This window comes from Leguminivora glycinivorella, chromosome 3, assembly GCF_023078275.1.
Source record: "Leguminivora glycinivorella isolate SPB_JAAS2020 chromosome 3, LegGlyc_1.1, whole genome shotgun sequence".
NCBI classification, from domain to species: Eukaryota; Metazoa; Arthropoda; class Insecta; order Lepidoptera; family Tortricidae; genus Leguminivora; species Leguminivora glycinivorella.
Window position 1 is genome coordinate 3,106,386 of NC_062973.1, and position 288,358 is coordinate 3,394,743.

Here is a 288,358-nt window from a genome sequence, read left to right on the forward strand (position 1 = left end):
TTATGTATTTAGATTTTACACCTATATTTACCCACAGAGATTTACCTTATAAATATATACCTATGTAAAGAAAACAATAATTAACTTACAAATTACAAAAAGGTAGGAACTTCGAAACAGGTAGAATAGGCAGTAGGCTTATAATATTCTCATCTCAACTCGATAAGCAATTACAAAGTTATACAAACCTTCAAAACTCTACATATTTTGAGAACCTGTATTATATCTAAAAATAAACTTTTCTTTGACCTTTCCTTAAGGACTTCCAAATTTCCTGACCTAAATATTGGCAGAATAACTAAATCGGACTTCCATTTATCAGGTATAAGATTAAAGCCTCCGCCACATATAAAGCGTTTTGATGGCGTAGCGTCAGCGGAGCGCAATGATAGCGGTGCGCAATCCGCAATGCAATCCGCGCGCATTCCGCTCGCAATCCGCGCTCGTTAGTTCCCGCCGGCGTCCGCTGGGTGCAACGCCAGCGTTCGTCTGGCGCACCGCTATTGTTGCGCTCCGCTAACGCTCCGCTACCGCTCCGCCTACGCTATCAAAACGCGCATGTGTGGCCGAGCTTTAAGGTAGGTGGGTAGTTTATTGTCTTCGGTTACCGCGATAGTTACTCATGAAATAAAACTATGGAAACGTATTATATCGCGTATAATGAATTCACAATTCATCCCGACATTTCGAACACTTTACAGCATTCGTGGTCAACGGGTGCGCTAACTTTTCTTTAAAAAAAAACAGGTTATTTAAAGTGTCCTTTAAAATTTTCCAATAAGAATGTCTTCTATTAAGACATCTCGAATCAGAAAAATCCTACATTTATGCAGATCAAGAATCCATACTTATAATTATTGCTTAAATGGGAGAGTGGGCGTGTCTGATTATTAGTCCGTCTTTCACGGCAAAATGGCGCAACAAATTGATGTGATTTATTAGTGGAGATAGTTGAAGGGATGGAGGGTGACATAGGGTACTTTTTGTCTATTTCTAACCTCCCACTTCCCCAAAATGGGGGGGGGGTGAAAGTTTGTATGGAACATTCCGCAATTTTCGTATTTAACGCGAGCGAAGCCGCGGAGAAAAACTAGTATTTAATATAGATAGTAATTATTATTATTAATAATTACGGATTCTTTTATTCCTAAGTATTTTGCATTTCTGCTGTCAAATAACGTCTAAAAAAGTCACCATAAGTTCTTACAAGATGTCCCATTCAGACCCAACATTCCGAATCTAATTCAATGCAAGTTTAAGGCCAACTCAATAAAAACCTTGTAAACCGACTAACACGCTAATAAAATCCGTTTCAATCATACATAATCACGTCTTTTTATGGCCATACAAAGATCTTACAAGCCATCTCGAATGAGGACAATGTGTACCGTTCGTACTTACTCACCCTTCGGTTGGCAAATTGTAACAGCGCTTTTTATCTGGTTTTGGTGGTTGAGAGAAGAACCGTGTATCTGAAATTTATGGGTCAACTAACCTAACCACAAAATTAAAATTTTGACAAAACCCCCGACCGCGACATAGCAGACCGATCTTCATGAAACATGACGGATTAAAGATTACATACAATTTACAGAGGCCTCAAACCTTCAAGTAGCTCACCATCAGGCCACATGTCTTTTCGTTTGCCTCATATCTCATGAAGAAAAAGTTTTTTCCTAACAATTTTTTTTCTGGTTGCGTAATGATATCAAGTGGTTTTAGTCTTTATGTTACCGTATTGACTTCTTATTAGTTTTTACCACGTAAAATACGGGCATCCTTATTGGTATTTAAAATAGATCTTATTAGAATTTGTAGTAGCCATAAAATTACTTACACGTAAATTTAACGTCATATTTTTTAAGGAATCAAAATAAATCTATTTAATTCCTCAAAAATGTCATGTACCCCTTTCCAATCATCGCGTAACATGTTTATTCCACGCTCTAATCCAATTTGACCATAAAAACGATTATTATTATACTATGCGACCGGACGGCAAACACTTGCTTCCCGGCCGAGCCGGCAATCTGCACAAGCCCCTCGTTTTAGGATGTTCATTGATAAATCGTAGTTCCGTAGTCAACTAGGAACCCTTATAGTTTCGCCATGTTTGTCTGTCCGTCCGTCCGTCCGTCCGTCCGCGGATAATCTCAGTAACCGTTAGCACTAGAAAGCTGAAATTTGGTACCAATATGTATATTAATCACGCCAACAAAGTGCAAAAATAAAAAATGAAAAAAAAAATGTTTTATTAGGGTACCCCCCTACATGTAAAGTGGGGCTGATATTTTTTTTCATTCCAACCCCAACGTGTGATATATTGTTAGATAGGTATTTAAAAATGAATATGGGTTTACTAAGATCGTTTTTTGATAATATTAATATTTTTGGAAATAATCGCTTCTAAAGGAAAAAAAGTGCGTCCCCCCCCTCTAACTTTTGAACCATATGTTTAAAAAATATGAAAAAAATCACAAAAGTTTAACTAATAAGGACTTTATAGGAAAATTGTTTTGAACTTGATAGGTTCAGTAGTTTTTGAGAAAAATACGAAAACTACGGAACCCTACACTGAGCGTGGCCCGACACGCTTTGGCCGGTTTTTTTTTATGGCAACGATAAATTGACGAATGAATAGATATTAACATATCTAAATGAGGTTTTGTGAAAAAGGCATATCTACAATAAGTTTAAAAATACCGCCTTCCGTGGGACTTAGTTAGTATGATTACCTTAAATATTTATTAAAGTAAGTACATTGGTTATAATCTACGAAAACCCATAGAAGAGGTAACGGATCCGAAAACCCCGTATGTGTTTTTCCATGAGACCGGATTTTGATACATTTTTCTAAGACTTTTAAAATGTATGTTTAGAAGCAAGATTTTTACATAGATATCTACGGGATATTATTAAGCGCACAGCAAAAAAATAATCGCCTATCAATTTATCGTCATCAATAATATACTTCTGTACATCAAATTAATTACTTCACTGCAAATAAACTAAATGATTAACAAAACTAGTAATGCAGATTATTCCAAAATACACATCAGCACGACATTACTTTTTTCCTGTAATGCAAGACAATTAAATTCCTTTAGGAACAAAAATACAACAATCTTATCAAAAATACTAATTGCGCAGCAATTTACCCGTCTTCATAGCAAATTATTCAATTCGAAGAGCATACATCCTTTTTTCTTATTTTTTAAGTATTCACGTTCAGCTAATTTAATAATTATTATAGCTACAATATCATTCATTGCATTGTTTCTAAGGAACAGAACTGTCACCGTCACGAAAACAAACTTTTGCTAGAAAATTGGGTTAGGTTAGGTTAGAACTGCGACCCTCACGGAAACAAACTTTTGTGAGAAAAGTGGGTTAGGTTAGGTTAGAACTGTGCCCCCCCCCCCCCTCCTGAGGGTGCCCACCTTGCCGTGGTGGGGGGGCTTAGTAACCGTGGACTGGTCACCCACGGCGAAGCTAAGAGGTACCCAGGGCTGGCTTGTTGCTGGACGAGCTGGCCCGAGGAGGATGCTCCAAATGGGCTTGTAAAGCCCACTTGAGACGCATTTGGGAGGACTGCCGTGGGAGGGAAGATCCGGCAGTATGGGATGCCGCTCTGTGCCCTCCCACGGTAGCCGAGGTGGGATCGCAGGAGGAGAGGCGTGATGGTATAGCGGTGCGCCACTCTCCCTACCCCCTGCGACCTTGGCGGGGCCGCTCCGCTGTAGCGGCATTGGTGGGGCCGCAAGGGAAGAGGAGTGCCGGTATTACGGTGCGCCGTTCTCCCTATCCTTTGCGGCCGACTAGGTTAGCGGTGGAACCAAAGACCATGTCCACCGCCGGGCGCCGGAACTCTTCTGGCGCCCATGGAACCTGCGGGTGATGGATCGGGAGTCCCATCACCCACCTAAACGAGGTTCCGAGCTGGAAGGCCCTCCCGTGTTCCGAGGGCCTTCAGCGGAGTAAGCTGCCTAAGCAGTCTTCGAGAAGGGCCCGCAAGGGCAACGCTGACGGGGTATCGGAGGCCTGCAACCGAGTGCCCGAAACCCCGTCCAAAGAGCGAGCGGCGGAACGCCCCAGGGGTTTAGTCCGTGCGAGTCGGACATACCCACTGGCTTCTCCCGGGCCAGTGGGATCCATAACGGATTCCCCTGGGTCAAAAAAAAAAAAGGTTAGAACTGTGCCCAAGGAGGCGGCCATCGTTGAGTCTTGGGGGCAAAGTAATGGTTCAGTGGACGTTAGGGTTGAGCATGAGGTGGAACAACTCGGAGCTGCGCTGATTCGCATCTGCGACGCAGCGATGCCTAGAGCAAAACTTCTTTCGACGAAACGACGGGTGTACTGGTGGATACCAGAACTCATTGCTAGAATTCACTGCCAGAATCAATTGTGAAACGCTTGCGTGGCTGCGCGCCGTCAATACAGAAGAAGTAGAAGAAGGCGCATCCGAGTTCAAGAAGAGGAAGATGCTTTTTACGAATTGTACAGGGCCGCTCGTAAAACGCTGCATAATGCTATCGCGCAGGCCAAAGAGGCCAGGGAAGCGCTCAACAGGGATCCATGGGGCAGATCATATCGGAGCGTAAGGCAAAAGCTCCGGCCCTGCCCCCCCACTGACCAGCAGTCTCGAGCCGGATCTTTTGGAACGAGTTGTCAGTGCTCTTTTCCTAGAAAGGGGCGGCTTTGTGCCACCAGCTATGGCATCTGGTTGTGCCATACCACCAGACGTGGTTAGAGAGGTACCGCCAGTCACGGAGGTCGAACTGAGTGTTGCTGTCTTGAAACTCCGCTCCAAAAAGACAGCACCCGAGCCAGACGGCATACCTGGGCGAGCCCTGGTAGTCGCGCTCAGCCAGATGGAGGAAAGAGTCAGAAACCTTTTCACTGCGTGCCTAACCCAGGGGCGTTTTCCCGATAGGTGGAAAACAGGCAAGTTGGTGCTCCTTCGGAAGAACGGGCGCCCACCTGATCAGCCGTCAGCATATCGCCCCATAGTGCTGCTTGACGAGACGAGCAAGGTCTTCGAAAGTATAGTCGCCGCCCGTCTCGTTAAGAGCATGCAGCCGGGTCTGAGCGATTGCCAATATGGCTTCCGTCCGCAGCGTTCGACACTAGACGCAATTGCCCACGTAAGGGACTTCGCAGAAGAGGAGATCTCCCAGGGTGGGACTGTGATGCCTGTGTCACTAGACATTTCGAATGCATTCAATACCTTACCCTGGGAGACAATAAAGGCGGCACTCAAATATCACAATGTGCCCAATCATCTACAAAACACGGTGGCGGAATACTTTGCCGGGCGCGTTGTGGTATTCCCAACTAAAGATGGCTGGGGAAGACGGAAAATGGCGTGCGGTGTTCCACAGGGCTCGGTGTTGGGGCCGCTCCTGTGGAACATTGGATACGATTGGGTCTTACGCGGGGCCACTCTGCGGGGGGTCAGCATCTCCTGCTATGCTGATGACACTCTCGTGTCGGCCCGTGGCAGAACCTACAGGGAGGCCGCCTATGTAGCCACAGCTGGGGTAGCACACGTAGTGCATATGATTCGGGCGCTAGGTCTGGAAGTCGCACTGCACAAATCCGAGGTTCCGGTCTTCCACGGGCCTCGAAATAAACCTCCGGAGGGAGCCCAAATTACAGTGGGGGGAACTTCCATAGCCATCGGGTCGACGATGAAGTACCTGGGACTCGTTCTCGACGGTAGGTTCGAGGAACACTTCAAGCGTCTGGCCCCAAAATTGCTGGCTGCTGCCGGCGCGCTTGGGCGTATTCTCCCAAATCTGGACGGGCCAGGAGGAGCATGTAGACGACTCTATATGAGCGTGGTACGTTCAATGGCCCTCTACGGGGCGCCAATATGGGCGGACACCCTGAGATCTAAAAGTGAGGCCCTTCTGCGTCGTCCTCAACGAGCTATAGTTCTCAGGGTGGCTCGAGCGTACCGCGACAATTCGTACGCGGCAGCTAGCCTACTAGCCGGAAGCCCGCCGTGGGACCTTGAAGCCAAGGTTCAAACCGCGGTCTATTGGCGGATGACGGCAGCAAGGAGGGAAGAGAACTGGCCTGCCCCTCAAGAAATCCAAAAGTGGAGAGAAGAAGCACGAGAAGTGCTCTTCGAGCGTTTGGAGATCCCGGGAGCTAGCCGGGAACCAGAAAGAAGCGGCCGCTGTTCGGCCCGTTCTAAAAGAATGGGTGGAACGTAAGTACGGCGCACCTTCTTTCCATCTCACACAGCTCCTGACGGGGCACGGCTGCTTCGGCTGGTACCTGTGTGAGAGGGTGGGAAGGGAGCCTACTACAGCGTGTCACCATTGTGATCGAAGAGCAGTGGACACGGCCCAACACACGCGCGAAGAGTGCCCTGCTTGGGATGAGCCTCGCGCTGCCCTGTTCACGGTTATAGGGGGTGATCTCTCACTGCCGGCGCTAATACGCCATATGCTTAGCAGTGAAGAGGAGTGGGAGGCAGTGACCACCTTTAGCGTCGTTGTCATGACGCAAAAGGAGGCCGCCGAAAAAGTGCGCGAGCTCAGCGCCGCAGAAGGCCAGGCAGGCGGCGAAGAGTCTTCGCAGAGAGACTGATGCCGCCCTAACCGAAACTTGCGGGTGATGGACCGGGAGCTACATCACCCGCCTGAAGAGTTTCTGTGCTGGAAGGCCCTCAAGCGTTTTAAGGGTACCTTCAGCGGAGTAGGCTGCATGACCAGCCACAAGAGCCGGGCCCGCAAGGGCAACGCTGGCGGGGCAACGGTGGTCTACAACCGTGTTCCCGAAACCCCGCCCAAGGCGAGCGTCGGAACACCCCAAGGGAGTCCATGGGAGTCGGACATACCCACTTGTCTTTCCCGGGCCAGTGGGATCCAGGTTAGAACTGCGACTCTCAGAGAAACAAACTTTTGTGAGATAAGTGGGTTAGATTAGGTTAGAACTTTGACCCTCACGGAAACAAACTTTTGTGAGAAAAGTGGGTTAGGTTAGGTTAGAAGTAGTCAATAAGTTTTAAGAGAAAAAAACCGCCGCCTTTGGGGTTCTGGTGAAAGCTACTTGCGAATGTTGGATTATGTAGAAATGTGTAGGTATTTTTTTAAACTGCTTTTAATGCTTTAATTATTTGATGGCAACAAAAATCAATATACGTATACCGGGGTTTGAGGAGTTTCCTCAATTCCTCATGAATCCGATTATAAGAAATAGAAGCTTGACAAAATTTGACTTGAAAAGTCAATATGCAAAATAAATGTTACTGTTCTGAAATCCATGCTGTTTTTATAAAAATACCAAAGTCACTATAAGTGTGCCATTCAGATTTGAGGAGTTCGGTTCTGACCATCATCTGCAGTTCCACTGCACCAAATGTCACTTTTCTGGACGTAAGTGCATGCTGTTCTTATAAAAATACCAAAGTCACTATAAGCGTGGCGTTCAGATTTGAGGAGTTCCGTTCTGACCATCATCAGGAGTTCCACTGCACCAAATGTCACTGTTCTGGACGTAAGTGCATGCTGTTCTTATAAAAATACCAAAGTCACTATAAGCGTGCCGTTCAGATTTGAGGAGTTCCGTTCTGACCATCATCAGCAGTTCCACTGCACCAAATGTCACTGTTCCGTACGTAAATGCATGCTGTTCTTTTAAAAACACAAAAATCGCCATATGTATGCCTTGAAAGGCAGAAGAAGATCTGAAGATTTGAGGAGTTCCCTCGATTTCTCCAGGATCCCATCATCAGAACTGGGTTCTGAGAAAAATGGGACCAATCTGTATGTATATACAACCAATCAAAAAAAAATTCAAAATCGGTCCAGTAACGACGGAGATATCGAGGAACAAACATTAAGAAAAAATACAAACTAATAGAGAACCACCTTCTTTTAAGATATTTTAGGCGGCGGTTAAAAAAGCCGTTCTTTTCTGAATGCGCTTTAAATTTTTTTTTTTTTTTTTGCTGGTCACTTTATGTTGTAATTAATAAAAAAAATGATTGCAATTAGAATAAAATGCTGTGTCATTTAGATTAAACTGCTGTATATTATGTAAAAATAGAAGCTACATTTAAAAAAAAAGCGTTGCTAGGTATACTGTGCGTTAGTAATTATTAGCGATGCAATCATGAAAAAGCTTTACTAAAAGTTAAAATAGATGCACGCCACGAATATATATTGAAGTGTATTTAGTAATATTTTGAGTTGCAAATTTTGCTGTTCAATTAGTATTTTTGATATGAATTTGGACTATATTTGCGTAAAAAAAGTAATTTTTTTGATTTTCGTTTAAATACCACCCAATCTATATGAAAAACATTAATGTGAAATGAGAGCCAAATCAATAAAACACAGAAGAAATAGAGATCTAAGGAAGTGAGACGGAAAAAACCAAAGAAGGACACAACTGGAGATTCAAAAAATATAGCCCAGCTTTTAAAAATTCTGATGACGAAGTAGTTCATTGCTCAAATGATGCAACTTGACCTACACTGTTTAACATTCTTTGGCTCGAAAAATTGTGATTTTTTTATAATGGCGATCACTATCCTATTTTCCAAGAATTACATTTAAACACCTATTCTGTTCAGGATGAGCCAAGCAGTGTTAGTCAGGGAGCAAAGTTGTATTTGACCGGTAATAAAAGTTAAGAATTTGACCGCTGTTTCGGCAGTTCTCTCTTTTGAACTTGGCCTGACACGCTGCCCTTAGATACAAGTAAGTCTTGAGAACAATAGTTCTAACAAGGTGGACAAACCACCAAGAACAGCATCCCCATAGCAACGTAACACTGGCCTTGAGACCCTGACCTATTGTGCCAGCCCTAACAAAGTTTGCGTCAATGAACGCATTCTGCGAGCCCTGAGGCTGGGATTAGGGCTGTCGCGTTTTTTTGGGATTACTGAGTCGGTATTATTTGGGAATGCTAAGCGAGGTGTAGTACAGTAACAGTGAGACGAAGATCTGAAAACATCCTACAGTATTATCATTAAAAAAAGGAAGTGATAATTATAATTATTTATCTAGCAAATTTTCTCTTAACTTTCATTCCACTACTTGGAATGAAAATCATACGTCTATGCTTACTTAATTTTTATAAAGAAACTAGCTTTTGCCCGCGGCTTCGCTCGCGTTTAATTCGAAAATTCCCCTCCACATTTTTAGGGAAGTGGGGGTCAGAAAGAGACAAAAAGTAGCCTATGTCACTCTCCATTCCTTCAACTATCTCTACTTAAAAAATCACGTCAATTCGTCGCTCCGTTTTGCCGTGAAAGACGGACAAACAAACAGACACACACACTTTCCCATTTATAATATTAATTAAGTATTAAGTATGGATGATCTAAGTATTAGAGAGAATTTAAATACATAAAGGAGAACTAGCTCTTTTTGAACTAGCTCTAAAGCAACGGATTAAATTTACATGTTCATAGATTTGTCCTTATAAGAGTAAGTGATTCCCGGCCTGGACCTAAATAATATGGTATGGATAAATTACCAAAGACATTGCCACGCACTTTGATTAGAAATATCATAGTTAAATAAGTTAATACCAAAACAATATTTATGTCAATATAAGTCTGTGACATTTATCTCAAACAAGGATCAAAAATTATCAATGGCATTTGTCAAATGTGCACGAAATGTTATTTATGTTGTATTTATGTCATTCCAGTAACCTTTTGTTAAAACAAAGATGCACTGTCAAGATAAAACTATCGTTAATTCAGTAGGTACCTACTTTGCGTGATATCAGTAATTGTGTTTAATAAAATATCTACAGATTGAATCTTGTATTAAATTAATATTGTTGCTGTTTGATTGTAATCTGTAGTCATTTCATCATAATATATTTATTAAAAGCCTTTTTAAATAATTGGTAATTTGTACTATTTATTGACAACGTGAAAGGTAAGGTTAGAAGAGAAAGGTAAGATGTTTGTGGGACAATTTTTTATTTTTATTTTTATTTAAATTGTATTATCCAATTGGTACAAAATGTTTAAGATACATTTTTAAATATATTTTCACTGACAACAGAATTAAATTTTTGAAAAAAACCCCCGACCGCGACATAGTAGACCGATTTTCATGAAACGTGGCTAAGAACACTCCCGATTAACTCAGCTTTCAGACAAATAAAACTAAATCTAAATCGGTTCATCCGTTCGGGAGCTACGATGCCACAGACAGACACACACACAGACAGACAGACAAACAGACAGACAGACAGACACACACACAGACAGACACGTCAAACTTATAACACCCCGTCGTTTTTGCGTCGGGGGTTAAAAACTAAAAAACAATTACACGTGACCGTGACGTGTTTATATCGTTTGGCAACAGACCAAAAATAAAAGCTTCATTTTTTAATGCAGATCAACAAGGTTTTATTATTTTATTTTATTTTTGTCAGATATTTTTCCCGAAATCAGATTATACTTAAAACCGAAATAAATTACACATATGAAAGAAAAAGTGACCAAGTCCTCTGGTGCCTGAGGCTGGAATCGAACCAGCGTACTTTCCAATCGCGGGAAATGTCTCTCAATCCGCTCGGCCACCCAGGTCACAGCTGTCGAGGTCGAAATTATCTCTCATATGAGTAATCTATACAAGGACTCGTAGCGCCCTCTGTCCACCCCTAGGGCAGAACGGTATGGTTCTTGCCCCCCGCATAACGGATAGCGGATTAAGAGGCATTTCCCGCGATTGGAAAGTACGCTGGTTCGATTCCAGCCTCAGGCACCAGAGGACTTGGTCACTTTTTCTTTCATATGTGTAATTTATTTCGGTTTTAATTTATATACATAGTAGTGTGACTACTTTAAGACAGCACAAGTTGAAATATTTTCAATAGATTATAATTTAACGTGTTCATTAGAACAGATTATACTTGATTCTGCTCTATAAAACTTGCTTTTTGTTCAAATATACAAAGTAAATACACATGTTATTCCTAAACAAATATGTGTGCTATCCGAACAATGATTTATAGTCCAAATATTGGCTCCGCTTTACCCTCAGTTTAAACATTTTAGAAAAAGTGCGATAGATTTTTTTTGTGGATTAAATTTCAATCCTAACAATAGATTTTAAATTTATCAAAGTAACTCTATATCGGAAACGATTAATCTAAACCACTTTTCAATTCGACTCAATGCTTAATCTAAAATTGAAAGTTTATTTTCAGTAAGTACATAAGTAATATAAAATTGGCGTTTTTTTTCTGCAATTATGCGCAGTGGTACATTTCTTGTCAGGCCGAAATCTGTAACCGTGTCTGAAAAATGTCATACGATACACTTGCGAAAAGGGAATTCTCCACATTTGTATCGTAATGTACAGTCAACTGCAAAAATACGTATCGAAATAATCGTCTCGTAAATATGGTACTACGCTCTTATTACACCGGACTAAGATGCTATAGGACATATTTTTGAGTAAGATGTGTACACCCATATTTTTACACTTGACTGTACCTACTATTTTTGAAAATATTTGGAATTAAATATTCCTTATTTGTGAACTAGAAACAGAGTCATCTATTATTTCCGCGGATGGCCCATATTTTTCTCTTCAAGTACAAAGACCCTCGTTTCTTCAAGATTTAGGAGCAAATTCACTATTCTCTTTTGTTACAATAACGTTCATAACATCTCATGCTATTTTCAACTGTATTCTACCGCACTACGGTGCTTTAAAAGTTTTGAACGTATTTAGCAAGACTTAAATTTAAAATTATTGGGCGTTTGTGTGAATATTACGCCAGCAATGTTTTCTCCAACAAAGTACTTTTCATAAACTTTTGACGAGATGACAGTTACTTTATTCATCTTTTGACGCTGACGGCTCAAATATACCTTGTTTATAGATAACAAGACTATCGAAGTCTATTATTTGATCTTTATTTATTGCAATATGAGGGGAGAGGTATCATAAAGTCTAAGGCATGCCAATTTGAATATCTGGACATCGTCCACGCATTAAGGATCTTAATGGTAGGCAATTTTTCACGTCCATTTGATTCTCTTAACTTTGCTGTTTCGCCCCAAATTTTTCCCCAAATATGATATTGTATTTTGTCCGTCAAAAAATCGACGTACTCCATCAAAGTGAGATCGGCACAGAAATATCCGTGAGAAAAATTGCACGTTGCTTTCTTCATTGCATTCAGTGCATTTTCGGTATTGCAACTTGAGTGACGGCCCATCATCGTCAATGGCGTGACAATGACGTCTAGCAAAGGGTTCAGAGGTCAACAATAACTTCTGACAACAATGTTGTACAATGACGGAGCGTTTTGCTTATCTGCGACAACCATTGTCGTATCGTTTGATCGTTGAGCAAGTTCTACATTCGTATTGTCATAATCAGATTGCGTTCGCCCGATAAGATTATGATTGTCGAATACTTTTTAATATTTAACTAATAGATTATAAATCTTCGCTCGTGCAGAAATTCACCTTGTAGATAATCTCGTTAATGTCATTTACATTTCTTTGCATAGTTCCATTGTTAGTTTCTTTACTGGTTGAAGGTCAAATGTGATTCTTAACGTAACATGTTTTCTTAATTTAGTAGCTGTATACTCGTTCTCGTTAACAATATAACAATAGTTTTGTAAAGAATTACCGTTTTCAAGTTCAACGTAAGCCGTTGCATTTCACAAATTTTGGATGGGAACAGAAAATATCAAAACTCTTTTTTGTTTGTAAACCGGTTCTGCAACGCGGAAGCTAGTCTCACGAACTCCAGTTTCTTGTAAAACGTCTCTTTTCCCTTAACATCTGTCAGTTTTGTTATTCCTGGCGGATCGGCCCTTTGTTGCGTCCGTTGCAATTTGTGCTGCATCTTTTATGTCTCTGACCGGTCGGAATTAACATGTTGCTTTTAGTTTAGGATCAAATTCTGTATTCGCTTTTGTGGAAACTTCTAACGTTCTAATTTTATTAGATGCTCCGCTGGTTATAGGGATATTATTTTATCGTTAGCTTTCGAGAGACTTGTATTCTCTGTACAAAATCAATGCTTTTGGCACAGTTAGATATGCTTTTGATATTGTATTCTTTGTAGGGCCGGGAAAATTATTTCTGTGAATAAGTCAGCGTAATGATAACATTCAGGTGTTCGCATATTTAGGTGCTCACTCACATTTAATAATACGTTTCCGTCCCCCACGCTAGATATATCATAACATGACACTTTCTCCTTTTCCTAACCAATTCATCGAATTAGGGTAACGACCCATAACCAAATCTTAGATGCGCAAAATTATACTAACCATAGACTATATTTTACGGGGAATAATTGAAACTGTGGCGATACGGGTCATAAATTCGTTGAACGCCTTTCATAGGGCGGGCAAAGGTGCTGAGATAAAAAAAAAAGAATTGTGAAAGTGCATACGCGCGCAGCGTGAAGATATTGTCCTTATTAGAGAATTTGATTTATATTGCTTATTGTTTTCAATGAAGCTTTGTTATTTAGCTACTAACATCGTAGATGTGTGAAAAAGTTCAGCATTGAAATAAAGTAAGAAAAATTATATATGTAGGTGCAGCACAGACTGGTATTTGACCCAAAAAGTTGGCCAAAATTATTTTAAAGTTCCAATGGCCTCCTAACCATTTGTTATTAAGATTTAAGGGTCAAGAAGGTAAAATAAACCGGCCAAGTGCGTGTCGGGCCACGCTCAGTGTAGGGTTCCGTAGTTTTCCGTATTTTTTTTTAAAACTACTGAACCTATCAAGTTCAAAATAATTTTCCTAGAAAGTTTTTATTAAGTTCTACTTTTGTGATTTTTTTCATATTTTTTACACATATGGTTCAAAAGTTAGAGGGGGGGACACTTTTTTTTTCCTTTATGAGCGATTATTTCCGAAAATATTAATATTACCAAACAACGATTTTAGTAAACCCTTATTCATTTTTAAATACCTATCCAACAATATATCACACGTTGTGGTTGGAATGAAAAAAAAAATTTGTCCCCACTTTACATGTAGGGGGGGGTACCCTAACAAAACATTTTTTTCCACTTTTTATTTAACCATTTTGCCGGCGTGGTTGATATATATATTGGTACCAAATTTCAGCTTTCTAGTGCTACCGGTTACTGACATTATCCGCGGACGGACGGACGGACAGACAGACATGGCGAAACTATAACGGTTCCTGGTTGACAAATTGAAAGTTGAAAAACATTAAATATTATATTTCTACTTTTATTAGTTATTTTCATCAAAGCTTACATTAGCTTTCTTCCAGGACATTTCTGTTTTATGTCTCTTGCTCCTGTCGCTCAACTCTAAGAAAGTCTTTTCAGGACGACCAGAACTGACTCCTGCTTTTGGTAGAGATATGCATCCTTTGAGCTACTCGATGCTGCTATCTAGGAATCTGGCACTTGTATTAAGAGCAGCTGTCCATTTTTGTTTAAACTAATGCTTGATGCGAGACAGTTTCAGCTTTATGTCAGCAATATTGTGGTCATTTTCCGTATATAGATTCAGTAATACTTGCTCCAAAAATTGCAACTTTTTGTTAAAAGTTGAGCTGTCTGAGCGTTCAATAATAGCAAATAAATCATTCCTATATAATACCCGGATTCCAGAAGAACCTAAAACACAAAAACGTAAAAATAAGTAAAATCTCATGTACCAAGTAACGAATGTGCTTACGGAAAAAAATCACCAAAAATAGGCGGGTGCATTGGGGTGGCTATTCTGTACTTTATATTATAAAGGAAAGTCTATTCTTCAACATGTCATTCAAATGTTAGCTGGATAATGCTTGGTAACTTATTAAAAATTCCAATGTTCTTGAAAAACTTATCTTTTTATTTAAAATTTCCCGGTACTCACTTCTCAAGGGTATTAATGAAGAAAATCAATTAATATTTAAGTAAAATTTAGTGTTAAATAAAGTACATACCTGGTTCTTTGCAATCCATATTAGAAACCAACACAAAACGGGCCAATCAAGGAATAACAAATTTTTGAAAACAATGAAATTCGAGTGCATCGAACAATCACGCAGACGCTTTCGGCGAACGGTAATTTTCGACTAAGCCTACACGGGTGATAGATGACTTTAGCACGTGGTATTTTTTTTTTACTAGGTGGAGGGGTTATTCTAGTTTTAAGAAACAATGGTTAAGAAGGGGTACGGCGTAAATAAAAAAAATGGATTTTGGCCAGCTTTTGAGGCTCAATACCTGTCTGTGTGCAGGTACGTAAATAGAGTAATTACAATTACGTAATTAAAAATAACGGATAAAATTTATGACACCATCAATTACGAGTGAGCTATTTCCTTCAGAATATTATGTTGAAATCTTTTTCCATGGATGAACCGTTATAATTCGTCAAAGTAAATATACTGTTACAATATATGTCAAGATGTGTCATGTTAAATACGAAACGGAGAAAACAATGAAATTCATATTATTATTTTTCATATCTAGTATGATATTGTTTTCAGGCAATTTCAGCGAAACGTCTAGTGCTATTTAAATTTATTCAAGCGAGGAGCTCGACCTTTACGACGCTATTAGTTTGACGTCCAACTGTAGAATAATTACTTTGATGGAAGGTGTTTTCTGTTTTTTCTAATAATACTTCGTCGTTTTCTTCTAAATTAACATCATCGACCTATTCTGTATTGTATTGAGAATTTTGTGTTTCATTTGCACGTTTTCTTTCATTATGATTTCAATTCACTTCTGTCTTATCAAATTCATGTATGCGCACTCGATTACGAAATTGTTTTTCGAGGTCCGCCCTTCGGATATCGGGTGCCACCCTTGCCAATACCGACCAATAGCGAACCGTCTTAAATTCGCGTCTTCATCTTCCTAACCCCTCGTATCTTGCACTTTATATTACTCACATAAAAAATAAACATGGGGTTGTATTACACCGCCAACTTAAGTTATTCTGGTTCCCAAAATTCCCTCGTCAATATCAAAAAGCGAATTTAGTTTTTTTCCACAAGCCAAAATTGATATGGACAACTGCATTTATAACTTTGGACGAAACTATAACGTTTCCAAATCGATTTTTTTGCACTGTTATATATTTATATCGGATTCGTGGTTTTTGAAAGTGATATTTCAATTCGCATTAAAGTGATGTGAATGTAGTTTTGCAAGTTTTTGTTTAGTTTTTATAACGCTTTTGTTGGATTTTTATTGCGTTTCCACAACTGTCCTGTTTTTGTCGTATTTATAAATACTTTAATATAACTATGAATGCGTTCGATATTTCTTGAACGAAGCCGGAGAAAATTGACTGTAGTCCGTCTTTCAGTTCAATCAACAGAATATATATTGACAAAGTATTCCCAGCGTTATATTGAAACTTCAAGTATTTAATTATCGTTGACAAAACGTTATATTTCGTTAGCCAAGTCATAAATAAAGAGTGTAATAAACTTTTCTTCGTTATAATTTTGTTCCCATTAAATTAAACACATGCAACCATGTGACGCCCAAGCACCCTTCATTTGTTTTACATATTAAAGATGATACTATTATTCGTACAATCCGACAAAAAACTATTAGGAGAAGCATCAAGGAATTATAGTTCATAAGAACAAGGAAGTCTTCCTTGCATGTCTTTACTATAATAAGTTGTTGGGACACTTGTTTTGTCTATTTCCAAGCTACCTTCGCCCCTTCAAGTGTCATCTTACAAAAGACTTGTCACTTTCAATTAAAAGTAAAAAATCTTACTTTAAAATTTGATATCCTGTGACGTTGTTTACCTTCGCTTTTATGTTAATTTCTGTAGCAGAAAAAACTGTAGTAACTATTATAGCTTTAAAGACAAGATGTGTATGGATTATAGTTTCTAAATAGATTTTAATTGGACCCCTGAGGTTGGAGATTTTACACGTTTTTTAGGGTTCCGTAGCCAAAATGGCAAAAACGGAACCCTTATAGTTTCGTCATGTCCGTCTGTCCGTCTGTCCGTCTGTCCGTCTGTCCGTCTGTCACAGCCGATTTACTCGGAAACTATAAGTACTACAGTGATGAAATTTGATGGGAATATGTGTTGTATGAACCGCTACAAAATTATGACACTAAATAGTAAAAAAAATTGGGGGTGGGGCCCCCATACATGTAACTGAGGGATGAAAATTTTTTTTTCGATGTACATACCCGTGTGGGGTATCAATGGAAAGGTCTTTTAAAATGATATAAAGTTTTCTAAAAAACATTTTTCTTAAAGTGAACGGTTTTTGAGATATCAGCTCTCAAAGTCGTAAAAAGTATGTCCCCCCCCCTCTATTTTTATAACTACGGGGTATAAAATTCTAAAAAAAATAGAGGTGATGCATGCTAATTAACTCTTTCAACGATTTTTGGTTTGATCAAAGTATCTCTTATAGTTTTTGAGATAGGTTGATTTAACTGTAATTTTGGTTAAATATTTGCTGCTACGGAACCCTTTGTGCGCGAGCCCGACTCGCACTTGGCCGGTTTTTTTGCTGGTTAAGTTTGACGTCCCGTCGTGTGACGGTTTGACGGATGGGTGCCATTTTGAAGATTAGTGGTTCCGGCAATTTGTGGTCTTGAGGGAACTTGGGCAATTTGGTTAATTTAGGCGGTTAACTGGGTAACTTGTTGATGAGTGTTATTATCAAGTTGAGTTAGTTTATAGACAGCTGAGGCAGGATTAATATATTGAGTTATTCAAGGTTTTATGACTATCATTATACTTTGACACACCTACATGTGATTTTTGAACAAATACTACTTGATTATGTGGTTTCTTTTATTTTATGGATACAGCAACGTGATCTTAATGATAGATATTGATTTATTGCTATTAGCTATATCCACATTATAAAAGATGCGTTATTTCTTTCATAGTAAATAATCATAAGTTACTCAAACAAACAAACAAACAAACAAACATGCTTACGTTAATCAAAAACGGTTACCAACCTAAACTTCTCAATATAAAAAGTAAGTTACACACTGTAATAAACTTAATATTCTACCATTTATAATACAAGCTATTGCAAAAAAGTTCTCTAGTACTCCGTGCACTTTAGCTAAGTAGTCATCTATCAAATAGTTCATCAAAAATGCAGGCTGCAGCTGCAAACTGCTGTCGTTAATCATACAAGTCTAGACTGGGATCAATAGTCTAGGTAGTCTAGATACACATTTGAAATTAGGTAGAGTTAACATAGCAGGTGTACCGAAATGTTGACAGATAGGTGGATGCTTTCGGATGTAAGAAGCGCCTAGCATCCGTTGGTTTGGCTCCTTCGGTGGACGACATTCGACAAACTGCGGGGCACCTCTGGACGAGACTAGCCCAGGACCGGGATAAGTGGCGTACACGAAGGGAGGCCTATGCTCAACAGTGGGCGATTAACGGCTGAGCTGGTGATGATGAGAGCTAACTGAAGTTGTAAGGGGAATCACAAATGAATAATTGGGATACGGTTGAAAATTAAAACAAAGTTTTAGAAGATACATAGTCTATATGGTTCAACCAATTTAATGTTATTATCATCCGTTTTTTGCCTTGCATAAAATGCAGTATAAAAAACGAAAAGCTGCAATATTTATACGAATTCAAAAACGTTACATATTTAGTTGTTGCCAAATAAGATCAAAGCGTACCTAACGGTATTTCAATTCATGAGTAAGATGATTTTACAAAAATACAAATAAACATATTAAAGTACAAAAAGAGGATGACTCAGAGAAATACAAAAATCAATAAATCGACACATTTTCATAAAAGGTAATATCACGATCCATTACGGCAAATATCCAGAAATGTCAAAAAAGAATTCAAGAGCGTACAAAATTAATGACAAGCGACATCTATTGTGGAAATGGACGACATTAGATCGATTTGACACCATTAGGATCAACGCTCCATTTGCTGAGTCGGCATTAAGATTAATGATGGAATGTCGGGAATTAGGGTAGTTTGTGATTTCGGGATCATAGACATAGGAAAAGAGAGGGTTTAGGAAAAAATTGAAGAAACTTTATTTACCGACTGTCATTTTTTTCCTACTGTTTCTATCAGATGGTCTAAAGCAAACATGGAATGGAAAGATACACATAGGTAAGGAATTTTAGATTTATAAACCGGTCGTTTTGAAGAGTTGAAGACTCATCTTCTTTTCATGACCAAATTTAACTCTTCATTTATGTTATGTTACTTATGTTTGTAGTTTGAGCAAAACAGTTTGAGGTTCGGATCTTTCACGGAAGCTTTTATTAAAGTAGATAGTTATATAAGTATGATGCTAACTGGAAACTGCACTTTTTTCCAATAATAATTTAACCATAATTGTAACTAATTTCGCATTTTTTAAAGGTGTCCACCTTAATACAATTCCAGTGTTTTACAACTTGTTTAATATATTTTTGTACTTTTACGAGTATTTTGGTCAAAAATCGTGATATCACAATTGTGCTGCATTAGAACAGAACCAAATCGTTCTAAAAATGCAAAAGATGACGAATTTCAAAATCCATATCATTCACACTGACTTTGGTTAACTGTTAGAGAATGCCTTAAAGCATTAAGTCCGCCTGTAAGACTTTTCTTATAGAAAAATAAACAAATTTATTTAAACTTTATTGCACAGTAAAAAAATACAGTAACAAAAGGCGGACTTAATGCTACATGGCATTCTCTACCAGTCAACCTTTAGGCCAAACAGAGGAGACCAAAAAAAGGTGCGGGATATGTAAAGAACACTAAAGACTTGATTTTATTGGACTACGTATCTACCTACTATATGCTTAGATGCCGTTGTTCACTGGTTTTCGGTGATTAATTGTCATCTTCTGAATAGCACTTGAGATGCCTTCACGTATCCACTTATGACCATTCCAAAACCGTTACGGGTGTAGGTAGATCTCTTGACATTAACTTCCTTAATAGTATGCCATTATATGAGTAAAGTGACTGTGATACATTCAATGTTAGAGCAAAAGTATGCAAACGGTCTCTGCTTGACACACGTAAATCTAATGTAACAGTAATTTTAGTACAAAACTAGCCACAGTAGATTAAAAGACAGTCAAAGAAAGGAGAAAGAAATGAAGGAATAAAGGAAGAGGAAAGTCAGTTATTAAAAGTCGAAAAGAGATGACTGTCCCTCAAAATTGAAGAATCGACCGTCTTATTTTATCCAATAACAAATATATGTAGATATGTACTAGCTTTTGCCCGCGGCGGCTTCGCTCGCATTAGAAAGAGACAAAAAGTAGCCTATGTCACTCTCCATCCCTCCAACTATCTCCACTTAAAGAATCACGTCAATTCGTCGCTCCATTTTGCCGTGAAAGACGGACAAACAAACACACACTTTCCCATTTATAATATTAGTAAGGATTAGTATGGATTTAATAAGAGGTTGGGGTATCCCATCATCTAGCTCCCATCATCCAACTAACGCATAGAATTATCCAGTGCCTGGGTATGACTGACTAGGTACGATTTACTGTGTTTCATGTCAGGCAATGTTATTACATAGTATTATATGAAACGAGCAACTCCACTCCATATTCCCTATGAGTCTCGTGATCATGTCACGGCCACGCACGTGTCAGATCACCTTACAGCACATGTCTAGCGCATCACGCATCATATCCAGCCTTCGCGTCTGAATCATCATGTGTGGGTGTGACGTTTATATTCACACTAGCATTTTCCTGTGGCTTCGCCCTCGTACTTATCTTTTCACCCTCTTAGGACGTGAATTTTGAAAAATCCTTTCTTAGTGCTCCTCTACACCTTATAAGGAACCTAGGTGCCAAATTTGGAACCTCTAGAACCAGCGGTTTCGGCTGTGCGTTGATATGTCAGTCTGTCGTGTGTAGGTATACCACAAATTTCATATATACCATAGATCTTAGAGATTTATTAAACTACCAAGTTGCCACTGAGAATATAGTTACATAAAATTGTGTATGTGCTTGTGCTACATACTTTAAACGTTTTCTTTAAACGTTTTTTTTTTTTGCTCATTTTATTATTGCCTAGTTAAAAACATGATAAGTATTCTCTCATACAAAATTTGAATTTATTTTTCTCTCCTTCATTGTTTTTTTTTCTGCTTTTCGATTTCATGTAAATTACGAAAATTTCCTATTAATTATGTAGAAGTACGTATTTCAGCATCAATACTGTTCGTGTTAAATACATAGGTATGTATCGCATAGTTCTGTTGTTAATGAGGTTCAGAAAAGGGGACGGACGGAAAATCAGCGTTGCGCCGTCAATTTGTAATAAAATAGCTGCGCAGCATAACATGCTGAGCCCGTTCCTTTTGACATGCATGCTAATTGTCTATTTTATTTTTTAATATTTTTGTGTAAATGTTTCAATTTTTATTTGTGTGTCAATAAATGTTTTCTTATTCTTATTCTTATAGATCAAGCAAACGTATCTAGTTACTATAGCGTATCCAACAGACTCAGTCAAATCCACTACACTGAGTTGTCCATCTTTATTCACATCTTGCAACGTTCGGGCGTCAACTTTTATAAGTTGAAGTCATCAAAAATATAGAAAATGCCTCGATACGTGGATATTTAATTGCAACAACAAAAAAATCATCACACAATTAAGGACCATAGACATATTTCCAATCACAGGGAAGTAACAAGTTCAGTACAAAATCTGACACGCTCGGCGCCTATGCAAATAGATGAACTTGTTTCTTCTATGTATCTAATATAGTTCTGTGGTGTATACGGACTGATTGCAAGAAGACTTATGGAATCAGCTAACAGTTAGGAAGGTAAGGTTCTATGATAAGCGGATTATTTAGCCCTAAGCCCACGTCGAACAAGGTAAAAATTATCGATGAATGTGACGTACCTACGAGTGAGTGAGAAAGACTATTTATCATTGCAATGATGTCGCTAAGAATTAATGGTTACCGCCTCGGCTGAGTGAGACTACTTTTCTTTTACTTTCCTATGCCTACTTCATAATGAAGTTGATCTTCGTACCAATGAAGGTATAGGACCTCTTGATTCTGATCCAGATTACAATCCTACTGTTAATTATTTTCCCCAAGCACTTATACGCATTCCACGCACATCCCTGCATTCCGACCATTATGCGTGGGGTAGACAATCAATGTGAATTAAGGGCAGAATGCGTTCTGCTTGCATCCCCTGCATTATTACTGCTTCAGTTGTGACCCCACTGTTTGTAGTCTAGTGTCAGTAAATTCAATTTTCATTGTCATTTGAATGGCTTTAGGATTAACTTTTGTTTTAGAGCTAGCCTAGACAAATCGAATCACAGGGAATTAAATTACAACAAATGCCGTCTGATTTTATCGTCTTAGTTTTTCACGTGTGTTGACTTAAACATGTAGGTACGTATCTACATGAAATGGAGGCCTTCGCGGTGCATTTCTAGTCTGAAAGCTTCTTGAAATCTGCAGAAATATTAGGTATTATACGTATGTACCTACCTAATGTACATTATTAAAAAGCGAAATTTTAGTACCTAATAGCTTTCTCAGAGCTTTCGCCTGAACTTCCTTTATGCGAGCAGATTTTATTTCTGTTCTTGCGCCACACTTGTTCAACTATCATTGTTCCAGATTATGTTCAATTGAGGACATTCCTGATTTCCTACAGACTCGTAAATAAATTAAAGGACATTGGGCGACACAAGGAAAGGATAATGTGCATGAGTCCTTATCAAGGATCAGAGCACGCGACCATCGCGTGTGTGCCTTGCATGTTCGGTTGTTCACGCCATTATTATTTTATGAATTGGTTTGTACGGATAATTATACAGGTGTAGGTGCTTTAATTGACTGACATATAAGAAGGTTATCGGGTTCTTCTTTTTTTACTTTTTATACGACATATTCGTGTATTTTTTGTATAATAACTGAGGGTTTTTTTTTTACAACGGAAGGAAACTTATTTTTTATAATAATTATCATGCAGAAACATCGACGAATCATTCTAAATATTCAACCAACCAATCAACCAACTAAGCCACGGAGGCCTCCGGATGGTGTTTTTAACCCCCGACGCAAAAACGACGGGGTGTTATAAGTTTGACGTGTCTGTCTGTCTGTCTGTCTGTCTGTTTGTCTGTCTATCTGTGTGTGTGTCTGTCTGTGGCATCGTAGCTCCCGGACGGATGAACCGATTTAGTTTTTTTTGTCTGAAAGCTGAGCTAGTCGGGAGTGTTCTTAACCATGTTTCATAAAAATCGGAACTATGTCGCGGTCGGGGGTTTTTTCAAAATTTTAATTTTGTGGTTAGGTTAGGTTATTCGCGTGTTAAGAACATCGAGAAGTGTCATTTGAATTGTAAAATTTGTGGTAAAATTTAAAATTGACATGACTCATCTTGGAAAGGTCTCATATAGTACATTGATACATTATTAAAATAACGGTATAGAATAAGAACCTTTCTTATATTTTCTATTGTAACACAGAACCCTAAAAATCACTTCCAAAATAAATTCTCCTGCCTTTAATGCGTGGGGTTTCCCCGTATGTCACGAAACGACATGTCATCCGAAGTTATTACATTTCAACATGGCGGCATTGTTAGGACTATTACCGTAAATGCAATCTACAAGACCCTCTTCGACTCTACCCTCAAAAGTCACTTTGTTTGTAATTTCCTTCCTTCTGTAATTTGGAAATAAACTAAAACTATATTTGGGCGTTTTCCAAAATAAATATCGAATTTCACCAGATCTGGACGTGTTAGGGATCATTCTTCTCAGAATCACGAGCTGATTCGATCCCGACGATAAAAAAAATGTGTCCCAAATTTTCCATACAAAATTCGAGTTTCCAATACGTCACGCACGTAGTAAGTTCATACTAAAATCGTGACGTAAAAGGAAAAAAAATAGGACACATTTTTTTATCATCGGGATCGAATCAGCTCCTGATTCTGAGAAGAATGAACCCAGACACGTCCAGATCTGGTGAAATTCGATATTCGGGATTTATTTTGGAAAATGCCCATTTCCGAGCTCATATAACCCGGCAACCTTAATTCAAATCAAGGTAGGGTGAACCTGAACAGGCATCTTCTGGGCAAGCTCACTTCATCGTTAGGCCACGTCTTTGCCTTTGGCTAGTCTGGGGCCAAGAGTAGGCCCATTTATAATAACAAAAAATAAAATGTAAAAACAAAAGGCTCCCAGCGCCGCCCACGGCTCTTACAATTAGGTAGCTATCACCTCACCTTTGCAATTCCCTTAATTACTTTAATTCTAGGTAAAAAGGTAAACAATGGGTAAATAAATATTATCTACTGACGTAGGCGAGGCCGTGGGTAAAAGGACTATTTAATCACTATAAAATACCTAATCGTACCTACAAAACACCAAGTGTAAAATTAATCTCTGTATCTACTCTCTCTAATTTCAATATTTAATCATTTTAAATTTAAATTATTTTGTCACATTTCTATTTTACTAAATACATATAATTCTTATCGCACTGTGTAAGTGTGTACTTATGCATCAAGTAAAAATAAAAAGTTAAAATGACAGCCAAGTTTAATACTACTTTAGCCCTACCGCGTGCTGTGAACTGTCAGTCTCGTTGTTTAGTAAGTAGTACTTTATGTTTTTTTTTTCTATTTGACCATTGACATATGTAACAAATACGCAACACTTCAATTGACCAAATGTCATACCTACACAATTACACACAAAATTGTCATTTGTTTCATACTGATGCGTCGGACAGTAATGTAATTTTATCATTATGTAAGGGTGGAAATCGTGACATTATCGAAACTAAGGGGAGAAGGCAATATGTTAATGAACATGCCCCTTACACCCCTTAATTACTTCGAAACTCGATACATCCCCTAATATGGTTTCGGAAAGTTACGAAGTTCGAGAGCTTCCATTTTGGATGATTTTATGAGAGCTTTAAGCTCATTAGTGCTAAGTTTCCAACTTTAGGGCTTTGGGATAATTACTAAATTACTTTAGAAATGAGAGTTGTTTCATGTTTTGAATAAAATATCGAGTTTTGAATTTCATATTTCGTTGTAAAAGTTTCGTGACTTGTAAGTCTGAGTTGCTTTCAATATCATCTCAATCTCTGTCTGAATTGAGCGATAGCTAAGCGAATAATGTAAAAATCTTATTTAGTAATCTCCCTTATGCTTATGAATATACATACATAAACGCACGTCGGAATCGACAAAAATGTTACTAACGCCAATCTGTTCGCATAATCCCAGAAAATGAAATAAACTACGTACTCCAACAAAGGTTCCTACTTAAACTAGTTACTCTTTCAGGATTTGAGCGCACTCACAAACATAGTGTGTGAAAAACAAAATGTCAATAAAACTTCCCTGTTTTCCGAAAATAAACCAAAAAAATGTTTACTACGATGTCGATATTGTCCACAATCCATCAGAAAATGCTAATGTTTTTTACTAAAACTAACCGACGGCACGGTAGTGCTGTCAGCCAAGTGGCCCCACTTAACTTTTAATTTACCTAATATTATACTGATAAGAGAAATTTCATCCATCACTTAATATTCCATCACTAATCAACTTCATACCTTATTTCCTTGCACTAAAGTTTAAAAAAACTGATAATGTTGTAAATAGGCTAGCGATAGTTTAAAACTAACCAATTTAAGAATATCTTTCTTTCTATACAGTCGTAAAGTATTCCAAGGTCAAATTAAAATTAGATCGGATACAGGGTAAAAATGGCGGTTGTCGTAATTTGTCAGCGTAATTTAAAACAGTACCTTTGGTGGGCCAAGGCGAGCGTGACAGTTTTCTCACGTCAATGCACAGGGAACCACGGAATATTATAGGCGTTATTAATTTCGTGTTGTGTAAGTCAGAAGAGCAAGCGGTTCGTGGGTAACAAGAGTAGAGGTATTTGTGTTTTAAAATGTAAATTTTTAGGCAGACAGTTTAATTAAGTGAAATATATTTTGTTTTCAGAATGTGTTAACTTTAATTCATAACACAATTTTATAGAAGGTAATGCTAATGATGATTATGATTAGATTCGGTTATCCCGCATCAGGGGTTCACGGTCCGAGGCGGTCCGGCCTCCACCAGATAAAGGTTTTAGAAAAAAAATCGTAAGAACAGCGTTAAATGAAGTCAAGAATAATACTTATGCTTACTTAAAATATGTAAGTGTTTTATTAACACTTAAGGGAATGTATGTAAAGTCCCCGGTTGAAAGTTTATATGAAATTCTTATTTTATGTTGTGTTAAGTATAAGCATGAAATGGTAAGTAATACTGCAATATTTTCAGAACAAACCATAAAAACGAATGATCTCCTACTAGAAAACCATCTCGAAAGTAAAATAGTAGTACACACCTAACCCGCTCAATTCCTTAACTTGGAACACATTTCTTTCACCAGATGTTACAAAACTGTTTACGTTAAATAATTCACCCTTCCGTTGTAACCCGAAATTTATTTTTAATTGATTGTTATTATTTTGTGATTACCATAAATCGATCGATGTGTTTTTGAAACAATACTGTGCTTATAATATTATTACTGACTTAGGTCACTACCATTATCACGTTTCATTAAATGAAAAAATCAGAAACCCGTAGGGTCCCAAAATCATAAAAGACAATTTGTACAGCAGATTGAAATGTCATATTTAATTCAATTTTGAAATTCGCCCTTCACAATTATGACAATGGATTTCAACTAGGTGGTCACAGAATTCCAAGACCTATTATAGAATAGAATAGAATAGAATAACATTTATTCGTGAACACAGGCAGGACAAAATACACATAATAACAATAAGACAGAAAATAATGAAGTGCCACGAAATGGCCTCATTTCAGCGTGTTGCTGGAGACTTTCAGCGCTGATCTTCCGATGAGACCATCAAGTGAGGTATATTATTATTGAGTTATTGGGCAAAGCTATTTTCTTACCATTATAGGAGCCGTATGCCTTGTCATAAATGAACTTAACGAGTGCAAATAAGGGTATATAGACATTCAACCAAATCTTGGCACTAAAAACGGCGCCAAATTCAAAATTTCTATGGGAATAAAACCTTCGGTCCTATATTTTCAATCAATTTTTAAGAGTTATGACTCGTCGATGATTCCGCCAACGTCGAGGTTTAGGAAGACACATGCTTTATAAGACATTTCACCGATGAGGTCTACATTTTTCAAATTTGCCGCTTTTATAGTACCGAGATTTGGTTGACCATCTATACTGAAGCGTTATTCACTTCACCAACTAGGGCTTATGACATAAACTTGCATAACAAAGTTAGCAGATTGCCCGTCATGTCACGAGGCGTGATTGTCGTGACATAACTCGCATAACACTGTGATGTATATCGAAAGTGCTCACATGTGAGACCCTTGTTACACTGGTGAAAGGAACGTGTGACTTTTGTGATTACTTAGGATGCGCGTGCGAAATTAAGTGGGTTTTATTTTACACCTTTTCTAAAGCTCTTTACTTTGTCTAACATAGTATTACAAAGTACTCATTTGAAACATTCGCTGCGCCTCTTTGTAACTTTATGTACATTTATGTAGGTACCTTTGTTCTGTACAGACACCAGTTGCTAATTTTCTCGAAACTTGGCCCTTATTTTGTGACGCGTAGCTTTTGATGGTGTACCAGCGTACTACGAAGTAAGACATAGCATTTAGCTAATACCTTATAATATTAATATATTAGAAGCAACTTTCATAGGTTTATTGTTAAGTTATATTGTAATTCATTTATAAATTTAATTTTAATGTAATTTTGATGATTTGAAAGAGGTTGTAAAGTCCTACTTATATAAACGGCTTTTTACTTTTTACGTTACTCTGCACCTAAGTTTAAAGACAATAGGTGAAACGTTATCTTATCATTGTATTTGTTACAAGAACTCCTTTAAAACCAAACGCATCTAGCGTTTGGTTTGAACTACTAAACAACATTTTCCATGGCTTAAACAATCTTTATAATAATGTTTTCATTTCCTGCAACCGAAGCGAACGAAACGTCGCTTGACGTTTTTACTTGACGTTTCTTTTAAAATTTAGAAAGTGGCCAGCCTATGAGAAAATAGTCTTAAGAACACCACGCTACTTGTAACAGTTGTAACACATAGGGTGTAATATTGTCATTGGTACCTGACGCACCGAATTCAATCACACGTCATAAACAAGTCACACCCGTGAGAACGCAATAGCACACTCTAATTCGATTAATCGATAATCGATATTACGCCCGAGCGATTCCGACCGAGCCAATAAATATCGAACATAATCGATGGAATCAGCAGACCGCAACTAATACTTTGATACCCTTACGTTACGCCCTAAGATATGGAGTGAGGAAGTTTGACAACTTGAAACTGTTAAGTTGGTAATTGTGAATCTTATGGTAAAGAGATATGATGTATTAACAGTCAGTGAAATATGTTACTTGGTACTGAGTGACTTACGGTAGGGTATCACGGTTGATTCCTATTGCTCATATCATATAATGGACGAGTCACATACTCAGAACCAGAAAATAAGACTAGTATACAAGCCAGTTTATGCTAATATTTCCAACGTCTTTTTTGCACGGGCTTAAATCGATACATTATGTCAAAGTTTGTATTCTTAGAACTTTAGTCCTCTAGAGATTATCGAACACTGTTGAGAAAAGTCATCACTCACATTTACAAATGACACAAGTTTTATTTGTTTATATGAAGACGATTTTATTTCACTATAGATTGCTAAAATACTGCATCTTAACATTGTCTAGATTCCTGCCTCACGTCTAAAATCTTAAAAGACTTGGCGCTTCACTTCACATCCCGAATTTCATCAAAATCATAGTTACGGTACTTCAAAGAGTCATTGATGAATACAGAGGTCTCAATATATTGGTTGGCATCCATTTTGACTCATTTGTCATAAGATACATAGTATGAAAGAGGAACTCATAAATTGTATTAGTTTTGGCTCGTAAAGTACTCGGGCCTTGCCTGTATAGGGTAAGGAGAAATGCCCGCTCATGCGTTCGTACTAGTAGTGACAATTTATATGAATCTGGTCAATGGTTATTGGTACTTTTGTTCGCAATTGAAGAGATCTGTTGAATTTGGGACCGCCGCAAAGAATAATATAGATTACGGTTCGATGATTTTCTTATGTTACATTACAGCGTTGGTAGTTGTTGGGATATGAAGTATTACACATTACACCGATAGTAGTAAGACTAATAATTGTAGATCAATTTTCTTTCTTTAGAATTGTAAGCTTTTGCCCGTGGCTTCGCTATCGTTAAATTCGAAAATTGCAGAAAATTCAACATTCAAAATTCCACCCCCATTTTAGGGAAGTGGGAGTTGGAAAAAGACAATAAGTAGCCTATCATCATCATCATATCAGCCCTTTATCGCCCACTGCTAAGCATAGGCCTCTCTTCTTGTAGTATAGTCTTCTTTTATACTTTGTGTCCAAGATTTGTGGGAAATAATGTGTATGTCGTACTTTTGTCCTCCTGCTGCAAATGTCAAGGATGACATTTTCACTTATATACCCGTTAAGCAAGCAGAACTTGCGGTAACATTGCTCAATGCTACATCTGGGAGCTTGAAACTTACAATTGCAAGCTTGCAACGTTTGAGCAACGTTGGAGCCATATTGATGTTAAACGAATTCGGCCGCGCTGTAGATAAACCCTGTAAGTTTCCCAGATCGGATTTTTACAACTTTCTATAACTTTGAATAGCAATGTTGCTGATACATTGAAATATCAACTTACTAGAAAGTTACGACGAAAACTTTTAAGAAGTTCATTTTTGTACATTGCAACAATAGCACATTTGCAACTTGTACGTAACTTACACGCTATTCATTACGGCAATGTTACATTTACAATATACCAATAAGTTTGAAGTTTTATATTGTATTAACTTTTCATAGATACCTTTTAATAAGTTACAAATGTAACATTGCTTTAAATAACTCTTGTGAAGTTCCTTGCAAGTTTCATTTCTGTACATTGCAACAATAGCACATTATGCAACTTGTACGTAACTTACACGCTATTCATTACGGCAATGTTACATTTACAATACACCAATAAGTTTAAAGTTTTATATTGTATTAACTTTTCACAGATACCTTTTAATAAGTTACTAATGTAACATTGCTTTAATAACTCTTGTGAAGTTCCTTGCAAGTTACACTTGTAATGTACCTAAAAGTAGCTCTCATAATGTTTCATTTGAAACTTCTGCTATGGTTATATTTGGTATGTTGTGTCAACGAATCACTGGCAGTTTATTCGTTTAGTGAAATAATAATATTGCTGCAATTTACTAGATGCACGTTTTGTGCAAGTCACTCGTGAACCGTTCACACAATATTTCATAGGGATATTTCAGGGAACGTGATTTTTGTGGTTGGTAGGACGTCGCAAATATAACTGCACGCAAGGTGCTCTGCAATCTTCGTGAGCCTGAGCGAGCCTCGTGCGGCTGCCAGCTGCCGGTTCAAAGAGATCTCGCTTGATTCGATCGCGATTCGATTGAAACAAGCTAGATTCTCTCCAAAATCCGACAGCCAAAGGCTCGCGCGCGAGTATGCTCGACAGGTTCGGATCCGTGCGCAGCTTACAGATACTTCCCAGCATAATTTTAATGATTATGTATGATCAAAATAACTAGAAACGAAAAAGTCAAACTTAAAAACTACCTCACACAAAAATCATTGATTGTAAAACAAAAACATGGATATACAGACAACATAATTATTTTATTTGAAGTTTTTTCTTCAGACCGCAAAAACAGCACCATACTAATGAAAAATGATATGTATACTTATGTAGTGTTAGACATTTGAATTGAACATATGTTATCATAATACACACAAACACTATTTTAAAACACTGCGTGAATACTACGACGGTTAAGAGCCCGCAGGACCCGAGCTCCTTCTCATATTTGAGGAGAATACACCCGTCGCGCTGTAGAGGCGTCACTAAGGCCGTTCGCACACGCACCTACTCCTCGCCTCAGGTGACATACCTGCAAAAAATTAAATTCATTAAATCTATAATTCTGATTGTACACGTGAAACATGAGTTTGCCGCTGATGAGATGAAGGATTTATGATATTTTGTATGATTTAACTTTATTGATTATTATTACACACTATCGTTTATTACACACTATTTATGTCACACTTTCGTTTTCTATCGACCCCTTATTTGCCAAGAGTGGCACTGAAACTTGAGTAGTTTCATGTGCTCTGCCTACCCCTTCATGGGATACAGGCGTGATTGTATGTATGTATGTATGTATGATTATTATTATTATTTGCCTGAGCGCTTTTGGAGCTCGCATCCTGCACAGTCTCCAATACGTCTGACGATTTCTTAGAAACTGATAAGTCTTCAAGAGGATACTTTGCAATTGTGGTTTTGTACATGGAATTTTCCTGTACTTAAAATATTTTATACCATACAAAATTACAAATGAAGCATTAGATAATTATAAGAAACACATTCGCAAAAGTAATTTTTAAATCAAATTTCTATTGAATATGTCTGATAGCGTGCATTAGGGTAATTTCGAAAGTCACAGAAAAATCACCATTATTTCCATCATCATATCAATATTCCCCTTTCGAAATTACCCGAGCATTTCTGTGCTTCGAAATTACCCCAATGCACCATGCTAAAAGAGTTGACCGTGACGTCACTAAACACAAATTCCTACTATTTCCATAATTAGCAAACTTAAAAGAAGCTGATTTGTGTGCTACTCTGCGGAGGCGGCACCATAATGTTAATGAAATGCAACTAAATGTACGTATTATGTTTATGACTGTACCTCAGCAGTTCTCGAAAAGTTTATACAAAAATTAAGGGAAAAGTTAAATTTGTTTTTATTAATTCCTATTTTGTTACCAAGATTTTGTTGATAAATTGAGATTTTATTAAGTTTTATTTCGTCATTAGGGTTCTCTAGTATCTATATTTTCTTAATTATAAAAATTATCCTGTATATATCTTACGAAAGTCGAATTATATTACAAAATGTTGGTAACAAAATAGGATCAATTAAAATTTGCTGACGTGGCATTGTACAAAGTTGACGGGAATTGCTGACCTATACTGCCCCGCTAAGCCGAGTGGCGCTATCTCAAAACCAAATGATTTTGGAAATGGAACTGTCAGTTATAGATCCATACTAATATTATAAATGGGAAAGTGTGTGTGTCTGTTTGTTTGTCCGTCTTTCACGGCAAAACGGAGCAACGAATTCGAACGAATTGACGTGAACGAGTTGACGATTTGACGTGGTGATTGATTTTTTAAGTGGATATAGTTGAAGGGATGGAGAGTGACATAGGCTACTTTCTGTCTCTTTCTAACGCGAGCGAAGCAGCGGGCAAAAGCTAGTACTTTATAAGTTATCTGTGGATTTCCGTTTGAGATAGCGCTTTTCGGCTTTAGGAGGCCAGTATAGGGGGCAACGAAATAATGGGCTTTGAGCGTGGAAGGGACATATCTCCGTCTCACTTACCTGTACACCTCCTGACATAATAGCTCATAAGCAGGGAGCGTACTTTTCATGCCGATGACATTAATCTGACATCACGCTCCAAATTGGGTGATCCCAAATAGTTTATTGTAAATTATTAATCATTACTCGTCAATTATTTTAATCATATACAAATTACTTCAAATACAGTAGTCCATTTACATGTGGCATAAATAATACCTACTTGAAATGTGAAACGTGAATAAAATTATTTGATTTGTTTTTATAAATAAATTTAATTAAATAGTATTGTTAACAACACATTACAATAAATACGTAGAAAAGAGAATTTCTCTCTAACGTAAAGCACACCATCCTTCTTGCATTCATTACCATGCAAATAAATTCATAACTTAAAATGATATTGATGACTAATGATTAATAATTAACAATGATACAATTTGTGATCACCCTATATGGAGCGTGACGTCAAATTGATGTAATCGGCACGAAAAGTACGCTCCCTGCTCATAAGGTTCAGGTGGAATGCGGAACTACTGAAAGTACATAAAATTACTGTTGTAATGATTTTTTCAATACGTACATAATAAAAGGCATTTGTACGTCAATTTCCATAAGAAAAAAGTAGATAATGTAGATTCTATCTATGAGTACCGATACAATCAAAGCCCATTATTTCGTTTCCCCCTATAGGTGCAGTCATAAACATCATACGTACATATTGTACGTTATACGTAATTACGTACATCATTTTACCATAGTTAGTTGAAGTTCATTATGAAGGCATCGCCGCCGCGCCGCAGAATAGCACACGCTGAATTTACTAAAAGGAAAGTAGACTTCCCACTTAATGCTAGTTAGTTACACTGTCCAGTTTTTGGACAACTATATATATTATAAGAGTGACCCACATGTCAGTGCGCTCCCTAAGCGTATTCAAGGCTCTCAAATTTGTTGAAACATGGTCTACAATAAATTTAATCGACTTACGAGATTTGTTATTAAGAGTAAAGTCTAAAAAAACCGGCCAACAGCGTGTCGGGCCACGCTTTCCGGCCGTAGTTTGCCGTATTTTTCTCCAAAACTACTGAACCTATCAAGTTCAAAACAAATTTTCCTAGAAAGTCTTTATAAAGTTCTACTTTAGTATTTTTTTTTATATTAGGGTTCCGTAGTCGTAGTTTCGCCATGTCTGTCTGTCCGTCCGTCCGCGGATAATCTCAGTAACCGTTAGCACTAGAAAGCTGAAATTTAGTACCAATATGTATATCAATCACGCCGACAAAGTGCAAGAATAAAAAATGGAAAAAAATGTTTTTTTTAGGGTAACCCCCTACATGTAAAGTGGGGGCTGATATTTTTTTTTTCAAACCAACCCCAACGTGTGATATATTGTTGGATAGGTATTTAAAAATTAGTAAGGGTTTACTAAGATCGTTTTTTGATAATATTGATATTTTCGGAAATAATCGCTCCTGAAGGAAAAAAAGTGCGTCCCCCCCTCTAACTTTTGAACCATATGGTTAAAAAATATGAAATTTTGAACTTGATAGGTTCAGTAGTTTTTGAGAAAAATACGGAAAACTACGGAACCCTACACTGAGCGTGGCCCGACACGCTCTTGGCCGGTTTTTAGGGTTCCGTAGTCAACTAGGAACCATTATAGTTTCGCCATGTCTGTCTGTCCGTCCGTCCGTCTGTCCGCGGATAATCTCAGTAACCGTAAGCACTAGAAAGCTGAAATTTGGTACCAATATGTATATCAATCACGCCAACAAAGTGCAAAAATAAAAAATGGAAAAAAATGCTTTATTAGGGCACCCCCCCCCCCCCCCTACATGTAAAGTGGGGGCTGATATTTTTTTTCATTCCAACCCCAACGTGTGATATATTGTTGGATAGGTATTTAAAAATGAATAAGGGTTTACTAAAATCGTTTTTTGATAATATTAATATTTTCGGAAATAATCGCTCCTAAAGGAAAAAAAAGTGCATCCCCCCCCCCTCTAACTTTTGAACCATATGTTTAAAAAATATGAAAAAAATCACAAAAGTAGAAATTTATAAAGTCTTTCTAGGAAAATTGTTTTGAACTTGATAGGTTCAGAAGTTTTTGAGAAAAATACGAAAAACTACGGAACCCTACACTGAGCGTGGCCCGACACGCTCTTGGCCGGTTTTTTTTTAAACATATTATGGTTCAAAAGTTAGAGGGGGGGGACACACTTTTTTTCCTGTAGGAGCGATTGTTTCCGAAAATATTAATATTATCAAAAAACGATTTTAGTAAGCCCATATTGATTTTTAAATACTTATCCAACAATATATCACACGTTGGGGTTGGAATGAAAAAAAAAATCAGTCCCCACTTGTGTCGCTCAACTTCAAACGTGGGTAAATCCATTTTGCTATAAGGTTAATTATCTTTCAGATCATATTACATTTTATATAAAATAAACCTTTTAGCAGAATGGATTTACCCACTTTTGAAGTTAACACTTTCGCAACCAGGCTAAATTTCGAACAATACCCCAGAAACCGACAGTACCCGATAGTCGGGCAACGACGTGCAACTCAATGCCGGACGCCGCGAACCCGATAGTCAGGCAAGCGGCGGAAGCTCAGGGCTGTGCCAAGTAACTTTCGTATACGTGCATAAAATGAAAGAGTGCGTAGCACAATGTCGAAAATCAAATGTTCTAAGTACGAAATTCCGAAAGACATGACATCGAAAATCAAAATTGCTAATGTACGAAATTCCTAAATTCAACAGTGAAGTTAACTCCTCTTCGCGTAATTGTGGCTGAGAGTTGTGCTCATCAACTACTGCATCCTCGCCGAATATATTTATTAAGTCTCGCTCAATGTCATCAGGACCACGAGCATTCGCCATCGTCGTAGTAGAAACAACCAAATTAATTATCAATTCCAATCAGAGGCAAAACCACAAAGTCCAGTAAGAAAGCAGAAGTCACAGTTGTCCAGAAACAAGCCGATAGTCGTCAAAATAAAAATTAACACAACACAAAAACGTCCAAAGCACATCACAAACCATTACGGAATGGCTCAGATTGCAAATTTTACACCGTGACCGGTGTGAAAAACCCGAGTCGCTAACTTCAAATAGATATTTATTTATTTATTTATTTAATATTTTATTCAAAGCTACTTGTTTTGCTTCCACGCAGTTGCTATTTTATGACTTTTATTTTATGTCTTTTTCTGAGAACTGCCGCTTAGAAATTAGAATGTTGTTAGGTTCTTAGTTGAATTTTTTGGTTTATTTTTCTCCGAATTTTGTTTCACTAAAATAATCCTATGAGTACCTACTTTATCACTCTTAAATATTCGTAAACACAAATTAGGTTGTACGATTTACGAAAATTCTAACTCCTATTGATACATACCCGTGTATGCGATTTAACGTAACCAACTAATAAGAATTATTATTTTGTAATCGCATTAGGTAAAGTAAATAGAAATACAAAGTGAATTAATAAATATAATAATCAACTGTACCAACTTTTCGACCACATAAGTACATTATAATCAGAAGACAGTCAGTGGCAGCCCTGAGGTAGCGAAGATGCAAAGCTTGCCCGACTATCGGGTACGTTGGCGTCGCGTGAAGGTTTATAGCTCTTGCTCGACTATCGGGTATGCCGGCATCTGAGTAAAGTTTACGAGTACCCGATTGTCGGGTACGCGGTGTCCAATGTGTTAAGCGACACACTTTACATGTACCCTAACAAAACACTTTTTTCCACTTTTTATTTTACCACTTTGTCGGCGTAATTGATATACATATTGGTACCAAATTTCAGCTTTCTAGTGCTAACGGTTACTGAGATTATCCGCGGTCGGACGGACGGACAGACAGACATGGCGAAACTATAAGGGTTCCTAGTTGACTACAGCACCCTAAAAATGATGTGAGGTTGAGATGATTATTTATCAATACATCCTTATTATAGGCTACTTTCCTTCTAGTCAAATCAGCTTCTTTTTAAACTCTCAAAACGAATTTGAATGATTTGCTGATATGGAAATTAAATGAAAACGTGTCGACTAACATCAAGGTCAACTCATATGATCATTATAAATTTCAATGAGACTTCTTAAATAGAAATTGGGTTTAAAAATATGGCAGATTATTTTTAAAGGCAATTTTTATTTAAGTTTTGCTTTGTCAATCTCCTTGCTCTCGTTATCACTACTGTCATTGTCCGACATTTTGTATTTACTGAATAAAAATACAGAAATAAATAAATGAAGAGAAGGGTAAAATGTGCAAGCTAACCAAATTCCATCGGGCCAAACAAGGTGAGTGAGTGCACTGTCGCGATGACACATGGATCTGCAGTTGGAGAATGGCCTGGCACGAAGTAGCGGGGCTCTGGGCCACAACCATCTGAAATGTCCGGTACGTGGGCTATATAAAACAAGTGCAAATAACAGGGAGGGAGGTGCAGAAACAGTTAATGAGAAAACCCAGGAATATTTATGAACACACACAAATAATTTGCAATTAAATGCACCCAAATATCAAATGCTACGCAAACGCTACACATCTCTTAGGTTAATTAAGCTGAGCTCGGACTATCAAAGGGTCATTTTGGATTATTTACGTGACGTTTTTATACTTGGTACACAATAAAATACAAATATAAATGTTGTAGATAAGATACAAATATTGTACTCTCGACGGCTTTTTATTGTCAAGTTGTAATATCAAGCAATCACAACTGACTACATACCTAAGGGTCACTTGCACCACCGAAAATGGAGGGTTAACCCGAGGCTAACCCACCATTTCATATGGAATTTGACAGTCGAAAAGGGAATCAAAATAGACGTATAAATGCACAACTACCTTTCTAAGCTTGAGAAAGATCCGCCGCGTCATTTGCACCCGACGACTGCGTGATGACTTGATGACGTGGCACTGGGATAGACTTCATTGGCCATTGCTCGCAGGCCGGGTCCTGTTATTGATCGCCGACTTGTCCAGGATGGCGGCAGATGATGGGGCATGGGGCAACAAAAAGAACCCTGAACCTGAACACAGTGAAAAATTATATTGAATAGAATAGAATGTTTAAAATAAATCGCGTAATGCGCCATGTCGGTAGTCCGGTGGCGAGCCTTTTTTCTGTAATATGATATCTTGGGGATTCACGCCGATTCAGTGCGCGCCCCGAGACACGCAACGCTTAAGTGGGAACGCCAGAAACCAACCTAGTCCCACAATAAACTCAATAAGCTATCGAATAGTTAACTGCCACATAGGCTGTAAATGGGTAATTAAATAGCAAATCTCACCATTTTTCCGATCCGGTCAGCTAGCTTCAGCTAGCGGATTTATTTCCAAGTTCACACAGCAGCACAGCACGCACGACACGATAGAAGATGGCGGCATTGGCGTCCGCCGTTTTTTTTAATTTATTTCCAGACCATGGATACAAGTCCTTCAGTCGCTCCCGGCGCGTCGCGGTCCGGGGTTGCCAACTCTAAAACCGTTCTCAGAAACAGAGGGAAAATTATATTTATAATATTCAGAGCCCGTAACTTTCATAATAATATTATTTAGTTGCGTCACCGTCAGTGGCGAAAATGCATATCGTGATTTCGCTAGGACGGGTATATACATATAAGTTGTATTTAATAAGAAACCCCCTTAGTAATTAGTCTCTGGCATATAATTTATAAGTGTAGGTATTCAAAGAAGAAAATATTAATTTACGTGAAATGATCAATGAAGGATTTAGAAATTACTGACAAATATTATTTTGTATGTTTTAATGTTTATCTTTTAATATTTATTGTGATTTATTTTCAACACGGAGTAAAAGTGTAAAAGCATCTCAAATAAAATAATTATAATGTATTAAATGATAATGCAAGTTTGAATATACTATACTTATGACGTTTTTCAGTACAAAATCGTGCTTCGAAGTTTCGACCCAGCATAATATAATTCGCTTCTCGTTTTTCTTGAAACGAGTTTTAACTTTTTTTTCTAAAAACATAATTCTTGAAACGAGTTTTAACTTTTTTTCTAAAAACATAATTCTTGAAAGATTTTACTTTTCACTTTTTGACATTTATCAATGAGGATAGTGAAACCTCAGTGAAACTAATCTCCATAGTGGCATCAACTCCCTTAAAAAGATCTTTTTTACTGAGTAAGGCTTCCCACAGACAGTCTTAAAAATTCATAATCTTAAAAAAAATTTGTATGCAATTGACACTGACAGATCTGTCAGTGTCTTGTCAGTGTCAGTTTGAACTGTCAGATTGCATACAAGTTTTTTTTAAGATTATGAATTTTTAAGACTGTCTGTGGGAAGCCTAACAATTAGATTTTTTTTCAATTGATAGTAACTCTGAAGCTAAGCGATGTCCAAAAAAGTATAAGTAGGTACATGACAATATAGTCTCTAAAAGTGGTCAGGAATACACTGTTAAAATCTTTTGACGACGTTAAAAATATTTAGGGTCTGTTTAACAATGTCTAACTAAAGTATAGCTAATCAATAAATAAATTAACTGCGAGATAAAACATCCCACAGTTTGCGTTTTGGTCCAAGAGCTGGCAGGATTTTTGAGCAGGTCCTTGAGGCAACCTGGAAAGGTGCTCAGATGCTTCTCCAATCATAACCCACATCAGGTCTGCAAGTCTGGCAGCTGGGGAGTGGGGCTTTATCGAGCTATGAATTAAAGATTTAATTTTTTGGGCCCAAAAAAGGTGTTTGAGGCAACCTGGAATTATTAAAAAGTGAAAGTAGAGTTCCTCAGAAGTCGTATAGTGTTCATGCCAGATAATTTGGCCGGGTTCTTCACCGCGCCAGAACCGTGCAAAGTGGTAAAAAAATCCAAAAAAGGTTCTTGAGGCAATCTGTCATTTTTACCAGTAAAACATGAGGGTCTAAATAGCCATGAAAAAATAATGCCATGACATGAGGTGGGTGGGTGGGTGCCATGACGTACCCTGCCATTCGATCTTGAAAGTCAATTTTTTAGTTTTTCGTAAATAACTCGTAAACGGTGGCCCATAGCAAAAAAATATGTTAAACAGAAAATATCTATATAAAATTTCCTACAAGAAAGGTTATGTACGTTTTTTCGATAGGATCAATATATAAATGGACTAGTTTTTTAAAGGTGCGCGGGGCCCGAGGGCATTTGATTTTTCCAAAAAAAATTTTTCTCATTCCTATTTTTGGACCCCGTTCTTACCACGTGAAAAATTTTAGCGCGCTCGGACCGAAGATAAAAAAATAACAATTCAAAGTCGGCCATTTTGAAATTTTTTAAATGCTATTCGATGGACCTCAGATAACTAACTACATACAACATTAGTTTAAGTACTTTTAACCTTTTTCCTACCGTTACGGAGCTATGGGGATTAAAAAAAACCTCCATACAAATTTCAATCAGTCTTCAAAGGCCACCATTTTGAATTTTTCAAAATTTTGTTTTTGTATACTAATCTTTGGGCGACTGTACACGCATCTGCCAAGTTTCAGTGCGCTCGGACCATTTTGAAATTTTTCAAAAAAAAAAAGTCGGCCATTTTGATTTTTTAAAAATGCTATTTAGTGGACCTGAGGTGACTGTATAACATTTGTTTTAGCACTTTTCACTTCTTTGTACCGTTACGGACCTGTGGTAATTAAAAGACAAACCTCCATACAAATTTCAATTAGCCCTCAAAGGCCGCCATTTTGAATTTTTCAAGATTTTCTTTTTGAATATAAATTTTGAGGCAACCTTCCACCCGTGTGCCAAATCTCAGCGCACTAGGACCATTTTGAAATTATTAAAAAAAAAAGGTCGGCCATTTTGATTTTTTTTTAATGCAACTTTTTTCTACTCCGAGACCTGTATGACATTTGGTCGAGCACCCCCGGCTATCTCTTACGGTTTAAAAGTTGCCATACAAAATAAAAGTGGCCAATTTTCTCACACTCGTAGCATTTTTAATTTTTTTTTAATTTCATTCGAATCAAGGCCGCTAAGAGATTCAACGACCAAAATTTGAGCACTCTACGTAAAGTCGGCCATTTTGAAAAAAAAAAAAAAAAAGGCGGCGTCAAAAATTTCCCAGGGTCCTCACTGCCAAGAATAATGTTATACAGAATTAATCTACATAAACTTTTTTAATATTATGTAGATTAATTCTGTGTAACATTATTTTTGGCTGTGAGCCACCGTTTTTGAGTTATCAACAAAAAACGGCCCATGTAATCTATTTAAATATACTTTCCAACTAAAAAAATTATCCTAGCGTAAAAACCTATATAACATTTCTTATAGGAAATTTTATGTAGATATTATCTGTTTAACATATTTTTTTGCTGTGGGCCACCGTTTACGAGGTATTGACGAAAAACGGAGCATGTAATCGATTAAAAAAAACTTTCTTACTAAATTATCCATTTATATATTGATCCTATCCAAAAAACGTACACAACCTTTCTTGTAGGAAATTTTATGTAGATAGTTTTTGTTCAACATATTTTTTTGTTGTGGGCCACCGTTTACGAGTTATTTACGAAAAACTAAAAAAAATGACTTTCAAGATCGAATGGAAGGGTACGGCTACGGACCCCACCTCATGTCATGGCATTATTTTTTCATGGCTATTTAGACCCTATCTTTTACTGGTAAAAATGACAGATTGCAACCGAACCCTAATAAAACTTATTATATTATATTATTATTTTTTTTTCCACTTTTTATTTTTGCATCTCAGCAAAAGCAAATTTCAGCGGTTTCCAGTCCAGGACGGACGGGCGGATGGACAGACAGACAGACAAATATGGCGAAACTATAAGGATTCCTAGTTGACTACGAAATACTAAAATAAGCGCCAAATTTGAAACATGGGCGAAGGTTTATTGTGCCATAGAAAATTTGAATTAGGCGCCTTTTTTAAACGACAGTATTTGCTTGGCCATAATTTTCTTTAAATAATTTTATTAATGTAAATGTTGCAAATAATTGTGAAAATAAAGTTATCGAATAATAATACTAAAGCCTGACCAGAAATATATGACTATTATTGTCAAGAGGGCGCTGTTTATTCTGATGTATGGGGTGACATTGCAGTTTAGTATGAAGAATAGTTCTCATATTATATTTCTCTCTTTATTAGGCTCTCAGGCTTTATCAATCTATGAATTTCGAGCCAATTCGTCACTACTTTTAAAAAATTTCGTATCTCACGCTGTTCCTCAAAGTTAAAACGCAGTAAGTCTATATGCATTCCATACATACTTACTACAATTTTCTTTTCATTGATAGACGAAGATATGAGTTTTTTTTTAAAGTAGTGACGAATTATTTATCTCCTGATTTTTAGGACACGTGTCTTCTGATTTTATTCAAATTGGACCTGGCAACACTGAAATAATGTCAGAATCTTTTCTTTGACATTATTTACAATTTATATTATTGTACATAATTGGTTTTTTCACTATTCTTAAGCTAAAAAAAACACCTGTTTGTCCTCCAAAGAATACCTTATGTACGTATGAAACATATTCTTTCTTCTAGTATGAATTGTACGCATATTGCCAAACTTCAGGTTTAATTAATATAATATTGTTAATCAAACTACCTCTTCTATTTTGCAGTGGATTCACAGAATGATTGAGGATTTGAGGGAAGCATGTTAAGACTGTGACAATATGGTCTTAAGGCAGCCGGCCTCATTGAGAACAAGAAAATATTCTGCTTCATGTAGCGGTTGTTATTTGTTAATATGACATGTCTCGGCAGTGTAGTGACCCTGTGCTTAATTAAGGCTTCAGGCTCAAATCATGGTGAGGGCATTTTTTTATATGATAAACACTGACATTTGTTTCTCAATAAATGTATTATTATACACGGTCAGAGTATAAAATCAAAACTCAAGAATTGGCTAATCGAGCAGGCCTTCTATGACCATAAGGAATTCTATAACCAGGTAGTGGAACCTTCTGCACTTTGCAGGTGTTAATTATATATTGTTAATTTTGATTTATGTTTCCTATTAGATATAGGGAATAACTATGTAATGTAAATGACCTGTAATTTTATTATTAATAAATTGATTATGATTATGATTATTATGTATAGCAAAAGGACTTAGAAAAATTTGTGAACAATTTTTTTTTTGTTTTTATGCAGTACTATTCTAAAACATTACTTTGTTATAGGTAAACCAAAATGTAAGCGGCCGGTTGAAAAAGTAGCAGAGTCGAAAATGGAAATTAATGAGCTGCAGAAGTAAATTTTAGAAGAATAATTCTCTTCTTTGTTGTATCCTTGTGGCTGAGGGACATGACGAATGAGGCCATTCTTTACCAGTGCTCTTCACGCCACTCAATCCTGGGCCCGGTGCATGCTAGCCTGCAGTGGTCTTTGTCAGAGATGTTATTGTGTCTGCCCAATGTGTGCCCATGCTGCCACTTCTTCACTTCCTTGCCGTGTCCTGTGATTATGGGAATAATATGCAAATAAAAACCAACAATGGGCCATCGAAGAACAGGAGAGGGCATGTGGGCCTTAGAGAAAGAGTTGTTAATGTGAAGACTAAATAAATTCAACAAATAAAATCTCAACTATAATACTGTCTTTGGTACACCCGCTACCATCGCGTCAAATAGTGAAAGTGCAGTTCAGTGTAAGCAAAGACAGTGTACAAGATATACCACTCACCTATGGCATTAGTGTTACTAGACCACATTAATACATAAAGACTATTTTTCTAAACTTGTCCAAAAATTTTATTAAAAAGGTGTCGGAACGCCTTACAGGTGTCTCGAGGGACCAAAATAGCGGGTTCCTTCTTTGCTCAGAGGTTGAGTCTGGCGGTGCAAAGGGGAAACGCCGCAAGCATTCTTGGGTCTATGCCGGAGGCAGGGGATCTGAGGGGGTTTTTTATATTTAGTTATAACCTGCTTGTGTTAGTTTTAGTCTTTAGGGTTTTAAGATTTAATTATAAGATTAAATATATTGTTCGTAGTTGTTGTTGAATAAGCAGTGTTTGTGTGTCTGACTAACGAAAATATAAATTCAGATTCTAAACGTCTAAACTTGTGTATAGCTCTGTGTTGTCTTAATAAATCCTATTGGAAACGCTGTTGTTGTTCTGATTAGCCAGGCCTAAACGGTACCCTTCACCATCTTATAAGAGTACCAACTATTGGGAACCTGAACCTAAATGACAGTAAGGGTCACTTGCACCACCGAAAATCCGAGGTTAACCCACCATTTTATATGGAATTTGACAGTCCACTAACCTTGAGTTAAGCGGGTGGTACAAGTGGCCCTTAAGGGAACGCTATCACACAATGAAGCTAGGAATATATTGCGCGGACGTCTGCGATTGCACGTGCATGACCGACAATCGATAGTTTGCACAATTCAGTGTATAATCATTATCCAGATCGCGTCCGCGGTCGAGACCCATAATATGTTCCTAGCTTTACCAGTTCCACAATATAATATATCGTCACTACTTTGAAAAAATCTCGTATCTCACCCTGCTTCTCAAAGTTAAAACACAGTAAGTCTATATGCATTCCATACATACTTAATACAATTTTCTTTTCATTGACAGACGAAGATACAAGTTTTTTTTTAAAGTAGTGACGATACAATATTATGTGGTATGTACGTGGCTTGGCCCGAACCCACTGATGCACACGCCGCTACGTATCAGGGAGGCAAGTATGGTCGCCCGATAAATGATAAGATAAAACATCAACATCGTTCATCGCTCGACCATACTAATGCCTGCCAGGGTGCACACGTAAGGCACCGGCCACATCAGAGCGTCGCGTGTCTCGGGGCGCGCAACGGACGTCGGCGCCACGCCACCTGAGTGTAATTCAAAAAGCGTCTCCTCAGTACATTTTGTATAGGAAGGACGTAAGGCGCGCCGCCAAGCGGCGCGGCGCGCGCCACGCCGCCGCCACGCAACCGGGGGCGCGTCTTAGTGACCGGCCACACCAGAGCGTCGCGTGTCTCGGGGCGCGCAACGGGCGTCCGCGCCACGCCGCTTCAGTGTAATTCAAAAAACGCCTCCTCAGTACATTTTGTATAGGAAAGACGTAAGACGCGCCCCAGGTGGCGTGGCGGCGGCGGGGCGCGCGCCGCGCCGCTTGGCGGCGCGCCTTACGTCCTTCCTATACAAAATGTACTGAGGAGACGCTTTTTGAATTACACTCAGGTGGCGTGGCGCGGACGCCCTTTGCGCGCCCCGAGACACGCGACGCATAAGTGGGAACGCTGCCTTACGTCCTTCCTATACAAAATGTACTGAGGAGACGTTTTTTGAATTACACTGAGGCGGCGTGGCGCGGACGCCCGTTGCGCGCCCCGAGACACGCGACGCTCTGGTGTCGCCGGTCACTAAGGCCGTTTTCACATTATCCGATCCGAATATCGGATGTCGGAAGGATTTTAATGGAAAGTAAACTGCATGCTGGGGATGAATCTATTGAGTGGTTCGTGATGGAGTCGTTGGATATCCAACATAGGTCTTTCAAAAGGTGTAGGGGTTTGAAATGAAATTCGTCCTTGATGTAACTTACCCTAAGACCGTTTTCACATTATCCGATCCGATATCGGATGTCGGAAGGATTTCAATAGAAAAAATCCAAGATGGCGCCGGTAATGTATGGGATATCGGTCCGACATCCGATATCGGATCGGATATTGTGAAAACGCACTAATACCTACCCACCGAGCAGTAAAAAAACAATCTGAAAAATCTAATAGGTATAGCTCAAAACATCTATTGTGTTTATAATTTGCCCTGATGTTATGCTATTTTGATACGGGTAATATTTATAGATTCTAAAATAGATTCATTAAAGGAAATATCAATTTGTGATAACGCAGCAAAATTATAAAAAATATATTTAAAACGGTCAATGACTGCAATATTGATGTTAAATGTTTAATAAACGTTATTATTTAAAATTGGTGCAACATTGAGAAATTAATTCTTAAAAAAAACAATTGCCGTGACATTGTATTTATAATTACCTGTAATGTTACAAAATAAATATACCGGTTATATCAAAAGGTTTTATTGAAGTAAATCTTAATTTGTGATATTGCAGCAACTACATAAAACCAATATTTCAAGTGGTCAATTGCAGTAATATTGATTTTGAACATTTGGGAAACTTTATGCTACGTATCAGGGAGGCAAGTATGGTCGCCCGATAAATGATAAGATAAAACATCAACATCGTTCATCGCTCGACCATACTAATGCCTGCCAGGGTGCACACGTAAGGCCGTTTTCACATTATCCGATCCGAATATCGGATGTCGGAAGGATTTTAATGGAAAGTAATAAACTGCATGCTGCTGGGGATGAATCTATTGAGTGGTTCGTGATGGAGTCGTTGGATATCCAACATAGGTCTTTCAAAAGGTGTAGGGGTTTGAAATGAAATTCGTCCTTGATGTAACTTACCCTAAGACCGTTTTCACATTATCCGATCCGATATCGGATGTCGGAAGGATTTCAATAGAAAAAATCCAAGATGGCGCCGGTAATGTATGGGATATCGGTCCGACATCCGATATCGAATCGGATATTGTGAAAACGCACTAATACCTACCCACCGAGCAGTAAAAAAACAATCTGAAAAATCTAATAGGTATAGCTCAAAACATCTATTGTGTTTATAATTTGCCCTGATGTTATGCTATTTTGATACGGGTAATATTTATAGATTCTAAAATAGATTCATTAAAGGAAATATCAATTTGTGATAACGCAGCAAAATTATAAAAAATATATTTAAAACGGTCAATGACTGCAATATTGATGTTAAATGTTTAATAAACGTTATTATTTAAAATTGGTGCAACATTGAGAAATTAATTCTTAAAAAAAACAATTGCCGTGACATTGTATTTATAATTACCTGTAATGTTACAAAATAAATATACCGGTTATATCAAAAGGTTTTATTGAAGTAAATCTTAATTTGTGATATTGCAGCAACTGCATAAAACCAATATTTCAAGTGGTCAGTTGCAGTAATATTGATTTTGAACATTTGGGAAACTTTAAGTTTAGACATTGAAGTAACATTGAAAACTTGATGTTTAAAAGTTAATGTTGCTGTAACGTTGCATATGTAATATAGCTAATACCTTGTTGCAGCAATGTAATAAATGAACATTTAAATAACTTGTAATCAAAACATCCTTGCAATATTATAATATTAGTTTTCATTTGTCATGTTACAATAATATAGCACTACTAATTTTCTGAAAGTTTCAAATTACCAATAAGTTGAATGTTGTTGTCATATTTCTCCGACCTTACATTCTAAACTTACAAATGTGAGGTATGTAAACTTACTGCAAGTTATTGTAAGTTTCATGCTCAGTGGGTAGATACATTCTATTAATAAGAAACCTTATGTTTTCAAGACAATTATGTTCTATTAATTTTTAATTACTTTAAAAATCCATTTCCGGTTTGCTCACTGTCAACCTAACACGCTGCTCCTCGCTTCGCTCGTCGTCGCACCTAAACTGACCCTGTCACACACGAGTTTTCTGTTACAATGCTAATAAAATTATTACATTACATTTATGCCTTGTAATATTTATTGTCAAACGTGGTTTTGCATGGTGTAATATGTAGAAACATTTTTTGACAAGAAAATAGTTGACAAAATAATTTTGTCCAGTAATATTAATTTGACAAAAATAAAGTTCAGCAAACTTTTCGTGTCCAACTGAAGCCTTGGGAATAAAACTGAAATTGTCATTTGACAATTTTAAGTTAAATTTGGCTAAAAAATCTTCGGTAAATTAAATTAATCCCGTAAAAATGAAAATGCAAATGCCTAAATATTTTCGCAATTTGCGATGTGAAATTTTGACCAAACACGTTTTTGGGATATAAGTTTTGCCATTAAAAACATTTGCGAAATAAAGTTTTGTCTAAATAAAATTTGACTAAGTAAAATTGTGCCAAATGATAATTTGACCAAACAAAATCATTGCGAAACATGCCTTTGCCAAACAATACTTTGGGAAATAAAACTATTGCGATATGATTATTGGGAAATGAAATTTGACGAAACGTTTTTTGGCGAAACGGCAGGACACCAATATAGTAAGTATGGATAATAATGCGTAAAGTTAATGAGTAACGTACCTATTCTAAAATGTCAAAAAGTCATAATACAAGGTCAAGTGCAATGTCACAATTCTGTATTCAGTGTTTTTCTTGTCAGTCTTAATTGTCTCACAAATATCTCGACCGCACTCACATCCCAGACATCCCGGCCTAGTCCACATTTGAAATCTGAATGACAAAAATAGCCGCTAAGTAGAAACCCGTGTAGCGACCGTCGTCTGAAATTCATGGTTAATTAGCCTACTCTAATGAAAGGTAAAACCAGGTCAAGTATAAAGTATAAGTACTTATGAATAAGTAAAATGTTTACAATATTAAATCATTTCTTCACAAACCCGCTAAGTTTGATTAGCTAAAAAGTTAATTTATGATTAAAGAAAGGGGTCAAAGTCAGGGGAAAATCAGTATAAATAAATAAATAAACAAATATTGGGGGACACCTTACACAGATCATCCTAGCCCCAAACTAAGCAAAGCTTGTACTATGGGTGCTAGTCGACGATATACATACTTATATAGATAAATATATACTTATATACATAGAAAATATCCATGACTCAGGAACAAAATATCTGTGCTCATCACACAAATAAATGCCCTTACCGGGATTCGAACCCAGGACCGCGGCTTAGCAGGCAGGGTCCAACTACCTACGCCAGACCGGTCGTCGGTATGTATCATCAATTCATCATCATCTTCTTGCCCTTATCCCTGTCACTTGAGGTCGGCACAGCATGTCTTCCTCTTCCTTACATCTCCATCACCCGTCATCTCATCATTAACTTTTTTCGTTTCATCATTTGTCTCACACAGTCCATCCTCTTCCTCGGTTTTCCTCTCCCGTTACTTCCTTCCACATTCATTCGTAAAATCTGCATGTATATTTTGTGCTTACAGCTTATCGTGCTTTTGTAGTGTCAGTTTTAAGTTATGGGATAATATTTTGGGGTAAACTTACAGCCTGAGATATTGAACATTGATTATAAAAAAAATATTATGTGAGTACATATTACTAATTCCCTTTACAATAAGGTTTTGTTTAGATCTTTGTGATCACCTCGGATATAGTTGAATTAGTTAAATTACTGAATATTTATATTTCCCAATGAATTCATGATAGTGAACTACCATAGACTGATAAAAAATGTTTTAAGTCATGAAGTTCACCATTTATTTGCTAATACTGTGTAAACTGGAAAGAAATAAAATATAATAAAACTATGGAAACGGATTAAATCGCGTATAATGAATTTACAATTCATCCTGACTTCGTTTCCATAGTTTTATTTCATGAGTAACTATCGCGGTAACCGAAGACAATATTAAATAGAATGTAATCTAAAATCGTCGTACTAAGTGTCGTCATCGTGTGAATGACTCGATGATCGGGTCGACGCAAATATCAATGAATCGTATTTATGAATGTAGATATTTTCAGAATCAAACTCAGCCAGGCGTTCGGTTTTTGATTTTTCGTCGAATACTAAATGTGATGAAGATTCAGATTTTTCATGGAACACTAAATTTAATGTAGTGATATTGTCTTCGGTTACCGCGATAGTTACTCATGAAATAAAACTAAAGAAAAGAGTAAAGAGTTCGAAACGTCGGGATGTATTTTAAATTCATTATACGCGATTTAATCCGTTTCCATAGTTTTATTTAATGTAGTGTTTATGAAATGAGGAAAATAATGATAATCCTATTGGTTTTCAGGAATCGAATGACTAAAAAGAATCTAAACATAGCTATTTATTGAACGAAATTTACGAACGTGTTTCGCAAACTATTGATATTTAGATATTTCATTAATTTAAACTGATTTTAATTAATTATATGCCTTTAAGTTTCATTCATTTTTGACATAAAAACTGACAATATTTCAAAATACATATTCATATGTAATGTGTATTGTGTACAGTGAGCTGCGGAATTGCATGGAGAAATTATAAATTGAGTCAATTCTTCATGCACTTTTGCTGCTCTCTTTTGATTTTTTTGCTATATCAAAATTATACAGGATACATTTCGGAGAGTGCGCTGAGGAACTGTACAACCTTGTTCCTCCGCCCCCATTTCACCTTAGGACCACCAGACAATCGGCAATGCGGCATCGCTTCACGGTTAGTATTCCAAAAATACGCACTAAGCGTTTCGCTTCAACATTTATTTTGCGAACCGCCAAGGAGTGGAATGCCCTGCCTGAGTCTGTGTTCCCACATGAGTACAATCCAGGTCTCTTTAAAGCAAGAGTAAATAGGTATCTCATAGGTAAGCGTGATCCACCGTAGACCGCATCATCACTTACCATCAGGTGTGATCGTGGTCAAACGTCTGCCTATTCATACAAAAAAAAAAGACCAAATAAATCCTAATAGTACATTTCGTTATAAGTGCGAGAAGTATGTCATTACTTCACGAGTCCCGAGACATTTTTCCACGAGCGGCACGCGAGTGGCAAATCTCGGGACGAGTGAAGAATGACATTCTCGCACGTGTGACGAACGACGTTTTTTAATACAGTTGCGAAAAAACACTACTACTTACTTACAACGAAATAAAACAATCCGAACTATCAATTTTCCCATGGACATTGACGGATTATTTGACAATTCAAAGGCGTATTTTTGAAGCTTTTAAACTTGCGTGCATATTTTCGAGTTTGCTATTCATCTAACATAATTTATTTCATTGGGTGCCATAAAAACATAAACATTTACGATTTGGGACGATTGTTTAATGTACAACTACATTTTAATTTAATCGATCCATTTATGCCCCGACGTATTGCAAATAACGTAAAATAATTATGACAAATCGCGTAACATATTGAGGTTTTTTGAACGTGCATTAAGTTAAAACATGGTAGACGCCTCTACTTTGACAGTAGAAGACGCGTTTCGTTCCAATCATGTTCTGTTTACATGACTCATTATGACCGATTTTTCAAAGTATAAACCATTTTATAAATTATGTTTAGTATGAATAAAAGTAAACAATTACATATAAAATATTAACGTTTTAAATATTAATCACTTAATAGTATGTTTATAGTTTTATTCTGTCTTAGTAAACTAGACTAATATGAAAACAGCTCGGTAAGTAGTCGTAAAATGGAACGTATATACTTTTTACGCACTAGTTCGTAAAATACAACTTCTCGCACGCTAAACAGCCAAAAAACGGGCACTTTTTGAGCAACTGTATTAAAAAATATGTTTTCATATCCTTTTCATTCATTAAACACTAAAGTGTGTGATCAATGGTGTTAATATTACAAATATTTCATTTCTACGCCTTCAGCCTTCTTTTCAACGGTAACCAAACACTATTTACGTCACAGCCGTAAATAACATTTAATATTTTGTTAGCGAATTTGTAAAAATGGGTCGCAACCTTACTTCAAGGTGATGTCCAATGTTTACGTGCCAAAAGAGCTTATGTGACTTAACTGTATTGGGCGCTTACACCCTTTCTCGGAATAAATGGTTTTTAATCTTATATCATCATAAGGCGTAAGTGACGAAACCTATAATGGCGTTTGCGTCTTTTTGGAATATTTGGAAGAAATGGGAGCATCGTAAACTAGGCATCAATGGCCTTTGCCTGTTTAATTGATGTGCAAAAATAGTTTATTTTCTTGCAAGTAACATAGTTATGTGAATGTGTAGAGTTGATATATTGCAAAGGAGTATTTGTAAACGTATCGTTAATTTTTGAAGATCTCGCTTAGACTTCTGCTGGTCTGATGAAATATTAATAACTAATTAAAATGATATATGATGATGGGCACTTTTGCGTCGGGAACGATGCGGGGTGGGTTGTTTGACTAATTTAGGTAGTTTGTTAAGGTTTTTTATTGTTAAGGTTTTTTTTTATTAGTATTATGTTTTAAACCTACAAAAAAAAAAAAAAAAAAAAAAAAAAAAATTGGTTATTAAAATGATAGCGTCAGAAGGTGATATAGTAGGTATTTTCTCCATTATATTAATACTGTACAGGGACTGGCAAGTTAGATATTATACGGGCGTCAAAAGGATAACAAACTTGATTCATTAAAATCATTAAAGCTCTCCGCCTCCGGTGTCGGTCTTGAAACAGCCTCGAGTTTTTCTTTTAACTAAAAACTAAAACTAAAACATGGTGTTTTTTTTACGCACTAGTGCGAGAACTGGTTCATTATTTGTCAGGTCGAAACTTCTGAGGGCCATCTGTACTGAAAAATGTCGTACGATACACGTGCGAAAAGGAAATTCCTAACTCGTGTCGATTTAAAACGCTCCCTTCGATCGTGTTTTAATTTATCGCCACTCGTTTCGAACTTCCTTTTTTACGCACTTGTATCGTAATGTACTATAATATAGTACTGATATTATCAGTACAGATGGTACTTTTTTAGGATTCCGTAGTCAACTAGGAACCCTTATAGTTTCGCCATGTCTGTCTGTCCGTCCGTCCGTCCGTCCGTCCGTCCGTCCGTCCGTCCGTCCGTCCGTCCGTCCGTCCGTCCGTCCGTCCGTCCGTCCGTCCGTCCGCGGATAATCTCAGTAACCGTTAGCACTAGAAAGCTGAAATTTGGTACCAATATGTATATCAATCACGCCGACAAAGTGCAAAAATAAAAAATGGAAAAAAATGTTTTATTAGGGTACCCCCCCCACATGTAAAGTGGGGGCTGATATTTTTTTCATTCCAACCCCAACGTGTGATATATTGTTGGATAGGTATTTAAAAATGAATAAGGGTTTACTAAGATCGTTTTTTGATAATATTAATATTTTCGGAAATAATCGCTCCTAAAGGAAAAAAAAGTGCGTCCCCCCCTCTAACTTTTGAACCATATGTTTAAAAAATATGAAAAAAATCATAAAAGTAGAACTTTAGAAAGACTTTCTAGGAAAATTGTTTTGAACTTGATAGGTTCAGTAGTTTTTGAGAAAAATACGGAAAACTACGGAACCCTACATTGAGCGTGGCCCGACACGCTCTTGGCCGGTTTTTTACGTACTAGTGCGAGAAGTGGTTCATTTCTTGTCAGGTCGAAACTTCGGAAGGCCATCTGTATTGAAAAACGTCGTACGATACACGTGCGAAAAGGAAATTCGTAACTCATGTCGATTTAAAATAGTCCCTTAGGTCATGTTTTAACTTATCGCCACTCGTTTCGAACTAAATCTTTTCCGCTGTATACCTATCCTAATCCTAACCTAGGAAAATCTAAATGAAGGGGAACCGCTATCAACCCATGATTGAATGGGGGAAAGCCGGCTATTATACCTTCCATCAGGAAAGGAAAGTTATGTGTTTATGCAGTTATGTTTCACCCGACCATTGTGGTGACATGTCGATTAAAATGTCTTATGTGACGATTGCTATTACAATGTAGCTTCTCAGGTTTTTTTGAGTTTCTCGTAATGTGTAAGAAGATTAGAAATTACTGTTGTAATCATGATTAACATGAGTATTCTGAGTTTCACAAAGATGACCTTGACAAAGATTTATTCAAATTAGAATTTTGACATGCTGTCAATAGAGCCAAAAATGCATGATGCATATTTACATCACTAATATGCATTTAAGGGTTAATAAATATCTCTTGATAACAATCTAGGGCAGACATGGTACCAATTTGTTAACACATAGTTATTTATATTCCCTGTGGTGAACCAAAACACTGATATTTTTGGCATTTTAACAAAGTTGACACTACTCTTCTCACACCAACAGCGTCAACAATAAAGAAAAGATAAGGTATAAAATAGAAATAATATTAAATAGACCATTGAATATTATTTTCAAATTAAAAGCTTGCCAAGCAAATGGTCCAGACTCGAATTTTACTACCATAAACGTCATCCCAAATCGTAAAATTCACTCATTGACACTCATAAAGTCCTTTGTTGCAAGGACTTTATATTTGATATTCATTTAGCCAAAACAGCAAAATTATATTTCAACCTTGCTCTTTTAGCTCGAAGATCCAATATTGAAGCTTCTGTTACAAACTTTTGGACAACTGAAATCACGTCAGTTTTATAGACCGTTAAACAGTTCTTTTGTCCTATTTTACGATGTCGTTATGTTTGCGTTGATGTTAACATTTCTTTTTCGTGTTGCAGGTAATGTGGTTTCTTCATTGACGTTCGATGAAACTTCGTTGTTGGTGAGTTCTATCGAGGATTTATGCAGGGAACCTTTGGGAATGTAAATTATGGTACAGATTTGTTAATCATAATCATAATCATTTATTCATTTGCAAGTATGTAGTACACAAAACAAGTTCTTACAGTATACATTATGTCCCAAAGTACATTCTGCTTATCAAAGCATGCAAAGGAGGTGTGCTTAATCTAACTTAATCTAAGTTAGTTTTGTAATAGCGTTCGTAGATACATAGATGTACTTATCCAATTAATTTTCCATAAATATTGACGCCTATTTAACTTTGAATTTAGAATTCTATCTTTAAGTTTACAATTTAAAAAAAAATCATTTCTTCGTAACTAGCATTTTACAGAGTAATATACTACTCAACTCAAACATTAAGATCATACGAAATAAGTTTATCTTTCGTCATTCCTTACGAATCCGTAAATAACCGAATGACTGAACCGTTTTACGTAAAATATCAAAAGCAAAACATAGGATTTGCAAATACACCTACTTCATAATCTTTACATAGGCCAAACACCACTCCAAGGTAAACTAATGCAATTTGAAAGACTGCTACCTACACGGGGTGCCACAAGGTTCTACGCTAAGTCCTAAATTGTTCCTACCAAACAAATATGACCTTCCCTCTCTTTCTGTTCCATAGTCTGAGAAGCCAGACAGAAATAATAGATTTAGACTTTGCATACAAGTGTGGGAGGTAACAAGGTTCAATCCTAACAGGTTTTGCTTTATGGTAATTAAATTATCCTAAATAAGATATTGTGGACAATAAATCACTTTGTATGTTTAATTTGTTAACTTTTGAAATTTAGAGACTCAAATGATTTGCAACCTTGTACAGGTTGACGTCAACTATTTGACATTTATACATTGTTATACTTAGGAGATGGTGTCCTATATAGATAGATTACTATACTAACAACTGGCAATGTTTGTCTACCTAATAAGAGTTATAATTGTAGATTTCAATGGGAAAAGGGCAAGGGAATGATGATGATGAATTGTAGATTTCACCAGAATACTTAGCTATACGCCACCCTAAGGCGTTTAAGAATTGAAGGAAGGCATGGATAAATGTGGGCCTCCGTGGCGCAGTTGGGAGCGTGATGGCTCGGGCAAAGCCAGAGGTCGCAGGTTCGAGTCCTGTCGGTGTGAATTTTTCCACTTTTCCTTTAATTTAAAGATATGTAATATCGGTCGCAGACGTTCCTGCATAATAAAAAACAAATTCAAATTACTTATGTAAGATTTAACCTTCCAGAAGTAGAAACTAGTGTTACAATTAAAATTTAATTCAAACTTTAATAATATCGCTTTGATTATTTATTAATATGTCATTTGCTATTTTAAAAACTTAATATATATCTGTCAGGGTCAGGATAAATGTTTTTATTTATTTATATAAATAAAAATGCAAGCTCCGTTGTGTTTACATAATTTTGATACTTTGCTTGTATCAATATTTATGCCGACTAATCAGTACACCACAAGTGAGTCTGAATATGAGAAATTAACATGTTCCTCAGCCTGTCATCCAGGCTTGTCGAGCAAGATGCAAGGATGCAACCGGTCTTCCACTTTAAAATAACCTATTATCATCTTCAATACTTACGAAATAAGGACTATCAATGATCAGCGTTCTTAAACCAGTCCTCGACTTGGTAATACTGACCTATTAAACCTTTAATGGAACGATATAAGAGTTATCAATGGTCAGTGATGTTGGGACGTGGGCGGACCGCATTCTCGACGATGGACTTGTAAGACGAAGATTTTTATGGGATCGCGTTTACTGACGTTTACGTCTTTCTTGGTTTTAGAGTTTGCTTCGTAATGGTAGCTTAACTATTATAAGGATGGTTCAGAATTATCGCATGAGCTTGAAGCTTCAAGTGGAGAGACTGTCACAGTGTTGTTAAAAAAACACTACTCTTGATCTAATGATATTTCATGTCATGGCTTGACTTCACATACTTACTGAATTACTTATCACAGTGCCAAACTAAAAAAAAATATGATAACACTTATTTTTTTATTGGATTTGAAACTTGAGGTTTGGAATGTTTGTAAGTTTCACGGTAAAAACCACTGTTTATAAAATTTGGTAGGAACGAAGATTACATTAAAATTAAAGAAAACAAAAACTTAAAAAAAAAACTGTCAGCCGGTTAAGGAGTTAAAAGATGAAAAATAGTTTCATTTAGAAACTAGACGGATAAATTAAGAAAGATAATTTTCACGAAAATGAGTCTAGAGATCATCTATTATTAATCAAGACATCAAATTCAAACAAATCACAACAAACCTGACCACGTGCTTAAAGAAAACAAAAGATTAGAGTACACGGTACCGAACTAAACATTAACACAATACCAGTATTAGATGAACCATGAAGAATCATCTAATACCAAGTTAAGACTACTAAGAATATAGTTGGGAGAGAAGTGGGGGATCTAGTTAAAGTGGTTGGTGATAATAAAATGGAAACCACATCGTGCTATGATGCCAGATAAGAATTTGCACGACTTGGGATTTCGTTGTTAAATGTAGCGGGTAAAGCGATTTAACCGCTTCAAATACATACATATAATCAAGCCTGTTTCCCAGAGAGGTAGGCAGAGATCACATTTCTATTCGCTACGATCCTGGCAAACCACTTTCGCTTCAAATATAGTCTGAAATTAGGACTTAATTGATTTTACCGGTGGTAATACTGATTTTCTAAAAGGGTCTAACTATATTGGCACGTCATGCAGTTATTTCGTAGTGTCACTTTATTTTTACTAGCGATTGAATAAGCTGTTGGTCCCTTATGGTCAAGTTTACAATAAACTGTCCTCAGTTTGGCGGAATTGTTTCATGTAAAATAGTTGTAAGTTTCTTGTTATAAATAAATTAATTAAAAAAAAAAAAAAAAAAAACTATGGAAACTTTATGTCATTCAAAGAAGGATCATCTCAGCACTTTGCTGGTGACTTCCGATTCTTTTCATTCCGCAGTTCAAAACAAACGGGTCCATATTGGCTCATATAAAATTATTTGTTATAAAATTATTGTTTATACCGGTTTGTTTGTGCTCCGAATGATCATTTCTCATAATTTCACTTATCATAATTTTGTTTCATTATTATCAATAGTACTACTATCACTGTTCATAATAATAATTTGGCCGAAAATTTTTAATCATAACTTCTACACAAATATTTAATAACATTCATAATTTTGTGTTTAAGGAAATCATTCATCATAAAGTTATTTAAAAAGTTTTGGGGAAGTTCTATGAAAAACTTGTGCCATTTATAGAAGCGCGCTTGGAGCTTTTACAGTGACATATATACAATTTACATTAAAAAGTCGTTTCTGGTTTGCTCACGGACAACCTAACACGCTCCTCCTCGCTACGCTCGTCGTCGCACCTAACTGGACTCTGTCACATGTGATTTCTGTTCTGTTAACAATAATATAACGATAAATTATGTTACTCGCAATCGTTATGATCAATAAGTATATAAACATTAACATTAGTATAAAATGTATTTATGATGAATGACATTACAAACATAAGTCATTCGAAGTTACGATAGTTATTAACATAAAATTGTTATAAATAATGATCATTATAATGTAAAATTGTATGAGAAACATTTTCGGACTACCAATAATCTATGTACCAATTTTATATGAACTTTGGCGCACCCAAAACAAACATATATCTGCAGGTTTTGAAACAAAGGTAGCAAGAAAGAAATGCAGATATTTGCCACTCACTCTTACTCATAGTTACGTCTCAAAACTTATAGCAATAACTTGCAGGTGTAAATCCAGCTCGACAATTTAAATATACGTGTGAAAATAGGTAACTTCTCCACATATAAAGCGCTGCAGCAGCTATCTTATATCCGAGAAGCATGGAATATGAAACCGGGAATACGATCTCTGGGTTAATGATACGGCTATCTGCGGGGAAATTATAATTTCAACGACACGCCGCTCTTTGGGGTTCCAATGGGGAAACCCTTTCTAATGGCCCTTTTGATATATTTGTGGCTTAATATGTATGCAACCGATCTGATCCGATCAAAAAAAATACCTACGATCGATGATCTCTGGGTTTATGATGGAGTTATCTGGGGAAAAATTATTATTTCAAAAAAGTTTAAAAGTGTACAAAAAATAGGGGCAAATAAAAACGGAAAACGTGACTCGTAACACAAATTGACTAAGTCGAACGGAGCTGTTGTATACTTTTTTTTATTGAAAAAAATAGATTCATTGTGTTTTCTGTTTTTAGACTAACACATACACATACTTATCTGAATTGAGGAATTGATGATGGATAAAAAAGCTCATATATTTTTTTATATTAAATCAAAGATAATGAACTTTTTACGCTCTTAAGACGTTAATTTATACATTCCATACTATAATCCATACTTCCATACTTCCATACTAATATTATAAATGGGAAAGTGTGTGTGTATGTTTGTTTGTCCGTCTTTCACGGCAAAACGGAGCGACGAATTGACGTGATTATTTAAGGGGAGTTAGTTGAAGGGATAGAGAGTGACATAGGCTACTTTTTGTCTCTTTCTAACGCGAGCGAAGCCGCGGGAAAAAGCTAGTTATATTATAAATATGAAATTGTTTGTATCTGTCCGTCTTATTTGTCCGTCCGTCTTTCACGACAAACTGGACAAACCGGACCGAAAAATTGACGTGATTTTTATGTGGAGATAGTTCAAGGGACGGAGAGTGACATAGGGTACTTTTTGTCTCTTTCTAACTCCCCACTTCCCTAAAATGGGGGGTGGAATTTTACAAATTAACGCGAGCGAGATCGCGGGCACAGGCTAGCGTTCATATTAAGGACAATACATATGATTAATAGGTAAACTCGCCTCATTCGGTGACACGCCTAATTTTTTTTTTATACTACGTCGGTGGCAAACAAGCGTACGGCCCGCCTGATGGAAAGCGGTCACCGTAACCCATGGACGCCTGCAACTCAAAGAAACTTGTACATTCCCTTTTGCTGTGTTAAATACACAGTAAAAAGGAGTGTACAAGTTCCAAGGAGGGTTCGGGTTGCCGACGACTCAAAGGACAATAGACGGAATATGTCAGTTCCGTAAGTCCTCTCGTCATCAGCACACCGCACCCTCGTTGAGCTCTGGCAGCCTTACTCACCGGCAGGAACACAACACTATGAGTAGGGTCTAGTGCTATTTGGCTGCGGTCTTCTGTAAGGCGGAGGTACTACCCCAGTTGGGCAATTCGGTGAAACAACCAAAAATCTTCTTTCGGAATAGTGCTTCAAAGCTTGTATCACCGAATTAGGCGTGTCACCGAATGAGGAGAGTTTACCCTACCATACCATTCTGCACTACATGACTCGTGGTCACGTCTTCCTCTTAGTTTGCTTTCCTGTAGATTATTCAGGATGTTACTTTGTGCCCTTGGGTGCTGCATAATGAAACACGTAGCTGCTCGTATGTGAAGTTTCGTGATGAACTTCATTTATTTTGTAAATCTTATTTAGAAACTAAAGAAGATAATGTTGTTACCACGATTTTATTAGGTCTGTATGTAATTAGGTATGTAATGAAATCTAAGGTAACTTAAATAAATAATAAACAAATAAATATTATAGGACATTCTTACACAGATTGACAGCTCTTCTTGGCTTGTGTTGTCATGTTGTGGGTACTCAGACAACGATATAATAATATATAATATATAAATACTTATATACATAGGAAACATCCATGACTCAGGAATAAATATCTGTGCTCATCTTACAAATAAATGCCCTTACCGGGATTCGAACCCGGGACCGCGGCGTAGCAGGTAGGGTCAATACCGACTGCGCCAGACCGGTTGTCGAAAAACTTATTTAAACATCTTTCAAGGATCGTAGCGTAATGAAAATTGGCAGCCGTATGTAGTTCTGATGACAATACAATAATATGGTACTGTCAAACTGATCTGATGATGGAGCCGAAAGAATGAAGTTAAACTTCATGATGGAACTGTTTTTGGATATCTTAGAAAAGTCTTGTACCTAATGCTTTGACCCCGATTAGGTTTTTAGTTTGATTGCTACTATTGCTAGTAAAGCGTATTTTTTTAACCATATTTTTTTTAATAATATCAGTAGTATCAACACCAAATAGTACTAATCTATCCTCAGGAACACTGCCCGTGTGTTTTTCCTGTAGGTACCCATATTATACAGGATGCTTCATGCCTTTGGGTTATAAATAATGAAACACGTATGTTGCGTTGTGTTGAGCTTCATCTATTTTGCAAGTCTTATTTAGCATTGTTCCACAATTTTGTACTTATTATGAAATTGTTTATAAAGCTGATTTAGAGTTACATTTTTAAGTAGACCGTACCTAACCTAAGCCCATGTTTTTCATTTTTGTTGCAAATTTATTTTAAATTTATAAATATTATGAAGTTTTTTTTATGAAGGTTTTCAAGAATCTCTATAAACACAAAGACTAGTAAAATAAAGATATTTTGATTCTTCGTTAGCTTATTTGTTTTTTTTGTTTTCTACTATCAAGTCTATTAGTGGCAGCAAACAAAGTAGAACTTTATAATACGTTTGTTTTTATTTCATTCAGGACAGTTTAAAAAAGAAAATCGTAGAATACTTTACGGACGCTAATTTAGACGAATGGGCAGTTAGAATATTTATATTTGAATTTATAGTAAAAATAGTTCAGTAGCCAGTGACGCAAAAAGGTCGTATTTTATGTCGTAACGATGCTGAAGCATTTTTTTGGTTTCGTATATTATAACGATTCCTTTTTTTGTTTTATAATGTCGCTTGTGAAGGTCTACTTGGAAAAAAACGTCCTATAGTATCAAATGTGTTTATTTTTAAATAATCCAATACTAATATTATAAACGGGAAAGTGTGTGTGTCTGTTTGTTTGTCCGTCTTTCACGGCAAAACGTAGCGACGAATTGACGTGATTTTTTAAGTGGAGATAGTTGAAGGGATGGAGAGTGACATAAGCTACTTTTTGTCTCTTTCTAACGCGAGCGAAGCCGCGGGCAAAAGCTAGTTTATTATAAATGTTCTCCGTTCTTTTAGAGTTCTTTAATATTGTATCATTCTAGGAAACTCGGTGATAAATGATAAATCTAGGTAGATAATCTAAGTTTATCAATATGGACCAGATTGATAAATTCAATCGTGCTTAATCTAGATCTAAATTGAGAATTACATGGCTCTCAGGCAGTTTTATACTTTTTTAGGGTTCCGTAGTCAACTAGGAACCCTTATAGTTTCGCCATGTCTGTCTGTCTGTCCGTCCGTCCGTCCGTCCGTCCGTCCGTCCGTCCGTCCGTCCGTCCGCGGATAATCTCAGTAACCGTTAGCACTATAAAGCTGAAATTTGGTACTAATATGTATACCAATCACGCTAACAAAGTGCAAAAATAAAAACCGGCCAAGAGCGTGTCGGGCCACGCTCAGTGTAGGGTTCCGTAGTTTTTCGGATTTTTCTCAAAAACTACTGAACCTATCAAGTTCAAAACAATTTTCCTAGAAAGTCTTTATAAAGTTCTACTTTTGTGATTTTTTCATATTTTTTAAACATATGGTTCAAAAGTTAGAGGGGGGGGGACGCACTTTTTTTTCCTTTAGGAGCGATTATTTCCGAAAATATTAATATTATCAAAAAACGATTTTAGTAAACCCTTATTAATTTTTAAATACCTATCCAACAATATATCACACATTGGGGTTGGAATGAAAAAAAATATCAGCCCCCACTTTACATGTAGGGGGGGTACCCTAATAAAACATTTTTTTCCATTTTTTATTTTTGCACTTTGTTGGCGTGATTGATATACATATTGGTACCAAATTTCAGATTTCTAGTGCTTACGGTTACTGAGATTATCCGCGGACGGACGGACGGACGGACGGACGGACGGACGGACAGACAGACATGGCGAAACTATAAGGGTTCCTAGTTGACTACGGAACCCTAAAAATGGAAAAAAATGTTTTATTAGGGTACCCCCCTACATGTAAAGTGGGGGCTGATATTTTTTTTCATTCCAACCCCAACGTGTGATATATTGTTGGATAGGTATTTAAAAATGAATAAGGGTTTACTAAGATCATTTTTTGATAATATTTATATTTTCGGAAATAATCGCTCCTAAAGGAAAAAAAAGTGCGTCCCCCCCCCTCTAACTTTTGAACCATATGTTTAAAAAATATGAAAAAAATCACAAAAGTAGAACTTTATAAAGACTTTCTAGGAAAATTATTTTGAACTTGATAGGTTTAGTAGTTTTTGAGAAAAATACGGAAAACTACGGAACCCTACACTGAGCGTGGCCCGACACGCTCTTGGCCGGTTTTTTTAAGTGGTAAAATGAGTTTTTCGAGAAAATAATTTGCGCACTTGTTAACTTTTTTGGCATAGCGGTTAGTATCTAACGGTTATTTTTGGTCACGTCGCGAAAACCGTTTCCTTTCTTGCGTCTGTCGGGTAAGCTAGTTTATTACATTTTTCTTTTATATTACATTTCATATGGTGCTGGCAATAGAGAAATTTGGGTACCAAGTGGTTTCAAAGATATTTTTATGGCATCTAGTCTAAATAAAATACAAATTTTGAAATGTAGATCTCGACGTAATTACGAATTATAGTTTTCATTTATAAAATAAATCATGGTTTAAATAATAACAGCATAGAAATGTGACTTAAAAGACAAACCTATACAACTTTACCTATCTAAATTGAAGACTCTTCTCTCATATTTAGCTCTCTCTCGTCACTTCATAACAAAGTTTTAGTTTAGTAATATTCTAATTTCTAAATTATTACAGTATATTTTTATTAACACTAAATGAAATATACTATACATATCTTATAAAAAACTGCAATGGTAAGTCTTCAGTAGAAGACGTTCCATTTTGTATTTGCAAATCCCGCAATGCGTACAACACAACACTCATAAAGATAGCTCTTATCACATTTCATTCACACGTCCATAATTAAAACCATAAAGGTAAACTGATAAGACAGATTGCAAGGGCACACACACCCCACCGCTCCGCACTCAGTGCGTTTCAAACCTCCGTGCCGCGCGGACGCTCGCGTTTTCCGCTACGACACATACGTATACTCAATATGGCAACAGGATAGTGCTGTGTGGAATAGTGATTGTGACAACTTTTTGATGTTTGGTCGGTCAATACGCAATAGTTGACTGACTAGAAAGCATGAATTGTGACAAATTTTAATTGGATTGCGGTTTGTGACAATCTTTATCAAAACGCTAAGAGATGTGGTCGTGATTTGGACGAAGTTTTTAGCGCGTTCCAAATTCGAACGCTTTTGAAAATATCGTTCGATTTTTGAATAAAAATGCTGGCCGTTAAGAATTTCTTTATGCCCGAGAAGCGGGTGGACTCGCCTCGTTTCTCGAGGATGCCCGAGGCTTTGATGAGGTCCATTAGGAGGAGGTCGTTAAGGGTGAAGAGGACCAAGTCGCTGGTGCTTGTCAGCGAGAAGAGGAAATCCGGTGAGTGGTAGCGTATGCCATTTGTTTTTTTACAATTTTTTTAATGTAATTTTCGATATTTTTGCATATTTAAGTGTTACGCAAGTTTTTAAATCGTATTTCTATTTTAATTTGTATTCTTTTGATATTGTTATATCGGTAAAACTGTGTGTAAAACTTTTAATACTCTACAATCTTAATGTTAGGTATTTTTAAAGATATTGCCATATGCCTTAACTTATTAGTGAAACAGTAAATAAAAAAATATAATTGCGATTAAAATACATACAAAACTACTAATATTTACATAAAATATTGAGGCTTACGAAATAATATTGCAATATTGTGATGATAACAGAATGATTAAGTAAGACCGAATCAACTTCTCTTTAATATCGAAGTAGATGACATTTTAAACAAAACTGCAGCCGGCGATAATAGTTACTTTTTTGTGAAAAACAAAAAAGTTTTCAATAAAAACGGAACGCAGGTACCTTTAATTCATTATCGTTTTCCGCTTGATATCTCACTTTTACTTCCTGTCCTTTTTAATCATTACAAAAGATTAAAAAGTCAAAGCGATATCCGCGGTATATCGAACTCGTAACAACAGTATCCGCCGTTGAATATTAATTTATGTATTTATACGATTATGTCCAGGAAGTAGTGGACGGAATATTAAAGTGACCTACCGCCGGTTCCCGTGTAAACCGACGCTTTACTTAGGTCCTAGTTTAGATGGCTTCCGAGACCTAGGTCGTAACTTGAGTAACAGTAATTAAGACGAACGTAAGGAAACGCCTTTCCATACAAACGCGGATCCCATTTCCCTCTTTGGATATTTATATCTAGATATAGAAACAACGTCTGGCACAAAAATTGTTTGGCACAATTATGTTTATGATAGCTTTGCCCCTTCGTATGATTATTGTAATAGTACGAAAGTTATAACCTAAATACAAATTATAAGATTTTCCTGTACCAAATTATATTTCCACATTATGACTATGCAAATATATGCTTCAAGTCACGCAAGTTAAGTTTGGCAAGAGGCTGCACAGGATCGGGACATGTGGCGAACTCATTTCGGAGGCCAACATTTGGAGAGCCAAAATAGTTAGTTATGACTATGATGCAGAGAGGAAAATGGAGCCTACGTTTTTATGAGGAAGCGGTCGTTCACTGTCCTCTTAAATAAGCAGGCGTTTGAAGCAACTGCTACATTTGTAGTTTACGGAGCATTTAGCTCTTGCTTTGCTTTCCTGTTGAGTTTTCTGGAAATGCTTCTAAAGTTTACAGTTTTACACGGAAACGTTGGTACGCGGAGTAGCTAAAGGAATCTGAATCCATATCACTGAGAAACGTTTTTTTTTATTGATAATATTTGGAATTAAATTACTACTGTTAAGTTTGACTAATAAAATCGATTAGTTACGTCTATCAATTAACCAGAAATGATGTCAGGGGAAAAATACAAAATTAGGTAATTTAAAGTAAAACTAATAATAACTATTTACTTTTCATTACCTTTTAAAATGGATAAAGAAAACACAGATAATCAATTGTCGCCTGCGCTATTTCCGGACCGATACGACCTTTAAATCTTCAAGAAAAGGGCGTACACCCATCTTAAAGGCCGGCAACGCATCTCCAACACATCTGGTGTTTCGGGTGTCCATGGGCGGCGGTGATCGCTTACCATCAGGCGACCTGTCTGCTCGTTTGCCTCCTATCCCATAAAAAAATTGTAGGTTACTGATTTGAATATGAGAACCTGTTGCAAAAACTTCATTATTTTTTTACAAATCAAACTGTACAAGCATTATTATCTAACTACGAATGCGAACCAATCAGATCAGAGTCTATTTAATTCATCAATATGCTTGAGCCGATCTCATTTATTGCAAATCGTGGCATATTGTACTTGCATGACATCAGCCGCCTTCTTGGAGTCATTGGACAATCTTGAATGTACGTAATGATCGTGATTATAACCTATTGTTCGACCTGATGACGCATTATGGTCAAAAGTTTAGGACAACTCTTGGACTATTTACGAATGTGTTATAAATTTATTTATTTATTTACAATAATGCGTAAAAACTGGCTAGCACCTAAAAATTGAATTGCCAATTAACCATTAAATATACACTAGCGTTTTTTTAGCTAAAATTGACTATTATTTTTGTATCCATTGTATAAAATATTAGGTTTTTTGTTGTTATAAATTTTACTAAACACCGCGCAGAATTTTATATTTTACTCTGCTTAGATTTTTAGTAAAATTTCAAACTAAAGGTGTACTTAATATCGTTTAACCTGTAGAATTCTTTTAATCAAAACATTCATAATGAACAAAAAAAATATATAATTTTAAACTTCTAAGTTTGTAGTAAAGCCTGACAAGATTTTATTTGACCCTGAAAGAGTGTCACTATAAACCGCTTTCATATGGCAATAATGTGCGGACGTCATATATAATGGGGACAGCGTGTACTGGTTTCGCGTTAATATTGGTAGAAAAATAAAACATGGTTTTAGAGAATCAAAGTTTAATAAGCACGGTTTAAATACTCGCTACTAGTTTCCGCACAGCCTAAAATCCATAAATCTTGTGCTTTTATCGAAGTCGTCGATGTTTATTTTCTTTTTGCGTGGGACTTTGTTTTGTACTGGGTGGCTAGCCGAATGGCACAATCGCTCACGAAACGCTCACGAAACGAAGCGCTAGTAGATATCTATCTCTATCGCGCTTGCGTATTGGCGCGACAGAGCCAGCGGCGTATCGCTTTCGTTTGGCGTCGGAGAAATGCCATTCGGCTACGGGGCCAGGTGTCAATGATGTAACGGCCTCCTTATTTCTATAAATATTTTTCACGGCAGAGAGAAGACACCTTAAATAAGAACAAAAAATATATTAAGCTAAATCGAAACCAAATATTAATCAGTACTGGAGAACCGCACTATAAACTGTCAGTACCGGACATGTCATCAACCGATTTCGGAACATTGTTATCGAAATACAGTGAAATTCTTCATCCTTTTTTATTGTAAGTAATTTATCACGTTAAAGTATAACTATTTTCACTTTTCAATATATTATTTTAGGCATATTTGCGATGAAACCGTTAAAAAATTTAAAATATTCACTTCTCCTTTACATCACTGACATACGATGACTTTCGACGACGGGTGTCAAATGGTAATTCTTGCCAGTAAAAGAAATTAGTTCAGCTGGAAATCCGCAACGTGGCGAGGGTCAAATAAAAACTTGTCAGGCTATAACTGAATTATTTTCAATAATTTGCCTTATGCTAAAATAAAAACAGCGTACCAAGTGGGTTTCCAAAATAAAATTAACTGTAAATATTATTCAAAACATGCCGAACATGACTTCTGCTGGACTATGCAAATTTTCTTTTTTTTTTGTTATGTATCTACGACTAAGAGGAGAATCAAGGTGCTTATATTTTTAGTCGGAATGAGAACTGCGCACTATTTATTTAAGAATAGGTGTGTCTTCGTGACAAACATGAATGAATATTTATAATAGCTATAATAATGGTGTGTTATAGCTATAATAATAAACAATTACACATTTTTTAGATCATTCATTCATAAATATTCATTTCTCATCATGTTTATATTTATTTTAATAGAAATGACTCGCGTAACATAAATCGAAAATAGTTTGTAAATTATGTACTTTAAAAATTAAGTCAAAAAATTGTCGGTCTCCTAGCCTATTCGGTAGTTATTGTGCCGAAGCATTAGGTTCTGAGTTCAAATCCTAGATACACAAATATTTGTTTCTGAGGTATGGGTGTTGGGTGTTTCTGATGTTTTCTAAGTTACATAATCCACACTAATATTATAAATGGGAAAGTGTGTGTGTCTGTTTGTTTGTCAGTCTTTCACGGCAAAACGGAGCGACGAATTGACGTGATTTTTTAAGGGAAGATAGTTCAGGGGATGGAGAGTGACATAGACTACTTTTTGTCTCTTTCTAACGCGAGCGAATAATATCGGTGTGTAGTACCTATAACTCTATCGTGTTGAGAATGGGATTAGCGATGACACGATGACAGGTTTGCCATATACATACGTCAAAGTTTGTATGAAGTGACAGCTGACAGCTATCCAAGTCCCATTAAACTAATCGCGGTTCAGATAACGGCAACAACACAAGCTTTCTTGAGCTTACTGTAAAATGGAAGTACAGATGTAGTGCGAAAAGGGTTTCCTTCGTATTTTTCCGGAAATGTTCGTATTTGTCATGCTTATTCAGTCAATGTCAGTACATCTTGTACTGAGACTGACTGAAATAGCATGACACGTTCTTACGTTTCCGTTACAATACGAATTCCGTCAATACGTGTAAAATTGTTCTACATTAGGTACTGTATGGTAATTGTTTATGCTTATAAGAAACATAATTGTTCACTCACACTACTTACAAACTGACATACATAATTCAATGTCCCATAATTTAATCCATTCTAGGTTAAATAGATTTCTTACTCGACGATCAATGACACTTTCGCAAACTTATAAAAGCATGTGGCTGAATCTGGAACTCGCTCAAACTCATACTTTTTAACACCTCTTGTATGATGGTAGCGACGTAACCATCGGTAAAAACAACTTTGTTGCATTACCGTCACAAACTTATCTATCGGAGTTGATGAAATCTGGAACTATCGCATTTTCATAATAATTTAGCTACAATAGTTAGAGAGTAGCGACGTGGTTAGCCGCAAAGATAACATTGTAGTCGCGTCAACTGTGTTCAAAGAGAAAATCGGTGATTTTGTCATCTTATTACCTTTAGAAAACTCTATGCATTATTCATTGCACGAAAATCTAAGTGTAATATCGCGTAACTCTGGTTTTTGCTTCCTTGAGCACGGATAGTTTTTACCAGCAATTTAAGTTAGGAAAAACGAGGCATCTAGCGAAAATGTATTTTATTCCTCGGTAGGAGAAGCGTTTGATACAAGCAAGTCATATCGATGTCGTCTCGAGAAAAACAGAAGTAACAGCTAAAGTCGTTACGAGACTTGATGACTTGACACTTTAATACGATTTAGGAAGTCTGGTTGCGAGAAACAAGTATGGAACAATTAGAACTATGATGAGACTCAGCTCTGCATGAAATTATTGAATTTCTTCGTACAGTACTGGACAAAATTCTTCATACACCGACATATAAAATAAACTTTCTATCATAATTTCTTTACCCTTAAACTTAACATCACAGTTGTATTGGAAAACTTTTAACTAATTTCATGGCGTACAACATACAGACATATCAATGATCGTACAATTATTTTTTTACATGAGTATAAATATAAATATCAGTACTTTTGGCTCTGGACGAATTTGATCATACAGTAATTAAAATACGAATGAAATGCAATGTAGTAGTGTGTATGGCTGTCATCTGCTTTAGATATCGCTGATTGTCTCGGAGGAACATTTTATGTTAGAAACTGAAAGTATTTATCTAACCCAAGCTTTTTCCTGTGTGTCTACTGAAGTAGGCAAAGTGGGTATAATTCAGAATGACATTTGATATTTTCTTTATTTTTCCAAAAACTTCCTTAAATTTTGGCTTGGATTGATTACATGAGACTATGTTAGCCATTCAAGCTATTCATTCCTATTAATCATAACAAACGCATGAGATATACATACTGGTATTATCTTTCAGCCATCGCCCGTCTGAATATATATGAAAAGATGACTGAAAGAAAATACTAGTATGTCTATTTCATGCGTTCGTTGTGATTCATAGGATTAAGTAGCTTCAATGGCTGACATAGTCTCATGTTATCAATCCTAGCCAAAATTTAAGGAAGTTTTTGGAAAACAAAGAAAATATCAAATGTTATTCTGAATTATACCCACTTTGCCTACTTTAGTAGGCACACAGGAAAAAGCTTGGGTTAGATAAATACCTTCAGTTTGTACCTGAAAATGTTCCTCCGAGACAAGCAGCCATATCTAAAGCAGATGAAAGCCATACACACTAATACATTGCATTTCATTCGTATTTTAATTACTGTATGATCAAATTTGTCCAGAGCCAAAAGTACTAATATTTATATTTATACCCATGTAAAACAATAATTGTACAATCATTGATATATTGTTGTCTGTATGTTGTACGCCATGAAATTAGCCAAAAGTTTTCAACACAACTGTGATGTTAAGTTTAAGGGTAGAGAAATTATGATAGAAAGTTTATTTTTTTATGTCGGTGTATGAAGAATTTTGTCCAGTACTGTATGACAACGAAAACATTGCAAGAATAACTGAACGAACAAAAGAAAATGTTTTGAACTGGGGGCTACCATGAAGTGCTAAAGCCGTTCAGTTTAGGTTGAGAGAGAGGGACGGAGCTATGGAACTGCTATAGCTTCGTCCCTTTCTCTCAACCTAAACTGAACGGCTTTAGCACTTCATGGTAACCCCCCTGCTCTTTTTAATCGGTTTAAGGAAAATGGTTCAGTTTTTATAACCTTCGTTTCTGATGATTGGTAATTATGGGAAAAAATGGCCTTTACGCCAATGTCGATTGACTATGACAACTTAGTTGATGTAATAATGGGGTATTTCTGATTAGTATCAATAGGCATCATTACCCTTGAAGCATCACGCTATATGCCCATATAAGGTATAGCCATTTTCACGTTGTTCGGTGTAATATCAGCTGCTGAAAGAGAGGGCATTTTTTTACATTAATTCATTATTTTTAACACTAGAAATAGTAGTAGTATGCAGTATCTATATAGATGATATATGATATTACTTTGATTTAAACTTTCACGATTATTACACATCATTATTTTTAAAATCGGGACTTAATCGCGTATAACTACATATTAAACTGACCTCCAACGTTTCAAGGACGGCGTTGTCCACCAACCAAGTGCGGGTAGTTCGAAAAACTCGCGCGGCTGTCAGAAGGTGTTGATGTCATTTCAAGCCAGTCTTCTCCGAGACCACGGGGACAACGCCGTCCTTGAAACGTTGGAGGTCAGTTTAATATGTAGTTATACGCGATTAAGTCCCGATTTTAAAAATAATGATGATATTACTTTATTATCAGAAATTATGCTTTAGTGGTCTAAGTTCTTGAGGCCTAGACTAAGATTTATGTACTCAACTACTCATATTGCATTCATAAATAATTTAGTATCCAGTAGGCCTAGCGCATGCTTGCGCGAGAGTATGTCGCCGTATAGATGACGTCTTCTTCTAACTGTATTAATGACATAAGGACGGGTAGTCTATCTCGCGGTGACATATTCTCGCGACAATCATGTGCTAACCCAGCTGAGCATTTGCATTGCAAGACAAAAATAACGGATGATAATTAGTTGTCAAAGCGGACCCCAGGCTCCCATGAGCCGTGGCGAATGTGGATAACAAAAGGAGAAAAAAAAATCTATTTCGGTTTTGTAAACATTGGCTGTATTTTCTTTACTACGTACATTCAACCAATTGGAACCCTATAGGCCACTCTACAACCATGTCAAAATGACAAGCAGTAAGAGATTCCTTACTATCTGATTTATAACGTCACTATGACATAGTTCTACAGTGGCCTGTTCCAATTGGTTGACTGTACGTATTTCTTTTGCATTAAGTACATATTTTCTCGTCTGCAACATTCCTAAACGTACATTATTAATAGTCGTATACAATATTATTATTGTATACGACTAATTTATCTCTAAACCCAAAAATTATTATTATTGTATAAAGTATTATTGTATAACCTAAAAAATATTGTATCATCATCCTCCTTGCGTTATCCCGGCATTTGCCACGGCTCATGAGAGCCTGGGGTCCGCTTTAACAACTAACCCCAAGATGTGGCATAGGCACTAGTTTTTACGAAAGCGACTGCCATCTGACCTTCCAACCCGAAGGGTAGACTAGACCTTATTGGAATTAGTCCAGTTTCCTTACGATGCGATGTTTTCCTTCACCGAAAAGCAACTGGCAAATATCAAATGAAAAACTCATTGGTGCGAGCCGGGGTTCGAACCCGCGACATCCTAAAAATTCTTGTATATGACTAATAATTTATCTATAAATCTAGTATCAAACCCAAACTTCAACAAATTAGCCTCAACCGAAAGGTGTACGAGTCTCTAACGTAAATTAACAGGCTTAATCAATTAAGTGGAGGTGATAACGTAATTGGGCGCGATCGGAGGGCAGACGGGGAATGACCTGACGCGGCTTTAGATTAAAATGTTGGTTAACATCGTTAGGTAATATGGCACTTACGGCGATTAAGTATTGGGGTGTTTCCGAATGCACAAACGCTCACGATAATATCTCTTTCGTAGCTATCTATCTCTATCGCTCTTGCGTATTGGCGCGACAGAGCCAGCGGCCTTTCAATCGGCGTCTGTCGTCGTAAAAATGCCGTTCGGCTAGCAGGCCAGGGTGCGTAGCCGAATGGCTCACGAAACGAAACGCTCGTAGACATCTGTCTCTATCGCTTTTGCTTATTACCGCAACAGAGCCAGACTACCTTTAGCGGCGTTTCGTTTTCGTTTCGCGTCGCAGAAATGACATTCGGCTACGGCAACAGGTCGCCCACCAAAATCGAGCTAATACTCGCTTTTGGTAGTTTTGGTGGGACTCAGAATCAGACTTTTTTTCGTTTGAGGGAAAATATAACAAATTATGAGTTCATTTCAATGTCTTATCCCTTTACCACAGAATATATAATAGTACAAGTACAGAAGGCCCACTGCTTTGATGTTTCCGAAATGCCGCCTTTTTAAATACCTACAACATTCTTACAAAGAAACGAGCCGCACGTGCGCGGCGTCCGGTGATAGGGTTACCAATGGATCCAAACGAATTAATACTCACATTAAATGTTATATTATTATATTCAAGTCTTGAGTTCTTTCTAGGTATATACGCTGTATTTATATATTTTTGTTCAAGGTTCCAACATCACAAGCCTTATTGAACTTTTCCGTGGGACTTAATCAGTAGTAGATCTGTATAAAAATGTCTTTTGGTATTTATTTTATTCAATATGTCTATTTAACTAAGTATTATTAGCCATTCCACCCGCGGACATCGCTTAAAAAACCTCGCGACGTAAAGTAACAATAGAAAGTGCGAACGTGCATTCCGTGAGAATGTGCGCCACCCCTGAGTAGGCCGCGAACTCGCGGCCGCCAGGATATACTTGTAGCGTGGCGATAGGATCGCGGAGTGAGCCGCCCCTGCTTTTACTCTAATAATGCGCAACTGTCTTCAATAATTATTGAAATGAACCTTACGAATTCTTACCCAAATACTCTACAATTCAAAATTCTAAGGTAAAACAGCAAAAATGTATGGAACATCAAAAGTTCTATCATTCAATGTGAGAGATATCTGGTAAGTACCTCTACCTAGGTACAGTGAACTACAAAAGTGCATGGCGAATTTACCAATGAAATCATAATTTCTCCATGCAATTTTGCACCTCAATGTACTTACCTAATATTACTAGCGACTAGCGACCTCTGTGTCCTTTCTTGTCTTTGTGACAAACGTAGGAGACAGTTCCCCCGTGTCAAATTGTCAATATCATGTCAGAACTTCCAGTTATTGTATTTAGGGGACGTGGGGGACATTTAGATCGGTCTGCAGATCCAATTCAACTATTGTCTATTAAGTTTATCAGGGCACAGAATGGTGCTGTATGGATCTTAGATACATTTTATCATTGAATAAGTAGGTTATAGCTTTATATTAATATATTTTATAGGCGAGAGGCTGGCAACCTGTCATTGCAATGTCACAATTTTCGTTTTCTTGCAACCCCTTATGTGCCAAAAGTAGCACTGAAACTTGAGTAGTTTCATGTGCTCTGACTACCCCTTTATGGGATACAGGCGTAATTGTACTTATACTCTGTCATCCAAGTTTGTCAGTAAATAAGAACAAAGAAAACTATATGCATCCTTTTCTTTAGGGTGCTAGAGAAAAGGATACCTATAGTTTTCTTAGTTTTTATTTACTGACAGACTTGTTTGACAGAATATAGTTAAGACATTACAGCCTGGCAAAAAATAGTCTAAAATAATAGTGGCGCCACCGTCTATGTAAATCGACGTATGTGGCAACTATTTTGACAGATTTGACACTTTTCAATGAGAATAGTCAAGTGTTGCTATGATAAAAAACCGGCCAAGAGCGTGTCGGGCCACGCTCAGTGTAGGGTTCCGTAGTTTTCCGTATTTTTCTCAAAAACTACTTAACCTATTAAGTTCAAAACAATTTTCCTAGAAAGTCTTTATAAAGTTCTACTTTTGTGATTTTTTTCATATTTTTTAAACATATGGTTCAAAAGTTAGAGGGGGGGGGACGCACTTTTTTTTCCTTTAGGAGCGATTATTTCCGAAAATATTAATATTATCAAAAAACTATCTTAGTAAACCCTTATTCATTTTTAAATACCTATCTAACAATATATCACACGTTGGGGTTGGAATGAAAAAAATATCAGCCCCCACTTTACATGTAGGGGGGTACCCTAATAAAACATTTTTTTCCATTTTTTATTTTTGCACTTTGTTGGCGTGATTGATATACATATTGGTACCAAATTTCAGCTTTCTAGTGCTTACGGTTACTGAGATTATCCGCGGACGGACGGACGGACGGACGGACGGACGGACGGACAGACAGACAGACATGGCGAAACTATAAGGGTTCCTAGTTGACTACGGAACCCTAAAAATAGTTTAATTTCTACTCTGTTTTGCCATGCTGTACAGCTTTTTTGGTGGCTACTTGAAAGCCTTGGATAGAAGACGTCTAATAAAATCGCCGTCAATAGAAATTGTCAACAATGTAAACAAACCGTTCTACAAAATATCAATATTCTAGCACAATTTTACCATTTTGAAGGTTGAGGATCATAATGTGATATGAATTGATTAAACAACACATTATATTTAGCCAGTATCTGATGAGTTAGAATGGAAATTAAAAACATTTTGACTACAAGGTTTGTTTATACGGTTCACAAATTCTATTGACGGCGACTTTTTGTAAACTTTGCGTTGATTTGAACCGAATACAGTAAAGTTCTTTTATTTAGTAACCGTCATACATATTTTGGTAAAATTACGTGTCGCCATTTTGTTATTGCAAGTAATATACACAATTACCTCAGTGATTCTGTTAGAATTTGTATACGAATATTACGAATCGAGAATGAAGTACAACGAATATTTACAGAAAAATAAGCTATTGTTACATCCAAGTTACCATAATGTTATTACTTCATAATGACGCAATGAATACATGAAACACACCTAAACTAATATCGGCTATTAGAATACCTATAAAATGCTTATTCATATGTACGTGATATTAACACATTTGTAAAATGTAATTTCTATTTTATTTCATAACCTATTACGGATATATTTATACTAGTATTTCATTGCATTACCAGCAAAACAAATACTTATTATGAAAAAAGTACCTAAATAATATGTAGTTAACGAATGAAAATTCCGATAAATGATAAAGCAAAATATTCAGTTATATAATTTTTATCGCAAATTCACGTAACTGTAATTTATGACTTTAAAAATGTATAATTTACGATATTTTAGCACTGGCTGAATGATAAACATTGGTGTAAGTTTTTATTCCATATTTATTTAATGATTACAACTGATAAGCCATTGGATTTAAACATAATGTTACACTAAACACAATAAGTTAGAATTACTTATTTTTATTATTTAGATTAAAGATTTATTCTATGATTAATCCCTCACAAGTATTGATTATTGTTGAATTAAATGTAACCCTTCCATTTTCGGTGGTTGCTTTAGAAAAAAATACTTCTTTAGATTCGACAATACTGTTTTACCCTTTTGAAATGCCAAATAAAAATAGAAAAGAGCAGGAATTGCCCATGTTTCGCTGTATCGTAAAAAAGATAAAACTGGCAAGCTTCCTTAGCAACCAATAAAAATAACCGCCTACAACGACCCTAACCTCTAAACAATTTGCCCCGCACCTGCGCACGCGTTCCCATCGCGTGGCAGTAGACGAGTTGAACACAGAACGAAACCAGTGTAACTTCTGAACCTTGACAGTTGACATCCATAAGTGGTATGCTTCTCCACTATAAGAGCGATAAAGCAAAAGAAGGTCGGCTTCTTAGACATAAGTATCATAACGCCGCGTCCACAGTATAATAAAGAGTACTATCGTACAGTATGGCCACTCCCGCTCCCCGCTGAAAGTGCCGCCCACCCCCCTCGGTTACCTCACAGTTACCGCCTGTCAAAAACACGAACAGTCGACATGTCATATCTCACTCATACAAGCATGGTACGCTTAGAATGTGTGCTAGGAACGCGCCTCTTTCATAATATTTGATCGCCAGTGTCCGAGATGTGCCGCGGCTTGTGTGGACGACGGGCACGCGACGGCGATGCGATGCGGCGCGACGAAATCAAACCTTCGATCTCAATGGAAGTGTCTTAAATGGGCGACGTCGATAAAGTATCAATGATAGGCGATGCGATGCGCCGTGACCGCCGTCCACGCAAGCCACAACGTAAGACACCACCTTGGTTCGATTGTCTTTCTTTATAAGTATTTCTCCGATTCGGGCGTCAGCGTCATCGAGAATGACACGATCCTTAGGATACTCTTCTAAACGTTCAATATTTTATATATGAAAATCGAATAGGATTACGTTTTGCGTCTTCGATATTTTTTGCACTATAATTACAACAGGCACTGGGAGGACAATGTGGTAACAGATCTGCGTCAGCTTCAAGTCAGTGACTGGCAAGACTGGCTGCGCAGGATCGGGACAGGTGTCGATCATTCCGGAGGCCAAGATTCACTTTGGATCAGTGATTTCACTGAGCCAAAATAGTTAGAATTTTACAACGCTTTTTAATCGCGGATTCTCTACTTGGCTTCTTGCTTACGTTATCCCATCATTTTACAACGCTTCACTGCTATTCTAACTTCTAACTTCATTTAATCCAAGATTTTACTTACCTATATTACTTACTGGTTCACTGATCGTTTAGAATCGCCAACGCTTCATAACCACCATAATAACACAGGCGCGTGCCAAACTAAATGTCACATGTAACGTTACAACCCCCCACTGTAACCTGACCCATCCCCCCAAAGTTCCTCAAAACGTTCCTTCATACCCAACAGTCCATCTTATACTGGTCTCTCTAATAGCTAATTATCTTTTTTAAGTCAAAGGACATTCGTTATGCTAATTTAGTAATTAGAGTTGCGGAAAAAGGAGATTAGGATCTAAATAGTTATAATTAGAGTGATTGAAAAGTACGTAAGTTACTATAGTATTATAGTATTTTTTTAACGAACTTGTGACAGAATATCATCTGAAAATGTATGAGGCTTTTTAAATTAAATGTAGGTTCAATTGGGACCGATGATCTTACAGGAATATTATTTGTATTCATTTTTTTTGTCATGATTATTAGTAGCTACATAAAAGTATTCCAGTACAATGAAACCGTGCCAGCCCGAGTATTTAATCAGGGTAGAGAGAGATATCATTTTGGCGTCCCTGTTTAAAAAACTTTTTCACTAAAAAAATCTTTAGGAAAATCTTTTTTTTTTACATTTTGCTTTTTGGCGCCCCTCCTAGTATTTGGCTGCTCTATTCGCTCTACCCTAGATCCGGCCCTGCATGAATCTCTGCTAGAACATTAAAAATAGTACATTACGATACAAGTGCGTAAAAAAGGACCGAAGGGAGTGTTTTAAATCGACACGAGTTACGAATTTCTTTTTCGCACGTGTATCGTGCGACGTTTTTCAGTACAGATGAGCCTCCGAAGTTTCGACCTGGCATATAATGAACCACTTCTAGCACTAGTGCGTAAAAAAAACACCATCTCTACTGAAAAATATATTTAGTGTAATCCTGAATGCTAACTAAAATTAACATTGTTTGCATCAAGTATGGAAAATCAGAAGGAAATTAAAATATGTAATCTAATGTGGTGTTTCCTCAACCGGAATAAATTATTAGGTCATTGGCATGAGGAGTACCTATCTATTTAAATATGATATATATTATATTTTTTTTTAAGTTTAATTTTAGATTTAATAGTTTAGTTTTATTGTAAGATAATTTTATGTCCCTAATGTTTTATTATAAACAGCTATCTGTTTTAGAAAATTAATAATAAAATAAATAATAAATATTTAAATATGATTAATTCTATTGATAACGAGTACAACTACTTTGTCACGTTTATTTCCAGTTTTTGCTAGGTATGTTATATTATATTTCTAGATAATCACTTATGAGCAAGAAGAAAATAACGAAATATTATTACGTAGGTAGGTATCATCATGTATAAAATACAGGGTGTAAACCTAATACGGGCGAACCTCTTAACGGTGGTGAGTATATGACATAAAAAATTGAATTAGATAACTTTTACTTAAAATTGAAATATTTTTTTTATCCATACAAATTAATTCGGCCCGCAACGTAATGCAAATACACTCGCGTTAAACGCTCGTTGACAGTTGTCATTGATTGTCATCGCAACCACGTTTACAGTACATTGCTGCTGGGAAATTCTTCAAAAATTAATTATGGGCTGAAAATTAAGAGTAACTCAAAAACACCTCTTAATTAATGATAACAATATTGAATTATATGCCTGGTTTAAAATACTACCTGACCTGTGTGCGTAGCCGTATACACAAGCGCTCACGATAATATCTTTTTCGTAGCTATGTATCTCTATCGCTCTGGCATATTGGCGCGACAGAGGCACAGAGTCAGACTACCTTTCGCGGCGTTTCGTTTTCGTTTCGCGTCGCAGAAATGCCATTTGGCTACGCACCCTGATTATACTAAAGATACATACAAGGATCTACCACTTTAAACTCCACTGAAGAACTAGAGATTTTTTTTTAAATATGCTTTGCCTTTTTCGAAGCCAGCTCTCCGTCTATCTTCAAAAGCTTTTAAGACTACAACATTGTATAAAAACTACAAGGAATCCTATTTTTCCTTATAATAGATGAGGAAATGGTATATAACATTACTCTATCTACTTATGTGGAACATTTTCCATTTGCTTACTGTAATGGTATGAGTTACACTTGTCATGTCCGGATTCCGCGGTGTAAGATGTCATGAAGCCATGCAGAAACAAGATTTGCATAGCTTTTCTTCGTGTGTATTACCATCCATCATCATTATAAGTTCACCACCCCTTTTCTTCCCGTGGGTATCGTAAAAGTCGACTGTAGGATATGGATTAAATTGTGGCGTAGCGTAGGCGAGAGGTTGGCATAGATGGCCCTCTGAAGTTTCGACCCGACAAGAAATAAACCACTTTGTGGGCAAAAAGCAACATCTGTACTAAAAAAACTAATTAAAATGGTACCAAAACTTATAAATTGAAAAAATTTTTTTTTTTTTTAGTATGAATAGGTAGACGTTTGACCACGATCACACCTGATGGTAAGTGATGATGCGGTCTACGGTGGAGCACGCTTACCTATGAGATACCTATTCACTCTTGCTTTAAAGAGACCTGGATTGTACTCATGCGGAAACACAGACTCAGGCAGAGCATTCCACTCCTTGGCGGTTCGCAAAATAAATGTTGAAGCGAAACGCTAAGTGTGTATTTTTGGAATATTAACCGTGAAATGCCTAATAAATGAGTAGACTAGGTAAAATTCGTACAATACGTCATTATTTGAGCTATTTTACTGTTATCATCATCCTCCTTGCGTCATCCCGGCATTTGCCACGGCTCCTGGGAGCCTGGGGTCCGCTTTGACAACTAATCCCAAGATTTGGCGTAGGCACTAGTTTTTACGAAAGCGACTGCCATCAGACCTTCCAAACCGAAGGGTAACTAGACCTTATTGGAATTAGTCTGGTTTCCTCACGATGTTTTCCTTCACCGAAAAGCGACTGGCAAAACATCAAATGACATTTCGCACATAAATTCCGAAAAACTCATTGGTGCGAGCCGGGGTTCCAACCCGCGACCTCCGGAACGAATGTCACACGTACTTACCGCTAGGCTACCAGAGCACATATTTTACTGTTATATGGTTTACTAAAATTACTAAATAGATTTTCTACAAATCACCTTACTTTGCAATTCAAACATTAGAACGGTTCATAAAATGCACGACGAATGCGAATTTAAAACCAGCCAAAATGTAAAATAGGTGAATTCGTTTAAATTTGCCATTTATGCTTCGAATATAAAGTGCCATTGTTTTTAAAATTCACACGCATATGTAATGGTATTTATAGGAATGATTCCATCCAGATGTTTTGCAAAAAGGTCACATTAGAATGAAACTTGAGTCTGCCATATGTTATACAATGAACTTACATTATAATAACAAAAGTCGTCATATTAAGTCTGTGCAAATATTTTCAATTTATCCTCGTAGAAAATGGTTCTCCTAGAACTTAATGTACCTATTTAATGTAATTTAACTATTTTTTAAATCTAGATTAAAACAAGAAAATAAATTCAAGGCATTTTTGCAACGCTGCCCTCTGAGGTTATTGATTTCAAATTCATTTAGCATTTTTTAGAGATATTGTGGTCCAAAGAGGTAATATTTTGTTAAAGAATAATCATTTTTTTACAACTTTATTGCACATGATCAGGGGCGGCTCACTCCGCGATTCTATCGCCGCGTTACAAGTACATCCTGGCGGCCGCGAGTTCGCGGCCTACTCAGGGGTTGCGCGCGTTCTCACGGAATGCACGTTCGCACTTTCTATTGTTACTTTTCGTCGGGAGGTTTTTTTAAGCGATGCCCGCTTGTGGAATGGCTAATAATACTTAGTTAAATAGACATATTGAATAAAATAAATACCATAAGACATTCTTACTTAGATCTACTACTGATTAAGTCCCACAGAAAAGTTCAATAAGGCTTGTGATGTTGGAACTTGAACAAAAATATATAAATACAGTATATATACCTAGAAAGTACCCAAGACTTGAATAAATAGTATAACATTTTATGTGAGTATTAATTCGTTTGGATCCATTGGTAATGGTAACCCTATCACTGGACGCCGCGCACGTGCGGCTCGTTTCTTTGTAAGAATTTTGTAGGTATTTAAAAAGGCGGCATTTCGTGAACATCAAAGCAGTGGGCCTTCTGTACTTGTACTATTATATATTCTGTGACATAATACAAAAATGTACATATCTCGGACTTAATGTTACTAACTAGGCGACTAAACAGACTATTTCTTAAAATTCTAAAAAAAAAACACTACTGACATTGTTTTCATTGAGACATTTTTTGCTGTAAAGAAAACATAATTTACTGAATAAACCTCAGTAAATAAACAAAATATTTATCTCAAATGGCTCCTAAGCGACGGGTAACAATTTAGAGAAATTCTGTATTGAAATCATGGAAATTCTGTACTAAAATTAATAGGTACCGTTAATGAAACAGATTACATTAGCTCACATTTCAAATACAAATACTTCTACCTTGACCGCTGGCATACCGCCCAGAATTTAGCCCGTGCAGCTGAAAACCGCTGCCAAAACGTTATTACCTTAGTCATATTGTCGATTTTCCAATAAAGCCCTATCTAGAACTAGCTATTTGGTCTCCCTCCAAGAACCTGGATTAGAATCTCAAATCTCGACATTGAAAGTTTAGATTTTATGTTAAATATACATGTGTCCCACTTCAAGCTGAAGTGGGATTGGGCGGGACACGTCTGTCGGATGCATCCGGAGAGATGGGCCAAGGTAGCGACCGAATGGGTGCCACAAATTACCAGAGGCCGAGGTAGACCAAAGATGAGATGGCGGAAAAACCTGGACTCATTTTGTGGCGGCTGGCGAGAGCATGCACAGAGCCGTGACGAGTGGCGGAAAACAGGGGAGGCCTTTTCCCAGCAGTGGAACACACTATAGGCTATTAAAAAAAAAATACATGTGTATAGGAATGTGACCTATTTGGCAAAGGCTAGCAAAATTCTGAGTTACTATTTGGTGCATTTCAGAGATGCTATATGCAATAGAAACATTCATTTCATAGAAAAACGGAGCACTATTTCGAACAATGGAACGTGAAATATTAGTTGCATGAATTGTTTTCTTTTCTGGCATATTTGAGGTTTTTAACCTGTCGTTGCAGATTTTGACAATTTCAATGGCCTTATTACGCATTATTTTACAACAGTGAACTTAGTCTTTATAGACCGTCAACCAAACCTTGTCACTAGAAAAAGGCGGTAAATTTGAAAAATCGCGGGCTAGCAACACTAGTTTTGAAAATCGGTGGAAATTCGCGTGTCATTTGTATCTTATCTGTGGAAATCTCCACCCTACCAAAAAGAGAAATAACTAGCACATATCTGTCCCTTTTTAATACATTATCTAATTCGTAAGGAAGGAACGAGCCCCTTGAAAAAAAAATATCTGTGGCTGTTCGACGTACATTGCTGGTTTTTGTTCGTTTCATAGGGATACCATACTTTAGTTTGATGTACATTGCTACTGCCAAAATTTGGTTGACAGGCTATAGTAAATTTGAATATTTTTTTAAGAAGATTTTCTATTGGTAGGTATTGTTTTGTTACCAAACTTTGTTAACTCAAATTTTGTGCTACCTCGTCTATTTCACGCAAAATATGCACATTGGTTGTCGACTTGCGGAAAATGCCCAATAAAACCAACTAAACTAATTCAAATTCTTTTTTTTTTTTACATTTACAATCTAAGTCAGGCATCTTCAAGGCGAGCTCACTCCATCGTAGGCCACGTCTTTGCCTTTGGCTAGTCTGTGGCCAAGAGTAAGCCCATTTATAATAATAATAATAATCTCAGGAATTACTTCCTTAACAACGAGTGCGGGATGCATCGTGATGTGGTGGCAGTGGACGGAAACCTCACGCCGCTCTCCTTGGCGAAAGAGAACTGGCGCAAACCTGTGGTACTAAATACTGCGGACCGCAAGGCGGTATGGGAAAGCAAGCAGCTACACGGGCGGTTCTACAAGGCCCTCACGGGACCCGATGTAGATCTGCTCGCATCGGTGAACTGGTTACGATTCGGGGACCTCTTCGGAGAAACCGAGGGTTTTGCCTGTGCAATTGCGGACGAAGTTATGATGACGAACAACTACCGGAAATATATCCTGAAGGACGGTACGGTCGACATTTGTCGGGCATGCCGCCGTCCCGGAGAGTCACTCAGGCATATTATTTCCGGTTGTTCTCATCTTGCTAACGGCGAGTACTTGCACAGACATAATCTCGTAGCCAGGATTATTCACCAGCAACTTGCTCTTCAATACGGCCTTGTGGACCGCGAAGTACCGTACTACAAGTACTTACCTGCGCCAGTTCTCGAAAATGGTCGTGCCACGCTCTATTGGGATCGATCTATTATCACTGACAGGACTATTGTAGCCAATAAGCCTGACATTGTGATAATAGATCGACTGCAACGCCGGGCAGTGCTCGTTGACATCACCATCCCCCATGATGAGAATCTCGTGAAAGCCGAGAAGGACAAATCCAGTAAGTACCTAGACTTGACTCACGAGATAACCGCCATGTGGGATGTTGAATCAACGATCATTGTTCCGATAGTCGTTTCAGCGAACGGTCTCATAGCGAAGAGTCTCGACCAACATCTTAAGAGACTCTCGCTAGGTGGCTGGATCAAGGGCCAGATGCAGAAGGCGGTGATCTTGGACACAGCGCGGATAGTTCGACGGTTCCTCTCTCTGCAGCCCTAACCACCGGCAGCTTGGGCCCTGCCCCGCTGCTGGCGGCACCCTAGGTTAGGTTTTTTATAGTGTGTTTATATGTGTTTTATATTGTTTTGTAAGTGGTTTTGTATTTTACTTTTATATTCATATTATAAACAGCCTAGCCTAAGACTTGAAAGAAATAAAGGGAATAATAATAAAAAGTAGTTTGTGAAATTAGGCTCCTTTGATCGATTTGAATTTTGTCTGCGTTTTCTTTGTCACTGTTTCTTCATCGTCTACATCTATTTGTATTCTCATAAACATTTCATTCATCATCATCATCAATATTGTTTTGGTGCTGCCACAATTCCAACCATCAGAAATATTCTCTATAGGCCCCAGAGACCTATAAATGATTCCATTCCATTTTATATCCATTTTCTTTTCACAAATCAAACATACCGCTATCTTGACATGTTATGATTTGTGACCAACTAGAGACTACACCCAAAACACAGTTTTATTTGATCATACGTGAATTCTTTATCAGTTTTCATTTTGGCGTGAAATACTGCAATATTTGCGAGTTCCCAGCGATGGGACTCATTCGCTCTATTATTCATTGCCCCAAAGTAATGTGATTACTGACTCTGACAAAAGTAGCTCTTAACACCACGAAACAAAGTACAAACTTCGTATACATTTCAGGTGTTTTATTTCGTAATTTCGTTTGGCATTACTCCCAAACACGAATGGAGATGGGCACTCAATTTTATTATTTAAAAATGGTAATAAATCTACTTTTGAAACACAAAATTTTGTTGCTTATTCCTTGTGGTGTAAGATTGTATATTGCAGAAATTCTTCTGTAGCTTATTACTTTTCATTGCTGAAAGTTTCTTCAATGGCTGTTTTTCTTCGCTTTGTTTATTTCATTTGTTATTTTATGCCGTCCTAGTGTTTTGTTTTTGCATTATTAACCAACTTTGTTTTCATTCAAGCAGATTTTCTTATAGCTTCTGTATAAAGAAGGGTTTATTTTCTTATGCAGATTTAGTGTCAAGTTCTTTGCTTTGTAAGTTTTAATTTCAGAGTTCTAGTTGTATTCTTTTGTAGCGTAATTTGTGAAAAACGTTAAACTTAAACTATACCTTAGCAAGTACTAATAGTAATATATTGTTTGCTTTGATATTTAGAATAAGATGAAAAAGGTACATATTATTGTTGACCATTTAAAAGTGCGTATTGTAAGCCTATTTGAATAAACAATATTTTGATTGATTGATTGATTGAGTACCTATAATACCATGCGGAAAAGAGGAAGCTGGAAACGAGTGACGATCAATTAACACGGCCGTGTGTTTTAAACCGACACGAGTTACGTTTCTCTTCGCACAAGTATTATACGACGTTTTCCGTATAATATGGAAATTTGAAGTTTCGACACGGGCACATAAAGTACCACTTCTCGCACTAGTGAGAAAAAGTAGCACCATACCTACTGAAAATACTTTTCCTTTTCTCACGATTACCATAGTTACAGAAATCAAACCCATGACCTCATTTACACCGTTAATTGTACAGTAAACCTTCATAAGGATCTCAAGGCCCATCAGATCAAACAGATTTGCAGTCTAACCATCAATACAACTACGAATCTTGTTCCCCAGATATAGGTCCCATAACGTTCCACGCGTTTGAAGTAGCCATAGTCAAGTTACCGATTGTCGAAGTTATTGTAAGGGAATACAGTCCATTAATATTATAATCAATTTGAATTGGTATTCATTGATCGAGACCTGATTTGGTAAGTAGTACGATCTGTATATGGTACAATACGTGTATTAGAGCGTGTCTATTGTAGAATTTTTATAAGCCATTTGCAGTTTCGAAATCGTTGGGCACGATTAAGGATATTCAGGAAGTCCATAGATAAATAATGAAGCTATTATTTTACTAAATAACGGAATATACGTACAAAGTATAGGTACTACAAGGTTTTGTCAGGCCGACAGAAAATTCTCTTGAATTCTACAATTTTTTTAGAAGCATGAAAAAAGAGATCGTCCCATTAATGCAAATACCGACTAAGTGACTTTTTGACGAAATCGAGTTTTTAGCACCTATAGAATAAGGTTTTCAAGGGCTACAATATGTTAAAACCCATGTATTGATACGACGCTGCATTCAAAAGATAGCTTCCGCATAAAGTTACTTAATGGTCAATTTGTTGCATTATAAACTGCCAGAATGTAATATGAATATTTAATATAAACTTTTATGCTTTATCCGCCAAGTAGAACCTTTTAATGGTGTATAGTGTTTTTTTGCATTTAAACATTTTGTTAAAGTAGCCATCTTATGTTCTACAAAAAAGTTTAATGTGTACATATTTGATTTTTGCAAATAAAACTATCAACAAAATTCTTTATTTTAAGCCAGGCTAAATACACCAAATGTCTTTAAGATGTTTTTCCAGAAGATGTTTGTTTACAAACATCAGCAATTTCATTCTACCAAAAAGTTGTATAGGGACTATAATTGGTTTTGCATGTGGTGTGACGAAGGAAAGGATAACGGTCTATTACTGCAAATACCGACTATGTGTAAATAGGCGATTTTGAGATAATGCGGTTTGAAAGTTTGAAGGCACGTTTTATATGAAAACATGAAGAAATTTACGTTATGTGTATGGCATTTTAAACCCTATATTTTTTTGTTTACTACTTTGTCGTATATGTCGGATTTATAAGTAGATATTATAGGGGAAACCGAGCCGTCATCGTCCGGCTCGCTCAGGTCCTCCATAACAAAGTCCGGTTGGTTTTACGATTCACTATTTATTAATACGCCTAACAATAATACGCAATAATTAATCAAAACACAATCAGAAGTATCAGAACACAATAAAACACATAATCAAAACAATAATAAAGTGATTCAGGTGTGATACAGCTCACCAAAGGACTCGTTGACAGACCGGCGGCTCGAGCGAAAGTGCTCAATCCCCAGTTCAAAACAAGCACCTACCGGTTTGCCAACGGTCACCTGATCCACAGAATGATTACATAATATCGCCGACAGATGGCGCAGTCAACCAGCTATCAAGCTAAGTCGCTTGTCAACGTAAACAATCTATAATAATTTCACAGTTTGACGCTAGATGGCGCTCACAAAGGTTACAGTAAATAATAACAGATGGCGCTTTTATTAATAGCGCCGACATATATATATATTCAGAATGTATTTAGTTGACGATCAAATACGATTTAATGAAACAGTCGAATACCTACTTAGTTGGTTTTTCCTGTAGAAATAAATGTTTGCATATTTCTCTTCTTTATACATAATTACCCGCGGCTTCGCCCGCGTAATAAAAGTATTCATTAAGATTTTCATTTGGATCCTTAGGTTTCTCTGGTATATTTATCTGCGATTATTTCGATTGCACATAATACTTTTGCTTGCAATGATTGTAGAAATATTATATTGGAGTCGTGTTCAATGCGCGCAGCGACGTAGACGCGTTGACGAGTAATTAAAATAAATTGCGATTTAGCGCGGCTTGTAGCCGCGCTAACGATTTGACGCGATGGATCACTCCAAGTCGAGTCAACCCATCGTGAATGAATTCCTCGCCTTTCTACAACTGAAGAACAAGCTGTTGCTGGAAGGAAAGATGGATGCGGCTGCTGCTATGCAGATAAGTTCTCGTGCGTCGAGTTTTACCATCGAGGACATCTGCCAAGCGAAGCAAGTGCTGTGCCAGTCCCTGGGGATCGTCGGCACATATGTACCTCACCGGAGAGGTGATGAAACCGGGGAGAAGACCCTTCAAGACATTAAGAAGATCCTGAAGGAGTATGAAGACCGGATTCCGGAGTTTGTAGCGACGGATACCATCCTGCCGTCATGTGAATCATGTGATCCGGATCGTGTTGATATTCGCTGCTTGGTTAAGGAAATCGTGGCCCTTAAATCAAGTCTAGCGGAAGTTAAAGTTAAGTTTGAAGCCAGCCTAATCACAATAGCCGAATTACGCAATGAAGTCTCTACTTTGCGTAATGCTCCAATTCGGTCGGCGGTTTCAAATATTATTAATAATGATATTCGGACTGACACTAGTGCTAAGTCGGTCAGTATGCGCGATGCTGACACGCTGAAAAGTTCAGCACGTGCCGCCGCTCCGCGCGCGCCCCCCCTGCGCGCGCGGCTGCCCCCTGTGACCTCGAAACCACGTCAGCGTGATTATGCTGGCGTTGCAGCCGGTCAGCTCGTCGCAGCCAGCCGGGTCAATGCACCTAATAAGGGGTGTGAAGAACCACTGGAAGAAATTTCCTCCCGCGCTAAAGTAGATAAGGAGGGATTCACACTGGTGGAACGGAAGAAGAAGACGCGCAGGGCACCTCGTAAAACTCTGTGTGGCACCGCAGAGCCGGTTAATTCTGGTCTACGAGTTGCAACTCCGAGTAAGGCGCTCTACGTGTCCCGTCTTCATTACTCCGCCGTGGCTGACGAGGTGGTGGAGTACGTTCGCCGGAAGACTGGCTACACGCTGAGGGTGCACCAGCTACAGTCGCGTCACTATGTGCACTTCAGCTCGTTCGTAGTGCGCGTGCCGCGGCCGCTGCAGGACACCATCGCGAGCGCAGACTTCTGGCCGAAAGGTGTAGTTTTTCGGCGGTTCCGGGGCAACCTGCCGAATCCTACACCGGGGCTAACGACGCAACGGAGCCACGCTGTTCCGTCATCGCCCAAATCAATTGTTTAGTCATAATACTTTTTTCTTTGTAATGTTTTTTTTTTTACTGTTCTTATTTACTGTTTTTTTTTTAATTTAATTTCATGACGCATTGGATTATCTGTAATGTCATTGAAATATGTTTTCAAATAAATAAATAAATAAATAAATAAATAAATAAATTACACATCGACCACAGCGTAGGTAATTCTATATACGCTGGGGAAACCTTTATAAACATCCCACATAGCCCGTATTTCGACACTATATGATCGGTGGGTAAAAAGTACTTTTTTCTATTATCCCTTACAATTTTTTACATTTTGCTTATACTTATCGCAAACGTAATCTTCAAGCAAGCAAACAACGATCGTCTTAGAGCACTTTGATTGTAAGAGACCGCCGACCGATTATCCGTATCCCTCTAACGATACCCATATTATCCGTATCCGTATCCGTATCCGTATCCGTTTCCGTATCCGTATCCGTATCCCTATCTCTATCCCTATCGCTAACGCTATGGCTATCGCTATCCCTATCGCTATCCCTATCGCTATCCCTATCCCTTATCAAGATAACACTAAGTTCTCGCGCTTTGTACACATATTTAAAGTCACATACAGGTCGAAAGCGATTAATTAACATTATTTTTACCTTTTTTCCCAACGTTTCGGCCAGGTTGCACTGGCCGTGGTTGCGGAAGACTGACGTCCCAGCAAAATGTCACCGGAGATGTAAACAACACAAAACTACCCGATATTAATTTATATAAATGTTCGGGGTAGACAAATAAATATAATCTACCCGCATGTAATTATTTACGACATCACATTAGAAACCTCAAAAATAACAGTACTTCTCCACTATTTAATGGATGTTATTATACATATAAACCTTCCTCTTGAATCACTCTATCTATTTAAAAAAAACCGCATCAAAATCCGTTGCGTAGTTTCAAAGATTTAAGCATACAAAGGGACATAGGGACAGAGAAAGCGACTTTGTTTTATACTATGTAGTGATATCGCTATCCCTATCCCTTATCAAGATAACACTAAGTTCTCGCGCTTTGTACACATATTTAAAGTCACATACAGGTCGAATGCGATTAATTAACATTATTTTTACCTTTTTTCCCAACGTTTCGGCCAGGTTGCACTGGCCGTGGTCGCGGAAGACTGACGTCCCAGTAAAATGTCACCGGAGATGTAAACAACACAAAACTACCCGATATTAATTTATATAAATGTTCGGGGTAGACAAATAAATATAATCTACCCGCATGTAATTATTTACGACATCACATTAGAAACCTCAAAAATAACAGTACTTCTCCACTATTTTATGGATGTTATTATACATATAAACCTTCCTCTTGAATCACTCTATCTATTAAAAAAAACCGCATCAAAATCCGTTGCGTAGTTTCAAAGATTTAAGCATACAAAGGGACATAGGGACATAGGGACAGAAAAAGTGACTTTGTTTTATACTATGTAGTGATTATAACCCATTGTTTGTCTTAAATAAAGCTTCGTTTTTCATACGATGTTCTACAAACTAAATGAGTTTTTTCTGAAATATACCGGGTAATAATTATAAGTTAGCCAGTAAGCTAATATAGTCAGTAGTTTTTAAGAATATTGTACGCTCGAAATGGGCACTGTTGATACTGTATTTCCTGTATATCATACCATCTTATGTACACAGTTAACAATGAATAAACTTTACTTTACTTTACTTACTAGCATACCTACGGTACGAGTAGACTTCAGATGTCACAACTGTGTACCACTTCACCAACTGCAGTATTAAGTGGTTGAAACCACTCATGGTACCCTTTAGGTATTAAATCTCTGTCACAAAGGCTGAATAAAGTCTTGAGGACACTTAGGTGGAGTCGAGGCACGTCGAATCGAGCCCTGCATACATTTACAATGAACGATGAATCCGATTCGACGCGTCGCTAATGGACGTAGTTTCATAAGAAATGCAGAAGGCGAATTAATGAGATTCGACTCGGCGAGCTTAGTGGGCACTAGGCTTAAGTTCATGTCGAGATCTGGACGTAGCACAAGGCAAGAAAATCAACGCCACAAATTAAACTCCAGTTCAGTAGAACCACCTCAAACCTCTTAATGTATCATATCATATTTCTATCTCGGTCTAAAGCTCGATAAACAACTAGCTATCTCTGCGTTCAAGAAAATGGACTTACGCAGACTTTTTGACAAAGGTATCGTAACTAAATAGTACCATGAGTGCTTCCAATCACTTAATACCTAGTTAGTCTAGCATTGTCAGCCGTGTTACGGACGTGTTTGTATCCAATTCCACCAGCGATGAAGATGTTGTTTAATAACTTTTTATCACTCTTGCGCAGTAAGTGTGCACAATATATAGCAGTGTGCAATCGCACGAAGGCGTATCAGGAGTAAAAGAAAAAACTTTTTCCCAAAAGAGTGTTTAAATTTGTATTTTGGACTACCATAAATACTTTTTTATCTTTTTATTGCAAGTGTGATGAAAAACACTGCGTGTAACTGGGGGCGTAAGAATATTGCAAACATGATTGCTTTAAATCGCCCCAGAAACCTATGTAATTACCGTTACACATTACTTTTTCTTACTTATTACCTCATCTACGCCTACATTTTAGTGACTTTGGCGTAAATACTACAAAACTTTAAATAAACTATTACTTCAGGTTATTGAGCGTACAAAAACTATTTACCTATACTAAATGTAACAGTGTAGATAGTGAAATTTCGAACATAAATTATGGCGGACTTCGGATTGCTGAGACAGTGAACTAGTATGTAGTAAGTACCTATGCATATTATGCTATTACCCAAAAACGCATTAACCGATTTGTAAAATTCTTTTTGTGATTTCAAGGGAATGCTATTGCGTTACTTCTTGTTAAATTTTACTGAAATCGGTTAAAGTATTTTGTGAAAAATCTCCTAAAACCGGTTGAAGAGGATTTTTTTCAAAATTTTTTTTTTGAGAATAACTCTTCAAAACCATAAATAAAGTATTATTAATGGTTAGTAATGTTAAAAAACTTTTTATTACAAATGTACCAGTTAAATTAACAATGATAAGTGAAGTTTTGTAACATAAAATTAGAGCAGCTATATTTCCTGCAACTAAAACCGCCTATGTCATTGAGAATATTTAATATATTTTGAAATAAGTTCAAAACTTTTGTATATTTTTTCTTTTTTTGCAAATCATAAGTAAAGTGTATTAAAAGCAAAGCTTAATCAAAGGGAAACACTGCTTTATATGTATTAATAAGAGAAATATACAAATTTTTATTTCTACAGGAAAAACCAACTAAGTTTGCTACTATTTTTTTTAAATCGTAGTTTTATCGGCAATCAAATCAAGCCTGGATATTGTTTACGATTAAGTATTAAACAACACAATACGGGCTGTAGAATGCTGTATACAAATAGTAATTTTTTTCATGTTTTCATATGAAATCGTACCTTCAAACATTAAAATCGCATTATCTCAAAATCACTTTTTTGCACATAGTCGGTATTTGCAGTAAGGGGACGAGATAAAGGGCAATAACTAAGATTTTTCTTGATGGAAAATAATATGCCGAATGTCATGATTATGACTCTCAATCTCAACAACTCGGAGAACTAAGATACTCATAACATTTCTAAATTCTTCAAGCCGCTCTAAGTGTGTGAGTGAGACAACACAATGTCCAGAGCGCTGTCTCACTCACACACTGGTAACTGACTGTGTGAGACGGTTTCAAAGAAAATTTTCTCCACCTTTTCCATTAAAAAGTCCCATACGTCTCAATTCCATCTGTGACCCCGTTCAATCCCACAGGCGCTGGCTGCCCTCAATAATACAAGATCCCTAATAAATTGCACTGCGTCCTGAGGGCCGGTCGAAATCGAAACTATATCTGACTCTTTCGCTCTTGTGTAGAGTGATACAGAGGGAAAACGTTTGTAGGTCCTCTGGGAGAAATGTGGGCAGGTAAGGTAGAAATATTGAGACCCATGTGAGGTTGGCATGACCACAGCGTCCACAGCCTGCAATTTTTCCTATAGGGTCATTTGTTTTTTACGATTCTATTTCTGTAAACTAAACTTTACTTATACGAGTATAACATATTGCCAAAACTAATCTAATATTCACCAAACACACATCTATAGCCACACCTACATCCTACAATTCCTATATACCTATCTTTATCATTATCAATTCCCTTCTGTCACTTTCCGTATAAGAATCCTCATGGCAGATTAATTTATTATAAGATTTGCCTCCCAGAATGGACCAATCATTCATTCTTATTCTTCTGTGATGTGTTTTTGTTTTGAATTGATTCTATTTCTGTGATGTGTTTTTGTTTTAAATTGATTCTATTTCTGTGATGTGTTTTTGTTTTGAGGTTCTTTATTAGACATAACATTCGGTTAAATTGTGGATGACATTTAGGGTAGTTTGTGTCATGCTGTTTCATGATGTTTATGACCTGACACTTTTAGACCAAAAGATTCCGTTTTCTAAACTTGTATTCAAGTGTAGGTACTAATACGCTTGGAACCTAATATGTCCCTGTACATAGCATAATTTATAGTTATAATAATTTTCATAGCTAGGAAATTCGTTTATAGAAAATGTTTTTGTAAACCGTCACTTTGTAAATTCTGACCATGTTAAGTATATCCCTAAAAGTTCGTGGTATATTTTGACGTAGCGCTTGGTGTTAAGAACAAAACAAAATTTGAAATAATTAATATAAGCCGGGTAAGAATAATTATGTACCTAGACTTAATTTATAGCCTATAATATATTTATAATATATACCTACGTACAAAATAAAATCATAAAAATATAACTCGCGTATAAAGAATAGATAGAAATAATCTACCCATGACATAATAATAATTAAAATAATCGTGAGATTCCTAAAAAAAAACAATTAAGCTGCTCACATCGCAAAAAGCCATCTTGGTTTTTTTATCACAGCTGTTTATTCGCAAAAACCCAATGTCAAAGTCAATTATCAATTTAAAAGGTCAAAAATGTTGGGCGATGATTGGTTGATGTAATAACTAAAGATAGTATAGTAGTGCAGTCAGTTTGGATTAAGTCATTCATTATCTACACTGACTCAAATGCGATTATATACCTCTAGGTACACAATTACACACATTTGGACACATACATAAACTCTCGCCTGTTCCTAAAAGGCAAAGCACATAAAACTCAAGTTCCAGGGCCACTTTTAGCAATTAAAGCGTTGAAAGTAAACGTACTTGTGGAAATGGAAAAAATTAACAGCGCCCTTAAAGTCACCATAATTCATGGAAACAAACCCTTAAAATATAAAAAAGCTACCAAAATTCTTAAAGCTTTCATTCCATTTCTATAAAAAATTGAAAAAGTGACGTAGTTCCACTCAACTGAACTACAATTTCGTTCCAAATGCAACACAGTGAACATCTTTATCGAAGCGTTCCATTTTCGAATAAAGTTAATAGTGGCGCGGCTGTGTTCCATTTTCAAAACTAAAAATCAAAGCGGAAAGTCTAGCGCAGGATGCAGCTAGGGTTGGCAATAACATCATTTTATATTTATTACATACTAATTTTGATTATTTTATTTGGCCATGATACGACTTGAGTATTTTTTGGTACTGTTAAATAAATACAGAGCAAGCAATTCTGCATGGCACTTTCACATGGCAAAGTGTGAAAATGTCGAGATTAATTTAATGTCCAATGAAAATATAAGGGACAAACTCTCTCTCTCTCTCTCTCTCTCTCTCTCTCTCTTGATAATTTGCTTAGACTGTGGTAAATTATAAAATGTATAATTTACCACATTTATTTAATAAACTACTTAAGTTTAGTTGCAGTAGTTTCTTATCTACAAAATATGGCATTCGGAAATTAAATCACGTTAATGTCACTTATTGTTTTACGAAATAATAAAAAACGTAGATATTGACTTTGGATCTAGATATAAATTATTGTCAGCAAACTAATCTATGCCAAGGTCACTGACCCAGGCCCACATTAAAAATGCCTTACACATCATCATGCTTAGATGTCAAGCCATCCTGCATTCGATCACGTTTTTGTTCAATGTACCTGCGAGGTTGAACTATGATCGAATACAGCAACAATCTCTTGCATCCCTGTCACATATGTTCGCTTTTACAAGTGTGACAGAGAGGCAACATTATCGAACTTGGTTCGCGGTAGGTCCTCAGAAAAATTGCCTTGAGAATCCCTATTTGGTATAGGTATAGTCGTGAACAAATGATACGTTTTAAGACGTATCTCTTTGTTTGATATAAGGATTGAAAGCCATTGGCAGATTTTCATTACTGTTTGTTAGGTGTATGCCTATTATTGTAAATATATATGTCTACTTGTTATTCGTATTATGTCAACCTAAGTTACGTGACGCAATGGTTAGCTGTAAAGTCATGTAATCATGTTTATCAATAATAACCTAACCACAAAATTAAAATTTTGAAAAAGCCCCCGACCTCGACATAGTAGACCGATTTTCATGAAACATGGCTAAGAACACTCCTGACTAACTCAGCTTTCAAACAAAAAAAACTAAATTTAAATAGTTTCATCCGTTCGAGAGCTACGATGCCACAGACAGACACACACACAAACAAACAGACAGACAGACAGACTGACAGACAGACAGGCAGACAGACAGACACGTCAAACTTATAACACCCCGTCGTTTTTACGTCGGGGGTTTGAAAAAAAAATTGACATAATTCTGAAACGGTTAACTTTCCAGGGTTTTGAATTTCATTAAGGTAATCTGTAGATAGGTTTATGTTTTTTTTATGGTTATACTGAAAACTTACGCGTTTCTGAGAAAAAATAAATAATGACTAATGAAGATGTAAACAGATGATACATTGTGACTTTATGGGAATCAATAGAGACCCGTTTTAAGATTTAGCACATGACTGGAATACTCATTGCTGTGGCGCGACCTATAGGGGATCTTGGCCTCTGACGCCAAAGGCCACCTTGCTTTTCTATTGAAATCAGCTTCTATTCAGATGAATATGGAATCTCTAACCTTAATTTGCTTATGCTTTCTCATGGATATATCTTTACAACCAGTAGCGATGCCTGTTTCAAATTATACAAAACATTTTAAGAAACCTGTCAAGTTTTATTTCAATAACAAGACTTTTTTAAATAGCCTATTTTTGTATCCCACTGCTGGGGAAAGGCCTTCTCTTACAAGACTACTCAATAAAACATTGAACTATGAAGACCTAAGGCACACTAGGCGCACCCTGATCCGTGGTAGAAAATGGAACTCTGGGATGCAATCGGAAAAGCCATTCCCCGAGGTTGCTGACGCGGACTGGGTGACCCACTTTGGCCCTTTTTATAAAAAAAGAACCATTAAGCATACATACTGCATTCTAGCAAACTTTTTTTATCTTTATGTAAACTATAACAGAAATAAAGAAATATGTAAATAACTATCAGAAAATCCGGATTGCTAAATAGAGGCAGCCCTATTTCGTGGTAGAAAATGGAACACTGGGCTGCAATCGGAAAAGCCATTTGCCGAGGTTGCTGACGGGCGACCCTGCTGACCCACTTTGGCCGTTTTTAACGACAATGCAATCGAGTTAGGCCTTAGTTCTATTTTTGAAATTCAGCGGTTAATTTAATTGGGCAAATGGGCATTCTACTTTTAAAATGAACTGGGACTTGAATAGAACTATTTAAATGAACATTTTCTGCTTAAATCGTGTCACATTTTTAGTCTAACGCTTTTTTTACAAGATTTCTCACATAAAAACCACGAAATCGCTTAGATGGTTATGATACTCCTCTGACCCCTAGGCGATTTTATTCAGTTGTCAGTGAATCCTAATTAACTTTTTCTACTCCCGAACTGTTATTCGTCATTTACAGGGCCGTGCACAGATCTTTAAAACCCTACATAAATGTCTATTCCCCAAAGCCAGCGTCCGCCGGCTTTCCGCGCATGCGCGCAGTATCGAAAAAACTGAAAACGCATTGTTTGGCTCTGTAACCATGGCAACGCCTTATAACGACACCGCGGGCGGGCGCGGGAAGGCTTTGGGCAGCCGAGTTGACAGTGCAAACCTTTGAGTCAAAATAGAAGAAACAGTGTGAATTTCACGAAAGTTATTCAAGAAAACTATTAAAAACTAAGTGCATGGTCGTAGAAAAAGTATTGTATGCAACGGTGTTTAACTGAGTCAAAAATACTCGTGGCGTCTCAATAACAATTTTCGGCTTCGCCTCAAATTGTTACCCACGCCACTCGTCTTTTTTGACCTCCTTTAAACGCCTGCTGCATAAAATACTATATTTGTATTGTTCAGCTTAAAACATCTACTGATATATTTTTCTTTTTGTTGCAGGTATGTAATTGCGGCACCACCGAATCTTCAAAAATCAACACTTTAAACATGAACTTACGAACCAGACAAGAGATATCAAGCTCAGATTTTAGTCAAGTGATTTCTTGTAACTCTTCTTTATAAATCATATTTTTGTCTATTTGTAGACGCGTTTAATTGATAATTGACTATTCGATACGCAATTACGCATCAGCCGAAAGTCGAACCGCGGTCTGCCATTTAGTGAGCCCTAACCTAGAACATAGCGAAGTGTCATTCTGTGAGTTGGAGCCCAAGACTTTTGGTGGGTCATCTCACCATCCAAGTAAGTTTGTTGGGCGGACAGCCTTTCCTCAAAATGTAGGCACGTTAACCTTTGAACTTTTGAAGTAAGTAGTCGATTCCTGACCAATGAGGAGGCACACTCAAAGGTTATGACAGATGGCGCCACCCTATTAGTCCATACACGAGAGCGAGAAGATGATATGTTTTTTCTCTCTTTCACATTTGAATGACAGTGACATGCCTAGACACTTGCACAGGCGCCGCCTGGCGGGATAAAGTGTCAGTGTGCCTCCTCATTCTGGCAATCATCAATTTGATTTATCGAAATAAAATCAAAAGTCCAAGTCCAACTACTCAAAAAATACATGCCACTCGAAGAGTTAATTCTGCTCAAATACTCGTCATTCAAGTATAAATAGTTCTCATTATAAATGACTTAAATGAAAATGAAAATAAAAATAAAATAATTATTTTTCAAGTAGGCATATTACATTGCGCATTGCGCATATTTTATGAACTTACTCAGGCACGTTTCAGCTACAAAAATAGTAACTGTAGTAAGAATTTACATCAACGTTCCGTTCGCAATAAACACTTGCTGGAAACAAATAAAACGGTTGGCGGATGCTGGAAGCTGCGGAAGTCAGGGTTGACAAAAAAGAAAAAGTTAAATATCATAGGAAGGTCCGAAAGCACTTGAGACGGTCAGTATGCGTTAACAATAAGATTAGTTAAAACAAAAGATATGTACAGTCAAGTGCAAAAATACGTATCGATTTTATCCGCTCAAAAATATGTACCGAGACCTTATTCCGCCGACATAAAGTGCTATGGGACATATTTTTGATAAGTTGTACGCACCCATATTTTTACACTTGACTGTACATACATGTACCTACTGTAATAAGTAATGTAAATAACATTATATTTTATAGATACCTACATAACCATCAGATATCCTTGAAACTTTCAATTTAGTTGTTTATTGCTCTTTATAAACAAAACATAATTGTTTTCAAACAAGGAAATATTATTGCAACAGATATCTATAATTAAAACATAATGCATTAATTAAATTAGCAAATGTTATTAATCCATAAGAAGGTAAAAAATAATTACGCAGTTTCAAAAAGCGGACTTATGAAACTTCTTTCTCTCTCTCTCTTATGTTGTAAGTTGTATTTTTTTTTTTAGTACAGATGGCGCTTCATGCCCGTACTAGTACGCAAAGTGGTTCATTTGTTGCCAGGGGCCTATTGCATAACAATTTACAACTCATATTACAAGCGGTAGTCCCCCTCCAATTCATTTTATAAGAAAGAGAGTTCCACTTGTAATACAAGTTGTAAATTGTTATGCAATAGGCCCCAGGTCGAAACTTTTGATTCAGTACTGCAGTAATATTTTCTGAAATATGTAAAGTGACAACCCTAGAGCTCGTAAAAGCACGTGCAGTCCAATGAAGCGCGATATCGACCTCATCGGGGCTTCATATGGGCCTAAATTGCAGCCGCTAGTGATGTGATCGCTTTTATCGATAATATCGATGTTTTGTGATAGTATATCGATGTAATGTCGTAGAATTAGAGTTTCATAATTAAATAACTAGATTTGCATAGATGGAAACAGGGTATTTCTAGACATTCGTTTCAAAGGCTCTAGCATAGTTTAGATTCTTCTCTTTTCTCTTCTCGGAGTATTTGGTAATAAGAGCCAGAATGTAAATAAAATAACACTGTAGCAATAATATAGTATAGTTGATATTAAATGTTTTTTTTTAGTAGTGTACATAGATTTGAAAAAGGAAGTACCGAAAATGACGAGCTATCTCATGATTATCTTAAAATTGCATAAAAATCATAAAATAAGCTGAAAAAAACACTTACTAGGAACAAGTTCGCTGTTGTGACTTTCCATATCTCTGTATAATTATGTAAGTAATATTATTTATTTGTTTCTTGCAATTAATTTTTAATTCAATAATTAAATATTAAATTAACAATGATAGAAACAGTAAAAACTATTATACCAAATTCATATTTATTTTCGCAATATTTCCAGTACATTGCGAATTGCGAATATCTGGAAATGTTCATCCGCCGATGTCAATACACTTGAAATGGGTCGACACACTTTGATCGTGATTCAGTCTTATCTTATCTTATTTGATATCGGAAACAAAGAGATGGCTGTGTCAATAGCATTATCTGGTTAATCCGGGTTTGCGCAAATATATCGAATTGGCGCTGCTGTTGTTTGAGATAAATGTTTTTGATACGATCAGGCTGTAAGAAAGATTAGGTACTTATTTTCCTACTTATATGGTTTTTGATGTTAAGCTCTATAAAAAATTAAAGCATATTTTAATACACCAATGTTATTTTTTATTATAGATATGTTGTGTTGTTATGCTATCTATCTATTTATAGGAATTTTGCTAGATTTTTATGATAATTTAATGTTTTCCCATACAATAATTGTCTTTATTGGTTTTGGTAGCACTTATGTTCCTAATGCCCTCTTGGCATAGACCATTGATAGTAATATGATTGCGATCATTCCCATATTTTAAGATACTTTCCTTCGACAATTCTTGAAATTCCTAGTTTCAAATATGTACTTTTCAATTTTGCTTCAAAGTCAGTTGGCTAAATATGGTTCCAATCTTCTGCGAGCGTTACTATATATTTTTAAATTAAAGGAAAAATAGGAACATTCACTGCGACCATCGGCATTGCTGGTGCAGCCGCTATGAACAACTTAATCAACGCAGGCCTGCTAGATTGCTGCTGGGTCAGATGGACTTTACCTTTAATTTAAAAATATATAGTTCTTTTATTATCGATACAAAGCACCGTCTATCGATATTCCCAGCCTTAACGTTCATCTGTGTTTCCTATTGAACTATGTCTGCGCCGCTCATTATGGCCTAGTGTTGTCATGGCCATTATGCGACCATTAAGTAATGACACATGGACCCATTAGGTTTCTGAATTATGATTACTGTCTAAAAGGGGCTTATGTGTAGATAATCGAAATGTAATTATAATTAACTTAGAAGGTTAATGCTTCAATGAAAAACATAAAATAATTAGGCAATAATATCGTTACAGCGGCTAAAATAACTTTGTAAAAAAAAGTAACACATGTTAAAAGATATAAACTAATAAATATAAATTATTCTGCTACACCCTAAGGCCGTTTTCACATTATCCGATCCGATATCGGATGTCGGAAGGATTTCAATGGAAAAAATCCAAGATGGCGCCTGTAATGTATGGGATATCGGTCCGACATCCGATATCGGATCGGATAATGTGAAAACGCACTAAGGGTCCATGACATGTATGTTTAATTTGGTATGCATAATTATAAAGTTTATATTATTTTATATTAGATTTGGACATTTTAATTCTTTCTTAACTACTACGGAAAATTTGTATGAAAAGAATAGATACTATGAAGTATTTCCTTACAAGTACGCAAGTAGGATACAAGTATCCAATTGTACATATGGAGGGGGTCAGTTGTTCGTCGTCGCTATTGATTTGCGAATTTTTGACAATTTATTTTGATATATTATCCACTATCCACATCCAGTGCTTGCCTATGCCTACCATCACATCTTCATTCCATCCTTCTTAACCTCAAACAAACAGAGAGAGACAAAACACTATCAACCTTAAAGGAAACTTCGAGATTGAAAAACATCACGCAATTCAACGCAAAACCTATGCAATCTCTACTCCCTATTTCTTAGCACGTGACGTCACTATCACTATATTAACCTTAGATTCGTAGCAAATGGTTCATTTCCCATTACAAAGCTTCCAAGTCGCCATCAGATATATAGGAACGGGCAATGTGCTCATATATATGGGAACACGCTTCTATTACCAAAGCGTATCTATCTTTTTGAGCACCTCGCCCGTTCCGATATTTATGAGGTGGAGAATGTACTTAGAACATTTTTGCAATAAATACTGGCAGTTTACAATGTCGTTAATAATTATCGCAAAGGCGTATCAGGTTCAGCGTCAATATGAAATTGAACTTAAAGTACACGTGATAAGGTTTCTTTTACGATGCTTTGCAGATCTTATAAGAACTTCGAAGGATTTTCGAATTTCGAACACCTCGATACGATTCCATTCAGGATTATAGCTTGCGACTGATTTTGAAATAGACTTTATAGTGTTTGTTTTAAGGTTGTTTTTCGTTTATGTGTAGTTACTTTGTATTGCCGCAGAGGAAACGGAAATTATTGTTTAGCTACACGTGCTATGATTGTCGTTAGGGTTTATTGGCTACGCTATGGTTGGATGGGGATAAGGTGGGACGGTGGAGACTACGGAAAACTGCTGATTTTGGTATCAGAGGTAGATAAGAGAGTTTCTTATGTTGTAGACCTTAAAAGAGCTATCTCACACCTTCAAAAATTGCTTCAAGCCTGGCGTCCACTAAACTCGCCCAGTCGAATATCATTAATTCGCTTTCTGCATTTATTATGAAACTGCGTCCATTTAGCGACGCCGACGCGCGACGCGTCGAATTGAATTCGGCATTCATAGTAAATGTATAAAATGTATGAAGAGCTCGGCTCGATTTGACGCACTCAATTCCGCCTAAATAGCGGGTTGTGACAAAAATGTTGGAGGTGCGCTAAAATGAAAATAAATATATAAGAAATTATTAATTGTCTGTACTCGTTCAATGCGCAGACATAAAACAATGAATTTGTAAACATAATTAAACAAAAAACTCAGCTAACTGTGATTCTCATTGAAACGAAGAAACACAATAACTGACAATCTCTATAGTCTATAGAAATAGCGGGGCTAAAATACACAGGTTATGTTGTCATAAGAAATCTCATTCATAAATTCCTTCTGACTAATTAAGACTTATGTAATTGAAATAAAAAGTCCTTCAATTGAATAGGTTTTAATTACCGACATGTGGATTATTTTTAGAAACACCGTTCCATGGTTAAGTACTTACGTTGAATTGAAAACTATTAGCAACTTGGTGACATTTCATTATTTGCCTCTCTGTCATTCGAACAATCAAATGTGAAATGAAAGTATGTGAAAGCGAGTGGATATCGAAATTTTGATTATTTATTTTCGTGGTAGTAGGCTTAAAACGTTACCTATTAATAGTGATGTATTCATGTGTAAGTGTTTTATCGATAAATACTTTTACAAGAACAATGATGAAAATTTATGACAAATAAAAGTAAAAAAAAACGATTAATTATTACTGAAAGATTCTTATTGAGAAAATAATTGTAGGTACTTATTTTCCTTAGGACAAAAAAAAAGTTAAATAAACTACCGACGTATTCTTGTAGAGAAAATAATAATACTAATGTTTTTCCCATCACGGAACAATGGTGTTCCGGACCTTTGGGAGGCGTGCGCGGGGCCGAAGCCAGCGCGTAGAGGCCCTTTTGACACTTTAATGAAATGTAAGGGGTGCACCGAGCGGATGTTGCCCTTGCCCGTATCATGGGACACACGCAGAGGCAGCACCCGTCAGGGTGTAAGGACTGTTTGAGAGAACACTTTCGAAACCGGGCTCTACGCGGCGCTACGACATTTTCGCTACATACGGGTTTCCCCATGTAATCGGCTACGCTTCTACGAGCGGTGTGCCCGACAGTCGGGTTCTTGGTAGCGAAAGTGTTAATGGAAATTACATTCCATTAATTATATTATTCTAATAATTATAATTACATTATAGTACTTATTTTAGTTGCGTTGTGGAGGTAGGTACACAAGAATCAAAATGGCATGAACACATTATCAGGTAAGTATATTTTTTTAAAGTGCCTAGTTTAGTTCGCTGATATATTTTTACTATCATGTCATGAGTATGTTAAAGGCTTAAGAGATAGGTACTATTACGATTAAAACCTAACTGTATAAACCTGCACACTTACTGCAAATAATTACGATTCTCAACTGTAACTCATAAAAACGTCTTACATATCGTGTCATTCACGATGTCACGTGCTGTAACTCGTAATGTCATATTATTAAAGGTTGGAATTGACAGATCGACGCGTCTTCGTAAATGACGCCAACTATCCTTACACTATCATTAAGCAGTGACAGGAACCGGTCAGGTTAAATATAGCTTGTCTATTGACAGATGACAGCGAGATTCTATGCTGAATATGTCGTATGGCAAACTAGTCTTCTAGTGTTTTTCGAGAAGAAATATTCTGTATTCATCAGCATATTCCTTGCGTTATCCCCGTCATTGACCACGGCCCATGGGAGCTTGGGGTCCGCTTTGACAGCTAATCTCAAGATTTGGCCTAGGTATGGCCATCTGACTTTCCAACCCGAAGGGTAACTAGGCCTTATTGGGATTAATTCGGTTACCTCACGATGTTTTCCTTCACCAAAAAGCGACTTGTTTTAAATATGTATAATTTTTCAGAATCAAGACTGACATTAAAATACATGATAACAATTTACCATGTATGACTTCGGTCCGGCTGAGCCGTTATTCTATTAATGTACCCCATGCCACACTTAATTTATAATATTAATCTAAAATTCTAATTCTAGAACCAGCTCGATTTCCTACTCAGTTCACAAACATGTTCAATACATCAAAATTAAAAACCAATTCAAGATCGCATTGAAGAACGCCCAGACAGAAAATTAGCATCACAATACTCAAACAAACCGAATAAAAAACATCAAAACATGTCATTAGAGCGTGCGAAATGCTTTTTAAAAAACATATACAAATAATCAAAGATATCAAGGAAGTTTAATCTTTATATCCATCACGCAAGACCCTTTAAACCTGCTTTAAAATCTTGTGCAAAAAAATCTAAAGAATAGCGCTATATTAGCCCTTAGCGCTGCATCTTAAGACTTTTTTTAATATGGGCGTTGCCGTGGTAACCGCCTGTGTATGACTTAATAATGATCCGTCAAACACAAAAATTTACGTATCGGAAAACATGTAATTATGACGATTAAAATATACCGAGACGGTTAGGCATTAAGTTTGGGTTAGAGGGACGTGAATGTTTTTTTTTTATATTTTATCGATATTTTTGGCTCGTGCCACTTTGGAATGTTTTATCGACTATTTTTTTTTTACCACCGGCTTGGGATCCAGTAGTACATCTGATAATGGAACAAGCACGACGAAGGCTGTGAGGCATTTGTGTTGTATGGTGTTGGACATTTGCAGTTTGTTTCTTTGTCAATTTTGTGTAGATTAATTGGTTAATTATTTTTTAACAGAGTAATGGTAAATTTTTGAATATTGTATAACTAGCTTTATTAATAGTGTGTGAACCTGCCTTAGAAATCTATATTATTTGTGGTCATGGTTCGTTAATATTTCTTGTAAGTGGGTAGCTTTTGCACATTTTAATTTTTCCTCAGTCACCCGTTGACCACGAACGCTGTAAAGAGTTCGAAACGTCGGGATGTATTTTAAATTCATTATACGCGATTTAATCCGTTTCCATAGTTTTATTTCATGAGTAACTATCGCGGTAACCGAAGACAATATTTTTTTTCTATTTTTGTGATATTAAATATTCCCAATAGTCTTTGTTTGTATTACACGACCTTGTTGTGATCACACACAAAACAATACAATGGTAGTATAGATAAAGTATATCAAATATCAGGACTTCTTTTATCTACTTATAATAAGTAGCCAGTTATTATCTGCCAGACATACGTGATCACCGAGTACAAGAGTTGATAAGATAATAAAACTGAATCAGTAGTACGTATAGTGCCTGTGTGGTGACGGGTTAAGAATTTCACCACCCCCTTTCTTCCCGTGGGTGTCGTAGAAGGCGACTATGGGATATGGGTTAAATTGTGGCGTAGGCGAGAGGCTGGCAACCTGTCACTGCAATGTCACAGTTTCGTTTTCTTTCAACCCCTTATTTGCCAAGAGTGGCACTGAAGCTTTAGTAGTTTCATGTGTTCTGCCTACCCCTTTATGGGATACAGGCGTGATTGTATGTATGTATGTATGTATGTAGTACGTATATTGTTTTAAAATATATAACACATGTTTATATCGTAGTAAATAGTATACGACAGAATTATGTAGACTGATTAAATGAAATAGAAAAACAACTTAGTAAGTTTGTTAAATACTTCTTTAGCAACCAGTAAGATAAGAAAACAAAACGGATCAATGATTCAGTATATCAGTTACCCTTCGAAATCGTCCCCCTAAAATTAGAAATTGCTCATTTGATGCAGACGATATCGATAAATTGTGAACTATGATGATCCGTTATTTTAGAAGTTTTTTTTAATAATGTTAAATTTTTAATTTCCGTTTCATAGTGTTTTGAGTAATAATGCCTAATAATAATTCGTCTATATGTCTTTGCTATAACATAATAATCTAAATTTTAGTCTACATTTCCAAGACACTAATGATTGTACCTGTGTTTTTATCTTGTAGTTTTTCTGTTATAACACGATGTAAAGTATAATAACCGTTATTCTAATCTAATTAGGTTTGTTTGGCTTCTTATAGTTCTTATATTGTAATTAGGTTATTAGGTACTAAGGCAACTAACATAAATAGTATTTTTATGTAACAGCTAACTAACTGGGTATGGATTTTGTAGTCCTAAATAAATGATTTATTTTACATTTTATTTTTTATCGATAATATCGATACCCACAATCTTACAAACAATATCGATATCGAAAGAAATCCCTCCGTTAGGGTTCGCAGTTCGGAAGACGTTGCACAATGGACGGGCAGATGCGAGGCAGGTAAAATGGAGCGGCGGCAGATGCGAGCTTTGTTCGCTTTAATTAGATCCAGTGGGAAGATGCGGATTTGGAAATTAAGAGTGCGAGAATGCATCCAGGAATTAAAATGTCGAGTTGGAGTTGATATGTGCAGAAAATACATCCACGCGTACACAGTACACACGGATAATAAAGGGAAGAAAGATAAGGCTTAGCATTGCTTAGCAAAAGAGGAAGACAAATTTTGCGTGTTTTTCTAGAATCCTAGACACGTCAATTATAAATGCCATCTATTGTAAGTTTCAATGTTTATCTGACTCCTGAAGTTGGTCCTAAATACTCTATAACAGGTGTGACAAGAGGTGTCTCTTTTCTTTACTGCCGTTAGTTATGAAGCAGTTACCTTCGAAATCGTAGCTTACGTATCCGTAAATACGACATTCAACTGTTCAATCGCGACATTGATAATCTCACCATATTCAATTACAAAGGTTTCCCTCGTGTCAGTCGTATCCAAACCTGGTAATTTTACGCCCGGCGCGCCCGCGTTACGCAAAACGGTTTTTTTGTGTTTTTTGCGCGGGCCTGCGGTTTCAAAGGGTATGTGCAGTCGTGGAGAACGGGTGAAAAAACGTAGAAAGTGATTTTCTCAAAAAAAGTGTAGGGATTGATATTGACAGTACGATAAAATTAAAGCCAAGAGCATTGTAGGATTTCAAAATATCGCGCTCGAAAATAATGTGATGCATGTTCAAACCGAATTTCATATTGATTTTTAAATGTTTCATCACTCGAATAGAGGACTCAATCATTCAAAAATATAGTCAAGTATTTTTAGATTAGCCAAATTAATTGACAAATCGGCTGTATAGAATGCGCTTAACGTCACCCAGCCGCGTCGACACACAACCCGAGTGAAATACTTACGCCGTGGCTTGCGTGGGCGACGGTCGCGCGACGGCGATGCGACGCATACGAAATCAAACCTTATCGATATGGAAGTATGAGACGCGACGGCGACGGTCGCGCGAACGTCGCCCACGCAAGACACGGCGTTACCGTAGGATCTTTTATGTGTAATAACTCTAAATAAACATAAAGTGCCACAGAACCCTATTTATTCACTATACATAAGTACCTCTACTAACATTACTGACAAATACCTTAGTTCTAGTCTCTGTACCTTTAATTTTCGCTAATGACCCTATTTGTCGACCGCACGATATGACCCTGAAAAAGCGTGCGTGCAAATCTGCGGTCGATAGGGAGCGGTCAGATTTTGTAATAACTGACACGCGAATATAGCTTCCAAATATTACACAAAATTGTAACTTCTTCCGTAGAAATAGTGTTCAAAATATTACGAACATAAATGTTAGGTTATGGCTGGCATCAGTTCCTAAATACCTTAGAAATAAACTAGCTCAAGTTCGTGTAATTTTTACGCCATTTTATTCTTTATATTAAAAGCGTTTAGTGTAGAAATTTGCGTGTCTATTAAAATAGCTTTAGGACGTTCCGGTTCCAGTGAATGGTAAAAGGTTTTACTTAATATACAATGAGGCGTTGACAGTTGTTTTTATGCCGATTTGCTGCGAATTACATAATTTTATTTTAACCTTCAAATATATGCCGGTTTCATGAATGCCAAAGTCATTATCAAACAATATTTTCCACCATGTTTGATATAGTAGGTACCTACTTATAGCTAATATCCTTCTGTGGTGTGAATAAGTATTTGTAACCAATTAGTCCGTTTTCACATTATCCGATTCAAAAAATCCAAGATGGCGCCTGTAATGTATAGGATATCGGTCCTAAATCCGATATCGGATCGGATAATGTGAAAACGCACTTGCCTAAAGCAAAATATTTCACTTCAAATTTCAATTACTTATCGTATAAAATATCGACTCTTTTATCGATAATTCTCACAGCAGTCACATCACTATTTCTTATAATACAGTAGCGCCTAGAATGTAGTAGGTTTTTGCAAATAACGTAACAGTATCTTAAACTCTCCGTAACTCAACAAGAACTCCAAATTGGCCCATTAGTGTTAACTTTTCAATGCTAACTTTACCTCATTCAGTACCCCTACCACGAGATTTAGAATACTCGACAACGCAAATGTCGCGGAAAATGTATGTCATTTTAACGGGAAATTACAAAAGGCTCGGTAAAGATTGTAAATAGTACCATTTTGTACCATTTGACGTTGAATTAAAAAAAAAAATTTTTTTTTTTTAATTTAAACTGTTTATTTCTATAAAATGAAACTCTAGGTTCTTGGGGGGTCCTATCGTGCACAAGTTTTTATAGAAATGGCGAAGCGTCTGGTTGACGTAGCAGGAGACGTAGCCAAATGCACAAACGCTCAGGATAATATCAGTTTCGTAGCTACCTATCTCTATCGCTCTTGCGTATTGGCGCGACAGAACCAGATTGCATTTTTGCCACGCTGGCTGGTGACCGCGGAGCTGGCGACTTCCTCGCACTACGTATCAGCATTTCTTTAAGTACCTAACAAGAAATTTAGCCAGCACTCTTGGTATTTAAACAGTCGCGTTCAGTTACATCTATCTATACTCATTTAGATAATCAGAAATATCTAAATACGATTTTATGAGCATAATAAATAAGTCTTGTCTAGATGTTTTTGTTCGCATAAGTGTAATTTTAACTGAACGCTATATTAACTGTACCTACAGCTCAAGCACCTATTTTAGATATAAGCTAAGTTACTAAGATTCAAGCTGAGGCTTGATTTTCTATTTATGTAAATAAAATTGGTACATGTAAAACGAATAGGCGAGACGACTAAAAAAAACGAATTAGTCTGTCAGTTAGATTATCAAAGAATTTTAGACACATATTTTTTATTTTTTCCCGTAAACGAAAAATGACGACGGTACAGTGCGCTGAAGTTTCGCGTGACGTCACGCCTAGGTACAATTTTTACTTAGAAGTGACGTCACAAGCCCCCACTCTGTAACTTTGATGCTCTATAAATTTGTATTTTTTCATTAATTATAAAAAGCGAAAAATATGTGTTCAGTATTTTTGGACGATCTAACTGACGGAATAAACAGAATGCCATTTTTATATGTAGTCGTCATCCCTATTATACTGTAATTTTTATTTTAGTCAGTAACCGTTTGGGGGCGCTGTTCACTTTCTCCATACAATGAAAGTCATTTTCAGTGACGTTTTCGTTTACGAGTAAAGTGTTCTAAAACTTCAACAACTCGTGGTAGGGGTTCTGAGGTAGTTAATCGTACCAGTTACTCTCACGTTACTCAACTCTGGGACAATACTGTTGGTAGCTAAAATTGAGCTCTATGTGTTAGGGAATTGGGTTGATAGTTTAATGGAGTTTGGTGAGGAACAATTAGCTTGCAGTTTCAAAAGTTTAGTCAAGTAGAATTTTGTCACAGAGTAAGTTGAAACACTGGGTATAATTTTATGGAGATTAATACACACTACGTACACATATCATTTTGGATCTCAAGTATATTGGTAGAATAATCAATTTACAGAACATGTTTTACAATTTAGCCGATACTGATGTACCAATGTACCAAAAAAAACATGTCCAGCCTATAGTTGTTATTAGAAATGTATTAAATTCAACTCGTCTTGCTATCAGTTTTCTATCGCTATCTTATCTTAGTGATTAATGACAATACATTTTCAGTGAACTCCGCAATAGATTTGACCTTAATTTGAGAAATATAGCTTTTTTACCTGTATCGACTTACTTAAATAGGTGAGACGACTAAAAAAAACTAATTAGTCAGTCAATTAGATTATCAAATAATTTTTGACACGTCTTTTTTATTTTTTCTCGTAAACGAAAAATTACGACGGACAGTACGTTGAAGTTTCGCGTGACGTCACGCCTATTAGTAGGTGCAATTTTTACTTAGAAGTGACGTCACAAGCCCCCACTCCGGAACTTTGATGCTCTATATCTTTGTATTTTTTCATTAATTAGAAAAAGCGAAAAATATGTGTTCAGTATTTTTGGACAATCTAACTGACGGACTAAACAGAATGCCATTTTTAGGGTTCCGTAGCCAAAATGGCAAAAACGGAACCCTTATAGTTTCGTCATGTCCGTCTGTCCGTCTGTCCGTCTGTCCGTCTGTCCGTCTGTCACAGCCGATTTACTCGGAAACTATAAGTACTACAGTGATGAAATTTGATGGGAATATGTGTTGTATGAACCGCTACAAAATTATGACACTAAATAGTAAAAAAAATTGGGGGTGGGGCCCCCATACATGTAACTGAGGGATGAAAATTTTTTTTTCGATGTACAATTGTACATACCCGTGTGGGGTATCAATGGAAAGGTCTTTTAAAATGATATAAAGTTTTCTAAAAAACATTTTTCTTAAAGTGAACGGTTTTTGAGATATCAGCTCTCAAAGTCGTAAAAAGTATGTCCCCCCCCCCTCTATTTTTATAACTACGGGGTATAAAATTCTAAAAAAAATAGAGGTGATGCATGCTAATTAACTCTTTCAACGATTTTTGGTTTGATCAAAGTATCTCTTATAGTTTTTGAGATAGGTTGATTTAACTGTAATTTTGGTTTGCTGCTACGGAACCCTTTGTGCGCGAGCCCGACTCGCACTTGGCCGGTTTTTTATGTAGTCGTCATCCCTATTAAAGCTAAAGAACTTCCGGTCATATGTAGAGTCATACATTCAAATTTGATATTCGGTAATGCTTACTTTCACGAGTATGCCAAAAGATTTTTTAATAACATTTGATAATATTTTATAACATTTTACAACGTATTCAAATGTTTTCAGTTTAGCTTTCCTTTGCTTATTGCGATTTCTCATATATAAAGTAAGACTCGATGATTGACGACTGAGAGTTGTGATTCCACCCACATGTACACATTAAGTACTGTTCTGATAAATGAATCCGATAATTGACGCTGTATAATCGATCGAATGTCAAAATGAATCAATCGGACGACAGTCAACGATACCATTAATCTCTGTCAGAGTTGATGCAACGGAGGTCAACATGTCGAGCATTTTTTGTTAGCTATTGATTTTTTGTAAGATTTTGATAAATTTTGTTGGATTGGTAGTTTTTTTTTTTAATACCACGTCGGTGGCAAACAAGTATACGGCCCGCCTAATGGAAAGCGGTCACCGTAACCTATGGACGCCTGCAACTCAAGGGGTGTCACATGCGCGTTGCCGACCCATCAGAAACTGTACACTCCTTTTTTGAAGAACTCCATACTGTAGTTCATCGGGAATTTAGGTTGCAAGGTGTGTGGATGAGCGCCCTGTCGATGGCGAGCGGTGCGATGATGAAAAGTGGCCGTAAAATGGGAAACGTATGGTAATTTCGTACCTATCTCAACCGGATATAAGTACCTATTTAGATTCTTTTGTGACACAAATTGTAACATATTCCGCTCATAATCAGGAGCTGTTTAAACCTGAATGCCAAGTATTCCCAAAATATCAAGGGGTTAATCGACATAAAAATCATGTTACGTCTGGGTTTAATAAGAGAACAAATGAACAAGGTGAATGGATAATCACACTGTTATAAAGATACATACCGTCCGTAATATAGCTGGTTCAGTATGAAGTTTAATTAAACATTAAAATGCAAAATGCATAAATTGCACTCGACAGTCAACGATTGCATTCATCACTGTCAGAGTGCAAATGCATCGCTGGATTCGCTGGCGCCAAGTCGACATGTGTTGCTGTTCCCGTATATACAACTTACATATTTAAATACGTACCTATAGGCTATACCTATAGGCTCATTCGCCGTCCGCTACCAGTAGTGAGTTGTTGTGTATTACGCTCCTGTTAATTACTCATAAGATAATAAATTCTACTATTGCCAAACTAGCGAAACTGGACTCTAAAACGTGAGTGCTACAAATCAAAGTTAATAAGATAAGGTGTGAGATCTGCACTGACCACATGCGGCGCGCTTATCAGCTCTGCACAAAAAAAGGTATGCTCACATAGTATACGCAAAATATTCCGATAAATTATCGAAGAATGCCCCCTAAGATTCCGGGTAATAAATCTTTGTCTCAACCAAACCTACAAAATATTGAAACTAGTAACGTTACGAGCAGAAAACGCAAACAAAATCCAGACATGCAAGATTTAGTAGCGCTGAAGCAAGAGATGAGTGAGATGGTCGAAAATATTAAGTCATCTCAACAAACCCAGACTAATCAGTTGCAAAGTTCTATTGACGAACTACATGCACAAAATAAAGAGATTATTAAAACAAACTCAAACATTGAAAAATTACTTTCTCAAACAACTGCGTTGTACAATGATCTAAAACCCAAAGTTGATAAATTAGAAAGCGGACACAATGATGCTCTTGTTAGAATTAATGCACTGGAAGATCAAATTGAGGATTTGCAAAGGAACCAGCGAGTTGCTACATTAGAAATAAGAAATGTGCCAGAAACTGAAAATGAAAACGTCGTTCAGATAGTAACTAAAATCCACAACTTCTTGGGTGTTTCTGTTTCTACCGAACATAACATTAAACAAATCAAGCGCATCAAAGCCAGCAAAAATAAAGTGATCATTGTAGAATACACAAATTTGATAACTAGTTCCGCAGTTATGAAAGCACTAAAGACGTATAACAATAACCACGCAGAAGATAAATTCAATACATCATGCCTTGATCTGCCTGGAAAAAAACTCCCAATTTTTATCGCTGAATCACTTACTCCTACAGCCAGGAAACTATTCTTTCTTGCACGAGGTCTTCGAAAAGACCATGGTTACCAGTACTGTTGGACTTCGATGGGCCGGGTGTTTGTCAAGTACGCTGAAGGTTCCCCTGCAATACTTCTGAAGTCTACACAACAAGTGGAAGCCTTGAAAGGATCACCTGCTGCGGAATCGCCTTTGACACTTCAGATGGACGGGCAGGGACATAGCAGGGGGCTGGCTAGTACAACGTCTCCCGGGGTAATGGAAGCTACAATAACTACGCCAGAAAATACCTTGTGACTACATATTACTTTTCGAGTTGACAGGTCAAATCTTTTGTTTTTGATTTATCTTGCTTTATATATTTTGTTTTCAAATAACACAAATGTATCTTATACACATTTCACATCCTCAATATTTACAAACATACATACACCTACTACACATACAAAAAAACAACATACGTGCACACAAATTCACAGAAAGCCATATTCGCTTATGTTCCGTACATCGCTCTGGAATAAGATTACCACATTGAATCATAATGTTATTCACATAATTCAATCAAAAGATCTAAATGTCTGAAATAGAAAGATTATCAAGTGATATTGACGAAACTGTCAGTATCGGTAATTCAATGGTGGTGAATATTCCAGAGCAATGCAGAAGTCTTTTAACGAATTCGAGGGATGTGTTGAAACTTTTTACATTAAACATACGCAGCATAAACCGAAATTTTGATGATTTTCAAGTGCTCCTAAGTAGGCTTAATATTGATTATGACGCAATCATACTGACAGAATGCTGGTTATCCAAAAATTCTATACTACCTAATTTACAAAACTATAAACATATTGCTACTCACCAGAATTTTAATCAGAATGATGGTATAGTAATCTATTTAAAAGAAAACATACCCTTTAAAACTTATGAACCTACAGAAACTATAGAAGCTAACTGCCTAATAACCACACTTGGTTCAGAATATGCTATCGTTTCAATTTATAGGCCCCCGTCATTTAAAAATACAGATAACTTTATAAATGGACTGGATAGTATTCTAAATAAATTAAAACGTTACAAAAATATTATAGTGTTAGGAGACATAAATATCGATGTTAAGGTAGATAGCCAGGATGCCCGTGCACCTGATTATTTAGATATGCTTGCATCTAACGGACTGCTGCCAGCGCACACCCTCCCAACGAGAGTGAACAATTGTATTGATCATTGTTTTATTAAATCAAAGCTACCTATATCAACAATAGTCTGCGATACAACTACAACTGATCACTCCTGTGTTATGGTTTCCATCTCCAATGTACGGGCAGCTAAAGTTACTTCACGTAAAATAAAAAAAACCGACTATAGTGCAGCTATTAAGGAACTCGAATCTGTTAACTGACATGATTTATTAATGCACAAAGATGCTAATAATGCTACTAATACAGTCATCTCTCTTGTGTCCAATACACTAACTAAATATACTAATTATATAACTATATCTCGTAGTAAGCGTACTATCAAACCATGGATTACCCCAGGTTTAGTGCGCTGTATGAGAAATAGAGATCGACTTCATTTAAAGCTAAAAAAGGATCCTCATAATACAATCATTCAAATCACTTACCGTAGATACCGTAATACATGCAATAACATTCTCAATAAGCTAAAAAGAGCTCACCTTAGAGCACAAATTAATTCGAATACACGTAATTTAAAAAAACAATGGGCTCTTATTAAAAGTATCTGCAAGATTGAAAACACAGATAAATCTATACACTTAATTAATTTGAAATCGAACCCTATAGATTCAGTTAATTACGCCAACAGTTATTTTACTAACATCGGTAAAAATTTAGCTACAGAAATAATTAACAGATCCCAACTTACTGAAACTGAAAGGGTACATAATATGAAAATTCCCTCGACAATATATGGCTCCATGTTTATGACGCCTACAGATGATCAAGAAGTTAAACAAACTATCCTTAGTCTAAAGTCAAGCGCAGCCACGGGTTGGGATGGAATCTCATCACTATTCTTAAAAATGAGTGTCGATATTCTTAGTAAGCCTATAGCTACTGTTTGCAACCTATGTTTTCTGGAGGGTAAGTTTCCAGATAACCTAAAAAAATCTGTAGTTATACCTATATACAAGTCCGGGGACAGTGACTGTATCAGCAATTATAGGCCAATTTCGTTATTACCGGCAATATCTAAAGTAATTGAGAAACTCATAAATAAGAGACTAAAATCATATCTTGAAAAAAATAACATCTTAGCAAACAATCAATATGGATTCAGAACTAATAAGTCGACTGAGGATGCGATTAAGCATGTAACGTCTTATATTGTTGACCACATCGAAGATAATAAAAAAGTTATAGGTATATTTCTTGACATGAAAAAAGCTTTCGATACAGTCTCTGTCCCTATACTCGTTAAAAGGTTGGAAGCGATAGGTATACGTGGTGTACCTCTCTTGCTCTTGAGTGACTATTTAAGTAACAGAAAACAAGTATTTAGAGTAGGTGATTATTACAGTACGGAAGAAAATGTCATCTATGGTGTTCCACAAGGCAGTGTCCTGGGGCCTACTCTCTTCCTTATTTACTTGAACGAGCTCTGCCTTCTTACTTTGAATAAGGGACAAACAGTAACATTCGCCGATGATACAGTTCTATTATTTCAAGAAGATACTTGGTCTAAACTTCAGAAAACAGCTCAAGAGGGGTTCGATCAAGTAAATAGCTGGTTAAATTACAATTTACTTACTTTAAATTCATCGAAAACGAAGTATATTACATTTAGTATACGGAATAATACCCAACCTCCTCCCGGTACAATTTCGATTAAAGCTCATAGCTGTCAACGTCGCACAGAATGCACTTGTCTTCAAATCGAAAACTCAGACAATATTAGATACTTAGGTGTTGAACTTGATAGAAACCTTAACTGGAATAAACATATTATGAACCTAACTACAAGAGTAAGGAAGCTCATATATATATTTAAAAACCTCAGACATGTGTGTGACAGTAAGTTGTTAATCACTATATATTATGCACTATGTCAATCTATTGCATCTTACTGTATCACTGCGTGGGGGGGAGCTGCCAAAACTCGAATAATGACTCTTGAACGTGCACAACGGGCTGTTCTGAAAGTCATGACATTCAAGAATTTCAGATACCCTACGAGAACACTGTATAGTAACACATCAGTGCTAACAATAAGGCAACTTTTTATAAAAGCTGCTTTATTAATGCAGCATCAAAAGCAGCCTGACTATTCGCCAACGCGTCGCAGATGTGATTCTGTATATTTTATCCCTACATACAAGTCAGCATTTTCTCGCAAATTTCATAAAGCGCTTGCTCCCAAACTATATAATCGTGTTAGTAAACATGTACAATTACGTCACTTAAGCTATTACGAGTGTAGAAAAGTGTTAGATACATTTTTGAAAACCCTCAGTTATGAAGACACGGAACAATTACTAAAATAAATGGCTAAAAAACAAACACACACACACACACACACACACACACACACACACACACACACACACACACACACACACACACACACACACACACACACACACACACACACACACACACACACACACACACACACATACATACATACATACACACACACACACACACACACACACACACACACACACATATACACACACACACACACACACTATTGGGTGCTAAAGATACATTCGTGATATTATTTAGTATAATAGTTTTGTTAATATTAGTTATAGTGCACGAATATTTCATCTGCATCTTGTGCATATACTACATGTTTACGTTTTACTCATAGTCTAACTTTTTGCAACCATCGTGTTATTAATGTTGAACTAACTAATGAGCTCAATGTAACATAGATATTAAAATATAATAAAATATTAGTTTTAATAGCATTTTGGCAGTAGCCGTAATTTAATTATTTAAGTGTAACACATCAACCTACTATCATATTTTGTTTATTAAATGCCAATGGATGACGATTCTTACCTCACCGTGATACAGTTTATAACTAGTACGGGAGGTAAAGGACATCATTCTACATAAAGAATGTAAATTACAAACAAATAATGTAAGTGACATATCAAAGTGATTTGTTAAGCTTGTTTAACGTTGACACATTCGATTAGATAATCTATTTGCCAAACTACCTACTAAAATAATATCTACGCATAAAAATAACGTTAAATACGAGTATAGACGAAATCGAATGTAACAACTAAACCTAATAGTAAACTTAATAGTTTTTTACTACTATAATTGTAGAATTTAGTCTTATGTCTAATAATTACATACTTATGTAACATATTATGAAATAAAGAATTATTATTATTATTATTATTTGTATCTCCGTTTAAAACTCTCGGGTCTTTCGAGCCCGGTCATTTATAAGGCGTGCGTGGGGATATAGATCCAACACGTAGAGGCCATTTGGAGAGCTTTGATGTCATGTAGAACGCCTGCTGGAACCCATTCACGGGTACATGAATAGATACCCGTGAACCGGTTTCAGCAGGCATTGGACTATTGTAAAAAATGGAAAGATGCCTGTTCTATGGTTTAGATTTGGATGGAAATAAGACTGGGCTATTGCTAAGAGTTCGGGACACCTACCATAACATTGTAAATACAGTGTTATCGAGGCAGGCGGTGACTCGCCACTCGGTAGATGGGCACCTGATTTGCCATCTTAAAGACGGCCAGGCGCAACACCGGCATGAGTGGCTCAGGGGTGTCGAGAGGTGGTGCTGCGCTTTCTCCGAAGTTACTCGCGGCGTTATGCCCTTTAACACTTCCACCCCTGGAGCGACAGCTCAGACGTTCCTCTCTGGACGGCCAATGAAGGCAAGCCAGAGCTGAGAGTCCTGCGGGTCCCCTTGGGGTTCCACTCCGGCCGGCGAAGACACGCCGGAGACGGAGACCCTGACCGACTCTCGGGAACACTCGGGTCCGTGGGGTCGTCACTCCCCAACAGCTCGCCACAAGCTGCCCTGCGGCCTTATTATTATTATTATTATATACTATAAGCATAGACTAAATATAAAAAGATCATACCATCCCATACATTATAAAATGCGACCGCCTAAGAACGCGCATACACTACACCACACATATATGGCGCCACAAAAAAAATGTCGTAGATGGTTGTGGAAGGTGGAAGAGACGCGGCGATGTTTATAGTTACTCGCCCAGCGGTGAGCTATCAATATCGCCGTGTCTCTTTTATTTGCACGGGAGTGCTTATCTTTTGTTCGTTTTTATAGCCGATAGCTCGTAGCTTAAAAGCTCGCGGTGGGACCAGTGCCTTAACCATAAGACTTTATGTACGTACTTTATAAGCACGCCTTGAAGGAAGCATTCAGCTTGCTCTACTAAGACCATGTTCCATAATCACAGTACTTATACCACATTATTATCTCCCACTTACATTGGTTCAAAACTACTAGAACATGTTCAAACTAGTATATTATGACCTTTAGATGTGTTACAACTATCAGCAATCTTGGACTTCACTTATAAACTGGTCATACAAGTTATGCACCTACAGTAGTATCACTGGCGCCTAGCCCACTTAATACCTTGTCGTATTAACATGTTACACATACCACCAAACGTGGCATTAACTTTCTTGTAGCGACAAAGTTCTATGATTAGTGCTTAGCGTTTAAATTACTCTTGATTATGCGTTTACTGGTTATTTTTAGAATCTGTTAGATAGCTTCGTAGAGTAAATGTAGATCTACCGTCTTTAAAGTTAAGGTATTATTTTCTTTGATAAAAGAGTGTGGTAATCTTATGTTTGCAGTCGCATTTGCCATGTAAGCAAACTTGTTGAGATCATTAAATACAAGTTTATCTTCGGTTGCTGTTTGCTTCATTATATTTGTGAAGATATGGCAAATGGTTATTTATAGAAGAAAACAAACTATTTTTTGCTTAATCTACTGATAGTAAACCCGTGAAAATTAAATTGACTATGTAACAGAGCATAACTAAGTATGTAGTAAGTTTTGTCTCTAATATGTACCTACCTATGTTAATGACATCAAAAATCATCTCGTTTCATGAAGTCACAACATAAGTCACTGAAATCTCAAATAGCTACTGAAAAAGACTCATCGACATATTTCTTCGGTTCAAAAATTTCGAATTTCCCTAAAAAATTGCGGGTGAAGTTATCGATAAAGAAAATCAGGATACCTGCTTAAGATAAGTAGCCGAATAATCTACTAAAACGTATTTAGTCACACGAATTAACGAGCAGACAAAAAATAATAAGCTTCCTGTCCTAATGACAATACAATAGTAACAATAGTCTGAAACGAACAAGGAGAGTAGCACAAGGTTGCTACTTGGAGTACATTGTTTTGTTACATAATGTCTGGTTCAATGGTTGTAATTATTTTCTTGGTTATAATGGTTGTACAACTAGGTGAGCTGTCAGAAAGTAGGTGAGGTGATCATTTGGAGAATAGCCAAAGCTAGGTCAAACTTCGAATTTCAACTCAACGTCCCATGTGGCGGACTTGGATAATGATTCTAGAAGTCAAGGTGATAAATAAACATTTCTTACTTCATCTTTACACAGATCGACCAAGTCTGACAGTACTAAATTGATTGCAAACTCGAAATTCAGTCATCTATCGGCACCCACTTAAAGGATACCTTTATGATTAATTTGATTGAAAGCCGTCTGCCCCTTGGACCTAGGACTTTATAACAAATCTAAGACGTATAACCGTCAAGGAAGCAAATTTTTAACGAAATAAGCCAAAACTGCACACGTTACATTATGTTCAGGGATCGGGGATTGGGATGCCACACTGCGGGATGTCAAGTAGAAACAGTAATATGGATACGCCGTCTGGCCCGTGATCAATTTTTTTTATGTCATAGGACGTCATAGTAGACAATAATTAGACGGATCGCCTGATCGTAAGCAACTACCGTTGCTCATCAGGTTACAGTGGGTTACAAGTAAGCTGTAACTAAACTGTTCAAAAAATAAACGCTATTGCTGTGCAAGTATTATATGTATTTATAAAATTAACGATGTTGAAAAGCAAGTGTTGGTTACGGTATTGCAAATAAAGCGATTTTTGCGGAGCGGAGCTCCAATATGTCATGTTAGAGTGCCTTTTCAATCGAAATTCCTCACTACTGAAGATAATTGTAATAAGTCCGGAACAAAACCATAAAAGCACTATTTATTTACATCTTACAATTACAATTAAATCTACTTCCTCCAACCCAGTGATGCATGGTCTCCATTGTGTGGCGACCTTCAGAGGTCCAAGGTCTCCGATTGTTCCAATGGGTAATTGTGATCGACTGATATGGTTGAATTGTGTTTAGCTGGTTTAATGGATTTGGGATTGCCAAATCGTAGCTAATTTTAAATTTTAAGTAGACAAAAATATTAGGATGGAATAAGCAATTTGTATCCGAGATCATCGTGTTTCATCTGAATCTTTCTGAATCTACATTCGGGTTGATATTCTTCAGAGTCCCTACGTAAACCCACCCTCACTTTATTAGATTCTAACTTCTTCTAACCTCTCGCCTTCGGCCGGCTGATATGATGATGATGATGAACTTCTCCCAAAGTAGAATCCTAAATCAGCTACTCCATACTTAAAATTCTTTTAAGTTAACGAGTTTTAAGTTGTACATAATACTGCATTTTGTTTTTATTGAGTTTAATAAGTTATATTGTTGTTGTAATGTAATATTGTATTTTTCTGTTTTTGGCAAATAAATAATTATTATTTAAATTCTGGATCACCGCTGTAAGAATCCTTTATTTCTCTCGGATTTGTAAATACTTAGTCAAAAATTGCTTAACATGTTTCGTCGAGGCCCATCGCGAACCGATACCAGGCTGTCGGTAAGGAAAAATAAGGGCTTGACATTGATGTGTGTCCATTGATAACTTCAAATCATACTACTGTTGTATTCAGCTCGTGAATAAATCAGCCAGTGGCATCAAAGACACATTCAAATAAAACTACGAAAAAATCTGTTCCACTTCAGCTTTTAACAGAAGAAAAAATGACCCAAGTTCAAATAATAAACTATGGGCTAAGAAAAAGGTTCAATGGTCAAACGTAGAACATGCGCTGAAAGAATCTAATCATAATGTAGACCTTGCATAGTCACAATAAGATTCGAGACGAGTCAGTGAAGAAATAGATCATTTCATTGAAGATGTCGTGCAATTTTGTCAAATACCTTTAATGCCCAGGCAAAAATGAGTCATTTAGCAAAAGCATGCGTCTTCGTGAATGAAACTATCTATAAGCACAAAGGTAGGCAGATGTTCTGAGCAAATTGAAGGCATCGCCCGACATGTCAAAGGCCTTTACAAAAACTGACCTTATTGTGTGGGTGTTCCTTTATGTTGTAATTTTGTTTGCTTTGTCTGGGAATTCCTTTTGAGGGGCTTGAAAGGAAGTTTGACCGTATTGATGGGTTCAAAGAGATTTGTGATACCGTTTATTTTGTAAGATTATATTAATATTAGTGGTTATCCTTCGCTGTAACTCAGTCGCCTAGTTGTCTAAAATTTCATCTTCATTTTTACGTTGCCCCTGAACGATCTAATTTAAAATATCTGTTTTGATTTTAATTATTTTGAAGATTTCAGACAAATATCTCCCCTTTTTTTCAATTTAAATAGGTAGTAGAAGTAGTGCAACATTTTATTAATTGTTTTTCATTTCTTCATCTCAACCAATGATTCCATTGTGTATGTAATTGAAAGCACATAAAGGTTATTTTCGATTAAAAAATGTTTAATTTCCTGATTTTTATAAGTTTCCTTCCGACATATTTGTAATAATTAACCATATAATAAAGTAACTACTTCCTTGAGCATGAGACATTTAAATGGAAAAAACTGTAATTACGTTAAAGTTCATTTACGTTTCAAATGTCACAATAGCAAAAAATAATGTAATAAAATTATCAATAAAACTTTTCAACACATACCTATTCAATCAATATTAGATTGAATAGGTATGTGTTCATTTCAATAGATTGAATAGGTGTGAAATGAATACATTTACAAACATAAAGTGGGAAAATGTTCTGTCTCCGTAAACACTCAAAATATTTGGCGTACTCTCCGATCATGACGTTTTGGCTTCATAAAAATTTGATCATAAGCTTTTATTTTCGAGCGCTTGCAAAACAACGCATTTTGAATTTTTACATTAACACTAACACACTTGTACCAAACGTCTCATCTTGCTGTATTGACATCAGACCCAAATAGGTAGGTACCCAAGTTTTGAACAGCCAAAAAACGCCATTACAAAACTGGATTCATCTCCGTACCAGTTATCCCATCAATTCGATATTCAGAACGCGAACAAGCCCCAAAACACAAGTACTACTTAAATACATGCTATAAAACCTGCATGAGCCCACTTCACTCAAGTATTGGCCACATTTTCACCTCCAAAACGATTTAAGTACATTCCCCTTTGAACCGCACTTACGCTCTTTTGCCACTAAATACTTTACATTCCTGCCAGTTTATTGAAGTATTTGGCAATGTTTTTATCCCTTTAAGAGTAAAGCTTATAATCCAATAATCAACATAAAGAGTTATTTTGGTTTTTGGTACACACGCGTACCGATCTCATTTTACACCTTTACGGCGTCATAAAGTAAAGGAGGCGTGGTCGTTACCCCATGAATTTTTACCCCGTAAGACGATTAGTGTCTAGGGTCAAAAAGGCTTGATTTATATTAGGGTAATAAACTTAATTTATTACGGGAATCGGTCGTTAATGATGGTAAGTGAATGGTTATTTTATCGGGAAGAATAGGAGTTGATAGGAAACCTGTTTAATGGGAATTATTGGTTAGACAATTAGTTTATATTTTCTTATGTCTATAGTTTTTATTTGACTACGTCATCGTGACTTGTTATGACTTGCATTTTAGTTCATACATATTCAATATTATTTTGTTCACACGTTGAACAATATTTGTTTTTATCTTTAGACATTTTTTATGATTTGTCTATATCCTGGCAAAAAAGAGACAAAAATAATACAGATACAGACAGATACAGATACAGAACTGTATTAATAACGGCAAAGTTACAGGTCATTAAAATGCATTACAATAATCATAAGCAGGTACAATAGTAACCTTACAAAAATAAATAATAAATAAATTATTGTCACCTTATTTATATATATTCATGCATAGATAATAGAGGCACCACCGTCTATGTAAACCGTTTTACATAGGCAACTATTCTGATACTTTTGTATGAGAACAGTTAAGTGTTGCTATAATAAAAGAAATCCATCAGAGCAATGACATGAAATAAAAGCAAATTCTCCTTCGGGTGAAGTTAGCGATTCGCCACAGAGAGATGTTGTAATACTTCCGTATGGCCACGAAAACGAAGGAGTTGATTCTCCCGCTGTATAATATCATTGATGTCGCTATATGGCTATGTGAAAGTGAAGAGCACCGCAACAATAAAATAGTGTTATGGTACTTAAGATTCTGTGCCAAAATTTCACATAAGAAACTCTTATTTACGTTAAAACCTGGGTACTACATAGTTACCATTACTTTTATAATTAACCATTTCTATAAGAGTAAATCAAGTACGATTAGTAACCGTTCTTGATGTAAATAACAAAAACAAACACGCATAAATTAAAACATTTTAGCCTACTATTTTTTTTCTGAATAATATAATCTTTCAACTTCTATATTTACGTAAATCGCTATCGCTGCCGATACCCGCTAGTTTTCTGGCCACACGTCAGTGTGACAAATGACAATAAGATAGCTCTGTGACGTAAGAGAGACTGCATTGTCACATCGCGAATGAAAGTTGTAACTCTTATATTATTGTATAATTTCTGTATTATGACTTACTCTACGGCTTTCCTATTCTTAGTATTTTTTTCTATAAACATATAACATACTAGCTTTTGCCCGCGGTTAGAAAGAGACAAAAAGTAACCTATGTCACTCTCCATTCCTTCAACTATCTCCACTTAAAAAAATCACGTGACGTCAATTCGTCGCTCCGTTTTGCCGTGAAAGACGGACAAACAAACAGACACACACACTTTCCCATTTATAATATTAGTATGGATACCCACATTTTGTGCATATACCACGTGCTAACCAACGAGCATATTGTACGGTTGGTAAGCGGTTATCGTAGTTTAGGGACGCTTGTAACTACGTACTGCTCAAAGTTAAGCGTAGGCACACTTTTTTTCGTTGTGAAACACTAAACCGATTTCGCTGTTACTGAATAGCATATAATATATATATATATATATGTCGGAGATTTATTACTTAAATACAAAATAAATATGCAGTCCACTTTTAACGACAAAATTTTCGTAGCGCTACGCACGCAGCCGGCTCCAGCGTTTTCCCGCTTTGTAGATAAGCGACTAGATAGACATTAGTGTCGTTAATGCCATGTTTCGAAAGAATTTGGTTTTTCGGTTTAACCGAGATGAAATAACCGCAGAAAACCGTATTTAACGACTATTGTAGCCATTGACCTTCCAATGTTAATGTTTGACATTGCAGTAAAATATGTTCAAACGAATGTAGGTCTAAGCCAGCGTTCCCACTTAAACGTCGCGTGTCTCGGGGCGCGCAACGGACGTCCGCGCCACGCCACCTGAGTGTAATTCAAAAAACGTCTCCTCAGTACATTTTGTATAGGAATGACGTAAGACGCGCCCCAGGTGGCGTGGCGGCGGCGTGGCGCGCGCCGCGCCGCTTGGCGGACGTCCGTTGCGCGCCCCGAGACACGCGACGCTCTGATGTGGCCGGTGGCCGGTCCCTAACATACGTAGTTTTTAAAGGATATTAGTGCGGTTTTCGTTGGTATTGTATATTGTGATGGGTTATTATGTGGTTTACTTCAATGTGTTACTTTATTACGGTCGTAAAATCATAATCATGGACAGTTGGATTATAATCCATACTAATATTATAAGTAGGAAAGTGTGTCTGTCTGTTTGTTTGTCTGTCTTTCACGGCAAAACGGAGCTACGAATTGACGTGATTTTGTAAGTGGAGATAGTTGAAGGGATGGAGAGTGACATAGGCTACTTTTTGTCTCTTTCTAACGCGAGCGAAGCCGCGGGCAAAAGCTTATATTATCACAAAAAATATAATCTAGGTAGGTAATCCTTTGAAAAAAAACCGGCCAAGTGCGAGTTGGACTCGCCCACCGAGGGTTCCGTACAAACTTTCAATGGTTAAAATAATCATACTACTTATACTCACATTCATTTATTCATATTTGTAACGCCATTTTACACGTCAAGATTTGATTAAAAAAAAAATATTTATACAGCAATAATACTTAGAGAATAAATAGACAGAAGATTGAAATTACAAAAAGTTAGGCAATATTCACATAAAAAATGCACAAAAATATTGGGTTGGTAAGAAAGTAATGAGCGAATCATAACCAATATTGTAATTTTTATTTAATTTATTATTTTAATCATTTATCAAAAATATAACGGCCTTCGTTATCTACTACTTGTCTCCATCGTTCTGGTAAAAAATGAATAGCATCGGCGAAGAAGTTCTTAGGTTTAGATTTAAAAAACTCAGCTATGTACTGTCGTAGATGGGCTTGATCATCGAACTTTTTTTCATTCAAGGCATTGCTTAGCGATCTGAACAATGCGTAATCCGTAGGTGCCAAGTCTGGAGAGTACGGTGGATGAGGTATCACTTTCCAACCTAGCTCCAATAGCTTTAGCCGAGTCACTTTTGCAATGTGTGGGCGAGCATTGTCGTGTAAGAAAAAAACTTTAGCATACTGTGGACGATTCTGACAGATTTTTTGGTTTAAATTTTCAAGCTGATTACAGTATACTGATGCGGTAACAGTCATTCCACTTGGTAGGAGTTCCCAGTGAATAATACCATGAATATCCCACCAAACGGACAGCATAACTTTTTTCGGGTGAGGCTCTGTTTTTGGTGTCTCTATTCCTTTTTCGTTTGGAGCTAGCCACTGACGTTTGCGTGTGTGATTTATATATAAGACCCATTTTTCATCTCCAGTGATAAGATGGTCCAACCAGTTGAATGTGCGGCGAAAAGACAGAAGTTGTATGCAGATATCGGCACGGCGGTTTAGTTGATCTCTATCAAGTTCGTGCGGTATCCAAACACTGTATTTGTAGTTTTTTCCCAACTCGTGTAAATGTGTTTCTATGGTGACATGAGAGCAGCCTAACTCGGTAGCAAGAGTACGACTCGTTAGCCTCGGATCTCCTTCAATTAAGGTTTTTAATTTGGCCACATCAATCTTCACCGGTCGACCAGACTTAGGTTGATCTGATAATGAAAAGTCGCCACTACGAAACCGCTGGAACCATCGTTTCGCCGTGGCCTCAGACACAACTTCAGGAGCAACACGCTGACATATATTACGCACTGCTTCGGCGGCTGAATGGCCAGACTGAAATTCATATAGTAAGCAATGCCTTACATGCACTTTTAATTCGTCCATTTTCTTCCTTATATTAGCTCGGCGACAGCTAGTGAATGACTGACGAGAAACTGTGCGACTCGCCCTTTACATACTTTCGACCATAGAAGATTCTAGAACTCTCTCAAAAATTTTATGTGGAATTCATACGATCGCTCATTACTTTCTTACCAACCCAATATTTTTCTAATTAGGTAATAAAAAAATTGTCATTAGTGTAGAACGGGTGCTCGACCAGCCAATTTTTTAAGCGATAAGTACTTAAAGTTCGACACACTAGGCGCTTCAACCACATATTGCGGCAATTTATTATAGACGGCAGGGTCCATCACATGTGTTAATTTGACCGTAAATTGGATTTCGCCAATTTACGGTCGATACCTACTAACTTTCCGGCATTTCGAAAGTTGTACTTGGAACACATGTTGTTAGTTTTGTCACGGAATATATTATGTATAATAGTACAAGTACAGAAGGCTCCTTTGATGTTCACAAAATGACGCCATTCTAAATTCTTACCTACATTAACAAACGGACCGCACGCGAGCAGCCAACATTGATTTTTTCCCCTCACTAGCTCGGAAACACGTGTTTTGTCCTTTAATACCAGCGGGTAAAAACGCATTTTACCCACTAGTAAGTGGGTAAAGTAATTTGACCTTGAATAAATTCAAATGAACTGCTTTAACATTGATAAAAGTAGGTGAATCTAGTAATAAAGATCATTTACCACCTGTGGAACTACTGGAAACAGTGATAAACGCATTTCTTGCGTTGTAGTTTCCTCGCTACAGTGAGGGGAAAAGTTTTGTGTTACACTGGTGCAAATTTATTTTACTTCTCGTGTGTTAAAAAACTCGCAAGTTCAGGATTCTATAAATAACTCGCAAGTTCATGATTCTTCAAATAACTATTATACAAATAACTATTATTGCGCCGCGCGAAGGTCGTCGCCAATGAATGGGCCGCGAACTCGCGGCCGCTGACATGTACTTGTAGCGCAGCGATAGAATCGCGGAGTGAGCCGGCCCTGGTTTTGTATGCTGCCAAGTTCTCTCTTACATAAATGGCTACCTGCATGATAACTTTTGCAGGCAGTGTAATGAGTGTAAAGCTAGGAACATACTACGCGGACGTCCGTCGTAAATCGACCGCGACCGCGACCGCGACCGAACAGTGTGCACGGAACAAAACATCCAGCGAGCCAGATTTCGAACGGACGTCCATGCGCTCAAAGCCACGTCCACGTCCGTCGACCGATAGTTTGCACGGTTAAGTGTATATTCATTGTCCAGATCCCCGTCCGCGGTCGATTTACGACGGACGTCTGCGTAGTGTGTTCCTAGCTTAAGGATTCTTATTTTTTAAAGAATTCTTTGGCCGGAGTGTCTACTGTCTACAGGTACCTGAGCAACGATCCTGACAGCTCGTTTCTGAAAGCGAAAGACCCTCTCCCATTCAGGACAACATCCCCAGACCAGACCTCCGCAACGTACTGTATTAATGAATGGACAGTGGCGAAATAGCATGTCCGGGCTACTTCTGGAGCCACAGACTTTGCAACTCGACCTAAGGCAAAGCACGCACTGCCCCGACTGCCACACGGTTTATCTACTTGCTGGTCCCATTTTAAGCCCTGATCAATCTTTAAACCTAGGAAAGTAGTCGTGGATGCCTGTTCAAGTATTTTCCCATTAATTATGAACTATCAACGGCGTGGTCATGCGGCCCGAAAGATTAAAATGCACTAAGTGTAATTAAAATGTTGGCAGCCTGTATCGCAACTGGAGGACCTACGGAAGTAATTAGGACAATAGATCCTTCCTCCTTCCTTCCTTCCTCCTCCTTCCTTCGGTCCTTTGAGTCGTCGGCACCCAGGCCCCTTCTAAGTACAGGTTTGTACAAGTTTCTAATGAGTCGACTCGGCAACGCACATGTGCCACTCCTTGAGTGGCAGGCGTCCATATGTAACAGTGACCGCTTTCCATCCGGCGGACCGTATGCATGTTTGCCACCTACGTGGTACAAAAAAAAATCTCGACGAATTCACCTTAAACATTAAAAACTAAATCAAAATCGATTGATTCGTTCGGGAGCTATGATGCCAGACAGACATGTCAAGCGTCAAACCTATTATTATTATAACACTCCTTCGTTTTTGCGTTGGTGGTTAAAAACAAGAAACCTCCTTCAAAACTATAATAAAACACAATTTTCTATGAAAATCGGTAAAGTGCGAGTCGGATTTCGACATTTCCATACAAAAAGGTCATGAGCGCCTGACGACATGTGATAGCAACGTACACTAGATTTGTACTTTAAAGATTTTGCGTATATTTTGGAAACTATAAGAGATAGAGCAAATAGACTTCAGATTTTGGTTGTCGGTGGCACAATTTTTTTGTTTTCGTATATATACACCATTTTTTGGACCTATTAGGGCAATATTATGGTTAGTGCAGTTCTAAACAGTCTTAAGCGCCTCTTTTTTAGTAGGAACTTAAGTCATTTTGGCAAATGATTAAAATTTTTAACAATTTCTAAACAGAAATGAATTTCTTTCTACCTGTCCATGGCGCTCACAAAATTTCAAAACATTTAGTAAGTACTTGCAGCGGCAGTGAGTGAAAATCTCAATTTGAGTTTTTTTCTCTTAAGTCCGACTTACGCTTGACTGTACATTTTTAATAGGTTTTCCTGTAATCTACAGGTAGAGGGCTACCTCGTGTATTTTTTTGAAAATTTTACGCTAAGTAGTTTCGGAGATAAGGGGGGGGGAATGGTCATTTTTCTTAAATAACTTCTAAATTACCAAAATAAAAACTATAAAAAAAATATATTTGAAATGCTTATAAAATGCTCTTTCATTTGATATGTATCACAATATAGTTCTAATAACTTTGATTTTTAATTTTCAATTTTACCCCCCAAAAGTGCCCCTTATGATTAAATTTCGTTTAATTTCATTTAATTATACTGCATGTCCGTCTTTGGGCCACAGGTTTACATACGTGTGCCAAATTTCAAGTAAATCGGTCCAGTAGTTTCGGAGAAATCGGCTGTGACAGAGGGACAGACAGACACGCGAGTGATCCTATAAGGGTTCCGTTTTTCCTCTTTGAGGTACGGAACCCTAAAAAACATATGATCATCATGTTATTATAATTTAAAGAGTATTTCTATAATGCATATGTAATTGTGTATGTAACTATGTAGGTATATTATAATAATTTGACTGATTTTTTTTTCAGAAATCCTTCTTTACATATTTTTCTAGTATTATCTACTTACATAACTATTGACCATGCAGTAATTATTAATGCTAATATCGTGATGTAACATAGTATTGTAAAATCGAACGATAAAATAATAATAATCGTATTAGAAATCTGCATATTACCTATATACCGTTGCGTTCTGTCGCGCTTGAATGGTTACGCGACAACTCAACCTTAACCAATTCTAAAATGACTTTTTACATACTAATTTCACTGGCGCTTATGCCCTTTTATTTTAGTACGGTGTAGCTACTAGGTTTTACCTAAGAATAGGAAGTCTTGTTCAGTGAAAGTATCGGCTATCGTTAACATGTAACAGATTACGGGTGCTGATTGTGAACATGTTAATTAATTACGTAAAAGTTAATCATTTTTGACATTTTGTTACGATTTTCCGATTAATTAATATACTGTTTTTGAGTATTTCTAATCAACTTCAAAATCTCATTATACACCGGTATTATCAAGATGTTATTACGTCTACTGACTATATTCCCTATCCCATAATTTTCTACTAAGAAATTGTTCTCTCTGAAAAGGCTGCCATCTATACAAACGGATTGAAATCTTTCAGTTCCGCTACTCGTCACTAGATGTCGCTTCACCTTACAGCGCTGATGTTGTTTCCTAGTGTACCTATAGTTTGTTTAATGTGTCATAGATGGCGCTATTATCAATATGCAACAAAAAATATCAGTTCAACCACGTTCAACCTATTCTTATTTGTTACATAAATGCATTTCTTACCAAATAAATATTCATTTTTTATTTTTTATTGTTACAGATTCATTCGTAAACAGCCAAGAATGGACGGCCGCGCGAGGTGTCACAGAATTACGAGTTGGTGTATTAGGATCACCGGACAGCGGAAAATCTGCGCTAGTCCATCGGTATCTAACAGGCGCATACATGCAAGAAGAAAGTCCTGAAGGTATTTATTATTTTTACTCCATTTATTTTAGTCTATTTCAAAATTATATTTAATAATTTTCATACAACTTACTAGCGCCTCTATCGGTAAAACCATAACACATTCTCCTTAGCTTAGCTCGTTGCTTCATTGATGTCAGCGTGAAACGTTAGATGGCAGTACAACTTCTAGCCTTCTACCGTTGAATGGCGTCTCTCATAGATGGCGCTATGAGCAACATAAACAAATTGTAAAAGTTCAACGAACTATGATTTTGTGCGTAGGTAGATAGTAGATCGCACAACGACATGAACAATAACTAGTTATCTGTCAGTTACGACTTTTATTCCTTTTTGATTTTTATCGAGCGTTTTTGGACCCACGCGATGGAATTATGTATGAATAGAATACCATCGATAATTCACCATGATTAGATGATTGCCACATAATGACTAGACGTGAAATGACAGGTAATTTGTCGAGGGTTCATAAAATCGATTTTGTAGATGTTTGGTCGAATATTACAAGACCAATTAATTTATATCCTCATTAAATTAAAGTTAAAGTAGGTATGTAGCTGTCAGAAATGTTCTAGTCCTTATTTCCCTCTCGAGTCTGATCAAACTAAGCATGCGACTAGGACCTGAGAGCACGAGATAACTCTGCACTTTGGCATTGGCACTAAGTTATTGAATGGCGTACCTAGTACCTACCCGTGAATTTTACATGAAGAAAAACGTGTATGGTTAAGTTTTAGAGTTACATTTGTTTAACCTTATTTTACTTGAATGTAGAATGATTCCACGAATAAATGGTATGGTGGTTGGTGATGGTTTGCCACAATACTCACAATGAGTATAATACAGAAGGAGGCAGGAGAACATAATATGAACTCTATTAATAGTCATAAAACATCAGAACCTCAAAGTCCTCAGGTTTCTAGAATTGGCTCGATGAGTATTTGTCTGTGGAACCTAAAGTACGGTCACCGGCATAAATAAGTGATGATTTTTGTACCTTGTCGCTTTAAATAGTTTGACAATTTCGTATGCCATTTCAGACACGACGTTAAAGTGACAAGGTACAGAAATCATCACTTGTTTATGCCGGTGACTGTACAGTCACTGATATTTTTTGACAAAAACTTATTTATTTAAATGTGGTTTTGATGTTCCAGGCGGGCGCTTCAAGAAGGAGGTGATCATCGATGGCCACAGCTACCTCCTGCTCATAAGGGACGAGGGGGGCTCCCCGGAGATGCAGGTAGACATTTGTTTAATCTTAGCGGGTAGGATTATCCGTACCCACTCGGGATTCGATTCAAGCCTTCCTCAAGTCAGTGAGACGTAAACCTGGAGATAAAGTAGCCTGTCCTAAGGATTAAAGCTAATAATGCAACGCTAAATCCATCAGCTGGATTTAATTTGTATTTACAATGGGATGTAGATATTAGTTTGAAGCATCAACTGTTTTTTAACTAACTAACTAACGCACCTAGCGTTTTCACATTTTCCAATCCGTTATCGGATGTAAGATTGATTTTTGCCTTTGACATCTTTCTTACATTCGGATCGGATGATGCGAAATTTGCGAAAATACTCTCAGGAGACATCTAAGAAATAGAAATCATGTATTCGTGACAAGTGACAACAGAAATTATTTACACATAACACAAAAAGATAGGTACATACATAATAAATTGCCACGAAATGGTCCCGACTCAGCATGGTGTTAGCCTGGGAGGGCCAACGCTGATCTTCCGTCGGGGCCATTGCGAATCCCTAAACAGGACAACATACATACTGTGGCTTTCATAGTTAACTTTATCATTTCGCTGGCATTAAAGGGCTTTGTGCTGAGCAAACAGTCCCAAACGTGGAGCTGAATGCCACGTCTTCATAATGCCTGAAAGGGTGACCCCACTACCTGTGCGTTTTCACTGTCATGTTGTATCCGTCATTTTTAACTGACCCGGGTATTGAAACTACATAAAAAAAATGGTGGTGTCCCTCCGCGCGGAAGACGTGAAACTTTGTAATGTGGAAATGAAAATAGGAAGGGATATTTCAAAAATCGGTTAGCAACCCTGAGCGTCAAAGTTTCACTTCAAAAATAAGTGCGTCTCGCTTCTCGATTTGTGTTATATCTACATCATGTCGCCCCCCTGAGTACGAAGCTGGATCCGTCATGGATGTCATTTCTGATCAGAACCGATAGCATGGTCGCGCGGTAAACGTTAAAACATCAGGCCGTCCCTATCGCACTTATATACAAATAGTGCGAAAGGGACGACCAGCGGACCGATTTTTGAATCTCACGCGTTCGAATTCAGAAAATTGACACTGAAAATAATAAGCAAGTCACCGTTTTCAACCGGTATTTTAGTGACAAAATCCCGTATGCGAGATTCAAAAATCGCCCTCCTGATATTATAATTATCATTTATCACGCGATCATGTTTGCCTACCAGGGGCAGGGCCCAGCTGGGGAAGTACTTACTTATACTTGTAGAAAACCGAAGATTGCGAGACATAATGCCTAAATGGTGACCCATTAATAATATATACCCATACATAATTGCTATCAATGTGCGTCTGCATTATGATTTTTCAGTAGTTATGATAACATTATGTAGATGCTGCTATTCTACTAATGATGATGCTTACATATAACATCATCATTAGTAGAATAATACATTAACAATGACATTTCGATAACGTGTGCGTATCTTACCTACTTTCTGTACATCTTGACGTATGATGCAGTCTCAGGTCAGTTTCAAGCTCATGTTATGGTCCTGTCCGTTATTTTCGTGCCGTGTCAGAGTGGAATGGAACCGCGTCACAGGACGCTATCGATTTGTGCTATAAAAAGCGCGAGCCGTACTTTAATAGCCCGCTTTACGACGCGTGTCGTTTTTACAATCGACTTGTGGCACTTATGTTCGACGTTTTTATATGTTTACCAGTGGTTAACATGCCGTTAGAGGAGAAGGAAGTTGTTGAATGTCAATAGAGCAAGGACACATGAAAATTTAACTGTTTTCCACTTTTTGATGGTTTTCCACGAGAGTGACCAAATGTCTGTGTTAGGCCTCATTTAGACGGCGTGCGAACTCGCATGCGATTTTAGTTACATTGCGGGCTGTTTAGTTACATACAGTATTGCACAGCCGTCGATACCGCAGTGTCATAAAACTCGCATGCGATTTCTCGAGTTCTCTAAATAGGCCCTTATAGTGGCAACGTCGTAACGAAGTAACGAACAAAGAAATGTTTAGTTTACTTTATCTCTAAAACTAGGGTAATCCAGCCAAGTTTATAAAACATTTATTTAATTAGTCTTTGAATATGATCTCCGAGATCTTTTTTCAATATGATCAAGAATATAATTATAAAGGTAACAATTTCAACAATTTGTTCGATTTGCTCGTGAGCACGTTGTATAGTCGTTCGCTTTATATTATCTAGATTTTACATGTTTTCTTTCCTTGGAACATCACGTTAAAGTCGGAAATGTAACTTCATGAATCAACATCACGAAATAGACTCAATTAATTATTTTGCACACAGAGTAATGAGGTTATTGCCCATTCTGGCCTAAAGAAAGCATGATTACGAAGTTAAACCTAGGGATTCTAAGCAAATCTATATGAAAACAAAAGTCTAGACTAGTAAGAAGAGTTCGAAAAGTCGGTAAAGGTGACCTGGTGTTGATCTTCGCCTTTGGCCTTTGCAGAGATACTTAGCTCTTATTGTTCAAACTTGTTTATTGTTTATTATGTAGTTTGGTTTACATCGGTTTTTGACAGCATTGTAACTAGATCTTTACAAGATATCTGAGTAAACAAGTATCTAATGAATTAATGGATCTTTTGCAATATTATCGTTGTAACTTTGTGCATAAGTTGTAAGTACGTATCAGATCAAAAACATCATCATCCTCCTTGCGTTATCCCGGCATTTGCCACGGTCCATGGGAGCCTGGGGTCCGCTTTGACAACTATCAAATCAAAAACATTGTGCATTTAATGTTGGATTATGTCAGAAATTGAAGCTGATTGTATTTTTACCAAGTTACATACAAAAATACAATCTCAGAGCATTAAATACTTATTTCATAATTATATCCTGTGAATACAATACCTAGATCAAAAATATCTCTGCATAACTGGTCTGCGATGGAGTGTAAACTCTTTAGGAGTATTCCATTATTGTAAACCTCTTCTTGTAAATGCGGAAGGGTCCTGGATTCTGCTCAGACTACACCTTCACATAATCCGAAGCTTTATTGTCCATTAAAGGTATAGAACCAAAGTCAGAAATAAAAAAAATCTTGTTTACATACATACAATCACGCCTGTAACTGTATCCCATAAAGGGGTAGGCAGAACACATTAAACTACTAAAGCTTCAGTGCCACTCTTGGCAAATAAGGGGTTGAAAGAAAACGAAACTGTGACATTGCAGTGACAGGTTGCCAGCCTCTCGCCTACGCCACAATTTAACCCATATCCCATAGTCGCCTTCTACGACACCCACGGGAAGAAAGGGGGTGGTGAAATTCTTAACCCGTCACCAAAAATCTTGTTTGCTATATTTTATTTCCAACCGCTCCACAATATCTCACCCAAACACTCGATACACGAATTGACTGTAATGTAATGTAAGTGTAAATCAATAGTGTTGGAACACAAATCGATCGTATAATTACCCCACTACTTAACCCTCTGCTTGTCTATGACAAACAAATTGTTCAAAGCTAACAAGCTAATGTGAACTATAAGTATTTGCAGTTAGGTCGTTTTTCCTTTGGATTGGAGATATGCAATCTCAGCCCTATGCAAAGTGCGTTCACGTCAAATAGGTTAATATTTAAAAGGTTATTTCAACACAATTTTAGATGACTTTGTTGCAGAGTAGAAATATTTGTATAAACCAAAGAGGATCGAGTATTATAGAGAGTTACTGTCAAAGTAAAATGTGTAATCACAGTGCATAGACTGCCATTTCTCGACACAGGCTTAAAACTTTTGAACCTCAGTTTTGACAATTTGGCCCATATTCTTAGCTTGATATGTGTTAAAATGTCAAATATTTATAATATCGCCATCTAGCCGAGCGTCCCCCAAAGGTGTATCACCATCTAGGTCACCGTACCTTTTTCTGTATAGTTTTGAGGTACGTTTTTATCTCAGACTTTATCTGTCGATACACGGAGTTACATATGTCTTTGGTATAAACAAAACAGTGAAATTGGCTTCAATTTATTCTGAAATTCTGTACAAGAGTTAGATACCCGTCTGTGTGATTTATTTATATTTGACAATGAGAGGTAAATGACCAGATAATCCGTTGAATGTCTACTGTCCGTCAACGCTGTCATTAGACATAGACATGATCATGACATAAACTTGTCGTGAAAGTATAATTGTAGGAACATAGTCTACGATGCTGAAATTAGTCATCATCAGCGACATCTCTGGGATATAACTGTGAAAATCGAAGCTCGCGAGTTACGGGCATCCTTCTCTTTACATGTCCTACTCTCGTATATTGAACTTTATTCTATGTCATTTTTATAATAAGTCCCTGCGTGATTTTATTATAACATTATTCCTACATTACAACATCGACAAAATGTATACAACTTTTGGGTATAGGTAACCGTAAAGTGAGTAACGCCAATTCCAATTTACCGTCACTAAATTTGGCGCCCAACGTGGGCTCGAGAATCTGTGGGCGATTTAATGGAATTATTAAAACCTGCCTTTGACAGGTTGGTTCAAAATAGATTCAAGTTCAGGCGAAAATTTTAAATTAAATGTAATATTTTCAAAATATAACATATATCAAACAAATATGTTTTATTTTCACACTTAATCCCAAAATAAGATTACTAATAACATTAGTTCATTTTACCAAAACCTCACCTGTATACAATTATCCCTAATGGCACTTAGCTGTAATATAAACCCTTTTAGCCGATTCACATAAAGTGCTAGCATTGATTACTAAGCATTAGATGGTGTGGCTTTGCCTTCGGTGGCAAAATTGGTTTCGCCTCTCAATCTCAAAACGTATGGATTTTCTATTTGCAATATTCATATATTACCACATTACAAAGTAGGTCTGTAACTTGTATGTCTCGCGAACCCTCGTGGTTGCTCAATTATTCAAAAACGGAATCAACAAAAAAATTACAAACTGTCGAAGCTAGAGACGACGTTTACATCAGGGTAATGTAAATTAATAGTTATTTGTTATACAAGGGGGCAAAGTTGTATTTTAACGTCGAGTGTGGAATTGAAAAACGAGCAAGTGAAAGCATTCTATAGTTGAACCACGAGTGAAGCGAGTGGTTCGATAATAGAATCCTGAACTTGCGAGTTTTTTAAAACACGAGAAGTAAAATACATTTGCACCCGAGTGTAACTCAAAACTTTTCCCCTCACTATAGCGAGGAAACTACAACGCAAAAAATGCGTTTATCACTGCTTCCAGTAGTTTCACAGGTGGTAAATCATCTTTATTACTAGATTCACCTATTATTATCAATTTTAAAGCGGTTCATTTGACTTTATTCAAGGTCAAATTACTTTACCCACTATTGGATAAAATGCGTTTTTACCCGCTGCTATTAAAGGACAAAACACGTGTTTCCGAGCTAGTGAGGGGAAAAGTAAATTTTATCGCAGTTCATCTCGTTCGCACCGATGTGCCTAAAATTGAATGGAATAGAATATACTTTATTTAACATACAATTGGACGAATATAAGATAGATACAACGCAAACTAGATGCTAAATGAGATCCCACTCAGTATATTCCACGGCAAGCAGAGGCGCTGATTTTCAGTGGGTCCCTGACTTAATAAACTGAGCTAAGAACTAAAGTAAAACGAGTGACAGCACAAACATCAAACAGTCATTTTTGTGATAGAGAAGAAATGCTTTGGAGTTTATGCAGTTATGTTTATTGCCAACTTAGGTTAGTCGAGCAGCCACTCACAAAAAAAAGTTAAGTAATATTCCGGTCTGGCTCAGTCGGTAGTGACCCTGTCTGCTAAGCCGCGGTCCTGGGTTCGAATCCCGGTAAGGGCATTTATTTGTGTGATGAGCACAGATATTTGTTCCTGAGTCATGGATGTTTTCTATGTATATAAGTATGTATTTATCTATTTAAGTATGTATATCGTCGCTTAGCATCCATAATACAAGCTTTGCTTAGTTTGGGGCTAAGTTGATCTGTGTAAGGTGTCCCCAATATTTATTTATTTATTTATTCTTTGTCGAAGCTGTAGAATACTTAAAGGAGACACTTCGCGCTTGCTCTGACAAACACTAAATCATGTGTCAAGTTGTAAAATTTGGGCGCAAGCCTTATTGACTTTCACATTTTACTCAATGGGGTGTAAGGTGAAATACCCTATAATGGACGGTGATGCCATTATGCACAAAAAAACACAAATCCTTAAAAATAAGTATCTAAAATTAGTTTCTAAAAACTGACGGCTATGTACCATAAACTAGAGTTGTAGAGCTGTTTCATTTTTAAGTTTCAATTAATTCGGTTATTTCTGAAGGATTTGGCGACAAGATAAAATTCATCAGTTTACTGAAAAAAATATCAAGACGAATTCTTAGTAATGTTGCTAAGAGAGTTGAGTTCATGTATAAAATAATAAAAAAATAATACTCGGTGTAAACTTGAATGTGTTTTACTTACTGCATTAAGCATGAGATAAGGTATAAAACATACTAGTTTGTTGCTCCAAAGATATAAAGAAATGGCGTTATTTTGCGAGTGTCCATTACTGGAATCGAAAAACTGCCTACCTCCTATGATGGACAAGGAACAATTTACAAAACCAAAATTTACAAGAAACAATCCTATGTTAAAATAACTCAAACTAATTGTATTTATGATATATAAAATTGACTCATTGAGTATCAGTTGGCTTTAAAAGTAAAATTTTAAACTTATTTCACTGTCCATAATGGGGGATCCATTACTGGAGAACTGCCGTCCATAAATGGAGAAAAAACACCTAGTTTTAATTTGTTTAGTATTAAGAAACTAATAGGAGTATCCATTCTGCAATACGCTTCAAATGTAAAAGAAGGATAGGACATTCAAGATTTAACACGCTTAGCGGTGGAATTTTTACATTTATGAGTGAAATATCAAAAACAGGCGAAAATCTTTCTTAAACTGTCCATGATTGGGTCCGTTACCTTACAGTCTAGAGGGATGCCATCTATAGTGACCAGTGTTGCTATCTAAAGACAGAAATAGAAGGGCCTCGGTCAAATCCGTGACGTCATCACATTAGACTGACCTAGCCCGTTACTAAATATAGACAATGCGTGCCCTGGGTATATAAACAGTTAAATGTCAACTCAGGGTAAAGAAAGGTTTATTGAAGAAATTCAGTCGACAGATATCCACACATAGGACTTCATCACTGCATGTTTCTCTTGTTTTCAAGATCAGGTTTATGAAAAATATAAAACTTTCTTTAAAAAAACGGTATTCTTATTAAATAAAAATAGTATCGCTTGGTATTCTGGCAATATGTATGGAAAATGTAGGCATACATTTAATAAAATTTTGAACTAAGTATATGCAACTAAATTTGGTTTAGAGCCTAGACTACCTTTGTTTTTCATGTTGATAAGTACCTACCTACGGTCTTATTGGAAACAAGACAATAAAATTAAAACCAAAACTATAAAACACGATCGGAAACATATCTTATGATTTTGTCTTTGAATTATTAACAAAAACTGAAAAAGCCCGGGGTCTGTAACGTCCAGTGTTGCCAGTTCGGAGATTTTTCTCCGATTTTCGGAGAATTTGAGCCTCTAGCGGAGAATTGACGGAGATCAGATACAATCGGAGAATTTCGGAGATTATGAAAAGGTCCCTAATTTTTTAAAGTTAAACCGCTCGGAAAACCTAAATGCATGAATTAAATATTTGAAATATTCTCAATGTTCTGTGCATTTCTGATATAAAAGCGTTAAGTAATAAAAAGTATGAATTCACTATAAACATTTTTTTTTGTTTATAGACGGTCAACCAAATCTTGGCAGTAAAAAAACCGGCAAATTAGAAAAATGTATCCTAAACATTGAAGGTGGAGGAATGGAATCATCGAGGAGCCATAACACTTAAATTGACCGTCTCGAAAGCCTGCTGGCGTCCACTACGTCCACGTTAATTCGTTTTCTGCATTTCTTATGAGACCGCGTCCATTAAAGCGGAGGCGGAATTGAGCCGCATCGAGTCACATTCAAAATGTATGAGAACTCGATGTGATACGGCTTGATTCCGCCTTAGGCCGGCAACAGACAGTCTTAGGCACGCCACAGACAGTCTGAAAAATTCATTATCTGAATTTGGATTTGTATGCAACCTGTCAGTTCAATTTGACAGATCTGTCAGTTTGAACTGACAGGTTTTACACTGTCTGTGGCCTGCCTTATGAAATCAGATCTAGTGCACGGATTTCCATACAATTCGAACTGTCCGTCTTTTTTTAAAATTATGTTTTTTTTTTTCAGATCGATCTGACAGATTGCTTTTAATCTGAATTTTCAATGCACTCGATCTGATTTCATAATATGATTTTTTAAGGTTATGAAATGAAGACTGTATGCAAACTGACAGTTCAAACGGATACTGACAGATCTGTCAGTGTCCGTCCGAACTGTGTCGAATAGAGTTCTCATACAATCGAATGCGATTCGACGCGTCGCTGATGGACGCTGTTTCATAAGAAATACAGAAATAGGCTTAGAAGGTGCGCTCACGGGTGACTTTTTTGTCGCGACCATGGGCTAGTATGAAAGTGCGCTCATGAAGCAACGCAACTTTTCATACAAATACGTAAGTCGCCGAGCAACTTTGTCGGCCGTGGGCGCGCACCCTTACGGGACCGGCCACCCAGGTGGTGTGGCGGCGGCGGGGCGCGCGCCGCGCCGCTTGGCGGCGCGCCTTACGTCCTTCCTATACAAAATGTACTGAGGAGACGCTTTTTGAATTACACTCAGGTGGCGTGGCGCGGACGTCCGTTGCGCGCCCCGAGACACGCGACGCTCTGGTGTGGCAAGTCACTAACAGATATGTTGTAAATAAATAAAAAAACAAATATTTTATTTAGCTCTGTCGGTGACGCTGACGGCTACAAACTGCGCAGCCATTAAATTAAAATGCGAGTACAAAGCTTTTGCGTGTAAAATGTAGTCGGTGAACCAAAATTTGGCACTAAAAATTGGCGGCATATTTGAAAGGTTAAAAAAGGGGCTCACCGGCCAATTGTCTTTATAAAACGCGTGCCGGTTAACCAAATGTTGGCACAAAAAAAGGCGCGTAATTCAATATGCCCATATTCTGGGTTGTTGAATCCACCAACGTTAAGGTTTCGAAAGGCACGCACTTTTTTCAGACCCCCCCCCCTCGTTAGAAAAAAACTGGTTCTTGTATGCGTTACGGAACATATGGGTTGCAAAGGTCTGGCGGAGAATTGGTTGACAATTCGGAGATTTTTGCGACCGACATCGGATAAAATCGTGGTTCACAGCTGGCAACACTGGTAACGTCTTTGTTACTCTAAGCTGATTGTTCCTATCCAAGAATTTTAACAAAAACAGACCTCGAGCCGAGGCTCGAGCAATACTCTTCAGAGCACAAAGACAATTTTATTAAATTCATGTCTACAGTGATTCTTCCCAGTTCACAATTACGCTTTTATTAGTCCCTTTATTCAATTAACCCAATTTATTTGGTTTCCTGGATCGAGATTCTACTAGCTCTCCAACCTCCAACACTTACAAAGTGTTGAATGAAACCAGATAAAGATTATATTCCCAACATAGTAATTAAGACTCCAAAGCAGGTTCTTAATGCTATTTATTTTACATAGCGTCACAGAAACAAAGTTCACTTGTTCTCGCGAGAGCTCCACTGACAGCCCGCCGTTCGAGTTGCCAACTTACAAAAATATATCAATCTTTGGGCAAAATTATGAGATATTTAACACTGCCTTACAATAATTATATGAATAATTTGTGAAGTTATGAAATTCTTAACAATTATAAACTCTTTCAATTAGAAATATTAATGAAGACGAAATGTAACGACACGTGTTAAATATTGTGAACCTGTGACTAGAAAGGAACAGTTATTATTAAATAATGCCTTCATCCCTTTGGAGATTTCACATTTAGGTAGGTACTTATTTATAAACTGTGTCTTCTATCGTTAGTCGATTACAGTTTTACTAGGCGAAGTAAACTTTTTGCAAAGATTTCAAAAGTAGGGATATTAATTAATCAAAATTCGGTTGTAATTTCCCTACTGTACGGACAATTTTTTTGACTCCCATATAATATTCTATGCCCTAACAAAGATATAAGGCAATAGCTTAATTTGGATTTTACTAAATAGAAGCATTTTCCCCTGCATTTTATCTTGAAACCTTTCAAGTGCCTGAATCTCAGGTCATTTCCCTTTTAATCCCCTATCCTACGAAACAAAAGCCTGGAATCCTGGATCTCGGTCACCGCATTGTGCAGAGTGCATCGGTGCAAGTATTTGCTAACTTTTTAAACTGCTCTTAATTGCTCTGGCAACACTGAGAGTTTTGCAATATACGGATGTTTGCATTCGAATCGATAGGGGTTAAATATCTCCTGATGTAGGTGCATTCTGTACAAAAATTTGGTATATAAAATTAATCTTTATCTCAGTAGCCTCTGTTATAGAAATATATTTTAGAAAGTATAATATTACGTAAGTTTTCCAGGCTAGATTCATTCTCCACGTCTACCTTTTTATTGTGTTTGTCATAAAAAATAAAATGGTAGCTCGCTCCTAAAAAGTTTTGAGGGTGGCTAGCAAAACTTTTTAGGAGCGAGGAGTATTATTTTTATAAACTTTTAGTAGGTATACTAAAAGTTTATAAAAATAATACAACACAGAAATTCAATAATGTTGTTACTCTTGTTAGAACTTTAAGTATAAAATAAACATCAGTGCGGTGACATACAATACACAGTCATCAGCTACAAAAGCTGCTAGGGTATCAAATATGTATAGTATATAAAAATAATTTCAATCATTAAAACTTGTTACGATTCGCCATTTAACAATTTGGAAACAACATGAAACGAAGCCAATTCTACTCGAACGATTACATCCAACACATCCAAATGTCACTAATGCATACCATGCTGTATTCAGCGATCCTGAATGTCAGCATGAATGTCAGCAGATTGTCGCATAATAAACTTACTGGCAACACATAGCCGTTTAAAAAAAAAGTAATAATGTCTATAGAAAGTCATAGTAGATACGCCCTTTTGGAGCTGGGGTTGTGTAACTATGGGGCTTTGGAACGTCCTGCCAGCATCCGTCGTTTCATACAGGAGCAACAACAAAACTTTCACATGAAAAAGCTCTTATACCGTTCGTATAGAGTCTATTTTGGATAAGAATGTGTGATAGTTATGTTGGCAGGCTTGTAATTGCTGGGAGGCTACGACCTATTTCGAAATAGTGGTGCTTTTTTAATCTGTGGTGCAATTTCCGTCACTTTTCAGGTTATGTTTTGAAACTTGCGGCTATCTATTGTGTGAAAATTGTTAAAGTAGGCGTTACACTTACCTAAACTACTTAAATTTCACTGTTATATCGTGTATTAAATTCTTATTCAAACTTCTGTCCACCCTAGACCCGAAAGTAGGTGTTTTATTTTTAAAGGAAATAATTGTTTACTAAATAAAAGCAGGTAGGTATCTGATTACAAAAATCAGGGTAATTTAAGTTTTATCATTTAAATCAAAATTTAGTTCATTTAATTTCAAACAAAAAAATTAATAGTTTAAAAAACACTATAAAACACGCTTTTATAAATGCACGTAAAAGCCAAAAATAAATTATGGATCGTTCAAGTTGTCTCTATTTGTGAGCTGAAGTTTAAAAACTATGTGCTTTTAATTATAATATTTCATTGTAAAAGCGTGGGGCGCTGGAACAGGAAAGACTTTCTTGTAAACAAATACTAATCCGAACTTCCTGGCGAATGAAGTTGCATAAGAACATAACGTTTACATATGCCGCCTAAGGGTTACCAAAAGCCCCCGAGGCCCCCTTTTCTTTACTCTTAAGGATCACAAGAAAAAAAAATTTTTTTTTTCGTGGGGAATGCGTTTACGCATACCGCCGGGTCTGAGGTGGTGGGCGACCCGGTCGGTTATGTGGGGGTCGAGGCTGTAAAGAGTCCCCCCTACCCACTAAACCCCACGGTGTCCTCTCACCGCTTTGTGTGCGGGGTCCCGGGAAGCTGTAAAGTGCATCCGCGGCCCCGCAGCGGCCATCCTGGATCAGAATCCCTCGCTGGTCGGGCCATGAGCCGACCGGTCCTCACTGTGGGAGCGCTTCCTGGACACAAGGGTCGCACTCTCCAACTCGAGAGCCAGCGTATTGGGCGGGGGCGCTCTAATGCATCCCTCGCCCGCTGGCTGTCTTTAGGGTGGCAGGTTCCGCTCGTGAGCGGCACGTCTGCGACCTATGCATCACAAGAAAACCTTAACCCAACTTATTTTAAATACAACGTTGATCTTTCTTTTATGCGGGGGCTTCGCCCCCCGAGCCCCCCTTTGTTTGCTCTGAAAGGTCACAAGAAAACGCTATCCAAACTTATTTTAAATACAACGTTGATCTTTCTTTTATGCGGGGGGCTTCGCCCCACGAGCCCCCCTTTGTTTGCTCTGAAAGGTCACAAGAAAACGCTAACCCAACTTATTTTAAATACAACGTTGATCTTTCTTTTATGCGGGGGGCTTCGCCCCCCCGAGCCCCCCTTTGTTTGCTCTGAAAGGTCACAAGAAAACGCTAACCCAACTGATCTTAAATACTACGTTGATCTTTCTTTCAGGCGGGGGGCTTCGCCCCCCGAGCCCCCCTTTGTTTGCTCTTAAAGGTCACAAGAAAACGCTAACCCAACTTATTCTAAATACTACGTTGATCTTTCTTTCATGCGGGGGGCTTCGCCCCCGAGCCCCCTTTGTGTGCTCTGAAAGGTCACAAGAAAACGCTATCCCAACTTATTTTAAATACTACGTTAATCTTTCTTTTATGCGGGGGGCTTCGCCCCCCGAGCCCCCCTTTGTTTGCTCTTAAAGGTCACAAGAAAACGCTAACCCAACTTATTTTAAATACAACGTTGATCTTTCTTTTATGCGGGGGGCTTCGCCCCCCGAGCCCCCCTTTGTTTGCTCTGAAAGGTCACAAGAAAACGCTAACCCAACTTATTTTAAATACAACGTTGATCTTTCTTTTATGCGGTGGGGTTCGCCCCCCGAGCCCCCTTTGTTTGCTCTGAAAGGTCACAAGAAAACGCTATCCCAACTTATTTTAAATACTACGTTAATCTTTCTTTTATGCGGGGGCTTCGCCCCCGAGCCCCCTTTGTTTGCTCTTAAAGGTCACAAGAAAACGCTAACCCAACTTATCTTAAATACTACGTTGATCTTTCTTTCATGCGGGGGCTTCGCCCCCGAGCCCCCTTTGTTTGCTCTTAAAGGTCACAAGAAAACGCTAACCCAACTTATCTTACTACGTTGATCTTTCTTTCATGCGGGGGGCTTCGCCCCCCGAGCCACCCTTTGTTTGCTCTTAAAGGTCACAAGAAAACGCTAACCCAACTTATTTTAAATACAACGTTGATCTTTCTTTTATGCGGGGGGCTTCGCCCCCCGAGCCCCCTTTGTTTGCTCTGAAAGGTCACAAGAAAACGCTATCCCAACTTATTTTAAATACTACGTTAATCTTTCTTTTATGCGGGGGCTTCGCCCCCGAGCCCCCTTTGTTTGCTCTTAAAGGTCACAAGAAAACGCTAACCCAACTTATTCTAAATACTACGTTGATCTTTCTTTCATGCGGGGGCTTCGCCCCCGAGCCCCCTTTTCTTTGCTCTTAAGGATCACAAGAAATCCTTAACCCAACTTATTTTAAATACAACGTTTATCTTTCTTTCTTGCGGGGGGCTTCGCCCCCCGAGCCCCCCTTTGTTTGCTCTGAAAGGTCACAAGAAAACGCTAACCCAATTTATTTTAAAATACAACGTTGATCTTTCTTTTATGCGGGGGGCTTCGCCCCCGAGCCCCCCTTTGTTTGCTCTGAAATGTCACAAGAAAACGCTAACCCAACTTATCTTAAATACAACGTTGATCTTTCTTTTATGCGGGGGGCTTCGCCCCCCGAGTCCCCCTTTGTTTGCTCTTAAAGGTCACAAGAAAACGCTAACCCAACTTATTCTAAATACTTCGTTGATCTTTTTTACATGCGAGGGGCTTCGCCCCCCGTGGCCCCCTTTTCTTTACTCTTAAGGATCACAAGAAAACCTTAACCCAACTTATTTTAAATACAACGTTGATCTTTCTTTTATGAGGGGGGCCTCGCCACCCGAGCCCCCCTTTGTTTGCTCTGAAAGGTCACAAGAAAACGCTATCCCAACTTATTTTAAATACTACGTTAATCTTTCTTTTATGCGGGGGCTTCGCCCCCCGAGCCCCCTTTGTTTGCTCTTAAAGGTCACAAGAAAACGCTAACCCAACTTATCTTAAATACTACGTTGATCTTTCTTTCATGCGGGGGGCTTCGCCCCCCGAGCCCCCCTTTGTTTGCTCTTAAAGGTCACAAGAAAACCTTAACCCAACTTATTTTAAATACAACGTTGATATTTCTTTTATGCGGGGGCTTCGCCCCCCGAGCCCCCCTTTGTTTGCTCTTAAAGGTCACAAGAAAACCTTAACCCAACTTATTTTAAATACAACGTTGATCTTTCTTTTATGCGGGGGCTTCGCCCCCCGAGCCCCCTTTGTTTGCTCTGAAATGTCACAAGAAAACGCTAACCCAACTGATCTTAAATACTACGTTGATCTTTCTTTCATGCGGGGGCTTCGCCCCCGAGCCCCCTTTGTTTGCTCTTAAAGGTCACAAGAAAACGCTAACCCAACTTATTCTAAATACTACGTTGATCTTTCTTTCATGCGGGGGGCTTCGCCACCCCGAGTCCCCCTTTTCTTTGCTCTTAAGGATCACAAGAAATCCTTAACCCAACTTATTTTAAATACAACGTTTATCTTTCTTTCTTGCGGGGGGCTTCGCCCCTCGAGCCCCCCTTTGTTTGCTCTGAAAGGTCACAAGAAAACGCTAACCTAACTTTTTTTAAATACTACGTTGATCTTTCTTTCATGCGGGGGCTTCGCCCCCCGAGCCCCCCTTTGTTTGCTCTTAAAGGTCACAAGAAAACGCTAACCCAACTTATTCTAAATACTACGTTAATCTTTCTTTTATGCGGGGGGCTTCGCCCCCCGAGCCCCCCTTTGTTTGCTCTTAAAGGTCACAAAAAAACGCTAACCCAACTGATCTTAAATACTACGTTGATCTTTCTTTCATGCGGGGCTTCGCCCCCCGAGCCCCCCTTTGTTTGCTCTTAAAGGTCACAAGAAAACGCTAACCCAACTTATTCTAAATACTACGTTGATCTTTCTTTCATGCGGGGGGCTTCGCCACCCCGAGTCCCCCTTTTCTTTGCTCTTAAGGATCACAAGAAATCCTTAACCCAACTTATTTTAAATACAACGTTTATCTTTCTTTCTTGCGGGGGGCTTCGCCCCTCGAGCCCCCCTTTGTTTGCTCTGAAAGGTCACAAGAAAACGCTAACCTAACTTTTTTTAAATACTACGTTGATCTTTCTTTCATGCGGGGGGCTTCGCCCCCCGAGCCCCCTTTGTTTGCTCTTAAAGGTCACAAGAAAACGCTAACCCAACTTATTCTAAATACTACGTTAATCTTTCTTTTATGCGGGGGCTTCGCCCCCGAGCCCCTTTGTTTGCTCTTAAAGGTCACAAAAAACGCTAACCCAACTGATCTTAAATACTACGTTGATCTTTCTTTCATGCGGGGGCTTCGCCCCCGAGCCCCCCTTTGTTTGCTCTTAAAGGTCACAAGAAAACGCTAACCCAACTTATTCTAAATACTACGTTGATCTTTCTTTCATGCGGGGGCTTCGCCCCCGAGCCCCCTTTTCTTTGCTCTTAAGGATCACAAGAAATCCTTAACCCAACTTATTTTAAATACAACGTTTATCTTTCTTTCTTGCGGGGGCTTCGCCCCCGAGCCCCCTTTGTTTGCTCTGAAAGGTCACAAGAAAACGCTAACCTAACTTTTTTTAAATACTACGTTGATCTTTCTTTCATGCTTCCCCCTCGAGCCCCCCCCCCCTTTTTCTGTTCTTATCTTCCGGCACCATCATCAGGCCTTGAAACCTAATCGTAGTCATAGTTCATTACAAGACTTTTCTAAGAAGCCCAAAAACAGCTATGATACGATGTTCCATCATGTAGTTCCAGTTCATATCTTCCGGCTCCATCATCAGACCTTGAAACCTAATCGTAGTCAAAGTTCATTACAAGACTTTTCTAAGAAGCCCAAAAACAGCTATGATACGATGTTCCATCATGTAGTTCCAGTTCATATCTTCCGGCTCCATCATCAGACCTTGAAACCTAATCGTAGTCAAAGTTCATTACAAGACTTTTCTAAGAAGCCCAAAAACAGCTATGACACGATGTTCCATCATGTAGTTCCAGCTCATATCTTCCGGCTCCATCATCAGACCTTAAAACCTAATTGTAGTCAAAGTTCATTACAAGACTTTCCTAAGAAGCCCAAAAACAGCTATGATACGATGTTCCATCATGTAGTTCCAGTTCATATCTTCCGGCTCCATCATCAGACCTTGAAACCTAATCGTAGTCAAAGTTCATTACAAAACTTTTCTAAGAAACCCAAAAACAGCTATGATACGATGTTCCATCATGTAGTTCCAGTTCATATCTTTCGGCTTCATCATCAGACCTTGAAACCTAATTGTAGTCAAAGTTCATTACAAGACTTTTCTAAGAAACCCAAAAACGGCTATGAAACGATGTTCCATCATGTAGTTCCAGTTCATATCTTCCGACTCCATCATCAGATCAGCTCAACAGTACCATATTATTGTATTGTCATCGGAACTACATATAGCTGCCAATTTTCATTACGCTACGATCCTTGGAAGATGGTTAAATTAGCCTCCGCAGATTCCATTACATAGTTAGTTACATACACGACGACCTAATAAAAGCGTGTTAAAAAAGTTCTAAAAGTTTCTAATGGGATGGCAACGCGCATGTGAAACTCTTTGAGTTGCAGGCGTCCATAGGTTACGGTGACCGCTTTCCATCAGGCGGACCGTATGCTTGTTTGCCACCGACGTAGTATAAAAAAATATTTGACTTCCTTCACTGCCAAAGTACTAGATCTGATTTAAAATGCACGCCTCCACTCAAAGGTCAGACGAGACGTCGAAACAAAAAGTTTCAACTCGTAAAACATAACTCTCCTCCCACACCCGGTCATTTGTTACTCCTTTTAAGTGTCCAGTACTTCTATATAAGAACAAAAGGTCTTTTTATAAACTTACGATGTTTGACTTTGAAATTGTACTGAGATAGGGCCTCTTTCTGAGTGTATCATGCACGAAAGCGAAATAGGAACATAAATTGAAAATAATAAAGTTAATTTCATGGAGTAGACACTTTTTTTTCAGTTTAAAAAATGAACTAGAATTATATATGAACTACTTATCAGCTCGTTATAGTTTTTAATTCCTTACAAAAGATTATCTAATATCTTATCTCATCTCTTCTCATCTTTTCTCTGGTCTCATCGTTTCTTAAGGCAAAAGTAGTAAAATTATTGACGAACATTGTCAAGTTAATTAAGCGAGGGAGTGAATAAAGAAGAGTATGTGCCCTTTGACATGAAGGATGTTTTTGTATCACGCACGCTCTGAACTAACATGTATTAATACGAGTATTTCTACATTATACATCAAAGTAACAACCCTTATATAAACGTCTATACATTCACGCAGGAAAGCGAAACAGAAACGAAGCAACGTAGACAGCTAATTTGTACGGCGGCCTATGAAATATAAATGAGCCCCCGACTTGACGGGGAAACTTTAATCAGCGAGTAGCTGTCACTGTCAAAATGATTGGTATTCTTGAATGTATTTACTTGAACTTTGGTTACAGAAGATATTTTAATATGTAGGAAACGAATTTAATCAAAACTTTATTACGAATTGTTCGGAATTGAGACTTTGTAATACAATATAAGATGGGTCATTGTACAAATAGGACTTAGTAGGTATCTCGGTTTTCACTGTGGTTGACTGGTAGAAAACGACATTAAGAATTAAATAAATAAATAATGTCCGAAGCTTCAAACCAATGTTGTAATTCACGTAGATGACGGGCTTGTTCATACACAAAATACTACCTTTACGGTTATTCAACAAAAAAAAGATTGTTCTTGTTTGTTATTTATCAGGAAGGGGTTTATTAATAAAGACCTATTTTCAGTTCAAATTGTTTTCCAACAAATAAAACAAGTAAAATTTTACATTGAAGATAAAAAATACAACTTTGAATCTTAGTACACAAATAACAGGTTCGGCCGTTAATTGCAGAATGGTATTATTCGAGGAAATTACATTTCCATGAATATTGAAGGCACTACACAGTGTCGTTACAGGGTTGGTAAAAGCTAGGTACCTGGTTTACAAGTATCCTTGTATACTATGATTTATTTATAATTACACTTATGGTAACAGTAAATTACATTTGAAGTGTGGCAACATTATTACGTTACCCTAAAAATACACGGGTTATTGGTAAAATAATATTATACTACTGGCAACACGGCGGTAGGTTCAATAAGTGGTGGGGATGATGGCAAGACGGGAGAGAGACACGACCGGCTCGTTCACTTGGGTCGAGGTGGTCGAACAGAGCACATCGTAAAAGATCTATCAAATAAGTGTATCTGTGAGTACCCCTTGTTGTGTAGATAATATTCAGAGTAGGATAATGGTGAAGCTCCACATTTCAGAAGTGTTAACGTACCACTTACCCACAATAGAAAATTGAGATTTATTTTGACATTAACAATAACGTACTTCATTCAATGAGTTTATGGTGAATAACAAGATGTAAGTTTTCTGGAGATTGTACTTACAAGCCATATTTGTAAGTACCTATTTAAAAATTAAGTGCGTGATGAACTTGCAGGTAGTTTTAAAACTCCAAAGTGAATAAAGTAGTTATTTACTAGTACGTCGTATTATTTTGTGTTTAAGATTTAATTTTATTGTAATGTGCAGTCCCTGTTGGTTTTAGTACCTAAGCGAATAATTGATTACCGGTTGTAAAATTCATTACAAATTTTTTTTTTTTGGTGAATTGTAGATCATGTAAACACATTTTGGATTATGAAAAATTTAAACTCGGATGACAGTGTAGCAAGAAGATAAAGTTTTAAATGATTATTCCAGTTAACGTTCTAGTGAGAATTTAAATTATTTTTCAGTGAATTTTGAAAACTTAAAGGGTTTTTGCAGTATTCATGTTGTGATTTCATTAAAAGTCGCGAGCGCACACAGGCTGCAGTGGTTGCCTAACATGTGACTGACGACGCGCGACAAACTTCTTGTGGGAAATTCGCCTGCGTTAATATTTAATTACGGTTGTATATCATGGGTTATTGTTACCATGAGCTAAAGATAATGGCTATTTTGATGAGATACATAAGAAATTTAAAATATTTTTATATACGGTCAACCCAATCCTGTCACAAAAAAAAAAAAGGTAAATTAAAAAAAATGCCGGGCTAACAACACTGGGTTTTAAATTGTTCGCGTTTGAGTTGTATCTTATTCGTGAACATATTTGTTTAAATTTACTAAGGAACTATAATAAATAATTTATAAATTTGACATTAATATTTTTTAGAAGAATTAATAGTAATTGCGATTTTGATAGAAAATCTTGAAATGGTTATTGAAAAATAGACAAACGGTTGTAATTCTTTGTTAGTCAAGTTTGACTAAAAATGAATACCGTGGCATGCATATTAAAGTTGCAGCAATGTGTAAATTTGGGGTATAATTATTGCGTCTGCGGCTGTTTGACGTAATTGTTGCTTTTTGGTCGTTTCATAGGGATACCATACTTTAGTCATAATCCGGTTGACAGACTATAAGTGTACATGTTAAGTAAAAAAAGGGTTTATTCTGTGTATTAGTCATGGAGCAGAGATGTGAGTTTCGTTGACATTCTCGTATTAGAAAATTGCACAATTTTATTATTATTTTTGGTAGGTACCACATATTTATGTATTTAGATATTGTTGAAAAATGTGAGTGCTGTGAATGATGCGAAAAAAAAAGCGTTGTTCGTTAAACTGAGGTTTATTTAACTTCATATATACATATTCTTGGATTGAATACAAGGGAATATAATATGTTTTTTTATCTTGGTAATGAAATGATTTGATTGAATTGAAAAAGGTAGAAATTAAAGTGTGATTCATGAAATAATAGAAAATGTGGAAACTAGCATCGACTGGTTTTGGGGATGACGATGTTTTTGTAGTTACATTTTTGTACGTATCTCAATTTGTCATACCCTACCGGGGTGCCATGTGACCTCTTTAGTATTGTAACATCTGCAAATGTACCATGGTTTGCAATAAACGATTGATTAATTGATGTTAAGGAAGTTGAGAATCAAGTGACATGGGCGTGCGTCTTAAACTTGATTATTGTTGACGTGAGCGTACGTCGTGGATGTTGAATATCATGTGAAGTGAGCGTACGTCTTAAACTTGATTATTGTTGACGTGAGCGTACGTCGTCGATTTTGAATATCAAGTGACGTGAGCGTACGTCTTAAACTTGACTTTTGTTGACGTGAGCGTACGTCATGGATGTTGAGAATCAAGTGACGTGAGCGTACGTCTTAAACTTGATTTTTGTTGACGTGAGCGTACGTCGTGGATGTTGAGAATCAAGTGACGTGAGCGGACGTCTTAAACTTGATTATTGTTGACGTGAGCGTACGTCATGGATGTTGAGAATCAAGTGACGTGAGCGTACGTCCTAAATTTGTTGTTGACGTGAGCGTACGTCATGGATGTTGAGAATCAAGTGACGTGAGCGGACGTCTTAAACTTGATTATTGTTGACGTGAGCGTACGTCATGGATGTTGAGAATCAAGTGACGTGAGCGGACGTCTTAAACTTGATTATTGTTGACGTGAGCGTACGTCATGGATGTTGAGAATCAAGTGACGTGAGCGTACGTCCTAAATTTGTTGTTGACGTGAGCGTACGTCATGGATGTTGAGAATCAAGTGACGTGAGCGGACGTCTTAAACTTGATTATTGTTGACGTGAGCGTACGTCATGGATGTTGAGAATCAAGTGACGTGAGCGTACGTCCTAAACTTGTTGTTGACGTGAGCGTACGTCATACATACATACATATAATCACGCTTGTATCCCATAAAGGGGTAGGCAGAGCATATGAACTACTAAGTTTCAGTGCCACTCTTGGCAATAAGGGGTTGAAAGAAATCCAAATTGTGACATTGCAGTGACAGGTTGCCAGCCTCTCGCCTACGCCACAATTTAACCCATATCCCACAGTCGCCTTCTACGACACCCACGGGAAGGAAGGGGGTGGTGAAATTCTTAACTCGTCACCACACGGGTGACGTACGTCATGGATGTTGAAAAGCAAGTTACGTAAGCGTACGTCATGGACGTTAAGAATTAAGTGACGTAAGCAAACGTCCAGGAAATTGAAAACTAAATGACGTGAGTGTACGTCTGATTTTCTGATTTTGTTGACGTGAGCGTACGTCTTATTTGATCCTGTGAGAACGTTTATAATGTTACGAAAATTAAGTGACGAGTGCTTACATTTTTTATTTGATGATTTAATCGAACGTAAAAGTATATATAATTAAATATCGAAATTACGAGGGAGTAAAACGTCTCAAGTGATATTTTTATTGACTTGCACATGCATAAGGACGTTTTTCAAAGTGAAGTTATACGCCATTGATTAAAAGAGATATTCAGTACGAATATGCGAGTGATAAATAAAGTGAAGAATTTAGTAGTTACCAGAACTGTCAGGTGATAACAGACACCGGGAGTATTTATATATATATACACGAGTCGAGTTAGTTGATATTGAAAGTAATAGTTCACAACAATTAGTACGATGGCCAAAAGTGTTTGGTTTTCTGTGAACAATAATAATATTGTGTAGCTTAGCTATCAAAACTGGATTTATTTTAGATTCCAACGATGAGGATTAACTGAAATCACAAAGTATGAGCTTTGTATGTAACTATGTAAAGAATGAGAAAAAAGTAATTTTGTAGCGAACATTTGTTCTCTTGAAAAGGTGTTTTGCTGAAAATTATTTGAAAACGACAAATAATTTTACGGTCAAAAGTTGGATTTGAACGTATGTACCAAACTAAGGTTGAGAAGCATACGGGTTTACCCAGTATAGCGATAATACTGTCATGTATCGTATACATAGATGTCAATGTATTAATGGACAATTAAACTACTTAGTCCACCTAGTTTTCGATTTTTTCGATGCAGTTATGAGTTAACGAGAAGTAAGTTTAGTTACTCAGATTTTTGATGACGCCGGAGTTCACGATCGTAGTAAAATGATGTGTATTTGTTGTGTATCACTGTTAGATACACGATTCTTTTTATAATACTTCGTTGGTATTTATGTATCCTATAGCTGTGTTGTTCAAAAAAAAAGTACTAGTACGCAACACGTAAGAATACATTCAAGTCACAAGTTAAATAGAAATTAATTTTGATCACTTCCGAATTCTATGAAAGCAAAGTTGGACAACAATTCTGGGTCATAGGACTCGTAGGTGCCTTGTTGCCTTTAATAAATGTAAAATTCTAATGAATGGTCAACTCAAGTATCTCACTGAAAGTATAGTGAAGTGATTAACAATGTGAGGTGTGCAATAAAGTGTATTGTATTGTATTTTACCTTTGTAGATGTAAGATGTGTGACAATGCGCACAAAGGGATATAGAATATTAATCGAATGGGGCAGAGTACGCCTACATCCAATATTTCCTAATCCGTAGGAATTTGCGATTGACAGAGGAGTTAAAATGATTTTTTTTTTTTAAGCAATGCCTTGTTACAATTCAAAACCTAAATTTTGAACTATTTCGGAAAAGCATAACGAACTACTTAGATTTTTATTGGACCGAATAGCGATAATGTAACTAATATAAATGCGTTTCACAGTGAAACATGGATTAAGTGTGATATAATCATCCTGAAACGTTACCTAATGATAGTAATGATCCTTTAATAGGCACTTGCACTTGTCCAAAAGCAAATACATTAGCAACAAGCACATGATAAATTGTACCTAAAGTAGTACTGTAGGTAAAGGTACGCAATGTGACCAAACTTTAAAGCTGCATGGTATGATTCTACTTCTATATCTTTTTTTTTGAGTTAGTTAGCTATGTTTACGCAGATAAGTTAAATTGGGTATAAGTTTCTGAATGGAGTCAAATGTTCAGAGAGAAAGATTGTTAAGTCTTTTAATATGAGATCGTCGACTATAACGGAATTTTAATGATTTATTGTTATTAATTGAAAAAAATTAAACAGGGTAATTAGTACCTACATCAGAGCAGCTTAAAGTTGACATAAGTAACAAGTTTTAATTAAAATGGAAATACATGGTAGAAATATTTATTTAATATGCCAAGTGACAATATTACGTAGTAAGGTATCAGAAGTTATCCAGTATGGATATGCGATTAAATACAAAGTACTATTATTGTCATGCAAGTCAAAATTATATTTCATGGACCCGAGATATGGAAAGAATAATAATTGTTAACGGTACGAAGTACTTTTTAACGTTTTGATGTAATTTGTTAGGACCAATTATGTATGTTTCCCGGTTAGATTTCAAAGAAATTACGTAATTTCCTGGGAGTCAAAATAAAATTAAAATTATTTTGACTGAATACTTTGTTTTTGAAACATAATAGTATAGGAATCAAAAATGTGATTGAATTGAGACTGAACGTAAAACCCTTATATATCAGAATCTAGATTTAATAAATCAAAAAAATGTTGAGTAATTGCTATTTGGATGCACATTCTACACAAATCTTAGTTACTGAAAGTTGAATATAATATTTGTCTTCGTACAATATAGTTAATTTAAGACTGAGTAAGTCTTGAAGATACATGATCGAGAAACGTAGCATTACATGAATATGTGGCTCTAGTACACAGAGTGTAAATCCTGAAGTAATTTAAATACACTAATGAAAATGATAACAGTTGATTGGACGTCATATTTTAACTACATATTTAATGCAGATCTTTTGTGTAGCTGATGAAGCCGTCTGTAAAAAAAAATACCCAGCCAATTGTTAGCTATGGTTTTTTCTTCATTGGAGTATAAATAAATTAGTTTGGCATTATTGAGAAAACAAGCTAATTAGGTATATATTCTGTGAAAACGATTTCCATATAATGTCATGATTCGTGTTAAATATAAATAAAATTACAGACATAGTTTTTTTTATTATGAATTTGAAAAGGTATATTGTTGAGCCAAAAAAAAGAAGACACGTAGTGCAAAAACATTCAGTACATAGGTAAATTGGTACATATATTCGTTTGTGTAGAAACCATGAAGCTTAATGATTGATTGTATGAAGCATAACGAGTTGATGCGGGTACGAATCCCGCCGGAAGCGTAATTTTTGCCTTTTTTTTCTCTTCCTTCAAAATAAAAACTTGAAGAGTCGTTAGTAAACTTTTCTGGTTTAAAAAAAAAATTACTAAGCCAGATGACATTTCTAGAAATATTATTTTCCATACCTGCGAATAAAACAAGTAACTAGAATGATAAATGTCATAAAATAGTAAAAGATATATTGAAGTACTTGGTGTTTGCTTAATTAATGATGGAAATGATGGAAAATGAACGTAAAATTGAAAGTTTTTGAAAGTTACCTGACTTGTGTGGTACTTTCCATAACATTCGTGGTAAAAATATAACACAAAAAGTGATCACCTGAGTTTATACGATAATTATGATACTGATCGCAATAATATAGTAGTAATCTATATTAGCGCATAAAAAAAGAAATACATAGATTAATAATGATTGTTAATAGAACTTAATTGAAAATCGTATGATACTTATTTAAAATAAGTAAGAAGTTATGTATGTCCGTAACTAACTGATGTATATTCAACGTGGTGTTCAATTTTAGAGAAATCAGAAATTATTTTATTGGCCGAGTCGCGCTGCTGAAGATAGATAATAATAAAGACAATACGATAATTCAGTTAAGCGTAAAATAACTGTTGGATGTAAATAATTACTCGTATTATAAAAGTGCTCAAGTTTAAGTATAGTTTTGAAATATCAATGTATTATTTCTAAACTAATTGAAATGCAGAAAAATAAAAATAAATTGCAAAACGTAACTTTTAATGATGCGAATCTTTTAATAATTGATGATGAATAGTGTCAAAAAGAAATAAAAACATCTTACCTCTGAAAATCAAGTTACCGAATTTAGCTCGTGTAGACGGCGATTGAGTCTTGACTAATGAGTTAATGGCGATGAACACATTGCATATCAGTTAAATAAGAGGTATGGGTCAATTTGTCAACCGCGGTCTTAAAAGTTTGAACCCTGTGTCAAGAGATGGCATTAAATGCATAATCTTGTCTTTAGCAACAAGCTTCCAGAATACTTTATTTTTATTTGATAGTTATACTATATAGATAGTAAGAGTATAATTAACAGCCGGTTGAGACAAGAAAGTTAATTAATTTACAACTTACATGAGGATCAACATAAGTTTCGTTTGTACTAACTTTGTAAACATATTAGATATAGATTTGACAGAACATGGTGTGAAGCCAGAGATGAGTCTCATTTTTTTCTGTAAAGATTCATGAACATTGGTCGAATCCAATAATAGTAGTTGTTTTGTAATTAGTAAACTGGATCAATGAAAAATATGAAAAAAAAACCGTAATGATGAACATAATGATCCATTGTTAGACATACACCGAAAAAAAAAGTTTCCAAAATAGTAAATGTTGTCCTTAGTACATGTTTTGCCAAGTTATGTGATCAATTTCTATGACATTTGATAATAAAAACTGAGGTATAACTCAGACACCAAATGAAGCGATCGTCAACCGTTGAGAATGCGCGTAAAACATCCTAAATCTTAATTTTAAAGGGAATGTTTCATTAACAACCTACATGAGAATTTTTTGATGAAAATATCTAGTAAGGAGTATTTTGAAATTTTGAAAAAGTTGCAACAAAATTGAATAATAAATGTTAAAATCAATTTGCTAATATGTAGTAATATGCCTACTTGAAAAATAAATATTTCATTTTCATTTTCATTTTTTTTTCATTTTTAGTTAAGTCCCAGTAGTAGACCTGACTTAAGTATCATGTTTAATTAAAAGTCTTTAACAAGCGACTTTTCGAATTTTCCTAATGTGGATTATGTTACTATAGCTATGCATATTTGGTAAATGTATTAATATTGAGTGAAAATCAGTGAAATCACTGTTATTCAAGATTGACATTTTCGTAATAAATGGTCTAATAGGTATTGATTTATTATTAATAATTTTCTCACTTCCCTGAAAAAAAAATGCCTTGAGATATTGTAGTACGAACGGATGAGTACAAAAGCACAAGTAGTAGTAACCAAATGTACCTTCAAAAAAAAAAAAAGTGTTTCGTTTTTTTTCTTTATGATATAAACCATAAGTATAATATCGAAAATTACCTTACGATATGGATACACAGAAAATTATTGTAGGTGTGGAAAATTTAAACAGTACTTGGGTTGAAGCTTGAAAGGGAATCATACATAGTCTAACGTCATAGGTTCTAGAACTGATCGTTCCGGGAATGTTGAGTATAAATGATTGGATTAGAATCATTCTACTCAACATAATATAATTGATGAAGCAGAAAATAATTAAATGTTTAATATAGGTGTAATGTGAGAAAGACACGTAATGGTCGAAGGCAAGCGATTTTTGGCTGTGACATTAGCATTTAGCAATGACATTAGGTAATATGTAACGTACATTTAAGTGATGCTAAAACGAGTTTAACAAAAAAACAAACAAAAATTTACAACTATAAATTACATAAGAATATTATTTCCGCTTGATTTTAAACAGAATAAGATTTTTTTATTGACTAATTACTATAGGTTTTACGTAAGCATGCAACAAAATAAACGAATGTTGACAAGTAGGTGAAATATCTGAACTGAATTCATAACTAGATGAGAATGATGAAAATCGAACACGAGATAGAATAAATACCAAGTCATTATTATGAACAGAAATATACATGCAACAGACCGAATGTCATGATAGTCTTTTGAAGTAGAGATTATATCATCATTTTATTTAAGACGTTGTCCGGAAAATTTATGTAACAGTTGTATATTTTCTGTTACAACTTCCACAAAACGGTATTACGAAAAACAAGACTGTCAAAATAAATAAAACGGATCTAGCTTTTCTTGTTTAGGTTCGTGCGCCGGAGTCATGCACGAAGCTGGATGGCCGAATGTCATGATTTATTTATAATTACACTTATGGTAACAGTAAATTACATTTGAAGTGTGGCAACATTATTACGTTACCCTAAAAATACACGGGTTATTGGTAAAATAATATTATACTACTGGCAACACGGCGGTAGGTTCAATAAGTGGTGGGGATGATGGCAAGACGGGAGAGAGACACGACCGGCTCGTTCACTTGGGTCGAGGTGGTCGAAGAGAGCACATCGTAAAAGATCTATCAAATAAGTGTATCTGTGAGTACCCCTTGTTGTGTAGATAATATTCAGAGTAGGATAATGGTGAAGCTCCACACTACTAGTTCATTTGTCTATGTAACGCTATGAACTATAAATAATAAAGGAACGGCTTGATATATAGAAGGCGCATTTTGTGTCCTCGGTACGACAGGGTAGGTACATGTTTTAGTAGTAGGTATAGACTCTTTAAGAAATTTTTAGGCCCTTTTCACAAAATCTCATAGAATAAAACTAGAGACAGGGCACAGATTAATAAAAAAGTTACTAGACAGGGGCAAGTTATGGATGTGCAAAATAACTTGCCATACAAAATGAAATGAATGATAACTTCCATTTGGTAGTACATAACTACAAGTTTCTTTTCTGTGTACCTTCATATTACTTAACTATAAAATGTCCTTAATGCCAAAATTATATTCTCTGTCTACAAAGGTGAATAAACCTCAGTAAGAACATAAACCATCAATTACCTACAATTTTATTATTGAACTAACTGCCGCCTAGATTATAGTACTTAAAAGTGTCAGCAAAAAGTAAGGGCAGGAAATCTTCGATTTGAGAGCTCTCCTACTAATTGCGTCGACGTAGTAAAAAGCTTGATGCTTCGTTCTTTTTCTTTCTCTATATATTAGTTATTTATGGAGTTGAGTTCTTTGTCATGTAACGGGTTGAGTTCTAGAGAAAGATTTGAAATTTAAATCCACTAATATAAATAAATAAAGGCACAAACTGTAGATAGTACCTTTGTAAAATGATGCGATATTATTTGTACCTAGGTATTGCTATACATTTTATTAACATTGACATACATACATACATACAATCACGCCTGTTTCCCATATAGGGGTAGGCAGAGCACATGAAACTGCAAAAGTTACAGTGCCACTATTGGCTTATTAACATTGAAATATTTGAAATATAACTTTGGAGGCAGAATAATTTTGATTGCTCTTAGTTCAATTTAGATATTTTTCGCTTGCTCGCTCAATTTAAGAACAACAATAACAACTTTGGTCCCCTAGTGAAATAAAAAACTATTTCCTTCTATAACATTACCTATTCATTTAAGAAATTACTAAACTTAATTTTTCAAATAAGTACATAAAGCTTTAAACCGGTATGTTTAAGACTGTAAATCGAATGAACTAAGTTAAGTGTATAGGTAGTTGGGGTTGCAAACGATGTCGAACTAAAAAGTACGAAGTTGCTTATTAGTTTTATAACTGATCAAATAAGTGGATAAGTTTACGCGTTATCACTTTTTATTATTATTTGGCTACAATAGCTTCTTTTCGTATAACTTTATTGTATCCTTAAAAAATAATAGGGAGAATTGAAATACCAATAATAACTTGATGTGTATGTGTATAAAATTGTGCTGAGCCATCGGGTTTAGTTTTTTTAGGTTACTACGCGCGTAGCAGGGTCAATCAAGGCCAAATATACTAAGTATAATCGTATTTTATTTTTTTAAATCATGTAATACTTTCATAATATATCACTGTCATTGTCAACCCCCAATATGCCCCAATCATAGGCGAAATACAATACAGATATCACTATCAGACACCCCAGACACCCGATATACACCGATCCATCCGCCTTCATTCAAAATCAAGTGTGCCAACGTGACAGCTTTCCATTCGTTCAAATCAAAGGGTGGCTAGGGTAAAGGCGCCACGCGACGATCGCGTGAGGCGCCGACTGGGCTGAGCGAACGATTACCTCGACTACACGAATAATGTCGCGCGTTTTTTTTTTTTTCAAGTTTAAATAAATAAAATAAAAAATAAGTTGTGGACAGTTTTAAAACGCGTCGCGTGATCGAACTCGTTTAATTGGGGTGTGGGAAAATAATTTGGGTGATATGATTCTTGTGTTTATTTTTTGCAATGCGAATATAGAGATATTTGCGATGATTATGACTATTATTAAGTCATAAAAGTAATAAAAGTATTAACTTTCGATTTTTATCTTTAACCCCGACGCAAATACGACGGGGTGTTATAAGTTTGACGTGTCTGTCTGCCTGTGTGTGTCTGTCGGTGGCATCGCAGCTTCCGAACGGATGAACCGATTTAGATTTAAAAAATTTTGTTTCAAAGCTGAATTAGTTGGGAGTATTTTTATCCATGTTTCATTGAAATCGATCCACTATGTCGGGGTTTTTATTAAAATTTTAATTTTATGGTTTAATAACTATGTGCATTGGTAAATAAGATAATATATGTGAGTACAAAAGATATATGTTATAAAAACTTGTAATGTGAATAAAATAATGTTTATTTTCCTTTTTTAACCGACTTCAAAAAAGGAGGAGGTTCTCAATTCGACTGAATGTTTTTTTTTTTTTTTTTATGTATGTTCCTCGATATCTCCGAGAATTGTGGACCGATTTTCAAAATTTTTTTTTTGATCGAACGGGTATAACCCCGAGATGGTCCCATTGGCACCAAGTCAGGGTCTGATGATGGGATCCTGGAGAAATCGAGGGAACTCTTCAAATGTTATAGGCACATGTAATGTTTTCAGTGTATTTTTCAAAGGTAAACCAGTATTTACGCCTGATAGTAATAATTTTATGTGGCTGAGCTGATGATGGAAGGTCAACTCCTCAATGGTTAGGAGTTAAAGGATAATTCTTTCACTAGTGTACATGTATTCGGACTGATACATATAATATCAATAGGAACCACTAAAAATCAACAAATAAATAAACTTTTTTAACAAAAAATAAAACCGCCTTCAAAAATAAGCGCGTTACAAAACACGGAGAAACTAAAAAGCAAAAAATAATAAACCTTTGAATTCAGATTTCTTATCGTATTGCAATAATCTAAACATCCAAATTATAAACAAATCAATTATTTTTGGAGTCGGTGCCAGCCTGCGTATGGTTGGGTGGGGCAAACAGGCAATAGCAAGGCGACGAACAGGTCTGGTACCGACTGCAAAAATAATTGATTTGTTTATAATTTGGATGTTTAGATTATTGCAATACGATAAGAAATCTGAATTCAAAGGTTTATTATTTTTTGCTTTTTAGTTTCTCCGTGTTTTGTAACGCGCTTATTTTTGAAGGCGGTTTTATTTTTTGTTAAAAAAGTTTATTTTCATTGTAAAGAAAGGAGTTTAAGCTAGCGTTGCGAGTTTCATAAAACCAGCCTTTTCACGGGTGCTTTAGCTACAACAGCCTTCAAGATGTTTTCTCCACGTTTTACGTTATTTATATTAAAACTTGCTCGCTTTTCACTTCAGTTTTGTCTACCATGAAATAACAAGGGGCTTTTACTGAACAATATCTTATGGACGTATTTTATTGCGATGAATATTATGAACATTGTTAGTTTACATGATGCAGCAACTAGTGAAAACCGAATAACATATTGGTACTAAATCTTCACGCCTGAAAAAAAATTACATAGTTCGTTTCAGCAGAATTTTTCGTTTAAGAATCTTATAAGTCTTTTAACTCTTACGGTAGATATCGCTTCGTGTTCTATTAACCTAAGTGGTCGAAAATTTCGTTAGCTGGGTTGAAGTCTTGGTGGCTCAGTTGGCAGAGCGCTGGAGTATCGATACAGAGTTCAAGTATCGCCCAAGTCAGACATTTTCCACTTTTAAAATTTATTCTAACCCTAGAATTTTTATAATCAAATAGTGTTTTAATGTATATTCGTGTACAAACCTATCGGCCGTCTTTCATTTCAACCCTTCCTATTACGTAGGCACATGTTTAGTTTCTTTTTTTTATTTAAGTACATTGTGTATTCGTTTCAATAAGTAGGGTAAGTTTTACGTTAAAAATATTCATATATTCTGACCGGAAGGCGGATGCTCGCACCTGTGCAAATCGTAAATAAGTTTATGTATTTATCATTTACATATTATGTATTGCATAAACTGATTGGTGAAACTTGATGTAACAGCGACCTTAAATAAGGGAGTTATGGCCTTGTGACAATTAATTGATTAAAATCACCTGTGACCTGTGACTTTAGAAAATGTATGAACTATTGCTTAATTTAAATAACTTATTAAGTAGTCTTGTATCGCTGATTTAATATTGTGCACGAGTACTCCTATGATTTGATAGGGCGTAAGTTATTTTAGGATAGACAGACCCAAATAATTTAGTGAGCAGTGTGCACTTATTAAATATAGTTACAGCTCTTTAAGTGTTGACGACAGAAAAAACGTACTTAATATATACCTTTCGTATATGCATAAATATTTGATATTGAGACGTAAGCCGCACTGAATATCTTTTATGTGTCACATAAAAAAAGCTTCTTGCGAGTTGGTAGAAAATTACAGTCCTTTCATACCGTTTCATGCGCTCCAAATGTCAATTTTGCGATGAGATTGAAAATAAATGTAGTTACATGAAATTGAAACATTTTTCTATGATCATAAGCAATAATCGATTACCTTTTGAACCATATAGTCGCACGAACTACAAATACCGTTATAACATCGAAAGAACATTGACCGTAAGGTCATAGAGTACAGACTCGAATATTTGAACGTAAAGAATGACCCGACTTTATCTTAAAGCGTTCGTGTTCTGAATTTGAAATTGGCATCGAAAACTTTAGAACTGCGGGTCGTATTTATTCTCTGGAAACGTGCTTACCTGTGAATGACTCTACAAAGTTTTATTTGCTGTTGACAGCATCGCTTCCCGTCTTAGAATGGAAGTGAAGTTAGTATGAAGTAATGTTAGTTCAAGTTTTCACCGACATATCCAATAAGTTTGTGGTGCTTTATCTAACTGTTAGATTAAATTGAGATGCGGAACTTTTGACTTTATAAGGCTTTGGGTGGTTTTGGAATTTTGTGCGCTCTTGAAGAAAACTCGGTTTCAAGACTGATAGCATAGCATTTTTCTTTATATCTTGTGCCGTGTAAGAGCTAGAAAAATGAATTGGTAAAGTTAGAGTTACTTAACAAACTTTAGCCGTCTTTGTATAGACTATTTGTTCTTTGAATCGGCTAAATTCTGATTTAATGTTGACCTTTATATATGTGTACTCTTTATTTTTTTGTTTGAATTCAAATTTTATTACCATAATCAAATCCTCTTTTATTTTAACAACATCGTTACCCACGTCGAATTGCAATAAATCGCCAATTCTCAGCGAGTCGGCTAACTTTTATCAATGTTTGTTTATGAGAAATCGTAGGCAATATATTTAACGTTATCTAATTTATTCATTCGCTCCAGTCGTTACGTTGGCCCTATTTTATAACTCAGAAAGTTACGGGTAACTTCAGTAACTTGGTGTATTTTACGTTACTGAAACTTTGATGCAAGGGGGCAATAGCGTGTAGGCCCAGAAATTTCGTACGTGCCTCTTACATCAGTTACATCTCCCCATTCCGAGATGAGGAAGACACAAAATGCGTTCTTTTTTTCTTCTTATTTTTTTGCTCCGCTAATAACTTTTGTTTTTATTGAATTTTTAACGGCGTTGTCTTTATTTGGTTTCAATGTTGTTTTAGGTAGCGAGTCAATACGGTTATACTTGTATTTTCTATGCGTGCTCATGTTTTATGAATGATATGTTAATATTGGATAGAACAAGTTTAACTGTCACAGGCTATGCAACACATAGTTGATAGAATTTACACTACGTGTGTAACAAGTACATGCCTACACCTACGTAGCCTATTGTAGCTAACAAACATATTTGTATTGTCCATATCTTTTACCGGTATTAAAAAATGCTATACCTAAATATATTTGTATTTAGTTATAGCACATTATTACTTTCATGTAACCCGGCACCCGTCCAATTTTGTAGTTGAAAAACCCTTATGGCCGTACTCATATCCGTCTCATCCGTATAGGTAGGTACTTAACGGCTCAATAAGGCGGAGGGGCATTTTTGATCACATTTTCGCATTATTGCGTCTCCTTAGCATGAAAGTCCTTCGCCCTGAAAGGAAGGATCACGCTCCCAGAGGACGTGTTTCGTTGTGAGCACTTTCAGCCCTGCCCTATATTCCCTATTATGAGCGTCTAATAGAACACTTATTGAAGCGTGTTTGTTTGTTTAGAAAAAATGTTGCAAGAGTTTCATACTACAATGTAATATCGAAGCTTTAAGAACACCTCACATTTCTTCGAAATGGCTGAAGTTGAAATGGCATCACGATTTACCATGAAGGCCACATTCCCTGTATGTTGCTGTACGAGGGCTTGTGATTATTATTTCAACATCACGGAGCAACCAGTAACGATTTTCTTCCAAAATAGTTCACTCTTTCCGTATCCGTATCTGTTTTACCAGTATAACCAGTATTACTAACTTACCAAGTATTACCACTTTTACAGTGCTTTTACCCTAATCCTTGTTTACAACGGTAATAAAATTCTAAATACATAATATCAATATCATTCACTCGTTCACCTGTACTTTTTAAAATGTTACCAGTAACTGTATTTTACCCTACAAATAGGGACTCCCAATATTTTACCAGATACGACATTCCATGCGTAATTAAATTTTCTTTGTAACTACCGTTGACATTCTGTTAATTATAATCAAAGTAATCTGCTTCCCTTGACAATGTTCCATGGAGTTTACTAGCCCAAGGCAACTGCAAATTCCAGTTTTCATTTGAACGTTGCAGAAAGCGCTTTGAAGTAAATTAACTCGGTAATATTAGAACGGGAATAATTTTACCCGCATTAATGTCAAGATAAACGTATCCCGGTGAAATTAAAGACTAAATTCGCCTGTCGTAATTCATGAACCGCATATTTACTTCTGTTTTCACCGGAACAGTGGGTCGACAATCTAATTTGGGAGGGGGTTCTTTAATTGGGTCATAATTTTGTAGTGAGTTTTGTTTGTTATGGACCCTGTGGTGTTGTTGCGCCTAAATAGGATGTAGTTATGTCAATTCACGCATACTTAAAGCTAATTTTCGACACGAGCCGCGCACGCCAGAGTCACTGATGCGTGCTACCTTTTTATAATTAAGTTTTTATTCGATAGCTTCAAGACATTTTATGGTCACACGGAATTGTTTTAGTTTAGGCGTTTATGTTCAATAACAAAACGTTTTTGTCAAATTAAATACAAAAAGACATAATAGCGAGGTCAGTCACGTTCGGAGTCCTTTTGAATAAGATAAAAGACAGTTGTTCGACTCGGTCTTCTGTGACATTCGACTTGCTCCGTGAGTCTCTCGGTTAGACTATTTCAAAAGGATTTTGACCTTTATGCGGGCTGTTTTATAATGTACCTATTGGATGTGGTGTTTGCTTGTGTAAAGCAATTTGCAATGTGTGCATGGGTGGTGTTAATAGCCTCAGTAGAGCGGCTGAAGCCATTACGTAGTTTCATTTTCAAAAGCATCGCTGTGTAGTTTCATTTTGTAAAGCTAAGTCACCTTTCGCTGGCATTAATTAATGAATTATTAACACGCTAAAACAATTTGTCTCTGCTCGACGGGTAGCCAGGGGAAGTTACTTGACCACAACGGAAACCTTTGTCCGGCCTAAGTATCATACCCTAACAATGAAGGGAGGTGAGAGCAGCACAGGTCACGTTCGGATATCAAGTTACGGCATTATTCTCTTTCCTATTCATCGAAAAAAGTAACTTACTCCGTATAACCATGTAGGTAGGTTCTCGTTGTTTTGTTCGCCTCGCCTTTGTAAGGGCATGAAAACCAGTTCCCTATATAGTGCGTTAGGTACCCGTGGCGAGACAAAAGCAGTAAATTGGGTATGATGATATGCGCTATGTTGTAGTGCAGAGTTTATGAGGAAGCTTTTTTGTTTTTACTCCATGTTGTAGTATGGTTACAAGTATGTTGCTTATCTACAGCAGCATTGCACCGGATATGTTATCAAAATGATTTGCGGACGAGAAAATCGCTATTAGGCACAATGACCTGAAAAGATAAATGCATTTTATCAACGGAACTTCAACTTCAGCATGTAACTTATGATTACCTTTCTCGAGTAACAATAATCGAATTATGTATGACTCGTTTTATTATTAATGCTTATTACGCGAATTATTGAGGAACTACCTATATTTTACAAGTTCCTGCATTAGCTTCAATCGTTACTAGATATTTTGGCAAATTGTGAAAGTTAAGACGTAATACATAATATCAATATCATATCGGTGCGAATACGATGCTAACATGAATATTGATGGTGCCAATATTACTAGTAAACGCCAAGTTTTATTTTCTCTCCTATCCATGAGTGGAAGAGAAATTGGCGAACGCAAGACAATTAAATGTTTGACTTTGAAGTTGTGCTTCTTCAACAGTTCTCTAATATAACTTAGGTTTACTAGATTTGTTTATCTAGTTAATAATAGCAGCTAAGTTTATACTTAAACAATGGATAACCGCTGAAATGGCTAGAATTGGACATTATCATCTTGAAATAAGATTTACGTATGGCCAGCCAACTGTGTCTGCGATGGTACTCGTGAAGACAGTGAAATATTCGATCACTCCGCCCACTGCCAACGAGAGCGTTGCTGGACGCACGCACGACTCGAGCCACGTTCGATTACTTCCCCGTAATTTGTAATTTCGCTTCCTAACCGTGTCCGACGGTCGAAGATGAAAGTGTGTTCCAACTTAAACATCGTTGTTTTAAAAATACTTAGTGAAACTCGTTTGGCCGTGTATATGTTTCGAATAATGCCTTTGAAATTCCTTGTATATCTATTAACTTTTAGAGATCTATGACTTTCATAAGAGCATTATGTTAATGCCTAAATTGAAGAATAAAGAATTTCATTTCATTTCATTTCATTGAAACCTTATTAAACATTATTATAAAATTTCCCGTATTAGATTTGTATTTTTCAAACGGATCAAAATACTTATTTTAATTAACTCGTTACTCGTTTTTCCTATCGCTCAATTAGTGTTACCACGAACAGGGCAGTAAATGTTACCATCAACCATCAACTCATTTACGACAAAAACTGGCTTAGTTTCGTGTTTTCACGTTCAAATTTGATCGTTCGACCTTGTCGCTAAGGGAATTCAACCGTGATACTAAACGTATCAGCCCAAGGTCTGAGAAAGCTTGTAATTCTTCACAGAGCGTTACCCCCGACCCCCGGGCTGTTGCTAACAGATTTCGATTACGATTTATTGAATCATGTTGAGGTGTCAAGGGGTTCACATAACCTAACCTAGACTTGAGAGGCCAGTCACTTTATCGATTGCATGAGTAATAATATCGTATTTGCTACTGACAAAATAACGACCCGCTGTGTAATAACATAGGCATCATGACATGCAGTTCACATAATGATTAAGACATAACTTGATTTATTATTTACTTACTTTTACAACCTATTTAATCAAATCATGAATACAACGGAAGTCTAATAAATCCGTAAGGCTCATTGTTTAGATGCGTAAAAACATATAATGAGAATCTGATACAAGGCCGAGTACTAATTAAGCATCATGATGGAATACTGATGATATTGATATTGATAAGGAAATCCTTTTTAATCTAAATAATACCCTGAACTACGTATCTTTGTATTTTAACACGCATGTTATCCCTACATTAATTCAGACGCTAGGTAATGCATAGAAGTGCATTTAGCTTTTTGTGCCCTTTCTCTCTCAATACACGTGTCGGCAAGAGGGTTGGAGGGTGACGGGTATAGAGGAGGTTTGCCGCCTAAGCTCAAAGCCGCCCGCCCGCCCAGTCGCTTCCAGTGCGCTGCCCTGTTCGCAGTGATTTCACCTGTTACTGTTGACAGTCCCTTAGAAAACGACAAAAATAGACAGTAAAAATCCAATATCCCGGCTTTTGTTCAGAAGTGGTCGGGTGTTGCACTGCCAATTAAAAACGCGATGGATTGGTAAGAGCTTCACTTATTTACGAGTTTTCAATACATTTTTTCAGTCTATGCGGCGTATGCAGAAAAGTTGTTTGCTCATTAAACATGCATGAAAATTATTTTAATACGCAATATTTGCTCATGTATTGTGTATATTTATTTTGCGACAACCTTCAGCGTGATTATCATTAGTATATTTTCGGTTATGATTTGGGTTCAACATGCGAATCTCTCGTAAACCTATATTTTGTGGACATGTTATATGTACTAAATTGGAGTCTTGTTCAGAAGCTCTCTCATTATTCTAATTTCGTTATCTGTGTAGGCATTCAGAGATTTATCATTAATGATAACGATGTTTTGAAATACGTGCTTTGAAGTTTCAAATAAGGACGATTTAGATTGAATAATATTAATTTCCTTTCATTTTAATCCATTACAGTTTTCGTAGAAAACAAAATTCTTTGATAAATTTGATTTTTTCGAGAATATGGAAATCCGGCATGTAAATAATTCTAAAAAATTATACGACCCAGACAGGAGTGACGTGTCATGTTTTTGCATGTCGTCATCACACACTCCCGTATGCCGGATGACGCCTCCTGCCGTCAATTGTTCTTCAGAGGAAAGGGGTGACACCCTCCTACGCATTCTTCATTCAAGTGGAAGCTGAGTTACCCATACACTTTCTTTTGTCTACCGCACACATTTTTTTCACAAATGACGTCGCTGTGTTATTATGGTTTTATAATATAACGCCTAGAAGGTGAGCCGAATGACCGTAGTGAAACTAATTTGTGCTATCCTCTTTCCTTTTATGGTTGAAGTAAATAAATAATCTCTTTTACTCGATTATAATAAGAGCAATGTAAGTGTCATGATTAAGACATTGTATTTTGAAACATCCATTTAGTTTCAAATACGTGCCATAATGCTCAGGGCAGGGACACTAACGGTGTCTGCTCAATTTAGAGTCTCATTAAAAGTTTACCGTCTGTTGCCTATGAGTATACATGTATCACATGTATGTATGTGCTGCCAATTCTTTATAAGATAATTATCCTCACATGTAGCAAGTTGAAAAATGCATACACAACCCTTCCGTTTTAATCCCCCACGTCAAATTACCCTACGTAATTATACCAGCGACTTAGGGTGCGTTTTTTTGTCCAGGATTTCGCAATAGTGGGGTTACATGTTAGGGGTTTTTACGTAATGCGGTAGGTATGCTACTATAGGTTGCGGTTTTAAAGAAAGCGACGACATTGCGATTACGGAGTTTGATAGATATACAATCGGTAGTTAACAATTTACGACCGGTTTTCCGTACATGATTAATTACTAACCAGAGTAACCAGGTTATATGTAGGTTGGTTGGTTTTCATTCTTGTTATATTTATATTATATTTCATTGTTACAGTTTACTGCCTGGGTCGACGCCGTGATCTTCGTGTTTAGTCTCGACAACGAGGTCAGCTACAACACAGTTTCCAACTACTTCAACAAAATGTCTCACTATCGAAACTCTGCCGAGATACCGATTATTTTAGTTGGAACACAAGGTAAGCGGTATTGATGCTATTTTGTTATAATGCAAGTGTGTTTTTATCGTATGATACCGATGTAATTATCTATTGACAAATAATCTTTAATGAGTAATCATAATTACGTCGAAATTAAACTCAAGACATTTAATTCCTTTGTAAATTTATACGATACACGGTATGAGCACGATGTTCCACCTAACCAGTGATTATCGACATACTATCGTGCAATTTCCAGAACCGAGGATGAAAAACTAAAATAAAACAAAGAAGCTGCTCATGCATTTCCGATAGGTTTCCTGTCCATTTACAAAATTGATTGGTTGTTCTTTCAGATGCCATAAGTGAAAGTAGTCCACGCGTCGTGGACGACAACCGCGCTCGCAAGCTGTCAAATGAACTGAGAAGATGCTCATACTACGAGACCTGCGCTACGTACGGATTGAATGTCGAGCGCGTGTTCCAAGATGGTAAGAAAAGAACGAGTTTTTTATGTACCGTGACGTCACGATTGTCCGTCTTTTTTTTCGATCGCCTCGATAACAATGAGGATCGGAATGCTGTTACCGTTTATTTACTTGTATCGTTCGATGGAAATCAGTTAACATAATCGTTTGCATTTGCATGTTTAGTGTTGCGTATGTCTGTCATCGTATTTTTATTAGGATGTGCCCCATTTGATACCGCAACAACAACAGTGGCACGCAATTCTGTTGTATGGCAATATCACCATTAAATGAAACAGCCATGAATTTTCAACGACCTTTGCCTATATTGTGGCTTATTAACTATGTTGTTACTCTATAGCATCCGCTGGCGGAATTTGAACATCGGATGGTAAAATAATACCAAACTCAAGTATAAGTATAGGTACCTATTAGATACTGGGTATATCCTATTTAATTATTTTTAAATGCATGTATTGTATTGAAAAATACGCTAACCATAACATAATCATAGTCAGGTTTTGTGTTCAGGTCGTTGTATTTGACGGAGGATTATAAGACATAGTGAAATATATTTTTTTTCCTTAAATATTGTAAAATAATAAAATTGTCCACTAAGAAACGTAAAAATATCTTCCTTTAATTTTTATCTCTACTCTCAACAGTCTCAATTCAATGAATGAAATGAAAGAAATAGCCGAGGCAGGACACTACCTAGACAAAAACTGGGAGAGTTTTACTCCACAAAAAAAGGAGCCCGTCCATGGGATTACATAATACTGAATGATATTGGACATTTTTTTCCAAGGAACCGTGTAAAGCATCGCGTGTTAGGAATGCGAGACAGTGGATCTAGTTTGGCTGCGGGGGGATTCTATGGCGCGCAGTGGTAACACCGGCCTCCCGCCGCGCGGTCGTCGTTCGTTCTCGTTCATTCGTTCCGCGTTGTTTACATTTTTGACAGTTTACATCGCTTTGTCTTTAAATTCGCGTCGGCCGCTGTCCGTTTTTAATTCGTTATTTAAATCAAATTCTGAATGGAACGATGGATAAAACGCTTATTTTCAAATCGAACATGTCGCCGATAGCGAGCCTGCGGCGTCGGAGCTCGTGCTACAACATTCAAAGAGCTGAAGAGCGTGATCGTAGGAAATCGGCAAAATTCGAATGTGCGTTGATTTGTCGTGTTGATTTTGAGCGGAATTGGTTCAGTGATTTCGTGCAGTGTTTTTAAGTGATGTTTTTTGTGTTTTAGCGTGCCAGAAGATCGTTGGTTCGAGGCTGTCGGCATCGCAGCAATGCCTGACGGGATCGCGACCTGTGACGCCTCAGCCCTTGGCGAACTCTCCCAGTCACAATCATTCCACATTCCTATATAAGGTTAGTGGAATAAACTATAGTTTTGAAAGTGTGTAATATATGTGCAGAGATATTTACTAATGAGTCGACCCGCGAAAGTTGATTTGTGGATGTTTTGGTAACATTCCTATGCATAATAAATCAAAACGCTTAAATCATACATAATGGTTCGTATTACTTTACTAGTTTTTGATATAATACTGATATATGATACTTGTGTAGTCTAGTCATGCAAGTATGTAAACAAACATGTTAACTTTTGCAATGAAACAAGAGTTTGAGGAAGCATTGTTAACTGCAAGTCCATAAAATTAAATTACTATGCTAGTCAGGGCCGGATTAAGGGTAGAGCGAGTGGAGCGGCCGCTCTAGGCGCCACATGGTAAGGGGGCGCCAAAATCGAGAATGTGGAAAAATCCATACAGAAAAATTATACCTACGTTGCGTGGGCGCGCACATATCACAAAATAGCGAGAGGAGTCGGGAATAAATCCAGCTATTGAAAATCTAGATTTGTAATTCCAATTAAGTGGAAAGTTGCACCACATTGCCAACATATACCAACATTCATAAGGGCGCTGTTGCTGGGGCGCCGTAAAAGGGGGATTCTAGCCCTTGACAAACCACATTCTTGTGCGGCGAACGACAAAGTTACGTCGCTATCCAAATGCAAAAATATGAGTCTACCCGATAGTCCAAAGCGGAGTTCCTCATAAAGCCAAAGGCGCAAAACCTCTCAGAGAGGCGCAATTTTGTGGGTCACAGCAGATGGTGAGTGAACTTCAAAGCACTAAGATCACTTAGTGGCAAAATACCGAAATGGGCATCCCCACGGTGACGATCGAGTCCGCAGTTAATCTCTTAATTAACTCTTAGTATTATAAAAATAATAGTGATGGCGAAATATAAGGCCTAAACGTCGGGAACATAGGCGGCCTGTGAAGTCAAAATACCCCAAAATATGTCAAAGACCGCAACTATGACGAAGATAAAAGCTTGAAAATTCGCGGATTCCCCGCTGGCAGGTTGAGTCTTAATAAATCGAGTCGACAGGAAAAAAAAATCGCAATATTTATATGTTCTCTTTTACTTAGGAAAAGTTCTGAATCTGATTTTCTGACTTGCCCACTATAGTGCTCCATTTGGTTTGTTATTTTATGATATCCACATTCAGCCACACTTAGTATACTGGGGTGCGACTGCGAAAGTACAACCTGTTCAACCATTTGTTCCTTTCGTACTCTGTATGATGAAATCCATAAATTCTGTAATTGCGTTAATCTTCAAATTACGGCATTACTATGAAAAAAATTTAACGCTCGCTACGCTCGCGATTTATTTTCCTATAGTGAAACTTCTTCCCAAGGGCGCCGAAACTCAAACTCGCTCTACCTTGATTGAGTGCACGGGCCGGCGCTGATGCTAGTTTTCTAATTGCTGCATACAACATATGTAAAATGCGATCTTTTCCAAAAGCACTCACGCACTGCAGTAATACTTATCAATATTCACCATAGGAGTAATATCATTCATGACATACTTACTATTTGTTTACATTTTAGTATTAAATAATGATATTATTTGAAATTCTCAATAAGGTGTGTTAAGTGACATTCCTGTTTTATCATAATAAGGTGATGTAAAATGCATATTTCTCCACAAAGCGGAACAGGAAATTCGGCAGGATGGAAACTGTGGCAAGGGTATCTATTACTACCCTCGTCTTTTTGACCATTCTACCTTCCTGCATTTGTCCCATACCATAACTTGAATGTAACAAATGGATTTATTTAATGTTATATTAAATGTATCACAAATTCACTCCTGCAAAAGCCCCGGGGTATGTGGATCCATCAGCCCAGGTTATTATTGACACTATGAGGCATGCCTCCTCACAACCGAAATTTAGAAGCAGGTCAGATTTACACCAAAAATGCATTTTGAGTACAGTGCAGGTCATATTACTCACTGTTTTGAAGGACGGGTGGCAGATAAAATCTTTTTGCGGGTCAGACTTGGCCCATGGGCTGTACTTTACCCACCACTGTCATAGAAATATATTTAGAGTTTGCTGGACAATATCAGTCTGTCAGAAGTAAAAAGTGATGCAATACTTTGCTAAATGGCCTCTGTAAACTTTCCCAAAGAATTTCTACAAAAGTTTAACAGTTCTTTTATAGATACACAGCTCTTAGATATTTTATACATATTATAAATTATCCCCGTCCTGGGCTAATCTCTTCCAGAAGTGCCCCACAGTTTTTCGAATGTTTTATAAATTATGATGTGTTTACAAATATGGCCAGAATTATTGATATCTTAATTAATACTGTTTCTCATTTGAAAGTGTTATCAGCCTCATTATGAGTTTGACACATAATTGGTAGTAAATTAATTTCTGTTCAGATAATTTATTCAAGTGATAATATTGTGATGAATATTGATTTGACACAGTTATTCATATTATATAATTTCTTGATTGCTTTCACATTGGTGCCAGCTTATGTCAATATTTCTACAAAATAATGAGCTTATTTATTTTTTTAAGATATTTTTTTAACCCCCGATGCAAAAACAACAGGGTGTTATAAGTTTGACATGTCTGTCTGTCTGTGTGTGTGTCTGTCTGTGGCATCGTAGCTCCCGAATGGATGAGCTGTTTTGAGATTGAGAGACCGTGAATGAGATTTAGTTTTTTTTATTGAAAGCTGTCTAAGTTGGGAGTGTTCTTAGCCATGTTTCATGAAAATCGGTCCACTATGGCAGGGGTTTTTTCAAAATTTTAATTTTGTGGTTAGGTTATTAAATGATTAAATGACTTTTCCCCTCACTAGCTCGGAAACACGTGTTTTGTCCTTTAATACCAGCGGGTAAAAACGCATTTTATCCACTAGTGGGTAAAGTAATTTGACCTTGAATAAAATAAAAATAACTGCTTTAAGATTGATAAAAGAAGGTGAATCTAGTAATAAAGATGGTTTACCACCTGTGGAACTACTGGAAGCAGTGATAAACGCATTTTTTGCGTTGTAGTTTCCTCGCTATAATGAGGGGAAAAGTTTTGTGTTACACTCGGGTACAAATGTTTTACTTCTCGTGTGTTAAAAAACTCGCAAGTTCAGGATTCTATTCTCGAACCACTCGCTTCGCTCGTGGTTCAACTATAGAATCCTTTCACTTGCTCGTTTTTCAATTCCACACTCGGCGTTAAAATACAACTTTGCCCCCTTGTATAACAAATAACTATTATCAGGTATCTTACTACTTTTACAAATAACACACTTAACATCATTTCAACTTTGAAATTCACAATCTGTGACATAATGATAAGATATTGATATGAGTACATGAGAATTCAGGTTTATTATGAAACTGTTATCAATAACATGAGAAAATGTTGTTTTTTCTGATAATGTTTGATTACAATATGTGATTCCCAGGCATAGTATAATCTAGTTTTGATTTGAAATGTTATATAAATAAAACTATGTGACAAAGACAAAAAGTTGAGGAATTAAAAGGAAAATTATAATAATACTGTTTTTAACTTTTTACTAATAAAATAAAATAATTGATAAGTTAAAAAAACAATTCCTTCAATGAGTGCACAACAAATTATTTTCCAAGTCAATACATATTACATATATAAATAAACCTGCGCCTGTATTTTCAAAAGGGGTGGGCAGAGCTCATGCAACTGTTCTGAAACTTGAACTGTGCCACTCTTTCTCTCAAAGGGGTTGAGGTAAAACTATACATGAATAAATCCATACTAAGTAATATTATAAATGTGAAAGTGTGTGTGTCTGTTTGTTTGTCCGTCTTTCACGGCAAAACGGAGCGATGAATTGACGTGATTTTTTAAGTGGAGATAGTTAAAGGGATGGATGGTGAGGGAGGGGTGGGGTGGTATGAGGGGAGGCTAATTTTTGTCTCTTTCTAACGCGAGCGAAGCCGTGGGCAAAAGCTAGTACTGAATAAATACCAATCAAGTCAATCAACTGATATCAATTAAGGACTGAAGGCATTCTTTTTTGACTCCAATCCTTTCCTCAACCGTTTCTGATTAATATTGGCACTCAACATTGTCTGAACCAGGTCACGATTGTATGTGTTACGTCAAGTTATTCATACGCATCTACACATTTGCATGTGCATACTGCATGCCCGTATCACGCTTGGCCATTGTGTTTTGGCAGATATGGCTTGGACATTAAGGCTTGTGCACACCGGATGTAGTGGAGACGAAGACGTGTCTTTATATTCAGTGTGGCCTGGCCTTAAAGAAATTAAGTATATGTGTAAGGTCAAAGTGAAGATCAGGGGGGTTACCATGAAGTACTAGATCCTTTCAGTTTTTTTTTATTATGAATGGGCTTACTCTTGGCCACAGACTAGCCAAAGGTAAAGACGTGGCTTACGAGTTTAGGTTGAAAGAGAAGGACAGAGCTATATTGCCCTCCTAACCTGAAAAGCGCTAATCTCAAACGGAAATCCATAGCCAACTTATACTTAAGTATACCTGACAGTTCGATTTTCAAAATCATTTGGGTTTGAGATAGCGCCACTCGCCTTAGCAGGGCAGTAAATATATAACTGGTACAGCTGTGTCCCTTTCTCTCGGCCTAAACTGAACGGCTTTAGTACTTTATGGTAACACCACAGGGAAAACAGAGATGATGTGATTTTTTTAATATTATAGTAGGAAAGGAAAGAGCTTCATTTATTCTGCTCTATTCCTTAAGTATGCTTACAAAATAAATTCAATAGTTAAAAGCGTTAAAAGAGGTTGTGTTGTAGACGGTCTTCCTTTAAAAACAGTCAACTTCACCTAAATTCTTTGTCTGTTACTTACATAAATTCTTGCTTATATTCCCTAACGGGGTAGGCAGGGCACATGAAAGTGCTCAAGTTTTCACACTTGGCAATTAAGGGGTGGAAGAAAACTAAATTGTAATATTGCAGTGACAGGTTGCCAGCCCATTGCCCGCACCACAATGGAACCCATCATATGCTATGTCTGTTATGTGAAATTATGTGGTTTGGTGAATTTCTTCTATTCCCATGTTTCAATTGAGTCACTTATAAATAACTTCAAACTCTGATAATTCAAACTTGGCAGAATTTACGATTTTGGTATCAAGACTAGAAATATGAATATGAAAAATATGAATACATATAAAAGTAACTGAATAGATTATTAGTTAAAGTGTTTTGTCCCTTTCTGTCATGTTGACTTATGTACATAACCTATTTGTGAGAATCGGACAAAAACAAAACACTTTCAGTAGCTTTCAGGGGGTAAAGAGCTAAGTCGGATTTTTCCGAGTTTGAAGTTCGAAAGTCAATGTTTTGTACATACAGGAAAACCGTTAAATAACTATTTTATAATTTTCCAGGACTCCCTTCCACGAGGCCACCACACGCTCTCAGCCTCCTCTCACCACTTACACCGAGGAGCTTCATCCTTCGACGCCTCCTCAAACAGCAGTGGCATCTCATCTACTCATGTGGTGGAGATTCACAGCACAAACGGCTCAGATACCTCTTCAAGATGGGGCAACTCGCTTGGGAGTCATGGATCGAGCTCTGGGCTTGTGTCTATTGCTACGGAGAATAATAATGTGAAGTTTACACAGCCGCATTGCTTAGGTAAGTTGAACATGTTCTCTGGAGTCGTCACAAGACTTCCATACTGTCTCTGCCTCAGCATAATACAGTGGAGCGTCATCCTTCACTGTCTCCTCAAATAGCAGTGGCATCTCATCTATTCATGTAGTGGAGATCCACAGCACAAATGCCTCGGAAACCTCTTCAAGATGGGGCAATTCCCTTGGAAGCCATGGATCGAGCTCTGGTCTCATGTCTACTGCTACGGAGAATAATAACGTGAAGTTTACACAGCCACATTGCTTAGGTATGTTTTGATCCTGCTATCTCTCCTTTCTCCCGAAGTTTTTGCCTCCATCCTATACCTGATGAATGATCATTTTTTCTAATGCCATTCTTTGCCATCCTGCATAATTATGAACTCCCTAAAGTTACCAGCGTCTAAAAGTTATTATGTATATGGGTAGATAGACCCTTACTATTTAGTGTTTCCTGAGCGCTGACTTACATATCAGTCCTATGGTTACTGCTCAAGTAAATGTTGGCACAACTGGGCCCTTCACTATTTGTCTATTTTTCATCGCGTTGACTAGAGGCCGAACGCTTAAAAGAACCTTGTGTCTAGCGCGAGTCAGCAGGTTCTCCGTACTTCCATAAGTTTCTATTCTGCTAGCACATTCAAAAAGTTTGTTAAAACTATTGTAATTTTGTTCACAGACAATCTCCAAGTCAAAGACAAAGATCTACCAACACCATCATCCACACCCACCACCTCCAGAAAGTCACGGAGAAGATCGAACCTCTTCACTCCATCAAAGAAAGGGGACGACAGGCTAAAGAACGGAGAGCTAGGGTCCGGTCGGGCGATACCTTTGAAACAGGGGTACTTGTATAAGAAGAGTAGTAAAGCTCTCAATAAGGAGTGGAAGAAGAAGTATGTGACGCTGTGCGATGATGGGAGGTTGACGTATCATCCTAGTTTACATGTGAGTACAACTACATTTATAATATACCATATTTTAAGAATTGCATTGTCTCATCTCATTATTTCTATAAAATGTTGTTTTTTCGTGAATTTTCCCAGGGCTTTTGTATAAATTTCTGCATCTGCTTGGTAGATATTCCGCGAATTCGCACGAAGCGCTTTACTTCTTTTATGCGCACTGCCAAGGAGTGGAATTCCTTGCCGGCGGCTATATTTCCGAGCTCATATAACCCGGCAGCCTTCAAATCAAGAGTGAACAGGCGAGCTCACTCCATCGTAGGCCACGTCTTTGCCTTTGGCTAGTCTGTGGCCAAGAGTAAGCCCATTTATATTATAAAAAAAAAACAAAAACTGCCGATAAGTTTCAAAAAAATATTGAGATGGCGTGTGTTTATGTCACTTTTTAAAAACACAACATAAAAAAAAGATTTACATGGCATTGAAATTACGTGTAAATAAAATATCGTACTTTCTAGATTAATCTTCGTTTCTGATTCTTTTCCATTGATTTTTTTTACAAACTGAACGACCTCATTTGTTGAGCCATCGTAAAAATGTCGTAAAATTTTCTTATGGTAAATAAACCGTGCTATTTATAGATAATATATGCTAGTTGTATTCAAACTACCGTCAGGCTCATTATGAAGGGAAAATTAAGTTGCAACAATGTTTACATATAATGTAGTGGTATTTTACAATGTTATGTATTATTCGGCAGGCAAGTATGGTCGCGCGATAAATGATAAAAACATCAGGCCGTCCTTATCGCACTATTTGTAAGCGCGATAGGGACGGCCGGCCAGATGTTTTATCATTTATCGCGCCACCATACTTGCCTGCCTGATCATGCATGACTATACATTTAAATAGAATTGTATTTTTTTATATTTTACCTCAGCTTTTATCAGTTCGCGTTTGTATCAGTTCTTGCTGTCCATAAACAAATATCCTTGAGTTTTAAAATAAATAAATAAATATCGGGGACACCGTACAACTTAGCCCCAAACTAAGCAAAACTTGTACATACTATGGGTGCTAAGCGACGATATACATACTTAAATAGAATTGATAGATTTCTCAAACACGCTTTTTTGGCTGTAGTAACCATTGGGTGCTGTTCAGTATCTTCATACATTTAATGTCATTTTCCGTGTCGTTTACGCTTTCACGAACCTTTTTTAAAAACGTCGTATATGTACTCAAGGTAGCCGCTATATCCATATGTAAAGTAATTACTAAACTTCAATTCCATAAACATTTTAATACCTCGTTGTCACATTTTGTAATGCTTCAAGTACCTTCCTTTAACATAAACTACTCCACATAACTAGTTCCTACGTTGTGCAAGGCAATTTATACCGAGTTATGATCAAAACAGAGCCATAATGAATAATATTATTGTTGCATATTAGCTGTAGTACATAGCTTACACTTAATTTGAATTGTTATTGTTTCTCGCTTGAGAGAATTTGATATACTATAGTATAATTGTAGTAACATGTATGTAATACAAACATTACTAGTCTGTTACGTTGAAGAGCAATAAAATTGGAGATATTTGGTGATGTGAAAACAAGTTTTGGTGTTTGTACTTCACTGGGCTATGAAAGTTTTGCATTTAAATGAGAAATTAGTGAAATTACATGAAGAATATGCCTAAGGAACTTACTTTAAAAGAATATACATAAGCAAACCTTTATTTATTTTTAGTTTTTAGGGTTCCGTGGCCAAAATGGCTAAAACTAAACAGAAATTCGTCTGTCTGTCCGTATGTGTATGTCACAGTAATTGTATGCTAATTTCTAATGTGTTTACAAGTACGGTAAAAATAGTTAACTTTTACCAATTCTCGTCTTGTGTCAACGTCTCTTCATTGATTACTCTTATTTACAATATCCTGGGAAAATCTTGAGGGGAAATTTTAAAGTATTTGACTCTTCAAAAACGAGGGTTATCTTTTACATAAGTAGAGGGTCATCTTTACTGATGCATACATCCATATCGTAGGTGTCACGCGGCCCGACTAGGGTTGCAAAAAAACTGTTTTTTTTCTGGCTTGAAAAAAAACATGAAAAAAAACCGTGAAAAAAAACAGTTTTTTTTCTGGAGTATGTTTTTTTTCTAAAGTACGAAATCTCAAAATTTGCAAAGTAGTTAATACTTTTATACGGTTTTTTAGACTTAATGTTAACTATTAAACGAATTTAATCAAATAACTTTAATTTCTGGTCTTTTAAAAGTCACATTTACGAAATCTGTAGTTGGTAGTTATCACTATTTACTGTTGGAAACACCACCGCCTCTCCACGCTACACGCAGCATCGGGGATTCCCCAATAAACATTTGTATACTGAATGTTAATTGAATTAAAATGTACGTTATTGTTATTGAAACACGTTACAACTCACGAAAAACCGTTATTGTTGTATTATTTGTTCATCTGAAAAAAAAAACATATTTAGAAAAAAAAACCATGGTGCTCGGTTTTTTTCATGTTTTTTTTCACAATTCTGAAAAAAAAAAAACATTTGGTTTTTTTCTATTTACAACCCTAGGCCCGACCACGCGAAGCGATCCGTATCAGACTAATTATGTATTAAGCTCAGGGAGCATTTTAGAGAGGCGCGGGCGTCAATTTCTTGCATATTAGACGTGTAGATTTTTCCGCGTGACACTAAAACCAGCCTATGTCTCTACTTTCCAGGATTACATGGAGGATGTGAACGGCAAAGAGATCTCACTACAATACGTCACAGTGAAGGTGCCCGGGCAAAAGCCTAGGGGCTCCAAGTCCATCATCACAACAGTGCCAGGGTACAATGGCTACAGCAGTTTGGATCTACATGATAGTATCGGGGGACTGAGTCTTGGTGAGTCTTCATTTATTTGGTTATATCTGTTGATCTTTTTCGTACTGAATGATTATTAGATATAATATAATATAATATATAATATCATCATTAGTCTATATAATCCCTTGCCCTTTTCCCATTATTTGGAGTCGGCTCAGCAGATCATCTTCCTCCATTCTTGTCTATCAGCCGTCATTTCCATACTAATACCTTTCACTCTCATATCATTGTTCACACATTCCATCCATCTTTTCTTAGGCCTTCCACTACCATTGTGTCCATCCACCTTCATATTTACCACTCCTTTATAACATTGAATAGAATAGAATAGAATAAACATTTATTCGTGAACACAGACAAGACAAAGAACACATAATAACAACAAGACAAAGTAATGAAGTGCCACGAAATGGCCTCATCTGTTGCTGGTGACTTCCAGCGCTGATCTTCCGATGAGACCATCAAGTGAGAAAGATTCACGGAGGGTAACAGACAGAAGAAATGCAAAATATATGTGATACAAGAAAAATGGACTACAGTTAAAAAGAATAAAATTGAAAACATTACAAGAAAAAATATCTGGGCAACCGAGCTTCGCTCGGTTCTGTTTTGTATCCTTGACATGTGTCGCCATCTAGTTCAAAAATGAATAGTACCTACATCGAGCGAAAGAATTCTCAGCCTTAACAACACAACTACTCCACACGAGATGGCGCGCATTTCGCCACAAAAACTCAAATAGTGTATTTGCTATTCGTTTTAGCCTTGACCTGTGTCGCCATCTAGTGTTTGGAATAAATAGTACTTACATCGACCGAAAGAATTCTGTCTTAACAGTACAACTACTGCACACGAGATGGCGCGCGAAGAAAAACGCATGAAAACTCGAAAATTCGCGTTTTCCGGGACCTAAGGATAAGTTAGACCGATTTTTCACCCCAAAAACCCCCACATAACAAATTTCTGCGAAATCGTTAGAGCGGTTTCCGAGATCGTCAGTGTAAATAAATATATATATAAATAAATAAATAAATAAATAAATAAATATACAAGAATTGCTCGTTTAAAAGTATAAGATAAGATAACAACAGGCTATGATATAAGAAAGATCTAAGTATACAAAAGAATAATAACAAACAGAACAGGACAGAACACATTAAATTAATAAAAAGAAAAAAGGAAAGCGTCATACACCAGATCGCACACACAGCGTTCCATCGTTTGGTCGTACCATTTGCTTTCATCCCTCCGCATTACATACCCATACCATGCTAATCTACTTCCTCTCAACTTCTCTGTCACTGGCGCTACTCTCAGGCTTCCTCTTATATACTCATTCCGAATCCTATCCAGTCTTGTCACACCACACATCCATCGCAACATTCTCATTTCATTCACATGCAGTCTTCTCTCATCATTCGTCTTGGTGACCCAGCACTCACTTCCATACAGGATGACAGGTCGGATAACTGATTTATAAATTTCCCCCTTGAGCCTGAGTCATTCGGGGATCGCACATTGTTCCATATATTAGATGATATTAGATATATAATATAACTAACAGTAAGTACCTATAATGTTTCCGATTTTAAACATCGTGTTTTTTCTCATCCTTAAGGGCTTTTGCCGACGTAAAATCGCTCGTTAGTATCAACATGCTTACGGATGCGTTCAGCGACGACGACGCGTAAGCGTCTTCATATATACTAACGGCTCAGCCACGACATTGGTCTAAGCGCGACAGCGGTGAGCGGCGGCCATACATTGGAGCGAGACACAGCGATGGGACTTTTCATTCGCACGTATGGCTGCCGCTCGCCGCTGTCGCGCTTAGACCAATGTCGTGGCTAGGCCGTAACGAGAAATTTTTGGTCGACTAGAGCCGATTCCGGGTCCATGGGTTTGGGGAAACCCAAAAATTGATCAAACTTATAAGCCGTCTAAACGGGCAAACTAATACCATAAACCGAAAGCACCAGTTATGAAAGCCTTCGTCATCTGACATTAAAACGGTAAATTTGTCAGGGTTGTGCTAGCACCTTCGCGTTATTTACTGAGAAAGTTCTACCGAGAGAGTTCTTAAAAAACTGAATGTACCGAAGTTTGAACCCAAGAATTTAAAGCTTTTTTTATTATTATTATAAATGGGCTTACTCTTTGCCACAGACTAGCCAAAGGCAAAGACGTGGCCTACGATGGAGTGAGCTCGCCCAGAAGATGCCTGTTCACTCTTGATTTGAAAGTTGCCGGGTTATATGACCTCGGAAATATAGCCGCCTATAAATATATATACAAAGCTAAACCTAATTTCTTTGAATTCCAGGATACAAAGAGAAACCGGTCCGCGTGACAGACAAGGCGTTGATGTCGGCGTTTGACACGCTCAAAGAGCCGGCGTCGAGTCGGCAATCGCTTGCGTCTGAGGCTGAGGCTAATGGCGATAAAGACACGCCGCATGTCAAGAAGCGGCATAGGCGGATGAAGAGTAGCGGTGTGAAGAAAGACGGAGATGAAGGTTAGTTTTATTACTATTTTCACTGCTCTAATAATATTTATCCTTTAACCGCATATTGTTCCATATTTGGCCGTTATAAATTCTACTCTACTGACAACTGTTATAGTTCAAACTTGAACGAATATTGCATACGTCACATGCGGTAAAAGGTTATCTATGTTTCAGTAAAATACACTTTAATTTTTAATTTATTCTTCACTAGCTTTTGCCCACGGCTTCGCTCGCGATAAATTGGAAAATTGCGCAATGCTCTATACAAACTTCCACACCCCATTTTAGGAAAGTCGGGGGTTAGAAGGAGACAAAAAGTTGTCCATCCCTTCTACTACTTATACTTAAAAAATTACGTCAAATAGTCGCTCCGTTTTGCCGTGAAAGACGGACAAACAAACAGATACACACACTTTCCCATTTATAATATTTGTATGAATGATTTAGGCTGGCACGAATGGAACGAACAAAACTTTGTATGAGCGACACCTGTATCAAGTCCAGTCGTAACTGAGAAGAGCTAACATTTTATTGATTAATCTGTCACACATGCATATTTTCATTTACCCATTCATCCCATTCTTGCCGGCTCTTGTGAATTGACCTATATCTACAGTTATGGTGTTACAATTTGGTGCCGCGACCAGGATACAGTAAAGTTGTGTATGTTCTATATTTAGAACCTACTACATTCAGTTCGCTAACTCTCGGCGGTTTAAAAAATCTGTTCGATATGTGATTTGAGATAACAGCTCCTAGCATTATTTTAACTTCAGACTAAAGCACACCTCAACTTGAAGTAAAACTTTACGTAAAATGGCTGATCATAATTTCTTTTTTGTTCACCAGATGGCGAGAGCGGCGCGTCGTGCGAGTTCACTATAGTGTCGCTGGACGGCAAGCGCTGGCGCTGGGAAGTAGGTGGCGCTAGTGGCGCGGCCGCCGCCGCCGAGAGAGACGCCTGGGTGTGCGCTGTGGAGGCGCAGATACTGGCTTCGCTGCAAGGAAGGGTACGTTACTGTAGTTTCTCTTTTCGTCCACTAGATGGTGACGGTGGCGCGTCGTGCGAGTTCACAATAGTGTCGCTGGGAGGTGGGCGGCGCTAGTGGTGCGGCCGCCGCGGCGGAGAGAGACGCCTGGGTGTGCGCTGTGAAGGCGCAGATACTGGCTTCACTGCAGGGGAGGGTAAGGAAATACACCCTGTTTCCTGGATATTGGCACAAAAATTGACAGCTTGTTTTGGGTTGTTAAGTTGGTAGCAATGTAACACAGTCCGTTAAAACCCAAAAACACACTGCTACTAATGCGTTTTTGGGGAATACACTATATAAACTTATCTTGACATGTTTAACGTAGGATTTTAAAGATCTATGCACGACCCTGTAAATGACGAATGACAATACGAGAGTAGAAAAGAACTATAACACCATGTGTGATTGTTACAGACGTCCCGATTACCAGCGCCAACGGGCGCCAATTCTACAGGCGATGTTCGCGCCACGTATTATATTCGACGGGTCCATGGGAACGACAAGTGCGCAGATTGTGGGGCCAATGGTATGTTGAACTTTGAATGATTTATCAGCAATTCGACCTCTAATCATCTAACACTAACTTAAGACAGTTTTCACGTTATTCGATTCTATGTCGGATGTAAGAAGAATGTCAAAGATTGCACCTTTAATATGTCTATCCTAAATCCGATATCGGATCGGATATTGTGAAAACGCACTAAGTCAAAGGGGGCAGCATATCTACTTATTATCGTGATATATATGAAGTATTTGATTTAGGGAATTGGTTAGCAAAATGGAAGGGAGAATGGAAGGTTGATTTTTATTTATTTTTTCAACTAAGACAGCTGCACCAAACTTTTTTTCTGAGGGTCACAAAATTTTAAACCTCTTCTTTTTTGAGGGTCACAAAGTGTGTTTTGTCTTGTGGCCCCGGGCTAAAGATACATTATGCAGAGGGGCCATTTTTTTTCAAAGTTGTCCACCTCATTTTTTTGTAACATGGGTATATTTTACGCGATTCATACTCTGAATCGAGAGCTCTTTCGATCTTGATAGGAGAAAAAAAATGTCCCAAGATTTCCATACATTTTTTCGAACCTTCCATTCCGTTACCGCCATACAAAATGTATGAAAAAATGGTAACGGAATGGGAAACAACCTTGGGACATTTTTTTTCTCCTATTAGGATTGAAAGAGCTCGCGATTCTGAGTAGAAAACATATAAAAATTTCCAAATCCAACAAAAAAGTGCTTTTGGATAACTTTGAAAAAAAAATGGTCCAGTCGACATGATGACATTATGCTGACTGTAGATTGAGCACTGCTCTTGAGGGCAGCAAGTTTTCTATAGAAATCCCAAAGCGATACACCCTTTAACGTGTACAATCAAGTATTGTTTATTTCTAATTCACAGATCCTGACTGGGCGAGCTTGAACCTTGGTGTGTTAATCTGCATAGAGTGCTCCGGCATTCACCGAAATCTCGGATCTCACATCTCGCGAGTACGCTCATTAGATCTGGACGAATGGCCGTAAGTACTCTGCATACTTGTATACATTAACCTTTTGGCCGCCGGGCCCTGTCCGCCAAGACGCTCACTCACACGCCAGAGCAAATTTTACGTAAACAACTGATAAAACGTTTAGGGATTGCAAATAGTGATATCGATACTTAAAATTAATGGTAGAAATCTTCTCAGATTGGCCTTTTTATTCACTAACTCTCTTTTATCTCAAAAATTCCAAACGAAACAGATTGATTATACAAAAAACAATCTAGAAAATAAAGGACACTATCATGAAATCAACCACTAAACATTACCGATTCATGTAGTAATACTTATCACTGCACTAGTCTACCTATTATACCTGTCAAAGGTTCAGTAGATTACAGTAACAGTGTTCAAACTACAACCCGAAATCTAGAACCTACCTATCTGGGCTGTAAAAAGTACTGGACCGGTTATATGCCCCAATAAAGTATAGATGTTGCAATTAGTTTCCGAACTGACAACACTAATGATGCTAGACTGATATATTTTGAAAATTGGCGTGTTTTTTTTTTTTATTAGCCTCTTTAGTGTTCCACGCTGGTCAAAAGCCTCCCCTCGTTTTTTTCCACTCGACCCTGTTGTCGGCGTTTTCCCACCATAAATCCATGGTAATCGATTAGTTGCGTGTTCCATTTTCGAAAACTTTACGCTGTGGCGTGTCAAACGCCACACGTAAAAAAATCTCTATGACACGCCAGGCGTGTCATCCGCACAGAAACGGTTAATTTATTGTTTCTAAAACGTAACTAACTGTAAGTCAGGATTTAATTTACCTAACGGTAAATCTACATGTCATCATCCTCTTTGCATTATTCCGGTATTTGCCACGGCTCATGAGAGGCTGGGGTCCGTTTTGACAACTAATCCCGAGATTTGGCGTAGGCACTATTTTTACGAACGCGACAAATCTAAATGTATAGGCTAAATTGTGTTCTCTTTGCAGATTGGGTCACGTGAGCGTAATGGTGTCAATGGGTAACTCGCTGGCGAACAATATTTGGGAGGCAGACCTTCGGGGGCACATAAAACCTATCGCGTCTTCTAGTCGGGAAGAGAAAGAAAGGTAATTACATTTTAATTCAACTGGTCCCCTTGTGTTGTTGTTATTCCCCTTTAATTTAATTATGTTGTTCGACTTATTCGTGTAGTAAAAGTATTTTTTTAGGATATTTCCTTTTTCTACTAAATTTTAGGCACATCAAGTTCTGTTCACACAGTATGCGCATAACGTTATATGAGTTAAAAAAATGTACCGATGTAAAAACAGCGATATGTGCTTATTACGCATATGCACACGCGTAGCTACAGTATGGTATAGTCCTATGGGGAAACAGCTCTTATACATTAAACGCAATAAAGTATTGAGTATGAGTACTATGAGTAACGTTATTTCGGTTAAACTTAGGAAGTCGGGAACCATGCGCGAATCGGATCTAGTGTGCTATGCGCCTTATTTGAGCAATTTAATAACAACTATCATTGTTTCCAGGTGGATCCGTCTAAAATACGAACGCCGAGCGTTCCTTTCCTCCACCGAAGTGCCCACCGGCGTGGAATCCCTCCTCACAGCCTCGTCCCGTGGAGCCATTTGTTCTCTAGCGCGGATGCTGGCAGTACCAGCGCCGAGGGCACCCACGCCCGCTGAACGGGCGCTGGCCTTGAGAGCCGCGGCGGCAGCGGGGCAATTACCTGCTGCACAGTTGCTTATATGGGTAAGTATCATACATCATGAAGCTCGCGATTTTATTCACCCCCGTCGCAAAAACGATGGGGTGTTATAAGTTTGACGTGTCTGTCTGTGTGTGTCTGTGGCATCGTAGCTCCCGAATGGATGAACCGATTTAGTTTTAGATTTAGTTTTTTTTGTTTGAAAGCCGAGTCAGTCGGGAGTGTTCTTAGCCATGTTTCATGAAATTTGGTCTACTATGTCGCGGTCGGGGGTTTTTTCAAAATTTTAATTTTGTGGTTAGGTTATAAACCTCAACATCGGCGAAAATATCGAAAACCTCACAGGGGCGAAAGTTTATCATCCATAGAAAATTTGAATTTCGTGACAAGATTCGGTCGACAGTAATACAAATAGATTATTTTTAAATAAAATAAAATAAAAAATAGAAATAGCCTTTATTCCCCAAAAAGTACCTATGCACATTACAAATTATCAATATTATCATATAAAGTAAAGAAAAGTGTATATTAATTCAAGACCTAAAATATAAGTAAACTTAAACCTAATTCTAATTGGGGATCATCCATTTCTGAACGAAGGCCTCCCCATCTCGTGCCAGTCGCTTCTATTTCGAGCCAGGCGGGGCCAGTGGTTTCCAGCAACTGAAACTATGTTATCTTTCCAGATTATCTTTATCTAATAATTATTTTCCTCTCTTCCAGCACAACGGCAACCCGAACTACCCCGACGCGGACGGGCACACGTGCGTGTTCTACGCGCGCGCCGCCGCCAACCACCTCTCCGGCGTCCCCCCCACTACCCCAAGCACCTGCAGCTGCTCTGTCCCCTCCACCCCAACCCCCCACAACCTGCAGACAACGCTTCTAATACAAGCTCCAACTCCTCCAACAAGAGTAATCTTAAGAACCCCGAACCAGAATGCAATTGCATCATCTTCGAACTCCTCAACGCTCAGAGCGCGGCCAACGCGCTGGTCGAACTCCTCATCGGCTTACAGAACAACCAGTACATGAACGGATACGAAGGTAACGGTTTCAGCCATGGAACTCTAGGGAGGGGATCGTCCCTCGGAGGCTTAGGCGGCAATCTGTCGCTGACCAACGGAAAGTGTGGGAGTATCGTTTAATTTCTATGTTACCGTATTTGTTGGTATGTAATTTATTTTTCGTTCGGTTAGGATGTGTTTAAATAAATGATTAACGAAATTATAAGTGAATTTTATCTGTCAATTTGGAGATACTTAAATTATACCCGTTAGAGGTAGGTAGAAGTGTATATAGCCCTAATTTATCACATATCCGATAGTTCAAATTTTTTGTTCCGTTTTTAGACTAATATATCCGCATTTTTGTATTAAAATACGAATTCGTTGGAAAAGGACGGAGATATACGAATGTAATGTTAGGTCTCTTTCTGGTTATCGGTGTTGATTCGAATTTTGGAAATTTGTAACAGAGTAACTGTTATCATTGACTTTATACTGTAAATATCTTGATTGATAAATAGATATTGTTGAACTGTCTCTCCTGTGACTTCCGGTCAAATGCATAGACAAAACAAAACTAATATCTGAAGTAAATTTGACAACTGAAAAAGATGGGAGGCACTTTACATTATGGGGTATAGGTGAAAAACATAAGAAAGTCACCTGTTGTATGTGTGAGTGACGTGTTCGAATAGAGAACACATATTTAAAATTAGTAACACAAACAAAACAAACGCCTATTCGAACACGTCACTCACACATACAACAGGTGACTTTATTAAGTTTTTCACCTATAACAAGGCTGTCTAAGGACGCTTACAGAACTAAAGCTTGGCCAGAAATATATGACTATTGTCAGGAGGGCGCTGTTATTCTTATGTATAGAGTGACAGTTCAGTTTAGTATGAAGAAAATAGTACTAATTAAATTCCGCAAGATGGCGCGTAGTCATTTTTGTCAGGCTTTATCTAATTCGGTCATCAAATTTGCGGTTAGATTATTATCATAGATGTACAACAAAACTGTTAGTTTTACATTTTAGGTTGCATTTTAGTACAACCAAAGTTAATACCGTGTAAAGACCGTTTAAAAGTAATAAATAGAGAAAAAGCTGTTTCTTCTTCCAAAATGTGGCGCAAACGTAAATGTTGATGTTTTCACTTATAACCGTGCAATAGTAGTTTAGCTATACAGTTTTACAGTCATTAAATACATCGTAAGAAATCGAAAGTCGTAACCTACAAATAAAACTTAATTTTGTATATTTAAGAGCAATCGTGCGACACAAACTGATATCGCACATCTGATTATTTAGGGTCCCCGCACATCTGGCGTCTCGCGAGCGTAGCGTCGGGCCAACTGTATGAAAAAAGACGCCGCGTCGTCGTCGTTAGACTTTACCATACAGTTGGCCCGACGCTATGCTCACGAGACGCCAGATGTGGGGGGACCCTAAAACGATTATTACAGTGGCGGTACAGCCATATAAGCCCAAAAGCCGGGCTTGCCCTAACATTTTTAAAATCGCGCGCTAATATTAGATATTATTAAGTTCTCCCTAAGTGAAGCTCACGGCCGACCGACCATACGGTACAGACAACAGCATGTTGCCATGTTTTGCCGTGGCGCTAGTGCAGCGCGGAAGAGCACGTTCACTACGTTCAGCTATATCTTGCTCGCTCGCACTCGTTGGCTTGCAATGGGGCTTGCTCTTGCATCCTTTTTTTCCTAGCTTTTAGCCTACATTCTGCCTAGCAACTTATATAACTATTTGTAGGTATATATAGAACATTTGTTCCACGATTTAAGCCGGGCTTTTGGTATGAAGTGAGGAACAAGATTGAGCGCGCGTTTGATTGACAACTTCAAGTGTATTATTATTTAGTCGAAAGTTTTATTTGCGTTAAGTGAATGTGCTCTTCTTCGTTTTCTTGTTATTAAGTGTTTAATTCGTTTAAAAATCCAATTGACAATGGATGAATTTGTTCCTTGTGACGGTGACAAATGCGTGGTACACATATTACTCGACGAAGGCAAGGTAAAGTAGTTAAATTTTGCCCAAAAACGAGACATTATTTCCGCGCGAAAACCAACGCCCGGCTTGTGTATTTCTCAGAAAAGTGCGGCGCGTAATAGAACATTTTGTAGGGCTGTGAGTTCGAAAATTGAAGATTAAGTAGTTAGATATTGCCAAAACGTACCTTTCGGCTTGCCTCACTTTGAAACCCTAGGCACGCCACTGGATTATTATACCAGTTGAGTAATAAGAACTATAAAGGATTGAGTTACATAGCCATCGATTTGTAAGACCTACTTCAAACTAGAGTTCTGAACCTATATCATACTAAAAGGTTTACATTTATTGACAATATAATCGAAAAAACACTTGTCAAGCGTCAAGATGTCGATCTGCGTTGTAATATACAGATGGCTATGAGATACGTCACACCGCCTGCGTGACTTGTGCGTTCACGATTTTTACCTACAATGAGTTTAATGACTGTACTGTTCCATCAATATTCACATACATCACATACAGAGCTAAAATATAATACTCTACGTTGTAAATCTGGTAACATTACTAAGGAATACAACCATAGATTAGAAATTTTAATAGGTATACGTAAAATGCGCGTTTCTGTCACAAAAGGATTCTTATATAGCTTATTATGCAGTAAACTAATGTTATAGTGAGAAGCTGATGAAGAATTAATCCGAAACGCGTTTAGCCACTTATTTGTCGTCAACGGCCGGTAATCCACGTGTTGTAAAATCTAGCTATCAATTTACAAGTGCTAACTCACCGTACACTGTCGTACTTACCGTACCAAAATCAATAACAATTAGCTTATATCACCTTGACACTGGCAAAATAGTCCCCATGGACTGAGGCCATTTAATTTTAAAAACTTAAGTGTGTAAGGTTCAAGAACTTGCAAAAGGTGTATTCAATACAAACCGCCCGATCTGACCTTTCTTCTGTGGAACATCCTTATTTGATCTGAAGCATAAGAACCCTTTTTTGATAGAAATGCGCAAATAATTAGGTACAAGATCTCAGCTCAATGCTATTTTGTAGGGTAATTTTAGGGTAAATTTAGTGGTAAATCGCTTACCCTTGGGTACTTAATTCACTTATTTTTGAATTATTTATTAATATTGACGTTACATTCCATTGTTTCACGTGGTTAAGGGTGTTATTCTGGGTATTTATACGTACAGTCAGCGTCAAAAAGGTGAGGACAGATCTTTATTATTATGCTAACAAAGGTGTGTTAAGATATATTTGCCGCTTTGGCCGTTACAATGTATTTGACTCTGACTGTACTTCAGAAATTTAAATTTAAAAAATACATAGCACTCATGATTGCACTCTTAACTGACTTCAATTTTATCTTTTTAATGTTACTTGGCATGATTTCTTATAACAACAGGTACATACCGCTAGCGTATTATACAAATGCATAATAGGCTGTTCCTATACTTAAAACATAATTAGAAGAAAAATATGGACAGTAGTTATGTTTAAACATAACTTCTATTTAATAAGTCAAAGAGAAAGATATAAAATGAATTGACCGTGACGTCACTCCTCAGTATTTCATAGTAATTCCATATGGAATTACTAATATTAGCAAATCGTTTTGACAGTTCTTAAAAAGAAGCTGATTTGACTAGTAGATGTAGATGTAGTGTAGGGACGCCCGGCCGGAAGCAGGCGGGCTGTCGATCACTTGTTGTGTTCATTCAGCCCATGACTAGTAGGAAACTAGCCTATTGCTTTCTATCGTATTTCCTCGGAAACGTTCGTATTTTCTCGTGCTAGTTCGGTCAACGTTAGTACTTGTACTGAGACTGACTGAAGGGTACGTTCGTGGGTTTCCGTAAAAATACGAAGGAAAATGTCGCACTACATTTGTAAGTTACTTTTGCTTGCATATCGCCCATATTGGCATATTAGTACGAGCGACATGTATAGAAAAGTAGATGGTAATGAATATGTTAGTGTCAAACTATTAAATATTTTACGTAAGTTCAATACGGGTAAGTGTGTCATAAGGGCTTGTGGCCTTCAAATTTGACCTTTTTACTCAGTCACAAGTGTTTTTGTGAGTAAATACTTTTGCTACTTGCTATTCACAGTTAAAATGATAAACGCATGAGGCGTCACGAGCAGGCCTCTAACCCCCGCCCATCTGGGGGAGCATACACCTGCCGTGTGTGCGGACGAGGGATCCTCTCTCGAATTGGGTTATACAGCCACGAACGTAAGTGTCGCAAGGATGCTGCTTGAATCATCTGTTATAGATGCAAAGGCCTGTTATATCCACAGTTAACGGTAAACGTATGAACTCTCAATAAACACTGATCATTGGTTTAAATAGGCCAAATGTGAAGGCCAGACACACTTTCCCATTATGACACACTTACCCGTATTGACCTTAATAAATGATACGCATTACATATTGGTAATTATGTTCTCATGCCAAGTTATATTAAAAAGAATATCCCAGGGTTTAAAATAGTCGATGTGATATTCCTAAGGTTTCCCTTAATAAGCCAAATGTACTGAACCCTTCTGTGCCTACTCTAGGTAGTTAAACGCTTCTACGCGGCATAGTCCGGGAGCTAGCTAAAATAAACTATTTTCACGACCGGCTCCTAGACTATGAGGCGTTTTTAAATGTAAAGTACTTCGTATGCATCTATTAGGATTAATCAGCGATTAGTAGATTATTTTGTAATTTGTGCATTTTTTTAAAAGCTTCTCAATTTTGATAATTGTCGGTTTTGCAGTAATGTTAGATTTTTAATCGAAGTTTCACTAGTGTGGGGCGAAAGTCTTAAAAAGTTTAAATTACTACCCTTTAATTCAATTTCTTAATCATGATTTCAGCACAAATCATGTAGATACGATATAATAGCCAACACATGACTTCATGTACAGTCAACCAATTAGAACCCTAGGCCACTGTAGAACTATGTCATAGTGACGTTATAAATCGGATTCTAAGAAATCTCTTACTGCTTGTCATTTTGACATGGTTGCAGGCCTAGGGTTCCAATTGGTTGACTGTAGAAAATGACATGGTTTGATAACTTGTTTAAAAATGTTACCTTAGGACCACTGATGTCTAGATAATACTATAATTCTCAAGTGTATCTGTCATGTACATGTCAGATATTACATCTTAGGCAGCAGTGGTCAAAAGGCTTTAGAACAGTTTTTTTACTGTGGGAAGATTGTTTGTTACATAGATAACTTAGAAAATGTAGAAATGGTAGTCTGTTATCAGTAGGTTTGCAGAATTGTGTCGAAATGGTTTGTTAGAATTTGACAATTTGTTTGACTCATTTAAAAGAAAACGAAATGGTGCTGATTTCAGTAAAGTGAACCGGGTGGAACTTAAAATGTCATTCCTTATGGCGGAGTTTTGTTTTTTTCATAAAATCAAATTGAATTTCCGACGCTTTCTCTCGGTCTAGGACTAATTTGACTTATTAGGTACTTACACATTTTTCATCAAATCTAGTATTTTCAATATCTTGTTTATATTAAAGCTAATAAGTTTTTTCTGTAAATTATAGCAATAAATCGTTTACCGACGTCAGTATTCGAAAATGTAAAAAATGCACATTAGTATTTACTTGCACTTTCTGTACATGTATTTTTAAAAATATTTTTAAATGTTGAAATTTTATTGATAATTTTAAATTCGTTATTTCGCCGTTCGGTTCGCAATTTTATTGTATATTATTTTATATGGTTTCTGTGTATATTTTCTTTTGTATAGCCAAAGAGCTTGTAAATAAATAACGTATGCAGCTGGGGTTCCCCTTTAGTCTTTCGTTAATGTAATTCTTAAGAGATTTGTTGATGTTCTCTATCTTGTGAAAATAAAGTGTATGAACACGATTTCGTAAGTTTTTTTATACACCAACCTCTACTAAAGTCAGGCCCAGTAGCCGTTTAAAAAAAAAAAAACTTCAACCTAGCGTTTTCCCGGCCTAGTGCTAGGTCCACTTAAAAAAACCTTAATAGCAAAAAAAATATGAAAAGACAGATTTTCATGAAACATGGCTAAAAACACTCCTGACTAATTCAAAACAAAAAAAAACTAAATCAAAATCGGTTCATCCGTTTGAGAGCTACGATGCCACAGACAGACAGACCCGTCAAATTTATAACACTGTCGTTTTTGCGTCGGGGGTTCAAAATGGCCGTCGGGCCGAAGTAGCTAATATGCAAACATCTGGCAGTCCTCAACTGTGCGTTTCTCCAGAAACTTCCTGCCCCGCACAGCTAAACTGTGGAATGAATTGTCGCCTGCGGTATTTCCGGACCGATACGACCTTCAAATCTTCAAGAAAAGAGCGTACACCCATCTTAAAGGCCGGCAACGCACCTCCAACACCTCTGGTGTTTCGGGTGTCCATGGGCGGCGGTGATCGCTTACCATCAGGCGACCTGTCTGCTCGTTTGCCTCCTATCCCATAAAAAAAAAGTCGATACGAGCTCTACATTATCCCAAAGTTTCGTCCTAGAGAAAATAGGAAGGTCTGGCGGCTCAGGGTGGCTAGCCGAATGGCACAATCGCTCACGAAACGAAACGAAGCGCTAGTAGATATCTATCTCTATCGCGCTTGCGTATTGGCGCGACAGAGCCAGCGGCGTATCGCTTTCGTTTGGCGTCGGAGAAATGCCATTCGGCTACGGGGCCAGGCTAGCCACCCTGGGCTGTTAGTCTAACGGCTCAGCCACGACATTGGTCTAAGCGCGACAGCGGTGAGCGGCGGCCATACATTGGAGCGAAACAGCGATGGGACTTTTCATTCCTTAAATATAATTCCTTTTATAAATTGTATACAGATGGATCTAAATCCTCGTTTGGTGTTGGTAGTGCATTTTTTGATCCACAAAAGAAATTAAATAGACAATTTAAGTTAGCTAAAGAGTCTTGCATAATGAGAGCTGAATTATTGGCTATCGCAAAAGCCTTAGATTATTACAAGGAACTATCAAACACTCAAGATATTGTCATTTTATCAGATTCAAAGAGTGCACTACAACACCTGGCTCGATGTGTCTCGGGCAACCGAGGAATGTCGATTGCCTACCAAGCACTAAAAATCATAAATGATTTACAACATAAAAACATAAGTATAAAAATCCAGTGGATTCCTTCACACGTAGGTATTAGAGGTAACGAAATTGTTGACGGCATGGCAAATGAATCTATTTTTAAAGGAACAGACCTTGGTTGTAAACCCTATGCAACAGAATTAATACCGAAAGTAAGAACCATATGCTTAGAAAAATGGAAGAGGAAATTCGAAGAAGATTCTGTTGTAAAGAGTATATGCAGCGCCGGCCCGCGCACTCGATCAGGGTAGAGCGAGATACTGTTTTGGCGCCCCCTTGTTTAAATTTTTTTGGGGTCCGAAGCCAAAACGCCATCCTTATAGATTCGCTGTGTCCGTCTGACACCTCACAACCATTTGGCTAAGTATTTAACTAACATATATCACATGTATTCGTAGTAGATGGAAGTAGTGAACGCGAGCGCAGCGAGCGCGAAATTTTTTTCCTATTATTTATGGGGGAGGAGGAGGGGGATCTAATAAGCCCTTATCTTTCATAGGAAAAACGTATGCGAGGTTAAAGCTTTCCTGCGCGGCGTATTCACTAGTTCACTAGAACAAGAATAAATGACTGTGATGAAACAAAAGAGGTCAAAGACTAAGCTCTGGCAGACCAAGAACAGTAGGATTTGAGCTTCAGTTCAGGGCCAAGACAAGGCATGGGAGAGAAAAGCAATGCCCAGATCTTTGACTTTAAGAGGAACTCCGCTTTGGATTGTGGATAAACACTAAGCGTTTGGATAGCGCCGTAACTTTGAGTTTGTAGTTCGGCCTCACAAGTCTCGCAACAATGTGGTTCGTCTAGAGCTAGAAACATCTTTCACGGTACCCTAGCAACAGCTCCCACCTTATGAATGCTGTACATGGTGCTACTTTTCAGATAATCTGCATCACAATCACAAATCTAGATTTTCAATAGCTGAATAAAATTAATTTCCGGCTCCTTTCGCCATTCTGGGCTATTTGTGCGCCTACGCAATGACGATTTTGGCGCCCCCTTACCATTCGGCGCCTAGAGCGGCCGCTCCACTCGCTCTACCCTTAATCCGGCCCTGGGTATATGGTACAGTAGTGTTCAAGGACGACCTGGTTGGATTCCATGGTTTGATGGTGCCAGACTCACTAGGGACTACGCCTGCGTTCGGGACATATACCATGTAATAAATTTTATCACCTCATGAAGAAAAAGGATACAAACCTCTGTGAGTATTGCAACAAAATAGAAGACTTAGTCCACATATTTATAGAATGCACCGGATATCTAGATGAGCGGAGAAACATTTTAGGCGATATGTTAGATAGTGCCTTATCCCTAAATATCTGGCTTTCACAGCCTTTGTCAAAAGAGGCTGAGAAAATATTTACGTATTTTAAAAAATATCTCGCACTAAGATCTGAGCGTTAGGTACACATGTGAAATCTCCTATGAGGCTGGCATCGTCACCACAAGTGTACGGAAGCCTCTATAAAATAAAAGATTAAAAAAAAAAAAAACATTAAGTAAGAACACAATTTAATGTAATGAATACCTAAGACTATTTAATTTATAGTAAAAAAAATCATCGAGTTTATTCTTTGAATTCCAGTAATTAAAGAACACCTTTTTTTAATGGAATGAAAAGCATTTCATTTAGCATACACACATACAACATACAATAACGCCTGTATCCCATAAAGGGGTAGGCAGAGCACATGAACTATCCAAGTTTCAGTGCCACTCTTGGCAAAAGGGGTTGAAATGAAAGGGGTTGATGGGTTGATCTCATTAAGCACCTTTCGGAAAGGGCCTTTTTTCTGCAAAAAATCGATATCTGTGATGTTTGGGAGTAATTTCCTGTTGGGAAAAAACGAGTCTCATTTCCGTGTTACGAAGAGGAGGAAAAAGTGCAAACTATTCTAACAAAATTCCTTTGACAGAGCCAACTTAAATGTAAACAAAATCCACCCTCCAAAGGCCTAAGCCAAGCGTAATATTCCCATTTTGTTTTCACCACTGACCACTTCTTCATTTTTTTTAATACTACGTCGGTGGCAAACAAGCATACGGCCCGCCTGATGTAAAGCGGTCACCGTAACCTATGGACGCCTGCAACTCAAACAGTGTCACATGCGCGTTGCCACCCTATTAGAAACTTGTACATTCCATTTGGTCATTTTATCAAGGTAGGTCTTTTTACGTCTGATCGCTCATGTTGGCATTATGCATATTGGGCAATTTGCGTGTCCTTTATTGGTCAATATGCGTATTGCGTAGAGAGGTCAAAAACAAGTCAATTTACCAATTTGACCGGAGCTGTGTCCCGTCAGCCATTGCATATTGGTGCCTACTGCCTACTTCACCATTGTGAAAGTGTATTAAAATAGTATTAGGTACTAAGCTAAAACAGGGAAGAATTCATACGAATGTTCAGTTGTTGTTTGTAACTTGTAAAAATGTGGGCCATTATTATCAAAGTTGTCCACCCCACTTTTTTTTTTATTTTTGACGTGACAACGTCTAATGACTCGTTACTACGGGCTGCATGCACGAAAAAGTTGACGTCATTGTCCCGTTTCGCAAGCGATTGTCCCGTTTCTGTAATGTTTGACGTTGTCACGTCAAACTACCGTCCGTAAACCGACTTTACAGACAAGACAACCAATTTTTTAAAGTGATTTTCCACTCAGAATCGCGAGCTCTTTCGATTCTAATAAGAGAAAAAAAGTGTCCCGTTCATTTCGTTACCATTTCTTCATACATTTTGTATGGCGGTAACGGAATTGAAGGTTTGAAAAACGTATGAAAATCTTGGTACATTTTTTTTCTCCTATCAGGATCGAAAGACCTCGCGATTCTGAGTATAAATCGCGTCAAAAATACCCATGTTACAAAAAGTGGGGTGGACAATTAAAAATAAAATGGCCATATAATATGCGACACAATCGGGTAAAAGTTTAATAACAATGTTGTCACATTATACTTTATTTACATTATAGTTAATATGTTTCTAAGATTACGCTTTTTATATTAATCTAAATACTTAATCCGATTCTAGAATTACATTACAAATTAACAGTCGGACAAACCGTTCAAATAAGGGTTTTTTGTACCTTTTTAGCACGAAACTTACGTTAGTACCTTATTATTAATCTGTGACGGAACCCTAAAAACGATAGCTAATTTATACCTTTGGTGTCCGCTTAGTCAAATGAACAGTCGTTATGATAATCACTTATTGTGTTGCCTCCATGAACGTTTTGAATCCATTGTAAATATGGGCTTACAGGGGTATATCGTGTAATGGAATCATCCAATGAAATGCTTTTAGCTACTCCAATGACTCGGCCGTCATACACCAGCGGCCCTCCAGAGTCCCCCGGGCGGGCTTGCTGTCTTTTGTTCGAGCACATTGGCGCTATACAGAGCAAGCCGGTATATATACTCGTACAAGGAGTTACAATACCTTCGCCAATTTGAAGAGAAGTTAATTTTCTTATTAATTTGTTATCCTTAACAAATACCTGCTTGGTTATAAGTCCAAAACCAGCGTATTTAACAGGCAGTCCGACAAAGGTTCCATAATCGATCGCAAGCAGTTTCGCAAAATTTTGACTGGGTATTTTTTCAGTTAATATTAGCGCTATATCATGTCGCTTAATAATGGCGAGGGCGGAAGGGTGGACGAATATTTTGATCACGTTTGAGTACTTCGTGGTTTCGTTTGCCGGCTTCGTGTATTCACCATATCTGATGACTATATCATTCGGTGACCAGCCTTCCTGGCAGACGCAGTGGGCTGCTGTCAGGACCCAGTTTTCCGCTATGAGGCTACCAGTACAAAATCTGACTGGAGGGTTCTTCTTTTGCAGAGACACAGCGAACGGAAATTCGTTCTTCGTGTCGTTCCTTCCTTTATACACCCTTAAATCTCCACGGCCAGGATCCTTGCTCGGTTTACCAGATACCTGTACAAATATTGCCAGAATAAATATAAAGTTCATTTTTAGAAATAAAAAAGAATAGATATACTTCCAATTCGACGACTATAAATATAAATAAATAATATTATATTATTAAGTAAATTCGAAAAGTAAACAGTAAAAATAATGGAAGGCACATTTGAATTATTTTTATAGCCTTATAAGGTGAAATCCATTATAATTTATAATATAAATCCATAAAGTTTAAAGTACATAAATAATACATAAATTACATAATACTATTACGATGAAATTAAGGCTCGCGGGAACAGACTGCATGAACCGATACCTTATAAGTAATAGGAAATAGCTACTGCGTATAGATAAAAAAAAAAAAGGCTCCCGGGCCTTGATTTTGTCGTAATACTTTTACGTACTTTAATTTTTATGGATTTTATTACACTGGATTTCATTATGAAAGACTATAAAAATAATTCAAATGCCTTCCATTATTTTTACTATTTCCTCTTCGAATTTACTTGACATCATTTATTTTACTAGTCGTCGGATTGGAAGTATATCTATCTATTCTTTTTCATTCCTAACAATGAACTTTATATTTATTCTGGCAATATTTGTACAGGCAACTGGTAAACCGAGCAAGGCTCCTGGCCGTCGCGATTTAAGGGTGTATAAAGGACGAAACGACACGAACAACGAATTTCTGTTCGCTGTGTCTCTGCAAAAGAAGAACCCTCCAGTCAGATTTTGTACTGGTAGCCTCATAGCGGAAAACTGGGTCCTGACAGCAGCCCACTGCGTCTGCCAGGAAGGCTGGTCACCGAATGATATGGTCATCAGATATGGTGAATACACAAAGCCGGCAAACGAAACCACGATGTACTCAAACGTGATCAAAATATTCGTGCATCCGTCCGTCGTTACAGCACGTCATGATATAGCTCTAATATTAACTGAAAAAATACCCACACAGAATTTTGCAAAACTGCTTGCGATCGATTATAGAACTTTTGTCGGACTGCCTGTTAAATACGCTGGTTTTGGACTTATAACCAAGCAGATATTTGTTCAGAATAAGAAAAGAAAATTAACTTCACTTCAAATTGGCGAAGGTATTGTAACTCCTTGTACGAGGCTATATAATGAAGCGCTCTGTGTAGCGTCAATGTGCTCGAACAAAAGACAGCAAGCCCGCCCGGGGGACTCCGGAGGGCCGCTGGGTGTATGACGGCCGAGTCATTGGAGTAGCTGAAAGCATTTCATTGAATAATTCTATGTCACGATATACCCCTGTAAGCCCATATTTACAATGGATTCAGAACGTTCATGGAGGCAAAATATCTAGTGATAATACTGATAGTCATCATAGTAGTAATTATCTTATGGACTGTTTAATGGATTAGGCGGATATTATAAATGATCATTTTTTTAATGTTTAGATCGGATTATTTAGATTAATAGTATTGTATATTAACAATCGCTGAATGTGACAAAAAAAAAAACGGAATTTTCGAGAAAATATTATGATTTAAATAAATAAAGAAGGTATAATGTGACGACATTGTTAATTTATTTATACTTTTACCCTTTTATTTGAACATCACACACAATTCGTTTATGGATTCTGTATAGAAGTCGTCACCAAAGTTAGTGTCGCCAATCATAACAAACTCTTTAATGCCATAGGTTCCAATTGCCTTTCCAAGCGAGGAGTTTCTTGACGATCCTTGGGGCAGGCCTATGTCCAGCAGTGGACGTCTTTTGCCTGAGGTGACGATGACGTTCAAAAGGTTCTGACTTCTGAACTGTCTCTGAGCGGTACAGGGGTGATAAAAAAAAGGTTATTGGAAAATTCTATGCTCAATTGCATGAATTGGATTATATCTGTCCAGTTTTGCCCTAATTGAAGGTAGGTAATTTTTGCAACTGATCGCTTGTGTTGGCATTATGCGTATTGGGAAATTTTCGTGTCCTTTATTGGTCAAAATGCGTAGAGGTGCCCCCTCAGCCGTTGCCTATTAGTACCTAGGTACCTACGTCACAATAGGCTACTAGACTCATATCGAATTTGGCACAACAAATGATTGTCTTGTTTAGTATTTTACATAAAAAAAAAACAAAATTTATAGATGATGGGTATTAAAAGTGTACGATTTTCGAGTAAAAATGTGTGTAATTTTTTATTTATTTTGGCCACCGAAAACGCTGTCGGCGATGTAGTGACGTCATCGAATTCGAACCTTACTGCATGTCTAAACAATCATTGACATATTGAACTTTATGCCTACATACTTAAAAAGTCAGAAAATGTTGCTTTCGAGTAGAATAGCCTGATGCACAGATCATCTATAGATTAAGTTTACTGTGTTGTTTTCGTCTGATTACGTATAAAGTATAGTATTACGTATAATATAAGTATACTTTAAATATATTTTTTGCTGTTTTTAAGTCATAATAAAACATGGTAATATTTTGTTTCGGTTAATTGGACAGTACTTAATCATATAAGATAAGACAGACTTTAAAAAAGGGTCAAGTAGCCTATTGTGAAAATGTAGTGGGTCCACAGTCAAAATCAGGCCAAATGAAGAACTGGTCAGTGGTGGAGGCAAAATGAAAATAGTTCCATGTCCAATGGTCTGTTGCTATAAAATCTGTGATGATGTTTTATTTTTGTACCTACAACAAGTAGGTGCTCAAATTGCGAGTCTGTCTCTCTTTATGTCCCGTGACCTCCTGGGCTGTGGGCCACTACTACTACTACTACTAGAACAAACCAAAAAGTATTTCTTGGGTTAGGGAATCATCTCAGCGATTATTTCATTACCTATCTACTCATATTTATTTATTGAATGCAATTGAATGCACCCAAAGGAAAAAAAATGAACCGTTCAAGTTTTGTTTCATTTAGATATATTTATGACATTTGATAACGAAAACCAATTTAAATTTTAATGTAACTATATTGTTTATACAGTCCATAAAATGTAGATCTAGTTATTCAGGTATCAATTTACAACCATGTTAAATTATTGTGTTTGGTTCCATAGGTACCTGATAAGGTATAAAAATGTTAAAAATATGCCTTTGCTTAGTCTTAGTTTGGATTTGACACAAAAAAATTATAATATACGGACCCGAGTATAATAACAACTAAAATCCTAAGGAAGTTGTGTTTCGACAGAGAAACTGAATTAGCAACAAAAAAAAATTGGAAAATGCCGGATCAATGAAATACAGTGTTGGGAATATGTCTAGAAAACTTTATAATCATAACTTATTTTGCACCATAATTGCGTAAAGTATTTTGAATCCATTCTAAATATGGGCTTACAGGAGTATAGTCTATAATAGGAAAAAACGCATTTCCCCCTCTATTTACCCCGATGAGTCGTCCGTCGTTCACCAGCGGCCCCCCGGAGTCCCCCGGACGGGCTTGTCCCATCCTGTTCGAACATTTCGACGCTATACACAACATGCCGACATTTCGACGAGGACAGGGAGTCACAACACCTTTGCCTATTTGAAGAGGAATTATTTCCGATTCCCTAGCTTCCTCCGAATCCACATCACGAAATAAGTTGCGTAATTAATCCAAAACCATATATTTAACATGTAGTCTAATAAAAAATTTATAATTGAACGCAAGCAGTTATGCAAAAATCTTTTTGGGTGAAGATGTGCTTTGGTTAAGCTAGAGTATAACGTGGTTTCGTTTGCGGGCTTTGTATAATCTAATCTCCATATCTGATGACCATAGTTATTACTCGTGTGTTCCGGTAAGCTTGAGATTTAAACTCAGTGGGCTGCCTGTCGGGGACCAGTTTTCCGCTATGAGGCTACCAGTACAAAATCTGAATGAAGGGTCCTTCATTTGCAGAACCATAGCGAACGGAAATTCGTTGTTCGTGTAGGTTCGTTCTTTATACATCCTTAAATCTCCACGGCTAGGAGCCTTAAATGCATTTATCAGTGCAAGTATTGACAGAGCAAACCAGAAATACTTTTTCAATTATTAAAATTTAATGTTACTTGTTGTATTTCGATGATTGTAAAAAAAAAATATTAATTTATATTTTTCCACTATGTCCACGAAGTCAAATGAACAATCCTTATGAAAATCACTACTATTATGATAATCACTAAGAGTTTTGCCTCCATGAACGTTTTGAATCCATTGCAAATATCGGCTTACAGGCGTATATTGTGTAATAGATTTATTCATGGAAATGCTTTTAGCTACTCCAATGATACGGCCGTCATACACTAGCGGCCCTCCGGAGTCACCGGGGCGGGCTTGCTGCCTTTTGTTCGAGCACTTTGGTGCTATACAGAACTCACCAATATCTTGATTCGTACAAAGAGTAACAATACCTTCGCCAATTTGAAGTGAAGTTAATTTTCTCGTTATTTTTTTATCGTTAACAAACACCTGCTTGGTTATAAGTCCAAAACCAGCATATTTAACAGGCAGTCCGACAAAAGTTCTATAATCGACCGCAAGCAGTTTTCCAAAATTCTGTGTGGGTATTTTTTCAGTTAATATTAGCGCTATATCATGACGTGCAGTAACGACGGAAGGGTGCACGAATATTTTTATCACGTTTGAGTACATCGTGGTTTCGTTTGCCGGCTTTGTGTATTCACCATATCTGACGACCATATCTTGCGGTAACCAGATTGCTTTGCAGACGCAGTGGGCTGCTGTCAGGACCCAGTTTTCCGCTATGAGACTAGCGCTACAAAATCTGACTGGAGGGTCCTTCATTTGGAGAACCACAGCGAACGAAAATTCGTTCTGCGTGTCGGTTCGTCCTTTATACACCCTTAAATCTCCACGGCCAGGATCCTTGCTCACTTTACCAGATACCTGTACAAATATTGCCAGAATAAATATAAAGTTCATTTTTAAAAATGAAAAAGGATTATTTTACTTTTGGCACTATTCGACGATGAAATTAAAATAAATGCTATTATAATATTAACTGAATTCGAAAAGGAAATAGAAAAAATAATAGAATCCATTTGAATTGTTTTTATAGTGTTTCATAATGAAATCCATTGAACATTGTAATCAAGATTAAAGTAATATCTGATGAACTTGTGACCCGCGAGCCGACTGCATGAACTTCTACTTTAATAGGTAAGGTATATTAGGGTAATTACGAATGACGGAAATGCTCGGGTAATTTCGAAAGAGGAATCTTGATATGATGGAAATAATGGTGATTTTTTATGCGACTTTCGAAATTAGACGACTTTCGGAATTACCTACTCGTACCTAATACAAAATAGGTACTATGTTACTGTGTAGCTTGATGCCAATGCCACTTATTTACGTTAAAGTGGTTTGAAGAATGGCAAAAAAATAGTGCAAATTTTCATCAAAAAATATGCAAAGGTTGAAACTTGTATAGTACTTCAACAATTTCGATTTGGAGAATGCGATGTTCTTTGAGTTTTAATCTAAAATTAATAGAATATAATAGAATAGAAAACGTTTATTTGGTGAAAATATACAAGTAAAAAAACAATAGCCTTAATCTATATACATTTTAAACTAAAGTCACCAAAAAGGATGCTACTCAGCATATGCCAATGGCTAATTGGTAAATGCGTCTAGATATGTACGTGATTCTATGTACCTACATCAATGGTGTTATTCCAACATATGGCTAATTTAATGCTACCTAGGATTTTAATAAAGAAATATCATTCGATTAGGTTTTGTGTCAAAAAACCTTGATATATTTCTGTTTTCTGTTATTTCAGCTATTGCAACATTTTAACATCAATAATCTAATGCATAATAAACAATTTGGTTTTACACGGGGTCGCTCAACAACCGACGCTGGTGTAGCTAATCAAACAGATTTTCGATGCCTGGGAGGAGTCACAGGATGCCTTAGGTATCTTCTGTGATTTATCTAAGGCTTTCGATTGCGTCTGTCATGAAACACTGATCAGGAAATTGCACTACTATGGAGTGAGAGGATCGGCACTGAATTTAGTCAAATCATACTTACACGATAGAATACAAAGGGTCGACGTGAATGGACAGCTCTCACCGGGGTCACTAGTCTCTATGGGTGTACCGCAGGGATCAATATTGGGGCCTTTCCTGTTCCTTATCTACATTAATGACCTGCCATATCTTGTAAAGACCCACCATGACATAGTATTGTTTGCAGATGATACTTCCCTTATTTTCAAAGTCAAACGTCAGCAACAAACCTGTGAAGATGTAAACAATTCTATTTCCGAAGTAGTTAATTGGTTTAGTGTTAATAACTTATTGTTAAATGAGAAAAAGACTAAATGTATTAAGTTCACGAGTAATGCTAAAAATGAACAAGCAAGTGTCGTTGTGAAGGATGAGGAATTGGAACTGGTAGATAGTACAGTTTTTCTTGGCATAACTTTAGATTCTAAACTTCAGTGGGGTCCCCATATTGCTACCCTCTCGAATAGACTGAGCTCTGCAGCATTTGCAGTGAGCAAGATCCGTCAGTTAACAGACGTGGAAACAGCTCGATTAGTTTATTTTAGTTACTTTCACAGCATTATGTCATATGGTATTTTACTATGGGGCAGTGTTTCAGAGATAAATACCATATTTGTTTTGCAGAAGAGGGCTATTCGAGCAATATACAAAATGAACCATAGAGACTCACTTAGAGATAAATTTAAGGACATTAATATAATGACAGTGCATTGTCAATATAAGTATTTATGAGAATATTTTGTATGTACATAAAAACATTTGTAAATTTAAGAAAAACTTTACTGTGATGTACATAATATAAACACTAGAAATAAGCACAAGCTTGCAGTGCCCTTCACTCGGCTCCATAAAATTAAAAAATCATTCATGGGTAATTGTGTAAGATTTTATAACAAACTTCCTAATGCCATCACTAAACTGTCTTTTAATCGATTTAAACATTATGTATTTAAAGCGTATACTGATCTCTAAAGCCTACTATGGCACACAAGACTACATGAATGATGAAACACCGTGGGATACAAGTATTGCTGAAAACAATTAATTATATAGGTTATTAATGATAGTATTGATAATTCAATGTATTTTTATACAATATATTTTTCAGTACAGATGGTCGTTTTTTTAGTGGGGAAGTTTATCGACAAAAAGAGGCCAAACCTTTTTTCTTGACCAAAGCATGAAACTTGGCACAGTTGTTCCTTATATCAAAATAAGCCGATTAAGATCGGGAGCCTTCGGGAGCCTCCCCCCTGGGGCTCGGGAAGGGGGGGTCAAAGTACCGCTTCACCCGGCTTGCTTTGAAAAATTCTAACATACCCCGTTTAGTTCATAGGTCATGTTTGGTATCGTTTTCGAGTAAATCAATAACGTAGAATTCGTTTTTAGTACTAAAATTATAATTTAATGGTAAATAAAATAAAAAAAAATAAAAAAATTGAAATTTTCATCCATGATTTACAAATTCAGTTCATCATAAATAACAAACTGTTTGCTTTTTCTATAAATAAAAAATAAGACATGATAGCCTATTTAATATAGATTATAAAAAATATAACTTTTATCCACCTTTACTAACGTTAAGTTCCACAAAAAAATTACTTTAAGACGCGCGGCGTCGGGACGCCGCGAGCGTAATTTTAAAATGCCTTTATTTTAAAAAACTCTATTAGAACCCGTTTAGCTATTAGGTCATGTTTAGTATCGTTTTCGAGTAAATAAATAACGTAGAATTTAGTTTTGGTACTAAAATGACCATTTAATGTTAAATGAAATAAAAAAAAAAAATTCTGTGAGTTGCAAATTCAAGTCACCATAAATGTCAAACGGTTTGCTTTTTCTATAAATATAAAAATATGATATTAAAGCCTATTCACAAAGGATAGTACGCGTTCACCTACGCGAGCTTAGACTGTGTGCGGGGAACGCGCCTCTTTCATATATTTGATCGCCAGTGTCAGAGGTGTGTTAATGCATAAATAGAAAAAGATTCATTATTATTGACTCCGGTGTCGACAACGGCAACACTCGGGTCGGACCACACGATCTAAAGACCGACTGTACCTGTTATTTATTCATTGTAGTGAATCCTGTAAGAAATTTATATAATAGTATTTTATACAATCGTGATATAATACAAAACTTTTCAGTCGAGTACCATGTGTAGTACGGTACTAGAGTGAAAAGCTTAATTATATCACTATTGTATACAATACTTTTTCTACGTGTCATCATCTTCATCATCAATGGACGGAAATATCACCATTCATGCAAGTTAAAATTAATGTCAATAGAGTCGTTCACTGTTGTATCAACATCGAATTACCTAGCAACCAATTGTTTGTAATAACCGTCTCTGATTGGCCGATACCGCGACAGATAAAAAAAATGTGTTTCAGATGCAGGAAAATTTGCCAGATATCGCAAATTAGTATAGAAATTGTATGAAGTTCTATTTTTGAAATTATTATAGTTAACTAAAGTCAATTATAATGAGCTTATTATAATTGAGTCGGAACTGCCATAGAGTATCCAACACTGAAAAGTTAGCACTTATAAGTAGTTTAGTCTGTGGTGTCCTAATTGACAGATTACTCATACTCATACTCATACTATACATTCCCTTCACAGAGACATAGCTGGGTACATATGGAACTGCATAAAGAAGGCTCTACCCACTTTATGCAGTTGCATCGGTGTTTGCAACCTGATTTACATTTACATCTTTTAACTTCTAAGCATATACTGGCCACTTCAGTATTGCCTGACTGGGATGGAAGGAAGAAGGAGACGAATGGGTACCACACTACCCATTCGTCTCCTTCTTCCTTCCATCCCCAAGAAGACGGACTTGGCAAATTTTGGTGTGGCACCAACGCCTGACTCCAAACAAGAACGCCCTGAGTCCCATTTCTCAAAACTGAAAGTTACAAGTTACAAGCGGAAGTCTCTTTGCAACTTGTCATATTAGACATTGACAACCAGTTGAAAATTGTAACTTGTAGCTTCGAGAAATGGGCCCCTGGTACACTGTGCGCAGTATATGCTGATGCAAGGCAGTCTCTGAAGGAGGTATGTGCTCCAATTGTCGATCTTTTTTGGTACCTAAAGAGGTAGGTACTTCGACCACTCATTCACCGTTACGCAACGACTTGGTCTGAATCTGAAACAATATGTGCATTATCATTTTAGAGTCTACAACTATCAATTTACAACTTTTTGGTGGATCACGTAACCTTCAGTATTACCCACTTACGTTACGTATCATACAAAATTATTACAAACTTTAGTAGAATCTGATTCGCCTCTGATATTGCTCCATCTTGTAATAGTTTGACACCTTGGGTGGCCTGGCTAAGCTTCAAAGCCAAAAGAAAACGTTTCTAGATTAGACATAGTATGGGATAGGTACGATAAACGCAGCTTGAAACGATCAACAAGGGAGAAACATGGCCACCTAAGGCTTCAAACTATTACGAGATGGAGCAATATCATAGATAGGCTAATCTGATTCTACTAAAGTTTGTAATTATTTTGTATGATAGGTAAGTGTGTAATAGTGAAGGTGATCCACCAAAATGTTGTAATTTGATAGTTGCAGAATCTGTTTAAATAAAATGACAATGCACATATTGTTTCAGATCAAGGGTCCTTACGCAGCAGTGAATGAGTGAAGGAAGAACCTCTTTACTAGAAAAGATCGACACTTGGAGAACATACCTCCTTCCGAGGCTGCCTTACTTCATCATATACTGCCATTTGTCTAAGACTGGGGCTAAAGACATGCCAACCACACCCTTGCTGCCGACGCATTAGGACACCACGGACTCCACTGCCAGTCTAGTGCTGGCCGAATTTTGTGACACGCTGCACTTAACGATTTAATCCGCAAGGCTCTCGGCACAGCGAACATACCGACAACCCTCGAACCTGTCGGCTTATCAGCAGCAGACGGAAAGCGGCCTGATGGTTGCTCGCTTTTGCCTTGGTTTCTGGGACGACCCTTGGCGCGTGACCTGTGTGGATACCTTGGCTCCGTCCAACGTCTAACGTTCGGCCCAGAAACCAGGGACTGCTGCTGCAAAACGCCCAGTTTAAACGCGCAAATATGCATTTTTAAAAAACAACTACATATTTGCGGCAATTGCATTTGAAACATTTGGACCATGGTCATCAGACACCAAGCAGTTCGTGAAGGAAGTTTTCACCAAACTTGTCTGGGTGTTTGGTGACATACGCATAGGCTTTTACATCATATTTTTTATTTAAAGAAAAAGCAAACAGTTGACATTTTTGTTGACTTGAATTTGCAAATAGATGAATATTTTTTATTTATTTATTTACCATTAAATTATAATTGTAGTACCAAAAATAAATTCTTTGTTATTAATTTAATAGAGTTTTTAAAATAGAGGTATTTTAAAATTACGCTCGCGGCGTCCCGACGCCGCGCGTCTTAAAGTAATTTTTTTGTGGAACTTAACGTTTGTGAAGTTATATTTTTTATAATCTATATTAAATAGGCTTTCATATCATATTTTTTATTTATAGAAAAAGCAAACAGTTTGTCATTTATGATGACTTGAATTTGTAAATCATGGATGAAAAATTCAAATTTTTTAATTTTTTTAATTTTACTTACCATTAAATTATAATTTTAGTACCAAAAATGAATTCTACGTTATTGATTTACTCGAAAACGATATCAAACATGACCTAATAGCTAAACGGGGTCTAATAGAGTTTCTAAAATAAAGGCATTTTAAAATTACGCTCGCGGCGTCCCGACGCCGCGCGTCTTAAAGTAATTTTTTTGTGGAACTTAACGTTAGTAAAGGTGGATAAAAGTTATATTTTTTATAATCTATATTAAATAGGCTATCATGTCTTATTTTTTATTTATAGAAAAAGCAAACAGTTTGTTATTTATGATGAACTGAATTTGTAAATCATGGATGAAAATTTCAATTTTTTTATTTTTTTTTATTTTATTTACCATTAAATTATAATTTTAGTACTAAAAACGAATTCTACGTTATTGATTTACTCGAAAACGATACCAAACATGACCTATTAACTAAACGGGGTAAGTTAGAATTTTTTAAACCAAGCCGGGTGAAGCGGTACTTTGACCCCCCCTCCCGGGCCCCAGGGGGGAGGCTCCCGAAGGCTCCCGATCTTAATCGGCTTATTTTTATATAAGGAACAACTGTGCCAAGTTTCATGCTTTGGTCAAAAAATTTAAGGTTTTGCAATAAACTCCCCAGCTATTTTACGCACTAGTTCGAGAAGTGGTTCATTATATGTCAGGTCGAAACTTCGGAGGTCCATCTGTACTGAAAAACGTCGTACGATACACGTGCGAAAAGGAAATTCGTAACTCGTGTCGATTTAAAACACTCCCTTCGCATTCGTGTTTTAATTTATCGCCACTCGTTTCGAACTTCCTTTTTTACGCACTTGTATCGTAATGTACTATTTTGACATTTAGAATTGATTCTAGAAGTTTTTAGACTAGTATTTTTTTTATACAATTTAGATGCACATTTCAAATTAGTTTATTTTATGTAATGTATATACAGATTGTTAAACATAATATTCAATTAAATAAATCTAAAGTTATACTAAAATTAAACTTAAAATAAAAATTAAACTAAATAAATCTAAAATTAAACTAAAATAAATCTAAAAACGGCCCCTGTGGCATGGTACCGAAGACGCTGGCAGCATTTCCTCGCTGGATTGTCAAGCTAATGCGCTGAGCGAGGAAGCTGCCAGCTCTTCGGTCTCCGGTGGCGTCTCTCAGTCTCTTCGACAGGTCCTTGAAGAGACTTAGAGCGCCAGGGCCCCACGGGCCAAGGGTCTCGACGCCGAACGGGATAAAAATATATTCGGCGCCGAGACCGCTGTACTTTCCTACCTTTAGTTTTTCTTTCAATTTAGATTGATATCATTTTATTAATTCAATGTAATTTTAAAACAATATTGTTTATTGCACCAATAAATTGCTCTGATATTTAGAATAAGATGAATATTGTACATTTTTGACAATTTAAAAGTGCTTATTGTAGCCTATTTGAATAAAGAATATTTTGATTGATTGATTGATGGTTTATATACAATGCTTTTCTATTAACCAACTCAAAAAGAAGAAATTACAAACAAAAACCTTTAAAATACTGATTTCTAATTAATACCATACATGTCCACCTATATGGCTATTCAATATTTGGTTTTCATTATTAAAAGTTATAAAAAGGAATCAAATAAAACTTCTATATCATTTTATCTTTTATTGCGTCCTTTTGGAATTCCATTAAGATCGTATTTTTTTTACAATTGTTGGATAAAATAAAAGTAATTTTTTAATCCTTGAAAATGTATTTCTGGTTTGCTCTGTCAATACTTGCACAGATATTGTACATGCGTATAAGGCTCCTAGCCGTGGAGATTTAAGGGTCTATAAAGGACGAAATGACACGAACAACGAGTTTCCGTTCGTTGTGGTTCTTCAAAAGAAGGACCCTCCATTAAGATTTTGTACTGGTAGTCTCATAGCGGAAGACTGGGTCCTGACAGCAGCCCACTGTGTTAAAATCTCGAGCATTCCAGAACACAATATCGTCATCAGATATGGAGATTATACAAAACCCGCAAATGAAACCACGTTATACTCCAACTTAATCAAAGTACATCGTCATCCATTATACGGTGAACTGCGACAGATGCACATACGTTTTGACTTAGCGCTAATTTTAACTGAAGAAATTCCCCGAAAGAACTTTGCGAAACTGCTCGCTCTCGATTATAAAACCTTTGTTGGACTACGTGTTAAATATGCTGGTTTTGGATTAAAACGCAAGTTATTTCATGACGTGGATTCGGAAGAAGCCAGGGAATCGGAAATAATTCCTCTTCAAATTGGCGAAGGTGTTGTGACTCCCTGTCCTCGTCGAAATGTCGGCATGTTGTGTATAGCGTCGAAGTGTTCGAACAGGATGGGACAAGCCCGTCCGGGGGACTCCGGGGGGGCCGCTGGTGTACGACGGACGACTCATCGGGGTAATGGATTCAAAACACCATACAAAATCATGGACGCAACGCAATCTAAATATATAAAAGAAGAAGCTGACTGACTGACTGACTGACTGACTGACATATCAACGCACAGCCGAAACCGCTGGTCCTAGAGATTTCAAATTTGGCACGTAGGTTCCTTATATAGTGTAGAGGAGCACTAAGAAAGGATTTTTCAAAATTCACCTCCTAAGGGGGTCAAATGGGGGTTCAAAGTTTGTATGGGGAAACAAGATTAGTTTGACTATTTTATTCGAAACTTCACAGGAAGATTCCTTAAGACATATGACTGAATACGTGTTTCAGGTTTTTTGAAAATTTAACCCCTAAAAGGGTGAAAAGGGGGTGATAAAGTCAAAAAATCAGTATGGGTATCGTTTTTATGGTTTATCGGGTCGCTGATCACAATAAATACAACGTTTTTAAAATCTAACGAGGCGGAAGTGAAATACCTGTTGTGGTGCAATGGGGTTTAAATATCAAAAAAAAATATAAAAGAAGATATTGACTGACTGACTGACATATCAACACACAGCCGAAACCGCTGGTCCTAGAGATTTCAAATTTGGCACGTAGGTTCCTTATATGGTGTAGAGGAGCACTAAGAAAGGATTTTTCAAAATTCACCTCCTAAGGGGGTCAAATGGGGGTTCAAAGTTTGTATGGGGAAACAAGATTAGTTTGACTATTTTATTCGAAACTTCACAGGAAGATTCCTTAAGACATATGACTGAATACGTGTTTCTGGTTTTTTGAAAATTTAACCCCTAAAAGGGTGAAAAGGGGGTGATAAAGTCAAAAAATCAGTATGGGTATCGTTTTTATGGTTTATCGGGTCGCTGATCACGATAAATACAACGTTTTTAAAATCTAATGAGGCGGAAGTGAAATAACTTCTCCCCTGTTGTGGTGCAATGGGGTTTAAATATATAACAGAAGATATTGACTGACTGATTGATATATCAACACACAGCCGAAACCGCTGGTCCTAGAGATTTCAAATTTGGCACGTAGGTTCCTTATATAGTGTAGAGGAGCACTAAGAAAGAATTTTTCAAAATTCTCCTCTTAAAAGGGTGAAATGGGGGTTCAAAGTTTGTATGGGGAAACAAGATTAGTTTGACTATTTTATTCGAAACTTCACAGGAGGATTCCTAAAGACATTATTATGACTAAATACATGTTTCAGGTTTTTTAAAAATTTGACCCCTAAAGGGGTGCAAAGTGGGTAAAGTCAAAAACACAATATGGGTATCGTTTTTATGGTTTATCGGGTCACTGATCACGATAAATACAACGATTTTAAAATCTAATGAGGTGGAAAAGAAATTTTCTCCCCTGTTGTTGTGAAATGGGGTTCAAATATCCAAAATAGCCATAAGTATAGCTTTAGTTTTTATCTTTACTTCTGGTTCAAGAGATTTCAAATTGACACGGAAGTTCCTTAGAGGAGCACTAGGGGTAGGGGTGGGGATAGGGATAGGGATAGGGATCTGGATCTGGATAGGGATCGGGATCGGGATAGGGATAGGGATAGGGATAGGGATAGGGATAGGGATAGGGATAGGGATAGGGATAGGGATAGGGATCTGGATAGGGATAGGGATAGGGATAGGGATAGGGATAGGGATAGGGATAGGGATAGGGATAGGGATAGGGATAGGGATAGGGATAGGGATAGGGATAGGGATAGTGTGACATTGTACATTTTTAGTACAACGACGTTTTTAGGTTTGTCTCAAACATAAGTTTTTGCGCATGGCAAGGACTTTAATTGATCTAGCAACTGAATCGATATGGATGACAGTTCTGTAATCCAATCAGAATCAGCTGTCAACAAGGGTTGTTGCCAGTATACAAATATCCATGATTTTCATGATGTTAATTATTTTAGAATTTAAAATAAATATTTGATTTATAAATTAGGAAGTTGCTAGAATATGGTTAGAAGATCAGGTGTAATTTTACACACTAGATATTTCAGTCATTTGAAATTTATTACAGCAAATTGTGCTGAAGCTGTCGTTCGATTTGGTATCCCCAAGTCTCCCAAAGTTGTTTTGAGTTCTGAGATCATTTCCTCCTCACTTGCTGGCTGGCTCCGGTACAGGTCGTAGGCCTCCAGTGACTATTTCGCTGTATCATGGATTATCTCTGATGTGGAACAGGAATCCAAATTATGGAGCAGCAGGAGTCCTTTTCTGCAGGGCCTCAAGGCTCCTCAGAATTGTATTTCTTCACCATGAACTGTGAGTAGAGTTCAGTTGAATAATATTGTGTTAACTTCTTTGTGTGATCTTGGCTTTGTCAAGTTTTGACCATGTGTCTCTGTTTCCAGTCTCCTGATGGTTTATGTGGCGGGAAGGGTTTGTCAGAGCTGCGAATGATGAGGCTTCCCAAGTTCCAGCTGGTAAGCAATCCAGAATATTAATTATTCATATGATAAGGTTAGGCCACATTTCCATTGTCTAATGAAGGTTTTTTTTTCCTATTTCAGCTGACTGGGATTTATCAGATTTAATTTATTTTACATTTTAGATTTTAAATTTTAAATTTATTTGTGGTTAAATTTGATTGTTTCACCCGAAGGGGGTTTCGGTGAAGAGGATGCTTGCCGTAGGCTGAAGCTTTGGTTGTGGTGGTGCTCTTTTGAATTACTGCGCCTGGGGCAACCGCTTTGGCTCACTGAAGGATGGCTTGCATGTGCAGCGGTAACTTCTGGCTTGAAGGTTGGTGGCATTTCTCTTTCCTGGAAGCAAGTGTTAAATTTAGTTTCTATCATCTATGTTGGCACTGATACTTAGGGACTAACCAGTCTTAGGCAATGCTTGTAAATCACCCAGAACCATATTTGCACGGCCCAGCTCTATCGTCTGGCAATGTTATTTTAGTTAAGGTGCTAAGCTTAAGCTTTTATTGCTGATTTACAAGCTGTACTTTGCATTGTGTCCTTTCATCAAATAAAATTGTGTGTCACAAACTAACCGTTTTATTTCAATTCCATTTAGAACCTGAATCCTTGAGGAGAATAGCCAGTAGCACCTTGTTTCGTTTCTTTATTAAGTTTTTTTGGCAGAATGAGTCTGCATGTATTAAGTTTTGATTTATTTTGATGATCGAGGCTTTCCCACCAGTTTTTCCCGAGCCGGGTGTGGGAAGGCCCCGTTTCAATAGGGATAGGGATAGGGATAGGGATAGGGATAGGGATAGGGATAGGGATCGGGATAGGGATAGGGATAGGGATAGGGATCGGGATAGGGATAGGGATAGGGATAGGGATAGAAATAGGGATAAAAATAGGGGACGGGGACGGGGATAGGGATAGGGGAGGGACGGGGACAGAGACGGGACGGGAACGGGGACGGGGACAAAGATAGAGATAGGGATGGGGATAAGAATAGGGATTGGGGTCGGAATAATCGGTCGGCAATCGATATCTAGGCAGTGTAAAATGCAGGTGGCTCAGTGGGAAGGTATTAGTAAGTAGGCATCGGCGAGTATCCTGCATCCGTAATAACTATTACATTCAATGTGCTGTAAGAAGATCGTTGTTTGCTTGCCTTTTATATGTTTACGTTTGCAATAAGTATAAGCAAAATGGAAAAAATTGTAAGCGATAATGCAAGGAAGTACTTTTTACCCTACCGACCATAGCGTCGAGATACTGGCTATGTGGGTTGTATGAAGTTTCCCCAGTATAAATATTTATATAGGTAAAATACATACATATTCGTACCTACTACCTACGCTGTGGTCGCTGTGTAACAATTCTACAATCATTGCAAGAATTTCTTTAAAAACAGTAGGTGTAAGGTACAGTCAGCCAAAACCGGACCGTACAGCAAATATATCAGTTACAATGGCCCTCCAGTCGAGAATTGCCCCGCTTTACCTTAATCGAAATAATCGCGGACAGATGTACCTACAAAGAAACCTACGGATCCAAATGAAAATCTTATTTTTTGTAAACGTTTCAATAAGAATACTTTTATTACGCGGGCGAAGCCGCGGGTAAAAGCTAGTAAGTTATAATTATTAAACCTACCCAAAACAGTATTTAAATCATCCCCGTTTCTGTATAAAAGGTTTATATTTAGTCAGACGATGGGAACATTCCTTAAAAATTTTGGATTTTTGTGTCTATGAAATTATTACATGACTTGGTTAATATTGCGACAACCAAGGAGATGAAGGGTTTATGTATTAATAATTTTGATTCCTGGAGCTACATGTTTGAATGTTTGTACTATTATGTGCTCTTTGTTTGGGCTGGTATCTATAACAAAGAGTTCGCATTTTCATTTTCAATCAATTTTTAATTTCTCCTAATCGTCCAGAACTGAATTCGCTTCATCATCATGGGTAACTCTCATCCAGGTTCCATAATTAGCTATACTCAATTTGGAATTTAGATTTTTAACTGTGGGATGAAAGGCGAGACTGAAAATTGCTGAACCGAGAGAGTCGCGTCATTGACAATAATTTAGAAGCAAAATTGTAGACGGAACTTTATCTTTAATTCGTGTCAACTAGGCGCCCCTGTCTAATAATTAAAAGCGTTAGAGACATCCACCTTCAGAAGAACCTCTCCTGCTTGGCCGCTGTGTTTCGTATATAGGTCCGTATGGCATGGACAGCAGTTTTGCAGCCGCTCTTGGAGCCGACACTGAGCTGAGCCGAGACCGAGATGCACGATTGCACAGGGTTCGAGAACAAGATCCTTAAGGATAGAGTGACAAACTAATTATGCTGCGAGACGGCGAATAGTGGAGCCAACCGCAATGGGCTGGATGCCACCATCTTTTTTGGTAAAATGCCTATAATCTCTCGAGGGACCAGACCGGCCAAAATTTGATATTTTGAAGAGTCGTCAAGTCCTTCACGAGATTTTCCTTTGTGTCACCACATCCACAGTACAGGAGGTATCTGAGGTGCTGTGGAGACAAACTGTCGAGGCCTTCTGCAGAACTATTAGGCATGCTTGAGACGTGTTTAAATCGATTTTGATAATAAAATGCCTAAAAAATAGGTAAAATTAAATAAAACTGCAATTGTATTGTTTACTTCCTTTTGTAATTGCGGTCAGAATATAATCACACATACTTTATAATAGTTAAATTAAAAAATAAGTTCACATTTCTCGAAAAATGTACCTCTTATTTATTCTGGCAATATTTGTAAAGAAAAGCGAGAATAAGGTATCCGTGGAGACTTGAGGGTGTATGAAGGAGGAATCAATTCGGAAAACTAGTTCCCGGTCGCTGTGGTTCTGCAAACAAGGACCCTCCGGTCAGGTTGTGTACCGGCAGCCTAATAGCGGAAGACTGGGTCCTCACAGCAGCTCACTGCACCAGGCTCGGTGCCAGGACATATGGCCATCAGATATGGAGATTAAACAACGCCGGCGAACGAAACCACGTTGTACTCATATGTGATCAAAAGTTGCACTTACTTAACAGTTTCAACACGTTTTGCATTTTTGACTGCTATTTCGCTAGCTTTCTTTGCTAAGGCAAAAAATATTCTGGCCATACTGCTGAAATGCTGGCGCTTGATTACAAAACTTTCTGTGGACTTGATGTTAAATATGAAGCTTTTGGACGTCTGCATGAGCATCATGTGATACACATTTTGAATAAAGAGGAGCACGGTTAAATCATCTTCCAAATCGGCGAAAGTGGTCTCCTCGTTCGAAGAAATTTTTACGTCAACCTGTTATGTATAGCGTCGAAGTGGTTGAACAAGGCTGAACAGGCACGACTGGGGGACTCCAGTGGCCCGGCTGGTGTATGACAGCCGAGTCATTGGGGTAGTGTTGCATTTGGAGATCCTACTCCATATACCTCTGTAAGTCCATATTTACAATGGATTCAAAACACTATACGCCATATTGAAAACTAAACTATGATTATGAAAGTTTTCCCTAAAATTAAGTTCTAAAACTTATGTTTTCCATCGTCTTCAATTGGTTTCTTTAAGAAACGTTCCTTGGCATATGATATATATATTAAGTCACCATACTGGAAACACTTCAGTAATAGTCTGCCTTCTAGGAAAACTGATGGTTGAATAAAGTTTAGATATTGAAATATTTTATTGCAAATCATAGAAACAAAATTGGTTTTTGTTATCAAATACGATAAAAATTAAATTAATACAATTGCATCAATATTATATTTTTCTATTTCTCTTTTGTAACTTAGTTTCTTTTGCATAGTAAAATCCTTTTATCATGAGTAATAAAACGAACATAAAATTATTTACGAATTGTTTATTTTATAACCTCGTCCAAAATATTTGCATTTGTTCTTATAATCATTTCATTTATAGGAATGTTTCCTTGTTGTGAAATATGTTTGATCCTTATTTTCGGCGTAGTAGTAGAAATAAGTGTCCGTAAGGTCCACACACAGGGAGATCTGAGGGTATACCAAGGGGAGAACGACAAACGAATTCCCGTACATTGTGATGCTGCAAAGGAAGGCAATACCTCGTTGGAGATTTTGTACCGGTAGCCTCACACACGATAACTGGGCTAGAAGCCCTTACACGCTCTTACCACTAGACCACCAGAGTTTTTTTCCTTCCTTTGTAAAACTATGTACCTATAAGTGCATTTTCACATTATCCGATCCGATGTCGGATGTAGGACCGACATTATATACATTAACCTTTTAACCGCCAGAGTCTGATATATAAGACATCACATATCCAGCTCATTCCGCCATAGTCTGATAAATAAGACAAAGATCTGATTTGGTTTTTACAGCCCATTTATAACTCCCATAACTATGCCAACCTTACTCTGCGTGGTACAATACCTGTCGGTGGCGACACGAGCACGCTCGATCAAAAAATTCTGGCGGTTAAAAGGTTAAAGACGTCATTTTTGATTTTTGCCTTTGAAATCATTCCGACATCCGATATCCGATCGGATAATGTGAAAACGCACTACCCTTAGTGGTATAACAGTGCAAATTCTAGTTATCTCGATATGTAGGTACGCAGCGTCTATTATTCATATACACCCTAAAAATACCCGTCGCTTATGAATATCCAATATTCACGGGTGATGGAACACACGGTGTATAACTTAAAAACAGTATCATTCTCAGTCACGCTCACGCCTCACGCCTGTTTCCCACAAAGAGGTAGGCAGAGCACATGAAACTGCTAAAGTTACAGTGCCACTCTTGGCAAATAAGGGGTTGAAAGAAAACGAAACTGTGACATTGCCGTGACAGGTTGCCAGCCTCTCGCCTAAGCCACAATTTACCCCATATCCCACAGTCGCCTTCTACGACACCAACGGGAAGAAAGGGGGTGGTGAAATTCTTCAGTAAATTCGTAAAGCATCGCCAAGGGTTATTAATACATCGTAAATACCAGTTTTAAAACTGTTCACGTTCATCACACTATGACCTGATGATCTACTGTCAAGTTCCGTAACGTCTTTGGTATCGAGTATTATAAATCATCATTAAATAACAATTCTATAAATTGTAGCAGAAGCCAACCATGCTCGTATCTACTTCTATTTATGTATTTAGCGGAATATCGCATAGTTACTGTTAAATTTACAATTCATTTAGAACTGTGGCCTTAAAAAAATAGGTATAAGCCTAGTGAGTATTATATTCTTTGGGTATAAGTAAGTACTATTATTTTCGGACCTTCCAAAAATTTTAACTAACTTACCTACTTATTAAACATGTAAAATCGGGTAACTCATGTAAAATTGTCGAAGGTCACTCGAGATGTTTCGCTCCGTAACGAGGAGCATTTTCATTGAGCACGCGCGATTCCGATGGTATCCCGACGCTATCACCATCCATCATCCATCCACCATCCATCCATCCACCATCAGCATCGCGCGTGCATGAAAATGCTCTTCGTTACGGAGCGAAACATGTCGAGCGACCTTCAACAATTTTACGTGAGTTACCCGATTTTACAAGTTTAATATCGTCACTACTTTTAAAAAATCTCGTATCTCACACTGCTCCTCAAAGTTAAAACGCAGTAAGTCTATATGCATTCCATACATACTTACTACAATTTTCTTTTCATTGACAGACGAAGATACAAGTTTTTTTAAAAGTAGTGACGATATTATGTCAGTGTCTCACGGTAGTTTTATTATAACTTACCTACTGTTATTTATGGACTAAGTAGTGCGAGATAGGAGCTACTCTCAAAGACTTTACACCAACCTCAAAATATCTAAAATCATGATCTCCCTCTCTATCGCTCGAATATGTAAGAGCGATAGAGAGGGAGATCATGATTTCCAAAGTAGATACAAATACTTGATTTCCAAAGATAGTAGGCCTAGTGAATATTGTTTCGCCATCGACTTGGAAAATTGGATTTGCAATCACATCTTTGTTTCAACCGCGAGTCGACGCTACGACCTCGTGCCGGCAATTTCACGACAGGCCGTGAGTAAGATGTATATAGCAATATATATGCATGTATATAGGAATATCCCACTCATACACTGGATTCAAAATCTAACACAGCTTTATTGTATTACGGATACTTTCCTTGCACGCGCTCAGGTGGGATCATGCTCTGGGGAAACAAATGAAGAGAAATCGCTTTGGCTTTGATCTTTGTACAACTGTTCAGGCAGATTTAAATTGATTGTTGTAAATCTTGGTTGATTATTTATTGGTTTTTTTGTAAAGGCGGCCATGGATACAAGGTGTGTGTGTACTCGTACAAGGACAAACGAAAACAATGGCGATGGCAAGTAGATTCAAAACACCACAGATCTGATAATCATTTTTAAGAGTCGGACTCCTAGACGAAGACGCCTAGGAGGCTTTTAAGAAGCAAATAATTCATCAGTTTAACTACGAATATACTGAGTAGTCTGAAATGTCAATCTTGAGTTTTCTCACGGTAGCAAAAGTGAGACGAACTGCCACCAGGTGGAAAAAAAAATCACTTCACCATCGCGAGGAAGTCAAATTTGATTGACGTTTAAGTCGAAAATAAGAATAATTTTAATAAGAATATTAATGTATAAAGAGAGTTCAATAGATATTGTGGTAAATACGAGTGTAAGTCAGATATTCCTAAATGCTGAATTCGATATAAAAAGAAGTAATAAAATGACTCAGCAGCGCTGCATGAAATTGCATAAGTCTTGATGGATGGCGCACTTAGCTGCCAATAGCAAATGTATCTATGCTCACATTTACATATATTTCAGTTAATTCAGATTCAGATTGCCTATATAAGTATCCATGTTTGTTTGTTTGTCCGTCTTTCACGGCAAAACGAAGCGACCAGGCAGGCAATTATGGTCGCGTGATAAATGATAAAATAGCAGGCCGTCCCTATCGCACTATGTGTAAGTGCGATAGGGACGGCCCGATGTTTTGTCATCTATCGCGCGACCATGATTGCCCTAAAGTTGACTTGATTTTTTAAGTGGAGATGCATATGTTTTCGTCTAGTCAGACTATTTTTTGAGGTTCTCCATTTTGTACAAAAATGATGTCTTAGTTCAAAAATCATTAATGTTTAATACTAATACTAATCTAGTTTATTTTTTATGCCAGTATTGTACAATAACTAAATCTAAATACAAGAAATATCATTGATACTGAAAGGAAGAAAATCACCATTTTTATTTTACCTTTTATCGATGGGTATTAAATCATGAGCATGACTGATGTAAGGCGGCCCAAGGAAAGTAACTAAGTTCTGCTAATAAACTAAAAACAAATCTTAAAGCCTATGCATGCAGAACTGCTACAGGGGAGGAGAACGTGATTAAGACAACATTTTTTTAAAGTTCTTTTTTTAACAATATAAGTCACATGCAACTTTATTTTACATTTAAAATAAACTATATTAGAGTACTTTTACAATTCTCACTACTGGGTCGTGATATACCTACATGTGTAAACGTTATTAGAATAAACAAAATATTTCTGTATTACTAGACGAACTCTTCTGCATCGGGGCTAGTAATGGTGTGAGTTGAGTACCTACTCATAGTTTCTCTTGATGGTTCGGATGTGCGGTTTTTTTTTACGGATATATATATGTCTGTGCTATTATATTAGGTAAGTTCCATTACTAGCAGCTATTAAGAACTAGTTCAATGGATGAAATATATATACCTAATGATTAAAATTTATTGCCGTTTTAATTACGATTGATTCCAAATTAATTGATTGTCATTTATCTAAACTAGACCGGGATTCAATTAATATTGTGACGTGAATTACTCTTCAATCTCGTAAGGCTCGGTATCACAAAGAGAAAATGAAGCAATTTTACTTCAGGGCATTTATTACACGGGCCTTGTATCGAATTATATTGATTACAATTAATTTCCAAGGTTCTGATGTGGAATGTTCTTGTTTTAAAGCGACATATATACAGAGTAATGTAGATTTTGTGAAATTTTAAACTTCTTTTGTTGGTACCACAGATTATTAATAAGTTACTAACGTAACAGATCCTTCACTTGCCCTCAAAACGACAAATATCTACGCTTTATTTAACTAAGGCATATAATTAACCGGGCAACTAAAATATTAAACGGGAAGTTATGTCGGGCATACAATAATATAATTTGGCTGTGTTTTAATATTGTGGCGACAAAAAAAAAATGAGCCTCAAATATTAAGCATCACTTTTATTGAAAATACGGCAGCAAATTTAAAAAATACTTTGGCGACTAAAATAATAATTGGCACATAGTATTGTAAAGCGTAAGTTTTTTAATATTTGTAGTCATATAGATGTTAGCACCTAAATAATTATACTTAGCTCATCGTTTAAAGTAGTATTTAAATTGCGGAGGCAACACACTGAGGTGAGGCCATTTCGTGGCACTTTATTCCTTTCTGTCTTGTTGTTATTATGTGTATTTTGTCTTGCCTGTGTTCACGAATAAATGTTTATTCTATTCAAACGTCGTATTTGCGACCCGTAAACCACGGGTAATATTTAAATATCTCACATCTATTTTCGAGCGAGTTGCAAGCGAGGGAACGCGTACACAGCAAAAAGAAGTGTATAAGCTTCTAATGGGTCGGTAACGCGCATGTGACACCCCTTGAGTTGCAGGCGTCCATAGGTTACGGTGACCGCTTTCCATCAGGCCGATCGTATGTTTGTTTGCCACCGACGTTCAAAAAAATTGCCATGATAATCGTATAGTATAATATTACAAGAGCAGAATTATTTTGTGCTAGCGAAAAGTAGGTTAGGGTTAGGTTATTTTTTAGTAGAATATAAATCCTACCAAATTTGCTAAGTATGGCCCGTGTGGTGACGGGTTAAGAATTTCACCACCCCCTTTCTTCCCGTGGGTGTCGTAGAAGTCGACTGTGGGATATGGGTTAAAATGTGGCGTAGACTAGAGGCTGGCAACCTGTCACTGCAATGTCACAATTTGGATTTCTTTCAACCCCTTTTTGCCAAGAGTGGCACTGAAACTTAGTAGTTCATGTGCTCTGTCTACCCCTTTACGGGATACAGGCGTGATTATATGTACTTTGTATGAACAAAACAACGATAGCAAAAAGGAAATGAAATACAGTCCCAGACGCATGCACCCCCAACACACATGACTCGCTATCAAAACAGAAAAAATAGGAAGAAGATGGACAACTTTTTACCGCCTAAATATTATGCAAACAAAAATCTACGGAAGTACTCTTAATTTAGAAGATAATTTTGCTCATGAAAATTATGCCAGCATAAGATTCGATATTATAAAATCTGCGGAACGATTTATGCCAAAGCATATTCTGAGTAAGGTTTTCCTGCCAAAAAAATTAATCATTCAGAGTGATGTTAAGACTACGTAAGGCCAGCCTTAGATTCGATAGAGTAAACGTCATGAAAAGTTAAATTAATTGTATAGACGAAGTTGCCAGCACCCGCAAACACCTAATTTCTTACCCATAAGTATAATATTTTGTCGACCGTTATATTTTATAAGAATCCTTTTTTTTATTAAAATGACAGCTCAGGTGATGAGTGCCGATGTATAAATTTTAAAATGTACTTTTTATGGTAATTTGCTGTATAAATATTTTAAAAGAACTGTATATTTTATATTAATAGACAGCCGTTGACCTACTTAACTGTATCTCTTAAATTGTTTCCAATATAATAATTCAGTTGACAAATAAATAGTTGGTACTCGCGACTGAATAAACCTTAGCCGTAATGACATTAAAATGCTACCTCATATTGAAATATTTTGAGGCCCCATTTTAGTCGCCAAACTATTATTTTTGATACCCATTTCTATGGTTATTTAGTCGCCCGGTTAAATACTACTTATAATAAGTTACTACGTAAAACTCAGAAGAAGGTACGTGCCAATCGTGCCATACGACTATACAGGCGGGCGCGTGGCGCCCCTCTGCCACTGATTCATTCGAATGAACGGCCAGCGTGTAGGTACTTAACGCGCGACCGCGAGCGAGTGACATAGGCCTGGTGGTACTGAAAGGTATTCTTTCTCAGTAAAATTTGTAATCAAACAGCCTTCATTCAACAATGTCACAGCGAAAACGTCAAAATACTGTTTAATAATAATTTGTAAAATAATAAATTGTGAATACGATCTATCATCATCCTCCTTCCGTTATCCCGGCATTTGCCACGGCTCATGGGAGCCTGGGGTCCGCTTTGAAAACTAATCCCAAGATTTGGCGTAGGCACTAGTTTTTACGAAAGCGACTGCCATCTGACCTTCCAACCCGAAGGGTAAACTAGACCTTATTGGAATTAGTCCGGTTTCCTCACGATGTTTTCCTTCACCGAAAAGCGACTGGCAAATATCAATTGTGAACATGATCTACTCATATTTAAATATACACCTCTTCTTCTTCTTCTTTGTCCTCGCCTTTATCCCGTTACACGGGGTCGGCTTTCTTAATCATGTCACACCATTTGTTGCGGTCATATACGTCATTGCATTGTAATGATAGAGTTTTCATGTCCCTCTGGACAGTCGTTAGCCATGTGGCTGGCGGTCTACCGCTTCCCCTTTTGCTTGTTGCGATGGAAAGGCACTTCTTCACGACAAAATCTTCTGGTCTGCGCATGACATGACCATACCACCTGAGTCTGGTCTCTGCGAGTTTATCGGTGATCGGGCCACCTTTAGACTACCTCGGATGTATTCGTTGCGAACTTTGTCTTTTAGCGTGACCCCGCTCGACCATCTCAGCATGCGCATTTCAGCGGTGTGGAGCTTCTGAGTGTGTACGTTTTTGGCAGCCCATGTTTCAGTGCCATATAGAATAGCCGGCCTTATTGCAGTCTTGTAAACTGTGCCTTTCGTTCTTACTGGCATTTTTGTATCACACATAACTCCCGTAAGCTGGCGCCATTTGTTCCACCCTGCTGCGACTCTGTGCGTGGCATCCGCATCCAACGTGCTATCGTCTGATATCACAGATCCAAGATACTTGAATTTGTTAACTTGTGGCAGCTTGACATTGTCTAAAGTGACATCAGTATCCGTGGGATGCACGCCGTTGATATGGCAGACCATGTATTCGGTTTTTGTTCTACTTATTTTTAATCCACTGTTTTCCAGGGCTTCCCTCCATTGTTCCAGATTTTGTTGAATGCTGTGTTTACTGTCAGATATCAACACAACATCATCAGCGTATAACAGGCTCCAGGGTGTAGGCTTTTGTATTTTTGCAGTCAGGTAATTCATGACGATGTTGAACAGCAATGGACTTAGAGCGCTGCCTTGATGTACGCCCACTTTAACATCGAAGCTCTTTGACAGGCCTGCAGGACTTCTAACGACTGTATAAACTTCGCTGTACATGTCCATGATGATTTTCACATACTGTTCGGGAACATTGTGCGCTCTTAAGGCCTGCCATATAAGGGTTCTAGGTACTCTGTCAAACGCCTTTTCCAAATCTATGAAGACCATCCATAGCGTCTGTTTATTATGCCTTGCTTTTTCCATTACCGTTCTTACCGCATGAATTGCATCCATAGTGCCCTTCCCAGGGGTGAAGCCAAACTGATTTTCTGTAATTTTAACAAGTTTAAGAAGGCGCTGATTTATAACTCTTTCCCAGATTTTTAGGGTATGCGAGGTAAGCTTGATTCCTCTGAAATTCTCGAATGAGCGTACATCCCCTTTGTTTATATTTAAATATACACCGAGTTATGAAATGCCTCATAACATAAAAGGCATAGCACATTGTTATGCTAATGGCCGAGGGCCCCCGACGCCCTCGTTTCGGCTTTAAAAAACCCTGACAGCGCATATGGGAGTACGCAATCATATGTTAGGACAGAGACGAGTTAAAGAATGCTCTCTTATTCCACGATTCTAGTTTTTTCGTACAGGCTATCTGCTATATAACAATATTTTTTTCACCACACCAACTGGTAAAGATCAATTTTGATATTCGAAAACGTGTGATTTACATAGTTTGATGGTTTAACGTTAATATTTTGTTCGTGTTGGTGAGGTGAATTTTCTTGTTTTTCTCGGTGTCAAAGTTTGTTCAACCTTCGGCCCTTGAAACACTTGCGATGCTCAATCTCTCACTTGCTCGGCTATCAATATTGGCACGCGCGGTTTATGAACAACTTTTTCCTCCTGAAAAACAAATAACTATTGTTAATATTGCTTTGATTTTACGCTTATCATTTTAAGATAGGCCTTTTGAATACATATCGAGAGTTTACTGCTGAAACCCGATAAATCGAGATAATTTGTCCTTGAAATAACAACATTGTGCATAGTTCGAATTTCAAAAACCAGTTTGCTCAACTTGGCGGTTCATTTGACGGTTCATTTTATTTATTCATACAACATACAAGCGTAGGTACAGTATTTAAACCAAGACGCTTACATGCTACATAATTTACAATTTACTTACACAAAAACAAATAAATATTTAAACATTACACACTTAAATTTAAAAACACATATAACCCAGACAAAGATGATCCTGGGAACTTATTGGGTTTCACCAGTAAACCCTCGATATTTGATGATCTTCGCATCTCACTGCTGTGATTAACAGTCCTTATTATTCACTCGTCTATCACAACAAGACGACGTGAAATTATTAAAGTATGTTATTAAAAATAACATAACATAAAGAGTACCTACGTCCGGGGGGCACCTAAAGTTCTGGGAACTCATTTCTCTGAAAGCTTTTATTCAGTTTAACGGTGAGTATTGTGATAATACTGATAATGCTTTAAGGATTCCGTGGTAATTATTTGAACCTATTTTTTAGTGAAGCGTCGAATTTGTAAAAAAAGTACCTGTGTGTGTGTATACTTAAATAAATGGCCATAGAAGAAACTGTAACTGCATTATTGCGTATTTTAAATGATCAGTGTATTCGGCAGCAAACGACATTTACTAAGGTTTTATAACATTCGACTGTGGGATGGGTTAAATTGTGGCGTAGGTGAGAGGCTGGCAACCTGTCACTGCAATGTCACAATTTGGATTTCTTTTAACCCCTTTTTGCCAAGAGTGGCACTGAAACTTAGTAGTTCATGTGCTTTGCCTACCCCTTTATGGGATACATGTATATACAAATACGTGTAAGGCTTGATTATATGTATGCTGTTGTATTTTTGGGCTTTTTACATAAATGAGCCTCGGATCGGATCTCATTCCTAGACTTAGTTTCGGTGTGTTGTTGAACGTAATATTAAAAAAAAATATATAATAAAATTTGTTTATTTCCAAGAAAATACAGTTATGTATACAATTAAACTGACCTCCACACTAGGCAGATGCCTGTCCCGTGGAGGAGATGGTTCAGTCTTAGGTATCAATTAAAATAATATCATAACTTCTTACATATAAAATAATAGAAGAATATATATTGCAATATATTTTTCCCCTCACTAGTTCGGAAACACGTGTTTTATCCTTTAATGCCAGCCGGTAAAAACGCATTTTATCCACTTGTGGGTAAAGTAATTTGACCTTGAATATAGTCAAATTAACTGCTTTAAAATTGACAAAAGTAGGTGAATTTAGTAATGAAGATGATTAACCACCTATAGAACTACTGGAAGCAGTGATAAACGCATTTTTTGCGTTGTAGTTTCCTCGCTGTAGTGAGGGGAAAAGTTTTGTGTTACACACGCAGTGTTGGCCGTAATCCTCAATTGCCATTAACCATTAATCAATTGCATTGGCCATTGATTTCGCAATTAATCAATTGCATTAATGGTAATTGCAACTAAATGTAATGGCCATTGAATTTTGGCGAAGCTTAATGCCATTGATTGTCAATGCAATTGTCTGATTAATGCCATTAAAGTTAATAAAAATTAATGATCATTGATTTCAATTGCAATTATGTTTAATGCAATTAATTTATTTTTTTCATGAACTAATAATTGATACTACTATTTTATTAAAAGTATTTAAAAATTATAAATCATATGAAAACAAACTTCAGTGAGTCAATAAGGCCCAGCAGAATGACCCGGCCTAAACCCTAGCAGTGCCTAGATGAACTCAGGTTTGGTGCGATATAGACACACGTGTGTTGTACCGAACCCGAAGTTCCCTTAGGTGCTGTCAGGGTTCAGCATCAGCTCTATCTTGGGCTCTATATTGTTATCAGCTCACCCAAATACTCATCAAGGCGAGTTGGATGACGAAAACGGCTTGTTTTTATGTTGCACTAAACCTTCCACTAGGTACAACCACAACCAGGGTTCACGAAGAGCAGAAAAGAAATCTCAAAATAAGTACCTACCTACTTAAAACTTTTATATGTTTCGTCTTTTTTAAATTACACAATTTATTTTTGTTAATTGTTAATTGTTAATGACACTTTCAATTTACATTAGCAATTAATTTAATTTTTAATGGTTTGTGTAGCAATTAGCCATTAATCCTTTTCAATTGTCAATTTTTCGAAATGCATTAACGTTAATGGCAATTGGTGTTAATTGCAATTAACAATTAATTTTCCGTCAATTGTCAATGGTTATTAGCAATTAACGTTTTCAGTGGTTAATTTTTAATGGTTAATTGCATTGACGTTCGGCCAACACTGTACACACGGGTGCAAATGTATTTTACTTCTCGTGTATTGAAAAACTCGCTAAGTTCAGGATTATATTCTCGAATCAACTATAGAATCCTTTCTCTTGCTCGTTTTTCAATTCTACACTCGGCGTTAAAATACAACTTTGCCCCCTTGTATAACAAATAACTATTTCACGCACAACGTCAATTGGCATGACACTTTAGTTTAGGCCTTAATGTATAGAGTAGGGTAGAAGCCTTGGCCACTTTTTCTTTCATATTATGTGTAATTTATTTCGGTTTTAACCAAGATTATTATTTTCAGATCAGTGTTAAATTTGATTCTGAATCCAAAATTTCAAGGATATTAATATTTTCATGGCTGTAAGTACTCTAAAATGTCCACTTAGCAAGTTTTGTTAAAGTTTCACTCCCATAGTTCCGATTACTGGTTATTTTACACAACTACATTTGACACAAAGCAAAATAAAATAAATGAAATGAAATTTCTACATTTGATCTTTGGTAGAAGCATTAAACAAAAGCTTCTAAAATTGCCAGTTCTGGATACTGATTCGAAATTATGGCAAACCACGTGTGTCTCAATCCAACTTCAAACATTTTCCCTAATTCTGTATCACAGATCACTTGCCTGGCGGATGGTGCAAAGTAACGCAGTCCAGATGGGTCCATACTTATATGTGCCACGAAATGGGAATGTTTTCATTCATTTGAATGTATGATTGGTTCGTTCTTTCTATCCATTTCATGAGAAACTCGATCTTTTCTCGTGAAATCCGAATTTTATTTATGTATTTAAGTCCGAGGAAAGAATTTTGTCCCAGGGCTGTCTGAAATCGGGAAAATGTATGAAATACAATTTTTTTTACTATTTGTTTATTAATTTGAGGTACCAGCCTAGTTTTAATAACGATTTTTGTGTTACCACAATAAACATTTTTAATTTTTCATTTTCATAATTATACCAATAAAAGTTACTCCCAAAGTTACATTTACTTTTTAAAGGCGCTAGAGACCATCAAAATTTTCCAAAACGGCCTAATTGATTATGGCGTAAAAAAGTGTGATATTAAAAATTGCAGGGCTAGCACATGTGTTTTATGTACCCCATGAATTATTGCAGAATGCAGATACATAAATAAGCACCCAGTATGCCTCAGATACATTTATAAATAAACAACCAGTGTGCGTCATATATTAAAATATTAAATATTATAGGACAGTCTTACACAGATTGACTGAGTCCCATGGTAAGCTCAAGATGGCTTGTGTTGCAGGTACTCAGACAACGATAAATACAGGGTGGCCCATTCAAATCGGTCAGTATGGGAAAGTCTGAAACTATAAGAAATACGAAGATTTGTTCTTAGGAACCATGTCACCGATTTTGATAAAAAGAAAAACTGCATTCATACAATTAAAAAAAAAAGTGTACCCAGCTGGGGAATCGAACCCGGTTGTTTTGAAAAAATAAACGTACACTATTTCTATTCAGATATCGTTTGTGTAGGTCTTAAGCAGTAAATATCTCTAAGAAACATAATGTCTAAAATGAATAAAATGCATTTTTTTCACATACTTTAATTTATCATAGTAGGTGTTCAAAGTGACCACCGTTATAATATTCAGCAAGTTCACTTCATCTTTACAACAGTGTACAAAAATAGCTATAACACCGTTGAAGACCTAAAAGTAGCCATAGAGTCAACTTTAACGCAGATTCACTACATGAAGATACAAAATGCCATAGTAAGATCGTTACCTAGACGTGTTGAATATTGTATTGAAAAAGACGGTGGTCACTTTGAACACCTACTATGATAAATTAAAGTATGTGAAAAAAATGCATTTTATTCATTTTAGACATTATGTTTCTTAGAGATATTTACTGCTTAAGACCTACACAAACGATATCTGAATAGAAATAGTGTATGTTTATTTTTTTCAAAACAACCGGGTTCGATTCCCCAGCTGGGTACACTTTTTTTTTTAATTGTATGAATGCAGTTTTTCATTTTATCAAAATCGGTGACATGGTTCCTAAGAACAAATCTTCGTATGTCTTATAGTTTCAGACTTTCCCATACTGACCGATTTGAATGGGCCACCCTGTATAATATACAAATAGAAAACATCCATGACTCAGGAACAAATATCTGTGCTCATCGCACAAATAAATGCCTTTACCGGGATTCGAACCCCGGTCCCGACCACGGCGTAGTAGGCAGGGTCACTACACGCTAGGCCAGACCGGTCGTCATATATATTTTGATAAATTGAGTTGTCTATATGTGGTGCTCTGTGCTCCACCCCATTCATTGGCAGGTAAAATTGATAGCTCGTGTAAATTCCCCTTCCACCTCAACGCACTAGAGACAGATGTTTTACCGCTTTTCTTTCTAATATATCAATAATATTACAAATTCAAATTCAAACCTTATTGGTCAAGCAAAAAGGACGAGAAATGAGTAAGGGGGAGGGTGAGATAGGATGTTTAGTAAATTAAGGGTGGGATTGTTTTACCCTTTTAGCGTAATTGAAATTCATTAGCGCTGAACGCTTAAATCTGTATTTACGTGATTTTAAACGAATTGATTTGGTTTATTTCGTTTTATTGGGCTTTAAGGTTATTGTGGAAATCTCGCAAAATTAAAAAATAGAAGACTTATATTGACCGGGATATAAACCGTGATTACCTTTTTGATTTTTATTGAGGTCCCGATATTTCGACGCTGTTGCATGCATAATGATCACGGGAAACTGAAGACGGCGGGTGGATGTCAAAGTTGCGTAGACAGCGCGCGATCTACCCTCATTCGCGCGCGTCGGCTGCGTTCACTCTCAGCGTTGCCACTAGTCGCGTTCACACTCGAAATATCGGGACCTGAATATAAATCAAAAAGGTAATCACGGTTTATATCCCGGTCAATATAAGTCTTATGAAACTAACCGTGAATCACTTAAAACTCTTAACACTTTCGAAACCGGGCTCTACGCGGCGCTACGACATTTTCGCTACATACGGGGAAACCCATGTAATCGGCTACGCTTCTACGAGCGGTGTACCCGACAGTCGGGTTCTTGGTAGCGAAAGTGTTAAAAAATAGAAGATGACAAATGGATGCTATAGCTGTTACTGGCAAAAATGCCGGGACTATCAAATGCAGCGACCACCTGCGTGCGTAGCCGAATGGCATTTCTCCGACGCCAAACGAAAACGAAACGCCGCGCCAGTTAGTCCGGCTCTGTCGCGCCAATACGCACGAGCGATAGAGATAGATATCTACTAGCGTTTCGTTTCGTGAGCGTTTCGTGAGCGTTAGTGCCATTCGGCTACGCACCCAGGGTGGCTAGCCGAATGGCACAATCGCTCACGAAACGCTCACGAAACGAAGCGCTAGTAGATATCTATCTCTATCGCGCTTGCGTATTGGCGCGACAGAGCCAGCGGCGTATCGCTTTCGTTTGGCGTCGGAGAAATGCCATTCGGTTACGGGGCCTGGCCTTCTCAGGAAAAATCGGTATTGTTTATGTACAATTTCTAGGACATTCGATGAGTTGATAACATGTCAATTGTCAATGCTAGTGTGTAACTCAATCATCAAATGAAGCGATCATCAACTGTTGAGAACATTGTTAAGTTCATACACGACCGGTCTGGCCTACGCAGCGCACACGAGCGGTCCCGGGTTTGAATCCCGGTAAGGGCATTTATTTCTGTGATGAGCACAAATATTTGTTCCTGAGTCATGGATGTTTTCTATGTATTTATCTATACATATAAGTAAGTATATCATCGCCTAGCACCCATAGTATAAGCTTTGCTTAGTCTGGGGCTAGTTTGATCTGTATAAGGTGTCCCCCAATATTTATTTATTTTATAAGAGAACGTTGGAAATTTTAAGTCAAAAATTCGCGATTCCTGGGACGTAAAATTAGTAATGACGGTTTAATGTCAGGTGCCCTACAAATACTCATCTATCTATCTGAATATTATACAATATACAGAGTGGTTCTAGATCGTATTCTAGGAACAATTTCGTCATTCTGAAAGGTGAACCGTTTAAATTTCCATAATCCTCGCCCGGAGTGACGGCGCTTACTTATTCAAGACGCGTCAGGGGATTCGATCGGGTGTTAGATGCTAAATTTATCCATACTTACTTATACTTATACTAGGTTTTGCCCGCGGCTTCGCTCGCCTTAGAAAGAGACTAAAAGTAGCCTATGTCACATTCCAACTGCTTCTATTTTATTTTAATTTTTTGCGTAACCTTGTTGAACTCGATGGTAGAGTTCGAAACACGAATCAAGTTTTTTGTTAACTAGTGTTCGTCCTAGGGATATCTATTTAACCTATTGTATTGTGTTGTGTCTACTCTTACTTACATTATAGCATTATATATTAAAATATAATAGATACATGTACAAGAGCGCACCGCTAACAAACTGTTATACAGTTTGGCGACAACTTGTAAATTTTAAGGTTTTTTGCTCTCAATAAATTAAAAAAAATAAAAAAAATGTTGAAGACCAATGGATTAAGGATGTAAAACTGGTATACCTTCGAAGGTGTAAGAAGTGATATACAGTATGTAAACCAACGAAAACCATTTACTGAAGCCTGTTAATATTTAAGTTACACAGAGCAACGTTTACTATGGGACCAACACCCAAAACGCGAAATAAAAATTTACTCTCCCATAGGAAATACTTACTATAAAATAAAACTACCTATGAAACTGTCAGAAGATATTTTCGTGATTTCGGGATTGATCCCAGAGATCCCAAAAGTTTCTTAGTATCACCTGGACATTTACGGGTTACAGTAAATGGTTTTCGTTAGTTTACATACTGTATATAAATACAAAAGTTATATTCAGTAGACGGTCTTTCTGGGCAGACGGTCTTCCCCACACTTGCCTTAGTATGGATTTTTTTTTAATATTATAAATGAGAAAGTGTGTGTCTGTTTGTTTGTCCGTCTTTCACGATAAGACGGAGTAACGAATTGACGTGATTTTTTAAGTGGAGATAGTTGAAGGGATGGAGAATGACATAGGCTATTTTTTGTCTCTTTCTAACCCCCCACCTTCCTAAAATGGGGGGTGGAAGTTTGTATGGAGCATCCGCAATACAAATGGCAAAACGTAAATGTATGTATACAATGTATGACTGTATGTGACGTTCACAAGTAAGAAGGTGCCACATTATTCTGAGCCATAAGGATGAAATTGGTCTGTATCGTTCTAAGTACCTATTTCTGTCGCAAATAGTAATATTACTCAACAAATAGACCTTTAACTCTAAAGCTACCTTTTATTCCCTTTAAATTAATAATAATAAAATATTTTCAGAATTCACAATGAACGAGGAAATTTTAAATTGCCTTTCCATTCAAAGGTAAGGTTAACTTATTTAGCCGAGTCCCTGCTAGTACTTAAGTTAATTTATTTTAAAACCCTTTGTAGAACCGGATAAAGGAAGGTTTATTTAAATTTGTAAAAGGGTAGTTGAAATGTAGAATGGAAGCTGAATAGGATAACATTATTTAGGTGTCCGTGCCTTCGCTTGAACCACTAATGAGATTAACACCTTCATAACTCGGCCCTAATCGAGTGAATTCCTCGACTAGTAACGCCATCTGGCGCGCCAGTCAAGTACTAGTGTCCCCCGGTTACCAGCGCTCGGCTGCTTTTTCCTCAGTACGCTTTTGTAACTCGGCCGAGCAACACGTTTACAAAAGCAAGTCTTAAAAAGTTCGAGAAATTTAAAACATCGAGAAGATTATGATTACTTCTAACTTCGTGATATTCCGCTCGGTGCCTTTGGCCCAGCGACGAGACGCAGTGACCTCCTGTAGGCACCGTCATAAGTACGCGGATAGATATGCCTCACTCACGTGAGACTGACATGGCGTCGTCCCGTGAGACGACAGACATCGTCCCGTGAGACGACAGACGTCGTCCTGTGAGACGACAGACGTCGTCCTGTGAGACGACAGACGTCGTCCCGTGAGACGAAAGATATCGTCCCGTTAGACGATAGAGGTTGTCCTGTGAGACGACAGACGTCGTCCTGTGAAACGACAGATGTCGTCCCGTGAGACAACAGACGTCGTCCCGTGAGACGAAAGACGTCGTCCCGTGAGACGACAGGCGTCGTCCCGTGAGACGACATGACGTCGTCCAGTGAGATGACATGGCGTAGTCCCGTGAGACGACAAGCATCGTCCCGTTAGACGACATGGCGTCGTGCCGTGACACGACAGGCGTCGTCCAATGAGACGACATTGCATTGTCCCGCGAGACGACAGGGTTGTTCCTGTGTGGTGGCATGGAGACGATGAAGAAAATTGACAGCGATGGGACGCAGTGTAATCCTATGCACCGTCATAAAGAATATAAAGGACAAATGCACGCTCACGTAAGACGAGACAGAGCGACGTCCCGTGAGACGACATAGGTTCGTCCCTTGAAAAGTCATAGGTTCGCCTCGTGAGGTGACAGGACACAAGAGATGTCTTGAAACGACAGATGAGGTCCCTTTAGATAACCTGGCCTATGAAAAGATAGGGCCCACGATCCAATAGGGCATCGCCTCGTGATATGACGAAGGAAATCATTCATTGTGCAGACATGATTCGTCATTAGAGACAACATGAGTAAAGTTGTGCTGTGCGAAAAAGTACACTGTCATATAAATTGACAAGCGTCGCCCCGTAAAAGATTGAACTTTGCAGCGACTTGGAATTTGGATTTTGTTGCCCTATGCGATGATTTACGACATCCTGTGAGAACCCATTGGGTTATTACATGCTATGCACTAATTCACCTTTCGTGTCATGAGACGAGCGTTATGATCACGAGGCAAAATGTTGTATTTGTACTCGAATCTCAATGAGATTATGTCGCTTTAAGATCTACTTTGCGGTAATTAGATAGATAGATAGATAAAAACTTTATTGCATAAAAATATCATGACAAAAAAAAAATAATAATAATTAAGAACTATAAGAATTAGCACAACTCTTAACTAAACATACTTTGTATAAGGTATTTCTAAACATATATACTTCGTAGAAGGTCTTTCGAATCAGAACCACAACGTACGTGTTAACCTGAGACATACACAATTAGAATAGAATAGAATAGAATAGAAGAAATTTATTCAGAAAACGCTTAAATTTAGGAATTACATAGACAGTACTAATTTATTGTTAAGCGTCACTGAAAGGGTCTCCACTCAGCTTAATGTCAAGATACCACTTAAGAATCTCGACGCTGGTCTTCCGTGGAAACCCTTCCGAGAGAGCGCAACTACATGCTAAAGTACATAATAGTGTTTATATATAAGTAAGTGCAAAACCTGAATTAGATACCAAAGATACCATACACCAAAGAAAAAGCGATCAAGCTCACTCGTATAGGTAGGTACAAAGAGTTTCAAAAATTTAATTTGGTATGATTGTTATTATTTAAATGAAGACCACAATTTAAATGTAGACCACAAAGAAAGAAAGAATTTACGAAATTAATTACGAAATTACGGCACCGAAACAGTCGTCATTAAAGGTGAAGTAGAATTTAACGCTATAATGTAATATAATACAATATAAGGGGGGCACTCTTTCCATTTGGACAGGCCCAGCTGAGTTTAATTTTTTTTTTGTGAATTTAAAATATGTTTTTTTAATTTACATTTAAATGATCCAATTGATGGTGAATTTCTTATAGGTGGAGGAATATTGTTCCAGCACTTCGTGGCAGAGTATTTAAAACTGCCACGAAATGCTGCGGTGCTGTGCCTAGGGCAAAGAAGACGAATGGCTCCCCGGATATGGCGTTGGGAAAAAGTTAGTTTTTCATAGAGGTAGAGGGGCGTCATGGTTTTTACAATGCCAAAAAGCATGCAGGCAAAATGCAGCGAACGCCGCGATTCCATATTCATTAACCCGCTATTATTTAAGTAAGGAGTTACATGAGTTCGAGGTGGGATATTAAAACAAAATCGCGCACATGCATTCTGCACCCGCTGCATTAGCTTTTTTGTTTGGTACAATATACACCCACCTATGACATTATCAGCATAGTTAAGTTTTGAGAGAATCAGAGATTCACATAGAGATATCCTAACGTCAGTACTTAAATATCTATGTACACTATATAATATCTTAAGTCTGTAAAAACATACTTTTGAGATCTCCAAAACGTGGTTGTGGAATCTAAGTTTACACAGTTTAGTCATTGTCTTATTAGACAAAAATCATCACGTGATGGGTTCCCATAAGTGGGGTCGTTTTAGACAGGTAAAGTGAACGACATCGGCGTCGTCTCAATTGCCTAATTAGCTAATACATAATCAGCATGGTCACCTGACCAACAGATGAATGATTGTGAGGAATGTCCAAATTTCTCTCACTCGTGAATATCTGAACGGCCATAATGATGACGAATGTGTGATCCAATTACTGTAAAGCAACGCCGTTATTGCCAACCTAATTTGTCATGTCAACTTTTAGAATGCTCGTCATGATAGAGGTTTATTACAATATAGCAGGTTTGACGTTGTGAAAATCCACTTCCACATCTAAAAACGTGTGGGTGGAGCTTCGGTAGCAATTAACTAGCACTTTGTTGCCAGATACTAAGCGAATTAAGAAATATACATAATAGTGATGCTAAACAGAATGAAAAACCACTTTATATTACAAAGCCCTTCTTGCCCAATCAGAAAGGGAGAGGGGGCGGTGAAAATACCAATGGGAAAAAGAAAATCCATTAATTTATGCTACTGTTTTACGCTATTCCTAGAGTGCAGATTCTTCTAAATGAATGATTAGAGCTCTAGTCTCATCAACTCACGGGCGTCAATAATTGACGCATGGTCTTGGGTCTTGATACGGACTTTAGAAATGCAGAAGAACCACTCAGGTACTTAGCAAATGTTGACTATTAGCTACAAAATAACTTACCGCAAAGGAAAATTCTTGTACTAGTCTCATTACTCTGTGAAACCTGGATATTAGTCTGTATTTCAGCAAACTTATTGCTGTCCGGCTGAAACGTCCAGTCGGACTAATGGCGGATAATGTTCCAGTATATGTTGTTCAGTATACCGAACTGACAAAAGTATCACTAAGAGTTTTGAATGATTCACGGTTATTTTCATTAGACTTATATTGACCGGGATATAGACCGTGATTACCTTTCACCACCCGTCTTCGTCAGTTTTTCCGTGATCATGATGCATGCAACTGCGTCGAAATATCGGGAGCTCGACAAAAATCAAAAAGGTAATCACGGTCTATATCCCGGTCAATATAAGTCTAAAAGTATCACTTCTGTAGCAATCGACCCGGTAGAGACTTCTGAACCAATTCATTTAGAAATAAAAAGCTACAGCTCGGAAAGTTTTCTAAGTACGATATATACATATATGTACTACAAATTGACCTCAAACTGCCGTTAATCGACCAACGGTATACTACTCAATCATGCATTATTACTAACGTTAGCTAGACCAAGGTTACAGACAATCCTTGAAGAGGTTAATTACAAAGACAACAAACTCGTACCGGAAATCTGACTCCCAAATATATACGATATTTTGTGGATAGTTTGGCAGAATAACTTAAAGGATATGTTATTTAGCACAATAGAATTTTAGTATACCTTGTTGCATTGTTACTCAGGACGGACTCTCGTCGTAAAAGGATTTGTCGGTTGTCCAGTTCGATGGCGTAATGTTACGAATCCTATGTTTCTATAAATAACTAACGAATTAGATTAAAGAGACGACCGAACAATATTCTCAAACTATTTACAGCGAAGAACTATGGCTTACATCTCTTGACCGAAGTAAATGAAGTTGGTCCTAAACTTAAACAACTACACAAAACAAAGCAAGAAACCGTGTAGGTAAATTGTATTCAAAGTGCTTATTTGTTGTATGAGTATGATATATCGAAAACACTTTAATCTCATTAAAACCAATAGGGCAATACATTTTCCGAGAGAAGCCGATTTTCACAATTTGCTTAGGCACTCTTATGGATAAAATGATGAAAGGTAGTCACTGAATGTGGAGGCCTGTTTCTGAAATGATAAATTAAACGGAAATTGAAGGATGAATCTCTTTCGATTTTAGATCACAGTTTCCTCTTACAAATAAAGAGGCGCTCGCATCCTAAAATTATCGCCCGCTACTGCGGTATTACTAATAGAAAGTTCCCGTTTATTTCATTTGACAAATGTTTTCTGAATAGGTTTCTGGGGCCTAGAGAGATTAACAGAAGTTGCTTATTTACAATTAACTTTTGGAACTCCATTAGCGCGTTGTAGGATCGGTACCCATTTCCGCAGTTGCTTACTAAGCGCCATTTATTAGAATTTTGCGGCGCGACTATTTGTCAGTAACAGAGGAGACGCCACAACTTATTCAAAAAACGGTCCGTAAGGCCAGAGGACGAGTCCCAGTCCCAATTGAATTTAGTGTAAGGAACTAGAAATATGATGTTTATAACATTACTGTGCATAAGACTTAATTTAGAAGACTTCGGACTCCTAATATACCTGACATACAAGAATTTGTTAGGACACTCATAAAAGGGAGCGCAGATTCTAGGCAAAATGGGTTTCTAGTGGTAACAGAAAACTTAAAATTATTGCCGTTTAAATAGATATTGATGAACTATATTTATCAGAAGTAAGGTCTTGAGACCTAAATAAAAAATAAAAGCTCAGCGCTTAAGGTACGCAGTAGGTACTTATAGCTACGATATTTTGACCTATTGGTCTCGAATGACAGGCAAGTGTAAATACCATTGTCATCGTCCGTGGCGCTACATGCTACAGCCGTGCGTACGTACGACTTTTAAGAAAATCCTAATTATATGCCATACGATAAATAAATAATTGTCATCTCGATATAATTGTAGAATCAGGTATTACCTTACATAACAGTTGCATCTTGTTTATGGGAAGTCCCGCTGCATATGGATTTTGGGAAATAAGCAAGAATACAGTAAATATTAACCCGTATGTTTATGTGTATACATCAGTTTATAAAGAACGTGAGACATTTATATTATTCGCACAAAAGAGCAATATAGAATATATTGCTTTGCAATTTGGTGATAAATTACGAAAGTGCTGAAAAGAAAACTATTTACTATCTTAAGCTGATGACTGAATTTTAATTATAAATGGGTAATCGTACATCATTAACCCTTATTTGAATAGTTATCTGTCGTCTTACATTCTTATTAGAATATCGAAATGGACTAAAGAGCCATAAGTCGTAATGTTTTAGAATTACTAGCTCACGAATCGTACAATTTTCCCTTTATAAATTCGGCTAGTCTGCACATAAGTCATAAAAATGATAAGCCTAAAAATATATGCATCACATATTCATAATTATTCAAACACAAATTAAATATTTCAAATATCGAAAAAAGCATACTAGCTAGACATAGTAAAAGACTAAATAAAGTTGACGAGTACAGTGTAGAGAGGATTCCCGCATTAACATTCATGTATATTCATGGAAGTATCAAAGTCAATTTAATTAGAAATAATTTCCTTCATTTGATCTTCGCCTAAGTATGTGTGACTAATTAGATCATTGATTCGTTTCAATCGCTTGTATCCCAAAGATTTTTGCTCAGTTGACCCATTTTAATTTAATAGGAAAAATTTACATAGTTTCCGTTCTCGTAAAGACTTTGAGTAGGAGCTTACCTTTTATTATATGGATCCTTAGCTAATCATGGCCATGGTATTATCAATTCAGTCAGAAGCCGAAAATGTATTATCATCTTATTTGCAGTTTTGCTACCAGTCCAGCAGTAACGCATACATTATCGTAATGTGGGTATACATTACAAATCAACATATGATAGCGTGCAATTTCTCCCAACTCAAGCGTCCATTTCAATTGTTTTGGGCAAATGTATATTTCATATACAGAATTCATAACACATTATGCATTGGGAAATGTTGACATTTGGCAGTGGGCTATGTAAGACAATGTTTAAGCTATGTCAATATTGCTTATTACTCAGTATACTAACAATAATATGTGCATATTGAGAGATACATATAGGCGCATTACTTATGGTACAGTAATCAATTTACATGAAAAATAAAAATTTCAACATAATGTCATAATGCTCACGGCAGTGCTATGATATAATTGTGTATTATAGTTACATGATATAATTATAGTTATCTTAAGCAGAAGAAGACTAGTATCTTGGTGAATTTATAAGACAAAAAACATGTATATGATCTTGTTCTGACTAAGGACTGTTGTAAGGGAAACGTGAGACAAATTTTGCCGACGTTGATGTAACACCCATTGATGAAGGGAAGCTCTTCAGAGTTTGGGTTGCTACAGATATTTTCTCACAAAAATGTTAATGAAATAACAGGTTTTATTTCCGTAAATATTGTAATACCGATCTATTAACTACTGGCTTGCTGTCGGTTTTATGTTATATATAAATTAAGTGATTCACCACCATCATAGAGTCATAATGGATAACTGTGCTGTGCTGTCAGTTTCAACTCATGAAACCTTAGTAGCTAAATTTTGAAACATCCCTTTGTATACCTTCTTATTTCTTATTATGACATTTCTGTATAAATAAAGTACATCAGTCACAGTACGCCCTAACCAGCGCCGGCAGAGGTTTAAACACGTCTCATTAGTGGTTCAAGCGAAGGCACGGACACCTAAATAGAACCGTTTTTCCCCCGAAGGGTAAAAAACGGATATTTAGGTTCCTGCCGAAGCTTGAACCACCCTTAAGGGCCTTGCCGGCTAAAGGTACTGAGGAAAAAGCAGCCAAGCGCTGGTAACCGGGCGACACTAGTACTTGACTGGCGCGCCAGATGGCGCTACTAGTCGAGGAATTCACTCGATTAGGGCCGAGTTATGAAGGTTTCAAGGAAGGGTTCAAGCTTCGGCAGGAACCTAAATATCCGTTTTTTACCCTTCGGGGGAAAAACGGTTCTATTTTAATCCTAGTATAATTTTAACTTGGACCCGATTCGAACGTAACATTCTCAGTTGGTGCATCTTGAGTAAAGGTACTATTCGGATACAGAATACACATGCACATTTCACAACCATTATTACATTATTGCTGAGTTACAAATTAGATACTTTCAAGCTTAATGGTTGGTTGCAAAAAACCGTCTGTCACAGTTAAAGCGTTCGTTTTTAGGGTTCCGTAGTCAACTAGGAACCCTTATAGTTTCGCCATGTCTGTCTGTCCGTCCGTCCGTCCGTCCGTCCGTCCGTCCGTCCGTCCGCGGATAATCTCAGTAACCGTTAGCACTAGAAAGCTGAAATTTGGTACCAATATGTATTTCAATCACGCCGACAAAGTGCAAAAATAAAAAATGGAAAAAAATGTTTTATTAAGGTACCCCCCCTACATGTAAAGTGGGGGCTGATATTTTTTTCATTCCAACCCCAACGTGTGATATATTGTTGGATAGGTATTTAAAAATGAATAAGGGTTTACTAAGATGGTTTTTTGATAATATTAGTATTTTCGAAAATAATCGCTCCTAAAGGAAAAAAAAGTGCGTCCCCCCCCTCTAACTTTTGAACCGTATGTTTAAAAAATATGAAAAAAATCACAAAAGTAGAACTTTATAAAGACTTTCTAGGAAAATTGTTTTGAACTTGATAGGTTCAGTAGTTTTTGAGAAAAATACGGAAAACTACGGAACCCTACACTGAGCGTGGCCCGACACGCTCTTGGCCGGTTTTTATTGTAACTAACACTGTACTGTACTGTAACTTTGCATAAGTATGTAAAGCAATTTAACCTTTACCTACATATATCCCGGTCTTCCGCCAAAATTTCGTGTAGTACCTATTAAATATTTACTTTTTTCTACCAAACTACCATTTACAAAATCTACAGATCATAAATACGGCCAACATAAATACGATAGCAAACAACATCTCATGCCATACATAATGAAAAATAATAAAAAAAGCAAACGAAAACACAAATATCGCACGCGGATCAGTTGATGATGATTTAATAACAAGCAATGGCGAATGTCAAACAGATAAAATAAAAATTGCGTTTTTAACCCCCCAATGCAAAAACGACGGGGTGTTATAAGTTTGATGTGTCTGTCTGTGTGTGTCTGTCTGTCTGTCTGTTTGTCTGTCTGTCTGTCTGTGTGTGTGTCTGTCTGTGGCATCGTAGCTCCCGAACGGATGAACCGACTTCGATTTAGTTTTTTTTGCCTGAAAGCTGAGTTAGTCGGGAGTGTTCTTAGCCATGTTTGATGAAAATCGGTCTACTATGTCGCGGTCGGGGGTTTTTTCAAAATTTTAATTTTGTGGTTAGGTTAATATTGTAAACTTTTAAAAAGACTATAGTATGTACATGTACCATGGTTCAGTATACAATACGTATTTGCCAGTGCTGCACTCTACCGGCAAATCATGGCCGTAATATTCCCTATTTGTGACTCAGTCAACAGTAAACCCTATGCGGATGCATTTGATTGTGCCGTCGTTTTATTGGCGGAAATTGCAATCGCATTTCGAATGATGTTTACGCGTTCCTAACGATTTAAATTTCCCAGACGAGCACGTTTTAGCTTTTTCAACGATTTCAGCACTTGCGTTTGTTGCTCTTATTATATGTAAATAGGGAGACAAAATGGCGTGACATGAACCTCAAAATAAAATGAAACTACCATCAATACGTAAGAAAACTTTTTTAATGCATTTGGCCTCCTCTTCTTTATCCAATCGTTTTGAAGTCTTCTTCAAGTATATTTTTTAATAAAATATTATACAATATTATTTATTACTCTTTGCACTTAGAATTAAAACAGTTTTCCGAAGCCCATTCAGATTAACAATTTGTTTTTGTTTGTGTCTTATTTTGACACGGCATCAACCTGAAATTTAGTAAAAATATTTTTTCAGTACAGATGGCGTTTTTTTACGCACTAGTGCGAGAAGTGGTTCATTATATGTCAGGTCGAAATTTCGGAGGTCCATCTGTACTGAAAAACGTCGTACGATACACGTGCGAAAAGGAAATTCGTAACTCGTGTCGATTTAAAACACTCCCTTCGGTCGTGTTTTAATTTATCGCCACTCGTTTCGAACTTCCTTTTTTACACACTTGTATCGTAATGTACTAATTCAATAGTTCTAATCTACTGATTCTGATCGTGATTAAGAAAATAAAATAAAAACCGGCCAAGAGCGTGTCGGGCCACGCTCAGTGTAGGGTTCCGTAGTTTTCCGTATTTTTCTCAAAAACTACTGAACCTATCAATTTCAAAACAATTTTCCTAGAAAGTCTTTATAAAGTTCTACTTTTGTGATTTTTTTCATATTTTTTAAACATATGGTTCAAAAGTTAGATACGGGACGCACTTTTTTTTCCTTTAGGAGCGATTATTTCCGAAAATATTAATATTATCAAAAACGATCTGAGTAAATCCTTATTAATTTTTAAATACCTATCCAACAATATAAATCACATGTTGGGGTTGTAATGAAAAAAAATATCAGCCCCCACTTTACATGTAGGGGGGGGGGGTACCATAATAAAACATTTTTTTCCATTTTTTATTTTTGCACTTTGTTGGCGTGATTGATATACATATTGGTACCAAATTTCAGCTTTCTAGTGCTAAGGGTTACTGAGATTATCCGCGGACGGACAGACGGACGGACGGACGGACGGACAGACGGACAGACGGACAGACGGACAGACAGACATGGCGAAACTATAAGGGTTCCTAGTTGACTACGGAACCCTAAAAAGAGAGTTATGTACAGTACTGGGCACACATTGTTAAATTAATGTAAACACGTAAACGTGATTGATGTGTTAGCGTGATTGTAGTTATGCTTACAACCTGGCAAGAAAGTTTAGGAAATAATAGGGGCGCCACCGTCTTTGTAAACAATTTTACATGTGGCAACTATTGAGTCGCTTTTCTATGAAAACAGTAAGTAATAAAGAAAATAAGTACCATTTCTACTCTTTTCTTAACCTATAAGTTTGACGTGTCTGTTTGTCTGTCTGTGTGTGTGTCTGTCTGTGGCAACGTAGCTTCCGAATGGATGAACCTATTTAGATTTTTGTTTTAGTGTTTTTGTTTGAAAACTGAATTAGTCGGGAGTGTTCATAGCCATGTTTCATGAAAATCGGTTTACTATGTGGCGGTCGGGGTTTTTTTCAAAATGTTAATTTTTTACTTTCTTTATTAACCTACTAGCTTTTCCCGCGGCTTCGCTCGCGTTAGAAATAGACAAAAAGTAGCCTATGTCACTCTCTATCCCTTCAACAATCTCCACTTAAAAAATCACGCCAATTCGTCGCTCCATTTTGCCGTGAAAGACGGACAAACAAACAGACACACACTTTCTCATTTATAACATAAGTATGGATAAGTCTTACGTGTCTGTCTGTGGCATCGTAGCTCCCTAACGGATGAACCGATTTAGGTTTAGTTTTTTTGTTTGAAAGCTGAATTAGTCGGGAGTGTTCTTAGTATGTCGGAGTTTTTTTTCAAAATTTTAATTTTGTGGTTTGCCAAGCTGTAGAAACGACTTTCCATTCCAAGGTAATTGAAAATCGAACGCTGATTAAAATTAACGACATTCATTCGGACCCCACACGAGAGGCAATTTAAAAATACCGGCGCCATAATAAATATTGGAAGCCAATATAAATGGGAAGCAAATGGTTATTTTCGTATCAATCTTGTATCAATTTGCGAATGGCATTCAAAGCGGTCGGGAAAATATAAACTGATCATTCTCTTAGGAATTATATTTTGTAATTAAAATACATAGAGACACTTCAGGTACAGCCTGGCAAAATAGGGTAGACTGAAATGAAACTGCCGGTTTGGTTCAGTCGGTAGTGACCCTGCCTGCTAAGCCGCGGTCCTCGGTTCGAATCCCCGTAAGGGCTTTTATTTGTGTGATGAGCACAGATATTTTGTTCTCGAGTCATGGATGTTCTCTATGTATATAAGTATTCTCTATGCATATGTGTAGAGAACACAGTTCAGATAAGAAAGCACATCAAATATTTTATGTTGTGTAAAGTACATTATTTAATGACATTGAGATTTATATGTATTATCTTTTTCTTCTGTGACAATTTGATATGTTTTCTCTTAAGAAAAACGACGTATTATTAAGCCATAATATAATTTATTGAAATTAATTTTCATATAGTACCTACCTAGTCTGTTAAGATTTTTTTGATGAATACTTTTACATGTTAAATTGTATCTTGTTATTTAATGCATGTTAATTATAAGATGTAATGTCTTGAAAAGAAGTGGCCCGCCGAGTTTCTTGCCGGTCCCATAGGGGATACCCCCCTCCCAACTGAGGGGGGACTGAAATCTTCTCGAGGCTGAGGCGTAGGGTTAACCCTGCGTAGCTTTATTTTACGTTCATATGCGCAGTGTAATATGCCTACTTAGTTGAAAAATAAATATTTCATTTTCAGTATGTATTTATCTAAGTATGTATATCGTCGCTTTGCTTAGTTTGGGGCTAGGTTGATGTGTAAGGTGTGCCCAATATTTATTTATTTATTAATTACCTCAACGGTTTCCATGGACATTGGCGCCCCTATTATATTGTACCCTTTTTTTCCAGGCTGTAGAACACTACTCGCTCCAACTTTAATGTTGGCAACATTGTCTCGCGATAGTTCAAGAGTACATTTTGCTTCCCCGTGGGAAATTCAAGTTTCGCTCGTCTTGAACGTTGTTCCGTGATTAAAGGTTGACTTTGCTTTGCTTTATTTCACACCGTGTTGTATCAGAGATAGTTGCATAATCTTTAATCATAATGATAAAGACCGAATTGAGTGAAAGGCCTGAGCGGACGCTCGGAGCAGAGCGGGGCGTGCAACGGACGGGGCGGGCGTGCGTGCGTGCTCGCCATGTAGCGTCGGCTGAGGACACTTGTTTGAGCTTCAACTCATACTGTCCATGCACTCAGGTCACTAACATTACTGCAGCAGTGCTTCACACATAAGACCATCAGAAGTCCAGTCTCCCCCTTGGGACTCAACCGAGTAATCAGTATTAGTTTCTCCAAAGAGGATTGAGTATTATAGAGAGTTACTGTCAAAGTAAAATGTGTAATCACGTGCATAGACTGCCATCTCTCGACACAGACTTAAAACTTTTGGACCTCAGTTTTGACGATTTGGCTCATATTATTGATATGTGTTAAAATGTCAAATATTGTTAACGCGCCATCAGCGGTCAAACCAGTCCCGGAGAAGTGAGGCCTGCGGGGGCATGACGTCACCGGCGCGGGGAGCACCAACCGACACATACGACACACACGACTCTCGGCTAGCGCCTCATACGTACCTACTGTTGTACCTAAATAATTGTAATTTAAGTAATTAAAATAAGTATCTTGAAGCAGGAGTTTTCTTGGAGAGTAAACCCCTCAGCTGAGCTGTACATGATTACCAGCTCCGACAATTGGCGACCGTACGACAGGACTGTACCAAAGTCCACATTCCAATCTAACGGGACATCGACGGGCAAGCGGAATATTCCATACCTACGGATTGCACCTGCATTAGTGATCGTCATCGCAATTAAACAGGAAAGTAGCCCATCCTACATTTTCCTTAACACCTGTGATCCATTATCCCCTTAATTTGTGTGAATATAGTGCTTAGCCCTCAGCTCCGTCTAGATCTTGAAGTGCTTATAATTTGTGATAAAATAATAAATAATCAGTGCTATAACTATTAAAATCGCTGCTTATTCGTTACTGTGCATTAAATTGAGAGAAGCCTACTTGCATTCATGAACTACGTAATTTGCTAGCTTAAAGGTGTACCTACTCAGTGCGATAAGCGAGCGTCCATTTTGTGCTGTATCATTATCTTTGCATAGCAACTGCATTTCTTTCGCATAATTCTTACAAAATCTAATATTTCTTCCTCACTTTATAGTTTGCTACCGCCTGTATTCTATTTAGGTAATAAAATAATTACGCATTACAGCTTTTTAAACTTCTCAGTACGTTAAAAGTAGAATAACAAGTACGTTAGGAATTTCGATTAAAATTTTAGATTATTCCCCAAATTAGCAACAAATTAGTGTTTCTTTAAATTCATATGGTGCTAACCGTGCATTCCAGTGATAACTAATCGAGATATCTGCGCGCATTCCTGTGCCAAGCTGGGCGTTTCCCGTGCACGGTGTACCTACTTCGCTGCCATTCAACGTGCCATTGGACCTACTGCCGAGACATTTAATTGGGTTTGAGTGCACAAGTTATTTTACCTAATTTTTTATTCGTCCTTGATTGAATTAGTGTGTTTTGATTAAATAGGTAGCTTAAAATGTCAGAGGAAGCTATAAAAGAATTAGTACGTCAAAGAGGTACCTATAAGGGTCGTGTGACGAAATATAAGGATTACCTTTCCGTTATACAACAAATTGACCGTTCAAACATAACTTTAGTACAAATTAAAGAGTTAAGTCTTCGTTTGGCTAGATTACAAACATTATTTTCAGAATTTGATTCCGTTCAAACACAAATTGAAATGAAAAGTAGTAAGTTAGAAGAACAGATGGAAGAAAGGGACAACATGGAAACGCAGTTCATTTCTCTCATCTCAGCCACCCAAGAAATAATTGATTCCCATCCGAGTAATAGTGACCATGGTTCCGAGGTTGCCCGAACAGCCCAATCGAGCCTCGAAACGGGCCCTGTCAGTAAAATACGTTTACCAACCATTTCTCTCCCGTCTTTTGATGGAAACTACTTAAAATGGTTGGAATTTCGCGACACCTTCGAAGCCATGATCCATGTGAACGAATCCATCCCTGACATAAATAAATATCATTATTTACGCTCCTCTTTAGAGGGCAGTGCCAGTGTCGTAATAAAATCGCTTGAGTTTACGGCTAAGAATTATAAAATGGCATGGGAATTACTGTGCGAGCGATATGATAATAAAAATCTGCTTATAAATAATCACATGAAGGCATTATTTAACATAGATCAGCAGACTCGTGAGTCACATCGGTCAATTCGGTATCTTATTGATCACGTTACTAAAAACCTAAGCGCCCTTAAATCTTTAGGCCGCCCGACTGAGTCCTGGGATGACGTAATCATATACTTGGTCGCTAGTAAATTGGACCCCACTACGTCTAGAAAGTGGGAAGAATATAAGGCCGATTTAACAGATATGCCTACATTACCTGAGTTCTTGAAGTTTTTACGCAGTCGGGCCGATGTACTTGAGACAATGGTAGCTTGCAGGAGCGATAAACCAGCCGAAAATAAATACCTACAGCCTAAAACTACTAAGACGTTTGTCGCTGCTGCAAGTACATCTCAAAAACAAGAAACGCAATCTAATAAGAGTACTAAGTCGCCGCCGACATGCCCAGTATGTCACGGCGCGCATAGGATCTCGGAGTGTGTCAAGTTCAAGGCCATGAACGTTGAAAGTAGGTCAAGCGAGGTCTTGAAGTTAAATCTTTGCTTGAACTGCTTGAGGCGTGGTCATAACGTCGAGCAATGCCGTCTAGTAGGTTCGTGTCAAGTCTGTAAGGAAAGACATAACACATTATTACATAAATATAGTCAATCATTATCCTTACAGGCAGATAACAAAACAGCTGGGCCGTTGCCCGTCATTAGCGCGGCCAGCGCGTGCGCTGCGAATGAGACAGCTGACCGGGAGGTATTGTTATGCACAGCTTTAGTTAAAATAACAAACATTCAAAATAATAAATCTCAAATTGTTAGGGCAATGTTAGACCCTGGTTCACAGAGATGTTTCTTAACTGAACGCATGAGAAATAAATTGGGATTTTCTAATAGTAGAAAGCCGGCTTGTATAAACGTCTTAAATAATTTATCGTTTAATGTCTCTGACCGGTGCAAGCTCACTTTAAGTTCGTTAACGAGCCCTTATAAAATTGATATTCGTTGTTTTGTGGTGGATGATCTCGTAGACTGTTTACCTAATAATTATGTAGATACCTCAGACTTGAACATACCTGAGGATATGCAGCTAGCGGATCCTGGTTTCTATCGTCCATCTCAAATTGATCTTCTACTTAGTGCTGAATTTTTCTTCAATATCACGACGTCGGAGAAAATCGAGCTCGGACCAAATAAACCTGTTCTTCAATCTTCAAAATTAGGTTGGTTGGTCGCGGGACCCCTCGGTGACCTTGACTCTGACGACGACGATGACGAGATTGTACAATGTTGCTTCACGAAACAAATCTCACAAGATCTCACTCGGTTTTGGGAACTTGAAGAAATCTCATTACCTAACGCCGCGAAAATCGATGAGGAAAATATTTGCGAAAAACACTTTGTAGATAACACGCGACGTTTAGACGACGGTCGATTTTTAGTTAAAATGCCGTTACGTGAAAATCCTAAAAACGCGCTTGGCGATAGTTTTAATATGGCAAAAAAACGGTTCTTGAATTTAGAAACTCGATTGGATAAAAATCCAGTTCTTAAAAAACAGTACTGCGACTTTATTAAGGAGTACGAAGAACTAGGTCACTTGAATAAAATTGATAAACCCGACTTTGGTTACTACGCGCCACATCACGCAATTATTCGTGACAGTGAAACTACGAAATTGAGGGTAGTTTTTGACTGCAGTGCTAAATCTACCTCCAAAAAATCATTAAATGATTTGCAATATATCGGACCCGTTATACAGGATGAATTATTTGATATCCTCATTAGGTTCCGGCAGCATGAATTCGTTTTGTCCGGAGACATACAAAAAATGTACCGGCAGATTCTCTTGGATGAATCGCAGCGCCATCTACAATTAATTCTTTGGAGAGACGATAAAACGGGGCCGCTTGATGTACTTCGGCTCAATACGGTGACTTACGGGACCAGCTCAGCGCCTTTCTTAAGTGCTAGGTGCCTTGTACAGTTGGCAAATGAATGTCCCGACAAAACAGTTTCCGAGATAATGAAGCATGATTTTTATTACGATGATTTCCTGAGCGGCGCTGAAAGTGAAAGCAAATTAAGGCACATATACGAGCTCGTTAAAAAAACGCTCGCCTCAGCTTGCTTTCCCATTCACAAGTTTAGAACTAACTGCCCACAAATATTCGAAGATGACTGTACGTCAACACAGTCATTAGACTTAAATAAACAGGCCAGCGTATTAGGTTTAATTTGGTTTCCTGATCATGATAACCTACAATTTTCAGTGAAATTGGACAAAAATACTTCGGCCATTACAAAGCGGGTAATTTTGTCCAATACTTGCAAAATATTTGACCCACTGGGTTTGCTCAGTGCATGCACAATCAAATTAAAAATACTGCTTCAGAATTTATGGACGCTTAAATTATCTTGGGACGATGCAGTACCAAGTGATGTCAAGAAAATATGGTTAAAATTTTTGTCGAATGTGCATGTTCTGGCAGGCTTAAAGGTTCCTCGACACGTTTTGTGTTCCAGCCCAACTTCAATTGAGATGCACTGTTTTGTGGACGCTTCACAAGCCGCTTATGCTGCGTGTATCTACTTGCGGTCCACAGATGGCGCTGGCAATGTAGCTATTAATCTTTTATGTGCCAAAACGCGCGTGGCCCCATTACGTACTTTATTGACGATCCCGAAGCTTGAGTTGTCGGGGGCGTTATTAGGCGCGCGATTAGCTGCAAAGGTCACCAGTGCGTTGCGCTGTTCTGTGGAGCGCAAGGTTTTCTGGACTGACAGTTCGGTGGCGTTGGGCTGGATACGAAACAAACCTAAACTATTTAAGGCTTTTGTATCAAATCGTGTTAATGACATACATGAATTGACTACGAGAGATTCCTGGCGACATGTGCCGACTGCCTTGAACCCTGCAGACTTGGCCTCGCGAGGAGTCGAACCTGGTCAGTTACCGGAACTTAGTTTATGGTGGCATGGCCCATCCTTCCTATTGCAGGATGAGAATAACTGGCCGCAAAATATAGGGTCTATAGATACCAACTTACCTGAAAGGAAGAGCGATTGCCCAATATTTGCCTTGATTAATATTGAGCAATCACCCTTGATAACATTTGAAAATTATTCTAAGGCTAATAAATTAAAAAGGATTGTAGCATATATTTTTCGCTTTATTCACAACTGTAAAAACCCTAACATGAAGACAAAAGGAACCTTAAAATTAGATGAAATTGATAATGCCTTAACTTACTTAGTAAAACTATCACAAAAACAATCTTATGCTATAGAATTAACTGCACTTTTACAGGGAAAAAGGCTTAAAACTAAATCCTACTTATTGCAATTAGCTGTCTTTGTTGATGGCGACAGCGTGATTAGAGTAGGTGGTCGCCTACAAAATGCCGATTGCAATTATGAACAAAAGCACCCCATCCTATTGGATGGCAAACATCACTTTACACGGCTCTTGATGGAAGGCGAACACCTACGTCTACTGCATGCTGGCCCTCAGTTGCTTCTTAGCTCCATACGCGCCGAGTTCTGGCCAGTAGGCGGACGGACTTTAGCTCGCAGCGTCGTTCATAAATGCATCACATGCGTACGACTGCGAGGTGAAGCTATGAAGCCACTGATGGGCAATCTACCTGCGGATAGGGTCACTTCATTTTACCCCTTCCAGGTGTGCGGTCTTGATTTTGCGGGACCCTTCATGATTTCCAGTAAAAAGGGAAAAGGTAATCGCATAACAAAATGCTATTTAAACATTTTTGTCTGCTTTGCGACCAAGGCCGTACACCTGGAAGCAGTCAGCGATCTTAGCACTAACGCCTTCATCTTAAGCTTACGTCGGTTTGTGGCTCGAAGGTCTAGACCGCATACAATTTATTGCGACAATGGCACTAACTTTGTAGGGGCGAATAACGAATTAGGTAGAATGCTAAGGTCCGCTCAAAATTCAGTTTATGAGTTTGGCAATGAAGAAAACATTAAATTCATTTTCTCCCCCCCCTACTCACCTACTTTCGGTGGGATTTGGGAAGCAGCTGTCAAATCAGCCAAATTCCACTTAAAGCGAATTATGGGTAATGCTAGTCTGACGTTTGAGGAGTTGAGCACGTTATTTTCCCAAATTGAGTCTATCCTGAATAGTAGACCCCTTACTCCTTTCTCGTCAGACCCTACTGATCTTTCCCCTCTGACTCCAGGGCACTTTCTGGTGGGACGGCCCATGACTTCACTGCCGTCAACCCCCGTTTGTCTTAAAAACCCTGATAGGTACCAGCGTATCGAGCAGCTGCGCCAGCATTTCTGGCAAAGATGGCGGAACGAGTACTTGGCCGAGCTGCAGCAACGTACCAAATGGCGCCAGAGGCAGAAGGAGCTCAAGGTTGGAGACCTGGTGGTGTTCAAGGAGGAGAACACCACACCACTTAAATGGAGGCTTGGGAGAGTCCTGACACTCTATCCAGGCGCTGACGGAGTCTGCAGGGTCGCAGACTTCACCACACAGAAGGGCGTCGTTAGAAGAGCACTCAACCGAGTGTGCCCTCTACCCTGCATGAAGGATCTTGAAAGCAGCAGCTTTCAAGGGGGGCAGGTTGTTAACGCGCCATCAGCGGTCAAACCAGTCCCGGAGAAGTGAGGCCTGCGGGGGCATGACGTCACCGGCGCGGGGAGCACCAACCGACACATACGACACACACGACTCTCGGCTAGCGCCTCATACGTACCTACTGTTGTACCTAAATAATTGTAATTTAAGTAATTAAAATAAGTATCTTGAAGCAGGAGTTTTCTTGGAGAGTAAACACCTCAGCTGAGCTGTACATGATTACCAGCTCCGACAAATATTTTTACTAGCTCCATCTAGCCGAGCGTACCCCAAAGGTGTAACGCCATCTTGGCCACCGTACCTTTTTCTGTATGGTACTGAGGTACGTTTTTTTCTTAGATGTTATCCTCATGTCTTTGGTTTCTTACAGTAAACTGTCCCGTCACTCTTCTATGCATAAAATTTAAAATCCTTGAAACTAGCCTACCTTTACCACCGTTTAAAAGGTTCGAATCGGGTAGGCACGGCACGGTGTGAGTGTCACACCAACCCCGGAGACCGAGTGATTGAACTTGGTTCATTTCGACGGCAAATATTACTTTAAATTGCGATTGGAAATATCCTATACTCCTTTAGGTCTACATTGGAATTGCAGCAAATAGCTTGTGACATATTTGTCGGAAAAGGATACCAGCCAGATTGAGCAATGACAGCAGGCCTCCGTGGCACAGTTGGAAGCGCGATGGCCCCGGCAAGGTTCGAGTCTTGTCGATGGTGTGAATTTTTCCTTTTTTCCTTTAATTTAAAAATATGCCATGACCAGGTGGACTGAAATGTTGCTAATATGGTGGCCTCTTTTAGATTTAAGAAGCGCCTGAAATCCGTTGGTTCGTTGGGTGGATGGTATTCAGAAAATTGCGGAGCAGCTCTGAATGAGACTAGCCCAGGGCTATCCCGGTCCTAGTAACCCTTAGTGGCATACACAAAGGGCCAATGCTAAGCAGTGAGTAGGTAATTAAAGGCTAATATAATTTTAACTATAAAACTCCCGTGAGACTCAAACATATTAAAAATATTTTAAGCGGGTTACTCACGTGTTAAGTCGATATAACGTTCGACATGTTTCAATCCATTTCCGAGGATCTTTCTCAAGAGTAGCGACCCCGCCTTTACATGTCGAGAGCGCGACGCATACTGCGGGCGCTTGCTCTGTGTGAGGTCCTCGGAAATGGATCGAAACATGTCGAACGTTATATCAACTTAACACGTGAGTAACCCGCTTAAAATATTTTGAAATATATTATGGCTAATATGATGATGAGAGGCGCTTATCGGCAACGGCTGAACACTTCAAGACAAACTTTTGTTATTTTTTTCTTTCATATCTTTGTAACGTAACTGCTTGACATTGTAATAACGTAACTGTGTAACGTATCTGCTTGACATTCTAATAATCTAAATTGTATTTGGTTTGGACATACAACTAAAAATAGAAATTTCTCCAATCGTAGCAAAGATGAAGAAGGGTTAGATTTATTGGAAAAAGTAAATTTGCATAATTCCCGTGAACAGTCGAAGGCAAACTTGTTTGCCTCGGATTTCCACTAGAATAGCGACCCTTCGAGGGATCGACAAATATTGGAAGGATTTGCTGGAGTGTTAGGTAAATTAGATTTTACTATGTATCGACGTCGAATCACGTACGTAAGGTAGGTAAATCCATTTATAAGGAATAGTAAGTCTTGAAAGATATTTGCAATATTAAACAGCGCCATCTATAAATGGTCTAACAAATTTGGCACTAGAAAAGGCGAGGAATTCAAATTTTCGAAGGGACGATTATTTGCACCTTCATTTCTTAAATTTTCTGTTTCTAGGTCTCACTAGCGGCTTGACATCCTATAATTGGTTAACGCCTCGGCCACAAAATGCACATGGGATGGGAAGTTTTAGTTTTAGCCCGTGGTTGTTTTATGCGAATGACGCAGCGTTAAAAGGATGCGATCACTGAATGTACAGTGAGGTGCAAAATTACATGGAGAAATTATGAATGAATTCAATTCGCCATGCACGCTTGCAGCTGGTAGTACAAATGAAAATTGACGCAGATTGTCTGTTTCTCTGTATTCGTCAATCGCTGCGTTGACTGCAAGTATAAAATAATCAGTGCCCCTTTTAAGGTTTTCATTTCCATACTTACAATATTTAAGACATCGATGATCATTATATCACGGATCCACGTCAGAGTCGATGTGTGGCTCTCGGAAAATAATATTTTCGACGGACTAAAAACCATAATTATCAACTCACAGACACAAACATTTATGTATGTCATTAGTTAGTCACTTTTATACGTTAAGCGCAACACATTATTCCCATCAAGGTGTAATAAATTGAGTAGCCTTTAATTCACTATATCAGTAACATCATCAACACAAAAGACAAATCAGAATCCAGCGTATACCCTTTTGTGCGAGTACCCAAGTGGCTTGGACAAACAACATGTACTTATCTAAACACATTCGCCACACAATAACCCAGTGACGTAGATTACCAACCGTAAGATTGAGCATCACAACGACACGAAAGAGATCACTTAAAGATGAGAGCGTAGGTGAAGCGTTAGCAGAGCGCAATGATAGCGGTCCGCCGGACGAACGCTGGCGTTGCGCCCAGCGGACGTCGGCGGGAACTAACGAGCGCGGAATGCGATGCACGCGCTCCGCTCCGCTAACGCTACGCTTTATGTGTGGTGGAGGCTTTATACTTAGTTACTTACTTTGTTGGCGCGATGACTTAACCCAAAGTGAGTCGTGGCGTCCAACACACACACGCCGCTTTACAGAATCCAGAGCGACATCACGCCAGCCCTCGCTGACGCCGAGTTCACGGAGATCTGCCTCCAGTCTGGATCGCAGATGCCATATGTTTTCATCTACCTACCTAACCTGTTCTCATTTTCCGGCAAAATAGAAGGTTTGCTGCCCACAGCTGATAATTATCACAATCATGAAATAATTCAGGAGTCTTATTCAAAACTTACATGCATTGGCAGTATAATTACAAGGGACTGGACTCATTTGTCAATTACTGGACGGATGCAGCTTTTAAATCAGGAGAATTGGAAGTCTAAGGCGGAGGCCTTTTGCGCATCAGTGGGACACCATATACATACTTAGGCTAATGAAGAAATGTGTGGTTATTTTACACAGCACTGCGGTGCTACGCGTTTATCTCCCGTTCGCCTGGCGTACCAGCCGCACACAAAATTACTGGCATGCAAGTATGTAATGTACTTCGTACCGTGGTTGACATGCCAGTTGTGGAAGCTATGGACATGTGTATCACAGGACTGAGATTGCGTCGAGCCCTTCATAATTTTTACAGCATCTAATGGTAAGCCATCCTCTGTCCGTATAGACAAATAATGTCAATAAAGTTGTGGATACCCGCGTCACCTTTACAAATTGACACACACTGTCAGTGAGGGATATCATAGGCAGTTAACGTTGACGAGGGTCCGGCCAAGGTTAGGAAAGGTTGTTGTTTTATATGGTTTATGTATAATTACATAACAGGTTGGATTATTTGGTGATGGGATTAATTCATTTGAAATGTGATTATTTCGTTGGAGTAGGTAGTAGGTATTTCTATAATAATTTGAAGACTCAAGCCATCAACAATACTCTTCGACCTTCTATTACAAGCATGAAGTTAGTTCTCTTTAAGAACACGTTGGTGGCAAATATATACGTCTCGTATCATGATTTGGACTCAAAGAATATGCAACAAAAAAAAATGTTTTGGTTGAGTTCACAAACAATACAAACATCTTTACAAGCCAACATGCCAAAGATAAGTTTACACGTCTCTATGACAAATGACAATAAGGTCGTGCATACATATATTTGGAATGTTGGTTTGTAAAGGTGTTTGTCAACTCGACTGTACCTACGTAATATGCCACTCTATGATGTCATACATCTGTAATTCTGTGTAACGCCGTGTCTTGCGTGGGCGATGGTCGCGCGACCGTCGCCGTCGCGTCTCATCGCATCGTCTACTTCCATATCGATAAGGTTTGATTTCGTATGCGTCGCATCGGCGTCGCGCGACCATCGCGCGACCGTCGCCCACGCAAGCCACGGCGTTAAGGGAAGGTGGGGGAAGATTGAAGGGTTTTTCTTGTAGGTTAAGATAGATAGCCGCCAGTAGGACTTCACGATACGGAACATATATCATAGGGTGGAGCGAAAAAACACTTTTCTGGAATTAGCAAACCTAAAGCCGGGGTTACATTAGAGCCACGCCGCGTGTCGCAACGCGTGGGATTGTATTCGGTTATACGGCCGCTCGGCGACACGCGGGTGTTCTAATGTAACCACGTTCATACAAAATGTATGTAACCGATTGCGTTGCGACACGCGGCGTGGCCCTAAATGTAACTCCGGCTTAATAGTTATCAATCAGTGACCCTTAGTCTATGAAACCTTTATGCAAAATTTTCAGCTTTTTAAATCAACATCTTCCGCCTTCTTTTATCTGAAAGTTGAATTTTCAGGTTTGTATGAGATTTTCAATAATTAAAAAATTAAAAACACGACTGCGGTTTTAAAGCGAACTGAAAAGATGAAAATAATCTTTAGATATGCTGGTCAGTTAACTTGATTAATATAAATTAGAATAATGAGTGTTTAGTCAGGTACATAAATAGCTAAAGCAAAAGTTAATGCTCATGGAGGATATCGTGACCGTACCTAGATATTTTATTTCGATTGCAGTCGGGGGACAATGGACAAAAACCTGACAAGAAGGTCCCCGACTGCAATCGAAATAAAATATCTAGGTACGGTCACGATATCCTCCATGAGCATTAACTTTTGCTTTAGCTATTTATGTACCTGACTAAACACTCATTATTCTAATTTATATTAATCAAGTTAACTGACCAGCATATCTAAAGATTATTTTCATCTTTTCAGTTCGCTTTAAAACCGCAGTCGTGTTTTTAATTTTTTAATTATTTATTTTATTTCTTACATTTTAGTGACTACACAAATGAACCATAATTATTTTATTTAGGTCATGGTGTTGGCCACTGTTGGCTCTTGATATTGCATGAAAGGTGTAGGTAACTTTATTTAACGGCATTCGCTTTTAGACGCTTGTACTTTTGTTCTGTGCTTTAAGCACTGACAACATACCTATTGCATAGCCATAACTCGGCTACGGAGGACAGAGAGAATGGCACACCGTAACAACAACACTCTTTCTCTGCATCCGCACACAAACAGATCCTTCACTTGCCCGCAAAACTACAAATACTTACGCTTTATTTAACTAATACTAATGAGTTACCACATAAAACTCAGCAGAATAGTAGTGACGCAGCCCTGGCCCGGCGTTGGACCGAGTGCATGGCTTCACTCGACTCTAACTATGAGGGCCTTCAACCACGTGCGTCGGGCTTCGCCCGACTCTATGTATGAGGGCGGCTTGGGCCTCCGGCCTTCAACCGAGTGCGTCGGGCTTCGTCCGACTCTACGTATGAGCCTTGGACGCCCGGCCTTCAACCGAGTGCGTCGGGCTTCGTCCGACTCTACGTATGAGCCTTGGGCGCCCGGCCTTCAACCGAGTGCGTCGGGCTTCGTCCGACTCTACTTATGAGCCTTGGGCGCCCGGCCTTCAACCGAGTGCGTCAGGCTTCGTCCGACTCTACGTATGAGCCTTGGGCGCCCGTCCTTCAACCGAATGCGTCGGGCTTCGTCCGACTCTATATATGAGGGCGCCTTGGGCGCCCGGCCTTCAACCGAGTGCGTCGGGCTTCGCCCGACTCTATATATGAGGGCTCCTTGGGCGCCCGGCCTTCAACCGCGTGCGTCGGGCTTCGCCCGACTCTATATATATGAGGGCGCCTTGGGCGCCCGGCCTTCAACTGCGTGCGTCGGGCTTCGCCTGACTCTATGTATGAGGGTGCCTTCGGCGTCCGGCCATGGACCGCTTGCCTCAGGCGTCGCCTGATTCTAAGTATGAGGGCGCCGTCGGCGCCCGGTCTTGGACCGCGTGCGTCGGGCTTCGCACGACCACACCTCGGACGCTGGCGATCAAATATATAAATAAAAGAGGCGCGTTCCTAGCACACAGTCTAAACTCGTGTAGGTGAACGCGTACTATGCTCGTATGAGTGAAATATGACAGGTCGACTGTTCGCGTTTTTGACGGGCGGTAACTGTGAGGTAGCCGAGAGGGGGTGGGCGGCGCTTTCAGCGGGGAGCGGGAGTGGCCATACTGTACGATAGTACTCTTTATCACGCATCTTTATGTGGCACGACTCTATGTATGAGGGCGCCTTCCGGCCTTCGGCCGCATGAAATTGGTCAATATGCTATCTCAGGCTCGGAATAAATGGCTTTGAATAGGTATAGAACTCTCAGATATTTAGTAACTTTTTAGAAAAGTTAAAGGTAGGTAGTAACTTCTTGAATCCATACAACAAATTATACGCGAGTCCCAGAAAACTACCAGTACCTAATGCCAAATGATCTACAACTACAGATGAATATTATACTATGCGTAATGAGATTCTTCTAATTGTTATTCGGCCAGAGAAGCGGTCGGCGCACCGCTGTTGGTCTACCGAAAACGATTGTATTTTTTCTCGGAAAATCAGTCGGGCACCAGCTTTGATCTGTAAGTCGACGCAGATTTCTTTTGGTATCTTTATGATCGTATTGCCTAATAAACAGACGTAGATGTACCTATCTAGATTAAGTTTTAACGTTTTCAACCCTATTCGCGCGATTCATAGTCTATTAACTATTAGGTCCCCGAATAACACCTATTGTTATTCCGGATTCTATTATCCTCTATCTAAAGTCTTCATTTCAATGTCTCATTCAATAATATTTGTTTTTATTATTAGATTTGTTTAAGTTACATATTTTGAAAACTCTTAATCTCTCAAAACAAGACATAAACGCATATAATGTGTATATATTATTAATCGCCTTTAAAAGCTCTTCATTTTGATACCCCACTCGATAGATTTGCAAAAAATGTTTTTCTAAAGTTTGCGCATTATGACGTAATACGCCCGCCATGTTGAATTTTAAGTGACGTCACATATCCTATGTTCATTGGGGTGACATAAGGATTCCAATGATACATCATTTATTTAAATCGGTTAAGGCATTCAGAAGTTATGGTGGAACAAAGAAACTCACATACATACATACTTACATACTTACAAACATGAACGCTGAAAAAACAATACACTCTTTTTTTGGGGCAGTCGTGTAATAAAAAAAAAACAATACACTCTTTTTTTGGGGCAGTCGTGTAAAAATTAAAACCCAATGCGGAGGCTGAAAATTCGGAGGCGGAAAAAGCTGAAAATTCGTACAAAGGTTTCATAGACTAAGGCCGTTTTCACATTATCCGATCCGATATCGGATGTCGGAAGGATTTCAATAGAAAAAATCCAAGATGGCGCCTGTAATGTATGGGATATCGGTCCGACATCCGATATCGGATCGGATAATGTGAAAACGCACTAAGGGTCATTGATTGATAACTATTGGTTTTCTAATTCCAGAAAAGTGTTTTTTCGCTCCACCCTAAATTATATCATTATACCCATAAGAAAAAATCTTCAATCTTCGCCCACATTACCTTACCATATAATTGGAGGTACGTAGGTACCTATCTTGATTTATACGTTTTTAGTGAGGATCTGAAAGTCCTTTTAGTCTTTGGCAGTTCAATCGTCAGTATAGATTCAAAACGTTTCAGCTAAATCGAATCGAACTGGGTCTTCAGTGCAATCCACTTTGCGAGACGGATTTAATGACTCGAAATAATCTCTTTTATATTTAATAAGAATTTTGATTACTTAGCCTTATATTGACCGGGATATAAACATTATAAACCATCATAAAATTCATAAATCGACACGAGTTACGAGTTTCCTTTTTACATGTGTATCGTACGACGTTTTTAGGGTTCCGTAGTCAACTAGGAACCCTTATAGTTTCGCCATGTCTGTCTGTCTGTCCGTCCGTCCGTCCGTCCGTCCGTCCGTCCGTCCGTCCGTCCGTCCGTCCGTCCGTCCGTCCGTCCGTCCGTCCGTCCGTCCGTCCGTCCGTCCGTCCGTCCCTCCGTCCGTCCGTCCGTCCGTCCGTCCGTCCGTCCGTCCATCCGTCCGCGGATAATCTCAGTAACCGTTGGCACTAGAAAGCTGAAATTTGGTACCAATATGTATATCAATCACGCCAACAAAGTGCATAAATAAAAAATGGAAAAAAATGTTTTATTAGGGTGCCCCCCCTACATGTAAAGTGGGGGCTGATATTTTTTTTCATTCAAACCCCAACGTGTGATATATTGTTGGATAGGTATATAAAAATGAATAAGGGATTTTTAAGATCGTTTTTTGATAATATTAATATTTTCGGAAATAATCGCTCCTAAAGGAAAAAAAAGTGCGTCCCCCCCCCTCTAACTTTTGAACCATATGTTTAAAAAATATGAAAAAAATCACAAAAGTAGAACTTTATAAAGACTTTCTAGGAAAATTATTTTGAACTTGATAGGTTCAGTAGTTTTTGAGAAAAATACGGAAAACTACGGAATCCTACACCGAGCGTGGCCCGACACGCTCTTGGCCGGTTTTTTTAGTACCATCTGTACTAAAAAAACCGACCTCTGAAGTTTCGACCTGATAAGAAATGAACCACTTTGCGCACTAGTGCGGGCAAAAAGCACGATCTGTGCTGAAAAAATGTACTACGTATTTTATTTCATTCACATGGGAGCAAAGTAAATTAGGTGCAAATTGGTTTCTTTCAAGGCCTACTAGGCCAGACCGCTCGTTAGAGAAATGGACTGTCATTCTATGAAATTCTTCGTACTTTGCTTTTTTTGCTTACGAAGCTTAACCTAGAAACGGTCTTTCATTTATTTGTAACAAACCGCCTACCCTCCACCATCGTGGTTATTATTTAGTTACCGAGTCATTACTTAATGAGGGGTGAGTTAGTAACCAGGTGAAACTAGTCCGGGTTGCTACCTGACTACCAGAGGCTATAAAAGGTGGTGATCCAGCTCGAAGCGAGGACTTCTTGGTTAACTTTGGTCGAGTGAGCTTGTGTTTACTCTGTGTTGGATAAATTAAATAAATCCTGTAATTTCTGATATAATAAATCTTGTGATTGTGACATATAGTTTAAATCATCAAGAAAACCCTCCGGATATTCCTATAGCTGAAGCATAGGCGTTTCATCTTCAGAAGTGCGACGCACACGTCCACACAAAGAAAGGTACGTCCTTTTTTTTTTCTCTTTTATTTCGTTTTGCCCTATTTTATTTTTTTTATGTATTAAATAGCATGAGCATCTAAATTTAAAAAAAAAAGACCATTCAATTTTATCACAGAAACAAACTGTACATTCCGTAACGGAGCAAGTCCGGAGGTTTGTATGGTTAATCAAACATGTTTACCAGGGCACTCCCTGAGTTAAACATGTTTGACGTTTCGATTGCAATTAATTCTCCGCTTTAAAATAGTAATGTCTAGGGTGAGTTCAGATTCTCTTTTGTTGTTTTTGTAAAGAAACAAACTATATATCCCGTAACGGAGTAAGTCCGGAGGTTTATATGGTTAATCAAACATGTTTACCAGGGCACTCCCTGAGTTAAACATGTTTGACGTTTCAACTATAATTATTTACAAAAAAAGAGCACTATGATTAATCCTCCACTTCAAAACAATAATACCTAATGTATGAGTTTCAGGGATGGATTCCGACAGTGAAGCCGATGGTGATCGTCGAAGTCGAAGCCATGCTAGAAGCGCGATATTGATGCCTCGCAGGGAGCGACGACTGAAAACTCCAGACAGAAATACCGCTAGACCTAGCCGTTTGGATCAAGAGGTGCGCAGCCGCCAGAGACGCTCACGCACTCGGAGCCGCAGCTCGCTTCGGAGATTGCACGAACGGGAAGAAGAACTTGAGTCGCAGCGACAGAGAGTTGCAGTTTTACTTAGCCAGCTGGAAAATGAAAGCGCGAAACGACGCGAGTACGAACGACGCGAGAACAGACGACGTGAAAGCCAGCGACGTGAGTCACCAACGACGAGGCTTGACACACCCCAAGAGCGATTAAGGTATGACTCGGCATCAACTTTTTTCGATGAACTAGTTAAAATGATGAAAAATAGGCCCAGTGAACGTGAAAGTTTTGCCACCATTAATAACGTTATCCCTGAGTTCGATCCCCTATCTAAAGAGCAAACTGTTAGTGTATGGGTAGACAAGGTAGACGAATGCGCTGAAATTTATGGTTGGACCGATAGGCAAATAGTACACTACGCGTTACCTAAACTAGTAGGGCAGGCAAAACTCTGGTATCAGGGTTTGCCATCTCTTAAGCGTACATGGGTAGAATGGAAAACATTGTTGAAGGAATCCTTCCCGTCGAATGAAAATTATGCAGAGCTTTTAAGTGAAATGCTAAGTAAACGAGCTCGTTTTGGGGACTCGTTAGAAATGTATTATTACGCTAAAATAAATTTACTAAATCGCTGCAAAATTTTCGGCAAGAATGCTGTCGATTGCATTGTTCACGGGGTAGACGACAGGAATGTTAGGGTCGGTGCACAAGCTGCCAAATTTGAAAAAACGGAAAATGTGTTAGAATTCTTTAGAAACCTGCGTTACAATAATGAAAAAAGGGACAAACGCAATCCGGCAGTCAGTCAAAGTGTAAATACAAAAAGTAATGATCAAGCGAGTTCATCAAAACCTTCTCAAAATACATCCCAACATTCCCATCTAACTTGTTTCAACTGTAAACAAAAAGGGCACCCCAGCTTTAAATGTCCTAAACCACTAATAAAATGTTCATATTGTAACCTGATGGGTCATATTGAGACCGACTGTCGAAAGAAAAAGGATTCTTCTTCTGATAAGAATGATAAATCTGTACTAAAGGTTTTGATGGACTCAAACGACAATCTTGGGTTAGGGTTAACGAATAGCATTGATAAAAATATCCGCGAAATTGTAAAAACTGTTAACACCAGTGAAAAGTACAAGCTACCAATACGAGTAAATAATAATTTTATATTGAGTTATTTAGACCTCGGTAGCGAAGCGACACTAATTCGAAGATCCGACGCTGAAAAAATAAACTTGAAATGGTCCACTGTAAACAGTCCATACTTACGCGGGTTGGGTAACGTGCCCTATCTGCCAATAGGTGTCACGTACATTACTATCGGAGCACAAGAAGTAATAGAGACTGAGGTAGAGACCTTCGTAGTAGATGACCACCTTATAAATTGCCCAGTTCTATTGGGACATTCCTTCAGTGAAAGATCTAATTTGCGCATTACAAAAACCGCGACAGAAGTATTAATTGAATCTATTCAAAAAGAAGATGTTGTGAAGGTCCCTCTAATTACTTCTTGTGATTCGATAATACCAATAGGCACATTTACATCAATTCCTGTCAAGTCTCCAGCATTAGAAAGTGGCAAGATCTATATACCTGGTACAGTTCGAGGCCTCCCAAAATGCGAGTATTACTTACTGCCAGGAGAATATGAGTTAAATCAGGGTATGTGTCACGTATTAGTACACGGCTTGGGTGAAAAACCTGTTACTCTACAGAAAGACTCACTAATCACTCGAGCCAGACATCTTTCCTCAGAAGTAAAAGTAAATTTAACGGCAAAAGATGATTCGAATCCAACATTCACGATTAATTGTGAAAAGAACCTTTCTGTAGAGGAACGGAAAGATCTAGAAAATCTACTTGATAAATATAAAACGTGTTTCTCGTGGGGTATGCATGACTTGGGTTACACTACGGAAACTGAAATGGTTATACAATTAAAAGATAGCGAACCTGTTGTGTATAGGCCTTACAGGCTGTCATTTCATGAGCGAGAGCTAGTTAAGGGAATGGTTCAAGAAATGTTAGACAACAAAATAGTGCGTGAATCATCTTCGCCATATGCCAGTCCCATTGTATTAGTACAGAAAAAGTCTGGCGACAAACGCTTGTTGTGCGTCGACTATCGCGCCCTAAATAGCAAAACCAAAAGGGATCATTACCCTTTGCCAAGAATAGACGACCTCCTTGATCAATTATCAGGCCAATCTATTTTCACAACCCTCGACTTAGCATCTGGATATCACCAAATACCGATAGCTGAAGAATCTAGGGAAAAGACTGCTTTCGTTACCCCCGACGGCCAATACGAGTATAATCGTATGCCGTTTGGATTAGCGAATGCACCCGCGGTCTTCCAACGACTCATACACAAGGTCCTTAGCAATGCTCAGATTAAACATTCTATTGTATATATGGATGATATACTTATTCCTTCGAAAACTATAGCCGAGGGTATGAGTCGTTTGGAGGAGGTTCTAATCGCATTAGGTAAAGCCGGTCTCACATTAAAACTAGAAAAATGTAATTTCTTTAAAGAAACCATAGACTTTTTGGGTTTTGAAATTAGCAACGGTGAAATTAGACCAGGTTCTCAAAAAACACTAGCTGTTGCAGGTTTTAAAACCCCAACTAATCAACATGAGGTGAGACGATTTCTTGGACTCGCCAGTTTCTTCAGACGATTCGTCAAGGACTTCGCTACTAAGGCGAAGCCATTGACGAATCTTCTCAAGAAACAAGCTACTTGGAGGTGGTCTGATGATGAAGCAAAAGCATTCGAAACCCTAAAGAGCAATCTTATTCAGCGCCCGGTGTTGGCATTATATGATCACACTGCAGAAACGCAGCTTCATACTGATGCCAGCAAGATGGGTCTAGCTGGAATTTTATTGCAGCGGAAGGGCTCAATGCCGTTTAGACCCGTGGCTTATTTCAGTCGTCAGACCACCGCTGATGAGCAAAAATATCACTCGTTTGAATTGGAGACTCTAGCAGTGATCAATTCCCTAAACAAATTTAGAGTTTATCTCTTGGGCATAAAATTTACTATAATAACGGATTGTCATGCTTTGCGATCAACTTTTACGAAAAGAGATCTCGTACCGCGTATAGCTAGGTGGTGGATTCAGTTTTTGGAGTACGATTGCACTATTGAATACCGCGCTGGGGCAAAAATGTCTCATGTGGATTGTCTAAGTAGGGACCCGATTGCAGAAACTTATACTGAGGCTCATATCCTTGATGTCCTCCCCGTCAATACCGAAGATTGGATTACCACAGTCCAACTAGGTGACCCAGATATTAGACGAATTAAAGATGTTCTCGAGGATCCTGAAACCGCTAGAGTTGCTTCAATTTATAAAGAATACAAAATTAAAAACGGGAAAGTGTTCAGAATCCTCGATGACAAGACCGAACGCTGGGTAGTCCCTAGAGGGGTACGCTGGCAATTACTAAAATCAAATCACGATGACGTGGGTCATTTTGGTTTTGATAAGACCCTTGAAAGGATTCGGTCATTTTTTTGGTTCCCTAAAATGCGTAGATTCGTTAAAAAATACGTTTCATCGTGTTTAGCTTGTGCTCATCACAAACTACCGTCAGGGGCAAAAGAAGGCCTTTTGCACCCAATCCCTAAAGTAGAAATACCCTTTCATACAATTCACGCTGATCATTTAGGACCATTTGTGCGAAGTAAAAAGAAAAACTCGTATATTTTAGTGATCATTGATTCATTTACAAAATATGTGAATCTGACACCAGTGCGTTCAACCAAAACAAAAGCCAGTATTAAAGTGTTTGAAACATTTTTTAATTTATTTGGCGTTCCAACCCGTCTCATTACTGATCGGGGAACGAGCTTTACGAGTAGGAAATTCCAAAAATTTATTAAATCGAAGGGGATAAAACATGTGTTAAACTCAGTCTCAACACCTCGCGCAAATGGTCAGGTTGAAAGATATAACAGAACCATTTTATCGGCACTGGGAGCCATGGTGCACGATAAAAATCCTGAGTCATGGGACGAGTGTGTACATGATGTACAGCTTGGCATAAATACAACGGTGCACGAAGTCACTAAAATGACCCCAACTGAGCTTCTTTTTGGGAGGAGGACGACAGGCCCGTCACAAGGTACATTAAATCAAATTTCAGATGAGTTAGGAAGTGGGGTGATTAACAGGTCATTAAGTGATGCTAGGGATGAAGCTAGCAAGGCCATTAGGAAACACCAAGAGATTAACAAAAAGAGGTTTGATCATTCAAGGAAGCCAGCCACCGCATATAAAGAAGGTGACCTTGTAAGGATAATTAGGGCAATACCTTCTGGGTCAGGTCAATCCAAAAAGCTAGAGCCTAAATGTCAAGGTCCCTATAAGATTAAAAAGGTACTAACTCATGACCGCTTTATTGTAGAGGACACGCCTCTTACTAGAAAAGGTAGACGATATGAAGGAGTGGTAGCAGTAGATAAAATATTTCCATGGCTAAGTTACGGCGCGAGCTTTTCTTCTAGCGGTGAAAGCGATTAGGAATATAATTACACTGATGATTGGTCCAAAAACTTCACGTTCGCTGCATGGTTTTCATTAAGTTCTTTGTGTAATTGTTAATTTGTTGATGCCCCGTCATACACTAATAGTGACTAAATATAATAATCATGACGTCATTTGAGATGACAAAGTGAACAGCGGTCATTAGAGATGAACCGAAAAAAAAAGTGATGCAAGCGATTTCATTAGTTAATAATTAATTAATAATAAGTGAATTCATTTATTTAGTGAGTGATCTAATTTAAAGTTTCAGGATACTTATTTTTTGTAATATATATTAAATATGAATGTCCTTTTCTCAAGGTTAAGTAAAAAAAAAAATCTGTATAGTCTTTTAGCTCCCCAATGCCTATCAGTATGTGTATCCCGAATAATATGATAGATGTTTATACTTAAGCTTGCCTTATATGTATTAAACGAGGGGACTCGTTTCGAGCAGGATGACCGACTGTAACAAACCGCCTACCCTCCACCATCGTGGTTATTATTTAGTTACCGAGTCATTACTTAATGAGGGGTGAGTTAGTAACCAGGTGAAACTAGTCCGGGTTGCTACCTGACTACCAGAGGCTATAAAAGGTGGTGATCCAGCTCGAAGCGAGGACTTCTTGGTTAACTTTGGTCGAGTGAGCTTGTGTTTACTCTGTGTTGGATAAATTAAATAAATCCTGTAATTTCTGATATAATAAATCTTGTGATTGTGACATATAGTTTAAATCATCAAGAAAACCCTCCGGATATTCCTATAGCTGAAGCATAGGCGTTTCAACATGAAAGCTCTTTACATAGAACGTAATTTTGGATACCAGGTGCCGTAGCCGAATGGCATTTCTGCGACGCGAAACGAAAACGAAGCGCCGCAAAAGGTAGTCTGGCTCTGTCGCGCCAATACGCAAGAGCGATAGGGATAGATATCTACGAGCGTTTCGTTTCGTGAGCGTTTGTGCCATTCAACTACGTACCCAGGCCTGCTAGCCGAATGGCATTTCTGCGACGCCAGACGCCTATCGAAAGGCCGCTGGGTCTGTCGCGCCAATACGCAAGAGCGATAGAGATTGCGTTTCGTTGGCGTGTCGCGTCGCAGAAATGACATTCAGCTCCGGGGCCTATAATGTAACATCTGTACACTTGTAAACCACTCACCTTGCATTACTTTACAACTTTATTTATGCGGGTGACAATAATCGGAACTAATTGTACTGTACTAATTACGCGATTCTGCGACACCGCCACCCGTAAAGATTAATTTGTAATTTGTCGTCCTAACTCAGCGGTTCGTACCTACCTACATACACTTCGCTCATTATCACTGCTGCGATGTGGAGTGTCGGTGTTGAGTCTCTGAATTCTTTGCCCCATCTTTGGTTCAGTGATGTCAAAAATAAGAAGAAAAACATTAATGCTCTAAGAAAAAGTAACCATATTAAAAGTTTACGATGAAAAATCACAATTTTTTCTCGTTTAATACGATTTCCCGTATAATACGCTTTTTTGGCTGGGTCCCCTCAGAATCGTTTTAAGCGGGTTCTACTGTATATCTAAAGTACGACCGGTCTGGCGTACGCGTACGCGCATGGTTAAGACTCTGACGACCCCAACGTTTGCAGGCTCTGCAGCTTTTACCGGTGCAATTAAGCAGAAAAACACAACTTGTTTTTAAGAAACAATGAAGATCTTTACGTGTTGGTTGTGGCTTCGTGCCTGCGAAATATAAAGTAAGAAAATATTCTCTATTTCGTTTTACATCTATTTAAACTTGCAATGAAAATTTCCAAGAAAGTCACAACAGACGAGAATATTATTCCGTGCTGTGAAAAATATGGAACATCATCATCATCCTCCTTGCGTTATCTCGGCATTTGCCACGGCTCATGGGAGCCTGGGGTCCGCTTTGACAACTAATCCCAAGATTTCGCGTAGGCACTAGTTTTTACGAAAGCGACTGCCATCTGACCTTCCAACCCGAAGGGTAAACTAGACCTTATTGGAATTAGTCCGGTTTCCTCACGATGTTTTCCTTCACCGAAAAGCGACTGGCAAATATCAAATGACATTTCGCACATAAATTCCGAAAATCTCATTGGTGCGAGCCGGGGTTCGAACCCGCGACCTCCCGAACGAAAGTCGCACGTACTTACCGATAGGCTATATGGAACATATTCACACATTTTTTGTATACATACCCCCTTATTCATAAACGTACTCTAAAGTTATCAGGCCGATAAAGTTCGTTTGTCCTTTTCTATCACACTAATACGTCGGAAAGGGACAAACGAACTTTATCGGCTTGATAACTTTAGTGAACGTTTATGAATAAAGGGGGATAGTCTTTATATCTGAAACTCGGCTTCATTAAAGTTAATGATCTCCGGATCTCCGCATATTTGACAACCCTAGCTACAGCCAAAGTTTCAAGTGACACGGGCGGTTTTGTCTCTCTACTAATGAGCGAGAATGCCTTTGTCCAAAAATATCGGCGAATGCACAGATTACAGTGTAAATGGTCCTTTACTTTTAGGTTTTGCACTTTTTGGTCAGGGGTTAACAAATTGACATTGGTACGATCGAATCGGATTGCTGATGAAGATGTACTGTGATCGCTTTTTGTACGATTTTTATTTAAAACCGGATCCTTATTATTAATTTGTTTTTTGTTTAATTTAATTTGTTATGGCTATGTATTGTCAATTTGAAAAGTGTAGGTAGTTACTTAATGATTCGAGAAATTTTACTTTTTAAAACCCACCCAAAAAAGTCAGATTAGAATCACTACATAACTACAGTTAGAATAAATACGTCCTTTGCACTTAACTGATGAAAAATATGTTGTTCGTATAATGTATATCAAATACGACACGATAGACGAAACTCAATATTTTCCTTATATCTTATTGTTTATCTATCCACTCTCTCTTTATTATTTTTTGTTGGCATACAAGAAAACTTGAGAAAAAATGTTTCTCGCATTTTTGAAACTTGATCCCTACGTTTGTAAGTAGGTATATCATTAATAAAAGAGGCTTGTATACTAATGCACTTATTGCGATTACTGTAGGTGTTAAGAAAAAGGCGCAAAACGAGTATTTGGTCAAATAAATATATGACCTTAAGTTTTCTGACAATATTTCAATGTAATTTAATAGGTTTTTGAGATAATAAGTAAATAATGAAAACATTTAACGGTATTTTATCTAGTGGCTGGGTTCCAGCCAGACCGCGTAGCCAATAGGCCAATTTATTCGCGCTCTGAGGCGTGCTCTGAAAGATGTCACGCGTCTCGCCCACGCGAATACGGTTACGAGCAAGCACAAGCGAAATGCACGATATACGAATTACTTACATCCTACTTACGAATGGCAACTTATAGAGCAATGGAGATACGCTACTGAGTCTGAACTATTGGCACGAATCTGCTGTTTCGAATCCGCCTGTCTCTATTACTCAAGACTTTCTTACTTAATTCTTATTTCAGTCTATTTCAGTTTATATTTTATTATTCCTGAAAGCACTCTTAACCTGAAACTATCCTTTTCAGAATAAATGTTTAAAATTAAACCCCTATTTCCTCTTTCATTTCAAATGAATAGCTAAAAACACCTTGTTATGCACTGAATAATGGCCAAGCTTCATATTTACTTGCATACCTGTTTACTTTTCCAACCTCGTATCTCATTCATTAACATACGAGTTTTATATTCTATGATCAAAGGAATACTGTTGCATTTAAGTATACAATTTTAGCAACGTACGATGAGTGGAAAGTTTTAGTAATGTATTGTATTTTCTTTACCAGTTTATTTAGAGCTACTTTGTGATTTGAACCAATTGAGTAAAGGGTCAATTAATTTTGGATGAGTTTTAGTATTTATGTTAAAATGCAGGCCTTTTATTATTCAGTATTTTATCATATATATCATATCAAGAGCTCATATTCTCCCACTGTTGAGCAAAGGCCTCCCTCAAATTCCTCCACGCATCCCTATCCCTTGAAAAGTCTCCCACCAGTCTTCGTCAATGGCGTCAAGCTCGTCACGCCATCTCTGGCGAGGTCTACCGCGACGCCTTACAATTTGTGGTACCCAACGTGTGGCTATCTTGGCCCACAGGGCATCCGGCATCCGGCAGACGTGTCTTGCCCAGTCCCATTTAAGCTTGGCGCCAGTTGCAGATGTCCGTTATTCCCGTTCTGGAGCGCAGTATTGTATTTCTAATGCTAATAATAATAAATTTTTCCCCTCACTAGCTCGGAAACACGTGTTTTGTCCTTTAATACCAGCGGGTAAAAACGCATTTTATCCACTAGTGGGTAAAGTAATTTGACCTTGAATAAAGTCAAATTAACTGCTTTAAAATTGATAAAAGTAGGTGAATCTAGTAATAAAGATGATTTACCACCTGTGGAACTATTGGAAGGAGTGATAAACGCATTTTTTGCATTGTAGTTTCCTCGCTATAGCGAGGGGAAAAGTTTTGTGTTACACTCGGGTGCAAATGTATTTTACTTCTCGTGTATTAAAAAACTCGCAAGTTCAGGATTCTATTCTCGAACCACTCGCTTCGCTCGTGGTTCAACTATAGAATCCTTTCACTTGCTCGTTTTTCAATTCCACACTCGGCGTTAAAATACAACTTTGCCCCCTTGTATAACAAATAACTATTATCATATATAAGAAGTAATAGGTACATTATGAAGTAAATTATTATTATACTAAAAATACAAAAAAAAATCACTGTACCTTCTGATACATAATAATTACTTATATAATGTGTAAATATTTAATAATATCTACCTTGTTCTAAGATGTTGACATGTAAAATTGTTTTTACCAATAAATATTCTGATTCTGATTCTGATTCTGATACAGTAATTTTAGGTAAGTGGTTACGAATTTCAGTCAATTTGGATAGATTATTATATATATATATATATATATATATATATATATATATATATATTACTTAAGTGGATAGACCACTAAGTTATTAAATTAAGTATTATGTATTTTTGCTCTTTGCTGGAGCGCGACCGCCATTCGTAATGAATTTTGCAGACAAAAACTCATATTACATTTTATTATCAAATACGTGCTGCTGAAACAAAATGAATATTTTACGCTTATACACGAATATGCCTAGGTATATATTAAATATGAACATCGTAATATTAATTACGGCATAAAATAACAAAGAAACTGATTCAACATGATTACACAATCTGTTTGAACATCAAATACGAGACAAAGATAGGCGGTTCTCTGAAAGTTGATACACAAGAAAGGAATCTAAATATCAATTAATTTTTCATCACACTCCCACAGTAAATGTGTTATTGCACGCAGGCGGGAGTTATAGAAAACTCGTTTCCCGAGGGAGTTATGAAATTTATAGCAACGTATATTTTTTGAATTGCGTGTTGAAAATATTGTGCGTAACTCGGGGCGTAAGGATAATGCAAACGCGAGTCTTTAATTCGCACATGCAAGCCGTCGCGATTCAAGTTGCGCTCGTTTGCAGTATCTTCTGCGATGACGTATTAGACTATTACCACACTCCCACTGCAAAAGTACCTTACGAAAGTAAATATAACAACGCACCACCAAAAATACAAAACTCGACACTTTCGCTTCTCTACGAGGCATCCTCAGGAGATGATGGTTGACCTATTTAGCACTTATCTACTAACTAATAATGTATCTGCGATCCAAAGAGGATATTGGCCGCCAAAACGAGAGCACGCCACTTATCCCGATTCTGTGCAGCTTCCTGCCAATTATCGGCTTGTAGCTGATGCAGATCCGCCATCACACTGTCTCCCCAGCGGTATCTGAGTTGACCCGCTAGTGGGTCTTCCCTAGAGCTCCTGGTCGTGACCGTGTTTCGTGTACCCGTAGCCGAATCTCCGTTGCCGTGTTACTCGGCAACGGAGATCCGCTCCGTTTGCTCCGTGTGATTCGGCTACGTGTAATTAAGAGACGTAGCTACGTGTACACGGAGATACGTATCTTATTTATACGTAGATCGGATCCAGTCGTGACCGTGACGTTTAGTGTAGGTAGATTTTATGCGTGTCATTAAGACCCCCGAATGTAATGCAAGGGGGCGAGTTTTTAATTTCAGTTTCCATATTTTTGCATTTTAAATACAGTTTTAAGAGTGATCAAAAATAATAAGATGCAAATATAATGTTGGAGGCAAAAATAACAGACCAGTAGGTACAAATTGCAAAAGATGTGTATTAAAAGAATTCGCGTATAATCAACATATAAAAAAATAGGTAAAATTCTAATTTTTATTCACATGACACAGACTATAATTAATCAATTTTTTTTAAATAATCTAACATGTACAGTCAGCATCTTATAGTTGGTAGTATCCGAAGTAGTCAAATAGTTTGTTATTTTTGCTTTCACTTAACTTCACAAACAATAGGAACACATGGTACGTAACAGGTAAATCCCAAAGCTACTTGAAGGTAATCATTATCAATGGCCCGCAAACTATTGTTTGTTATCTTTATCTGCACGTGCAACTATTTCTTAGTGTTTTCACCGACGAAAGACGGTTGTCCAGCCAGTAATAATATTTAGGTATGAATAACAAAGTATATTATTATTTCACTTAAAATACTTTTAAATTGTTGCATTGGTCTACCTGTAGCATTTCTTACTAGGGAGTAAATATTAATTAGAGATATTAATATATTTATTTCGATGGACTTTCATATTCATCGGCATCGCTAAGTAGGTACCTAGTACCTACCTGACGGCCCGGCCACGACATTGGTCTAAGCGCGACAGCGGTGAGCGACAGCCATACGTGCGAATGAAAAGTCCCATCGCTGTGTCTCGCTCCAATGTATGGCCGCCGCTCACCGCTGTCGCGCTGGCTGAGCCGTGAGGTGCGATTTTTGATTCTCATCGGGTGGCTTATTTCGTACTAAATAGTCATCGGCTGCATACAAACAAAAGGCACCGGTGAGATTCAAAAATCCCACCTATCCCACCTCTGGTTTTTTTTGTACAAACTCATAATGTCTGATTATCAGAGAACAGAATAATACCAATATGTAATTACTTAAAAAAACATCTGGAATCAAATCAATGCAAAGACCACGAGTATAACACATAATGCGAAGGGTCCGTTCGACACAAGCTCTCTTTCAACAACCGAACGGAGCGGAGCCGAAGCCGAGATTCGCGGGAACGTAGCCGAATCCAGAAACGGATACGTATCTTTGACGTGACCATGTAGTACGGGGTCTTAGCACTGCCGGTGCTAAGGCTACGTAGCTACGGTTCCGCGTGTAACACGTATATCACAACTATCACAAGCCCTAGTCTTCCCAGATACGACCTCTTAGAAGCCCGATCCTCTCTCAATATTATCCTCTATTAGCACTTGCTAAGGTTAAAGTACAGTCAACCAAATGGAAACCTAGGCCACTCTACTACCATGTCAAAAGGACAAGCAGCAAGAGATTTCTTACAATCTGATTTATAACTTTACTTTGACATAGTTCTACAGTGGCCCCGGGTTCCAATTGGTTTACTGTACCAATATAGATGATACCTGTCTCTCACAGTTTTTTACAATGACTTAACATTGAAAGTGGCACACTGGAACACTGTCAAATACGGGTACTTTTTAACCGACTTAAAAAAAAGGAGGAGATTCTCAATTCGACTGTTTTTTTTTTGTATGTATGTTACTCGATATCTCCGAAAATCGTGGACCGAATCAAAATTTTTTTTATTGAACGGCTATAACCCCGAGATGGTCCCATTGTCACCAAGTCGGGGTCTGATGATGGGATAATGTGGCACATGTAATGTTTTTAGTGTATTTTTCAAAGGTACACCCAGTATTTACGCCTGATGGTAATAATTTTATGTGGCTGAGCTGATGATGGACGGTCAACTCCTCAATGGTTAGGAGTTAAAGGATAATTCTTTCACTACTGTACATATATTCGGACTGATACATATAATATCACTAGGAACCACTAAAAATCAACAAATAAATAAACTTTTTAACAAAAAATAAAACCGCCTTCAAAAATAAGCGTGTTACAAAACACGGAGAAACTAAAAAGCCAAAAATAATAAAACTTTGAATTCAGATTTCTTATCGTATTGCAATAATCTAAACATCCCAATTATAAACAAATCAATTATTTTTGGAGTCGGGGCCAGCCTGAGTATGGTTGGGTGCAAACAGGAAATAGCAAGGCGACGAACAGGTCTGGTACCGACTACAAAAATAATTGATTTGTTTATAATTGGGATGTTTAGATTATTGCAATCCGATAAGAAATCTGAATTCAAAGGTTTATTGTTTATGGCTTTTTAGTTTCTCCGTGTTTTGTACGTATTGTAACACGCTTATTTTTGCAGGCGGTTTTATTTTTTGTTAAAAAGTTTTTAGCATAATAAATGTATTTCGTTCAAAAAAGGCAGGAAACCGGTCATCCCCTTCGCAATTTGTAATGACAGGCGTCAAATAACTCTTCGTTAAAAGGCCATTTTTCACTGTCCAACGTTTGCAATAAAAACAAATGGCAGAATAATCCGTTTATACTCTCAGAAATCATCTTTGAAACAAGTAGAATACCGAGAAAAACAAATTTAAAACCTAATATTCTTCTTAAGACGCAACAGGACAGGAGAATTCTCCGTGCAAACGCTTTCGACTATTTCCTCCCTGCAATGGTTTATGATGAAATCAATGATTTTATTTTCTGTGTCGGACAGTTAAGCTTTTTTAGGGCCACTTGCACCAACAAAAATGGGGGGTAACCCGAGGGTTAACCCACCATTTTATATGGAATTTGACAGTTGACAGCCCACTAACCCTGAGTTGTTGTGGTTGGTGCAAGTGGGCCTTAATATACTAAAATTTTAAAGGCGCTAGAGTGGCGCTGAAGCTTATAAAAAACTACAAAAACGGCATTGATATCAGTCAATAATTCTAAATTTTCCGTCACAGGTGATTTTATTGTACCTAATTCAGACTCTCAAATTTCGTTCCGATTGGCTAAGTTTTGATGTTTTTTTTTCTCAATATTTTTCACCTGAGTTGTCTTTGTCACATTTTTTCTATAAATCTATTTAGTAACTCCATATTCAATTAAAAGCCCCAAAGCGAATGAGGATTTTTAAATTTTAGCATTTTTGCTCCTGTTGCGTCTTAAAGAATTACACTCATGCCGTCCTTTTCTAACTTATACAGTTTGAAAAGGTTTTGAATGGAAAGGTTAATTGTCAACAAACATTGCCAGTTTCGAAACTTTTCTAGTTTACTCCGTTTTGTTAGTTTCTTTTGTTTACTTAAACAACCAACTATACAAAATACGCAGTCAGGGAATTAGTTTTGAAACTTTTTTAAAACCTGGAATTACCTACTTATCCATACTAATATTATGAATGGGAAAGTGTGTGTCTGTTTGTTTGTCCGTTCTTCACGGCAAAACAGAGCTACCAATTGACGTGATTTTTTTAGTGGAGATAGTTGAAGGGATGGAGAGTGACATAGGCTATTCTTTGTCTCATTCTAACGCGAGCGAACCACGTGCAAAAGCTAGTTTGTATATAAAAAGGGCTGATGCAGACACACTTTAATAATTGCAACAATCGGGACTGCACGGCAACTGCAACTGCAATTTCCATACACATTTCTACGTCTGTATAAACGTGTATGGAAATTGCACGTTGCTTAATTTAGACTACTTGTAATTTTTAAAAATATATTTTAAGCGGGTTACTCACGTATTAAGTCGATATAGCGTTCGACATGTTTCGATCCAATTTCGAGTAACCCGCTTAAAATATTTTTAAATATGTATGAGTCTCACGGGAGTTTTTTAGTTAAAATTACTTGTAATTTTGTTCGCACTCCAGGGTCCCAAGATCCTGTATCTTGGGACTCTGGAGTAGAGTCATCCTTTTGTGTTAGAGTCCGTCAGATGTGTTTTCCAAATATTTTTTTACTTTAACTTTTTATAATCATGCATGAGATGAGCACTAAAATGAGGAGGAACACTCAAAGGTTATGACAGATGGCGCCACCCTATTAGTCCATATGTGAGAGCGAGAAGATGATATGTTTTTTATCTTTCTCACATATGAATGACATTGACATGCCTAGACACTTTCACAGGCGCCGCCTGGCGGGATAAAATGTGAGTGTGCCTCCTCGTTACCATAGACGATCGTAAAAGCCATATGAAACTTCAAAACCGTTACAAGAGCATTTCTTATTTTTTTGCCATTTTTTTTATTTTAATTTTTTTAGGGAATTTTAGGTCGATTGTACTCAGAATCACGAGGACTTTCAATCTCACTGGGAGACAAAAAGTGTCCCAGAATTTCCATACATTTTTGTTACTTTCCTCTTTTGTTACCCCCCACAACATAAACGGAAAACGGTAACCAAATAAGAAAAAATCGTATGGGACAATTTTTTTAACTACTAGGATTGAAAAAGCTAGTGATTCTGAGTAGAAACAGCATAATTTTTTTCAAAAATATCACATTTCATAACCGTGGCGAAAATAAAAGAAATACTCACAAATTGTTAATTAATCTTACTCTAGAATAGTGGAAAGCAAAATGGAGAAGCAAACTTTTTCAATTCCGATTTAAAAGGAACTTGCTCGAAACATTCACAGTCTGTCTTATTTCTTCAACGTCTGAACAGCCAACCGTCAAGAGCGATTAGTCAGATAATCGCTTTGTGAAGCGTAGCGTTCGGCGGGGCGAGCGTGCGTCCACCCTAAGTGCGTTTTCACATTATCCGATCCGATATCGGATGTTGGACCGATATCCCACACAGTACAGGCACCATCTTGGATTTTTTTTATTGAAATCCTTCCGACATCCGATATCGGATCGGAAAATGTGAAAACGCACTAATGGCGCAATTTCATTAGTCGATAGGGACCGCATGCGGGGTACGAGAGATTTCTGGAACGCGTGCCACAGCGCCCGCATTCGGGGAAATGAAATAGTAATAGTAACTTTCATTGGTTGTTATCTCGCCTGCGGGGACTCCCCGTATGCTGCATAACGACCAAACGAATTGCACCACTTTCATAGGTTGTTATCTCGCCTGCGGGGATAACAACCAATGAAAGTTACTATTACTATTTCATTTCCCCGAATGCGGGCCCTGTGGCACGCGTTCCAGAAATCTCTCGTACCCCGCACGCGGGCCCTATCGACTAATGAAATTGCGCCATTAATAGTGCGTTTTCACATTAACCGATGTCGGATGTCGGAAGGATTTCAATAGAAAAAAATCCAAGATGGCGCCTGTACTGTATGGGATATCGGTCCGACATTCGATATCAGATCGGCATTTCATATGAAAGTTACTAGTTACCGAACGAGTTAACGACCAATTGAATTGTGCCACTTTCATTGGTTGTTATCTCGCCTGCGGGGATTCCCCGTATGCTATATACCGAACGAGTTATCGACTAATGAAATTGCGCCATAAACTGCGTCCACTCAGTACACTTGTATGAGCTTCAATTGTTTGACATGCACGCCGCACGCACCGCCCCGCTGCACGCCCAATATGAGCGTTACACAAAGATATGAGAAATTGAGTTCAATTTTGGAGGACCAATATCAATCGATGTGTAGTGTATAGTTAGTACTGTTTTCTCTATGTATTAAAAAATTATTTAGGTAATTGAAAAATGTTTTTTTTTTTTTTTTCAATTTATTTGGGACAACAAACAGTAACACACAAGGCTCTAATAGAGAATTACAGTGTTAACATTTAACAATAGTAAGGTGTGAGACCAACAACATTGTCCAGTGTTGTTTATTGCAAGTACAATACAAAAAAAGTTCCATGTTACCATTAGGTACTCGGTTCATTTTATTTGTTCAGCGCCGCGCCGGGGCGGCCAGTCGTCATGTCATGAACGATTAGGCGGATAATCGCTTAGTAATTCATTGCTCGTATCGCTTAGGTTAATGGTGGGGATGATGTAGTTAAGCGTAATTTAGGTGTTATATTGTGTTTCGCAAAAAAGTAACAAATTAGGAACGCTGACAGTGCTTATACTTAAATACATAATATAGGCAGTACATAATGTAATTCCACAATAAACTATTTCGCAATTTGGCGAAGTTATATTGACGACAGTTAAAGTGTATTTTGTCTAATCTTATGCAGACTGTTTGCTGAAGTCCCTTGCAAGGACAGATTTTATTAGTGTTACTCATGAAACTTGGCTAAGGTTTCGTTTTAAAACCTTAAACAGCTCAAACGAATATCTACTAACGACTTAGTCATGTGTAGCTCACGATGACGTACGAATTCGTCAAATCGTTAATCTTTGTCAGCATGATCATACGACCCAAAGCACGACCCTATGAAAGACACAATCTTTAAAATAATAATATCTGGGCGACCGAGCTTCGCTCGGTTCTATTTTAATATATCACGTCTTTAGATAAAAAAAACCTGACACCTACGATCTATCTGCGTACATTAGACTGACCTCGTACGACTGTATTTGTACTGTACGGCCATATTTTATGTTTACTAACGCGAAAGAAAAACTCATGAAAACTCGAAAATTCGCGTTTTCCGGGATCTAAGGCTACGCTAGATCGATTTTTCACCCCCGAAAACCCCCACATAACAAATTTCAGCGAAATCGTTAGAGCGGTTTCCGAGATCGTCGGTATATATAAATAAATAAATAAATAAATATACAAGAATTGCTCGTTTAAAAGTATAAGATACGACTTCATTATACAAACTCGCAACTTCTTAGCTAAAACTCAGCTTCTTATTACAACCTAATTGCGCCATAACTCCCAGATAACCCAATAGCGGTCCGAGGGTCTGTAGACCCCCTTGACCCCGATAAGTGCGGTCCGCTGAGCCTCTTGTTTCTTGATTTATGGACTCCGTGTATTATAATATATGGTGTATTAGGGCTGTAAATAATATTTTGTGGGCCTTTAAGACTGTAAGGGGTTTCAAGGCGATATGAAGGCTGGCTTTGCCTTTTTTATTATTATAAATGGGCTGGCGGCCACAGACTAGCTAAGGTGGCTACAAAACTGACAGCGAGTTAACGTTTCGTTAACGCTAACTGACGCTAATTGTGGGTGCCAATTTCTGAAAATGCCCAGATATCCCCCTGCTTAGTACAAAATTACGCATAATAATAAATACTTAAATGGTTTTCTTGAAATCACAACATACATAATACTCGTATTTTCTCACCAAGCGAATATCTCTAAATATTACACGTATTCATAAATTTATGAAAAAATATAATATTCATCCCCTAGCTATAAATAATTCGCTTGAAAAACTCTGACGGAAGTTCTCGTGTAAGTACTTATAAGTAGGTACTTCATTTCCACACCATTTTTCGCACGGATAATTTATCGCTTGTTCGAGGAAAATATAGGTTTAAGAGGAAAGTGACCGTTTTTAGGGTTCCGTACCAAAAAGGTACAAAAGAAACCCTTATGGTGCGACTCTGTCTGTCTTCTCTCAGTCACAAAACTCGAGAACTACCGAGATATCTAGAGAGAATTGTACTTATAAAGCATGTTGCATAACATAGCGATAAAACGTTAACATCAATTTTCTTATCTACCGTTGCTATGGCAACGTAACGCTTAAATATTACTGTTAGTATATTTCAAGGTAGATTGAAATGAACGACCGGCGTTTAATATTAAAAGGGTTTGGTTCGGATAACGCGATACTGGGTCGTAAGGGCCTTTTCACACTAAAATGACGAAGCAACTTTTTCACTACATTTATCTGCGAGAATCGTACATTAGCACATTCAGTGCCAGTGACGTTGAGTTTTCTGCTGGCGTAGTTGGTACATATAAGAAAAAAATTGTTTTCTTTGTACCAATTTTATGACGTCACAGTTCCTGTCCCACCATTTTCGCGCTTGTCATTTCGCATACTGGGTCTAATTTTTGTAACCGGCAATAATTGAGGAAGTGATTTTATCTGCTGTAACCCAATAAAATCCTAACTTTCCATAATTATCATATACCAAGCGCGCGGCGGTGCATTACAGTAAAAAATCACCTCGCATTGATACCAAATTTAGATAGAAAAAATTATAACAAAATGAACTCAAAATTAAATCAAGAGTGAACAGACATCTTCTGGGCGAGCTCACTCCATAGTAGGCCACGTCTTTGCCTTTGGCTGGTCTGTGGCCAAGAGTAAGCCCATTTATAAAAAAAGAACTCCAGTGTGGAATGGCCTCAAGAAACGGATCCTAATCGTAATCATGCTCGTGCTCACTTTTATAGGATAACTTCGTATAGGATACATTACGACTGCGAATTTAGTTTTGTCGTTATCGTTGATAGGTATTCTCACGTTATATTTATAGAAATGTACAATAAAGTTGATTACTTTTACTTTTGTTCGGGAAAAATTAAATATATATATTTTCTTAGAATTTCCTCATAGTAGAGTACGTTGATAGTGTTATGCCTATTCACATCATCAACCTCCTTGCGATATCCCGGCATTCGCCACGGCTCATGAGAGCTTGGGTTCCGTTTTGACAACTAATCTCAAGAGTTGGGCGTAGGCACTAGTTTTTACGAAAGCGACTGCCATCTGACCTTCCAACCCGAAAGGTAACTAGGCCTTATTGGGAATTAGTTCGGTTTCCTCACGATGTTTTCACCGAAAAGTGACTGGCAAAATATCAAATGACTTTCCCTCATAAGTTCCGAAAAACTCATTGGTAGGTGGTGCCGGGGATCGAACCCGTGACTACCGGATTGAAAGTCGCACGCTCTTACCGCTAGGCCACCAACGCAACGTTTCAATGCTCTACATAAATATCGCCTAAACAACCAAACCACAAAATTAAAATTTTGATAAAACCCCCGACCGCGCCATAGTGGACCTACTTTCATGAAACATAGCTAAGAACACTCTCGACAAATTCAGCTTTCAAACAGAAAAAAACTAAATCTAAATCGGTTCATCCGTTCAGGAGCTACGATGCCACAGACAGACAACACACAAACACACAGACAGACAAACAGACACGTCAAACTTATAACACCCCGTCATTTTTGCGTCAGGGGTTAAAATAAAGAATACAATCACGTTTTCACTTTCAGTGCTTGAAAATGGAGACCTAGACTTTCTGAAATATGTCACGTGCATACTAAAATGTACGTGAGTGAAATTGCTACAACTCGAGATAAAAGATTTTTTTAATGTATTTACTCCCTTCAACTTCAAAAACCTATACATATATCGTATCTATTCAGAGCAAATTTTTGACGATATTTAAGTGTGAATCAGGCAATTGGGGAACGCAACGACCTGTATTTTTCGATCAAGAATCATATTTTAGATACTTATCAACTTTAAAACAATGCAAAAGTAACATTCTCACCATTATTTCTAAATTATAATTCAACCGTAAGGGTTTCCCCAAACCTATCGACGTGGACTCGCCTTTCGGCGACCAAAGTTCGCTCGTCAGTATAAACATGCGTTCAGCTTTCCGACGCGTAATCTTCTTCATACTAACGAGCGATTTTTGGTCGGCTAGAGCTGATTCCGCGTCAATTGGTTTGGGGAGACCCTAAGCATCTTTTTATTTCCTGCCAAAATATTACTCATTTTTACTTTCTTTATAAAACCCGCAGTACTTAATCCATACTTAAAACGGGAAAATTCACTTTGATGTTTTGTTTACGCATTTAAAAAGAAAATGAGTTGAAGCTGTTTATGTTTCCAGTCATAACTCGACAAACTGAGAGAGTAACAAGCTCACGTGAAGGTAGGAAAGAAAGGAAAGGAACTGTTGGCAGTTCGTGAGGTTTAAGTTAGAGGAGGTAGAGGGAGTGTTTCAATAAATAAATAAATATTGGGGACATCTTACACGGATCAACTTAGCTCCAAACTAAGCAAAGCTTGTACTATGAGTGCTAAACGACGATATACATACTTAACACTTTCGAAACCGGGCTCTACGCGGCGCTACGACATTTTCGCTACATACGGGGAAACCCATGTAATCGGCTACGCTTCTACGAGCGGTGTGCCCGACAGTCGGGTTCTTGGTAGCGAAAGTGTTAAATAGATAAATACATACTTATATACAAAGAAAACATCCATAACTCAGGAACAAATATCTGTGCTCATCACACAAATAAATGCCTTTACCGGGAATTCGAACCCAGAACCGCGGCTTAGCAGGTAGGGTCACTACCGACTGAGCCAGACCGGTCGTCAAATTGAGGATTTCAATACGTTGGAAATTATTTTGTAGGGAAAACAGGAAATATGAATAATATTAACTTATGTACGCAGCAGGCTTCAGATTCGGAGGATATTCATTTTAGATCAAGAATAAGTAAATACTTCGCTCGTTTCTTCCCAGAGCGTAAAGTATGTGGAATAATTTCCTTTTGCGTTTTTGGAATTCTGTTTATTACATACAAGACGCTAGTATAATCAAGAGTTGACAACGTTTAAGTGGCTCCTATAATATTGACTCCATTGCTCAGACCTAACATTTTGCTAATGCTTAAAGACAGATGAAGTGTGCGAAAGAGAAGCTATCACGTATATTATCATGAACATCACATGAGCGCAAAAGAGACAGACAACAAATGAGAAAACGTGACCATTTGTTGCATCACTTGCATCTACAGTGGCCGCTACAGCTCATTGTTTCTGTGATATTTGGCATCAAAGTTGAACAATTTTAGGGTCAAAAACTGGTCATAACTTTTGTTTTAATTACTTTAAAGTTACTTAGTTTACTCTCTAATTCTTAACTCATCACTGGGAAGTTTTAATCTTGTAACTTACGCCGATCTGTCCCGGCCAGTCGACAAGCCCTCTAATTGGATCAGTCCTGTCGTCAGGAAATAAGATCCTAATTTTATTTGATTAGCCGACAAAGCACGATCTCCTTTATTTGAGTAAAGTCCCGACTTGACCTTCTATTGATTTTTTTATATTCCCCACTTAGGATTGAGTGTTCGATTAGGAGGAAAAGGCTCAGCGAGCGTTTATTTTTAGGAAAAAATCCGCTTGTTACGGCCTGCTTCATAATCTCCAGTTAGTCAGATAAAAAATAACACTTTCTTCCACCTACAAGAGGAATAAGAGCGTGTTATTTTTAGTCCGACAGATTTTGAAATAGGCTCTTAGTCTCTACTCTAAGGGTCCCCCCACATCTAGCGTCTCGCGAACGTCGTCGCCTCTCCAACGCCCGCGCGGCGTCGACGCCGCGCTTCCGCAGCGCCGACGCGACGTTGCGGCGCCTCTCGAACGTCGACGTCGCAGTGACGTCCGCGCGGCGTCGACGCCGCGTTAGCGCCGCGCCTCCTCGACGTCAGTGGCAGTAAATCAAAAGTAGCTTATACGTTAGTTCGTATGCCTTAACCAATTTTTTGAAAAGTTATTTCTATAATGTAGGTGCATCAACTCGTTTACAGAGGGTCTGTGGCCTGTGTTGTATCAACTACGTTTGACGTATTGCTTCCTCTTCATCGGAAAAACTGTCATTTCATAGAAATATTGTAAAAACACTAAACAGAGAATCTGTCGAAGAAACGAGAGCAAAAAGCAATATTTACGCGTCTAGCGACCGTCGTGATGCAGAAATTTAAGGTTTTTGATTAGTAGTTTACATTTATTTGCCATAATTTGTTAGTTACTAAAAATACCGGGATTCCGATTACAAAATTAAATATCGGTTTTGAAATCTACCCCAAAAATCCCGAGATACTGGGATCCCGGTATTGGAAGCCCTAGCTGGACGTTGGTAGCCGCTGGCATCGCGGCGGCGATGCGCGGGCGCGGCGTTGGCGCGGCGTCGACGCCGCGCGGACGCCTCTGCGACGTCGACGTTCGAGAGGCGCCGCAACGTCGCGTCGGCGCTGCGGGAGCGCGGCGTCGACGCCGCGCGGGCGTTGGAGAGGCGACGACGTTCGCGAGACGCTAGATGTGGGGGGACCCTTACGATTCCCAAGTGCGACAAATGTGTCAAAAGGTTCACGGCAGGCCCTCCTTAATGAATGCTCTTGACATGTAACTTTATCTAGGTAATCAACAGAGAATGTGTCGAAGAAACGAGACCAAAAAGCAATAATTACGCGTCTAGCGACCGTCACGATGCAGAAATTTAAGGTTTTTGATGAGTAGTTTAGGGTCCCCCCACATCTAGCGTCTCGCGAACGTCGTCGCCTCCAACGCCCGCGCGGCGTCGACGCCGCGCTCCCGCAGCGCCGACGCGGCGTTGCAGCGCCTCTCGAACGTCGACGTCGCAGTGGCGTCAGCGCGGCGTCGACGCCGCGCCTACGCAGCGCCTCCGCGATGCCAGCGGCGACCAACGTCCAGCTTAGGGCTTCCAATACCGGGATCCCAGTATCTCGGGATTTTTGGGATAGATTTCAAAACCGGTATTTTTAATTTAGTAATACCGGAATCCCGGTATTTTTATTAACTAACAAATTATGCCAAATAAACGTAAACTACTCATCAAAAACCTTAAATTTCTGCATCGTGACGGTCGCTAGACGCGTAATTATTGCTTTTTGGTCTCGTTTCTTCGACACATTCTCTGTTGATTACCTAGATAAAGTTACATGTCAAGAGCATTCATTAAGGAGGGCCTGCCGTGAACCTTTTGACACATTTGTCGCACTTGGGAATCGTAAGTGCGACAGGGAAGCAATACGTCAAACGTAGTTGACACAACACAGGCCACGACAGACCCTCTGTAAACAAGTCGCCTTGATGCACCTACATTATAGATATAACTTTTCAAAAAATTAGTTAAGGCATACGAACTAACGTAGGTATAAGCTACTTTTGGTTTACTGC

At 37.6% G+C, this 288,358-nt stretch overlaps 2 protein-coding genes and 1 long non-coding RNA gene across 3 annotated transcripts; 2 read left to right on the plus strand and 1 right to left on the minus strand.

The window, feature by feature from the left end:
- The first annotated feature begins 41,915 nt into the window (after positions 1 to 41,915).
- LOC125224997 lies at positions 41,916 to 43,673 on the plus strand. Its single transcript, XR_007176942.1, has 3 exons — positions 41,916 to 42,075; positions 42,185 to 42,373; positions 42,749 to 43,673. It is a non-coding gene; the product is annotated as an uncharacterized LOC125224997 (long non-coding RNA).
- Positions 43,674 to 63,002: 19,329 nt separating this feature from the next.
- LOC125224995 (centaurin-gamma-1A-like) lies at positions 63,003 to 189,493 on the plus strand. Its single transcript, XM_048128513.1, is given in 17 exon segments — positions 63,003 to 63,450; positions 129,799 to 129,945; positions 131,102 to 131,187; positions 170,081 to 170,222; positions 170,540 to 170,674; positions 171,906 to 172,030; positions 177,409 to 177,661; positions 178,337 to 178,605; positions 181,309 to 181,474; positions 183,780 to 183,971; positions 184,812 to 184,972; positions 185,408 to 185,519; positions 186,393 to 186,510; positions 187,475 to 187,594; positions 188,021 to 188,243; positions 188,923 to 189,010; positions 189,013 to 189,493. Coding segments are annotated over 17 exon segments (2,829 nt in total). The 5' UTR covers positions 63,003 to 63,293; the 3' UTR covers positions 189,348 to 189,493.
- Positions 189,494 to 199,429: 9,936 nt separating this feature from the next.
- Positions 199,430 to 200,364, minus strand: LOC125224934 (trypsin-3-like). The gene has a single exon (XM_048128454.1). The coding sequence runs from the start codon at positions 200,328 to 200,330 to the stop codon at positions 199,530 to 199,532; it is 801 nt and encodes a 266-aa protein (XP_047984411.1). The 5' UTR covers positions 200,331 to 200,364; the 3' UTR covers positions 199,430 to 199,529.
- Positions 200,365 to 288,358: the final 87,994 nt, after the last annotated feature.

Coding starts and splice junctions, on each gene's coding strand:
- LOC125224934 (XM_048128454.1), bottom strand. CDS start 200,330: ATGAACTTTATATTTATTCTGGCAATATTTGTACAGGTATCTGGTAAA.